Source organism: Falco rusticolus, chromosome 9 (genome assembly GCF_015220075.1).
Source record: "Falco rusticolus isolate bFalRus1 chromosome 9, bFalRus1.pri, whole genome shotgun sequence".
NCBI classification, from domain to species: domain Eukaryota; kingdom Metazoa; phylum Chordata; class Aves; order Falconiformes; family Falconidae; genus Falco; species Falco rusticolus.
Window position 1 is genome coordinate 52,608,231 of NC_051195.1, and position 283,066 is coordinate 52,891,296.

Here is a 283,066-nt window from a genome sequence, read left to right on the forward strand (position 1 = left end):
TCTTTACAATGAGGGTGGTAAAACACTGGCACAGGGTGCCCAGAGAGGTGGCAGATGCCCCATCCCTGGAAACATTCAAGGCCAGGCTGGACAGGGCTCTGAGCAACCTGATCTAGTTGGAGATGTCCCTGCTCACTGCAGGGGGCTTGGACTAGGTGGCCTTTAAAGGTCCCTTCCAACCCAACCCATTCCATGATTCCCCATTCAAGGTAAATAAGCTCTACAGCATGACTGACAAAGAGGCAGCTTTAATTTCTGCAGAAACAGGATTTAATGAGCAGTTGCCTGAGAGATGCCTAATTGCTTAATGTGAAGGTGAGAGCAAAATAAGTTCATACAAAATAGCTACTTTTGGAGCTGGAAAGGAAAGCACATATCTCTTTCCTGAAATGACCTCCTTTTCCTGTTACCCCCAGAAACAGGAAGACTGCTTCAAGGCTTTTTTTTTTATTACTTTGTAGTCTTGGAAATCACTTGGATCTATACAATTTTCCTCCAGGGTCATGTCCAGTGTTTCACTGTAAATATTTTGTAAAAGAAGCATCAATAAGTGCCTCTTCTATCTGCCAAATGGTTCTTTTCGCTGATAGCATCAGTTTAAATGGGAAAATTGATTGAAATTCCTCTCATTCCCATAGGCAATATAATAGAAAATAAACAAAGTGAGCACATTAGGAAGGAAAAGCAACAATCACTGTATTCCAGATTGCTGTTATTATTGTTATAGAGACAAATCGTAGGGGATAAAGGGGACTACTTTCCGCATTGCAGTATTTCACTATTAGTAATATGCTTTTGCGATACAATACCCAAAGATGAGTACTGAAGAGATCATTAAATGCTCATTATGTCCAAACTACCTGTTTTGTAACCTGGGAGAGAAGAACCAAAACGGAATATTTAATAAGTTTGTTCCGACTTTAGATGTCAAGCTGTGCTAGATTTCTAAGTGATGGCACTGGTAAATTGCATCAATTTTTTTCTGAAATCAGTAGAAGTGGTTGTGGTATTTCCATAGCTGTGATCCATTACTATGAACATTTGTTTATCAAATTCTGAAAATATACCAGATCGTTCCTTAGGGGGACCATAAAGAAAAAAGAAAAGAAGTCAAAGTTTACATGTTTCAGTAGACCTCAGATGCGAGAGCAAGTCAGATAAGCACATTAGGAAGGATGAAAACACCCATTTTGCGTCAACTAAAACGCAGTTGTGCATAAGAAAGTGCAGCTAGTGATGAATTGGAGGAAGTATCCTTTATGTCTCTGGACTTTGTCTGTAGCCATGCTTTTAGTGCTGGAAATCGGCTTTTCAGCTGTAAGGAAGAATAGATCATTTTCCAAGTGATTACTTGCTTCAGATGTTCCATGCTTTGGGCTTGCAAGCATGATATAACTGAATATAAAGCAAACAAGCAAGGTCAGAAAAGAAACAGATCTGTTCTGGTGTACATATAGAGAAAAGTCTACCCAATTCTGTAGAATAAAAAAAGTAAACCACCAGCTAAATTCTTTTACATTTGATTTGTTAATTGATACCACTATCTTAATAAAATTATTTATGTCCTTTTTGAAGATGTAGGAACTCCCTAGAACCCTGGAAACACTGAAAGTTAATTATAGCAAAATGGTTACCATTTCTTGTAATAATACAGAACTATTGATGTGAACCTGTTTGATGCGAACACAATGAACGTATGCCTTGTCTTATAGAGGGTAATGTCATAGTCTGTCATGGGGCAAAGAAACAAAAAAAAGGAAGATTATAAGATGTTCTTTGCTGCTTGCAAGTACAGCATACTTGGAAGTCCAACTAGTCCTGTATGCATTGTTCAGTAGTACAGTTGTTCTAATTCTTTCAACAGTTGGGTGAGGGAATAATTTTTGTTTCACCTACCAGCCTCAAACTGGGTACACTTGCAGCTGCTCAGGAGACTTGATCTTCACATCCTGAAGGTGAGTGCAGGTGGCAGAGTAAAAGCATGTTTTGGCACAGCTACTCAGTTATGAAAGTTAATTAGTCACTCATTAAAAACACCATTTTCCAGCCATTTTTTGGATCACTGTGTGAAGCTGCACACCTTATATGTTGTATCTGAGAGTTACTACAGTATACTGTTTTGCATAGATTGATTGTTTTCAACAGAAGCATCGTGTGTATGGAACCCCTCCGCAACCAGAGAGAGGTTCCTAGGTCCTAGAGCAACACAAACAAGAATGTTCACATTATAGTTCAGATTCGTAATTAATTTTTAAAGAACTAACATGAGATGACAAAGACAGTAGGGTGGCACGCAGTTAAATTTCTCTTTCAGTGATTCAATTTCTGGAGCAGTCTCCAGTTAGAAGAGGGTAGTGGCTACTCACCTCTAACAAAGCAGGTTGATCAGATTTATACAGTTGTTCTGCATTTGTTTCAAAAGAACAATGCAGTTGTCCTCCCCCAGGATTAGAGGCAGGAGCTTGGTAATGTTATAAAAGCCCTTCAGGCATTAGAGAGACTGTTGTCAGCATAGCATACCCTGACCTGAGGATGCCCTTGGCACTGCTCTTGTCAATACCTACCCTCATTCCAGGCTCATGCAATCACTTACGGCCATGCTCCATCTCCAGTAATGCAGAAGACTGTGATTCCAATGAGATAATTGCATTCATTTAGCAGCAAATTGAAAATATAAAGAGGAGATCTAGCAACTGCTGAGCAGTGACTGTGATTAACCATTGGGGGAAACGTCTGTAGAATACGTAAGGCTATCCAGTTCCTTAGACATCTTTTGAGATGAAGCTGCCTCTGTCTTGCTGCCCTCGGTGTGCTCTGAGGAGACAAAGTGGGAGATCTTTTAACGTCAGAGGTACCACCTTCTGCACCAACCCCTGACTCATGGATACTGTATGGCAGGAGCACATTTGTTTAAGTCAAATGTTTTACTTTGGAGTGAGGACAACATAGCATGCTGCAGCATCATAAAAGGTAGGAAACAAGAAAAGGACTGACACAGGCCGTGTATTACCCAGGGTGAACTCAGATGACAGCTGATTAAGCCAAGGCTGTTGGTTAATACTTGAGATCACTCTGTAAAACTGTGAACATCCTAATGGTGGTTGAAACCGGCATGCTGATGTCTTGGAATTTCCCCTACAGCTATGTATGCCTGCTGAGCTTCTGTCTCAGTGATGAATTGGTTTAGGACCGATACACCTTCACTGTAAGCTCTTGGTACTATGATACACTGGCAGTCTAGGTGAAGGTGTTTGCAAATTGATTTTTTTTTTTCTTCTTATCCAATTCCTCTGTGTCTGAAATGTTGTTTCAGTAGTTAGAGAAGATTGGGTCTAGGCTTGTGTGAATTTTGTTCTATTAAATGCTTGTCTTTTGAGATTTATTTAGGTTTTGCTGTTACTTAGATTTCTAGTGGTGGCTGGCTCCCTAGATGGTTTTGCTTCTGTTTAATCTTTACAAAGTAGAAGCTGGAACAAACTTCTTTGGTTTTCATTTTTTTTTTCCTGACTTATTTTGTTTTCTCATAGAGCTGAAGGTCAAAAAAGTAATTAGCTGTTCTCTTTTTCTTTGCCATTCAGTGAGTGTTACGTTGCATAGATTGAGCTTTATTATTGGACAAGGACTTTTTTACTCAGAATTCTGGTGCAAAAGTAGGGCAAAGTAGTAGCACAGTCCTTGACTTACTAAATCTTAGGAACCTGGTATGTTTTCAGCTGGTGATAACTCCATATGGAAGATCATGGAAATCTTGTTCTCGTTCTTCAAAAAAGGAAGTTCAGCAAGTCCTGTACCCATTGTTAGAACGTGGAAAATAACAAGTGTGTGGATGAAAAGCAAGCTTGGCATGCATGGTCTGATAGCCAGTTTTCTTTGCTGACTGTGCTCAGCTGCCTTCTGAGAAGCAGCAAGAAATCCTGTACCTGCCATTAGGCACTATTCAAACTGCAAGATAATTCTCTCCTGTCCTGTTATCTGGTGCCCAAATGAACCTTTGCAGGAGACTGAGGGTTTTTTATAGTTTATCTTTGTTACATAAATTATTAATGAACATTATCTTGATCTCAAAAGCATACTGTGGTCAAGGGTTCTGTAAAGTTTTGTGATGGTAACAGGAGTTCTAGATAATATATAGCAGCATTCCAGGGTGGTTTAGGTGTTATATCAAAAAACTGTTGAACAAAACCAAATCAGAAACAGCAAGGCTAAATGAGAAATGAGGCAAGAATATACTGTACAAGCAAAGCATCTGTGGGTATGTGCATGGCTTTTAGTCAGGTTTCTTTGCTTGAACTTTCTACTCTTTAGCATCCATACATCCACTGATACTTAAAAGTGTAAGGAACATAGCTATACTGCAAGACCAGAATGTGGTCTGTAGCAAGCTTATGCTGTGCACATTACAATTTCAATATCCACCTATTGCACACATCCACCTTAACACACTGTAGGTTAAGGTTACTTTGCAATGTCTGGTATATTTTGTAGTTTGTAACTGGAATTTAAACTGCTGGGTGCAATTAAGTGTCTAGCATGAAGCCTGCTAAAGCAATATGGCACTTTTACAATTTGCAGTTGGGCTCACGTCCAGCTGCCAACCTTGGCATGCACTGAGGGGCATAGGGCTCCATCAGCCCTGAAGAGATCACCAAGTGATGATTATGTCTAGGTTTAAAACTCTTGTAAATTTGCTGAGTTTTTGAACTGAGAAAAGGGAGAATGAGAGAAGAAGGAGCCTTAAGGAGGGGGGGGGGGGCGGGGAGTGAGGGGGAGTGGGGTGGGGGGGTTCCTTCTTCTCCTCCAGTTACTATTTTGTAAACCTTTTTCATGAGCTAATTTCTTTGCCTATGCTTTAAGGTAAATGGGCCAAGTGATTCCTTCGTGTCTTTAGGTTAACCTTTTTGTCTCCCTTCCCACCTGTCTCTGAACTTCCTTGTTTCTCTCTTATCTTTTGCTAGGCAGACAAAATAGAAATGCTCAGTGAACTTCCCTGTTCCACAGGAACCTGTCAGTGCATTTCAGCATGTTTATTAGGATGTTTAAACATTCCTCTCTAATAATAATTAATGTAGCCACCAAGGAAAGCTGTGCCAGCAAAGATGGAGGTATCAGTACAAAGTCCAGTTGATAATGGCCTGGTTCTTTCTGCTGGTTGTTTACACAAATGATTGGACTGAGAGGCCTGCCTCTTGCTGACTGCCACTCCTGCCAGCTGGGTAACCTCCCAGCATCACAACAGGGGGCAGGGAAGCCCTCCTAGAATGGAGATTTCACTGAAGAAACTGGAAGTCAATGGTAAGTATGGAATTTGGAGTCACCTCCACCTATGAGTTGACACAGATCCTTCAGAAAAGGAGAAGAGGACTCCAAGCTTGAGCACAAGCCCTTTGGAAAATTCATAATGCCCAGGGCAAAATGATGCAGCTCTGGTGTCGTGGTACAGTTCTGTGCAAGTAAACGTGAAGTCTTAAAGGTGAAACACTCCTTTTCTAATAATTGTTTGGCTTCTTATGGTGGTTTTTTGTTTGTGTTTAAGTAACTGCCCTACATGATAGATAAGCATGTATGTCAAGTTCCTGTACTCAGTTAAAAAATAAGTACCTTTGGAAGCATTTTGTCGGGGCCCTGTGGGCATTGATTGCCCTAATGGCCCTGACCAGCCCCATCTGGGATGCCCACACCCCCCCCCACGGGCCCAGGAGCCCACCTAAGCTCAGCTCCAGGCCCTCAGCCCCCACCTGAGCTACGCTGCCTGAGGGGGCCCAGCCCCTCACCGACCCCGCAGACCCTCACCAGCCGGCCGGCTTGGCTTGGGTCCTGCCTCATCCCCACGGACCCGGCCAGCAGCCGCTGCACCTGACCTGTGGGTTGGCTTCCCCGCCTGGCCTCGGGCCTGTCCCATCCCATGGGCTTGCCGGGTGGTCCGGGTGGGGGTGTTGGCCCTGGCTGTGGCCAGCCCCCCCTCACCTCGCTCTGGTAGCGAGGGCTGGGCACTGGCTGCAGAGGCCCCCACCCCACCAGCTGCCCCATCCCCTTGGGTCCCAGCTGCTTCCTGCGTGCGGAGCCCCCAGCCTTTGCAGCTCTGACATGTTCCCTGTGACTGTCTGCCCTGACAAACAGAAGCATCCACACCTGCTCGGAACTCTAGGCCCAGTCTATGCCTTTTCTGAAGGGGAAAAGGATGAGGAGGGAAGCAGAAATGTGTGTCTCCCCCTAGCAAAAATCTTGAATGCTTCTAGAACTGCACAGTGCTGTGAGAGTTTTTTGCAAGAACAGGTGTGCGGGGAGATAGGATGAGAAAAGAGAGGGCTGTTCTTATGTACAGTAAGACAAAACAATGTCAGAATAGTGATAAAAGGTTGCCTAACTATCTGAAACAGGTTATTTAGCAAGAAAAATCAGTTTGTTTAAATGAAAGGCAATTAGTCGTATCATAAACAGTTTTACTTAGTATCAAGGTTACTGATGGGTTCCTGATGCTAGCTTTAGTTATCTTGTTTACTGGGTGGGTGGGAGTGTGTATAAAGGTATATTAATGTTATCATTGCATGGAGACTTATTAACTGAAGGGCACAATAACCTAGCAGAAGCAGCCTCACATCAGGCATGAGCAGTGGTGGACAGTTCTTGCTGGTTGTTGTACTCCTAGACACTGTCGAAGAGCTTCTGAGGTAGGAGAAAATTACCTATTTCTTCTGTTGATTTATTTTTATTTATTTATTTTCCAGTGACTGTGCTGACACATGATAGTAGAGAAACAAGCAGACATAACAGTAAAAATTGTTGGGGAATTTTTATTGTTCCCCTTGAGGTGAATTAAGCACGTTTGTTAATTATAGAGATTTAATGAACACTGCATTGGACAGAGTCCCACCGCCATCAGCAGTTCTACAAGGAGCCCGCAAAGATGTGACAGAAGCCAGCTCCCCTGCCACACTGGAATGAGCACCCATGCTGTGAGCATCAGCATGGCATCCTCAGCCCATCGAGACCATCCCCCGGTGCCAGTGCTGCTGGCCAAGGGTGGCTTATAAGTGCTCTTGCTCGATCCATCATCACACATTACCTGACAATTGCTGAAGCATTTCCTATCTTACCAGCAAGGGAGTTTTCTCTCTTCACTGGAGTCATTATGTTTCCTGGTGTACCTGCTCCCAGACAGCTTAAGACAGTTTAACCCCCTCGGCAGTTAGGCCTTCTTGCCCTCCATGCCAGATAGTTTCTTAGTCACAAATTACTATTGCTGAGTAGTTACAATTTGAATTTCCCTTTCAAAATACTTCAGCTGTAATCAAGCCACCCCTGCAATTTCCCTTTCTCCCTCTAAGACAGCTGAAGATATATGTCTTTCCATAGAAATAGAACTAATTTAAAGTAAACATTGCAAGCCAACACTTTTATTAAGAAAAAGGGAATTTTTTCTTTCTAAATAGCTAATAAAGCAGGCAAATCCAGTTTGCTCCCAGGAAATCAACTGTTCTATTCTTCTGCATGTCTCCCTACCGGTCTACTTCTCCCATTTAAGTTAGTATTTATGTTACTTATTCATACAACTCCAGCAGCCTGTCAAGTGTTGACTCAGGCTGTATCCACCTACCATTTCAGACACCGGATGTAGTAGATTAAATATTGGTATCATTAAATGCTAAGTTTTATTTTCTGGTTTCACAATGGTGCACACAATTGCTCTGTTGATTTTGTGTCATTATACAGTGAAAGAGATAATCTTAAAGGAGGACTAAGCTTACCCAAAAGCTCCTCTGAAAAACACAAGGGTCTCTTTAAGATTAGACTTGTTAAAACACATTTGGTTACAGCTGATCTAATGGGAAGTATTTAAATCCTGATCTAGATAAATCACCCAGAACATGCACACAGACACCATAAACAGAGGAAAATTATCATCTACCGTTCTCCCAGTTAACAGATATGAATGTCTAGAGGCTGAGGTGGTATAAATATCAATTGAAAAATGTATAATTTAATGAAGTAGAAGTTCTTTATCTGAGAAAATGACAGAAAGGAACGCAAACTGTTGTGCTGTACAGGAAGCTGCCCAGGTCACGGGATTTCCCTCAGACACTCAAAAGTACTGGTATAATTGTAGAGGAAGCAGATGCTGGGCTACAAGCAAGGCTGCAAGGTCTCTCAGTGGGAGTGTAAGGCAGAACTGGCGCACTGGAAAGCACAAAGTGCTAGACAAAGAGGCTTGAAACGGTGAGTAAGTACGCTACCGTTTGATTCCTCTTAATGTTCAGGAGTGCACGATTTTGTGTGTTCTGGTGAAATATGAAGACTACATATAGCAAGCAGGGACTCCATTATTTCTCTTTATGCAACAACTGAAAAATGCTGAGGCGTTGTCTAACTATGCCGGTCAAAATGAGTGCCAGTTATATAAAGCTTCACTAAAACAGTTATTAAAAGCAAGGCTTTTGCTGTGTTGTGTGAATAAGTGTCCTGAACTCTGTTGATAGAACGTACCTTGCAGTAAAACATTGTGTTCCTGTTTCTTCTCTGTACTGCAAGTCGTATTAACCTGAATGGGCAGAGAAGGTCCAGAGTTGCTAACACATTTTAAAACCCTTCTTTTAAAGAGGAGGGATAATTTCTCATTTCAGAGCACACAAAGTATTTTCTTCAGTAACACAGACCATAGTGATATAACGCATGGTGGAACAGAGGTCATTCGCTCAACATTGGAATGTCATTATTTTGCATGCAGTGAGGCTTTGCCAACATACATCCATTTGAACTAAGGATAATACAATAAGCATCTCTTAATAACATCATGAACTAAGGACAGTACAATAAGCATCTCTTAATAACATCGTGTACAAGCCTTTTTCAGAATGACAGTGGCTATTTCTGGTCAGAAATTATTGTTCTGACAATAGCTGAGATGCTGCATTTTTGTAATGATCCCATCCCAGCCAGAAAAAGAGAAACTTAACATTTTTAGTCACCTTGTTCAGTGGACATCAGCTAATGGCTGCAGCCTGTGGACTCCAAATGAGGTGGCGCAAGCTGGAACCCAAAATCATATTTCATATTTGGGAAATGATGCCATCCTTTTCCTGTAAAATTCATGTATCAATTAATCTCCCTTTGAGCAGGTCAAGATGAAACACTGAAATGGTAGAGTAGCAGTCGCTGAAGGTCTCCAGAAAGTAAAAAAATATTTGAGGAGAAAACAGTAGGTTATTTAAGCAGACAATATAGATCTCTATGTTTTTATAGACTTCTTTATGTAAAAGGGACCTATTTGTTTTATTTATTGTCCCTGTCTGTAAAGTTTTACTCACAGCCACCGTTCATGCCCGAGGAAGCCTCTGGTTTCTGATGGGAATGCAAGTTTGCTTTTTTCCAGATCAAGTGGTTAATAATGCTTTTGGCATGCTGATACTCATTGTTATTAGTCTAAAAATAAGCTATTGGGATGAATTTGCGCTACCCAAATTGTGTAATGTATGCGTACAATATTTGTGAAGAGAAACTGTATCAAAAGTTTGTTTGTGCATAGTTAAAAGTTGACAACAGATTGATTCACCTAGAAGATATGCGATGCAAGAGAGCTTTTGAGTGAACTTCCTGCTTTGCGTAACTTCCACGTAAAACTAAGATGGAGACTTCTGTGCAGAGGGGTGTGCAGGAATTGCTCTCTTTTTACATTGGCTAGAAAGTAGTGGTGTTCCAAAAGGAAGAGGGAGTAAATGAGAGTACTTGCCATGAGTGGATTTTAACATTAGGTCTTTATTGCAGGAAGAGACTACTAGTTTCCTAACATTCTTAAATCTTTTAAATGCAATTTTCATGTAAATTTCCCAATCCTAATTTAACAGGAAGCTTTTAAGGCATGTTACTGCCTGGTGTAAGACTGGCAGTTGAAAATGTATTTCACCATAACTGTGTAATGATTTTTGCATTTACCATTGGTATAGAAAAACCAAACCCAAAACCAAGTCCAAACCCCTGGAACCTGTATTTCTGTAAATAAACATGACAGACATTAATGATGAGGAACTTTATTAGTGCTTTCTTTCATCTCACCCTTTAGCAAATTTGCCCCATCCTCCCCAGAAAAGTTTATACCAGGATTCTCAGATTTTCTCTGCCTTCCTCAGTCACTGTGTTGTTCTCATGGATGGGAAGATTGGACCCATAAACTACTCTACTTTTACAGCCTCATTAAAGCTCCTGTCCTTGTTACATGCTTTTTGATCATAAGACTTACTCCCATCTCTGAAGAATTCTGTTGATTTTTTCAAAGGGAACACTGACAGCTAAATCCCACCTCCAAAGAAGGGAGAAGAAAAAAAAAAAAATTGTGGATAAGTAACAAGAACTAGAACTTACATGACAATTTGCAGAGAGCAACACAAGATTTTGACTTTAGAGAATGGGTCATTATACAACATTCTTAAAGCTTTTGAGGCCAAAAAGTGAAAAAGAACAGCTGAGCAACATCTTGAATTTACAAATTACAGCAGGCAGCAGTGCTTTCATCGTGGTCTTCAAACCTTGTACTATGAAATCAGAAGAGAGCTGTAACTAAAGTGTCAGTTTTGTGTGTAATTAGAAAGAGGTTGTTATTCAGCTGAGATTGAGTGTGTACAAAAGAGGACAGAACACGTAAAAACTGTACAGACAATAGTTTATTGTTCCGATGTGTTGTTGTGATGTGTCACATTATATTGTGCCCTCATGGCCACTCACAGAATAAAGCAAGGATTGGGTTTGTTTTAATTTGCCTTTCATCTGCTTGATGGTTTAAGGACGTATGAATATCAGCCTACGATTGCATACTGAAAACCTTCACTGTATAGTCTGAATTTGGTAACATCCTGGAGAACATGAAGTTTCCATGGCAAGGTTACGAAGTTCAGTAGTGCACATGGTCCCAGTGAAGGGTCACAAAATTCACATAAAGTCCTACTGAAATCAACTACTGATTTAGAACTGAGGTCTGACACTTGACATCTTCAGTGGCAAAAGCAATTTACATTTACAGTAACCTCACCCGCAACAAGGTTGAACAAGGTCATTCTTTTCAAACCTGTTTTCCTAGATAATGTTGAATACCACAGGATCCTACTAGGCTCTGAAAGCAATTCCTTCATGACATGGCAAGCAGGACACTGAGAGACTGTGACAGGATCACTCCTACCCAATACAAAAGAATGCAGTTTGAGTTTGTTAACAGTACCTTTTCTAGAAAGAAGAAGGGAATGGATAACTATAGTTTTAAATGCTTCTCAGAATACCAAAAGATAAAGAATGTGGGTTTTCAGTAACATAAAATTTCTTCCATGCTCCCAAGTGATTCAAATTGCACTCTATTGTCATTAGTATATACCAAAACAGCTGAAAATGTTGCACTGGGCCCAGTCGTAGACTGAAATATATAATAAAGTTTGGAATCAGGGGATGTAAAAGAGTCCCTCAGTTTTATCCAAACCTCTATGAAAAGTCAGGTTTTCATAATAAAGTTTGAAGAATCAAAACAATAACTATTGTGTTTAAGAGAATACGGTTCAATAAATAAGATTATTTCTTTTTGGCAAATCGCTGAAAGTGTGCTTTTTTGTGTGTTTGTTTTGTTTCAGAGAAAGTGAATAGAAGACAGTGTAAAGGTCTGTTAAGTTCCAAATCGTGGAATTCAGCAATGATGCACTGGGGAAAAAAAAATATTTGTGGTGTTACTGCATGTATCCTTATTTTTGCAACCATTTTCATCTCTTCCTGGAAAGATGCTCAGCAACAGAATAACATAACTAGGAAACACTTCCCCCAGGCAACCACTACCAGTCCAGCATATCAGTCTTGTAGAGGAGAACCTGCTCAAAATGCAATAACACCATTGAAAGATAACAGAACTTTTATTATATCTGCATACTTTGACAACAGAGAAAGCAAAGTCACTCGTGTGATCGGGATTGTTCACCATGCAGAAGTAAAACAACTATACTGCTGGTTCTGCTGTCAGGACGACAGAAAGATGTATGTATCAAAAGCAACAATTGACGTTCACTCGGACAGATTTGGGTTCCCTTACGGTGCAGCAGATATAATTTGTTTGGAACCCGAAGGCTGCGATCCAACACACGTATCAGTTCATCAGTCTCCACATGGAAATATTGACCAGCTGCCAAGGTTTGAAATCAAAAACCGCAAGACTGAGACCTTTTCTGCTGACTTCACTGTATGCATCTCTACCATGTTTGGAAACTACAACAACGTCTTGCAGTTTATACAGAGTATGGAAATGTACAAGATTCTTGGGGTACAGAAGGTGGTGATCTATAAGAACAACTGTAGCCATCTGATGGAGAAAGTCCTGAAGTTTTATATGGAAGAAGGAACTGTGGAGATAATTCCCTGGCCCATAAACTCACACCTCAAGGTTTCTTCAAAATGGCTCTTCATGCAAGATGGAACACACATTGGCTACTATGGGCAAATCACAGCCCTCAATGACTGTATATACCGTAACATGCGGAGGAGCAGATTTGTACTTCTTAATGACGCTGATGAAATAATTCTTCCCCTTAAGCACTCAGACTGGAAAACGATGATGAGCAGCCTTCAGCAGCAAAACCCGGGGGCTGGCGTTTTCCTCTTTGAGAACCACATCTTTCCAGAAACCGTGTCTACTCACATGTTCAACATTTCATCCTGGAATACTGTTCCAGGTGTTAACATATTACAGCATGTTCACAGAGAGCCTGACAGGAAAAACGTTTTTAATCCCAGGAAAATGATAATCGATCCACGAAAGGTGATTCAAACTTCAGTCCACTCTGTCCTACGTGCTTATGCGGACAGTGTGTATGTTCCCATGGATGTTGCCCTCATTTATCACTGCCGGGTGCCCCTTCAGGGACACCTTCCCAGAGAAGCCCTCATCAGGGATACAACACTGTGGAGATATAACTCATCGTTAATCACGAATGTTAACAAGGTGCTGTATCAGACCGTACTGTAAGCTCAGAAGCGCAACCTTGGTTGTAAGGAGGGAAAGTGGAGAGCTACCCGTTCTGTGGGCAGGCAGAGGACAGATTGTAAGATCCTATTAAAATCACTTTCACCTGAAGCTTACGTCTTACAGAGGCTTGGGAGAACAGCCCTTTTGTGTACTGTGCAAAGGTGAACGCGTCTGACTTGTGAACTGAATCAAGGTATCCAGGGAAGAGATTTTCAAAACCGAAAAAATGTATTTGATCCAAAAAGGGTGGTGGAGGCGTCATACCACTATTTCCTAGAGATGTTCGCACACCGTTGGGAGGAGCCTGATGGTGTTGTTGTCTCCACAGGAAATTGGTGTCACATACCTCTTACTAGAGATATATATCCCTTTGACGGTATCTTACACATCTGTGGCACTGAAAGTTGACTGTGTTGTGTGTGCTACAATTGTAAGTGCACTAATGACATTTAGAGGTGTTGCAATAGGCATGTACTGCTGTGGTGTCCCCAACAATAAATGCACTGTGTATTTAAAATCATCTGTTATTCACAGGAGTGACGGTCTGTGATGTATGGCTTTCACCACTAGAAAAAATCCCAGGACAGAACTCACATGAATGCCAACATTGCATGTTGGTGTAGCAATGACTGGGGTAGCAGCTGCTGCCTCCAAGAAGCGTTTTTGTGAACAACTGAATTTTATCATTACCTAATTATCAGATTCCCCTTTACATTTGTCTTTTAATCGATTTGCATTTTGAAGACAATGGCTTGCTTGTGTTTCTCCATTTTACACAAGCTAATTAGACGAACCGACAGGTAAATGCTGGGGTCGGGCCCTGAGCCCCGCTTCGGCGCGGCTGGGCCGGGAGCAGCGCTACCGCCGCCCCGCTCCCCCCGGGCCGCCTGCGGGGCGCGGGCTGCGCACCCCCCGGGCCCGCCCCACGCACCGCTTGCCCGCCCGCCCCGTACAAACGCCCCCGGGGAACCCGCGACGGCGGCGGGCACTGGGGGGGGGGGGCGGGAAGGGGTGCGGCTTGCCGCTGGCTCGCCGGGCATCTCCCGGGGCCGCGCCCCGCCCGGGGACCCCGGCAAGCCGCCGGTACCGGTAGCGACCCGCCGGGGCGACCCCAGAGTTGGGCCCGCGGGGGGACGGCGGCGGGCGCAGGGCCCCTCCGGACGCGCGGCCCGGGCGGGGCCCGCGGGGTCTCCCCTCGCTCTCCTGCCCGCAGCCGCAGGTGCCCGGCCGAGCGGCCCCGCCCCGCGGCAGCTGGTGCCGGGGTGGGAGCGGCGCGGCGGGACGGGCGGCCCCGGCCCGGCAGCTGCCTCTGACTGGGCGCCGGCGCTGCGGCTGCTGCGCGGGGCCCGCACCCGGCGTCCCCAGCGGAGGGGGCTCGGCGAGGCCGGATTCGTTTCCACCCAAGGAATGGCAAAGGCGGTGGCGGGCAGCTGTGGCGCTGTTTGCCGGTGCTAACCGTCTAACGGTAAGTTAAAACATTTTTTTTTGAAGTCTCCGTCTGAATACGCTGCGAGCCTGGAGCGTGATTTTGGACGGAAAGGCCGCGCAGCCCCTCCGGGCGCACGCCAGGCCCGGCCGGCAGCTCCGCACCCGCGGGGGCGAGCTCGGTGTCGCGACAGAGAGACGCTCGTGGGCTGAGCCAGGCAGCCGGAGAGGTAAGTCAAAGCGACATAAGGGATCTATCCGCCGCTCCCCGCAGCAGGGGCGGTTCCGTCACGTCCGGGACGGCAGGGCTGCCTGACGCGCCGCGCCGACCTGCCGAGACAAACGCCGTACCGCCGCGTGCCCCTGCGTGGGCCCAGCTGTGGCCGCCCGCCGCGCCCCGCGCCCAAGGTGCAGCCGGGCCCCGCCCCCGCGGCCTGCCCCGCCCCCGCGGCCTGCCCCGCCCCCGCGGCCTGCCCCGCCCCCGCGGCCTGCCCCGCCCCCGCGGCCTGCCCCGCCCCCGCGGCCTGCCCCGCCCCTCGTACCCCCGGCCCGGGGAGGTGGGCGCGGCGCGGGGGGGCCCGGCCGCTCGGTGGGCGCCCATCTAGTGTCGCGGGCGCCGCTGTGGTCACCAGCCCGGAGCGCAGCGCCCTGCGAGCTCTCGCGGCGGGACGAACCGTGTCCCAGCTGAGGAGGTTCAGTGCGCGAGGCCGACAGCGGGAGGGACAGTATTTTCAGTGTTGCCAGAGGATTGTTACTTGGCCTGATGGACCCATTTTCAAAGCACGCGAGGTCCGGTTGTTCGCAGTAGTAGTTCTGCTGAGGGATGTATGTGCACTGTAGGAGGTGTGTGCATACAGGGGAGCGCTGCCAGGCCCCGTGCCGTGGGGTCGTCAGGAGGTGTTGGGCCAGCACGCTGGCCTGGTGGGTGGTTAGAATAGAAACGGCCAGCTTAATTTTTTTTAGAGCAATATTTTATGAATAATGGAATAATACTGCCCTCAGTTTAATCCTTCAAACAATACACGTTGGCGGACTTTGGACCATATAGAGAGGAAGGACAACAGTGTTTCAGAGAGTCTTTCTGAAAGAGATAAGATATCAGAAGATTAGCCAAGACAATCTAGATAAGGATGGTAAATGATTGTTAGTCTTACGAATTTTTGTTTTTGTTTATGCACCAGTGGTGTATGTTGTCACTTCTGGGGAAAACCATAAAGCAGATGGCAGAGTATAACTTTTTCCAAAAATAATGATTTAATAATGCTCTTTGTAGTTAGACCCTGGATAAACCAAGGATTAGACTCTTTATTGTCCTGTGCAACTGAATATTAATGACTGAAACTTTGCAGTCACCTCTGCCAGTTGCTCCTTGTCCTCACCCTGGGTTGGGAGATGAAGTGGTAAGCTGAGAGTTACCAGAATTAAACTCAGTCTAGACATTGCGAAGATACTGAAATGGGTGGCATAAAAGGCCTTCAGCTGTCTCAATGCAAATAAAACAAACTGCAAAGGAAGGCCACAATGCAGAGAACACGTGGAGGAGATTAATAATGACCTAGGAGTGGCTGTTGAACTAAATTAGCACTTTGTTCCACCTTTTACTAAGGACAATGCTAGTTGTGGAGGGTTAAAGAAAGGTGACAGAAAAGACAGTCTGAAAATAGAAGTTGTACAGCAAAAGTAAAAACAACATTCCAGTTGGAAGGTGATACTGAATAGTTTCCATTCCAAAATTCTAAGAAGACAGAAGCTATTGATAGCAGGTGTTTCATAAATGTGTCATGTGTGTAGTGGTACCATGTGGCAAGAGAAAGCATGAGCGGTTCCTTGGTTTAGGAAGGGGATAAGTATATGCAAGTTTGTAAATGCAATCTTGGTCACGTACAAGGTTTTAGAGTAGATTTTTAGAAGGGCTGTGACGAAAGAAATAAGGAGAAATGTGATTAATTTGAGCAACCTGGTCTAGTGAAAGATGTCCCTGCCCACAGCAGAGGGGTTGGAACTAGATGATCTTTAAAGGTCCTGCCCAACCCAAACCAGTCAGTGATTCTGTGATTCTAACTGGGACAAGTGCTCTTTATTGTGCAACTGCAGTTGGCTGAGAGATTGAGTAGGTGCATTAATCTTCGGCTGATGACAGCTCAGATGTATCTCTGCAATGTGATGCATCTGCAAACAATGTAATCCTGGCATATGTTAAGAAAGAATATTTCCATCGGTGATGAGGGCTTGTCACTGTCATGTACAAATGGACAAGGAACAGAAATTTCTCATCTCCTGTGCTAGAGATTAACTGAAACTGGGCCAACTGCACAGGAGCAACTGGTCAAGGAAGAGTGTTTCTTATGAGAGGGTATTAGAACAGCCTGTCTTGTTTAATAAAAAAGCAGCAAATGGGAAGACTAGGCGGTGTGACTGCAGTCCATAAATGCAATAGGGTGGAAGAAGGGCTCTTTTACTATTAAGGGGAATACTGACAAATAACAAACTGGCACAAAGTAGCCATTGATTCTGTCAGCTAAATTTAGTATTAAAGCAAATCTGCATAGTGTTCTACCTGGATAGTAATTGGAATTAAAAGACACAAAACTAGAATGAATTATTGTTATCATAAAATAAACTTTTTAAGTATGCTGGAAGCATGGTTTGTAAAGTCAAAATTGGCCAAGTACACTCTATAGTGAGGAAATACAAATGTAATGTTCCTAATTAACCTGACTATATATTTTCTGACTACATACCTGTGCAGTTAATTTCAGAGGATCAAAAGTCATGAGTCACATGTTGGGAAAACCATGAATTTAACTCCTTAATAATGACATATTTATTTAAGATTCTGTGTTCTGGTGTGCCTTGAGTTCTGTATTTTGCTCTTTTTCTCTGCTTCTAGAACCTGCTGTTGTTTCAGATCTCTCTCACAGTTCCTCATCAGAATTTGTATTTACCTATTTTAATTAAGTCTATAGTATGTTACTGAAAAAATTTATTGCTCAAGAAATACAGATATATAGGATGTTTTTCTAGTTCTCTTTAAGTATGTGCATGAACTGCAGTTGTATCAACATGCAGGATTAATTTCCAGAAGGATGCTTAAGCAGCCTTAAAAAAGTCACCCAAGCACCTAGGTTTCATTTGCTTCAACTCCACACTCAAGTTTGTCATTTAAATTAAGTTCTTGGGAGGCAACTGTATGCTTTGCACAAGACAAGGAAAACTTGTTTTTCTGGTAGGTGTGGCTGCTGTTACGTCATTAAAGAACACTAACCACGGGAAATAAAATGTGTCAGCAAGTGCCTTAGGTATGTACTAGCATTTTTTTCCTCAGTATTGTTCTATACTGAACAATTTGTGCAATTAAATATTAATCTTAAAATACTTAAGTTTTTACCTGCTTAGAATACACAATTTGTAGGTTATACCTTAGCAAAAATAAATGGAGGACTGAACAGAACTTCACTCAGCTATCTGCTTTAAAAGGTACTTTTTGCTTTCTGATGTTTACTGTTCAAAACACTGTTGAAGTATTTTTTTTAAATGTTCATTACTTATAGCAAGCAAAAGCAGAAGAAATAACAGGTAATAAATTAATTTTATTATTTAATGATGACATGGTTTGATTTTTCTTCAGTAAAAAAATAGTTATTCTAGAAGGCCAAACAATAATTTAAGTCATAAACAGGCAAGACCAAGGAAAAAATGTTAAATATGACCTACTCTGTGTTGTAAGAATGCTAAAATATATAGCAACCTGGGAATAAGAATGTCCAGGGGAAACTTTTTGCCTGATTTTAGAATGTTTAATAAAAAGACTTAGAAAATGTGAGGTTTTCTTAGTCACAAATCTCCAGCAGAAGGTTGTACGACAGTAGCAGGCTCTTACCACGTATCTGCAGGTCTGCTCTAAAGGCTTCTGAGGGGGGACTCTCCAGGTCAGAGATGAGGAGCCAGCGCTGGCTGCTGCTGCTGCTCTGCTTTGTGCCTACTGTGCTCTAGGGGAGATTCCTGGCCCTGTGACTCTTCTGGTCTGAAAGCACTTTCTTGGTGGCTAGGAAAGGCTGCTATAAATCATCAGCCTTGGCAAATGGGGCGTTTTAAGGGGTGTGTTGTGACCATCTTTCTCCTTACTTTGCTTTTTCACGGAAGAGCAGTCGTGAAAATGTTGCACATTATTCTGAAGGTGTGGACAGTTACTTTTTGCTTAAACTCGGTTGAGATTCAGAAGCTGGATTTTACTGGTTGTAAAATACTGTATTTAAGCACAAAACCAGACCCTAGCGGAATTTTTCAAGCCAAACAGTGAAGTTGTCAGTGATTTTTAGGAACTTCCAAAGCTGTGAAGCTGCTGAGTATGATATCTGGATCAAAACTATGGATTTAGGTTCGTTCTGGTTTTGTATCTTGCTTACTTTTCTTTGAAAATGCTACTTTTCTGTTCCATCACAAAACAGTATCAAGATAGAGGCTTTCAAAATAGCTTTACACAATGTGTGAAATCTGGGGGAAAAAGCATGAAATACGAGGTTTAATTATTATCTTAGAATAGACTGAGTAATATGCTTTGGAAAAAGTAGTTAGATATTTAGCTTGTGCATACTCTCTGAACATACTTAGCTTAATAAGTACTTAAGCAAGTGATTTTATTAAGTCTTGAGAAGTAAGTGAAAGGACAAGAAATATGAGAATTTTCCAGTTTCTGCTGCAGCTGTCACATTGCTACCTGTTTTAGCTACAAAATATAGAAATCTGGGTCTTTTAATGATACTATTTTTTTTTCTCAGCAGCTGACTTTATGCAGCTATGACATGCCTACTAGAAACATTTTCTTCATCTTGTTCAATAGAATCAGTTTATTCTATCTTGACATTTTACCCCATGCTTCTTGCTGGCAGTCGGGGATACTGCCTTCTGCCAGTCCAATTCTCTAATATAACGCGAATTTGATTAATCTGGGGCACTCTTCTTCCAAGAATCTCTGTGGTACAAGCAGTCCTTTGAAGAAACTTGCTGTCACCTTACTGTTTTATGGATCGTATCTGGATGCCTAAAGATGAATTTGTAAAGGAAACTAATCTGAGCTCTACTTGCAGAAATTATGGCTCTAGAGTGCCATGAGCTCCCCGTCAGGCATTGGCACTGGCTGGCACATGAGTGCTGCTAAAGAATTTGGCCATCCAGGTGCTTGGGGATGCCTGCCTGTTCCTGCAGCAGCAAGAGTTTAAGATCTGGCCCCAAAACCATGCCAGGGCCTGAGCCAGCATTAATGCCATGTGAGAGGGGCCCAGGTCTCCGTGAAGCGTAGTACGAGGCAACCTTCCCTGCAAGCCCTGCCTTGTACAGTGCTAAGGAGGGCAGAACTGGTAACTGAGAATGAGTTTTATACCCACATAGGTTTCACCTGTCTTCTGAGTTTTATCAGTTGACCTTCCTCTGTGTGTATTTTGTCATCTGTTGTGAATTGCAAATTAGGGAATTGATACATCAGCAATTGTATCTGGACCATCATGTGCAATCCCCAATTGCCACGTTTTTTATGAAGCTGATTAATTCTGTATACATTTAATTTGTATATCTGCCCCTAACTTGCCTGTGAGAAGTCTGGTTGAGGGTTTTATTTGTGTATAATTTACATAAACACCGTGTAGAAGAAAAAAACCCCAGCTTTTGTTTTGCTTTAAAAATTACTGCCCGATTATTTCATTTGATATACTAAAGTTTGGATTGTAGAAAATCATGAATAATGGCTCCTTGTCTCCTATATATAAACCTCTGTCATATTCTTTCACAGAACCTTCCATGTACAGAAACTTCCACACACCTGACATAGAGGCATTGAGAATGTCACATACAGTATTGTCAATTCAATTAAAGGTGTGTTTTGTGACCTATTTTTTTATGAAAACACAGTACCTGTGTCTCTGATTATGTAGTGCACAATGATAGAGATCTGTGCCCCATCTTGTTAGAGAAATTCTTGAGCAACAAACATGAGTAAATATTGTCTCATACTACATATTTTCTTTTCTGCAGATGTGGCAGCATGAAGTGCAAGGAAAAAGAAATCTGCATCCACATTCAGATACATTCAAAATGTTGTGTGGTGGGAAAAAACCTTATTTTGCTGTTGCTGTGTGCATTGTTACTTTAACTTCAATGGTCACGCTTTCTTACCTTAGGTTACAGAGACTTTCTTACCTGCCAAAAATAATCCAAGAAGGTAGCAGATGTAGAGGGAGAATTACCTATAGCACAATAACACCATTGAAAGATAACAGAACTTTTATTATATCTGCATACTTTGACAACAGAGAAAGCAAAGTCACTCGTGTGATCGGGATTGTTCACCATGCAGAAGTAAAACAACTATACTGCTGGTTCTGCTGTCAGGACGACAGAAAGATGTATGTATCAAAAGCAACAATTGACGTTCACTCGGACAGATTTGGGTTCCCTTACGGTGCAGCAGATATAATTTGTTTGGAACCCGAAGGCTGCGATCCAACACACGTATCAGTTCATCAGTCTCCACATGGAAATATTGACCAGCTGCCAAGGTTTGAAATCAAAAACCGCAAGACTGAGACCTTTTCTGCTGACTTCACTGTATGCATCTCTACCATGTTTGGAAACTACAACAACGTCTTGCAGTTTATACAGAGTATGGAAATGTACAAGATTCTTGGGGTACAGAAGGTGGTGATCTATAAGAACAACTGTAGCCATCTGATGGAGAAAGTCCTGAAGTTTTATATGGAAGAAGGAACTGTGGAGATAATTCCCTGGCCCATAAACTCACACCTCAAGGTTTCTTCAAAATGGCTCTTCATGCAAGATGGAACACACATTGGCTACTATGGGCAAATCACAGCTCTCAATGACTGTATATACCGTAACATGCGGAGGAGCAGATTTGTACTTCTTAATGACGCTGATGAAATAATTCTTCCCCTTAAGCACTCAGACTGGAAAACGATGATGAGCAGCCTTCAGCAGCAAAACCCGGGGGCTGGCGTTTTCCTCTTTGAGAACCACATCTTTCCAGAAACCGTGTCTACTCACATGTTCAACATTTCATCCTGGCATACTGTTCCAGGTGTTAACATATTACAGCATGTTCACAGAGAGCCTGACAGGCAAGATGTAATCAATCCCAGGAAAATGATAATCGATCCACGAAAGGTGATTCAGACTTCAGTCCACTCTGTCCTACGTGCTTATGCGGACAGTGTGTATGTTCCCATGGATGTTGCCCTCATTTATCACTGCCGGGTGCCCCTTCAGGGACACCTTCCCAGAGAAGCCCTCATCAGGGATACAACACTGTGGAGATATAACTCATCGTTAATCACGAATGTTAACAAGGTGCTGTATCAGACCGTACTGTAAGCTCAGAAGCGCAACCTTGGTTGTAAGGAGGGAAAGTGGAGAGCTACCCGTTCTGTGGGCAGGCAGAGGACAGATTGTAAGATCCTATTAAAATCACTTTCACCTGAAGCTTACGTCTTACAGAGGCTTGGGAGAACAGCCCTTTTGTGTACTGTGCAAAGGTGAACGCGTCTGACTTGTGAATAGAGACGTACCTTGTAAGAGTCCACAGTGATCGAGTGCTAGTTTAGAGTTGGGCTCCTCAGGGAAAGTCTCTACTGTAGCTTTGTTAGGTGTGAGAGCCGAGGCATAGTGAGAAGATGGCTCATTTATAGCCTGTAACTATGGAAGGGCATTATTCAAGGCCTAGGAGGTGACCATTTAGAAATTAGAAAGTTAATTTAATGATTTCTACCTTTCCCTCTTTTTCTTTTCACATCTTCGTATATGTTTTAGCTAGTACAATGAACCTGTGAATTACCTGAAGAAGGAATGAATTGATTTTTGATTATTTGTATCTCTGAATCACTTGGTGGACAAAAAAGTACAGCTGTGCTTAGTAATGCTCATTAAAAGGTGGCTTGGGACAGCGTTTCCCAGATGAAGACCTGCATTGGCATTCACCCTGTAACTCGTTAGAATCACAGAAGCAAGATAAGAAAACAGCAGTTGTAGCACTGGAACTGCCACTTTTTTAGAGGTGTTTCTTCTTATGGGAAACGGGAATTTGTAGCAGAGCTGTAAGTTATTTAATAATAACCAAGCATCAATGCAGATGGTATTACTTCTTCTGGAAAATGTAAAATGAGTTTGTTTTCAATTAAAAATCAATAAATCAATATTTCTTAACTGAGTCAAATAATGCAAAAGGCTATCCACAGTTTTCAACCTACGTGCAAAAAATACAACTACAGTCAGTTTTAAAGGTAATGTTGCTTAATTCTTGAAGTTTGTATGTCACTGTACTGGTACTAAATTTGTGCCAAGTTGAGTAAAAGGTAAACAAATACATTGTGAAAATAATTGAGCAGAATCTGCCAGATTCAATAGCAAAAAAAAGGAACCCCTTATCTTCTTGGAAATAGCGTTTGTTAAAGTGGTGATGTATTGTAAGGGTAAACGTAGCTGCTGGGGTGCTGATCCAAATGACTATTTAGCAGGGGTTTTGAGACTTGTAAATTTGAGAAGGGTGAGCCTTCTTGTTACCTGCAGCTGTTCTGAATTACTTAAGCGGTAGGTGCTGAGTTATGTTGGAAAGCTTTAAAATGGAGGCAAGGGCTACAGACTGATGTTAAAGAAAAGGAGGCTGTTGTGAACTGAAAAGGTTGTTTCCAGGTGGAAAGATGGAGGTATGAACAGCAACTTATGATGTGTAATAGCTTTTTTTTTTCCTTCTTCTTCTTCTTTTTTTTCTGGGGCCATGAAGCCTCATAACAAACTGTTTCTTCATTCACAAAGCTTAGGCATTAGGTGGATTTTAGTCCTTTAGTAATGGGTAAATTGAATTATGTTGCTGCTTTATGTAGGTTTAAGGGTACGGCAGCTGCATCTCATCCAACCTCTACCTAAAAATAATACCAAGTAGTTTGTAACTTCTGCTGAAGGGTCAGATGGGAAGCAAAGTAAATGAAGTATTTGCTCACTGTAGCTTCACAATTTTGGTCATATTTTTTTCTGTTTGCTAAGCCCCCAAAGCTATGTGCAGTGTACTGATGTGGTAATGTATTAGACCCTTCCTATGAAGGGACGTCCAGGGGCAGTGATAGTCTGATAATTTGGTCTGTGGCAGAGAAGTGTGTGTGAGGGCAGGTGTGCTTTTTTTTTTTTTTTTTTGATTTTAAATTTCTACACCAGTGTCATGTTTTCATTCCTTCATCTGTTTTGTGGTGGCACATACCTGTGCCCTTAAGAAGCACCATCGTTAGCAGATTATTATCATTAGCTAGCATATGTCCAGGTGGAACTTCTACTTAGAAGTCTTCAAGAGACAATCTGGAAATAAGTGTTTGCTAATTGTGTTTATAATAATCATCAGCTGCTATTGTAACAGGCTAAAACTTCATTCAACTAAAACTAAAAGGGTAGAAGAGCAGTGTAGCGTGTATTGCATGCTTATCATGCTTTTCTGCTTGCGTACTCTGGGACAATGCAGAAAAGGAGAATTTTGAGTTCCTAATTTTGAAAAATTTTCTGCAACTTGTAAAGTACATGTGGCAGGCTCCCTTTCCAGCTGCAACTTCATGGCTGTTAACAAACTGCTATTTGCTTTACAGTGGCAGCAGCATCTCCCAAGGTCTGTATCAACAAATTGACAGCTGTATTAACATCGGCGGTGCCTGCCGCAGTGATGGTCTTGCTTGGCTAGAGGTCCATTTAGAATTGTAGACCTGTGTAGTTTAAAAGGTGCAGCTGGAAATCCAGCTCCCAGCTCAAAGCAGGGTGAGGTAGCATGGTTTGCTCAACACTTGTCTAGGTGAGCTGGATACACAATCTCTCTGGGCAGCCTGTTCCAGTCTTAAACTACCCTCACAGTGAAGAACTAGTCAGAATTTCTCTTGTTGCAGTTTGTGACCGTTGGCCTGCTGCATGATGCTGACACGAGCCTGACTTTGTCTTCTCTATACCTTCATATTGGGTAGCTGGAGACAGTAGCAGTGCCTCCTTACCCCATGCCCACTCCACCTTCCCTTCCCATCCCCCACCATTCTCTCTGGAAGGCTGAACTCTGCTCTCGCAATTTCTCAGGCATCTTGAGTTCCACCTCTCTGTGGCCTCTCCACAGGACTTGCTCCAGTGTGTGTCTGTTTTGTCCTAGGGAACTGGGCACTGGACTCAGGTGTGGCCTTGAGCACAGAATAGAGGTGAAGAATCCCTTCCCTTGAACTCCTAGTGATGTCCGTGTTCATACAGCTCAGTACAGTTGGTCGTCTTCATCACAAGGGTGCATTGCTGAATCCTGCTCAATGTGCTGTGCAACAGCATTCCCAGGCTCCAACCTGCCTGTTGTGTGGGGTGACTATGTCTCAGGTGCAGGGTGGTGCATTTGCTTTGGTTAAACTTAATGAGATTTCTGGCCGCCCACTTGTCTGGTTTGTTGAGGACCCTCAGAATAGCATTCCCAGTTCTCTTGTGCATTGACTGCTTCCCCTTCCCGTGGTTTCCCCTTCCCCTCCAAATTAGTGTTGTTGGAAACTTGCCGAGTGGACTTCTGCATCATAAAGTTGATTAATAAAGTAGTTAATCAACTCTAGCCCCTGAAGAGCACTTCTAATAACTTGTTACACCAGTTAGATTTTTGTGTCGCTGATGACCACTCTGAGCTTGGCATGCCAGTCCACTTTCCACTCATCTTGCGGTCCAAATATTTACTCCGTATGTCACTGGTTTGGGTACAAGGACATTTCTGGCATGTTTCTGTCTAAACTCCTGCTGTGAATAATCTTTCAAAGCTAATTTTATAGGTGGGTCCTTTATAGAGTAAGCTGAGTTACTGTACATACCACACACAGTAGTTACTCTCACATGAGTGGTGGGAACTGGATTTCAAGACAAGTTATTGAAAGCTTTCTGTTTCATGTAAGTTTTCTTCGCTTTTGAGTGAGAAGACAAAGCTCTAAGAGATCATTTATGCCCCAATCAGTGGGGTCTGAATGCAGAGCTGTGAATTTGGCTTCTAACTGATGAAATCCTTGACTAGAAAATAAATTTTCAAAGTAAGTTTGTGCGAATAAAAGTGGAAAGCCAAGTACTTAAGACTCTAGCCTTGCATTCATGAGCCACTGCTCCACTGTGACTTTATGCAGTTCCTACTGCATCACTCAAATACTGATTCTTGCACATGAAAACTCCCCTTCCATTGTAATTCATACTGCATACATTTGGGAACCTTGGCCTTTGTTCAGTACTAAGTATGAAATTGGGCCTCCTTGGATAGCATGAAAAAAAATTACACTAACAATGGTAATGCTAGGCAGTTTTACCTTTTCAAGGAAATGAGCCTATCTTCCTGAAGTCATGTTTTCCAGTTGTGTCAAAAAAAAAAAAAATAGACATTAAGGGGAAATTTTATTGTAAGGGAGGAGGGGAAATCAACCTAAAGCATTTCTAAAGCATGTGATGTCATAGGTACAGCTTTTCAGTACATGTCAAATACCACAAAAGTATGTGGATAGGTATTTGCTACTCAATAGTTATGTGTACATCAGGTCTACAATGATCAAAGCACAAGACCTTTTTCTATTCCAATGCTTTTCTTCAGACTTTTGGTATTTTGGCGGGTTTTTTCCCCCAAAGATGCGTCATTCTCACTTTTACTTGCCCTTGCTTTCCAAATCTAGATGTAGCAACTACTTTTAAGTGCATGATTATATAAACTGCAACCTTTGGAAAAAGTGAATGGCCGCTAGACATATTTAATGTAAGAGAGTGACTCTTGCTGTAGAGATTGACCATCATCTTCCTGTTCGTTTCTACCTACCTGTGAACTAAATTAAGTTCTCACACAAACTATAGGAAATAACGGTCTGTAAAATACTGATCAAGCCATTCTGAGTTACCATCAGCAAATATGATGGAATACTGTCAGACCTTAATTGTGATGGAAAGCTGTCAGACAGATAAAAAGTTGGCTCATTCTCACCAAGGAGAGTTTATATTGACATGTTCTTGAACTTGACCAAAGTATTATTGTTAGCATTTGATCCTACTTAAAGGACTCATTTGAGTCGTCTATTTCAAAGGCTAAGTATTTAAAGCTATCATAAGGAAAAACATTTTGAAAAGAATGATATTGGAGAGAGAAAGAGTTTGCTATCATCTTGTTTGAGTTAAGCAGCCATGCACTGTAACCAGTACTTGCTGTTATGTGTACAAAAGCCTATGGTTCTAAAATAGTAGCTTCACCTTCTGTTTCAACAACAAAAAATAGGTCAGAAGTCAGGTCAAGTACTACTTCATTTCAGACTTGATCATGGATTTGAAGGGTTTAAATGTTACAAGCTAGGCTTCAGAGCCCAAACAGGTATGCTTAAACATGAGTACAGACAAAATTTTGTGGTGAATACTGTTAGCATGCTGTATTGCATTATGTCCAAAACAACCCATTCCCAAATGCCCAAATAAAAGTAAATGATTGTGCATTGCATGATGATACCGTTAGGTGTGCAACTTTGGTTCATGCAAAGTCTGATTTTTATGGACACACTGCTGACAGTACATATATTCCTGAAGATTCTGCATATATGAGCTTTTCAGCCGTGTTCTTTCCATAACACCAAATGGATACTATGGTCTGGCATACTGGTGGCAAAAACCAAGCCCATATCATTTTGGCCATTTAGTCCGTTTAACCAAGACATTTCACCAGCCAAAAAGCTTGAACCTCTCTTTGACTTTCTGTACTCTGGTAGAGGCCAGCGACTTATCAATTTTTCTGTCCTCAAGTCCATTATATACAGGTATCTGTTATCGAACAGCAGAGCAAATATCTCTCCAAAGCCCAGCAAGGACACATTTGAGAAGTCAGGAGGTTTGATAACCCTGGAAGACAAGACAACATTGTTAGAAACTCTCGTTACTATCCTTATGCGTCTAAAGAAAATGAATGTCTACTTGTCATTCTGAAAGGATTCAGAAAGAACTGGATGCAAATTTTTGCAATTAAGCAACTGAACACTTAGCTGCAGTCACGCCTGTGGTTTCAGTTCTGGTTTTGTGCATTCAGGACAGACCATTCTTAACATAAGGTTAGGGTTTGAAAGGGATTCTGTACAGCACAAGGAAAAAAAAAAAAAAAGAGTCTCATTTCCACATACACACAAAAAAGCAAATGTACTTGTGTTTTACAGTAAATTTCCATAGGGATTTCATGCCTCGATATCGTTAAACTGAGAGGTAAAACCATTTATTAGTATTTTGCCCACTCTTTTAAAAGCTGGAAATAAAACGCAGAAAGGCCTTCTTGTGATAAGAGTAGTCATTCAAGACTGGTCCTTAACAGAATGCTGTTTTACTGATGCTTAGTATAAATTAAGCATTTTCATCTTGGGGGAAAAATAGAAGTATTTGTTAGTTCCTCTACAACTTTAGGATATTTTTGCCTTAAGAAAGAAAACTTGGAACAGAAACTTGAAAAGAGCAAGTTTTCCACAACCAACTGAACATTTGATCATAGTATTTACATAAAGGACAGAACTGAGGCACAAAAATCTACAGAGATGATAATCTGTTCTCAGCAGTAAGAGAATACCTTTCTCTTTTGAAGGATGGGAGGGTAACCTAAGAGGTGAAATTACTGTTAGTCTTACTGATAAGAAGCAGTTCTTTCGGAGTAGATCTTCCAATGGTAGATACTCTATAAATACTTGGACCATTTCAATTAAGAGTCTGCTAACAGTTCTAAAATTCAGTTTTCACTTTAATGCCACCATTTCTATCAGATACAGCCTTGCTCTTCTTTTTATGGAAACAGAATGCCATCCTGCTTGATCCCTTACTGCAGTCTGGTAGACTTCACTATCATTCCACAGCATTACCGAGAATGACGGATCAGTAGTAGTGCTATAAGGAAAAAGTGTCTTTTTAATTTCTTGTCCTATCAAAGGACCCCCAGAAATAGCCACCTGGTTCTCTGTAGAGCAGTCTCCATGGCAACATTAACTTCTAGTCACTAAAGTTTCACATTCACAACTACAGCACTGCAGTCTGATTTAAGTCTATATTGAAACACTTCAGCTTGAAAATACGAAAGATGGCTGACTAGTCTGCAACCAGAAACCAAAACAGCAATCAAATGACTCGTATTAAGAGACGATAAATTAGAATTCAACCCAGCAAGTGTAAAGAAAGATGTTTACAGAATTTGTATCAAGATTCTTCTGGCCTACATCTAAAGTAAGTTATTAAAAATAGTATGTTCTTATTTATTTAAATGAGACTAAATCTTAAGCTGAAAGATTTACCTGAGAATATCATAGCTGGCAAAGTCCCACTGGTATAATCCCAGTGCTGAACTGCACACTATGTATTTACCATCAAAGTGCAGTCTGGGCTGTAGGGAGATGCTGCGATCTTCAGAAACAGACAGTGTTTTTAAGCACTTGCAGTTTATTTCCCTTCCAATAGGCCAAATCTACAATTCAAACACAGTTAAGACCATAAAACATTCACATTATAAGCTGTCACACAAATAGAGCAAGCCTCACAGTCTCTCTTTAAGCATCGGGTAAACGTATGCATGTTTTTTCAGAAGTATTTATCTCCTTTAGATAGGAACATAATTTCTGTAAGTGACTTGTCTGACAGTATTGCTGCAGTTAAGTGTTGTTTCTAGCCTAAAAAATCCCAGTGAAAATGGGTGTTCTGAAGAACTGCAAAAAAATCAACCATCCAATTGGACAGAAATGTAACACTGTTTTGGTTATGAAGCACTTTCACAGGCACAGACTATTTAGAGCACTCTCCAACTCAAAAGTCCCCAACAGTAACGGTACTTGCAGTTAAGTGCTTCCCTGTCAAGTTAGCACATTAGGCATGCACTGAAAGCACTTACTATTTGCATTACCATTCATGTAGAGCTATAATTTAAATTTAAACATGAAGGACAGCATTGAAAAGTTGGCTTCCAAAAAGCCGCATGTCTTGTACACAACTTTACAAGCAGGGAATATGGGAGGAAAAAAAAGTCATATAATACGTAAACTTGAGCAAAGCACTCAAGCATTTTATTTCCCTGGGTATCAAAATGATGTATGCATGTTATATGGTACATACCTTGATTTCATACTTATCTGCACTAAGAAGAATGTAATCCCCAGGACTATGCATAAGAGATTTGACTTTGCACTTCTGCAAAACTACCTGTAATTGAAGGATGTAATGATTTATGTCGATGCTATTAAATAACTTTCATTTGAATTTTTCACTTCATTGACAATCTGCTTACTGTGCGTTTGTATAAAGGCAATTCAAATACTACTAGCACCTGAAGGGAAAATACACTTTTCTTGTTCCTACTAGTGACAACGTACTGCATTAATAAGTGAACATACATACTTCACCTCTAGAGTCACCTCCCCACCTTCCAAGTTCTGAAATACTCAGAAAAAAATACTGTTTCTTGACTTAGAACACTTTTCATGCTCGTATTTTGGTTATCAAGATCATTAGCTTTAGAATTAAGAATTTTCTACATAATTTTTTAGGTAGCTTTCTTTCAGTAACATTGTTTTTATTCAGTCTTTGAATCAAACACCGATTCCTAATACTATTCCAGGTGCTTTGGAATAGAAATATCTTCAGTGGTCTGAAAGGTTTGATTACAGCTTAAGTGTTTTTTCTGCTGAAATGTTATTTTGCGGTATTTCCTGATGTTCTTCAGATTCCACAACTAGGTGCAGGGTTAGGATTAGGAAATAGAACATGTCACAAACTTATTGCAAGTAAGTGTTTTGCAAGATTTATTAAAAATCAGTATTCCCACCTTAGTGACCCATTCTGTGTGTCCAGTAAGGGTATTCAGGCACGTTCCTGTTGATAAGGCCCATACTTTCACAGTGAAGTCTGCAGAGCCACTGACCAGAATATCAAGTTCATCATTGTAATCCACACTAAAAACTACAAGCAAAGAGTGCGCTAAATAAGGAATACCAGTTTCTATGTATACGTTTTTCTGTGAGACGCTAACTAGTAGCCTCTAAATTTATATGCTACTACAGCTTTAACTGTTGTTCTTTAACTATATATGTGAATTGTTGCTCTGGATTCCTAAGCTCACATCATTGCAAAATTACTGATTCTTGTTCAAATTAAGAACATGTACATCAATGGTTCCTTTATGGTTGGATTATCACAAAGCAAAACTTAAATTGGTTCCTATTTTAAGAGTTCTAGTAAGTCAATTCCAGCAGGAATAGTACATTTGATATATCTCATTACTCACAGGGGAACAGACCTACAGCTGAGTTGAGAATATTTTGCAGCAGAGGACAAAGAAGCTAATTATGAGGGAAATGCAAATACAGCTTCTCAGGCCCTATAAGCCTGTCTCCAGTCTGGGGATATAAAGAACTGCTGTTGCCATGTGCTCCCTGACACCTACGGTTTGCATCTTTTTGGTAGACTCTAAAGTACTGAAAAAACATGGCATTTAGTAGTATTTCCATGCAACTGCAAAACACTACATGGCTAAGCTTTGGCATTATTCAAGGGCAGACAGGTCTACAACTGTTCTGACTGCTTCCCCCAGCCCCCCCTGCAAAACCTGGGACAGAGCCTAAAAAAACTGAAAAAAGCTACTGTGCAAAGAGCTAACTTAAATTATAATTTGTTTAACGATGATGTATGTTACTTGACTGGTGAACTTACAAATTGAAAAGTTCAACATACCTGCACCAGTATGTCCTCTAAAATGCTGTGTCTTTGCCCCAGAGCTCCATTCCCAACAGGCTACTGTGTTATCAAAAGATCCTGTTACAAGCTTTTGTTCATCAAACTTCACTGCAGCACAAGTGTGTGTCTGGATACCATATATGCACTGACCTGTGCTTACATCCCACAGTTTTGCAGACAAGTCATCTGATCCTAGAATATAAAAGAACAGAGTAATTGGAAGCAAAGAGTAAATATTTCCCAATCCTATGCTCGTCTTCCATATTTGTCTTAAATACAGTATTTTCATGGAATCACAGAATGGTTATGGTTGGAAGGGACCTCGGGAGGCCAACTCTTCCAACCCCCTAGTCAAGTGGGGCCACCTAGAGCCGACTGCCCAGGACCACAACCAGAAGGCTTTTGAGTATGTCCAAGGATGGACCCTCCACAATCTCCCTGGGCAACCTGTGCTCACTCTCTCTCACAGTAAAGTGTTTTAGAGGCAACCTCCTGTGTTTCAGTTTGTGCCAACTGTCTCTTGTCCCATCACTGGGCCGCACTGAAAAGAGCCTGGCTCCATCTTCTTGGCAACCTCACTTCAGGTATTTACGTACATTGATAAGATCCTCCCTGAACCCTCTCTTCTTTAGGATAGTAAGTCCCAGCTCTCTCAGCCTTTCTTCATGAGACATGCTCCAGTCCCTTCATCGTTTTCATGGCCCTTCGATGGACTCTCCAGTGTCCACATGTCTCTCTTGTACTGAGGAGCCCACAACTGAACACAGTACTGCAGGTGTAGCATCACCAATGCTGAGCGGAGGGGCAGGATCACCTCCCTCAACTTACTAGCAACATTCCTCCTAAAGCAGCCCAGGATAGTGTTAGCCTTCTTTGCAGCAAGGACATATTGATGGCTCATGTTTGACTTGGTGGCCACCAGGACCCCTGGGTACTCTTCTGCCAAGCTGCTTTCCAGCAGGTTGGCCCCCAGCATATACTGGTGTCATGGACTTGTTCCTCCTCAGGTGCAGGGCTTTGCATTTCCCCTTGTTGAGTTTTTTCCTCATTAAATATTACTTCCAAGCTGCTTGAATGGGGGAATAAGCCCTAGTTTTAGGCCTCAGCACTACAGCAAAGACTCCTGTTTTCATGTTAATTAAGGTACTAGATGTCTGGCCTTCCAGTTTCCTCATACCCTTTTAGCACCTTCCATAGATTCCAGCACTGCCTCTCGTTGACAGTATCTACTGAAAGAGATGCACGGAAGTTTTACATGATTTACATGAGTTTTAAATGCTTAGGTTTGCAAAGCCAATGACTGCAACGCAAGATTTAGTTTGTTTCAGGTAGGAAAGGAGCCCACCAAATCTCAAAAGACAGCAGATGAATACCAGACCCTATCACCTGCCAGGTTCCTTTCTCTCTCTAAAGTTCCTCTTTTTCTTTTTTTTTTTTTTTTTTGTTTTTTTTTTGTTGTTGTTAAGTCGTAACAGTAAGTCCAGACAGCTGGCTTTTGAGAGCAGAATAAAACCCTAGACCCTTACACCTGTGGTTTCAGCACAAGTGTGCCACTTTCTAAAAAGTTTTGGCAAGGGTGTTTCCTGTGTATTTACATTCCCTGCTGAGTAGGGAAGTGAAAGACTGGCTACAGTCTAGTTGTTGGTTTCTAGTAATCATCTTAATGTACCAACAAATGTGGGAGTACTTAACCAGTACTCCCAACTTATTCTATAGCTGTGTTATCTCAAGTGATTGGGAAATCCTTGGAATATGCTCTGACAGCAGTTTGTAACTTTATTATTATTCTTTCATACTTAATGTTTCATACTTGTTCTGGCTGTATTTTTAAGTTCAAACTGAAATCTTGAAGTCTGCAGTCTTCAGGGAGGAAGCTGAAATTATCATTACAAGTCAGACTAGTAGCAAGGTTAAATCTAGTTTATAGGTCTTCATACAAGCTATTAGGGTAAGAACTGAAAGTGCTTACAGACTATCAGAGAAATGGTCTTGTTTCAAGAAAGACAACAAACTTTTCCTGCCACACCTTGGGAGACTGCAGTGATCACACAGCTCAATGTCCCTTTAATTAGAAGTTATTGTCTAAAAAGGTAACTAACATACCTGTACTTTTCAAATGGGCTTACTAATCTGAAGCATGATACCTGCTGTTATTGTTTTATTAACCAACAAAGAAACTGGTCTCCTTGTTTTCCTATTAAAGTGAGTAATGACTTTATTGGTGTGCCAGGTGTTTCAGAAATTGAAAAAGAAGTAATTTTAAATCCTCTTAAACTGCGCTACCCTATGGAAATAATCTATCTGGTAAAGGAAAAGCAAATTGTCATTAATCAGGGGGTGGGGGTGGGGAGAAAGCAAAGAATTGTAAGACTTTCAAGTTTTCTGTCCTTCCTACCTGTGCACAGAAGTCCATCTTTATAGTAAAGTGCATATACTCTGGCACTGTGTCCAATTAAAGAGGATGTCTCAAAGGCTTCGTGGTCCTTCAGTTGCTTCATCCTTAAAATAGCCTTTAGGTAAACCTTCTTCCAATGTAGAGGATCCTGAACAGAGTCATCTATTTGCCAACCCAAATTCTTACATGCAGTCTGCCACACCTCTGTACAGGCACTTATAACCTTATTCCACTGCTTAGAGACGAGGCAACATGTGAGTAAGGTCTGAGGATCAAGCCATTTTAACAGATAAAAACTAAGTTCCAATGGAAGAAGTTTGAGGAAGTCCCTCTTGAGGAGAATCTCTAGATTATTTGAGAGGTGCCTGAGCTGGACTGCTCCACTCAAGCTAATTAGGTGATCCAGAGTTTCATTTTTCTGCAAGTCCGTCAGAGAAAGAAATGTAATAGAAATGTTATCAAGCCATGCTTCAAAGTCCTTTTTCTCCATAAGGTTATGGAAAAATTTACCTGTGATACATCAAAATACTGTATTAGTTCCGTTCAGAAAATAAGGTAAGCATCACATCTTTATTACTGGTACATCAGTATTCCAAATGGCATGTTAACACATAGACTGAAGTGACCAAATGCACTTTAAAATATTAATTAGGTTAGGACTAAATTTGCATGCACTTCGAACTATCATTTGTCCCCCATCAGACTTAGAAGTGAATTTATGGAGCTCCTGCATGTTAGCATTCCTTATGAATGTTAACATCTTTCTTGTTCTAGGTTAACACTTCAAAATTCTGAATCCAAAAAGGTAAGGGTTAGTTTAAGTTTTAAACCTATTACAGCAAATGAACACTGTCTTACAGTTTACTCATGGATTATACTGATAAAGGGAAGACATCAAAGCATATAAGCAGACTGATAAGCTAGTTACTGACAGAACTTAATTCATATCTTTGTCCTGAACTATTTTAGACACAACACAGGTAACTATTTTATTTTTTTTTAAAAGATAGAGATGTCTGAAAAATTGTGTTGAAGGGTGTGTTAACCATCCTTCTATTTGGCTCATGTGAAGACTGTAGATTGTGCTGGTCTAGTATCAGTTTTGACACATTTGCACTGTTTTGACCTAAATAGATTTTTTTTTTTTTTTTTTAATTCCTGGGGTTTTTTCCCCTACTTTCTCAGTTTATTTCCAGGTAAAAGAATTAACTGTGAAACTGAAGGTTTGAAACTACTACCTGAACTGTACGGTCTGTATGCATTTATACTATCCTGTGGCATCTCAAGTCCCTACAATAAGCTTGGACAAATGATTAGCAAGATAAACATTGGGCAAACAGTTAAAAAGCCGTAACTGTTTATTTTTCTCTGGAAGATCACATTCCATTCATTAGACAACTGGCTGAATTTAATTCATAGAAACTCCCAAACCCAAAGAATTGAGGAATCTGAGTGGGAGTCAACAACACGTTTATTTCTACACAGGCATTTTACCTTCACAGAGTAAGATCTTAGAAGACACCTCTTAACATGGCATAGCAGCACCCAAACAGTACGGTTTTGACTACCGAGGCTGCACATGGTGTGCGACTGTCGAAAACACAAGGTACTGGGTGTCAAACACAGAGAAGCAGCTGCTCCTATCAAGTCACAGGTTTGCACAGTAACTTCTACTGCTGACAGCACTCACCAGCTTTCCTCAGCACATTCGGCCGGCAATGTATTTGCCGTTCTAACAGGCTTTAGCGTGTTCTCTTGAAAACAAAAACCTGACAGGCTCCCCATGGGTAAGAAACAGGCGAGCCCCAAGGCTTTTGTTGTGTTCAGCACACGATGCTGACACGGGAACCAAGGGCTGCTGCGGGGCCCGGGCCCGATGCCCCGCGCTACCCAGCACCCGGCGCGCCGCCCGCCGCCGCCGGCCCCCCCCCGCGCTGCCGCCCCCCCCCGCTCGGGGCATGGCGGGACCGGAGACTTTCGGCGCTGCCCACAGCCTCCGACGCCGCCCGCCTGACCCCCGCTCACCTCAGGTAGCGGCCAGGCGCGGAGCGTCCCCCGGCAGGCAGCCGCCACGGCTCGCGCGGCCCCCCCGAGCCCAGCACGGGCCGGGGCTTCCCCGCGGCCATCACTCCCGCAGCAGGACGGGCTCCCGGCGCTTTCGCGGCCCGCACCACAGCCCGCGGCGGGAGGCGGCCCTCGGGCGGGACGGAGGGCCTCAGCCACGCCCGGCGCGGGAGGGGCGGGGCGAGCCCCGCGCCGCGGCCCCTGCGCCGGGCGAACCGGCCGGCTCCCGGAGGGACGGCGCTTCCCAGCACCCGCGGCGGCCCGTAGCCAGGCGGCTTCCGGCTCACCCCCTGACGTCATCAAGCCCCGCTGCCTCGCTCGGGCCGTTTCCGTCCGGGCTGGAGCCTCGCGGCGCCGCGGCGGAGGCCCTGCCCCTGCCCCTGCCCCTGCCCGGTGGCGCGACCCGCCCCCGCGGCCGACTCCCACGGCCCGCACAGCCTGGACGGGAGCCGCGGCCGGGCCTGCGGCTCATAGCGGCTGCCCGCGGGGCGGTGGCCGGCGCCGGCCGCGCTGCGGCGCTCCCCGCGGCTGGGCATGGCTGCGGAGGAGTCTCGCTGCCTGCTGGGTTCCCCGAGCCCGGACGCTTACCCGAGGTGAGGGCAGGCGCCGGGCTCCGGCGGGCTCAGCGGCTGTGCCGGCCTCGCTGGAGTTCGGGCGGGCCCTGGCGAGCTGAGAGCCGAGGCCTTTGCCAGGCCCGCCCGGGCGCTGCTGGCCCCACTGAGGGGCTGGAGCCGGGCGGGGGGCGGGGGCGGTCCGAGCCTTTCGGCCTTTCTGTGCCCCAGGGTGCGCAACGAGAAGCTGTACCTCGCCACGTTCGCTGCTGTCCTGGGACCGCTTAGCTTTGGCTTCGTGCTAGGCTATAGCTCACCTGTTATTCCAGTGCTGAGGGAAATCAGCGATCCTAAATTAAGATTGCACGGCGATCAAGCCTCGTGGTTTGGGGTAAGGCTCTGTATGATACGCTATGTGATTCCATTTGAAAGCATAGGTCAGGAAGATGCTGCTTACGTGATGGGGTCTTACTCCTCTTAAGAATGAGCATACATGCTGATCTTATTTATTAAATAAATTATTTTTCTAAACTCCGTGATTGATTCAAGTTTTTCTTGCGTAACAGTGCAGTTATGCTCTGATCACTCTTAGATATGTGAAGAAATGCCCCTGTTACTTGAACTTATTTTTTGGTGCTAAAATGTCGTCTTCATGTTTCTCAGTTGTACCTGTTAAGGGACCACAGAAAATGAACTTTATTATGAAGCAGTGCAGTCTGTCAACATGGGGAATATTTGGTTTTTTGGATACAGGCTGAATTTAAGGTTAGTCAAGATAACATTCTTCAGGGCTGTAGAATAGTTTGAAAGTCCTGTTTGTGAATGGACAGCTTTTTAGACAGATTAAGAAACAATTACTGCTGCACTACTTTTTTTTTTCCTTTGTTGAAAGAGCTTTATATGTAATATGAAAATTCTTGATGTTCAGTTGTGGTGAGTAGTGCTTCCTGAGTATGTTCTTGATTGTGTTTGATTTCAAAGCACCCGCATGCTCTTGCACGTTCTTTTAGAAGCTGCTATTCAAGATTTTAAAAGAAATTGCTGTTACTTATTTTCATATTTGTAAAAAAAATTTTCTTGTTTTTTGAAGTCAGTAGTAACATTAGGAGCTGCTGCCGGAGGAATACTGGGAGGCTATCTTATTGATAAAGTTGGGAGAAAGCTGAGTCTAATGCTGTGCTCAATACCATATGTTTTTGGATACGTAGTTATTATATCTGCTCAGAATGTTTGGATGCTTTATTTTGGACGAATGCTGACAGGCTTAGCCAGTGGAATTACTTCACTTGTCGTTCCGGTAAGTAAGATGTTTTTCTCGGTGTGTGTGCATGTATGGTTGCTATTTTGTTTGTGGTTGTGTTTTGGTTTGGGTTTGGGTTTTTTTCCATAGCAGTATTATAGGTGGCTTGAGTGAAGTAACTGAATAACTTGTTATACCAAGTACAGCCAAGGCAGTTTGTGGATTTAGAAGAAACTGATTTTTACAGAATCAAGTTTGGCTTGTTTTTAGTAATGAAGAAAATATAAATAAAATAATTTTTGTTTTTTCTAATGGCACTTCTGTGCCATGCATTCCCAATACAGTGATGTGGTCTTTAAGATTATTAGTCTTTTATTTGATTGCTTCTGTTTTATGTTCTACTGTAGTCATATTTAACTCTTCAAATTCCTCATACATAGCATACAAAGTTTTTGTAGCTCTAAATCATTTTTGAAATAAGGATTATTTATTTTCCTTCCAGAAAAAGTAAGAACTATGACTTCAGAAATCTATATATAAATATGAGGGATTTCTTTTTTGCAATGTATACAGCTAAACTGTAGATATTGACTTGGGGTCATTATGTTAAATAGTTGAAAAGTTTAAGTTGGTCCTGAATATGGGATGTGGTGTGGTGCTGTTCATATAGTCTGTGTTAAGATGAGCTGTCAATTTTGAATTTAATGGAGAATGAAATAGTTTCACTGTTTACATTTAAAACTTTCATTGCAAAAAACTTCTATATGTGGCTTGGGCTACATGTTTATGCAAAGACTGTTTCAAGCTGTGGACTGCTTTGTGATAATGTGTTTCTTGTTGAATATGGCTAACAAAAGCAGCTCTTACTAATGCAGGTTTATTCACCTTTGGGATTCTGATACTGCATCAACATTCTTCTGGCTTAGCTCCTCCCTTTTTCTCAGTGTTTTTCATGATGCCAGTATACATTTCTGAGATAATGCTTTTCTATTCATTCCATTTTATTGAGGCTTTTTTAAAGGAGGGGAGTTACTAGGAAATACATCTGTGTTTTTTCAGAAATTAATTACTTATCAAGTCCTTGACCCAAATTAGATAAAAGTAATTATTAAATACTTTCTCCGTATGTTTCAGGTGTATATATCTGAAGTATCTCATCCTAAAGTCCGTGGTATGCTTGTCTCTTGTGTTCAGTTGATGGTGGTGACTGGCATACTGGGAGTCTACGTTGCAGGTATTGAGGTTAGGGCTCTAGGCTACAAAGAAGAATTGGTACGTGTAATGAAAAAACAACACTGAAGAATTGAAAGTGAATGTTAATTTGTCTGTACAACTAATTGATTTTCATAGTCCTCTTTCCTTCCTTTTCGTTACCCAGGAATAACACTAAATTGGCGCTGGCTGGCAGTGTTGTGTTCTTTTCCATCCTGCATAATGCTATTGTTAATGTCCTTCATGCCTGAAACACCGAGATTTCTGCTGAATCGGAACAAACGCTCAGAAGCCATAGCTTCTTTGCGCTTTCTGCGGGGACCACATGTGGACCATGAATGGGAATGTAGGCAGATTGAAGCTAGTGTTCAGGAAGAGGTGATGAGAATCTGATTTACTCTTTAAAAAACTTTTTGTATGGAGATAATATCTGAAAGCATGTAGTGTAATTAAGAGAGTTTTATCAAAGCTTAGTTAATAGTCTTTTCTACAAATGGTGGTCCCAACCTTTTGGTGACATTCTTTGAATGTTTTTTCTCTACCTTTCAGCTGCAGCTGCTGAATGGCACCATTGGCTGCCATCAGCATATATGAGCAGCAGTCAGGCTCATGTTCTTGTTAGTTAGAATCCTTTTTTTTGCTTTATTTAGCAATTTTGTAGGGTTGCTCAACATCTTTAACACTAATTTCCTATTGTTTGTGTTGTATGAATGCATTTTCTCCTGCGATGCATGCGTAAGTAGGCAGGTCTAATCCTTGGAAGTCTGGTTTCTGCAAACCGCGGATTCATTCATGTTACCTTTCTCTACAAAGTACTTCAATTTCTGACTCTAGAACCTGAGAAAAGGGGAAAAATGCTTTTCTGGAGTTCTCGGATACTTCAAATGTAAACATTGTTACTGCTAGAGACACATAGTTTTGCAAAAGCAGGGATGGGAAACTTAGTCTGAAGACATTGAAATGTTCTGAGGATATTCTTTGTTGTTACTGCTTTTGTTTTTTGATGTAAAAGATGAAATCTTTCACCAAATCATTTCATAATCTTTTTAACAGGGACTGAATTTCTCTGAATTTAAGAATCCCTCAATCTACAGGCCACTTCTTATTGGTGTGGCTCTAATGTTCTTCCAGCAAGTAACAGGCATTAATGCAGTTATGTTTTATGCAGAAACTATCTTTGAAGATGCAGACTTCAAGGTAATCGGGGTGTGTTTCCAAACTGACAAATGTCTGTAATACTTTCAGCTTAATCAGTCCTGTAAGTCTAAAACACATAACAAACTGACCTGATAATGATCCTGCCTATGTCATAAATATCAGGGTCTGGGGTTTAGTGTTTTGGGTTTTTTTGTTTGGGTTCTAGATACCCTCTTGACTGTGTTACTCTGGCATACCTGAATGTTCTGGTTTTTTTTTGGGGGGGGGGGGGAAAGTATGTTGTGTTTTGTTGGTCTGAACTTAGATACTAATAGAAAATCTTACTGTAGTGATCTAAATAGGAGTTGCAAATGCAGTGAAACTCTAGGAAGAAGCTGTGGCTTATCTTAAAGTTTATTAAGAGACAGTATGTTATGTTAATTGTCAATGTCTTTTTTTCTTTTTTTTTTTTTCCCCTCCTGTTGTCTCCCCCCACCATTAATTTCTATGGCATAGTTCATCTTCTTTCAGATTCAAGAAACAAATGCATTTGTAATGCTTGCTAAGTGATCCTTTTATCAGCCTGAAAGAGTAAATTCTCCCTATTTACTTTTATTTCAGGACAGCAGAATGGCTTCTGTTATTGTGGGTTCCATACAAGTATGTTTCACTGCTGTGGCTGCACTTATCATAGATAAAACTGGACGAAAAGTGCTGCTTTATGTATCTGGTAAAACATGTTACTGAATTTTGTTCAGTATGAAAAATTACTATGTATAGTACCAGAAAATGTCTTAATTGCTGGGGGAATTAAGTATTGAAGTTTATGCATTTTTAAGTGGTTTGCTTTATAGTTGTCATTTGGTAGAACTATAGACTTAAACTTGTGAGAGGAAACTATCATATTACATGTACATTGTAGGTGGAACCCCTTGAAACTACATATTTGAAATAGTTATGTCATTGAGACAGTTCTTACTACTGTGGTAATTTTTTTTTTCTCAGTAAGATTCAATGTCATGATACGTTCTCATACCCAAGTTGTCACCAAATGGCTATTTCAAAGTAATTTCTCTGTGGCTGGTGCTACTTTCATGGTGCATTGTGGTGTTCAGTTATATAAAATTATAATTAAAATTTTTAACTTTACAAATAGATGTGCTAAATAAAACTAATTCTGTTTAATATCATTCTTGTGCTGACACTCAATAGTAATGATTGCTGTCAAGACTATACTGTTTGGCTAGTGTTTAGAATGCTTGTCTAGTACCTTTCACTCCTGTCAAGGCCAGTGTTTATTTCCAAGAATAGTCTTTTTAAGAAACACTCTTTGAGGGCCAGCATATCTTGTATTTGGCAGACCAACTATGTTCAGTCTTTCAGAAGAATATCCAAGTGGCAACCAGTGACAACTTGCTTGTTGCTTACTTTTCAGGGATAATCATGGCTCTCAGTACTGCATTGTTTGGGCTTTACTTTAAAATGGTCCTTCCAAATCGAAACAACTCGTCAGATCCTGATGTATGGCTCGCTCTAAAGTCAGCATCTCCAGGAACAGAAAGCAGCATATCCTGGCTTGCAGTAGTGAGCCTAGGGCTCTTCGTTGCTGGTAAGTGGAACAGGCTTCTAAGTAGCGATTACACAAAACTCAAAACTTTCTAATGAATGTGACAATATTGTTCTATTTTGTCACATTACTGATGAATGGAACTGAGTTAGGTTTTTTGACAGACCTTCTTGGTGCATAATGCAAAGTTGGGCTGAGCATTCACAACCCTGGTGATAGAGCTCGCAGCTTAGTTAAGCCAATTTCCTGGAAAATTAATCTATACCTCCTTGTACTAATGGTAAATAGTAATTGCTCAGGTTAAACTGCTTTACAGTCATTAATGGAGGAAAAAAAAAAAGTCTTTGTTAGTGAAGCCACACTGAATTCTGTGATAGCACAAGGCAGCAGCAGTTGGAAACAAGGTCAGTTTTTCAGTTTACCACTTCAGAGACTTCAGGGCAAGAATTTCTGCTTGTTAAGCATATTATTGTAATTGATCTGAAAAACTAGCATTTATCATGCTGCCCTAAAATATCTTACTCTCTTTCCTGCTGGTAGAGGCACCGTCTTACTGGAATCAGCCAAGAATCTAGAGGAAAAACTGCATTGTCCTTATCTGACTAACCTGGGCATCGTTCAGTCTTCCCTTTAATATGTATTTAATTTGCATTTATTCTCTTCTCCTTGTAATTGCAGGTTTTGCCCTTGGATGGGGTCCTGTTCCATGGCTGGTGATATCTGAAATCTTTCCACTTAGAGCTAGAGGCATATCCAGTGGTGCTTGTGTGTTAACAAACTGGGTTATGGCCTTCTTGGTAACCAAAGAATTTAATGATTTCATAGTAAGCATCATATATTACAATCTGGTTTCTTTTCATAGGGAAATTTATTAAAGATGCTTCTGAGTGAGCCCTGAGCCAGAGTCTTCTCTGGCAATACAGAACTATAGTTGTACTTTAGTGAGCTGTAATAATGCCTTTTTTGTTGTTTCCCCTCCCTCAGGGTTGCTTAACATCCTATGGCACCTTCTGGCTCTTCTCTGCCTTCTGCTGCCTCAATGTAACTTTTACAGCCTTTTATGTTCCCGAAACAAAAGGACAAACCCTGGAACAAATTGAGGCCTACTTCAGAAGACCGTAAGCCTAAGGCTTTTTATGTTGATACAGAATCTTCCTATCAATCATGAATTACAGTGCTGTAGTTGGAAGTATCTGTATCATATGACAGACATCTCAGTTACTAAACTTCCTATCAACTAATTTTAATTGTAAAATCTGAATTCTTTTTTTTTTAAGAAAACCATCTATGCAGATCTGCATACACTTCTGTGTACTCCCTGCAGTAGATCTCAGTTGTGTAGGTCTTGGACATATTCTTTATTCTTTGATTCCCGTCTTCTTTTCACCTGGTGCAGACTGACTGTAATGGCCAAGTAAGACTGTTAAATTTATTGGCCAGTATAATTTTTTTCTAAGATGTAAATTAAAATTTGGTTTTGAAAATAAATATATTGAGTTTCCTTGCTCTACTTTACCTTTCCCATGTGTATTCATGTTACAGTGAATAAATGAATTATGTAGCCTGGGTAATGTTAATTTCAGAATGCAGTACTTTACCTTCGTGCTGCTGCTACTGTTTCTGGGATGCCTGACCATGGAATAAGTGTTGGTCCCAACCGGAGATGAATGCTTGGCTTTCATGAGCGTTAGTGTTGAGCTGGCATTATTTTTCCTACTGCAGTCAAGTTGGCTAGGAATGCATTTAAATCACAAAGGCTGTAGCTCTTAGGAAAATGTATTTTGGAATTCAGGAAGGAGCACTGCTTTCTCAAAAGGAATTACAAGGTCTTGGCAACAGCAAGAATACACTTTTAGCCAGAAAAGGAGAAAAACCATCTATTGTAGTATTAATTTAAGCAGTAAAGATCTTCAACTGGAGCAGGTCTCTGAAAGTCTAAAAGATGCCTGGAAACACAAGCCAATGCTGGATTACAGTTCTTACCAAAGATGGGTAATGCTTAAGACACAAATAGCAATCTCACAGGTATGATACAGCACTTCTAACTGAATGACTTTTCTGAAACAAAATTTCTGGAGAACTCAAATGGAAACAGTAATCCAGAGCTGAGCTGTATGCAATATCATACTACATCCTGTCTTTTTAATTTCTTGTCTAGTGAGCCAAATTTGGAAAAGCTATTAGTTCTGCATGTGTGAAAGAAAGAAGTGAGGTCAAATTTATAGTTTATTACATATGAAGAAATAAATAGTCTGTTATTCCTTCACAAAAGTGTAAATGGCACTTAAAACAGTTCCAGCTGTGATAGGACTGTTTCTATTTGGATGTCACATCTAAAACACAAGCCATACACACTATCACGTGACATTAAAAACAATGGTAATACGTCAGCATTTAAGACAAGTGGTAGATAAGAGTTTCTGATCACAAACAGCAACGGTCCTAACAATACGCAATTATTAAATTACAAAGCAGTCTGCTAACATTCAAAGACTTAGTTAAAACTGACATTCCAGATTGATAACGCTTTTTGCATGAACCTTTAGAGACATAACATTTTCCATTCAACCAGATAAATACCTAATAGAACTATAAATAAATATGCAGAAAATAATTCTTAAATTTTCTCTTCAAATCCTGTGCTAATACCATGATTTCCAGTAGCAAACAGGAGTCAGTCAGTTGCAGATCAGCAACAAAGAAGCAGCTAGGCAGTAGACAGGCTGGTGAAGTTGCTGTGCTCAACTAAGTAAGAGTATAAAAATACTTCCTAACCTGCATGCAAGTACAGATGTTTGCTGCATATTGTCACAGGCGCTTTCCCATATTGTTAATATTAGATTCTCAGGGTGTAATTTATTTCTCCACAAAATCAGGCTAAGCCTATTTGAGAAAATACCGCTTTAACAGATTGAGCAAGCACTCTGCATATGAACATGCATATGTGAAGTAATGACAGTAGTATGGCAGTCATTTTCATACAAAGAATGCGAAAAAAATGATTCAGAAATGCCTTATCACTTGCATTTGGGATTTTCCCATGTCCCCCTCCCTCCCCTTGTAAGATCACATAACTTTAAATTCCTGAATACGCTTAGGACTTCTAACCCCTTAAAACTTGTGGTAGAAATTACAGATACATACACATGTATATGTATATACATACATACGTATATATATACACATATGTGTGTGTGTGTGTATATATATATATATATATAAAAAAACAAATCCAAACCCAAAGGATTAAATATCTCAGATGCAGACTGAGCCAGCAGCTCTGGGAAAGCTGCTGCATCTGCAAGCACAAGGTGTAGACCCACACCTTTAGGAAAACATGGATGATCTTGAATCTGTGGCTTGGTGGACTATACATAGAACAGCAGAAAGTAAATGTCAGGAGCAGCAACCTTGACCATATCTAACTGGGTATGTAATAGTGTTACACTTCACAGGGGTGCTACCTGTCCCCTGCCTTATTAAGAGCTGTTGGTTATTCAATTGACTAGCCTAGCACTAAAAAAAAAAAATAAAAAAAATAAAAAAAATAAAAAATTAATTTGAATCTACCAATCAATTACAAGTACTTGCATATGTACAGAAATAGTTACATGAGGGCAGACAGCAAACCTGCTATTCATTCTGGGTGCCACTTGTATAGTGTACGCTATGCATTGAAAAAAAAAATACAAAACCCCAACACCAAACAAAACCACCCCACAGCCTCTCTCCCTGCCCCCCACCCCAACCCCCAAGAAACCAAAGCAACCAAACAGAAAAAAGAAACCCCCACCCCAGCCCCAAACCCAGAAAGGATTGTAATCAGAACAGGTCCTACTTATTCCTTACAGAACAGGATGCTGAAGGTATCCGTACTTCCACTCAACCTAGAAGTCCAGAGCTCTCACTACCATAAACAGCACCTAGCCTTTCAAATTGCATGCGAGTCTACCTCTCCTTAGAAGGAAGTGTTTTGTTACTTTCAAACATTTCTAAAATTTATGTGTACTGCATTGCCACTAGAAGAAAGAGCTGGACTGTTAAGTCTGCAACAGTTTCTAAAGCCCAAACTGTAGACCTTGGGAAGGGCTCATCAAATCCTCAGCCTTAAGAGCTACATATTGCATGTGTGTGAAAGAATTAGCTTGTGTGTCTCTGGGCTCTCGAGTCCTAGTCACACTTGAAAGCTGTCCGGTTTATATGCATGCTGTAATGCAAATACAGGACAAAGATGGTACCTAGCTCAAAATGTTGCATCCCCATTTTGAACGGACTCAAAATGCAACAATGTGGCACCGAACCACCTGACACTGATGCTGTTTTGAATGGAGGTGTGTGGGTTTGGGTACTGGACTAGATAATCTGCAGTGGTCCCTTCCAGCCTCAACTATTCTGTGATTCCATGCATCATTACCCATGTTGGTAAGGAGGCATAAGCACATTCTGAACTAACTGCCTGTACGGTCTAATGCTTCCACCAAAGTAAACAACATTCCTATGATTTAGTCAGACTTAAGGCACAGTGCTCAAGTGGTGATTCTACTATTAGCCCGAAGGGGTTGAGCATCACCTTCTCCAACAAATCCTGCATGCTGGGATAGTAAACATTTCTTGCAGAAACTTATCTATTACGAGTCCAGAATGAGCCTTCAGTTGAGCTTAGCTTGATAGCAAGTGTTCAGTTCGGCAACAATTCTTCCTTCACAGAAGGGACTTCTTCCATCCATCTGTAGCAAGATTTTTCAGTATTCCTCTCAATTAGAACTATGCCCACCTTAATCTTACATAGCTGCAGATACAAAGATTATCTTTTCTCTCATCCATGAGATGGTCAGCCAACACCAGGAATGCAGGCTGAAGGCAGCTTTAACGTAAGATATGAAAGTAGGAAGGGCTATACTTAGGGTGGGCATGGCTACAGTTTGTGCCCAAGACTGCTTTCTAAGTTTTAATGAGTAGATGCATACACATGCTGGAAAAGCAGAAGGGAAAAACCATGTCTTTAAAGCTGGAGAGCACGACAATATAGCTGTCCATCCCAGTAGCCTTCCAACAAGCCTTGTCATCGGACACTGGTCTGAAGTAGGGGAGCCGGCACAGATGTATAAAACCCTTGCCTTTATCAATGATATGCAAGAGCTTATATATCAATACCACCAGATGGCTTTTGTTTTGACTTTAATTAGCAGCTGGAATGGTATGGGTCTAAGACAATATTTTGAGAGAAACAATGACTAGGAGCTAATTCAGAGGATGCCAACTCATCACACTGAAAGGCATATAACTCAGGGCACTCTGATGAGACTGTTAAGAGCCCACTGAAACCACATCCTTGTACGGTGGCTATTTGTCCAGTTGTGCCAGCAATTTCACATTATTGCATGATACTTTCTTTTGATACAATAGATATGATGAAGACCTTCACAGAATTTGGTTCTCGTGGCTTGTGTCAAAATTGGAACTTTACTACCATGTTCTCTGCCTTCCACCTATACTCTGGGCTGCTGTCATGCAGTAAGTAGGTAGGAAGTTACATATACATGACCCTGAAGCCTCTGCTACCACCTCTAGGTGTCATATAAATCAAACTAACGTTGCCTGATCCCTCCCAACTTCTCTTGCTAGGTCTAATGTTATTCCTACATCCCTGCAAGACATGCAGATCAATTACAGAAGCAAAAACTCAAGAAGTGGCAGCCCTGTTAAGGCACTTACTGCATACATTAGGAATGAAGACAGGTAGTTTGAACGGTTCAGATCTTTCTTGTCCTATATGAGTAATAGTCTATTAGGCCTGGTAGTTCCCTTTGTGACCTGTGTAGCAGCTTGCACCTGACCCTTTAAGTCAAGCTGTAGCATAAAATTCAGGTGGGAGGTGGTGGGTGGCAGTTGCTGGGCTTCCCCCTTCAAACTATACCAGTGCCTTGGTTCCAGATAAGTGCCATGAAGCTAGTCTGATAGTTTTGTCTAGCTTAAGCAATCAAATTTAATTTGTACTCCTTACAGTCCTTTCTGCTGTCTGTTACTGCTAGATGTCATCGATGCTGTGATAACAGGCATACCTTCAGAAGATGTCACACACACACGCAGACACACACGTTCCCTTAATTTACAGCAATACTTTATAGCTGCTGCTGTGGTTCTGGTTAAAGAAAGTAACTCTTGCTTTATGGCCCCTCTTTCTATAATCATGTTTTGGTTATGACACAAATGCCACATCTACATGCATCCTAACTACCATCACAGGCTGTGGTCAAGCTTTCTGTCAAGTTTTCTTCGTTCTTCTCGATCCCCCTAGCGCCCCATCTGTAAGGCTTGTCTCTCGGGATACCTAAATATGTGTGTGTTCCAGTTCTTCAAAACAAGTTTTAAAATCTCCATATATGCTTCAACTGCTACTGAACAATGGTTTAGTCATGTTAAATCATGCTGGAGTACCATAGGTGAACATCTGCAATATATTTAAAATCCGATACCCTAACAGTGAAAAGCAAAGTTTTCAGTTACAATTGTATTTTAACTAAATCCCCAGTTTTGCAACACACTGGTACAGTCTTTGAAAACACTCACATAACAAATTAAATACCACACTGAGAAATCCATTTATGGAAAAAGGTGGTGCTTTTGCTTTCTAAAAATACCTAAGTGCAAGCAGTACTCCCTAAAATGGATTCGGTAAGTCCACAGAAGTGTTTACAAGTTTCAGGATAATAAGCACCACGTGATACTTTCAGATTGATTTTTTTTTTTCCTAAACCTTAGCTGCCCAGATAAACAGGACAAGGTAAATTAACGCAATCTCTGGAAATTACACTCAAAAGAATTACAAGCTCTTGCAAAGACTTGGAGCTGGCACTTCTTTTTAGATGCTTATTAAGGTTCACCCCTCACATCTATGGGGTGATAATAGCAAAAATACTAAAATAATAGTAGCCACTGGTTAATACTGCTTCTGCTCCTATAATAATTACTGTGAAAATACTGCTCCTTTCCTTGATCAGCCACTCCAGTTGAGAGGCAAAAATGATCCTTTCAGGTAAGGCCTTGCATATTTTCCTAGGTGGAGCAATTAAGCCATTATATACAATAAACAGCAAAAAATACTTTGCAAAAACAGTTTTAGATTCAGACGGACTGAAGCAAAAGGCACACATCTCCAGGTGGTCATGCTTGGACAGAAAGTGAAATCGTGACACATGAATACTATTACAAAATCAAATCAAGGATACAGAAGTAATTCTACATATAGAACAAGAAATAATTGCTAATAAAGCTAAAAATCTTCATATATAAAAAGCCTGGAAGCATTGCATTTTCATGAAAAAAACAAAAAACAACCAAACCAAAGCAAAAACCCCAAACAAAACAAAACCTTTTCAGAATACTGTTTTAAACTGATTTTTGGCATAGAGGTAAGGGTTAAAAAACACCCAAGCTTTACACATGAAACCCTGTCCTTTAACATAACAGAAGATCTAAGATGACTATTTAATCATAGAAAACTAGCTTCTTCGAAGTGAAATTTCAGTCCAGATCCAGTTAGAAAGATATCATCATCTGGAATAATGACTTACACTATTGGTGCAACAGCAGACAACAGCTAACGCTGATGCCTGCATAGGAATCTTTGTGTAGTCTGAAGAAAAAAACGGGCTGGCTCTTCTGCCTGTAACGGGAAAACCTGTAGGTGCACTAGAATAAGTTTTCCAGTAGATGGGGAAATACAGCTGTTTGTTTTGGTTTTTTACTTCCAATTCTTAAGGAATATTTTGAAAGTTTGTGTCTTCTACGAAAAGTCTCCTGCTCAAGGATTCTTAATGCCAAAACAGTTTTTAAGTTTCTCTAAAAAATGTGCACAGACAGGCCAGAACAAATAAGGCAGTATCTTATATCTTACCTGATCTTTATCAAACATCCTTGATTCTTCAGTGAACATACCACAGCTGCATCACTTCACAGACAGACTGCACTGTTTGGAAAGACCTTGCCTGCAAACCTTTTTTTGTTGAAGTTGTTTGGTTTGGTTTTTTAAAGACTGAAAAACCAAAAGGAGTGATTTAAATTATAAAATTCTTCTTCCCCCACAAGACAAACTGTTGTAAAACAACTTCTGGTAGTAATAACAGCAGTTAACTTAGCTGAATGTCATACAGGTACTTCAAATTATAAGAAGCTCAGAACTAGTAATACTTTTTGTTTACTTCAGGTTCAGCCTAAATCTCTCATTGATTATCTACTGTTAGAATGCCACAAAAAGTAACGACCATTAATGGAGAAAAGAAAACATACCTATGTCAAAGATATAAGCATCACCAAATCAGGCTGAGCTAGCCAGAACAACATGGGTTCTATAAAGATTAATCACCAATAATACTTCCAACCACATTTTACCACTAAAAGCAGTGTTTGTAACATTCCCATAGAGCTCACAGAGTTGTAAGAAAACGTTAAGTAAGGAAGACGGGTTTTAAGACTGTCTTCACTTCAAGTCAATGTCATCTTCATCGTATAAAGAAATCAGCTGAAATGGATAGCTAGATGGTGAGCTCTCCTCCCTGTTTGGTAAAGTATCGGGATCTGAACTAGTAGAAAGATGACGTCCTTCAGAGTAGCTTTCGAAAGAGCTTGATATTATCCTACAAAGAGGAAGACAAAAGTTACTAAAAAATACACACATCAGGGCAAGTAGGTCAATAGCTATTTTCTAGGTTCAATCAAGTTATCCTAAAGACAGAGAGGGACCATTAAAACCGAGTTTCTCCCTGTTTTACTCTACTGAAAATCATCAAAAGGCAATGTTAATGAAGTCCTTCACCCAAATGATTTCTAGATAGTGAAATAAATCAAATATCATTTTACATTGCAACGGATATTTTGTTTGCTTTGTTAATCTCAGCCTACTGTATACTGGCACAAACACAGGTTATGAAAACAATGAAAATGAGAGAATGGCAGTGTGGTCAGCTAAGCAGAGCCAAGCAGACAAATGCTATGGTGTTTCTTCACAAAATGTATTATGGAAATAGCAACACAAGTGCATATGAAGAAAATAGCAAGTGAGCCTGCACAGTGCGAATCTAGTAGTCCAAATTGTAATGACAGGCTCAGCTGCAGCCAGTCCCCACAAAATCCCATTTAGCCTTGCTTTGCTCAGTAACATGCCTTTAGCAAAAAGTGTATTAGTTTCAGTACTTTCAATATTCTGATACTCTAAACAAATATATTAGCATGAAATTCATATCAGTATACAAAGGTATCAGTGAGCCTCATGCCAAGCATGAACAATCAATTCTGAAAACATTTACAGTCTAACTTAGATTCTTTTCTAAAGGCAGTATATTTACCTGTCACTACTAGTTGATCTTACTGCTTCCTGCTTGGGGTCTGACTGTCTTCGAGGAACCTTTTTTTGCTTCTGTGCACTTTGTGACTTGGGTATAGGCTCATCCAAGAGGCCTCAACAGAGGAATAAAAGACTTAATACTCTTAAGAGAAAATAAAGCATTCATGAAAACATTAAGGTATCTGTCACTGGTTTTCATTATTAACTAAACAGTTTCTACCTGGCTTAGAATATGGTCACCTTGCATGTGAACAGATGCTGGCTAGACTATTTGCAAATAATGTTTTCTCACAGTTTCATTTGTTAGTTTATACTACTTATTTATGAATACTGGTTACATGTTACAAATCTGACTGCAGTTGTCCACAGTCAGACAGAAACTATATACTTGGCAATTGATAATAACACTGAAAAATGAAGAGAGTTTACCCAGCAATTCTTTACGTGTTCTGCTTGCAATTTCTTTAATTTCCATACGAGATAAGGATAGTGAGTGAGTAACTGGAAGAGAGGCAATGCCACTGGATGCTGTAGTAGTGATGACTTTGGAAGCCAAAGGTGACTTCAGAGGTCGTTCAACACTTCGCCCAACCAGATTACTGAGAGGAATTTTGTACAGGTTTTTGCATGGAACTTCACCTGAAACACAGAAGGAAAAAGAACGTTAAACTTTCAGAACAGAGTCAATTCTTTATACTTACAAGCAAAAAGTTATGCAAAAAAGTTATACCTGTGCTGTGTGCTTTTCAACCCAAATAACAAAGATGCCTCTTGCCACAGAGATCTTTCAATATAAAAAGACTAGGAGGAAGAAAGGCAGCCACATTGTGCAGACTTGTAATTTGACTCAGAGAGAAAAAGAAGATTGACTCTTGGTGATGCGATGAATCAGCAGTGAAACCAGGAAGTAAATGTGCATGTCCTGAGGCTGGTATTCTGACTGTTATACCATGACTCTGCACTCTGTGCTGTATTCCCCATATATTTTAATGTTTCAAGTACATTGGAGCCTGGATCCCAAGTCATTTAAATTATGGCTCCTCTTCTTAGGTGACACAAAATACCACCTTTTCCTAATTCCTAGAAAAAACAACAACTTACCATCAAATAGCATTGCCTTCTAAAAACTGAAATTGCAATTCCTTTCTCCTTTCCCCTTTTGCCAACAGTGCAACAGCAGATTTAAGTGAGGAAGATATACACACATCTTACATTATTTAGTTGATGTTCCCTTGTTTCTCCATTACTGTTCCCCTATAGACTCATTTTTCATAGATCGTGTTACACTAAATTGACTGTGTGAACTCTTTCGAGGCTGTAACTTCCTTTTGGTTCACAAAAAAGCTTTATTCATCCAGTGGTAGTTTAACTTTTCTTAAATGAAAGGAATGGTGTATGTGAATCTCAAGTTTCCCCACAATTTTATACCTCTTTTTGCATTATTAGGCTTGGCCATATTGCCAAAGATTCATCAAGCTACTTAAGCTTAATTCCTCCCCTCCTACAGAAATTATTTCTTCAGAACAGTGCTGCCACTCATTCAGAAGAGATACTATGGGGCAAAAGCTCAGACAAGTGCTTCCTGTCTGTGGATAAACAGAAAATCTCCAGAATCTCAGCTATGAACCCAGCCAGGAGCTTTTACTTTATCAATTTCATCTTACTCAAGATCAGCTGTACTGAGATGTGACAACTGTTGAAATGACCAGAGATCGTAATTCAAGTTGCCTGGAAACCATGTTACCTTCTAGAGAAGAAAGAGGACATTCTGGCATTTCATAAGCTGTTGGTGTTTGAGGAGAACTCCTTGAACTCATTTCCTTAGAGCTGCTGTCAGATGATCCACTTACTGCAGCAGTAGCTTTAAAATAAATATCTGACTGAAATGACAAATAACTCATCATTAGTACAGTGAGACTTTCTTAACCATCTTCTGAGTAAGAGCTCAAATACTTGTCCACTACGTTCTACTGCCACTATTGCTGTATTGCTGCTAAGTCAACTAGGGTTGGTCATGGAAAAGTTATCCCACTATAAATGGGGGAACATCTGTGATGTTGAGGACAGCATTCGCCCCATAAACAGTCAAATATCACAGATCCACATTACTGTGAGCAATAAAGGACAGTGAGATTGATTCTGATTCTCTTTGTACTTGATATAAACTAAAAGCACACAGATGAACAGTTACCACAGATCAAGGAGAACATATTTCAGTTTTGGTTCGTTTAGTTTTTGGCTGCAGCAACTTCTTATGTGAGTTAGATCCTAACACATCACAGAAATAGCCAAACATGATTTTCCTGTGTCTTACCCTTGATGCTACAAGTTGAAGCTCAGGCACAACTGCTGTGTGGACTAAATTCCCATTCACCACTAATCGGATCTCAATGGAATCAGTAGTGAAGGCAAGGATATAAGGAAAAGCACAGACTGCAATGAAACAAAAAATATTTGGCAAGGAAAAACGGCTAATGTAAATGTTTCTTGGATGCTCGATGGGAACTGTTCTTGAGTATCTGACCTCTCCGGTATCTGCCTTTCCTACAAAAAGGGTTGTCTAACATACTGATAGACACTGAGCTCCATCAGGCCTGTCACTCTCCATGCCCAGAATGCAGACTGAATGAAAAATGAGAAACAAAAAAAAAAAAAAAAAAAAAAAAAAAAAAAAGAAAAAGAAAAAAAAAAGAAAAAGAAAGGAAAATGTCCTGGTTTCAGCTGGGATAGAGTTAATTTTCTTCTTAGTAGTTAGTACGGTGCTATGTTTTGGTTGTGATGTGAGACCAATGTTGATAACTCACTGATGATTTTAGTTGTTGCTGGGTGATGTTTATACTAAATCAAGGACTTCCCAGCTTCTTGGACCCTGCCAGGCAGAGGGCTGGGGGGGCACGGGAAATTGGGAGGGGACACAGTCAGGACAGGTGACCCAAACTGGCCAAAGAGGGATTCCATTCCATATGATGTCATGCTGAGGGGGAAGAAGAAGGAAGTGGGGGGGACATTTGGCATTATGGCGTTTGTCTCCCCGAGTACCCGTTACATGTGATGGAGCCCGGCTGCCCTGGGGATGGCTGAGCCTGCCTGCCCGTGGGAAGTGGTGAATGAATTCCTTGTTTTGCTTTGCTTGCGTGCCCAGCTTTTGCTTTACCCTTTTCCCCCACCTTTCCATTTTGTTATTATTATTGTTATTATTGTTGTCCTTACCTCTTTATTCTGTTTAAATTATTAAATTGTTCTTATCTGAACCCTTGCCTTCTACATTCCTTTCCGATTCTCCTCCCCATCCCTCTGAGTGAGGGGGAGTGAGCAACTGGCTGTGTGGTGCTGGGTTGCCAGCCGGGGTTAAACCACGACAGAAAAAAAAAGTTCAGCAAAGGAAGAATTGGGCACCAAGGCTCCACTTTTTAAAATTATCATATGCAGAAACTTAGCTTAAGTGGCACCATGAATGTAACATGCTTATTCCTAGCACACATACTGTAATTCCACCAAGAGCCAAGTGTAAGCCTAAATAGTAATGAAAAACACAGCCATCCAATACAAAAAAGAGGTATTTGCTTACCAACAGCATAAGGAACTTGATTCCAGCTGAACTGGAAGTCATAAGCTGATGGCTGGACCAGTGGAGAACCTCCATTAAAAGGATATACCTTTCTGTATTGGCAAACATCTGTAACAATAAAGAAAAAAGCATCATCCATCACCTTACACTACAAGTGACAAACACCAACTTCATAGGCAGATTTTGCAGAAGCATGGGCATTATATACATAACCAAGCATTTATGTGGTAGTCCTATATATAAACAGAGAAGAGAAACGTGCTTCCCCTGTGAACACGGCATTTGAAAGATCAGAATAAAAAGATCTACATTTTAATAAGCTGTCATATTTCACAAAGTAAGTATTGCTGTTTCAAGTTATCGGTTCTTTACCTTGTCTAGGGATAGAGGAATAGGCAAGAAAAAGTCAGAAAACAGTGTCAACAGAACGGTACTTCTCTGCCCTTCAAGTAGCCATGCTAGCAGAGTTTACCTTCTTTGAAGACTGTTACACACATGTGATATTACAGACACCAGGATTTCATTAATCACATAACTAGTGAGCCTACTTCTTAGCTGCTGTCAAGTCCACTGATTCAGAAAGTAACAGTCTTTCTATGAGTCAGACATAAATACTGGCTTATAAAGCTTCTTACTGGCAATGCAATTCTGAACTTTTGATAGCTCTAGATAATGGGGAACTTAACCTTCCACTATTAACATATTTTTCTTTATACACATGCACAAGCGCTGATCAAACATCTATTAAAGCTCAGGACTCACAAAGTCATATCAGCAAACAAGAAAGCTTAAAGATGAGATGCAATTGCAGTTATCTTTTTTCCTTGACAAGCTCCTATGAGTGTACTGGTGGCTTCAGGTAAACACCTATAACCCTCTCAAATATGTGCTGCTTGCTTTTAGCTCTTTTTTTTAGGCAAAATTGTATTTTTTTCCTGTAATTGATCTTCTTAGACTGAATCAAAGTTTATATCCAGAGACTTATTACAGGTCTTTTTCTAAATACAAATGAAGGACACTGCCAAATCCTGTGTTTTCATGTTTGTTCTATGATGACACTTTCAGAATTCTAAAACTCTCTAAAGAACAAATGTAGGTTTCCCTGTGACACTGTCCTAGATATAGGAATTCAAGTTGCTGCAAGCCTGTGCAGCACATTTATCGTAACTTTAAGATCAGCTAAGATTGCTAGCTGTGGCTCAGTGATGGGTCTATTAGAGGGGAATTGATTCTATGTAGAAATATAGGTGGGAATTCACTGTGCTCTGTCAGATAGCTTTGTAGTTCTGAGGCACTGCTAAGTGAACCAGAACCAGGTACCATCTTGTCAAGCTACCAGAACCAATAAAGCCTCACAGAGCACAGGAAGAGATGTTTAGAGACGTTTAAACTTTGCCTCATGGTACCAGTCTGATACCAGTGCTGGAACACAGATTTATTTGTCCTGTCTCCACCAATGTTCAATTTGGAGAGGCAAACAGGACACGTCTTCTGCAACAGAGAAAGCTGTGCCTTGTCCTTCAGCATTGCCTCACAAAGGCTGTTTCAAGCTAAGAGCATCTATTTTCATGACGACTAGAATAAAAAAAGTACCTGTGTACTGCAGAGAAGAGCATATGCATGTTATGTCAAAGGCTGTTTTATAACAGGAGACAGAGAATTACAATGCCATTTACACAACAGTGCCAAGAAGTCGGCAGAAGAAAAAGCACAAAGACAGGACAGGACAGCACACAGAGAAAAAAAGGAGTAGCACGCTAAATTGCTCGTGTCTTGAAAACACCTAGTAAGTGTATAACTAAAGAATGAGCTGGATCTGAAGATATAGGACTTTTGTGAGTAAGGTGGTAACATCCATAAATTCATATATATATATATATAGGCATACATCTATATACCCAAAATTAAAATCTAACAGCTAGTATGTCTAAATTCAACATACCCTGCAATAAAATAATACTTCTAGTCCCTATAACGTGCATTTAAATTTAAAAGCATGTATATTGAAAAACTTTCCATGAAAAGCTGGATTTTATTTTAAAATACATACCTAGACCCCAATGAAAAGTAGATTTACATAAGGAAATTGAGGTATTACCATTTTTGGTCTTCCCTAAATACTTACAGTTGTAACACAACAGTAGACCAGCTTCACCATCTTCATATACATCAATAGCTGCAACAAAATTAACCTGCAATGGTAATGGGAAAGGATAATGAATAGGCAGAGGCTACCGAGGTTATCACTACCAGATTTTGTCTAACAAGCAATACAGTTTGGGGAGGGCACTACTACAGATAAAAGAAAAAAAAAAAAGTCAATTTTTCAGATGCAGCCTCTTCTGTGATTAATTTTCAGTACGCTCTCAGGATAGAAATCAATTTCTTTTGTACTCAGTTCTGTACAGTACTGAATATTCAATACCACACTCAAAGTATAAAGCAATAAAAACCTCACGTAACTTATTTGGCAATATAAATTTTGGGAAATAGGGTGATTTCAGGACAGCTGTGAAACAACATGATGTGCTAAAAACAGCAATGTGTTTCAAAAAATCATCCAAGAAGCTCCATTGCACATCATGACTAGCAGAAAGATCAGATGCACCAGTTACTGGTTCAGAACCACTAACACAGAGGTTGATAGGGCTGTACTCAAGGATTACTGGCTAGCCTGAATTTAGGAACTGAGAACCAATGCCTGATAAAACCACGGTATTTTTTACATAACTAGGCTACACAAATTGTCATATTTCAACTCTGTATTTGTCTTTGACAGTTAAAAAGCCCCAAATGGCCATAATATGTAGGGTATCTGTTCAGGAAACAAGACCTTATTAGTGAAATGCCTGAGATTACATGAGACAAATGCTTCCCAGACCACAAGCATTTACTACTAGGTCAGGGAGAGGGGCTGGAAACCAATTCTATGATCAGCAGTTCTTTGACTTTCCTTTGTACAATAAGCTAGATGTTCACCTCTTGATCTAAGGTTACTCTATAGATCAAGAATTGTTAAACCAACCTGGAAGTTCATGTATCTATACCAAATGCATTTTGACCCATCCTTTGTAGTGACTGAAAGCCATTTCTGCTCTGTTACCCATGGAAGTAATTTGGTATCCCATTCAACATCACGAAAGTCACTGGCTCAGCTCATATCAATGGTCTGCTTTGTTTGTGTTCTCAAAGAAAACAAAGATTCCTGGGGAGAAGAGGAATGGTGTGTGTGTGTGTGTGGAGGTGCTGTACTTCCCCGTCCCCATTCTTTACTTGTAGTTTCTCCTCATCCAGATTAAGACAGATTTCCAGTGCTGTGGAGAAGCTTACACTGTATCGCCCATGCTAGGAGTACCAAACCTCTTCGTCATCAGATCTGAATAAAAATACAGATGATTTAAAAAGAAAATAACCTATCAACAAGAACCATCAAATGAAATGAGTAGTTCTTTATCTCAATATGAGGAAAAGGGACGCTTAAAACCAACAACAAAAAGATCAACTGTGTAAAATCTTCTTTTTTCTAAAGCTATACACCAACATCCATATTTAGAAACATTACAATTATCTGATTTTCAGAGATGCTGAAGTTCATTATCTTCCCAGCAGCAGGAAACACTGGAGCTCTTTTCTGAAAGCCAGAACATTTGCTTAAATTCCAACCCCACGTCCTAATTAGAAAGATTCAGTTAATTTATGAGCTGACTGGGCAGCAGTTTTTTAAATAGAACTAAAAGCTATGTGTAAATATTTCAGCCTTAGTACGCGCAAATAGGCAAATTTGAATGAGATACTAGTGGCCAACAACTGAAGTTATTTTGTTGCAATTGCTTAAACAATACAACACTGAGGCCACAAAGAAAAAGCAAAAAGCAAACAACTGACTAAGAAAGGAGAAAAATTAATTTATGCTGACAGCAATATTCCAGAGCCTGAAACACAGGCTCTTTCCCAACATGTCATACCTTATTAACTACCTCTCTTGGGAGTGATTATTATCATGTATCCCAAAAGGAACAAATACCTCAGAGTGCCCTAAAGCAGAAGTTATATAAGTCAAAAAAGTAAGAGATATGAGGATCTCCATAAATTACACTCCCAGGAGGTAAGCACATGTTGCACTGAGTCTGCAAGAAATTATATTCAGCGTGGTTCTGAAAAAAAAAAAAAAAAAGAAAAGTTTAAATGATGAAAACTTACCTTGTTTGCTTCAACATGATGCAATCTATAGGACTCCCCAGTACTCTCATTAACTAAATCAAACTGATGCCGATACCCTACACAGATCATATTGTCACTCTCTTCAGTAGGTCCATCCACCAGCGTCATAACCACTGGAGGGTCAGAAAGACATATTTCCTATAATGTAAATAACAGAATTATTCTCTTTTTCAAGCTCCTACTGTGGGTGCTGCAGATACTCCGTAAGTTTAAAGGGATGTGCTCTAAGCACAGAAACATGACAAAGAAGAAGCAGAAAATTACTTAAAAAAATCTGAAAGACTTCAGTATATATAATGGAACTCCATCACATGGCTTCTCATTTTTACTTGTCTGGAGGTTCAAGAAGATAAAAAGGCATGCTCTTTGTCTTCCTCTGACCCCCCCACCCCCGCAGCCCCTTCCCGACAAGCCGAGCACTGCCCAGTCTGTTAAGGTAATTAGTGATTAGATTACACATACCCGGATGTACTGGAACTCCTCTACTGGAGATTCGGATGACGATAGCAGAGAGCTGCTGGTTAAACTGTTGCATGGATGGTATTTCTTTGTGACCAGAAGTAGTTTGTTCCGAATAGCTGCAACAATCCTCAGTTCACTGCCATGGTGGGTATTAATGGCATACAAATGGCAGCCTGAGGAAATAATGCTCTAGACTGTAAGTGTTTGCGGTAGGGTCTGTTTTTGTTTTTTTTTTCTCTATTTGTTATGACGATCAGTACAATAGGGCTCTGATACATTAATTAGCAACACAGAATTACAAACCTCCCAACAAGATAACATTCATTTCTAGGAAAAGACAAAAGGCTATGACTCTTACAAAGTCCATTCCTCCCCTTACTCCTTTTGCAAGTAAAGAGTAAATACACTGATTTTCACTATTCTGCAGGTTCCAGCTTTCCAAAGTAGCTTGCTTCTGAAGACCAGAAAATGCTTGTGTCTACTAAAATAAATCAGCAACATCCAAACTAATATAAGCACTTCTATTTAATGGAGATTTGCCAGTGTTCCTCCACCTTACAATTCCCTTTATTTCAGTCTCACATCCCTGCATAATTCTTCTTATACCCTTCAGTCCTGAAAGTAACATATTTTTCTCTATATCTTTTCATCAGCAGTGACTGCCAAGTAACGTGGTACTTTTACAAAGTTCTAAAGTGTCATGCTGGACTATACCAGACTTATTTTCACATATAAGCTTAACAAAGTTTGGACTGACCATCCAGAGGAAAAACTAAAGGTGAACACCTGCAACTGCCTCAAGAGAGCTAGTAAGTGCCTGGCAACTACAGGCATTGTAACACAGTGGATGTTTTTAAATGCAGGATAATAAAAATCACCTTTTGTTCTCTCCAGTTTATTTTCTCTGCAGTCATATTTGCTTCTTATAATTTGCTTTGTTTCTATATCTTTTTGGACAACACTGAGTCTGAAGACGAGGAGACGAGAGTCTTTCCCTGAAGGATGAAGAGAGCCACAAAACAAGAAGTTAAAAGTTATGGCAGTAGTTTGAAATAAATACTTCCAAAGGGGAGCAGCACCTAACAAACAAAGCAACCTAACAAACAAAGCAAAGATAAACAAAGTATACTGCTTCTCTGGGGATGAGCTGCAATGTCATACAAGACTACTTATGAACTCCCTAGGCTTTACAATTCTAGTAACGAACCCATTCAGTTCAGTAGCTGGGTTTCCTATCAGGTGGCACTGCAGCAAAGAATGATATTAAAACAGTGAAATGTATGCTATTTCACAAATCTACAAAATTTCGCAAGATAATGAAAATATAAACTACAGAGCAAAAGGGTTAATGTTAAAAGCTGGAACTGTCTGGCTGAGCAGCTGATGACTGGGTCCTTAACAGAGTCTGAAACCCTTTAGGATGCAGACTGGTTTTACCTATCAGTTCTTCAAAGGTAGGCAAGTTAGGTTCAAGGCATATTCCAAGTGCAGAAGTTAATCCAGTACCTACTTCCATGCCTAAATCTGTTTCTTACAGATAGGTAAGAGTGGAATCTACAACCTCTACATCTAAAAGAAATAAAATTAGTGATGCACTACTACTTGCAGTTGGGAAACAGGCGACTTAAGAGTAGTTCCTTATCTAAGAAATCAAGTTTCTTAAAATGCAAGCAAGGCAAGATTTTCTGACAAAGGTGGACTCTTTTACTAACTAGCTGGTATGGCTGGAAAAATGAAGCATGCTTTCTTAATATATAGTTGGGTGGATCCCACTGTAAAGGCAAAAGGAAAATCACAGATGCTGCCTTGAATTCTGAGAGAAGAGCAACATGAATCAGGACATCTGGCCGCTGCATGACCTTCTTTTCCCATAGCAAGTGTAAGAGAAGAGAAGATACAATGCTTCCTTAAGCATGCCACAATATGAAACATTGAGTAATTTGACTCCGAGAGCAAATTCTTATATTGACAAAAGGAAAATAAAATATAGGCCATCCCTCTCTTTTCAAGAATGTGCGCACACAAGCATTTGTGCTTCTACAAACGAGTTCGTGGAAGAATGGCAAGCAACATTCATACCCATTTGGAGTGAAGGCCAAAAAACATGAGCTAAGACAAATGTTCAAGAACAGTATTAATGCTCTCATCAATTCAGAGTCTCTTTGGACTTACTCCTGCCTTTGGCATTCAGTTAGTTATTCCAAACATAACAACCCGAAGAATCCGGCATCAGAATCCAGCAAATTCCTCAAACCAGCAAAGATCATGAATATAGTTTTCTGTGGTGGGGACAGATCTTATTAGACAAACATCAAGGCATAGAAAACACACATCTTATGTTTGTAATGTCAAACAAGTTGCCTAAATTACAGCCGTAGTTTGTCTTTTAAGTCAACCAGTCCATGCTTTAAGTCCTGGTAATACGAGGCTGCTCTTTTCTAAAGCCTTATCTTGATGAGTAAGGCTGTCCATAAGGTGTTTCCCAATTTATCTGAGAACCTCCTCGTCTTCTCTGAAACCATTGTTGTCCGTGGCACTTGACCAGCTAACTTCTTCCATGCTAGATACAGTAATTTTGGGTGTGGCTATTGATGATCACCTGATAGTGGCATGGCAACATCTAAACCAGACAACTGACTGGGCCTCCGGAGCAATCTGTAATCCAGAATTTTCTCAGTGAACAAGCGTGACTTTTGACAGCACCCTACAGGCCTAGGGAGATCAACACAAAGACATATAGGAGGCTCTGATTTCACATCAGAAAAGGCATAAGGCAGATTCAGTACTGGAAATGCAATACTTGGTGAACCTTGTATCATTAGAGTTTTCCGAGTTAACCGAGTACTAGCTCTGTCATCAACTTTTGCAATAACCACTTATGATTATGTGGTATCTGCTCAGAACACCTCACAGCTTATTGCCAACCCTTGGAAAGTGCAGATTTCAACATCACGCCCACAAGTGGAGGGCTGTGCTTGCTGGCTAGCAACTAACTGATTATTTTTGTAAATCTGAAGTCCCTAACAAGCCTGTGGCATCTCTACTTAGGAAAGGAATCACAAGTTGCTCTCAGATTCATAGAACATTTTAATATGAAAGGAGAAAGGTAATCAAGGACTTGCATGTCCACCGTTTTACAACTACTGCACAATTCTTGGTGCTGCATGTGAGTGTTTTCAAACACCACCATGTACACAAAAACCTGCACATGACCAAACACCTTAAAATGCTCTTCCATTTCTACCAACTTTGATTTTAAGCTAAAACAGCTATTGACACAATCTGAAGGAAGGCCATCTTTCCTGATCTAGAATCAGCTGTAATTCTTATGACTGCTATTGCCTGCTCTGAGATCAGAGATCTGCTGCTTTTCAGTGCAGCCATTCAAGACTGAAAAAAGTTTACTGTAAATTTATTACCATTTACTCCTAGATTCTGCCTCTAATTAGTTGCTTCTTCAGTGATAGCTGTAGTATTGTCTTTGTACCCCAGCTATTATTTCAGCTAGATATTTTACAAACATACTTGGTGATGCAGGCAATTGCAAAACGCTACAACTGTGTAACCACAGCAAAACTCAAGAACTTTTTCTGGCCAACCTGAATGTCTGCATTCTTCAAATCAAGAAGTGGTTGTAAAAAGGCAGACATAGTGGGGAGCAAGTATTACCACCCATATTAAGCACTGTTATTCTTGAAGGTTACACCAAACTTCAGAGGGCCTTTCATGCTTCCATCAAACAGGCCATATTTACCTCTGTGAAGATACTATGTGTGTGCAGCAAAGAACAATACATATGATAACTTCTTTCCCAAACAGGCGTTTCACTATGAAGGCACAACAATGACCACTGCCTCCACTGAAACTGATCTAATACGCTTTTAAAAAGGAATTGGAGTTTAAATCCCCATAGGCCACAAGATGTGCACTCCACAGGTTGACAGTAAGCCTGCCTTTCAGCAGACATAAATCTTCACCTTTCCTTGTTGTTTAAAATAGCTCCGGCTCTTTGACCCGTGTGTTCCCCTAGGCTGCGTCACTCCTCTTTCCCAATACTAGTTCTTTTGCAGATGTTACAAACAGCTGCACGATGGTGTTAGATTTATTTGCGGCTGCCTATAAAAGTCACTATCATCTGGGCTAAAAAAGTTTTTCTTAACCTCCCACAGACTTGATTCTTCCAAGCAAAGCAGCTCTTCCTCATTCCCCCTCATTCTCGTGTACAGGCATTTCACAAAATAAAGCTGGAACAAAACCTGTATGTATTTGGAGGACAAAACATCCATTTCTGTGCCTTGCTTCTCATTAATAGGACAAATTTAACCAGCAGATGTCCCAAACAACTCCACTGTGGCGCTAGATTTAACTGTGTCTGCACTAGAACAGCGGCCATTGCTACTACGCAATTTGTGCTGCTGTCATTGATACCTGCTGTACTGGTGCCTTCTTCAACACCTACTCTTGGAATGTTGACCTGAATAAGCTCTTGCAGATAGTTAAGCTTAAAGAATTAACCTTGTAGTACACAACATTTTATCTTAAAACCCCACAGTCTTTGAACCCAATCTATGAGCCTAATATGAGCATGCTTTTTGCTCATCTAACTCATCATTTTTGTAATTTTTGCTGCTGAGATGTAGTCTGAAAAAGAAAGGCAAGTATGATTTTTTCTTCCATCCCAGATCTTAATTTCAATGTGGTATGCAAATACAAAACAGGAGCCCAGAATTCTAACAAGTATGAAAGAACTTTCTCCTAAATGCTTCAGAAAGCATCCATATCAAGAGTTAAAAATCTCTGCAATCTTCTAAATGAGTAAGACTTTATAAAATCATGTTTGAAGCGTAATGAATTGATGCCAGTAATACCTTGCCCTGTTGAAGCATCATGAATTGATGCCAGTAATACCTTGCCCTGTTACCTCAAAATGCCTGCTCACATCTCTCTCTTCCGGTTTAACCAAACAGTAAGATGTTTTGACAATTAAACGTAATCATCTTTTCTAGAAGCTTCACAGACAGCTTCAGATACAACTACCCTTTTCAGATCTTCTGAAATGTCACCCACCCTCCAGATGTCTTGGGAGAACTACACATGGCTCTCGGGTAGTTTGAGCCAGTTCTGTAAGGTTCCAGGGGGAATTTCATCAGGTGCAGCCAAATTGGGCAACTCCCAATGATACAAAAGGAACCATGTTTTACCCTGAGTTTGGGTAAATGTAACTTCAGCCAACATACTGCACAAACAGACATTATATGGTAACAAACAATCATATTTATAATTGTCTTCTCTGAGTTACACATAAAGATTCTATTCTTGCTTTGTGTATGTTCACTTTGTGAAATTCAACCACAGCCTTGTACCTTGTTAAAAAAGTGCACATTTTATGCACATTTAATGCTTCCAACTGAGGCTAAAAGGGAAATATGCTCAGTCCAAACAACACTTAAGTTCTTTTAAACCACAACCTTCAAGAAAATACGTTCTATAGTACTAGAATGTGGTGACAGTTAACAGAATAAATACCAACAAAGCACATTTGGTAAAACAGTGACAGCATAAGTAATTTCCCCCATATTTTTGTGTAAGTGAACAAACATGTAATTCAGTCAAGGAGATTTCTGAAGAGTGTTGTGTTCTAACAGTGGCTGAAGAAAGAGCATATGACGAGATTCAGGCTTGCCTTGAAGGAAGCATGAATGAGCATTTAGGGATTCCCCTACTCCCCACCATCCTTTTAGAAAATAACAGCAGTTGCTGCACATGCTCCCTTATTCTAAACAAGGCATCTAATATACTTGCCACTGATAGATACGACTGCCTCATGAGACATACATACCCACCACCAGCCACATTTGTATGAGAATCAAAGAACAGGGACCTTTCCTACCTTTGTCTGTTAGGGCAATCAAAAGATCCAGAGCTTCCAACACATGCATCTGTTTTATTTGGAGAGTTTTATCAAATACTTGCACTGATGGCTGACCATCTAAAAAAGAAACACAAGTATTTTTTCAAAATCCTGCTAAAATTTGCTAGTGACTGGTTTTGACCTATTTCTTTTAATAAAAGCTTCATTTTTTTCTTACAAAATTGAAAAAACCTGCACAAAGCTGCTATGTATACCACAGCATCACAGCTGATACCTCCTCACAGGAGAGTTTTATGACTACCATGGATTAGATTATGGAACTGAAGCCTAAAAGGGACCTTCCCTTTGGAAGAACTAACTTCATTCCCTCAGTCCCACTGGCCTTATGTGACACACGGAAGATAAGGGGTCTAACCTAGCAATATTATTGCTATGGAAGAAGCAGGCTTTCACTGCCACGTAAACCTTTGGCTTCATGCTGTCATCAATGGCTAAGAAATCCAGACAAGCCATTTAAACACTCCTTGAGCTTGGATGTGACTCTGTAAGTCTTTTCAGAGGGTCAAGAAAACAACGTATGAAATAACAAAACATTCAGAAACCTACATTAACATTGTCTCCCCAATATGGCTTGAATCTGGTGCAGAGAGAATTTTTACAACTAGGTTACATAAATGTAATAAATTCACTTGGATTGGTAACTATCCCTGTAGGTGAAGACCTACCAGCACCTGAAGAGAGCTTTTGAACATACATTTTCAAGAAAACAGTCAGATACATAACAAATGACACAAAAAACACTGGATCATTTACTAACCATCTATTAACAAGATGCCAGCATCTGTAGAAACCAGCAAGGACTGGCCCCAAGAATCTGCACAGACAACCTCATGAGGAAAATTACTGCAGAAAGATTGAGATTCCCAAGGCTATGAAGTAACATAAGGGATACATATTAAGCACACTAAGAAATGCAGATCATACAGACACAGAATGTGATGGACAATGGCAAGTAATAACATGTAAATGCTTTTGGCATGATACATTTTGAAACAGTGTATTTTTTAAAATTTGAAATACCAAAATTTAGTTGATTTTGTTACAGAGGAAATAGCCTCTATATTAATTGGGTTTAGAAACTAGCAAGTGTAAGACATGTTCCTGAAACACTGGAATTAAACCACATGCAGCTGATAGTGCAACCCTGGAAATACTCAAATGACTTAAAATGTATGTACCACCATGCATATGTAATTTGCTTACAATTTATGGCTCAGTTCATGATGTCTAGTCACTAGCACATGGTAGTTAAAACCGCCTTTCTGTCAAATGCTTCTTTTGTCATGTGTTCTCTGTACTTACCTCTCAGAGTCTGCCCCTCTGCCCCTAATTTAAATATTAGCTGAAGTCTCTGAAATTCTAGAAGCACTTCTGAAGTTTCTGTATAGAAGATGCATACAGAAGAGTGTGGTTTGCATCTTTCACTTCCTAATGCCCTTGAACAAAATCTGGTACTACAGGAAGTAACAACTGAATTTTGTTTTAAACTCGATACAGAAGTTAAAATAAAAGATGACTGCGTATGGAAAATGTAATTTTTTCAAATATTCTCAGATATAAAAATATCCACACTTGCTTTAACTTGAGAAGTGCTTCTGTCTCCAGACTCATCCTTTATTAATTTGATAAGGCTGCAGAATCACCTTGACACCATACATTTCATCTCTGCTGCTACAGCATCTAACTACAAAAGTAAATAAACAGTATGCAGAACTGATATACAATGCCATACTCAACAGCTTTTAATTCTTTCATAACTCTCCTCAGAAAGTCAGGCTCACTCACCTCTTTTTTACAAAAGCTTGTGGTTGCCAAGTTAGCTGTGGCATCCCCTTTCACAGTGGTTTTCAATTTCAGTGCCTAATACAAACAGATATTTTATTTAGATAGAGCTTTTGTCACCAACACCCAAGATAAAGACTATAAAGAAAGGACAATTTAGAACTACAAAGTAACTCCAGTATGGAATTCCTGTCACATTTTAAGTAATTAGCAAAGAAGTGGAATTCTGTATATCCTGAGCAAAGTCCACATGATCACCAGAGGGCTACTAGATCTCTTCTCAGCCAAAACATATGTTGGTTGGGTTTTTTGGGCGTTCTGTTTTTTTGTTTTTTAAACGGAAACTCAGAATCAGAAAAGAAGTGTTGAACACAGTAACAGAGACAAGTCTCCACCTCAAATCATACAAGCTAGTCATCTACCTAATTCATTCTATAAGGTACCTGGATAAAGAATCCTTTTATCAATTATAAAAGTTGGCCTTTTACTTGCAAAACTTTGTAACAAAACATAAGTCAAGCTATATATATGCATTGCCAGAGGTGCCAAGGACACACAGTCACAGTATCACAAATTCAAGGACTAGAAGTAACTGATACTGGAAGAACTCTAGAGAAATGCTGTATAAACATAGTTTCAGTGAGATACACAATAAGCTTGTTTAAGGCAGCATATATACAGCCTATGTATCTCCATCACTAACCTTTACAGCAGTGTTCCAATAAACTGATGCCACATGGAATTGTCATGGCATTCTTTAAAGCAAAGTTTAGAAATTGCCTAAACCAATTTTAATGTCCTAAAGTTTGCCTACCATCGTGCATGGTCTCTGTGAAGTGGCAGTAATCAGCTGCATACACCATTTCCACATTTGCATGAAGTATGGCTGTCAGCTTATGAAGATGCATAAAATACCTTTTTGCATTAACATTTTAATTTCACTCCACCAGTCAGTAGAGATCACCTTGACAATAAATAAATGATTTGAATATACTGCTGAGCCAGTCATCAGTGAGATTTGTTTACCATCTGAAAACTCAACATTCACAGTTTGGCAAGAATGATTCGGAGCTACTTGGAAGGCATGTTGTAATGTGCTCAAGCCTACAGTTTGTAACTTAGAGGAAAGTTCTTTTAGGAAAGCAGAAGATTTAAATGTGAAAAGAACCTCCAAGAAAAAACACAGGCAACCAAGTATCCCTTAATTTCAAACCCCTGTATTAGGCCGTCCTTTGACAAAGGCCACAGCGGGGATGGAAGTCTTGTTTAAGAAATGGGTGCCAACTTGATTTGTTATGTGAGTATCTTACCAGTTTAATGTCAGGGAAGTGGAGGCAATCAAACTTACAGGCTTCTATACTTTCAATAACCATGTTTTTCTTTAACTTCTGTAGAGTAATTAGTAAACTTGGGGAATAAATCATCGGGTTACTTCTGTCTGAATTTTATAAACATTCACTTTCCCTTCTGCCTAGAGTGACTAGCTATTTCAAGGTGGTTGGTGAAAGGGTGGGCAAAGCAAAGGGGAGTAGACTTTGCAGCATGGCTAGTGCCAAGCTTTAACAGCCCTGAGATTCTTTTGCACCAGCACTCAACCACCTGGCTCCATTCTCTACCTTTAACCTGACCTGGAACTTCTCAAGACAATTTCACTCTATAGCTTTCTAACACAGAAAAAAAAAGGGAGGGAAGGAAGGAGACTTGGGTTTTGTTGGTGGTGTGGGTTTTTGTTTGTGTTGTTTCATTTTTTTTCTTTGTTATATTCTGCTGAGTTAAATCAGCTCAGAAAAGAAGTATTCTTACGGTAAGCAGCAGAACCATGTCAGCAGTCCAGGATCAAGAAGAGACAAGTGGGAAGGGACCAGGGAATAGATGAGCGTAGACACTGCCTTTTTTTTTCTGCTGCAATGAACTTTCAGATCAAACCAGACCATCTAAATCATCAGGAAGTTTTACTCCTCACTGAATCAAAATGTCAGTAAGCTCACAGAAGGTTGCAGTCAGCATCTGGTACGTTTAAAGATGTATGGCAACCTCAGACTTAGCAGAAAGACTGCTGAAACTTCTTCCTGGCTAAAACAGGGTAAACAATTTCTAAGAAATGAAATCTTAATAAAACATATAGAGGAAACCCATGCAAGACTGTGTTTCTCCAAAGCACAGAAAAAGACAGAGCACTCTTCTGCCCGGAGGCAGAAAGCATCTTCTCCACTGTGGCACGCTGACCCTGGCTGGATGCCAGGTGCCCACCAAGTTGTTCCATCACTCCCCTCTTCAGCAGAACAAGGGGACAGAAAGTAAGATGAACAAAAAAAACCCCTTGTGGGTCAAAATAAAGGCAGCTTAAAAATAATGAATGCCCCCTCTTCCTCCTCCTTTCTCTTAGCTTTTATATCTGAGCAGATGTCACATGGTATGGAATATCCCACTGGTCACTTTGGGTCACTTGTCCTGGCTATGTCGCCTCCCAAGATCTTGTCCACCCCCATGCTAGTGGCGGGGGTAGCGGGGGTAGGTTGCAGAGGCAGTCTTGATGGTGGGCAAGCGCTGCTCAGCAGTAGCCAAAACACTGGTGTGTTATCACCACCCTTCTTGCTACCAATGCAAAGCACAGTACTATGAGGGCTGCTATGGGGCTCAGCCAGACCCAACACATCCACAAAGTAGGGAAAGACCTTTCAGGTTTAATTCTAAGGTGTGATTTTTCCAACTTTCCTTTAGCTTATGTATTTTATAAATATTTGCAATTGTGTTGTGTACCTTAGGTATTACAGATCAATATTTCTATTCATATTTTACTTTACCATAGCTTAAACTAATGCAATACTACAAAACTATTTCTGACTACAGGGAACTGCATTAAGTCCTGACGTAACTCTGCAAGCTAATACAACTCTAACAAAAGGGGTGATGCAGTCTTTGTAAACCTAGGTGCATCCCTCCTAAATTGATCTTACCTGACCAAGTCGGACAAACTCTGCTTGCCGAGCTTCCTCTTTTTTCCGTGTTGATTTTGGGGACTCTGGTAACACATCACTGAAGGACCTTCTATTGAGCATGTTCTAAAACAGAAAACATTTCTCTCTTAAATGGAACCAAAAGTTTCCATAATCTTTCAATCTGAGTTAATGATATTGTTTGTTTTCTGTCTTTTTTTGGATATTTTCCTGCAGTGATGAATCTAACCGTATAGTTTCTCAGAGAACAGGAATTACAACTCTTCCAATCCTTGAGTGCTTTAATTTCCAGCTTGCCATAGTTCTGTACATCACTGTCATGTTCTGTACAATCATAACAAAGACCACAGACATGAACATTTGGACAAAAAAGTTTAAGAAGATCTATTTAGCTGAGAGAAATAAACAGTGGGAAAAAAACAGCACCTCAATAATTTTAGAGGTATTGAACTTCTTTCTAGTTAGTTAAGATTAGTCTTCATCATCCAAAACAAAGTTATCTCATCGTTACCCAAGGGTAAAAATGACTCAAATTTACACATAATGGATCGAGTAAGTGCAGCTTTTATGGTGATGGGACTAATACCTGTATTGGCAGACCCTAAATTTCCTATTCCCTTGCTGCAGGTAAATACAAAGTATGACATTGTTACACTTCTCACAGCTGTTTTAAACAAATGTATGAAGAGTCCTATCCTGAAAGGACTCTCAGCTTTCACATAACTGTAAAACAAATTACTTGACAATTGGTATTTAGCCTTGTGTATGCAATTCAGTGTTCATTAGGATTACAGAATATTCAGTCTACTAATGAGAACAGGAAAGCACATGTGAGGAATGCAGAGACTTCTGACTTACATTTACCTTGTGTAGATCAGGCATCAGGTCTTGGTATAAAGAGCGGATCAGCATGTCTAGAGTGCGTTGGCGTTTCTGAGAAAATGTTGGGGTTTCCAAGGTGGCTTTTTCCCCATTTATTACTAAAATATTATGGAAAAGGAGATACATTACCTAAATGAACTGTGACAGCTTCCACTGACTCTAGTTTGCCTCTGTAAAAAATACCTGTTTTCCCCTTAGTAACTTAGAGTTGCCTCCTTTTTGCATGTTTTTTTAGTGAATAATGATCACTTAAGTTTAAAAGGGAAAAATTAGTAATAGGCATCCCAATACCCTCTTAACCAATAAAAAATTAAAGACAAACTGCTAATCAATTTAAGTACTAAACCAATTTAAATATGCAAAATGAGTTATTAGCCAAGTTCCTGTCAGGTAAGCTTCTAACTGTAATCATCTCTATCGGTTCTCAAAGCTTGCTCTCTTGGTGATTTAGAAGGGCAAGTGAGGGTCAATGAAAACTGGAACTGAATCATTACAGAATCAAAAAGTTCTTAAAGGTGCTGAAAGGTGCCTGTGCAGCACGCATTCAGAAAAGCTTGTATTTTCAGGTTTTCAGAGCTGCCGTCACAACACCTTCTATTACTAAATATTGAAGAAAACTGTAAATTCTTTCAGACCTCCAAGTCCTTTAAGAAAATGCTAAACTAAATATGGCTCCACATTCTGCAAATGCAGAAATCAGTCTGTAACTAGCAGCCTGAGAAGCATAACTGGACAGAAATTCAGTTTTTTGTTAATCTGATTGGAACACTTTGATGGAACTGACATCCCACCTATGCTACAGATTTTGGGAAAAAAAAATCTATATAGAACAGCAGCATACACAAGAAAACGTGTTTACATTTTAAGCATCATGACTTTCAATTTATTAAGGCACTTATTTTAAAAGTGTTTCTAGTGAAAGAAAAACTGACTTACATTTCACTAACACAAAATCCCTGAATTCCTGGTGATTTGTAAACACAGGTGGGGATGGAAGGGGAGGCCCAAAGAGAGGAACACTTTCTTCTGAAAATATTTTCAGCCTATTGAAAGAACAAATCTTTATATTGAAAGTCACATTCAAAACCCACTGTTACTACAGACACTATTCAAAATGGAAGAAAGAACGGGAAATGGTCAGCTGGGTATGTCTTAAGTAAGAATTCCCACGGGTCTAACAAAAAACATTCACTTGGAATGATTCACTACAGCAAAATCCTGCTTCCTTTACACAAACACTGTGACACTAACAATTACAACAGATCTTTGGAGTTCTACTCACAGAACAATGTTTTTAGTGGTACTAAATATAGTCCTTTTCAAAAAAAGCTGTAAAAGAACATTCTTCACCTACAAAATATATTCTCCTTCTAGATTTCCACCTCACCTATACATTCACAATGCCCATGGAATATTTGATTCTTTCTGAACAACAATAGCTTACTACAGCTGAATAGTACAGGAATAGCAAAGTCATTTTCACTGAGGAAGAAAGAGTCAGAATAGACTCCCATGACAGCTGGACCTGCTGAGTTCTTTTGATCCATAAGGAATCTGGCATAGAAAGTATGAATGGTAGGTACAAAACCCAAGCATACAATACGCTCAGCAAGCCATAGCTTCTTTAAAGGTAAGTAATCGTTCCTTGGCATATTAAGTGATGGGCTGCACAATTTTCTTCACTGTAAGACAGCAATCAGACAAAGATCTTCCAAGTGGCATGTGCAGCTGACAGGTTGCAGCAAGTTAAGTGGTAACATTACAGATTCAACCCATCTCTACTATTACACAAACCAGTCAGAATTTTCTTGCCCAAAAAACCAGCAGTGACTAACTGGTATTGAGTCAAACGGATTCTAATTGATTCATCTGGTCTTTTTTCATGAAAGCTTAAAAACTGCGCATACGATCTGAAACGCAGTATTACATGGTATGAATATCGATCATTTTAATACTGGTTTCGCAGATTCAAGACAGAATTTTAGAGATGCCCTATGTCTTATTCCATCCTGCTAAAAAAAAAATCATTTATCACTACACAGAGTGTGAAATGTTCCTTGCATTCCTAGAGCAGAATGAGTTAAGATGAGGAAAAACCACAACAAAACCAACCAAACCTACAAACTTCTTGAGTGACATAAAATACAAAGTCATTCCAAGCAGAAATTCAGTGTCAGACCTCACAGTGGCATTGCATATGAACAAGGAAAATTTGCCTCAACAGCCCAGAGTACACCCTGTTTCTTTTGACTGAAATTTTGGCCACTTGGAAGACCGTCTTCACAAAAAAATAACAGAAGGAACAAGAGTCCTATGTGGGCCTAAGGTGAAGGGACAGAATGAAATGCGATTAGGCCAATTTGAAATATACAATAATGTATCAAGCCCGTCACACAGGGCAACAATACTGCGTGGTATGCACTATGGAAGATGTGTTAAGACTGACAGAATGAAGCAACTAAGGAATAAAACGGACTGATCTAGTAAGAGCAGTCAGTTACTCAGGGCGAGTCAGATTTTTCTCGTTTACTGCTACTAATTTTTTTCCCCAAATCAACAGCAATGTAAAAAGCATTTACTATGGCTAGCCCATCTACTGACTAATAGTTTACAAGACAACATTCACTTCTTAAAGACTAATGAGGGAAGTATGTTCAGGTTTCTGTCTCAAAACAAGAAGAAAAGAAGGAAAGAACTAACAGATTTCACTGCACGTGGGAATCATGAACATGTTTTGTGCCTCTCAGACTTGGGAATGCTGCAAAGCAGAATCTATGAGGACAATCAATTGGGAAAAAAAGAACACAAGAAGGTGCTCACAAAAATAAAACTACTCCTTTTTTTAACTGCACTACAGACATCTTCCAAAACAAACCTTAGCTACAAGTAGGAGGGGTGAAAAAAAACCACACTCATGAAAACTGAAGTATCATGCTGTTGGATCCTTCTCTAGAGCTAGACTTCATGGCATGCTGCAGAAACACAGTAATATAGATTTCTCTCATCTTACTGAATCAAGATTTCTTAGCTATATTGAAAAAGAAAATTATTTCTAGTGAAAAATACCTTTGAGGTGTACTTGTCCAAATATATCTCTCCCCCTGTGGATATACATGCACCTCAAGCACCCAAGTTTGGAGACTTTCAACTCCTGCACCTATTTGGCATATACATGCTTTGTCTCACCTCATACTCCACATCGAGAGCAACAAGGATGGCATGAACATTCTCCTCCAGCATGCCCCAAAATAAAGACTCCCATATATGAAGGGATGCAAAGTTAAGATAGGAGAAAGCACACAAATTTATTGGCAAGCTCTCTTGAAAAAATCTAGTTAAAACTAATTCAGTTTCTTCTCGCCTTCACGTTCTTGTGCATTTCCGCATGTACACCACAAATGATTTCAAGTAACATTCATCAATGAGTGGGTGGAGCTGCAGTTGCACAAAAAGCACCAAACTCTTATGGCTAACAGTTAAGTTTTGGAGCTAGGCAAGAAGGCTTAGTCAGTTCCAGCAACCTATATTGCAGCAAGAACAGATTCTTAGAGGACTATGAAGATTGCTCAGCCTATTAAGTATAAAAATCTTCCAAAGCAAGCCAGAATTTACATACGTTAGAATGGTTGGAACTATGTGATTGGATCTTAGCAGCAGCTTCTGAAACTGTGGACCACGGCTGGTGTCAGTGGTCTACACTGTGCACTGAGGGAGAGGCTAAGAGAATGCTTTCTACACTTTTGCTGTATTTCTTGGCTCTCAAACTGATATAGGTTGTTAAAAAAAAAAAGTGCACTAGTGCCAGGTGATCAGTTCCAGGAAATATTGCTGGTCTCTTTCACAATCTTGACTCTTTAGGGTTATGGAATTTTCAAGGAAGGAGGAAGCGAAACTAATCTAAGGACCCTGTATTCCTGGAAGCCATTTCTAAGTTCAGTGTCTGTCTTCTCGCTGCAAGCCAACTAGCAGTTCAGCTCAAAGGAGCAGACCCGATGCTGTCAACCTTCAGCTTTGTCTTGCAAATGTAGGGTAGAATGACTTGTAAACAGTTGAAAATTTTTCTAAATAATAACTAATGCCCCACAGGCCCACACAGCCGTTAGAAATTTGCATTCAAAGCCTAACACATTGACTTCACCCTTCCATCTTGCAAAGTTTATAGCTTTGAGTGCTGTCAACATACACACACATACACACATTCCAGTCTGAGGCATAATTTTAGTTTCATGCCTTGACATTTCCCTTCTAGTGCTGGATAAATCATATGTTTTGGTTTTCTAATATAAATTCTTTAGCCATACGAGACTTCAGCATCTGAGCCGGCAGTGACTTCAAACCTAACCAACCCTCTTCTCAGACACATATCCAAAACAGAATGCGATTCTCCCATTTCTTTTTGACCTAGTCTAAGTAGTAAATAACTTAGCACACTTTCAACAGAAAAAGGATTGCTACAGACATGGCTAGTACTTTGTAAAGGAGAAAAACAGTGGTAAGTCTATATCGTATACTGGTAACTGCAGCACACATAGTCAGCTGAACAGTGGCTCTTTTCTCTTTACTGCTTATTTGCTTTAAGTCCAAGGTGAATCCCTCCCATAGGCTCAGACGATGACATCCCACTGCCACTCTGTTTTTTTAAGACTGACAGATATCTCTTGCATCTCACCATTAATCTCAAAACAACAGTTTGGATTAACTATTTGGTTAATCCCACTTTCTTCATTAAAGCCTAGGCAGGACACTGCAGGAATGCTTGCTTTTCAGATATTGGTGAAACCTAACAGACTCAGACTGGGACACTGACTCTGACTTGGACAGCATATACCTCCAAGTATGAGGGTCACCAACGCTAACTGAAAAACAGATGAAGAACACATTATTTACCAGCAAAATTCCAATAGGTTTTAAGTATGTGATGTCCAACTGTACAGATACTCTATTAAGATCCCTAAAAATGAACTGATTTGCTTAGCTACAACTAAACCTAGACCTTTAAGGATCTACAATCCATGGCTATCACAACATCACATCTAACTTTCATCATACATGTAGTTCATTACGTCATTGATCTCACCAGGTCACACTGTTCCAGGCATATCTTCCATCACTTTGTTACATTTCATCTAAAAAGTAGTTTTGTTTCGCCCCCTTAAGTTTACGCCTGTTCCAGAATTTCATTTTTCTGATGGTTAGAAACGCGCAACTTATTCATAGCCAGTTTACAGCCATCTGCATCCAGGTCCATACTGCTCTTCAATTTCATAAATTCATTTGGCTTCCTGGCATACACATAAGTGGACAATACAAAATGTTTTCCCCATTATCTCTGAACCATCAGAAATTCAGTGTGAAGTTATTTGTTACAATCAACACCTACCTGTAACTATCATTCTGCTTATTATATCTCACTAAGGCAAAAATATCTGCCACACAGTTAAGGATGTTAATTCAATACTAATGCATCTCACATGTATTTTAATACATTTTTTTCCTGCAGCAGATTGCAAATTTAATAAAGGTAAAATCTATTAATGTCTGTAAATATAGAAAATATTCTAAATTATACTAATTTTCCTGTTTATAAAGGAGATCCCATATAAAATTTTATTGTGTTTGATCAACAGTTTTAAAAATTGAACTAGTACCACAAATACAGATTTCTTGCTGTTATGTGAGGGATAAAACACGCTCTATAGTTTTGTGTGTGCATGTGTTCAACAGACTTGTGATTTAAAATTCTTTTAGTTTATAAAAAAGTACGGATTCTGAACTTGGCTTATACCAAATTTTCCACTGAAGAGAAGATTCCAAAGAAATAATTTAGCTAACAGAATTATAAGAAAATAGAGAGGAGAATTTAAAGTGCAAGTACACAAAAATGCTTTGATTCATAACTTTGGGCAAATATGGGCAAAAAATTCCAAGAAATTCTTATGGTTGCATTGCAAAATATTTTTATGGAATCAACTAGAGGCACCTTGCTTTGATAAATTTCCTTAACACTGTCTCTAAGTTTTCAGTCCTTATAAACAGTGTTAAAGAAACTGTAAGTCTAACTTCATTGGCTGTATGGGTTTGCTCCAGATAGAATGTTGAGAGCTTTGCTGATAGCTGTGATCAGCACTGTCGGAGACTGCCCAATAAAAAAAAGACTTATGATGGGATTCAATGCAAGCATCCAGTGCTATTTAAGATGCTTGAGAATATACTGCCTAGTCTCCAGTTGCTGTAAGAGGCACAGATCTCCTGTAGGTCCAGAGTCATACCTGCCAGACCTGTACAGACACCTCAGATATGTTGGGACATCTAAATCTGTGCTGGATGCTTTTACTTGGGTAACTCAATCCTACCCCACAGATGACATACAGCAAATCCTTACAGGACAGCACAGCCGGATATCTGTATGCTAAGTGTTCCCATTGTAGAAGTAACAGAAAAGGGGTGCTATAGTATGTAAGACAGTGAATATGAAGTGCTGGTGCAGATTCAGTCAGCTTTGAGATTTACCACATCTGACACAGATCAGTGTCAATCCACAGTGAACACCTTTATCTCTGGCTACTGTCAACTGAAAACATCAGGAAGGTGAAATGACAGCATCAACCAGCTGTGGATCACTTAAAACTACCTAAATGATAACACATCCTTATGGATTTAGGGCACATCTGCCCCTCCAACTCATTATGACACAAAGGACAGCTGAACCTCAAAATGTTTGTTAAGAATCAGAAAGAGTGGGGTGTAACAATTGCATCATAACAAGTCCTCCTAACAGCAATAAGGGAAGAATTACTCCTTTTCTACTAACACTCCGATGAAAAGGTACATCAACTTGGTAAACTCTTCTTATTAACAGTATTTAGGTTCCTCTGATATCTACAGGGTTTTTTTTTTTGGTGTGCAATTCTTTTTGTTCTAGTCACTTCTTCCACTTAGCAAAAAGAGGTCAATATTAAAAGCTTAAATCTAAAAACTACGACCAGCCATGGATGAGACTAGCAAGAAGGTTCTAAAAACAGTTAGTCAGCCTGAGAACTACATTTAGAAGTTGTAGGCTTTGCAGTATTTTTTAAAAAATCAGCAACACAGCATAGACAGAAAAAAAAACATTTTTCTTCATTCCATTCCATCTAGACTAAGAGATGCCAGATTGGGATCTATGGACTACTAATAGGACCCCATGATAAATCCAAGTGACTGGCAGATGCGTGTTTGAATCATATTGTCTTCACAATGTTATTAACCAAGAGTTTGAAAAACACAGGCTGCTAAAATCTGGAGAATATGTGGTTTATGGTCTGAAAGATTTGAGAAACACTGACCTAAAATACATAAATATCTAAAATAAACAGCATCTAAACATTAAAAGGCAATATTCAGTAGTTAATGTCAAATTCATTCACATCTTTTGGGAATTTGTATTTTATGAAAATGCACAAAATTTAATTTGTGAAGTGATCCAATTAAATGCCTTCAATAAAAATACAAATCAAAAATCACATTCTTACTTTGACCTTATGTTCTAAGTGGTTCAACATAAAAATTGTTTTATGAGGCAGACTTAAAGACTCCTAATCAAGCAGCTGAAGGTAAAGAATGCAACTGTCTTTCCAAAATAGTTTTCAATTCCATAAGCAGCATGCAGGAAGGACTCAGGGTAGAATTAAAAGTAATATTGATCTTAAAAAATAAAAAAATAACTGGGAAATGTAAGGAAAAAAGATACGTGTAAAATGAGAGCGAATCATGGATGGCTTGAATGCTGGAGAAGACTCTTGGCCTTCCTGAAATACGATAGTTACAATGTCATTTCCAATATGTCGCTTCCTTTCTACCTGGAAAAAACAAAAGAAAAGGAAAAAAAAAAGAAAAAAAAAAAAGGGGGGGAGGGAGCAGGGGAAAAAGAAAAAAAAAAAAAAAAAAGACACAATGACTTACAAGACATAAATAAATACCTCTAATAATTCTGTGAGAGAATGGTAAAACAATATTCCTAAACTGCAAATTGTGGTCAATACGATTGAAGCCAACATAAAATTATTACTTAACTATAAGCAAGTAAACCTGGCAATGCCATGGTGCACACACAAGGCAACTGCTAAACCAGCAGCTATTGCATATTTTTAAGTTAGCAAAGCACTCATTATTTCCATAATTAATATTCACAAATTTGGCACAGAACACCTAGCATTCCAAAAAAAGCAAATCCACCACTTGAACTAAACAGAAAAAAACTCCTGATGCCGATTTATTCTTTAAAAACACTAAATGTCCCGATTGGCCTCTGGTTTCTGCTGTGATCTTGTCATCAATCCAAGGCAAAAGCATGAGAAAATTGACACAGAAATAAAAAAAGGACAATGTAATTATGTCATCTAATTATATTACTATCGTAATACATAATATTTAATATTGCTTAAACAAGAAATTAGTAAAACAAGTAATTTGTGAGTAATTTTAAGTAAATCATTGTGGATATGTGATGCATAGGTAAAGATATGCGCTTATTATTTTTTTCATCATATAATACGTAGAAAGGTTCAAGCAACAGATGACAGCACATTTTAGCAAGCAGGCAAGAACCTACCTAGTCAATCTATGAGGGCACCAGCAGTGCTTTAGAGCAAATGCTCAAAGTTTGCCATTAACATGCTCATAAAGGGAATTTCTTTCAAGCTACATGAATTGCTATCTAAACATGAACTGTATGTTATGTATGTGAATATTCTGACAATTCACACACAAGTCTAACTTCCAGCCTTCCTAAATTCTTTGAGGTAACAGTAATTGCAGCAGTGAAGATCTACAAGTCATCTGAATAACAGAATACCAAATCACTTCTCGGTCAATCAATTTTGACTCTCTTTGCAAGGGTCTCCTGTACCTTAATAGAGATGATATGATACATTATTTTCTAACAAACATTATTAAATTTTCAGCATTAGCTGTAGCGCTGAGGAAAAAAATACAGGAAAAAAGAAAGCGAGAACTATGTACCTGCTGCTTGTTCTCTCTCGAATATGGTAGCATGGTTGAAACATGGAACATAATTTCATGCCCTTGAAAAACTGTATAGATGGAACAGGTTCCTGTTGTATCATCTGCAACGGAAGACAACAATCTCAGCAGGAATATGTCCTTTAAGTTTTATAAAGGTCAAAAGATATTTCAGGGCCTTCTACCAACCCTTCTTTAGTCATTCTGATCCATTTTAGAAAATGTCCACGCTGCATGTTTTATGTGGGTCCAAAATCAAGCTTGCAACCTAATCTGCTTATTCACACACTTAAAACCTATGACATCCTTTAACTAGCCTCCTGAAATCACACATGGTTCTTCCAGCCATGATGTCCTACAATCATGAAGAAAGTAACATGTCAGGTTATTTTTCACCCCACTCCAATATAAAATAAAATCATTCACCTTGAAAATACAGGTTACATAAATACTTTTCCTCAACTGTATTTCACACCAGTGATTTAAGCTAACCTGACTTTTCCCTGGTGAAGCAGAGCGTTTAGCATGCACATGAGGAAGTCTGTTTTGGCATTATTTCTACAATATACATAATATGCACATGCAATAAGCAAAAACATTTATACTGCAGCCCCCTCCCCCTTTTTTTTTTTTTTTCAGATGAGTTCTTACTTTTAGTGTCCAGTCCTCCTCTATAGCCTGTCCAGCCTTTCAAAGTAACTGTGTCACCCAAGAGATGCAAAAATCTTTGAAAGCTTTCACTTCCAGTTTCTACATGTGGAAGGAAGAAACGTTACAACAGAAAAGCACACGTACTAATAGAATACCTACAAAAAATAATAAAGAAATAGTAACAGGTCCTGCTTCCAGGACACGAGGACGTTTCAGCTGTATTAGTTTCTCCTCATGTCATCCAAGCCTTCTACCTCTCCAAGAAAAGCATCCAAGCCTTGTAGAATAGGCATTAACGTGTGACATTAAACAGTGACCTCTTTTGCTAACTCCAAGACACTGCTCAAGCGCATATAGAACATGATCATGCTGCAAAATAAGAGTGAAAGAACTAGAACAACAGTGACTTCCTGCAGGTAATATGAGTTGCCTCCCTTTTCTAAATCTTACTGCTTCCTTTTTCTAAATCTTACATTGCATAGTCCATTTCTAGAAAAGAAATTTCAGTATCTTCCAAGTTGTAACAGTAGGTTTCCTACAGCAACATTTTATAGAAGCAGAAGGTTCTATGCTACAATTTTGCCCCCAAAATGAACATGAAAACCTCTGTTCCCAAAACCATCACCTCCCTTCCGGCTTCCATATCTAGACACTATCCCACATTTTTTTAATTTGGATGAATAAAACAATTAAGAAAAAGGTGAAAAACTCACCATTGCTGAACATTTCATCATCTGTAAGCTGCCCATCCTTAGCATAAAGGACTCCAAATTTAAAATTCACAGGTCCCTGAGAAATAAAACCAAATATTATAGGATAAACAGACAATCAAACAAAAGACCTAAAATAGTGTTTCCTCTAAGGACTTGTATATACATCTTTTGTGTACATCCTACACACGGGAATACACACTTCATACCAGCTCCATTACATGCTCAAGTAGCAGATACCTAATACTTCACTTCTGATCATAGTTTATGAATTTTATGATATACTAAGTTGGTGATCTATTAATAAGATATATTATGCTGCTGCTTAAAATGATTTTTTATCTCATATGTTGCACAGAAATATACATTTTTTTACTGCAATAAGCAATTGATAGCTAAGTTGTTATAAGTCACTAAGTGCTAGGAGCGATAAGTTAACATTTACCTCTTGCTCTTCAAGAACCAGTAAATCCTGTAAACAAAACAATATCTTTAGCACACTGGTACTGAAGACAGCACAAAAAAACCCTGTAACATACTTGTATATTTGTTTAATTTTGAAGTAGCCAGTTCAACTGATAAAGACAGTTTATTTTGTAACTGTAACCCTACTCATCATTATTACCCTGTTACTGAAAGAAACAAACCAGTAGCATTTATACTTAATGACTTATTTTTCCAGAAAATAATAAAAAAACACAACCAAACAAAAAAAGAAGTCACCTCCTACCTTTTGTATCTCAGGATGAAAAATTTCCCTTGGGCTCTTCTCAAATTTGTCAAGACTCATAGCACTGAAATGCAAATGAAATACTGCTTTACAGGAGAGCAAGTATACATTTCAACATTAAACTGGTTGTAGTTAGAACCGATTTCAAAAAGAATTGTTCAAAGAGCCTTGCTTACGTGGAATTTTTTGTGGAAGAGCCATTTATTTCCCACAATACTAACCTCTAAGACTTCCTAAAATTCTTTTGGATTTTAAAACCAGAAATAACTAGGACCCTGCACGGAGATCAGGTTTAAATGTACTGTATTTACTTATAAAGCACAGAATTTTATTCCATCGATGACCCTTCACTTTGGCTTTATACGTAATCGTTGTGAGCATTTTAGGAAGACTCAATAACCTATTCTATTTCATAAGCTTCTCTTCTATCTCTTCTAAAGTAATTCAAGGCAAGTCAAATGAAAAACGAGCTGTTCAGCATCAAATTCACACACCAAAGATCCACAAAGACAACATGAAAAAGTATTTAAATAAGTAGTAAGATCAACTGCCTCAACCAACAGAAATACCTAACTTACAGCATTTTTTCCTAACTCATGTTTCTACATTTACTATTATTTTTGCCCATTTTTTCCCTAGCATTAATTTCTGGAGCTGCGCAGCACGCCAAATGCAGTCTGTCTGAGGCACAGTGAGCTGACACGGAGGTCACATCTGATGCCCCTTTCCATCATTGCTTATGCTAGGTCACCATGTGGACAGGACTTCCTGTAGTTTCCTTTGAAAGCAATTAAAATGTTACAATTAATTTACAAAAAAGCAGGTTTATCATGTAACTGAAATTCTTTCAGATAGTCTGTACCTAGACTTATGCTGGCTGTGAACAGGGTGAAATGGCAAAGGACTATCAACCAGGCCCGAGGGAAGGCTCAAAGGCTGTAAAAGCTTAAGAATAGTCAGGGAAGGGATTTTAGTCCAAGCCCAAGTGGGCAAAAGGAGATTAAGTTAGTCCTGCTGCCTGCAGGTGTGTGGGAAAATCACCTTGAGGGGGGGAATTAGAGAAAATTGCGTCCTAACAGAAGCATAGTATTACAGAAAGCTTTTTTAGGGTAAAACACAGCTATGGCCTTCAGGATGGTTGGCATGCACAGAATCTGTATCACCACAGTGCCCTAAGCAACACGTCCTGGCAGCTCAGCGCACGCGGATAGCGGTGACAGAGGACGGTGCGGAGTGGAGACACCATGGCCAGGCTGTCATGCTCCCTGCAGGAAAGGGAACCAGACGGCACCACACAGCTGATAAGCTGCATACCACTTGTCATAGGAAGAATCCAGGAGACGTCTGTGGCCGAGCCAACCATTATGGTGAAATTACTTTCCTCAACTGAAATAATCTCATTGTAATACTAACGCACACCTCCATCTCAAAGCTGCCTGCTTCCAAGGTACTACTACACCTCACTGGGCACACAACACCAATTAGTAACAACAATATGCATGACTAAAGTCACTCAAGCTCTGCCTAAATGTGATGGAAATGGACTGGTCCTGGACTGAAATTAAGTCCAAAGCAGGGGGGAATTGTCTAAACTCCCCGATTACCCAACTCTGATTCAGTGTTCACAAAGCTAGGTCAAGCTGACTCACTCTCTATAGTTGTTATGAAGGGACTTCTCACCAAGGTAGTCAGCCATGGGGAGGATGAGAAACAAAGAACAGGTAGTGAAAACAACGCCGTTATCGAAGTTATGCAGAAAGAAACCTTCAAGTGAGGAAAGTTCGGGCTACGAGAGGAAACAGGATGATAAGGTGTTGCAATCCACTGACATCAACAGAAAATTAGTTGAAAATAAGACAAAGATAATTGCCTTATTCTTAGTGGGAGATCACAACCTCCAACTCAAACAGCCCCCGCAAAGGAGGGCAAAACCCCGCCTAAGGAGCACGCGTAGTTAGCAGAGAACTTCAGCAGTGCTATCTGAGGATACATACTAATTCGTATTAGAAGTGAGAAACTCGTAACTAATCCTGCGTATGATGAATGAATATGCAATGTACTATGAAGTATAAAAAGTAGGCAGATGAGGGGAGAAATCAGGGAAGACTCCATCAGAACTTCTGGGATCCGTCAGTGGGCTGAACCTGTCTTCTCCCCCATAGGGACACCTATCGGGTAAGAACTTTGTTTTATGCATGCTAAATAACTAACTCATGCTAGCTGTTATTAGTGATTATGATTTAGTTGTATGTAGTTTAGTTGTATATAATTCCAAGCCTGTTTTTGCAGAGAGTCCCTATCACTGGCAAAACCTTAATTTGTCACGATTTCCTATTAATAAAGAGTGTTATTTTGTGAACTGTTAGTGTGAGTCCTTTGTGGGCACTGGCAGTTGACGGCAGCAGGTAATACTTTCAAACAAAGTGGGAAGACCCGCTGAGGGGTCCCCCTAATGCTGCTAGTGTGTTGCCCTGAGCAAGTCAGTCGAATTGCCCTTCGATCCAGTGGGACTGTTCAGTGAAGGGTCCCTGTAATGGGACGCTGACAGACTGGTCGGGAACAAGGGTCTCTCCTTTCCTGGGGTGCTAATAGACAGATCAAACACTTGGGGTTGAGAGGATTACGTACCGCTCCCCCCCCCACCCCACCCCTTCATGTGACAACGTGGCACACACCTTGGGAGAAGCAGGGAACAAGGTCTGAAAGAAGCCTGCCCTTTCCCTGGTAGAGTAGTGAAGTGTCAGAGGATGGAACACATGAGGGCACTTCAGCAAAGGAGTTACGACTCTCGTTAACAGAAGACAGTTTCTCCACCCTGGGATGCCTGACCAAAAATGTCTATGTGGGTGAGAGTGGACGGAGAGGCTGGGTTAGGACGGGCGGCTAGGAAGAGGTATTTCAGCACTGGTGGGCAGACACGGAAGATCAGGTGCTCACGCAGGTACAACATGCAGTACTGACAACTGGGAACGCTACTCAAGCCGGTGCCATAGGAGCTAGAAGACAACATTTAGCTCATCTTGATGAAAAAGATGAAAGAGATCTGAAGTGTTTCCAACTCACCATCTTGACACTCCAAACAAGCCACAGCTCAGGAAATCAGAATTAAGACGCAAGGCTCAATGGACCTGCAAGCCCCTCTGGGACATTCAGTGGTCTGGGACCTCTCAGACATCTTGTACAGGTGTTGGAAAATCCAGATTTGATGGTACTGACTTCACATCCCAACACACGCCCTGTTCCCAGAATTCTCCTTTCACATCAGGACTGGCAGTGTTATCCCACGTACCAGCTTCAACCAAGCAAGAGGCATTTGCTCATACTCTATAGTGACCAAAGGTTCTGAAGACATGCAGACTTCTCGTTTACCTGGCACATGCTACCCATTTGGCAAACAAAGACACTTTTTATGGGTTTTCAGAGGAGGTAAAATCCTTACAGAAGATGCATTTGAAGAGGTTAGTGAGGAGGTTGAGAAAACACACCACATGATTAGATTGTAAAAACTGCAGATTAAGTTTGAACGAACACTTTGCAAACAGATCTTCTACCACTTCAGCTGATTATAAAGTTGAAAGACATGGAAATGGTGTCAAGCTTCCTTACTTTATATTCTCTTCTGCCTCAAAAGCATGCCCATACAGATGCTGGCTAAAGGAAGGAATTTTCTTGGCTTCACTGTGTGTAACACCCATGGTGAGACTTACAGGGAGACCATTAACTGAAGACGTAATTCTTGGTTTCTCCCCTGTTTGCTTCCTCCTGCTAGGGTCACATAATAACCACCCCTCCAGTCAGTCTCTGCTGTTCCTTAGGTCTGTTTATTGTCTCTCTAACTATAAAAGGTATCTCTTCTCACCCACTGCAGTTCCACTTAGCACCTGCTTTCCAATCAACCTGAGAACAGTCCCTCTGCTGAAGAAAAAGGGCTAAGGATTCTTCTCCACTTTAAGTTGTCACTTTGTCTATTCCAGAACAGGCTTTAAAACCACTTTTTGCTGCCTTCAATCATTAAGATTTGTAAACCTGTTTTTACAAATCTATCACGAAAACCATGCAACATGAGCTTCTGAATTACAGGACAAGGCATACAGGCAAATATCTTAACTGATAACTTACTTGGTAATACATACCTTAATATAGATTTCACTGATAATGTTTTTGTGGGACTATAAGGCAGACATATTTTCTGAGTACCCTGTAAAGAAAAAAGCTAGGAGATATTACAGGACATAGTGAATTTTTATGTGTATTCAACTATGAATATTAATAAAAACAAGTTAAAAAAAAGAACAAAAACATGCTAGTTTTACTGAGCCATATTTACTGCTTGTTTGAAAAGGGGAAAAAAAATAAAGAAGAAAAAAGGAATGTGAAAAGTCATGGAAGGTGAAAAAAATTATTTTTTACTTAGTTTTGGCTACCTTGGCATGTGATATAAGGACTGCTGACACTAGTAGAAGTGACAAGCTATTTCTTTAAAAAAAAAAAAAAAAAAAAAGGGTGAACCACGTGTGCATGCAGGAGTTTTAGATTAATTGCTTGGATAAAAGGCTCTTATGGAACATTAAGTGAAAAGAATAAATAAATCATTAAACAATACTAGTGAAAACAGTATCACACCTGCCTATTTTCTTAACGTTGTATACTGCTTTTAGAATTTTTGTATAAAGTCATTGCCTAAATTGATCGCAGGGCATAAACAAGAACAATTTAGGCAACATTTCTAAAAATAACACAGGGTTGCAGGTAAGAACAATTAAAAAATATCTGACATTACAGATTTATGTCCGAAAGTTTAGTACAATGTTACCTACAAAGCTAGTTTAATTTTATCTGCTATGGTGGAGTTACATATTCTTATCGTATAAAATGAAAAAATACGTATTAAATGCTGAAATTCTGAAGAAAGCAAAAAGGTCTGTGATAAACATATCCAAAACAAACAAAAAGTCAGAGCAGCAGTTAAGTATTTGTTTCTTACTGTTTTTCTCCACAGTATTGAATGGTATTGAGGAACACGCTGATTGTTTTGGTCAGACAGTACAACGGACAGAAAGAAAGGGTTCTTCTCTGCATCTGTACCTATATAATTTTGATGAACTGTTAGGGAAAAACAAGAAACATAGTGAGAAAGAAGACACGCATACCTGCTCACATGCTCATACACAGACATGCACGCACAGACCCAGACACACACGTATAAATGTGTAAATACATGCATTCATGTGTAAAAATATATACTTATCTACATAAATAATTATGTATTTACATACAGATGAGTAAAAAAAAACAAAAACCAACCAAGAGATAGGTACAGCCCTCAAGGCCAAGAAGGGTTTCAAAACATCTCTTTTTGATGGCTTACAGAAACCCATTCTCTGTCTTCAGGTTGAAAATACATGAAACAATAATTTGTTTTCTGTACAGAAAATGCATTAATACTAAATTAACACCATACTTCTTTCCGTATTTAAATAACAGCAATTCAAACCTACATTACATTTTCATTGATCAAAACTTCCAATCCATTTGCAAAAAGATGATTACCTTTCCCTAAAAAATATTTGAAATACCATCGTGTATGATACTCTGGGTTTTCCAAATGCACGTCCGTTCTGTGCCATGTACCCGGAGTATAGTCTGTATTCTGAAACAGAATTGGGAGACTGTCAGATCAAATGCCAAGTGCAAAAAAAGAACATAATATAGGCAAAAGCCAATCAAGAGTGGCTGATTCACCAGAAGAGCTTTAGCTGTGTACTAAAAAGCAAAGAATTATTCTGAAGTCAGCTGTTGTGCAGATGATACTAAAATTTCTCCCTCTCCTTCTCCCCTGCAACCCCCCCCACCCCCCCACCCCCTTTTCTTTCTAAGTAACTACGGTCTTTTCCTATTGTACCACCCCACTGAAAAGAAGATATTTCAATTTGGAATTTGAAGACCAGTGTTTTTAAAACTTTTAAATAAATAATCAGAATTCTGCCTTCAACTTTTTATTTTCTCAGTTCTTCCCAAAATAATCCTCAAAGACTCCTCGCTAGACCAGAGCATGCTCTTGAAGTTCTTCCATGTTGTTTCTGGATAGGCCAGATAAAACCCCCAAGCATCCCTCAAGTCCTTTTCCACTAAAAGTTCACGTATGCAGAGAAAAAGCCATTCTCCATATCCATTCACCATATGGCCATTCATCACACACTCAGAGAATCCTTCTGTGATACAAGCTAATTGAACTTCATGAAAGTGAACTAAAAAGTGTGCAGAACACAACCCCCCTGAGAATCAATGCAGAATAGTTAGATTGCTTTAAACTCTGCACCCAGTGCTGCTGCAAACAGATGATCATTGTTTACTGTTAATATTAGTTCAATACAAGCTTACCAGGACCTCTCATATATTTCAAGAATATGAGGTCTTCTTTCTTTCTTTCAATATTAAGATATTTACAGCTGAAAAAGTTTTGCAAAGGAAGATAAAAAATGAGGATAAGTAGAAACCCAAGTATCACTGGAGAGGTTACAGGGAACACAAAAGAACTGGAGCGAATGACTCTCAGGCTCCACTCAGCTTCTTTATCTCTTATTTAAAGATAAGCATAGCTGCTGAAAGACAACTAAAGGGGAATAAAATGAAGCTATAACCTCATCACACTGAAGGAAAAACTTAAAAGCACAAAGGCTGAAAACAGTAGCACCTGGGTTCAAGCAACCAGCTTGTAGTATCACCAGGACACCAATAAAAGTGATGAACTAGAGAATGCAAAGTGTTACTCAGAAGATAGGTCTTTTTCTTCTAACATGATCAGGTGAGCAAAACATTACCAAAACTAAATGGAATACCATTTTTTCCCTTTAAAAAAATTAAACTGTCAAGACCACATAATCTTGAAAGAGCAGCTAAGCTAGACTTTGGTGTGTGTGTGGGACCCACCATCTCCCTCCTCTTAGATTCTCACATTCTCCTATTATTTACCATTTTCAAGTCCTCTTTCTTAGTAATTGAATGCAAATACATCTTTTAGTGGTGAAGAATAACTGAAACAGAACTATTTCTGCAGCTTTCTATAAGTATCTTTAGCCACTTACCTCACCAGAGGAGCCATTCTCCACACGGAACCGTCCAGCTCTTTGAATGGCTCCATCAGCATCACTAGATATAAGCTATAAGAGATATTAAGATAGAAGTTCTAGTTCCAAAAATAGCCATATAACCAGCAATCAAAGTTTACCATGGCTTCCTCTTCTCCCAGGCATTATATGACTACCCACAGGGAAGGGATCAGCACAACTACTACTAATTAGGCTACAGATTTGGAATGACCCAATTATAACTCTAAGGAGGCATGAGTGGGAGAGCTGTTCACTCTTTTGCTCGATCCCATACTAATCAGAAATTCTCCTGTCTCAAGATTTTGGCTGCGCCAACACACAGAATGCCTACAGAGGGACTTGTCCACTTTCCAGAAACTGATCTCGAAGTTTGCACCTTTCCAAACAATGAGTCTTACAGATGTGATGATTCTTGCCCTCTCAACCTTGTTAAGGCTAAAACTCTACTTGTTGGCAGTATTATTGGGACTAGCAGTCTTTTACTGCATTTTATTTATAGATTTTTTCAGGAGATGGAGAGCAGCAAGAATCTCCAAACATAACAGTGATGATACTGAACAACATAAGGTACAGGAGATGTCCTGGTCCGTTTCCAGCATTAACACCAGAAAATATGGCTTGTTTCCAGCTGAAGACTTCAACAGTTTCATAAATACTCTAGAAGGAATGCCTGGTCTTTTTATAAGGGAATCTAGAGAGTCCCAGAACACTGAAACTCTTTGTTAAAAAAAAGCTCCTGAGAAGTCAGTAAAACATAGGGTAACATAATTCTGATGTGTTCAGCAACACTGCTTAGGTTCCCTACAAAAGAAGGAGAATGCTGCCAACGATATTGCATGTTACTCCTCTCAAAACTGTAAAAAATGAGATTGTCATGTATCATACCAAACTTACAAAACAGGACCTGAACAACAATAACCAATCATTCCTTGCTTGCATCTAGCAATCCATATTATTCTAGGATAATACTTTATCCCTTTACTTGGTGGAAGAGTTATCACAACACTTGGAAGTTCTCTTTGCTGCTTGCCAATTTGAGGTGATCTGAGGCTATGTCAGGAATAAACTAACATGGCCAGAACTCCAACACATACTGGTGTCTTGTATAAGTTTGAAGAGAAATTTTATGGACAACTGGTCGTATTGCACCAGTGGGAAAGACATAAGAAAAAATGTTTAAGACAGAGACAAAATAATTGTGCTGTAATAAATAAAAGGTGGAAATAACTGAGCAACTGAGATGCTGCTGAGGAAAATATTAAGCAAGAAAGGTTCAATATTAAACATCTAGAAATCTGAAAGGGTAACAAGCACCTTTATACATTCATACTCCGAAAGATAAAGATGCACTTTCATAAAATACTAGCAGAATTTTAAGAAAATCGATCAAAACACAAGTCCATTTGTGTGAGCTTACTGTGAATTTATAATTACCAGTATTTTTTTTCTTTTCCAGCAGAAGAATCTAAGCACTAGTAATGAAAGACCCGCTCAGCAGAAAGCAGTTCACTTTTTTTTTTTTATTAAAACACCCCCTCTAATATGTGGAACATACAGAAAGAAAAGAAAGATACCTGGTGTTCTTGCAATGCGACTTCCAGCAACTAAGCCATTAATTTACGAACATATTAATGAATATACTATCCAAGAAATTTAAATTATGACTATAGCTAGTAGAAAAATAGTGACTTATTCTCACAGTAAGAGATCTGGAGTTCAGTTTCTTTACCCCTCACCACTTCTGTTTTCCTGTAGTAAGTTTATGTAATTTCAGTATGGCCTTGTATACAGTGATGTTAAGTGCTGACACTGCTATTTTCACCGCAGGGAAATGTGTCTGTGAGAAAAATGAAGTGCCAACTCAATCTTTGAATTTGAAGCAAACACAGAATAACTGGCAGATTTTAGGGAAGAGTTTTCAATATCCTTATTCTGACCAGTTCTTTTAATTTTAAGCCCTCTCCCACTACTCTGAGGCCTATACACATAAAATCACACACACACATACATATGTACACAGACCAGCACACATAGTTTAACCCACATAATTGCAAGTACTTTTTCAAATACTACCCTAATATTTTGCAATCTTCAGCTTGTAAGAGGAAAAATGGCTCAATTTCCACCTGGGGGTAAACATGGTATCTATATAACACTTCCTGTCCTGTTATGATTAAATATTCATAAATAAGGTAGTAAAAAGATTTCCTAGCACAGGTGTAATACCTATTCTGTGAAGCCTCTTTTTATTACCCTGTAACTTTCAAGTCCAGGTTAGAAAGCACATTTCTCATACTAGATCAACTTTTTTACTTGGAAATGAAAAAGATTTGAGCTCTGCATTATCAGCTGCTAAAATCAAAGGACAGGCTATGTAAACTTACAAGCTCCACTGATCCATAATGCTTTCTGCTAAACTCTCCACGTCTGCAACCCAGATCTTCAGAGACAGAGCTGGAATAGAAATGCTTCATCAGTGTACACAAGTCAACTAGCCTTACATCTCCTGCAACATTGTACCTTGCCATTAACATACACCACTCCTGCTGAACAAGGTTTGCAGTGTATAAACCCATTACTGCAGGGAACCCTTCTTAAAATATACACAATCTCTAGCAGCCATTGCAGTCTGGCTTTCAGAGGCCAGACCCAGAGGCCTTACCCTCAAAGGAAAAGAAATGTCTGTGTCCTGAACAGAAGCAAAAGCTATGATTAAATTAAATATTTAGTCATGACGTGATCAGAGTTCCAAAGTGGGTGGTGGTTTATAAACATGTTTGAAATCTGCATTTAATCTATGGGAAGAAAAATCTACAGTAAACTTAATGCCTCAAACATCTGCACTATTCTCAACTCACACTTAGTAAGTTGCTACTGTTTTTTTCCAGTCTTTTTTTAGCCTATGCCCAAAGAGAAACCAAACAATTACTTTAATTGAAAGCGTAAGGAAAGAACAGCATTTCATAGACTTTCCCCCCAATAACCTTAACAAAGATAAAATTACCAAGCAAGCAAAAGTAATCCTAGCATGCAAAGTTCAAAATCTATGTGCATTATCACATACAGTCTCATGCCGTCATATCACATTAAGCACACCACTCCCAGCTTCATGAGGCTAAAACGGATAGCAAACACCTTTCCTAACTATAAACACTAAGCCTCCTGCCTTTGTAACGGGGATATATGTGTTACAAACACAAGCTAAATAAGGATTTAGATGCAAATTTAACATAAACCTTGATTACCCAGTCTGTACCAGGGCTAGCAGCTCAATCCCTCCATCATATTCCAAACTTACAGTTCACCCTTCAGTCAACAGTAATGAAAATATAGTAATTTAATTTTAATGGTAAACCAACCAAGACAACAATAAACTCTCCAGCAGTAAGAGACTGATTTTTCTGAGAATTATCAGTACTGTAAATTGCAATGTTATATTGATAAACAAAATATCTAAATTTTAATGCAACATCCTCCTATGTGCTTCTTGACTGTATGAGATACTGCAACACCAGACTCCAAAACATTTTAACTCTTAGACAGCTTTTCTATTTGGATCTGTGTTTATAAGTACTTAAAATTTCTTAAATGCAATTCATATTTCTGAGTTCTGTTCAGTTGGATTCCACATCTTTACCCAAGGAGAAGCAATACAAACCAGCCATATCTAACAGAACTTTAAAACTCACCAAAATAATTCTAGTATTTGCTTCCAGTATGTAAATCATGCGGGAAGAATAAGAACATGACAACAGTAATTTTAAATGACCCACACTGAAGCAGGAATGTTAGTTGCTGCAACAGCAGAGCTGCCTTTCTAACTTCACATGAATAAAACCTTCATATGACACTTTTGCTTCTGGTAACGCATACCCTGTACTTTCTCAGTCAGCTGCCTTTCAGACAGACCCCTTGTCGCACAAACATACCTGCACTGCTTCCTAAGCTTAAATGACTGTAATATAGCCAGTTTGACCCCTGAAGGCAGTGAAGCCACAGTCTGTGTTGACATCTATGGGGGCACACGCGTACATGCCACATCAGCAGTAATAGAAGTGACTTGAGGGAAACCGCCTACAGGAACTGAGCCTAATCTACATCAGAAGAAGGTTTACAAACTCCTAAACAACCACTCTGAAGTATTATAACCTGAACACAAATACAATGATTTAAGCTTTCAGCTTGTGGTCGCCTGTATGACAAACATATGTTTGACTGGGGACAGTTATTAATCTTAACCTTCCTGAGAATTGGCATGAAATATCTTTCAGGAAAAAAATAAGTTCCTGTATCAGGAACCTGCACAGCAGAGATGGAAAAAGTCTGTGATACAAGAAGAAATTGGGCTTGGGTCCTGATCTAACAGCCCTTGTCATCAAAGCAGCTACAATTTGATATTACTTATGATGAGCTGTTTGTAGACATAAGAATTTCAGAGCCTTACTGTACTTACTGATATCAAAAAAAAAAATGTTAAAGCCTGCAATGCAAACAGCTTGCAGTCTAATTGAGAGTAACAACTCCTCCTTTTCCCCCCACAGCAGGCCAGAAAGCAGATGGAAACAAAATGATAAGAGAAACAGTATTAAAAAATTAAGACGTATTTAAATTACAAACGAGCCACAATAAGAATCCGCTCCAGTGAGTAAGGAAAGCTACTTCAAGTTGCTACCCATGGCCCAAAGATGGCACTTTCAAAGTCTGCAGACTTCTTTCAGAAGGAAACACACATCAATTGGGCTAACAAGTTCTTTTCTGCAGTTATTAAGACTGCGTAACAAAGTATTTCAAGATTAGCATCTATACAAAGAAAATAAATACATCAGATTTTCTTTTCCTTTCCAGATAGAACAAAAGAGGTCCCAACGTTAGTTCTGTATGGGCTGAAAGCGATCCTTTGCCTCTTCACAAATCTTGGAGAGAATTTGGAAAGTTCAGATAAAACCTAAAAAGTAATAATGCATCAAATGCCATTTTTAGAGTTCCTGACATGAAATTTGGCAGATCCTCCATGCAACAAATGGAATGCCTCATTTGCAATATATTTTAAGGCAGTGCGGGTTTGGTTGTGTTTTTTTTCTTTCACAGAAAAATCAGGCAATCGTGGTAGTGCTAGCATTTTCTTTGCATGCTACTTTTGTTCTACAAAATTCAGTTTTGTGGCTAAGGTGTTGCCTTAGAAACCACTGTAATAGCAATTCCGATCAATGAACACTTGTCACCGTCAGTATTGGTGGCAGAATGTTATGGAAACAGGAGTCAAGAGAGATTTTGCTGTCACTGAGCTCTGAAATTCAGTCTTTGATCAAATGAAGAAATATACGTAAGATGACAATTCAAGGAATGGGTAAAAAAAAAAAAAAATTAAAAAAATCCAGCAACAGTCACTAGCTCAACAAATCTTTTAAAGTCTTGGGAAAACCAGGTCACTGTTTTGTGTGTCCAACATCTGGACAACCCCAAACACAAATATAACACATATTAGAAAGTCACCACAAAGACCATCTGGCCTACTGTGCTTTGAATGGAACCATCTCTGTCTGGATAATTTTTAGAGACTTTTATCAGTCATGCCACAGGTCTCCAAAGCAGGAGAAAAAACAAGCTGAGGTTTATAAAACTGAACTACTTTCTGCCTTGTGGCAAAGCTAAGTGCAAAAAGCACGACACTAGAGGAAAATGCCATCTCATGAATTACCTGCGTGAAAAACCCAGGGACTTATGAAGGCATTTTAGAACTATCTGCATACACACAAACTAAGTGTGTATAAGTCCTATACCTTAATTTGGTGATATTCCAGCTGAGTGAAAGTCAAACTGTCAGGAAAAGCATGCTGAGATCTGAGCACATTAATGCTGCAGAGATAAAGTCAGTAGCTAACAAAAAGCTTAAAAAAAACACACATTAAAAAAGTATTCAAACCCAAAGACTGTATAGCTGAAAAATGGATATAGGCATACAACACACAAATGCACTAATGTAAGTTACGGAGTTAAAGGAGGACATGACACGAAAGCCATTTATTTAGAAATACAAAACCTCAAAATGCCTATTAAGGTATATGCCTGGCAGACCAGGTAAAGAGCCTGGAAAGTAATGTCCAAAAGATGGTGGCAGAATTAAGACCAGACCAGATACACTGGTCTGATCTTGACTAAGGTTAAGATCATTAAGATATCCCAACAATGACTACTGCAGTAACATTTCCCAACCAGAGAGTCACAGCAAAACAAAAGACAATGTGAGATGTAGAGTTAAGTTTGGTTCTACCATTCAAATCTTATTTTTCCTCAACATGGAGAAGATGATTGTCCTCCACACTGTCAGATGTACCCAACATTGCTTCTAGCAAAATTCTGGAGGAAGATTAACTGAAAGAAAGGTTCAGCATAAAGACCCCCTGATGTCTATGAGAGAGAGGATGTGGAAGTAGACCATCTGATCCAAGAATTTATGCTTTACCTGCACTTGCAAATAGAAAGCTCTTCACAACTGTTGTGAGGTCTACAAAACTATTCTCTATCACATGAATATATCCTCTATTCCAGATCCTCAAAAAAACCCCACTTTCTCTCTAAACAATCCCAGTACAGTTATTAGATACTTTTTTCTTTTGTTGAGCATTTCCGTAACGATAAGCCATAAACCAGCTGCCTTTAGGAGGCACTCCAACATATTCCAACATTTCACATTTAATCAGCTTTGTGGGCCACAGAATGACAGAGAGCAGGGCTGTTTCAGAGTTCTGTCATTGCATGATAGACAAAATGATAAGCACGCAGACAGTAGCCAACAGCAGTATACATAAAACAAAAAGAAGATGGCACTGTCACATTCTTCAAGGAAACTGGCAAAGGCTTTGCATCACTCTTGATCAGGTCTTGAGAAGAAGAGTTACTGCAGTACTGCGGCCAGCCTCCAGTGCAAACCCATGGTCACAGGCCCCTACTGCAACACAGGTGAAAAAGAAAGACATGATAACCATGCATGCTTTCTAAGGCGAACCCACAGGGCTCCATTCCAAACCAAATACCCAATATCTAGCCCTACTAAGGGTACAGAGATTCACAGATGCAGCAAAACAGGGTACATTCATCAGATAATGCAGAGGAGAAGACCAAGAGAGAACACATTTAATGGGAGACGTAAGTCTATTTTCTTACATCACTGGATATAGATGGAAAACACAAAGCCCAGGAAAAGCATAAAGAACAGTTTCTGTGCCTGAAACATTCATACACCTACTGCTCCACAAACTATATTCCAATAATTTGCAGAAATACATTGTCTCACCACAAACCACACCCTTTGGTACCAAAAGCATTTCTCTGACACCACCCTTGCTAATTAAAAAACAGGAGTATATCCAAGGAAAACACCAATTAAAACTAGTGTTTTAATATTAATTTTTATCCATTTGCATCCCAACTCAAAGTACTTAAAACATACCTAACTTTCAAACACAGTAACAGTCCTTTTAAAAATGAGAATTAAACCCAATAGCTAATCTCTGCTTCTTCTCAACCTAATAACCTCGTATCTCATTTCTACTTCATATCATACTTGCCACATGCTTTGTATAAAGTACTTAAAGCAGAATGTCACACCAACATATACAACAGACAACCTTATGAAATTTAAGCATCTTAGCCTCAATTAAAGCATAGGTGAGATTTACATTATCAGCCCATTTGCATAGATGCACATATTGCCCAGCGAACTCCAGCCTGCGTGCATCTTTGGCTCTACATTCTCACTTACTACTAAAATTTGTACTCGTCAACTCACTGACATACCACATAATCTAATTTTTAAATTATGCTGTCATTAATATTAGATTGTCTTACTAATTTTCTTCATTGGATTACATCCTTCCTCAGTCCTGACCTGACTGACATCAGAAAAACAGTGCGGCTGCAGTTATGCCAGTTTTAAAATAGTTTATATCCTATTAAGAAGAACTGCCAGCACTGAAGTATTTCCGTTAGCTTACCAGTGGCTCAGATCAGTTTGACCTGATAATTTAAAATGTATTTATATTGCAAAGTGTTTTAATACAGACGAGCCTTTATCCATCTGAAAAAAAGAGCAGCTTACACACACCCGTGCAGCGCCCGGCGCACACCGCGCCTGCCTCTCCCATCTGCTGGGCGGTGTAAAGGCGCAGCCGTGAGGAAGAGGAGAGCGGACAGCTTCCTCCCACTTCAGCGGAACCTACTGCCACATTGGAACAGTCCCGAAAGTCTAACAGCGCAAGTTTAAACACACTGCTGCGCTACACGTAGGCATGTGCTTTTAGGACCCTGGTGTCAAACCACAAGTTTTGCCTATCGGGAGTCTGACGGGGGCACGGCGGCGCGGGGCGGGGTGAGTTTGCAGATTGCACCTGTGCGAGCGCCGCGGCGCAGCCTGCGCGCCCCGCGCTGCCCCCCGCCGATGCCCTCTCCCCGCCGCGGGGCGGGCGCTCCGGGGAGCTGCATCGCTGCTCAGCCGCGCCTGCCCAACGCTGCCCAAACCGCGCGCCCGAGCCCGGACGCGCCGCCGGCCGCAGCCCCCGCGGCCCCGGTGTCCCGCCGCCCCGCGGCCCCCCCGGCCCGCCCCCCGCGGAGGCGCGGCACCGCCTCCCCGCCATCGGCAGCGCGGGCCCGCTCCGCATCGCGCCCCGCCCGAGCTCGGCCCCCGCCTCCCCGGCGCCGGTACCGCTGAGTGAGGCCGAGGAAGCGGGTGGAAGCCGCCTCCGCGCCGCTCAGCTCCATGCGGGCGGCCGGCCGGAGGCCTCGTCGCCCCGGCGTCGCTCCCGCGGCTCCGTCCCGCGGGGGAGAGGCGGCGGGAGCTCCGCGCACATCCCGCTGCCCCGGCGCAGGGCCGCCGCGCCCGCCCCGGCCCGCCAGCCACTCAGGCGCCGCGCCGGCCGCCGCCAGGGCCCGCCGGGAGCTGTAGTCCCGGCCTGCGCGCGGCGGCCCCGGCCGCGCAGCGCCAACTGCCCGCCCGCGCAGCGAGCGCCACGGGCGAGCGGCGGAGGGCGGAGGGAGCGGGCTGCCGTGGAGTCCTGGGCCCGGAGCCGGCTGCTGCTCCGCGGCAGCCCAGCCCTTCGCCGTCCCCGCACTCACCTGCGGCCCCGGCGGCGCTCGGGAGGTCGGGCCCGGCGCTACCGCTGCTGCGTCAGGTAAGGCGCGGGACGGCGGCGCAGCCCCTTCAGCAGCGCAGCCGGCTCGCTGACTGACGGCCTCCGTCACCTTCGGTCGCAACGAGCCAGCAGCGGGAAGCCTCACGGGGTAAGGCACGACAGCTTAGTTCGGTATCGTGGCTTCAACAAAGCCGAAGAGTCAGGACGCGGCCGTCTCTGGCTTGCGAGCCGGCACCGATCACTGCAGCGCTACTGTCTCGAACGATCTGCACCTTCGTGACTTTTTACAGTCTAATGCATAACAGAACAGCGGCGCTTTCGAGTGTGTGAAGCTCTTCCCTCCGTTTTCTCCTTTTACGCAGACAGACACTACTGTTCCCTACCTTTTCAGGAGGTAAACATAGTGTGTGCTTGCCGTGTGACAGAAACCCTGGAGTGAGGTTGGAACCCCGGCGTCAGGAACCAAAGCATAGCAAGGTGACCGCAAGTGGTTTGACTGCATGAGAACTTTACAACTTTTCAGTGGGACTTGAAACCAATATGGCAATCGACTATTACAACTAAAGATGAACCAGTATTTTGCTAGAGTAACAACCTGTATCTTAGGTAATCGTAACTTGCATGACTCTTCTGTTCAAATTTCTTCAGTAATTTCAATTGATTGTATGTTTTGTAATGAACTGCACTGCATTACTGTGCATTATTAAATACTGCATCCATCCATGTAGTAAACTAATAAGTTACTACATGATGTGATTCTGTATACCTTCATCCTTCTTTACAACAGTTATTACAAAATAGTATCTTCAGCTAACACGCTAAAACTCTGAGGTTTGAACTTAATGAAAAGCTTCCCTAGTGTTAAAAGACTGTTCAATTTCCAGATTTCATATCATTCTGGGTCTCTGCTTATTCTATCAGCCACTAGAAAATGAAGAGTAACACAAGAGGGCAAAGGACACCAATTACGTAGTAGAAGACACCAAAGAGCACCTTTTAATTAATGCTGATCCAGGCTGGACTCAAGCTAGTGATGTACTGCTGATGAATTCTGTCAAGCATTAGCTTTACATTAAAGAATTCAGACAGCATAGAATGCTAAAGCTTACTAAGACTGAAGACCCATTTGGATCCTCCATCAGCAAAGTTTCCAACACACTGACACCTGGGCTAGATAGCCTCACAACGGAGCCCCTGGCAGCAATTCTGAGTAAGTCTGCACCATCCAGCAGTTAGCTTCACCTTCTATGTCACAGCACCACTCTTTGCTGTCAATTTTGCCATTGTGTTTGAGGAGTCACACTATCAGCTGCTCAGTAAAGTTACTTGGGGTTAAAAACAGGAGGGAAAAAGTATTTAAAAAATGGTAGGGAGAGACTTTTTTTGGTTAACCAGGGAATTAACAGGATGCAGTTTGATTGTGAGTTTAATGATTGATTTTAGTAAAGTGCAAGCATAATAAAAGGGATAAAATGCATTTAGAACCCAGCATACTGTTATTCCAAACCTCACATCATCACATAGGTCCTCCTAAAAGTTACATGTCCCACAGCTGCTCAGTTTGGCAGATGGTGCCTCAGGTCCAAATAAAAAAATTGTACCCATCCTCCCACTGACAACTGGCTGTTACTCCTAGAGAAGTGTGAGAATTCCACGCATGGGGCGCTCTGGGAGTAATCTCTCTGTGCTTTCTCCTGCACAGTGCCTTTTTCCTCATACAGATAAATGCAGCATTTCATAGTTCATTCAGCTAGAAATGATGCCATCAAACTTAAATCAAACATTTAACAATTTTTTGAGTAATCTTCATTAACTATTACTGTGCTTTCACACAGTGTTAAATGTATGGACATGAGCCAGTCCTATACAGTCTGCCCCCTGACAAAACCTCAAAGCTGACAGGAGATAGGAATCTGCACCTTAGTAATGACACCTCTGTTTTTTAAAAATAAATCTAAAAATACCCTATGTCTACAGGCAAGAAACTCCAAGAAGGTAACTGGTTAATTACTGCAAACAGTGCTTTGTACTAGTTAACTGTATCACTCAATACTGTTAGCAGTTTTGAAGGACCCATGCATGGAAAAGATCTTCCAGTTTTGGGAATCAATGGAAATAACTTATTTTAGCCCAGTAAAATAACACACTGTAAAGAATATTTTATCTGTTTGCAGACTACCTGTATAAGGCCCATTACATCATAACTTAAATGTCTGAACACAAATCCAGCCATGTGCCACTTGAAAGTACATTTCAACTAATAACACTGTAAACTCAAAGCTGACCGCTTATATGTCAAGCAATACCTTAACAAATGTAAATAGGCATGCCCAATAAAATAACTTAAAAGGAACTTCTATACTAAAGAAACAAAAATATTTATTGCAAGAAACACCAACAATAAGCCCTACTCAATATTTTGCAACAACCACAACTTTCCTTCTTTCTAAATATCTGGACTGCTTTACAAGATTGCCAAAAATGAGGCTTCATTTCTTTGGTTCCTTCAAAAGAAGCTACGTCCGTGGAATGGAAGAATGAAACAGAAAAAGAAATATTCCACAAATACTTAATTTCCACTTTAATGCAATTGCCACTTACCCCATTCCTCTTCCCGTCTGTGCACTAGGTATAAAAGAGTTTCTATGAACACATGCACTCACTCAAACCTAATGCTCTGTGGTGCCCCTCTGTCACCCTGAAGAGTACCAGCTTTCAGAACACAATGAGTCTTTCAAACAGCAAAGAAACATACCTTGCAACAGCAGCTTTTTCTCAGGCTATTTCTTTCTAAATATGCCTTCTGATAGGGAGAGCCTGAGAAAGTTCTGGGCCTGTCTTATACGCTGTACTGAAGTCTAACAGTGTGCTAAAATTCCAGCCAGGGTAGAATGCAAGCACAGAGCCTCTGCATGAAAAAGAACCACAAAAAATGAAAGCTTGAAGGTTTGGGGTTATTTTCAAATGTTTACATTAAAAAAAAAAAAAAAGGCATTTCTGTAGTATGCTCTAATTTCAATGCTGCAATAAATCTTCAACACAATAAACCCCACAATATTCTTTACACAAAGGACTGCCTCCCTTACAACACGCTGTCACCAATTCTTTTCCCATTTTCTCAAACAACAAGCACGCAAAGATGGAAATAAAAGAGGTAGTAGCAAACTAAGAAAACAAGTGTGTAAAGAGGTATGCTGGAAATGCATCGGCTTGGATGCTGTTTAGCTAAAATTTGGGATTCCCGTTGGCAGCTTTCAGCAATCATAGATATTTCTAGTATTCTGTTGCAGGATGCAGCATGCCTCTGCAGTAAGAGGCTGGCAGAGACACAAATAGCAGAACTGCCTTAGCTTTATTGGTAATTGCTGCTGATTCTATGACAATTCCATACTTCCCCCAAAAGAAAAAAAAAAACAATATAATATATAAAAATGGATTTTATAAGCATATACTGAGAAACTGAGAAAAATAGTTAAAGAAAGGGACAGACATGAAAGCTCACAGCCTATTAAATATAAAGAAGAAAGTCTGAGAAAGAGATTTACGGGAATATTAAGAAAAAGTTACTCGCTGGAAAAGATACAGGATGGTAATAAACCTGAAGGTCTATCAAAATAGACCTCTACATTCTTTAATTTCCTGAATTATGTTTCCCTTAAACTGCTTCCACCTTCATAATAGCATGAGTCGTTCAAGTCCATGTTGTTTAGACAATACAAAGACCGGTGAAGAGCTCAATTCACCAGATGTGTGAAATCCGTATCATCAGCAATTTCAAACAGGGTTATTCTTCTCTTAAAACAAGGACTCTTCATCATTACTTTTGTTAAGGCACTGTAAAACAAGCTTACTTTCCAACAAACTTGAGGACAGATGAGATCCTCAGCATCTTGCAGACAAGGAATATACTTTGAAAATGATTGCAGACTCTTAGATGAGAATACAGCTGATCTATTTCAGCTTGATGAGTAACACTACAATTAAGATTTCAAAATAAGTCTTATCAATCCATTTTATCTTGATTTCCCCGAAAGACCACAAAGTAACTTTTAGTGACACTTTAAAAGGATGAACTTTCCCTTTACAGCAAAACCATTTTGTAACTCCACTGGTGATGTCTCTCTCATTTTTCTGAAGCACACAGTACAAGTACTTACATAGCATACAATGATCCAAAAAGAGAAGATATGTTTGATTTCTTTTTTTAGACAAAATCAAAACCACTCATCTTTTTTACAATTGGACAGCTACCAAAAAAAAAAAAAAAAAAAAAAAAAAAAAGATAAACCTAGAAGCAAAGCTCCCAAAAGCAGTCTAAGCCACAAAATTTGAAGTGTAAAGTTTGGTTTGGTTTTTTTTTTAGTGTTTGCAATAATAGTAACAAAGTCAAGAAAACCCTGGACACATACAGGACTAGAGTAAGATAGTTCAAATTCTACTTAAGTCCACACGGCCAGCATTTTCTGTCATCTCACTGGGTTTGGACCTTCAAATGTATTTAGCCATTTAGGGACTTAGATAGAAATCAGACCAGTTGAATCTCAGCTAGAAGGTCTGCATTACCTTCCATGCAGCCACAGACATTTCTAGTGCACAGCCAAACTTTATCTACCATTACTACTTTCAAGCTTTCCCCTTCTCCTTCACACTGTGCTTTCAATGCACCTGTGCAGACCTGAAGCGGCTTGAGTTGGCCACTGCCTGGGCAAGTTTAAGATCCTACATTTGGTGTAGCCTACTTGCCATCTCTGAAGGCTTTCACAAGTCCAGCCTGCCTACAAAACCACGATACAAAATGAGAGATAAAGTACTTCATGCAAGCTCTTAAACTACATATATATTTTTTCTTGGTGAAAACATGAAGACTTTAAAAATTACAGTGATTGGCACAGAGGAAGTATGAAAATAATTTATGCTCAGAGAAAGAGATTTGCAGAATGACCCACAGTACCATAAGACCATAAGGGGCTCATAAGAAGCAGAGATCCCGAGCTGCTTCTTACAACCCTGCTGTGCACTGAGCATTTAATGGATTGCAAAGGTGTAACATAATTTCAGCCATCTGCAGAATGTTTTCTTTGGAAAGTATACCTATTCAGTATGCCTGCAAGTAGCAGAAACTAGCTGGTTCCAAGACAGGTAGGTCAGATTTGCTGTGGAATGCTGCTCTCAAGTCAAAAGACACCAGGCCAGAACGACTTCCATTCACACTATGTGACTAAAACAGTGGGCTCAACATGGTGACTTGACTGCCAGATGAAAAACTAAGGAATTCAAGACGCACCTAGACAGCATTATAATGAATACTGAGGAAAAGCCAGTCAGCGCAGTTTGTACACAGATGAAATACTAAAATAAAGGCTTAACTTAGAAAGTAAGAAACAAGAAGTGCCACAATAGCATTCCCTGAAGTGTAGTTAGCATTGCATTTGACACCAAGCAGACAGACAATCTCAGTGTGCAGTGGAAAATTTAGTATATGAATGACAGTTGGGCCTTACTAGAAATGAAAGAAAAGTTCTTGCAATGACACGGCTGATGCAGAGAGGGGTGAAAATCCAAACAAATTCCAGTAAACCCAATAAATCCCAAACCAGAATGCTAGCTGTTAGGAAAAAACCACCAACAACCAAGGGCAACTCCAATGCAGGGATAAAACTTCAATGAGTTTTTTTATGAAGGCTAATGCACAAAATATGTAACAAAGAAATAACCATGACCATCAAACTGTATTTCTCTGGGAGGCAGGGTGAAAGGATATTGCATAGCTAGAACTAAAGTAATTATCTTCTAAAATGCACTGGCAACCTGTCAAAGAGTGACTGAACTCCAGCTATTTTTGTGGGTAACTGGTTGAGCCATCCATTTTCATAAAAATTATTCTCAGTATTTCAAATATTTGAAATAGCTAAGCAGTGGATCAAGAAAAAAAAAAACCAAGATATCAGCTTTTAAGAAAACAACAGAATGTCTTGCTTTTTTAAAAATTCTGAATTTCCTAAATGAAACAATTCACCTGTACAGTTCTTAGGAGAGCTTTGTGTGATTTTTAAGTCAAAGGACAAGAATTTCTTTTCCCATGGGCAAGACTTCCTTCGCCTCCGAGACATGCGCGCGCCTACCTGTACACACAGAAACACGCGTGCAACTGCACAGGTACCGACCACAGATCTCAACAAAAGAAAACGCAGCCTTATCAGGGGCTGGAGGTTCACCCAGGCCTCATTCGGAAGAGTTCTTCAGAGCCTTTCTAGTTGTTGGTTTATATAAGACAAATCTCTGAAGGGTTTACTATGTTTTCTCACGCTGGCGGCCGCTGCCGACGGGGGAGGAGAGCGTGCGCCCCGGCGGCCCCCCCAGGCCGGCGGCTTCGGCCCCCCCAGCCTCGCTGCCCCTCAGAAAGCCCTGCGGAGGGGCCGCCCGGCCCCAGCAGCGGCCCCGGCCCGCGCTGCCGGAGCGGTGGCGGTTCCGAGCGCCACCCCGCCGGCCGAGCGCCCGCTCCTCTCGGACGCCCCCGAGCCCGGTAGTTACCAGAGGACTCTCAGCGGCGCCGGGCACCAGCAGCAGCTGGCGGGGAAGCTGCCCGGCGCGCCTGAGAAGGGCATCGGGACGCCCTCCTGCCGCGGCGCCCCCGCACTCCTCTCGGTCGCGGCGCTCCCCCGCTGAGGCGGGCCGGCCGGGCGCACGGGGCCGCGCCTCTCTCGCCCCGCCGCTGCGGCACGGCGCCTCCGCAGCCCGGGGCCCGCGGCGGCGGAGCAGGGCGCAGGCCGCCGAGCCCCGGTCCGCGCCGGCCGCCGGGTCCTAGAGCCCGCGGGTCCGCGGCGCCGGCAGCGGGGCGGGCGCAGCACCGTCTGTGAGGCAGGCGTGGAGGACGTGCTGCTGCCGTCGTCCCGGCCAGGGCCAGCTTCCCGTCAGCGCAGTCCCGCCGGTATCGGGGGTTTTCAGAGGCCGTGGCTTTTATCCTGCCTTGGCTGCACACAGCTTTCTGAGCGGCCTGAAGGTCTGAGCTGCCGGTGCTGTGGCAGTCAGGAGCCGGCACGCGCGACGGAGGGAGGACTGGGGCTCCGCTTGGTGCAGAAGCATACATGGAGCAGGGGTGACAGGGGAGCGGGGAAAAGGAAGAGAGTGGGCAGGCTTCCCGGCTCTTGCAGGGACGAGAGGCAGCCTGCGGTGGGGTAGCGCTGGAGCACAAGCACCGGTGCTCCCCTGGCTTTTTTCCTTCTCCTGCACTTGGCAGGTGAGAGCTGACTGCTCGTTTCTCCTTTCTGCGTTGCATGTGTGCGTGGCCGTGCCAAGAGAAACACTTCTAGCATTGCAGTGTCAGTCTGTGCTGCTGGTTCTCTCAGTACCAACATCAACCGAAGCCTGGAATTGCTGGGTACCCAAGTGAGCCTGATGGCCACTGAGGGCTATGGGACATCCTGGTAATGAAAGGGAGCTGTGTATGTGACCAAAGCAGCTTAGAGTCAATCTGAACTGTGAGAACAATTACGGGCTGTGTGAGAGGATAGAGAGTGCCTGAAGAGAGATGTGTGAGAGGAGGATGGAGAATGGTCTGGTGGGAGGTGAGAGCACAGCTGGGTATTGTGAAGGAGAGTAAGAAAGAGAAACATTGTTATCTAGTAGCAAATAGGTGTCTGCATGCTTGTAGTGATACGTAGCTACCTAACTGCATGAATGGTCTCTGCCCTGAGCCTGGTGGTACATACAGCTGGACTTTGTATCTGGGCTCAGAGATATAAATATGAGCTTCTCTGTACAATAAAGTGTCTCTGGTTGCACCACAACTGGAGTCTGTGCCTTCATAGGCCACTACAGGCCTCAGAGTAGGAAACAGTTCTGGGAGAGCTGTGCCGTCGCCTGGCCACTTGGTCACTGTTCTTGTCTTTTGCAGATGCTGACATAGTCTGGCAGTTGAAGGACAGTTGCAGCCGGGAGCTCTGTAAGGATGTGGCCAGCCATGGAGGACAAGCTTAGGCTTGCACCCTGGCTACTGCAGATTGTCTTAAAAGTTTTAATGAATCTTTCTGTATTTTGTGTTTGTTTGTGAAACAGTTAACTACACGAATATCTTGATTTTAAGAAGCTATCCTCTATGTTAGCATTCCGTTAGCACTTATTAACCAATGATGTATGGGTTGCTGAGCTACTTGTCATTGGAGGCTGTGTTACTTGAGGTCCTTATTATCTAGACCGTAACCAGAGCACCTGGGTTCTGTTGTGTATAGGATGAGTTACGGGGCAACTTGGCAAGGTAAATACCTAGCCATCCAACTTGGCAATAAAACTTATGGTTTTTGTTTCAAAAGTGAACTGCTTTCATTATAGTACTTAAGAGCACACCCACAAGTCAGGAAGACCCTTGCCCAGGTGAAGAAGTTTTCCCTGTGCAGGCATGATAACAGAAGAGGATGATACAGCAGATATTATAATTATATGCAAATTACTAACTATTCATTGTAACTGTAAGTGTACGACCTTGTAATTTTTGTGTGTAAATGTAATGGTGAAATTGGCATGGGTGTACTTGATTTGTGGAGATTCCACTGAGCACCCAGCGCTGCAGTAAAGAAGTGCCTGCTTATCTAATTTGTGTAGATGGGTTTTTCATTCCCCGGCTAACATGGGTACAGCTAAGTCCCGTGAGGGGGGCTGTATGGGTAGACGGTGGTTGTGCTCTAGTTCGGGATGGGGAAGACTGTTCACAATCTTTGTGCTGCTGGGTGGAAGGAGCTGGAGACGGTGAGGTTTGATACTGAAGCAAAGTAAAAAATTTACTGGTTTAGATCATAAAAAAAAAATACTTCCCCAGATGCAGTATTTTACCTTCATTCTGCAAGGCATTTTCTGGTTAGTCTTTAGGGTAGAATTTACTGGCCAGAGGCAAAGGTTTTATAAGTGTTGTTAGTGACTGCAGAAGGAATATTACTAATTGTCACAAATGCTTCTCTCTTAATAGGTTTTGCTTTCCTTAGGGAAAGGCTGGTTGCTGGTAATAAATATCACTGGCTCTGAATGTTTGCCTGTGGAGCTCAGAGGACCCCAAAAATTATGTTAATTGTTCCTAATGCAGATGAATTAATGCTTATGGTTTTGCACGTAGGTTCAGTGGAAGGACATTCTCATGCAAGTCTTCCTATTCTGCTTCAGGAAAGCTTTTAAAGCTACGGACAAAAATTCTTCAGGGTCTCTCTACTGTTTTCCTGCTCATACATGCTTTAGGGTTTCTTACTTAAAGCTGAGGGTTCAGAGCCTTTCACTTATGGTTTGGTTTTAAGAGTGCGTAGCTGAGGGTTGCTTACCCACAGGTTGTAGTTTATTTTGTGAGGCTCGGTATTTGTCAGGGTTTATAGTTTACTATTGTACTGATCAGGCATCTGAGTTTAACATCTATCATCATCCATAAACTAAATCCCAAAAAACCATTCTGGTTCCAAGATGTGAAGTTTATAGCTTCGATTCAGGATTGATGACTTACAAAAATGGAAATGTCTAAATTCTAAGATAATAAACTGTAAGTCCCGAACCCTAAACACTAGGCTGTGAATCCTTCTGTGAGGTTTGTCATCTTCCCCTATGCCAGCCAGAGTTCAGCTCTGTGCTCTCATCTACGATTTGGATTTGATATGTTGTAGTGACCTCACAAAAAAATCAGACTGCTAAGATAATGAGCGAGCCAAGAGCTGTGCAAATTACTTGTGGGGCTTTATTCTAGAGGTAAGACAGAGTACAGAGAGGTGAAATCAGGGCTTTTCCCCTCATATACTGGAGCTGAATCCTGTTCCTGAAGGAAAAAAGGTGTTACTGAAAGATCAGTCAAAGAAACTTCCACAGGATTCATTTACATTAGCCTCTCCTTCTTTTACACATGCCCTAGTTTCTTCTGAATTGAGTCAAAGGGCTGCTTTTGCAACCACCAGCCCAAACTGATTTCTAAATACATCATGACCCAGCCATCTTAGTCCTCTTGCGATGTTACATGGCAAAACCTGCTAGGTTTCCATGAGATTCAATCAGTTCTTTTCTTTCATCCTTGATGTTCCTTTCAAGTTAGATTGTAAATCTTATCTGTTCAATACCAGGTCTTCTTGATCACTATCTTAATGATTACACTACTACAAGGACTTCATGATTACAATCTAATAATTATACTAAGTTTTAATGTACAACCTTAGTATGTGTACAATCTAAGGTTATGCATTAACCCTCTGGCATCACTGGTGTCAAGGGGGTGGGTTTGACAGTTACCAAAGCTTCACGCCTTGTCAAGTGCGGGAGCGGGAGGCAATCCTGCCTTACTGGACTGATGGACAATGGTGCAACAATGGCTCCTCAGCTGTCACATGGGAAAGGGGAGCATGCTGGCCCTGTGGCACACTCGCTCCTGGATGTAATTTATGTGCATTCATTAATAAACAATCGCTTTATTCTTTCAAGTACTGTCCCTATGACAGAGCTTCCACAAAGGTGACACTGTAAACATACTGACAAAGAAACCTGCCTCCCTGAAATGTCCCTGATAAATCCAGCCAGAAACCCCCTTGATGGGGAGCAGTCAGCAGGACAAGGAAAACTTTGATGGGTTCAGGGCAAAGAAACTGCGATAGCAAACTGACCTAGGAAAACAGTGAGTGAGTAACAACGATTCTAGGAACTGGTGTCATACACCCACTTATGTATCCACACCAAAACGTTGTAAAAAGTAACTTGCTACCCACCCAAAATGAGCTTCTCTGCCAGAGCTTCCTTGCATGAGAGGTCTTCTGGACAGACCAGACCTGCCCCAGGGATGCATGGCTGGCTCCAGACTCTGCTATGTGGATCACCTTTGAAGTGAGACTTTTCCGGACTCCATTACCCTCAGTCCTAGGAGCAGTTTGGCGAGTGTCGTACTGGTAACACCTCACATAATATATTTATAGGCATACACACAGGTAAAGGTTTAAAAATATATAGTTGTTTCACTCAGTGGAATTCTGTAATATCTTATATGTATATATTTGCTAAGGACATCTAATATACCAACCTGCCTCTGTGTTCCCTGGTTCACGTCTAATTACTTTGCAGGCTGGAGGGCAGGGTGGTAAGTAATACCTGTGTGTCTAAGTGACAAGGCCTGCACATAAAGATTTTTGTGTATGCAGGATTAGGAGAGCAGATTACTGTTAGCAAAGAGGAGAGGAAAGGTGCAAACTACCTCAGAGTTAGATTAATGGAAAGAGTAATAAAAGGATACCGGGACAACCTAGAGGCTGTAGTTAAAAGATATGATTTGATAATCAGAAATTTAGATCCAGACTGGGGGGACTCTGATGTAATGTTAAGCATGCTGGCAGAAACAGAGAGACAACTGGTCATCCAGGTAGCACTGACCCAGGTGCAAGTCCCATGTCAATGCCGACACCCTGGAAGGTGGGGTGGATGTGCATTTTCCCTTGGTCAAACCAAACTGGGACTCAAACCATAGCACAGAGTATAAACTTCTAAAGAAATACCAGGAATGGGTATGATATGGATTGGCTAATGTGGTTCCTAGATCAGTAAATTATGCAACCCTATATGAGGTTAAACAAAAGCCAGAGGAAACACCTGAGTTTTTGGACCAACTTAGGGCAGCAATGAGAAAATACACCACTATGGATCCCTCATCTGATGAGGGGAAACAGCAATTAATATCACTATTTTTGGAACAGTCTACCTCGATATCCAAAAGAAGTTTCAGAAAGTGAAAGAACTGGATGTCAGGAATTTGGAAAGGTTGCTTGAGGAGTCCTGGAAGGTATTTTGGAACTGGGATGAGGTAGAACATAAAAAGATGGGGCATACTATAGCTGTAGTAATGCAGCATGGGAACAACCCACCTGTGAAAAGAAGCAATTGGCAAAATTTGTCCAGAGGCCCTCTTAGGAAGGACCAGTGTGCCTACTGTAAGGAACTGGGCCATTGGAAAAGAGACTGTCAGAAATCAGGAAATTCAAGGCTCATAACTGAAGCTGATACTGAATGATGGGAAACTGGGGAATCTACCCTAGTGGATCCACTGGTTAAAATAAAGCTAGGCACAGAATAAGGAAGTGGAATTTTTAGTTGATACTGGTGCTTCATATTCTGTGTTGAATCAAAAGGTAGGAACATGAGGGAAATAGTGCTGTCAACACTGTGGGAGCAGCTGGTGAGGTTGTAAAGGCTCATTTTCTAAAACAGTTAGAATATAAATTGGGAAAGCAAGTGGGAATACATGACTTTTGTATTTGCCCAAGTCCCCAAAATCACTATTGGGCCAAGATTTTTTGGGACAATTGGATGCCAAAATAAAGTTTCATAATGGACAAATAATATGTGAAGTAAAAGAAGATTGGTCAAAATTAGGAGTTTGGCATTAATAACTAATGTAAAGCAAATAGGAATCCCCACTCAAGTGATGGATCAGGTGTTTCCAGGGGTTTGGACCACTGGGCTACCAGGAAGGTCCAAATGAGCAGAACCCATTAAGGTGAGGCTCAAGTCTGGTGCAACTCCAGTAAGAGTAAAACAATACTCATTGAAATTGTGAGGTAGACAAGGAATAAGAGAAATAATTGAAATTTTATACAGAATGGGTTATTAAAAGAACGTGAATCAGAATATAATACACCAATCCTACCCATCAAAAAACCCAATGGGAAAGGGTATAGACTGGTGAAAGATTTGAGAACAATAAATCAAATTGTGGAAGACGCACACCCAGTGGTACCAAATCCTTATGCTCTATTAACAAAATTAAAATCTGCGTGGAAATGTTTTTTAGTGTTGGATCTCAAAGATGCCTTCTTCTGCCTCCCATTGGCTGAGAGAGTAGTCAAAAGCTATTTGCTTTTGGATGGAAAAATCCAGATTTGGGAAGAAAGTCCCAGTCAACCTGGACAGCGTTACCCCAAGGTTTTAAAAGCAGTCCAATGATTTTTGGAAAACAATTAGCTAAAGAATTAGAAGAATGGAGTCCTCCCTCTCAAAACGGGACTTTATTACAATATGTGGATGATCTCTTAATTGCTATCCCTACTAAAGACAACTGTTGCCAATGGATGGTAAGCCTACTTAATTTCCTGAGATTAAATGGATATTGAGTACCCCAGCAAAGGGCTCAAGTAAGTTACACAAGTCTGCGTTATCTGGGATATGAGGTATCTGAAGGATGAGAACTGATGAGAGAATGGAAAGAAGCTATTTGTCAAACACCTGAGTCCACCACAGTAAAGGAGTTACGAACCTTTTTGCGTATGACCGGGTGGTGCCATTTGTGGATATATAATTACGGCCTATTGGTTAAGCCATTATACCAGATATTAAAAGGAAACTCAACTTTGTTAGAACAGTCTAAACGCAAAAAAGCTTTTCAGCAATTGAAGCAGGAATTAATGAAGGCCCCTGTTTTGAGTCTCCCAGATGTAACCAAGCCATTTCTTCTGTTCTCCTATGAAAAGCAAGGAGTAGCTCTGGGAGTTCTGGCCCGGGACATGCCATATAAATGTGCAGTTGCACACTTCTCCAAACAGTTGGATGAAGTAGCTAAAGGATGTCCAGGCTGCCTGAGGGCAGTAGCAGCAGTAACCCTGAACATTCAGGAAGCCCAAAAGTTTACACTGGAGCAAAGAATGACTGTATTTGTGTCCCACGTGGTAACTGCTGTTTTAGAACAAAAAGGGTAACCATTGGTTATCCCCCTCCCATTTTATGAGATGGCAGCCAGTCTGGTAGACCTTGGTGATGTCACCATAACAACCACTAACTTTGTCAATCCAGCTTCTTTCCTCAGTGGCAATGTGGCTGAACCTGTAGAGCATGACTGTCTACAAACAATAGAGGAGGTACATTCCAGCTGCCCAGATCTAAAGGATCAACCTATCAAGGATGCTGAGAATGCATATGTTGATGGAAACGGTTACGTGCAGCAGGGACAACGAAAAGCTGGATATGTGGTAACTACTTACCAGAAGGTAATCAAAGCCTGCCCGTTACCTGCCAGAACATTGGCCCAGAAGGCAGAACTGATGGCATTAACAAGGCCTTAACATTGGCCAAGGGTAAAAGAATAAACATATGGACAGACTCAAGTATGCCTTTGGCGTGGTGTGTGCTCATGGAGCTATCTGGAAGAAACGAGGGCTCTTACTGGCCCAAGGGAAAGGAGTAAAATATGCTACCAAAATTCTGAAGTTATTGGAAGCAGTGAATGAACCAGAGGAAGTGACTGTCATCCACTGTAGGAGCCATCAAAAGGGAAACACCTTTGCAGATAAAGTGTCAAAATGAGCAGCAGAACAGATGGTAACAAATGCCATTGATCCCTGAAGTTAAGGTAAAAAAACTTGTGCATGAAGTAACACCAGAATACTCCAAGGAAGATCAAAAAATGATACAAGACTTAGACACGAGTAGGAAAGAGAGGTGGTTCTACACTCTTGATGGGAAGATCATGAATCCCGAGCACTCAACTCTGTTAATTATTAAAGAAGACCATGAAGCAACCCACTGGAGAGTAGAACCCCTCTGTAAATACTTGACTGGGAAGTTGGTGTGCCAAAATTTGTACACAAAAATAAACCAGATAACCAAACAACGTGATGTATGTTTAAAGAATAATCCTAACATTACTATAAAGCTCCAGCTGGGAAATAGAGGAAAGGGAAAACTGCCAGGTTAGCACTGGCAGATAGATTTTTCAGAACTCCCAAGAAAAGAGGGGTATCATTACTTACTGGTACTCACAGACACCTTTTCTGGAAGGCCTGAGGCCTTCCCACGTAGAACCAGGCTAGAGAAGTTACTAAGAAGTTATTGAATGACATAATCCTACAGTTTGGGGCCCCAGATGTAATCTCATTAGATAGGTGACCCAACTCCTGTGACAAAATAATGTAGCAAGTGAGCAAGGCCTTAGGCATAGATTGGCAGTTACATACTCCCTATTGACCACAGGCTAGTGGTCAGGTAGAAAAAAAAAAAGAATAATTTAATTAAACAACAGCTAGCAAAAATCTGTCAAGAAGCAAGCCTCTATTGGTATCAAGCCCTCCCAGTTGCTGTTCTCAGGGTTTGAACTAAGCCTCAAGCAAAAGAAGGGTTAAGCTGTTTTGAATTGCTTTGAAATTCCCAAGAGCTTTTCTCCAAAATATCCCTTCCAGAGATACTGATATTCAGGTCCTGGACCGAACACCATACTCGAGGTTGTTTTACAGCAGGGCAGCAAAGTTTTGTAAAACAAATGAGGCTGAGAGACTGCCCAGACACATTCTCCTCCATGTTCTCCCACACCCATGTGGCAGCACCTTCAGAAAACACTTTTCTATTTGTTCCCAATAGTTCTATAAACATCTCTAACAAAATTTCACCAATGTCCTCCCCCCTGAAGCAGCGTGCTGCTGTTATCACAGATGGCAATGCAAAGATGTTCAAAGGAAATGGTCAGAAACACTTGGAAGCTAAAGGTCACAATAAGCAGGAAAAGAAAATACTTTACCATGTACATGAAACTGTTGGAAACTTTTTGCCAGCACAAAGTGGAAATTTCCAGCTACCTGCAGGAGACAGTAATCTTTTGTTAAAAGGCCTGAATCTACATAAATAAAGCAGTCATACCAGACATTGGATTTTCAAATTTTTGTTTGTATAAGATAGACAATAAGCAACTTATTTTCATGGGTGACAATACCAGCAAACATTGTCCTAAAAGAGGTATGAATTTCCCCTCTTCCTAACAGGCAGTCATGTGGAAAGCCATCATCATGTACCGATGTTGACAATAACCGTTCTATGCAGAGTATTTTAGTGGACATAAAAATGGGAAGAAGGAGGAATTAAGTCTACTGGGAGGGAAGTAACTGCTGCTGTATGAAATACAAAAAGGTATCACAGAAAAGGAGGGAGAAAGTAAATGAGAGGGTAAGCCAGCAGGGTAAGAAAACCCTTAATGCAATAAACAACAGTGGTCCTATGTATGCATCCATGAAAACAAGCTGCGTTCAAAAATAAAGTACTAAACTTACCACAAACACCCCACAAAAAAAACCACCAACCCCCCCCAAATCCCCCAAAAGACAAAGGTAATTAATATTTTAACCTTGAATATAAACAGGATATGGGTATTAGATGTCAGTCCTCTCTGACACTTACTAGCAACCATACACACCCTCCTCGAAGATTTCAATGCGTCAGGCTCACATGCTACAATACACCTTTGAATGTCTGTGCAAACCTATCGCTTATGTTAACTGCGGACCTAATGAAAACGGAGATGTGCAAAGTTGTCCAAGGGCCTAACAGCGGCCCCCAGAAATTTCCCTAGTGACACCCACCCCTGGACCCTTGCTACCCACAGCATTCCCCTTTGAATCTTTCCTGCTCATCACACTTTGTGACAAAGGGTCCTGTAATGGTTCAGCACCCATGATGATGCTCAACACATGATGTCTGGCTTCATGAGCAAAAGGGTGGGGTGTGTTTGTTTTGGGGTTGTTTTTTCCCCCCCCCCACAAATAAAGAATGTGGTCGCTAGGAATAGTACCCAAAGATGTAAAAAACCCTCCAGATTTTGAAATAAAAAAGTAAAATAAAAAAAAATTAGCCTGAGCCTGACTGCTAGAATGTACTTGGGTACATAACCTGCATGTCCAAGTGTTTTGTGCTCGGTAACCTGCCAAATGACAGGGTAGTAACATAGTCATCTGGTGTATCTTGTACTACATTTTCATACACCAGTTGCAAAAAACATCTCTTTGAGCATCTTCAACCTTGACAATCAACTCCAATAGTCTTGCTTCCACTGGTTTTCTAAAGAAGGGAACATTTCGCTCCCTCCAGCACCTCTGCTGAAAAGTTGTTGGTTACTGTTATCTCCTCCAGCACCCACTGGTGGTCTCCGTTTTGAGACTAGAAGGGCAGGTGGGACCACCTAAACCTCAAAGAAGCTGCCTATCCCCCTCGAGAAACACTGGTAAAAAGACTCACTAGATAGATGGTAGAAAAAGCTAGGCTTCTCCAGCCAGCACGCTTCCTACCAGCCCACCCCATTAAACAGAGGATTAGCCCCAGCCCACTGCTTTTCCTGACCCTCCTACTGAACCCCTTTACCAGCAGAAGTACCTTGCTGAGCCCAGGGGTTTTTACAGTCCTGAGAACACCTAAAGCTGGAAAAAAATAAAGAGCAGAATGCCACGACTGTGCCTTCTGCCACTCATCACCACCATGCAACAGGCTCACGGCAAAACCCATCTCTCAACTTGTTGACCTCCAGGAAACCTTACACTTGGCAGCCCTCGTTCTTCTGCTCTTGCATTTCCTAGATAAATCCTTCCCTCTTGCACTGCTCTATGCTATCCGGGTTCCCAAAGGTCCAGCCTCGTCGCCTGTATGCTTCTCTGACATCGTCACAAGTATCGCAGCACCTGCAAGAGCACAGTCATCATCTTATCATCTTTACAGCAATAAAGAGACACTCCAGCTCAGGACTCCGATCCCCGGTGGATTTCATTTCAACAAATCAACAAAGCAAACATCAGGGACTGGACACTGAAAGGTGGTCTAACGCTCCTGAAGGAGCTTGAGCTTCCCGACGTACTTTTTGAGATTTTGGCAGGAGGACGCAAGCTGCTTTAATGCAGCGCTTAAGTCTGAAGAGGACTTTAGCCATCCATTCAGACAGCCAAGTCAATCCTCGGCAAAGAAATTTGCTGCAGAAACGACATCAGTCTCCCACAGTTCTGAGCAGCTTGGAACTTGCCCACGTGAACAAAGCATCTGCCTGTGTCTGTTCCTCCCTTCCTCTGTTTTAAGGGCAAGACTGCCGACATTGCCGTTAACCCTGCCTCCAAACTTTCTTCCTTGCTCTTCTACCTCTGGACAACATCTTCGCTCACCACAAAAAAAAAACAACAATTGTCTGTCTTGGTTCCGTGTTGCGCTGGACAAGACAAAAAGTTGAAGGCCGGAATCATGAATCCCTCAAGATGGAAACTTCTCTGGGGAAGGACGCAACTTGACAGATGGCCGCGACTGAGAGACGGGACGCAGCTTGATGCAAGCAAGCGTCACTTCAATTAGCCTAACAGCATTATTATATACACATAAGCAATTGTTACATCTTATTCCGATTAGTTATAGAATACGCAAGTTTTTGGACCATGTGGCAACTCGCGCGAAGATCTCACACTAGCTATTTAGCAATTCAGCAACAATTCAACAATGTCTGCAGTTCTTGCACCACCTCCTCGAGCAAACTGACAAACCGACCACCTTATTTCTCGGATAGTCTCAACTTGGCATTTAGTCCCCGTTTCTATACCCTTCAGTAATTTCTCATGTCCCTTATCACCAGGGCTTGAGGCCCACAAGCTCAAGCACCTTCCTTTCAACTAACCGATTGTTACTTGTGGTCCTGCTTCCCAGGCCCCCTCCTGCAACAGATGTGACAAACTAAGTTACCACACGGAGCTAATAATAGCGAAGGATAGTCCAGAACCTGCAGACTATCACGAATCCATTCTTACACAAATTTGCAGGTAGAAGGAATGAGAAACACCAGATGACACCCGTCGTTTGTGTGAGTGATAGGCGTCTGGTCTTTGCTCCCATAAGGATGCAAAGCCTGCAGCAGAAGCGAGAAGGCAAAGCCATAACCGGGTTTTGTTCCGAGACAGCTCGCAGAACGGTGAAATAGTTTGCACAGCTCCCCTCTGGACACCAAGCAATCCCAGAAAAGGTTCCGTTTGCTAAGATACAATCTTTGCGCTACTGCCCTTGAACAGGCACGCAGACAAAACAGACAACCTAACTCTGCACGCTCTGAACAAATCGTGAGTGCAGCACAGGCATACTAAAACACAACAGCTCTCCCCATTCTACGAACAGGTGCCCAGGAGGATTTCACTGCACGGACTTTCACAGACATTTTGGAAAAGAAAAAAAACCAAACCCAACACATATGCCACATTAGCTGTACCGATTCAAGCACTAAGAAGATGGAAAGGTTACCGAATGTCCTCCGCCTCTGCCCCGTAACAGCTTTCACAGCAATCGGCATCCAAAGCATTTGGATCAAACGCCTTTTCTTCTTCTTTCCCCAGTTCTAACACAACAGAGGACTCAAGGTGACGAGGCACGTCTAGAAACACTATCCTGTACTTCCGCTCTACACCCAGTAACTGTTCTACACGTGAATGAAATGATCTTGTGTCAGAATCTGCACATCCTGCACCCGAAGCTCACCTGAAAGAACGCATAGAGCCTGTTGAGCTGCAAAGTAAGATCAAGAAGCAGAGCAGCACTTGCCAACTGAAGAACACCCTCGACAGAAAGAGCCAGCCACCCGAAAGCCTTGCTGGGGCGCCGGTCAGATGTTACTTGCACAAAGGCTTTGTTAAGACTTTGTCTAAAGCAGACCCAAACAGCAAGTTGCAACTGATACCGGACCTGTTACACAAACACCACTTCAAATAGCAGACAACAGCGCGTAACGCGTAATCCCGTCCCAAGATACACAGGGAACACAGTTATACATTGCTGCGGAGCTAGATCAGCGTGGGAATCTCCCAAGCGGAAAACTGACACTCAGTCCTCCAGAAAAACGGTGCTGACAACGCACACACATGAACCACTGGCTTGCTAGAATCTCCAAGGAATTTCTGTCTTTGTCACGACTTTACAATTCTGCCAGTGCCTGTGCCGCCTGTGTGTTGAATGCACAGCCACAGTACAGCTGGGGCACAAACCCGCGGAGTTTTATGTTCTTAAGTGCAGAAGGCTGCAGAGGGACTCGTAAAAGAGGAGATGAGAGCTGGTGACAGCTGAAACCCGCCAAAGGGCAAGACATGCCTCCAGAAAACTCAAACAGGACCTCTGTTTTTCCAAAAACCAAAACAAATACCAAAAGGTCCGCAAGCTTTGGAGCTCGGAATAAGCGAGCCAAGGAACTGCACGTCTAAAATTTTCAAGACCACGGGTTCCTATTAGGAGAGGCCCCTGAAAACCAGGCCATTTCACTCACGAATCCTGAAGGACAGGACCAAGTCTGCTGGATTACAAAAGCCCTCTAAGGCTCACTGTCTAGGCACCGCCGCACTACCCTCTTACGAGCCTCAAAAAGGTGGCTTCTTGGATAACTAAGGCCGGGGTAGGTGATAACGCAGATACTGCTGAGGGGACAAAAATGTTATCGGGACCCTCTTTGTTGAGATTGGGAGGCAGACCAGCTGGACAGAAGCGAGTATTAAAGACATCTGTATTAGCCACGGGGGGGGAAGATTTAAATTAGAAAGTATGAAATATGCATAAAATCAATCATTAACCTCGCTTCTTTCATCAAATACTTTATGGTAGTCATGATCAAGCAAATACGAACTTTTAGGAAAGTATACCCATTCTTAAACCACTGTACCAGACTCACTTTCTACAGCTTCCAACATTCAAACAAGTTGAAAGTACGCTTAAGAATTCAACCAGTATGGGTTTTGATCCTGTAATTACACTAAAAGATAGTGTCAGGAAGAATGCAGCTTAATAATTCCTACGCTTTGTCAAAGCCATGATTCCTGCCATTTGAAGAACACCACCTGTACAACACACGGCGTCTTTCAAGATACAGCAACTAGTAACAGCTTTCCGAATGTAATCGGTAGCTGCCCCGTCGAGTTGTCTCCGAGAGCACCCAGAGGTACCGCACACAGCTTAGATACCATAAAGAAACCGCAGTACGTAAAACCCCACATGCAAAGTTTCATGCTGTTACCATGGTCCTCCACTTGCATGCAGATATGACACACGACGCTGGAAAACTCGGCCCGTGTTAAAAGGAAGGAAACGGTAAATGACAATAATAAAAAATTTAAACATTCAACCCTCTATCGCCATCCAATGGGAATTAATGAGATGACATCCCGGCACAGAACGCCGCCTACCACAGAAATCATTAAGCTATTACCTATTTTAGTGCAACTATGATCAGGAAAAGCCTCCACATACTACTCCATAACACTTAAGGTCAATGGTAAAGAAAATGTATTTTTAACTAAGAAATTTAAAGCGCCGAAGCAGCTAAGTGGCAGAACCAGGCCTTGTCCCTAGCGTAGCCCTCGTCCAAGGGTGGTTTAAAACCCAGTCCAGTTGATCAGTGGGAGAACAGAGAAACAACAGATGACCAATTTGTGCACACAGGCACTCTCAGAAACGCCAGTGTTTTTAGAAAATTTAGTAAACGAATTGCTTGTTCAAAGACGAAGCGCGCTTGAAGGAGCATGTGAGTTAAAGCAGGCAGAAAGAAGATCACGACTCGAGGAGGAGCTAGGAACTGAGAAGATGCATCACCTGGGACAGAGTCAGGCGATGGATCTGCAGCACCGACAGGACCAAAGGAAACGCCTACAAACTTCAGACGTTGACTAATGGTTTGACACGTGTATATAAGCTGTGCTGTATCCCTTGGTTCTCTGCCACTCACTGGGGTGGTGGCCCAGCTCTGACTTGTGACTCAAGCAAGCCCAGCTGGTACCTACGACGGTGTAAATTTTTCCTTTAACAGACAATACTGCTACAGTTGCACCTCAAATAACTGACCGAACAGCAAGTGTTACTAACAGAAACTGAGAATCCTAGAGTTTCACCAAGACGGGTGGACACTTCCAATCTAAACATGCCACACTGGTGATGGAAATCAAACCAGCCACCGCCCTTTTCCAGACGGCAGAAGAAATCGCTTGTTGCGGGCAGTGGAACTTGATTGCTTTCAAAATGCCTCTCCTGGATGAGACTGTTTGCTCCCTGCAAGTTTCTCTTCCTCTCTGTTGATAATGTAAGGAGCGAGAACAACCGGTTCAGACCGAGTAATCCCAGCGGGGGCTGGCAACACAAGTAAGGAGGAGGCCTACATGTGGCAACAGAGAATTAGATACAGAAAAGCGGGGTTTGGACCCCAGACATCACATTCGTAACGCCACAGCCTCCGAATACAGAAAGGCTGCTAAGTGGCACAACAGCAAGAACTCCATCACCACATTCCCATGACAACAGGAGAAGCTCTCGTACCTACCCACTGTTCAGCTCTTGGCTTAGTTTAGCCTTTCAGCTTCAAGAACAGAAAAGTTAAATCCGAGTTACAACAAATCAGCAAACTTAGTTCATGCCAATACACGGCACTACACTATCTCCCAGAACAGATAATAAGGAGCTCACGTTTTAGAAAGACAAAGTCGGGACAGCATTACCATTCCATTGCAACACTACCAGAATCGTTCCTGGTTTGTATTCAAGTAAAACAATTAAGTCATAACATGTAAAAAATGCAGACGAGAGGTTTATGTAGCAGAGGACCACTTACTCCAACTTGTAACTAAATACATTTCAGTCGATACATCAGTTATCAGGTATGCATTAACACACACAAAGTAAACGCAGTAAGATGATAGTTTAGGCTTAAGGGTCAGGTCCAGTGGAGCCTTCCCTGGAGAGAGGCTCTTTCCTCGAACCAGCTCGTCCCACCTGTCAGCCTCCTAGGCTTTAAAGATGCAACCCGAGTCAAGTTTTGCCAGAACAGCTGCTTGATTCCTAGTAGGAAAAGCCTAGCCACTCAGCAGCTTTGCTCCTGAAATGCATCAACGAGTCCCTCTCTCAGTTTCAGAGGGACCAGGCAAAGACTTGCCTCGCAAAAGTACCGAGCATTATACACACACACGAGCTTGTCTGATCTGCCAGGGTAATAGATTTGTGTCCTATCAACTCTTCAAGAGTTTGTGGTGTTTAAAACACTGTGAATTCAGCCGTCCCTTGTTCCCATGAATCTCACAGCAGGCATACGGCGATGGAAAGACTAAGAGAACATGCATCCAACAATGGCAGAATAGCATCTTACCGTGTCTCTCTGCTTCTGGAGTCACACGATTGGCAGCTTTATCCAAGCGTTGTTTAATCGGCTTGTGCTCTACGTCCAGCTGCTGCTCGCCTGCTACGTCCATGGCATCGATGCTCAAATCTGAAAGCAGCGAGCAAGGAAAGCGGTCTATGAACACGCAAGTGTTACGGCCTGCGGCAAGCTGAGGAAGTGCAAAGACAGAACCTTTCAGCCAGCAGGGTAAAAACGTGCCAAACCGGGAGAGCGTGTACTGCTAGGGCCAAGTGACCTACAGGGAATAAAACGCACGATGCAGCAGGCTAGATGGCCCTCTCGGGTACAGGGTTTGGTGTCCCAGAAGGACCGTTTCCCACTTCCAAGAAAGCGCTACCCTGAAAGGTAGACGCGCTTAGGGCAAAAAGCCAAAAGCAAACCCCTCAAAGCCCAGAACCATTTTCAGGAACACAGGAGTTAAGACTAAAATTGGTTGAAAGCTGCCTCCTACCTCTTCCCCCGCCACCTTTCCCCCTTCAACATCAACACATTTCCTGCTGATCCCTTTTCACAAAAAAAGATTGAGGCCTGTGCTGTCAGCTCGGTATCGAAGCACCACGATGCGCTCGCCGGCTACACGCTCTCTTAGAAGGCCGACAGCTTCTCCGCACACAACGGCCGAGGCTTCCAGTCTCTCTGGCCTTCCCACGCCCTGTTAAACGTGAGGAAGGCAAAGACCGATAACAACTCGGGGGGTCAGGAGGAAGTCAAGATGCACTACATCTAGAGCGCAGCGCATTACCACAACAGAACAAGAGGCAGGAACGATCGGTAGACAGGCAGATAACGTGCACGGCAGTAATACCCAGTCAGACTTGCAGGACTTCCAGTCACTTCATCCCACAAAACTGTTTTGAATTTAGTTAAAAGGTAATCAGATTCTTAACGCTCATTCTGCTTTTATAACTTCTGGAGAAAGGCTAACCCATGGCATCGGCATTACTGTCACAATTCAAGTACAAAAACCACGGCAAAGCTGTGCCTTGCCAAGTGACTTCCAAAGCAGGCTCTGGAGCCTTTCAACAAGGCAGTCAAATCTGGAGTCCCAAGGGAACTCTGTGCCAGCTCTGTCAGTACGGCCGAGCTCTCTGACAAAGTACACCGCCATGCAGAAAGGTAAAGTGGGTTTATACCTCAGGCTCGTTTACAATCCAGAAAAATAACACTGCCCGACTGGGCGCGCTGGTTTAAGCGCCCAGCAGGCCTGGCTGCGTAACCACGAGCGACCACCAATTCCTCCCAGTCTGCTGCCCAAGCAGCAGCGCAGCACTCTGAAGCAGCGGGCACACTCGAGGACCTCGCGGGCCCTCGGCAGCTACAGACGTTATCCCTCCACAGTCAGCAGTCCGACTCACAAGCACAAGGCATATGTGGAAAAGTAACATCTAGACTGACCTCCAGTTTAGCTCCCCTTGACTTGTCAGCGTACGGTTCCGGACGAACCTAGGTACAAAGAAAAAACAAGAGCCCCGTTTCACTCGGAAGCAAATCAAAAGGCCTCTCCCCTTCGGCTGCTCTGGCCCAGGAGCTTGCCTGTGTCAAGACACAGGATCAGCGAGACACCTCCCAGCCCTCCCCGGTAGCTAAGCGCTTGCCGTTTTGTAATGCTTTTTAGAGAAATCAGCATCGGGGGCGACGGGTGGGGATCCCACCGCCGGCTTCCTTTTCTTTCTCTCGCCTGCAGACGGCGGGAAGAGGCGCCTGAGCCACCCCCCTGCGACAGCGTTACAGCAGGCCCAAGGCAGCCTCTGCGGCCCGCGGGGGCCGGCAGCCCCAGCCCGCTGCCACGGCCACGGCCAGCGGCTGGGGGAAAGACGAAGCCCCGCGCAGAGCTGCTGCGGCGGCTGCCCGGGCAGCCCGGAGGCGGCGGGGGGGTGCGCCGAGAAAAAAAAAAAAAGCAGCACCGCGAGGAGCCCGCTGACCACCGTCGCTGCCGGGGAGTCGAGAACCGCCGGCAGCCCCGCCGGTCCCGGGCCGCCCCAGCCGCCACCAGGCGCTCCCCGCCGCGCCGAGCGCCGGCCCGCCACGCCCCCCCCGGCCGGCCGCTGCCCCCCGGCGAGGCCCGGGCCCGGGCTCGCCCGCGGCCCCCGGCCGCCCTCAGCCCGCCCGCTCACCCAGCGCGCCGCCGCACGTCCCGGCCCGAAAGTCTTCCAGGCTCCCGGGGAAGGCCCCGCACCGCCACAGCCGCTCCAGGGCGCCGCGTGGCCGGGAATAAACCCACCTTCCTACGCCCACGGCCGCCGGCCCCGCCCACGCCCACCGGCCCCCGGCCCCGGCCCCGGCCCCGGCCCCGGCCCGGCCCCGGCCCCGGCCCGCCGCGCAGCGCGGCCGGAACCGGCCGAGGAGGGTCTGGGGCTCCCGCTCTGCGCCGGGGCGCGAAGGGGCTCGGTGCCACCGCGGGCTCCTCCGAGCCGGCCCCCGGGCCTCTGCGGGGGCCGCCCGCGGGGTGCGGGCTGCGCCGAGAGCGGCTACCGGGCGCGGGGGGAGAGGCAGGCGTAGGAAAGACCCCGCTCCCTTGGCCCACCTGCACCCCTTCGTTCTGGTAACACCTCGCTTTCCCGTCACAGGGAACGGCTATGAAGTCAAGAGGTTAAATCGTGCAACAGCTCGAGATGGCTTACTTGTGCAAGGAAAAAAAATGTGCACGAGCTTTTCCTAAGCCACATATATTTGCACCACTGCTTCTTCCTACTCAAAAAAAGTGCAGTCCCGCAAAATCTCTTCTATTTGAAAAGAGGACAATTTGACATTGCTGTTACTAACAGATGCTTCCAAATGCAAACAGAGCAAATGCACCCCCTCTTTCCCACAGCAAAATAGAACGTGTCTCTGGGGTGGGCACAAGACGGGAACCCTGTGATGCTGCAGCCTTTCTGCTGCAGGAGAAGAAGGTTCGGAGGCTGCTCCAGCTTCTGAGCTTCCACAACAGCAGCTTTGGGCTGCTAGTACAACAGCCCAACATTCCTGTGGAAGCTGAGTAAGCTCGGTTTTGCTTAGCTAACGACTACAGAGTCGTTCTTCTGAAGCAAGCAGTGGAGTCATAGTGTACTGCCCGTGTGGGTTAGTGTCCATAACCAAGGGGAAAAGCATGTCTGACATCCTGCTCTTGTGTCTGAGCTCCAGCAACTAGCAAACTAGTTGTCCGAAATAAAAGTTGACTAATTATTTGCTAAGTGTATATAAGCTGTGCTGTATCCCTTGGGTCTCTGCCACTCCCTGGGGTGGTGGCCCAGCTCTGAGTTGTGACTAAAGCAAGCCCAGTGGTACCCGCATCTGTGTAAATTTCTCCTTTAACAACAGCAATCGCTGGGGCTTATATGTAGGACCCCACCATCCACCACCACCCCCGGTGCATGTTTTCCCCCCACTGTTGTCTCTCCCGCGGTAATGGGGTGGAGGCACGGACAGAAAGAAGCACCCGACTGTTAAAGCCATCAGATGCAAAGGATTTAACGGCTCGAGCCACGCGGGTGCTTTGTGGTACGGAGGCAGCGCGTAATGGTGGCTGGGCTGCGACTGGGCAAAGGGCAGAGCGAAGCGGACCCTGCAGCCGCAGCGAGCAGCTCCCGTGGCCGGGCGGTGTGAACTGGGCCGAGATCCCGGCCCGTGCTCAGCACCGGGTCGGTGGGGCGCTGCAGCCACCTGGCGGCCAGTTGTCAGTACTGCAGCAGCCTGGTTGGTGGAGCGCTGGTCACAGGGCCGTGATCACCAGGTTGCAGGCTCGTGCTCCATTCTTCTGATGCTTTCCAGTCTTTCTCTTGCCTGCTTCCTTATTTCTAGTGTTTTGGAATAAGTTCAGGGAGCTCTGTCTGCAACTGGTGGCAAGCTCTGGACAGAAGGAGTGCTCTCCCTTGCAGAGCGGGTAGCTGACTGAGGGAGGAGGAGAACAAACCACCACGAGTCTCCAGTGATGCTGCACAAAGTCTTTAATGAGAAGGAGGAAATGCAGTGGCACAGAACAGACTCCAAGACACATGTCTGCAGGGTTCAGGGAGGTACAGAGGGAGAACGGCCCATTTCCCAAGGACAAACTCCACACAAAGCGCTTGCCTTTTCCCATTCTGCTCTAGCTGGTGGCAATCCCAGGCCACCAAGAGCAGTCCCTAACTCCAGCACCCTCCTCCCTCTCATCAGGAGATTCAGCAAAGTAGAAGAGAATGAGCCCTTTCTCGAGGGGCTCAGAGAAAACCAGTTTACGAGCCAGAGGAGACACGGCAGGGGTGGGGGGGTGGGGGGTGCTGCCATACAGCGAGGAGCAGCGGGCACGGGTCCGTCCTGCCAGGTGGAATAAGGACACCCAGCCTGCCTTTAAGGCAAGGGAATGCTCGAGCTGCTGCAGGGTTTCTGTCTTCCTCCCCACTCCAAAGGGGGTGATCCGCCATCTTCAGCAGTTCAGACTGCAGCGGGGGATAGGCAGACACAGCCCTGACCCCCCCAGACCAAAGGAGCCCCCAGAAGAGATGGGAACCCCCCCAGCGCTGAGGGAGCTCCCAACAGCAGCTGACAGAGAGGATCCCACGGCCGTGCTCTGAGGGAAGGAGGTGAGGATGGGGCCCGGCAGGGTCACCACCACCGGGGAGGCCTCAATGGCCACGATCGAGTCTGCGCAGCGGGCGACACAGGGCTCACTGCAGCTGCTTGCAAGAGGGGTCGGGCCCGAAGCGCCGCAGGGGCGTGGAGGGCAGGGTCTGAAGCAAGACATCTCTCGGTGAGGGAGGCAAAGCTGAAACACAGAGCAGGCAGTGAGCACGAACCTCGGTATCGGTCTGCCCTTCCTTTCCTCAGCTCTCTCCACGGACACACTTTGTTTTAAAAACGGAGCAGCGTGCCTAGGTGTGCCACGACCCTCATTGTGCCCTGCAAGTGGCACGGCACGGGAAGGCTGACTCACTTTTGGAGTAGGAGCCAGCAGAGTGGGTTTCAAGCACCTGTGGAAAGACTGATCGTACCCCCATCTTATCCATACTGCAGAAAAACACTGCACTGAAGAAGGTGCTGGATGCACTGGGGCATTTGGTTAGAGACCATCTGCTGGTGGCAGAAGTTCTGTTGGGCAGACCTCCCTGCTGCTGAGCCCCATTGATCCCCTTCTGCTGGAAAGAACCCCCCCTCTTCCCCAGCCAGCCCCATCAAAAGGGAAAGAGGTGACAGCCCTTAAAGAGTTCTATTGCAGGGCCAACATGAGGCAGCCCAGGGATCAACCTGAGCAGCCACCATGACAGCCGTTCAGCCCACAGCGAGAGATGGAGCGGACTCAGGCTTACCTCGTTCGTCGAGGAAAGGGAGGCAAGAGAGGAGGATGCAGGGCCTGGAGCAGCGCAGGCTTTTATGCTGTGTCCCAGGGCCCTGGGGGGGCACTGACATTCCTTCCTCATGAAGCATCTGAAAACCCAGTAGTTATTGCTTGCTGAGGCCTTGCTGGTGATTAAGCCCTTGCCTCTTTCATCTGAAGTGTTTTGCTCCTGCTGCATATCGTCTAACATCAATATAATTAATTTGTGTCCAAACTTGCTAAGACCAATTGGCTTGGTGTTCTCAGGCTAGCTGTGCAGATATTTTAAGTGGCTTTCCATCACATGAGTTGTGTTCATTTTGTTGCTTTCTTCCTGGTGAGCTTGGCCACCAGTCATGGTGAAATTCAGCTATTAGGGACACCTCGAGTCAGTTCTCAAGCACGTTCGGGGCACGGCCTCAGTCTAAGCCTGGGAGACATCTCTCTCCTAGCGGGCCATTTAGGCTCACAGGTGATGGTGGGAGAAGAGATTCACATCTCCAGAGATGTAATAAAGCTCAATGGCACGGAAGGACCATTGTGGGTGGGAAGGAGGCCTCCTGTAGGCATGAGTGAAGGCCATGAGGACCTTGCTTATTCTTATTGGGCTCTGCCACAGCCTGTTTTTTCTGTCTATGAGCCAGGGAACAAAGGCAGATTAATAATGGCGAAGAGTAGGCCTGAGGGTTAGGCAAGCCTCTCTCAAGTAATTTCTCCATGGGATCTCCAGAGTCATGCCCATGAAAACTTGTCCAGGCCCTCACACTTCTCCCAACCAGGGGTCGGGGCTCAGCCTGGGAAGTGCAGAGCCTGTCAGAAACAAGGACATCAATGCATAGGTGAGTGTTGCTTTTATTCAGGGGTACACAAGCCATTGAGCAGCCACTAAAAGGCAATGTCTTGGAAGACAGAAAATGTAGGACATTGCAGAGAAGCACCAGTTGATTAAGAATGGTGCTAAAGCATGTAGAAATGGCCTTAAAGAAAACAGCACTTGGGGCTTGAGCTCTGGTATCCCTGGCAGCTCTGAGGCTGGGGCACCGTGTCCACTGAAGTCCATAGCACCATGATTCATCTCTGTGGTGAGGTCAGGGATTTTCCCAACTCTTCCACATCACAATGACTTCCAGGTGCTCTGGAAGACTGATCTGATGTCCCTTTGTAGTTTGAAATGCATGGAAGGGGCCATCTCATTCCTGACCCAGGAAAAAAAGAGTCAGGAGCTTTTAGGTCCCTGCCCTGAGCCTCTCCTCAAAAGCAGGCCATTGAGACCTTTGGCCTCCGGGATGACCTTGCTGAGCAAAACAGGCCAATTTGGGTGTGGGTCTCTTCCGGAGAAGGATGCGGGCATCTTTTTGATCACAAAACCAGGATGTGGTAGAGCCTGATGAGCGTAAGCAAGGTCCTCATGGCCATCATTCCTGCCCACAGGGGCTTCCTTCCAGCCCACGATGGACTTTCCTTGCCATTTTGCGTCGCCACATACCTAGTGAGATGAGTCTCTTCTCCTTCATTCTACTGAACATCAGTATGATTGATCTTTGACCCATTTTCATACGGCCAATTAACGCCCAGGTCTTCAGGCTAGCAAACAAGGAGATTTTCAGTGGATTTGCCTTTGTCACTTTGCCTTTTTCATGGTCAGCATGGCCGCCAGTCACAATCAAATTCCGCTATGAGGGACACATCAAGTCAGCTCTCAAGTGTTTTCAGGGCAGGCACTCATGCTAAACCTGGGAGACATGGCTCCCCACAAGTCGTTGTATACCATGAGTAAGTTCAAGGTGGACATGAAGACTGCACATTCCCATACAGGAGAATGACTGTGACTGGCGGCCATGCTGACCATGAAAAAGGCAAAGTGACAAAGGCAAATCCACTGAAAATCTCCTTGTTTGCTAGCCTGAAGACCTGGGCGTTAATTGGCCGTATGAAAATGGGTCAAAGTTCAATCATACTGATGTTCAGTAGAATGAAGGAGAAGAGACTCATCTCACTAGGTATGTGGCGACGCAAAATGGCAAGGAAAGTCCATCGTGGGCTGGAAGGAAGCCCCTGTGGGCAGGAATGATGGCCATGAGGACCTTGCTTACGCTCATCAGGCTCTACCACATCCTGGTTTTGTGATCAAAAAGATGCCCGCATCCTTCTCCGGAAGAGACCCACACCCAAATTGGCCTGTTTTGCTCAGCAAGGTCATCCCGGAGGCCAAAGGTCTCAATGGCCTGCTTTTGAGGAGAGGCTCAGGGCAGGGACCTAAAAGCTTCTGACTCTTTTTTTCCTGGGTCAGGAATGAGATGGCCCCTTCCATGCATTTCAAACTACAAAGGGACATCAGATCAGTCTTCCAGAGCACCTGGAAGTCATTGTGATGTGGAAGAGTTGGGAAAATCCCTGACCTCACCACAGAGATGAATCATGGTGCTATGGACTTCAGTGGACACGGTGCCCCAGCCTCAGAGCTGCCAGGGATACCAGAGCTCAAGCCCCAAGTGCTGTTTTCTTTAAGGCCATTTCTACATGCTTTAGCACCATTCTTAATCAACTGGTGCTTCTCTGCAATGTCCTACATTTTCTGTCTTCCAAGACATTGCCTTTTAGTGGCTGCTCAATGGCTTGTGTACCCCTGAATAAAAGCAACACTCACCTATGCATTGATGTCCTTGTTTCTGACAGGCTCTGCACTTCCCAGGCTGAGCCCCGACCCCTGGTTGGGAGAAGTGTGAGGGCCTGGACAAGTTTTCATGGGCATGACTCTGGAGATCCCATGGAGAAATTACTTGAGAGAGGCTTGCCTAACCCTCAGGCCTACTCTTCGCCATTATTAATCTGCCTTTGTTCCCTGGCTCATAGACAGAAAAAACAGGCTGTGGCAGAGCCCAATAAGAATAAGCAAGGTCCTCATGGCCTTCACTCATGCCTACAGGAGGCCTCCTTCCCACCCACAATGGTCCTTCCGTGCCATTGAGCTTTATTACATCTCTGGAGATGTGAATCTCTTCTCCCACCATCACCTGTGAGCCTAAATGGCCCGCTAGGAGAGAGATGTCTCCCAGGCTTAGACTGAGGCCGTGCCCCGAACGTGCTTGAGAACTGACTCGAGGTGTCCCTAATAGCTGAATTTCACCATGACTGGTGGCCAAGCTCACCAGGAAGAAAGCAACAAAATGAACACAACTCATGTGATGGAAAGCCACTTAAAATATCTGCACAGCTAGCCTGAGAACACCAAGCCAATTGGTCTTAGCAAGTTTGGACACAAATTAATTATATTGATGTTAGACGATATGCAGCAGGAGCAAAACACTTCAGATGAAAGAGGCAAGGGCTTAATCACCAGCAAGGCCTCAGCAAGCAATAACTACTGGGTTTTCAGATGCTTCATGAGGAAGGAATGTCAGTGCCCCCCCAGGGCCCTGGGACACAGCATAAAAGCCTGCGCTGCTCCAGGCCCTGCATCCTCCTCTCTTGCCTCCCTTTCCTCGACGAACGAGGTAAGCCTGAGTCCGCTCCATCTCTCGCTGTGGGCTGAACGGCTGTCATGGTGGCTGCTCAGGTTGATCCCTGGGCTGCCTCATGTTGGCCCTGCAATAGAACTCTTTAAGGGCTGTCACCTCTTTCCCTTTTGATGGGGCTGGCTGGGGAAGAGGGGGGGTTCTTTCCAGCAGAAGGGGATCAATGGGGCTCAGCAGCAGGGAGGTCTGCCCAACAGAACTTCTGCCACCAGCAGATGGTCTCTAACCAAATGCCCCAGTGCATCCAGCACCTTCTTCAGTGCAGTGTTTTTTCTGCAGTATGGATAAGATGGGGGTACGATCAGTCTTTCCACAGGTGCTTGAAACCCACTCTGCTGGCTCCTACTCCAAAAGTGAGTCAGCCTTCCCGTGCCGTGCCACTTGCAGGGCACAATGAGGGTCGTGGCACACCTAGGCACGCTGTCCGTTTTTAAAACAAAGTGTGTCCGTGGAGAGAGCTGAGGAAAGGAAGGGCAGACCGATACCGAGGTTCGTGCTCACTGCCTGCTCTGTGTTTCAGCTTTGCCTCCCTCACCGAGAGATGTCTTGCTTCAGACCCTGCCCTCCACGCCCCTGCGGCGCTTCGGGCCCGACCCCTCTTGCAAGCAGCTGCAGTGAGCCCTATGTCGCCCGCTGCGCAGACTCGATCGTGGCCATTGAGGCCTCCCCGGTGGTGGTGACCCTGCCGGGCCCCATCCTCACCTCCTTCCCTCAGAGCACGGCCGTGGGATCCTCTCTGTCAGCTGCTGTTGGGAGCTCCCTCAGCGCTGGGGGGGTTCCCATCTCTTCTGGGGGCTCCTTTGGTCTGGGGGGGTCAGGGCTGTGTCTGCCTATCCCCCGCTGCAGTCTGAACTGCTGAAGATGGCGGATCACCCCCTTTGGAGTGGGAAGGAAGACAGAAACCCTGCAGCAGCTCGAGCATTCCCTTGCCTTAAAGGCAGGCTGGGTGTCCTTATTCCACCTGGCAGGACGGACCCGTGCCCGCTGCTCCTCGCTGTATGGCAGCACCCCCCACCCCCCCACCCCTGCCGTGTCTCCTCTGGCTCGTAAACTGGTTTTCTCTGAGCCCCTCGAGAAAGGGCTCATTCTCTTCTACTTTGCTGAATCTCCTGATGAGAGGGAGGAGGGTGCTGGAGTTAGGGACTGCTCTTGGTGGCCTGGGATTGCCACCAGCTAGAGCAGAATGGGAAAAGGCAAGCGCTTTGTGTGGAGTTTGTCCTTGGGAAATGGGCCGTTCTCCCTCTGTACCTCCCTGAACCCTGCAGACATGTGTCTTGGAGTCTGTTCTGTGCCACTGCATTTCCTCCTTCTCATTAAAGACTTTGTGCAGCATCACTGGAGACTCGTGGTGGTTTGTTCTCCTCCTCCCTCAGTCAGCTACCCGCTCTGCAAGGGAGAGCACTCCTTCTGTCCAGAGCTTGCCACCAGTTGCAGACAGAGCTCCCTGAACTTATTCCAAAACACTAGAAATAAGGAAGCAGGCAAGAGAAAGACTAAAAAACATCAGAAGAATGGAGCACGAGTCTGCAACCTGGTGATCACGGCCCTGTGATCAGCATCAACCAACCAGTCTGCTGCAGTACTGACATCTGGCCGCCAGGTGCCAGCAGCGCCCACCGACCCTGTGTTGAGCACGGGCCGGGATCTCGGCGCAGTTCAGACCGCCCGACCAGGGGAGCTGCTCGCTGCGGCTACAGGGTTCCCTTCGCTCTGCCCTTTGCCCACTCGCAGCCCAGCCACTATTACCCGTTGCCTCCGTACCAAAAAGCACCCACGTGTCTCGAGCAGTTAAATCTTTTGCATCTGATGGCTTTAACAGTCGGGTGCTTCTTTCTGTCCGTGCCTCCACCCCATTACCGCGGGAGAGACAACAGTGGGGGGAAAAGACGGCACAAGGCACGGAGGGGGGTGGGGGGTGGATGGTGGGGTCCTACATATAAGCCCCAGCGATTGCTGTTGTTAAAGGAGAAACTCACACACACGTGGGTGCCACTGGGCTTGCTTTAGTCACAACTCAGAGCTGGGCCACCACCCCAGGGAGTGGCAGAGACCCGAGGGATACAGCGCAGCTTCTATACACTTACCAACTCATTAGTCAACTTTTATATCGGACAGCTAGTTTGCTAGTTGCTGGAGCTCAGGCACAAGAGCAGGATGGCAGACGTGCTTTTCCCCTTGGTTATGGGACACTAACCCACACGGGCAGTACACTATGACTCCACTGCTTGCTTCAGAAGAACGACTCTGTAGTCGTTAGCTAAGCAAAACCGAGCTTACTCAGCTTCCACAGGAATGTTGGGCTGTTGTACTAGCAGCCCAAAGCTGCTGTTGTGGAAGCTCAGAAGCTGGAGCAGCCTCCGAACCTTCTTCTCCTGCAGCAGAAAGGCTGCAGCATCACAGGGTTCCCGTCTTGTGCCCACCCCAGAGACACGTTCTATTTTGCTGTGGGAAAGAGGGGGTGCATTTGCTCTGTTTGCATTTGGAAGCATCTGTTAGTAACAGCAATGTCAAATTGTCCTCTTTTCAAATAGAAGAGATTTTGCGGGACTGCACTTTTTTTGAGTAGGAAGAAGCAGTGGTGCAAATATATGTGGCTTAGGAAAAGCTCGTGCACATTTTTTTTCCTTGCACAAGTAAGCCATCTCGAGCTGTTGCACGATTTAACCTCTTGACTTCATAGCCGTTCCCTGTGACGGGAAAGCGAGGTGTTACCAGAACGAAGGGGTGCAGGTGGGCCAAGGGAGCGGGGTCTTTCCTACGCCTGCCTCTCCCCCCGCGCCCGGTAGCCGCTCTCGGCGCAGCCCGCACCCCGCGGGCGGCCCCCGCAGAGGCCCGGGGGCCGGCTCGGAGGAGCCCGCGGTGGCACCGAGCCCCTTCGCGCCCCGGCGCAGAGCGGGAGCCCCAGACCCTCCTCGGCCGGTTCCGGCCGCGCTGCGCGGCGGGCCGGGGCCGGGGCCGGGGCCGGGGCCGGGGCCGGGGCCGGGGCCGGGGCCGGGCCGGGGCCGGTGGGCGTGGGCGGGGCCGGCGGCCGTGGGCGTAGGAAGGTGGGTTTATTCCCGGCCACGCGGCGCCCTGGAGCGGCTGTGGCGGTGCGGGGCCTTCCCCGGGAGCCTGGAAGACTTTCGGGCCGGGACGTGCGGCGGCGCGCTGGGTGAGCGGGCGGGCTGAGGGCGGCCGGGGGCCGCGGGCGAGCCCGGGCCCGGGCCTCGCCGGGGGGCAGCGGCCGGCCGGGGGGGCGTGGCGGGCCGGCGCTCGGCGCGGCGGGGAGCGCCTGGTGGCGGCTGGGGCGGCCCGGGACCGGCGGGGCTGCCGGCGGTTCTCGACTCCCCGGCAGCGACGGTGGTCAGCGGGCTCCTCGCGGTGCTGCTTTTTTTTTTTTTTTTTCTCGGCGCACCCCCCCCTCGCCGCCTCCGGGCTGCCCGGGCAGCCGTCCGCAGCAGCTCTGCGCGGGGCTTCGTCTTTCCCCCAGCCGCTGGCCGTGGCCGTGGCAGCGGGCTGGGGCTGCCGGCCCCCGCGGGCCGCAGAGGCTGCCTTGGGCCTGCTGTAACGCTGTCGCAGGGGGGTGGCTCAGGCGCCTCTTCCCGCCGTCTGCAGGCGAGAGAAAGAAAAGGAAGCCGGCGGTGGGATCCCCACCCGTCGCCCCCGATTGCTGATTTCTCTAAAAAGCATTACAAAACGGCAAGCGCTTAGCTACCGGGGAGGGCTGGGAGGTGTCTCGCTGATCCTGTGTCTTGACACAGGCAAGCTCCTGGGCCAGAGCAGGCCGAAGGGGAGAGGCCTTTTGATTTGCTTCCGAGTGAAACGGGGCTCTTGTTTTTTCTTTGTACCTAGGTTCGTCCGGAACCGTACGCTGACAAGTCAAGGGGAGCTAAACTGGAGGTCAGTCTAGATGTTACTTTTCCACATATGCCTTGTGCTTGTGAGTCGGACTGCTGACTGTGGAGGGGATAACGTCTGTAGCTGCCGAGGGCCCGCGAGGTCCTCGAGTGTGCCCGCTGCTTCAGAGTGCTGCGCTGCTGCTTGGGCAGCAGACTGGGAGGAATTGGTGGTCGCTCGTGGTTACGCAGCCAGGCCTGCTGGGCGCTTAAACCAGCGCGCCCAGTCGGGCAGTAGTTATTTTTCTGGATTGTAAACGAGCCTGAGGTATAAACCCACTTTACCTTTCTGCATGGCGGTGTACTTTGTCAGAGAGCTCGGCCGTACTGACAGAGCTGGCACAGAGTTCCCTTGGGACTCCAGATTTGACTGCCTTGTTGAAAGGCTGGAGAGCCTGCTTTGGAAGTCACTTGGCAAGGCACAGCTTTGCCGTGGTTTTTGTACTTGAATTGTGACTGTAATGCCGATGCCACGGGTTAGCCTTTCTCCAGAAGTTGTAAAAGCAGAATGAGCGTTAAGAATCTGATTACCTTTTAACTAAATTCAAAACAAAGTTTTGTGGGATGAAGTGACTGGAAGTCCTGCAAGTCTGACTGGGTATTACTGCCGTGCACGTTATCTGCCTGTCTACCGATCGTTCCTGCCTCTTGTTCTGTTGTGGTAATGCGCTGCGCTCTAGATGTAGTGCATCTTGACTTCCTCCTGACCCCCCGAGTTGTTATCGGTCTTTGCCTTCCTCACGTTTAACAGAGGCGTGGGAAGGCCAGAGAGACTGGAAGCCTCGGCCGTTGTGTGCGGAGAAGCTGTCGGCCTTCTAAGAGAGCGTGTAGCCGGCGAGCGCATCGTGGTGCTTCGATACCGAGCTGACAGCACAGGCCTCAATCTTTTTTTGTGAAAAGGGATCAGCAGGAAATGTGTTGATGTTGAAGGGGGAAAGGTGGCGGGGGAAGAGGTAGGAGGCAGCTTTCAACCAATTTTAGTCTTAACTCCTCCTGTGTTCCTGAAAATGGTTCTGGGCTTTGAGGGGTTTGCTTTTGGCTTTTTGCCCTAAGCGCGTCTACCTTTCAGGGTAGCGCTTTCTTGGAAGTGGAAACGGTCCTTCTGGGACACCAAACCCTGTACCCGAGAGGGCCATCTAGCCTGCTGCATCGTGCGTTTTATTCCCTGTAGGTCACTTGGCCCTAGCAGTACACGCTCTCCCGGTTTGGCACGTTTTTACCCTGCTGGCTGAAAGGTTCTGTCTTTGCACTTCCTCAGCTTGCCGCAGGCCGTAACACTTGCGTGTTCATAGACCGCTTTCCTTGCTCGCTGCTTTCAGATTTGAGCATCGATGCCATGGACGTAGCAGGCGAGCAGCAGCTGGACGTAGAGCACAAGCCGATTAAACAACGCTTGGATAAAGCTGCCAATCGTGTGACTCCAGAAGCAGAGAGACACGGTAAGATGCTATTCTGCCATTGTTGGATGCATGTTCTCTTAGTCTTTCCATCGCCGTATGCCTGCTGTGAGATTCATGGGAACAAGGGACGGCTGAATTCACAGTGTTTTAAACACCACAAACTCTTGAAGAGTTTATAGGACACAAATCTATTACCCTGGCAGGTCAGACAAGCTCGTGTGTGTGTATAATGCTCGGTACTTTTGCGAGGCAAGTCTTTGCCTGGTCCCTCTGAAACTGAGAGAGGGACTCGTTGATGCATTTCAGGAGCAAAGCTGCTGAGTGGCTAGGCTTTTCCTACTAGGAATCAAGCAGCTGTTCTGGCAAAACTTGACTCGGGTTGCATCTTTAAAGCCTAGGAGGCTGACAGGTGGGACGAGCTGGTTCGAGGAAAGAGCCTCTCTCCAGGGAAGGCTCCACTGGACTTGACCCTTAAGCCTAAACTATCATCTTACTGCGTTTACTTTGTGTGTGTTAATGCATACCTGATAACTGATGTATCGACTGAATGTATTTAGTTACAAGTTGGAGTAAGTGGTCCTCTGCTACATAAACCTCTCGTCTGCATTTTTTACATGTTATGACTTAATTGTTTTACTTGAATACAAACCAGGAACGATTCTGGTAGTGTTGCAATGGAATGGTAATGCTGTCCCGACTTTGTCTTTCTAAAACGTGAGCTCCTTATTATCTGTTCTGGGAGATAGTGTAGTGCCGTGTATTGGCATGAACTAAGTTTGCTGATTTGTTGTAACTCGGATTTAACTTTTCTGTTCTTGAAGCTGAAAGGCTAAACTAAGCCAAGGGCTGAACAGTGGGTAGGTACGAGAGCTTCCCCTGTTGTCATGGGGATGTGGTGATGGAGTTCTTGCTGTTGTGCCACTTAGCAGCCTTTCTGTATTCGGAGGCTGTGGCGTTACGAATGTGATGTCTGGGGTCCAAACCCCGCTTTTCTGTATCTAATTCTCTGTTGCCACATGTAGGCCTCCTGCCTTACTTGTGTTGCCAGCCCCCGCTGGGATTACTCGGTCTGAACCGGTTGTTCTCGCTCCTTACATTATCAACAGAGAGGAAGAGAAACTTGCAGGGAGCAAACAGTCTCATCCGGGAGAGGCATTTTGAAAGCAATCAAGTTCCACTGCACGCAACAAGCGATTTCTTCTGCCGTCTGGAAAAGGGCCGTGGCTGGTTTGATTGCCATCACCAGTGTGGCATGTTTAGATTGGAAGTGTCCACCCGTCTTGGTGAAACTCTAGGATTCTCAGTTTCTGTTAGTAACACTTGCTGTTCGGTCAGTTATTTGAGGTGCAACTGTAGCAGTATTGTCTGTTAAAGGAAAAATTTACACCGTCGTAGGTACCAGCTGGGCTTGCTTGAGTCACAAGTCAGAGCTGGGCCACCACCCCAGTGAGTGGCAGAGAACCAAGGGATACAGCACAGCTTATATACACGTGTCAAACCATTAGTCAACGTCTGAAGTTTGTAGGCGTTTCCTTTGGTCCTGTCGGTGCTGCAGATCCATCGCCTGACTCTGTCCCAGGTGATGCATCTTCTCAGTTCCTAGCTCCTCCTCGAGTCGTGATCTTCTTTCTGCCTGCTTTAACTCACATGCTCCTTCAAGCGCGCTTCGTCTTTGAACAAGCAATTCGTTTACTAAATTTTCTAAAAACACTGGCGTTTCTGAGGGTGCCTGTGTGCACAAATTGGTCATCTGTTGTTTCTCTGTTCTCCCACTGATCAACTGGACTGGGTTTTAAACCACCCTTGGACGAGGCCTGGTTCTGCCACTTAGCTGCTTCGGCGCTTTAAATTTCTTAGTTAAAAATACATTTTCTTTACCATTGACCTTAAGTGTTATGGAGTAGTATGTGGAGGCTTTTCCTGATCATAGTTGCACTAAATAGGTAATAGCTTAATGATTTCTGTGGTAGGTGGCGTTCTGTGCCGGGATGTCATCTCATTAATTCCCATTGGATGGCGATAGAGGGTTGAATTTTTAATTTTTTTATTATTGTTATTTACCGCTTCCTTCCTTTTAACACGGGCCGAGTTTTCCAGCGTCGTGTGTCATATCTGCATGCAAGTGGAGGACCATGGTAACAGCATGAAACTTTGCATGTGGGGTTTTACGTACTGCGGTTTCTTTATGGTATCTAAGCTGTGTGCGGTACCTCTGGGTGCTCTCGGAGACAACTCGACGGGGCAGCTACCGATTACATTCGGAAAGCTGTTACTAGTTGCTGTATCTTGAAAGACGCCGTGTGTTGTACAGGTGGTGTTCTTCAAATGGCAGGAATCATGGCTTTGACAAAGCGTAGGAATTATTAAGCTGCATTCTTCCTGACACTATCTTTTAGTGTAATTACAGGATCAAAACCCATACTGGTTGAATTCTAAGCGTACTTTCAACTTGTTTGAATGTTGGAAGCTGTAGAAAGTGAGTCTGGTACAGTGTTTAAGAATGGTATACTTTCCTAAAAGTTCGTATTTGCTTGGTCATGACTACCATAAAGTATTTGATGAAGAAGCGAGGTTAATGATTGATTTTATGCATATTTCATACTTTCTAATTTAAATCTCTCTTCCCCCCCCCCCCCCCCCCCCCCGTGGCTCCGTGGCTAATACAGATAGTCTTTAATACTCACTTCTGTCCAGCTGGTCTGCCTCCCAATCTCAACAAAGAGGGATCCCGATAACATTTTTGTCCCCTCAGCAGTGTCTGCGTTATCACCTGCCCCGGCCTTAGTTATCCAAGAAGCCACCTTTTTGAGGCTCGTAAGAGGGTAGTGTGGCGGTGCCTAGACAGTGAGCCTTAGAGGGCTTTTGTAATCCAGCAGACTTGGTCCTGTCCTTCAGGATTCGTGAGTGAAACGGCCTGGTTTTCAGGGGCCTCTCCTAATAGGAACCCGTGGTCTTGAAAATTTTAGACGTGCAGTTCCTTGGCTCGCTTATTCCGAGCTCCAAAGCTTGCGGACCTTTTGGTATTTGTTTTGGTTTTTGGAAAAACAGAGGTCCTGTTTGAGTTTTCTGGAGGCATGTCTTGCCCTTTGGCGGGTTTCAGCTGTCACCAGCTCTCATCTCCTCTTTTACGAGTCCCTCTGCAGCCTTCTGCACTTAAGAACATAAAACTCCGCGGGTTTGTGCCCCAGCTGTACTGTGGCTGTGCATTCAACACACAGGCGGCACAGGCACTGGCAGAATTGTAAAGTCGTGACAAAGACAGAAATTCCTTGGAGATTCTAGCAAGCCAGTGGTTCATGTGTGTGCGTTGTCAGCACCGTCTTTCTGGAGGACTGAGTGTCAGTTTTCCGCTTGGGAGATTCCCACGCTGATCTAGCTCCGCAGCAATGTATAACTGTGTTCCCTGTGTATCTTGGGACGGGATTACGCGTTACGCGCTGTTGTCTGCTATTTGAAGTGGTGTTTGTGTAACAGGTCCGGTATCAGTTGCAACTTGCTGTTTGGGTCTGCTTTAGACAAAGTCTTAACAAAGCCTTTGTGCAAGCAACATCTGACCGGCGCCCCAGCAAGGCTTTCGGGTGGCTGGCTCTTTCTGTGGAGGGTGTTCTTCAGATGGCAAGTGCTGCTCTGCTTCTTGATCTTACTTTGCAGCTCAACAGGCTCTATGCGTTCTTTCAGGTGAGCTTCGGGTGCAGGATGTGCAGATTCTGACACAAGATCATTTCATTCATGTGTAGAACAGTTACTGGGCGTAGAGCGGAAGTACAGGATAGTGTTTCTAGACGTGCCTCGTCACCTTGAGTCCTCTGTTGTGTTAGAACTGGGGAAAGAAGAAGAAAAGGCGTTTGATCCAAATGCTTTGGATGCCGATTGCTGTGAAAGCTGTTACGGGGCAGAGGCGGAGGACATTCGGTAACCTTTCCATCTTCTTAGTGCTTGAATCGGTACAGCTAATGTGGCATACGTGTTGGGTTTGGTTTTTTTTTCTTTTCCAAAATGTCTGTGAAAGTCCGTGCAGTGAAATCCTCCTGGGCACCTGTTCGTAGAATGGGGAGAGCTGTTGTGTTTTAGTATGCCTGTGCTGCACTCACGATTTGTTAAGAGCGTGCAGAGTTAGGTTGTCTGTTTTGTCTGCGTGCCTGTTCAAGGGCAGTAGCGCAAAGATTGTATCTTAGCAAACGGAACCTTTTCTGGGATTGCTTGGTGTCCAGAGGGGAGCTGTGCAAACTATTTCACCGTTCTGCGAGCTGTCTCGGAATAAAACCCGGTTATGGCTTTGCCTTCTCGCTTCTGCTGCAGGCTTTGCATCCTTATGGGAGCAAAGACCAGACGCCTATCACTCACACAAACGACGGGTGTCGTCTGGTGTTTCTCATTCCTTCTACCTGCAAATTTGTGTAAGAATGGATTCGTGATAGTCTGCAGGTTCTGGACTATCCTTAGCTATTATTAGCTCTGTGTGGTAACTTAGTTTGTCACATCTGTTGCAGGAGGGGGCCTGGGAAGCAGGACCACAAGTAACAATCGGTTAGTTGAAAGGAAGGTGCTTGAGCTTGTGGGCCTCAAGCCCTGGTGATAAGGGACATGAGAAATTACTGAAGGGTATAGAAACGGGGACTAAATGCCAAGTTGAGACTATCCGAGAAATAAGGTGGTCGGTTTGTCAGTTTGCTCGAGGAGGTGGTGCAAGAACTGCAGACATTGTTGAATTGTTGAACTGTTGCTGAATTGCTAAATAGCTAGTGTGAGATCTTCGCGCGAGTTGCCACATGGTCCAAAAACTTGCGTATTCTATAACTAATCGGAATAAGATGTAACAATTGCTTATGTGTATATAATAATGCTGTTAGGCTAATTGAAGTGACGCTTGCTTGCATCAAGCTGCGTCCCGTCTCTCAGTCGCGGCCATCTGTCAAGTTGCGTCCTTCCCCAGAGAAGTTTCCATCTTGAGGGATTCATGATTCCGGCCTTCAACTTTTTGTCTTGTCCAGCGCAACACGGAACCAAGACAGACAATTGTTGTTTTTTTTTTTTGTGGTGAGCGAAGATGTTGTCCAGAGGTAGAAGAGCAAGGAAGAAAGTTTGGCCGGTTAACCCTGCCTCCAATGTCGGCAGTCTTGCCCTTAAAACAGAGGAAGGGAGGAACAGACACAGGCAGATGCTTTGTTCACGTGGGCAAGTTCCAAGCTGCTCAGAACTGTGGGAGACTGATGTCGTTTCTGCAGCAAATTTCTTTGCCGAGGATTGACTTGGCTGTCTGAATGGATGGCTAAAGTCCTCTTCAGACTTAAGCGCTGCATTAAAGCAGCTTGCGTCCTCCTGCCAAAATCTCAAAAAGTACGTCGGGAAGCTCAAGCTCCTTCAGGAGCGTTAGACCACCTTTCGGTGTCCAGTCCCTGATGTTTGCTTTGTTGATTTGTTGAAATGAAATCCACCGGGGATCGGAGTCCTGAGCTGGAGTGTCTCTTTATTGCTGTAAAGATGATAAGATGATGACTGTGCTCTTGCAGGTGCTGCGATACTTGTGACGATGTCAGAGAAGCATACAGGCGACGAGGCTGGACCTTTGGGAGCCCGGATAGCATAGAGCAGTGCAAGAGGGAAAGATTATCTAGGAAATGCAAGAGCAGAAGAACTGCCATTTAGCTGGTTCAGCACTTTACATTCCTTCATTCAAAATACATTTTCTTTAATGATTTTCTCCTTCTGTCTTATTATTTCCATTTCAGGTACGGAATATCTCAGCTATTAAACTAAGTTCTTTCTTGTAACTTTGCTACTAAGCCAGTCACACAAGTTACAGAACATTGCATTAGTGCAATCACAGACACAACTATAAAGATCACAACAGGTATTGTAACTATCCGTTTCTTTAACCATGTTGATAGGTCAGGGAACAAAGATGTTAATTCCTGGATACCAATATGCATGGTTTCTCAAATCTGAAAAAGAATTCCGCAAACCCAATAAAAATTGGGTTACCTGTTCGCCTCCATTCAACAAACTTGTCTTTGTGACATAAGTTCCTGGTAGTGCTATAGTCCTTCCAAAAAGAATTTCTGCCGGAGAAATTCCAATTGGCTGCCTGGGAGTGTTTCTTACATCCCGTAAACCTGAATTTAACGCTTCATGTCTTTTTAACCTAGTCTGTTTACAGACTGATAAATTTCTCTTTGAGAGTTCTATTCATCCTCTCTACCTGTCCTGAGGATTCTGGATGATAGGGAGTTTGTAATTGTGATCGAATTCCTAACAAATGATAAATCTGTTTTAATACAGCTGCAGAAAAATGAGTGCCCTGTCAGAATTAGTTAGCTCTGGAACTCCCTATCTAGGAATAATTTCCTTTAAGAGAGCTTTAACAACTGTTTTTGAGTTGTTTTTCTGAGTAGGGAAAGCTTCCGCCCACCCTGACAATTGATCAACAACAACAATATGTGAACCCCGTTACTTCAGGCATTTCAGCATAATCAGTCTGAAGGTTTTGAAAAGGATTCTTTTGTTGCTGAAGGTGTCTTTCCCAGCAGTGTCTTCATTCTTAAAGAGGCAGATTCTTTACATAGCCAACAGCCCTCACAAATTCTTTTGGCTGCTGCATAAATTCCAGGGGTTGCCCACAGTTGTTGGATTTCAAGAGCAATACTTTCTGGCCCTTCGTGAGCTCTGTTGTGCTGCCAGCAAGTGATAGGTAGTAAATACCTCTTTGGAAGTAGTGGTTTACTTCCTAATAGCCACTGCCTGTCCCGTTGTTGTGCTCCTAGTTTCTCCCAGGTCTGTGTTTCTTCTTCGGGTCGATCTTCGTAGAGATGAGTTCCATCTGGGAGTTCAGCCTTACCCTGCTCAGTCAGAATCAGAGTCACTGCTCAAGTCACTTGCCATGCAGCAGCTTTTGCTGCTTCATCAGCCAAGGCATTTCCTTGAGATACATTGTCTCGGCAGTTGGTATGAGCCTTTACGTAAATCACTGCCAATTCTATGGGCACTTGTATTGCTTCCAATAATTCTTCAGTTAAAGTTCCGTGTGCTGTGGTCTTACCTGAGGAGGTAAGAAACCCACACTCTTCCATAACATACCTGTAGCATGACAAGCTCCAAATGCGTACTGGGAGCCTGTGTAAAAGTTAACTTGCAGTCCAAGTGCGTATTTTGCAGCCTCAGTGAGAGGAAACAACTTCTGCACCTTGTGCACCTAGATTGTGAGGTAAAGGTCTGGCCAGCAAAACTTGAATCTCTAGTAACCGTGTATCCAGTACAGTGCCAGCCGTCTTCACAGTATGATGATCCATCTGTAAAAAACCTCAAATCTGGATTACCTAAAGGTTGATCTGTTAAATCATCTCATGGCTTACTCGTTGTGGTTACCCCTTGTTAACAATTGTGATCATCTTTTTCTCCCTCTGTAGGCAGTGGCATTAAGGTTATTACATCTTTCAAGTCTCACACTGTCTGCAGGTAAAAGCACTGCTTCATATCAGTGTGTACTTTATCACTTTATTGAGAAAGTGTTTTTTCTGTATGTTGGTTCAAAAGTATTTTCACTTAATGGGGTACACATACTGTCAGGGGGTGTCCCAGGACAGCAGTCAGAGTTCTTTCCACTAGCACAGCAGCAGTTGCTGTAGCCCGTATACAAAGGGGAGTTCCTTTAATTACTGGTTCTAGAGTACAAGAACAATAAGCTGTCCTAGACAAAAGTTGTCATTTGGATAGAGATGCGCGGCATCCCTTTTTTGCAAGTCGTATACACAGGTATTCAGTGTCTCTCACACATTCTTCTTCTGTATGACTGGCTAGAAAGATCATCCACATATTGAACTAAAGTAGAATGTCCTGAAAAATTTAGGGTTTTAAGATTGTTAGAAGAGTTTGCCGACGGTGGTATCTGAGTAAGTATTAAATTAGACTCTGGAACTATCGGGTGAGGTAACATGCTCATTCACCACACACAGATCCTGAGCAAATCTATACTCTGGAGTCCAATCTTCATCTATTCTGTGCTTACTTACAGGTAAAATTGGGGTATTGTAAGGGCTTTGGCATTCTCTGAGAATTCCTCTTTTTTTCAGGAAAAAATAAAGTTGTTTTTGAATGCTTGGGATTGCTTCTGCAACAACAGGATACTGTTTAATAGAGGGGAGAGTCCCTCCTTTTGTTTTTATTACCACCAGTCCTGCTGATACTAATAATCTCACATCCTCACTCAAGGTACTCCACAATTCCCAGGGAACTGCATTCAATCCCAATGGTATTTAAAAATGAAGTTCTTTATTTTTTTAAAACATGCACAATTTCAGAAACCATAGGGATTAAGCAAATCCCGTCAGGCCCTTGAGATACCAGTGTCCCACATTTCCTGCAACAGGTGTCTCCCTAATAATGATATCGGGTAATTAGGAGAAACTATGAATCTTCCCTATGCAATTTTTCCAGCTAAAACAGTTGGAAGGGGTGTCAAAAGGTATTTCACCTCCTTGCCTACTACCCCTTTAGCAATAACTTGTTTCTTCTGATAAAAAAAAATTGAATAGAATTCCATTTACCTTTGCAGCAGTTTGTCCACACTCATTTACCCCTGTTCCTTCCAGGTTCATCTCTCAGCAGTTCCTCGAGAATCTTATTCATCTGTTGTGAGTGAGGCCATGGATGATGTGGGGGTGTCAATCCTTGTTCTGAGATTGTCGGGCAAAGTGGGCATTCCCATTGCCTATGTCCTGAACTTCCACAAAAAAACCATGCTAAAGTATTAGAAAGTAACAGAGGCTGCCAATTAGGATCTTGTTTGGGCCAAGGATTAAGTCCTTGTCTTCTCTGAGCAGTTTTTCTATCTTTCTGAAAAATTCTTTCCCCCTGTTCCATTTGGAATAATACTCTCAGAGTTTTTCTAGCATTCTAGCTGGGAGTATAATCTGTAACAATTCCCAATACCATTTGTGCACATCTTTCAGCATCCTCTCTCCATCTCGGCATTTTACTCTGCCAAGCGACCACATTTCCATCTCCAGCGTTCACATCTCATGACCACAGTGACTGACAGAAGGAGCCTCTGGAGGAGCCCCGGGTCCTGCTCTGGGGTTACGAATGTATTCCAGCCTCAAAGGGTACATTCCTGCAGTGGGAAGGTCAGTTTTCTCTGTCTCTGGGGTAGAGGCAAGTGAGCTTCCCCTTGTTTTAGGTGATTTACCTCTTTGCTGTGCCCAATGATACTGTATATACCAATAATCAATATCCTGGCTGTCAGTGTCTTCTAAAATAATTCCCAAAACTTTTTGTTTATGAGGCTTACAAGTTCCTCTAGGAGGTCACATATCCATCGGTCCTCCTCCTCCAGTACAAGTCAGGAATGGCCATTCGTCCTGGCACAAAATAATCTATTTTCATTTCTGCAAAGCCTGTGCCAGGGATATCTTTCCAATTCTCTAAAACCTCAGCAAGGGGCACCCCCTCTTTCAACGCTGGGCATATTCCCAACCTTATTAAATTTATTACCTTCCTTACCAGTATGTGATTTTTTTTTTTTTTTAAATTTAAACACAGGAGCACTTTCAGGTCTGTGTCTGGAATTACCTGTGTCTAAGTCTCATCAGGTGATCTCACCTAGTTGCCGGCAGCAGAGCGTTGTTAACAGATATGTCCAGAAGAGATTCCTGACTCCTTCCTCTTGTGTCTTAGCGTCCCATCTGGGCTGCCATCTGTTAAAGGAGAAACTCACACCGACATGGGTACCAACACCTGGTCACTCTCCCGTTTCCTTAACACATAACTGAATGTCCTCATTCCAGCTGGGGTGCCAAAACTCATGGTTCCACAGTAAGGAGGATTCACTGTCACTGGGGTCATAACATCAGTCTTGCTACGTAAGTTCCTGAAGTGGCCAAGAAGAACAGCACGGCTCTCCTCTGTTTTGTGTTTGTACCCTCTAGCGCTTCCGACAGCCTTGGACCCAGTAGGACACCTTTTCATCTTGAGACCATAGGAGGCACATAATAGTAAAGATGTTTCATGGCTGCTAGTCTTTCTTAAAAGAGGAGATGGTTGTGTGACTCACCCTTCTTAAGCATGGTTTAATGTACCAAGCTTACCCTGCGGCAGCAAGGCTTTCCTTCCGTAACGTGTGCCTGGAGCATGCTATGTTGCCAAGGGCAGCTATGGACATGGCAGCAGCCCAGTACCCAGTAGGAAGTTTTCCTAGCGTGGAAGTTGGACATAAGGATTGTCTGTGTTTGGGCAGACAGGGTTGTAGCCAAGGACAGGCTAGTGCTAGCTAAGAAAGAACACATTCTCAGGGGCACAAGGGTTAGAGGTTTTCCTCTGCTCAGCAGAGAACTGGAAACTTGTGACTAAATAGATTGTGACTGTACAAAACACCCCTCTGGAGTACACACATAGTAGCTGTAAGCCCTAATCAGCACTTAAGGCTCCAAAGACATGTCTGAAAGCAAAGGATGCTGTCAGGGTCATGACTAAAATTGGGATGGTGCCCTCTTAAGACAGTATCCATGCAGCTGTTGTTAACAGCTATTGCTCCTCACTCCTCAAGGCCCAGGGGGATCGAGGGGACTGAGTGACAGTGGATAGCTAAATGTGGTCACATGGAAGTAAACCCATTGTATCGCGTTCCTTCTGTACTTGCCTCACGTGGAGAACGCTCATTCTGCAGGGACCTTCATGACCTGCCCCATCCCACCTCTTCATAGTCAGAGTCCCAGTGTCTGGTTTCTATGTCTATAGCAAGGCAAAGAGCAGGCTCAAGAATTGGTTTAAATGTACTTCAGAGACACTTCTACGTGGGTCTGGTTTTGTAGAACTGCTGGCTTAGCCGTGTCTTGTTTTAGCCACAGGTGCATTTGATAGTTGCTTTGATGAAGAGATCCACTCACCACATGCAACCCAGTGTGCTGTTGGAAGGTCTAGGAATCTCTGTGATCGGGGCACTGAAAATTTCAAAGAAGAATAACGTGGCATGTCTCTTTTCTTTGTGTTTCCCTGACAGGATTGCAGGAGAGCCCCAGGGGAGCAATGTGTCAGCACAGAAAACTTCCGCAAGCTCAAGCAAGAAAGGCAAAGGACCAAATCTTGTTCCTGTTGAAAAAGTTGCTTTTCTACGCATAGAAAACACAATGCTATTTTGCAACCACAAAGATGAAAACCTTCAGGAACTCTGAAGATGGAAATCCATCTAGCCATGCATTGCCAACAAGTGCTTAGTGTTTTCAGTGGAGAGCTAAGAAATAGCAAATTCCTGCACAAACTCTGAGTATCCCACCTCCAGGAAGCAGAAACGGGAAAGGCGTGTCCCACAAGTGACTCGACTGGGAGGAAATTTAAGAGACTGACTACCTGGCTGGCTGGAGGATTGCGTGACAGTGACATCCCAGTTAGGCCGAGAGCTGACAGCTGTGTTCCCGGTTCTGTCTCTGAGAAACTACTCCCCTCTCTGCTTGAGGGTCTTCTGTGTGGCTGGTAGAACCCAAATCATGGCAAGGATTGCAGATCTTCGGAGAGCAGCACCATAGAAGAGCCATACCTAGGGGTGTGTGAACAGCATTGTACTGGGGAAGTGTATAGTCCAAAAGCAGAGGCACAACTTGGTTGCTGCTCAAACATTTTACCTGAGGAGTCTGTAAGATATTCCAGAGAAGGTACCGAGGTACAGAGGGAGACTGCATCTCCGTCTCTGCAGCATTTTCTGGTGTAAAATACAATAAGGATGTAGCAGGTGCTTGAAAGGAAGAATGCAGAAGAGAACAGAGGAAAAGGAGGGCTGACAGTTGAGAATCAAGGGGCAAAGTATCTCATCAAAGCGGTTTATGCAGCTGCTTCAAAGCTGAATCAATTCTTGAGGACCTGGACTGCAACTGCAAACCAGGGAGTGAAAAACAGCCTAGCAAATACAGCTCTTTAAGCAGAAACAGAAGAGTTCAGTTCCAGAGGAAGATTTTTTTTCCCCAGTACCTCAAAACGGTTCTACCCAGCCGCTCTAACAAGTTATTCTGAAGTCATCTAACTTTCAGAGCAGTACTTCGTGGAGATGCCCATGGTTTTCAGAATGGGCTCTTAAATCATTAGTGGAAACTGCAGCATGTCCAACAGCTGAAAAACGGCTCTTCTAGAATGAAGTGTATACTTTTTAACCTGGTACTCGTGTTCAATAGAAATGTTAAAAGATATCCAATGGGATGGTAATCGTAAGTGTATACAATGGCCTGAAGATAACTACATTGTTGTATTTGCAGCATCTCATCAGAGGACAGACCTATAAGCAACAGTAATAGGCAGAAGACAGGCATGCTGTGAAAGTATGACAGGGTTTGTTAATGATGAATGTTTGTCCCTGCTTTCTGATGTTACAGTAGAACAAGGTTGACCTTAGAAAAGGTCACAAAGACTTAAAAATTAAAGTAGTTCATCCAAGTTTATTAGCAGTGAATGATTCTTTTCTGCCTAAAATGCTTAACCCAGAGGAAATGAAAGGAGCTATGGGTTTCCTTTGCACTGCTGGTTTTACTGTAGGCTTCATAAAGTGAGCCTTCCAGGATGCAGCTTCATCCCTTCCTGATCCCACACCCCTGTTCTACTTTGCAATGGAATCTCCAGGAGCTGCAATAATTTTCTCGCTGTTTTGCATTGTCTGCCTTGTCTGTTCAGCGCGGAGGAAGATGTCTGAAACAGGGAAGCTGCCTTCTGGGCCATTTCCTTTGCCCCTCATGGGAAACATGCTGCAGCTGAAGAATAACTTCCCTGAGGCAAGTGGATGTAACTTAAAAGCTGTGTTCTTTTTTGTTAAATTGTTTCAGCTCAGTTTGGTCCCACGTTCACAATACATTTGGGCTCAGTATGTGCAGTGGTGTTGTATAGACCTTATGTTGTAAAATAAGCTCTGATTGATTAACAGAGGTGTAGAGTTCAGTGGAAAAGGACTTATGCCACTCTCCCAAAAGTTCTCCATAGGAACAGGTACTTTTCTGTGAGGCTTTGCCTAGGCAGAGGTGTTCTTTTGGGAGGATAAAACTGAGAAGACAGAAGCGGGAAGAGCTGATGTTTCATTTAATATGGGAGCAATGCCTGGCAGAATCTGGAGAGATCTTTGGCTCACTGGCATTAAATGGTCCTAGTCTCTTTCTGCTGTAGATGATAGCTGTTGCACCTTGTAAGGTCTGGATTATGACCTGGAGAGCAGATGGCTGTGGTGGCATCCTCACACAACTTTCCATCCTTGTAACTGGGTATGTCATCCCAGTGGTACAAGTAGATCCTAAGGTAGCCAGGGCTACTTTCCACCAGGGGCTATTGGCCTCCCTCTCTCTCCCCCTCATTTTCAAAGAGTTGAATTAGGAACAAAGGAAATTCAGGGAGGCTGCCATAAAGAAACTAGGCATCTTTCTGACATGATAGCAAGTTAAAGAATTTTACTTAAAGGCACTGCATTAAGGAGTAGTTAAAGAAAGCAATGCAGTACAGACATGATATAGGAATGCTATGCAATAAAATAGGATGCACTGTTTGAAATTTGAAATATAAAACGAGAATCAATGTGACAAGTGAATAGCTGTTCAAATTTAAAGGTAAACGTTACTTTGAAAGATGCTAAAAAGCATTTAACCTGGGAATTATGACAGGAAATATTTTCTACCTCACCTTAGTACAGAGGAAAAATTTCATCTGAAAAGGAAAAGCCAATGGAAAGACCAGTTCATTTTTACCTTCTGCAGTTTCTTACAGCGAATGTTCCCTGGACTATACAAAAACCTAAAGCCTTGCTAAAGCGTAATTGTCCATACTGGTTACTCATGTTTCTAACCTACAGCATGTACAATCATTTTACTCTCTCTCTTAGTAGAAAGCATATGCTGTTTCCTATAAAGGAGGCCACATTTTAGCCTATGAAGAGAGTTCAGGTGAGCCTCAGAGCTTGTTATTTCTTGCAGTGCATGAGTACAGCACAGGAACATCTAAAGGTCATCATTTTTGGGGAATTAATCCACTTATGTAGGGTTTTGGGGATTTTCCTTTACTTTTCAATAGTATTTCAGACAGCTGCAAATGGAACCCATCAGGAAGCTGGGGCAGGGAGTCAGCTGGAACAGAAATCAGATGCCACAAGCTAGGCAGTAAAATCCATAATCTGTCCTTTGACCCCAGTTCTGTGGGCTTCTTGATTTGAACAATCGGTAACCAAAGTGTGTTCATGTGTGTGGGAGGCTATTAAGAGGGCCACACATTGCAGAGTGGAAAAGCTATGCTCCTTGGACTGAGTCTTCAGTGAAAGCAGCCAAGTGGGGCAGGTGAGCTTGAAAAGGCAAAAACACAAGTGTGAAAACTCTCCTTGGTTCCCTCAGCTGCAAGAAAGTTGGAACCTTTGCTCTGTGTGTGCCTCTATTGAGTGCACGGGGCATATACCACAGCACACAAGTATTGTGAGTTACAGTGGTGATGCATGTGAAAAACGTCTCTGTTGTATTTGTTTGGCAAACAGATGATCTGTTTAGAAAGGTGGGTCCCAGATCCAAAGTTCTTCAGTGTTAATCAGTAATCCAGCAGACAGCTTAATCTGTGATACAAAGCTGCTTTCAACTCTTGGGTCTCTAGAGAGTCATATATAGCTTAACATGCTACTGTATAGAGGTATCAAGGACATCTCAAGAGGTCAGAATTTATCTTTGTCACAGTTTAAGCGCAGCTGGCAACTAAGTACCACGCAGCTGGTCACGTACTCTCCCCAGCCTGGTGAGATGGGGAGGACAATTGGAAAAAGCTAAAACCCATGGGTTGAGATAAGAATAGTTTAATAACTGAAATAAAGTAAAATATACTAATAATAATATAATGAGAAGGGAGATAACGAGAAGAGAGAGAGGAATAAAACCCAACATGCACAGTACAATTGCTCACCGTGCGCTGACCAATGCCCAGCCAGTCCCTGAGCAGCCATCGGCCCCTCCCAGCCAACTCCCCCCATTTTATATACTGAGCATGACATTCTATGGTATGGAATACCCCTTTGGCTAGTGTGGGTCAGTCCTGATTATGCTCCCTCACAGCTTCTTGTGCCCCTCTGTGTTGTCAGAGCATGGGAAATGGAAAAGTCCTTGACTTAGGGTAAGCACTGCTTAACAACAACTAAAACATCCATCTGTTATCAACATTATTCTCCATACTAAATCTAAAAAGCAGCACTGTGCCAGCTACTAGGAAGAAAACTAATTCTGTTTCAGTCAAAACCAGGACAATCTTTGAAATTATAACTGCGAGAATCACAAAGAACTTTGAGAGCTGTGCATAAAGCCACTATTTTCATAACTTTCCCTTTTAAATGCTGTGGGAATTCACAAATGTCTCAGCAGCCTTCCCTGCAGCCTACAAGGGGTGAGTAACATACATGCACACATGAGGCTCTGGTATGCACTCTGCCCACTACTTTTTCCTCTTTAACAAAAGAAATCAAAGATACCTGATTTTACACCTGGCTACTCTAAAGTGCTTGTATTCACCTTTGATCACTCCATCTCCCATCACCCACATCTATCCTTAGTGTCCAGACATACAATTAATTATGCGCGTCATGTTAATTTACAATAGTAGCTCAGGCAAGGGCTATTGCCCTGTTATGGGTAAAATGCTCAAGTACGTTTGTTTGCCTCATGGGTTGCTTCCCTGAGTTTGTCACTTGGGAACACCTTTGGTGCATTTGAGAACTTGCCAGTTCTTTTCTTTGCTGGTGCTTGCCCATCTGACTGTTGCTTCTGTAGCTGCTTCCACCTTAGGAACGTCTTAGAAACTTGAGCTCACAGAGGTGCTTGCGTTCTGTGAGAGGTATTTGGGAACTAATAGCAACAGTGCACAGAATGGATTAATTGAGTTTGAAAGCCACTTTTTCACATGGCCAAGTGACAGGACATCGTGTCAAGTTTGCCATAGAAAATTCATATAGCCCTGCCTAGGGCACTGCAATGCACTGTCTGTAACAGTACCAGCAGAAGAAAAAGTCTAGGCAGCACTGAGTGCTAGCAGGCAGGGTGAGAGTGAGCAGTATGGCTTTGTGGGGGATGTAGAGCTTGCTAATGATGGTTAATTTTTTAAACTGATGATTTTCAGTTTTGTGGTTAACCAAGGTTGATGAGGTAAATCCTATCCATTAAATGTTTGAAATTTTAAAAATCTGATCCTTACTGTCCCAGGAGGCGGTAGGTAACATTACTTGGCACTAAAGCACCTAGTGAGCATAGTTATAGGTTATCATTGCACTGCTTTTTGTACCACAGGCAACACAAAGTGAGGCTTCAGGACACAGCTTTAGCCCTCCCCTAATCTCAAAGCCCGCTGCATATCATGGTGGAGTCTGTGGGAGCTAAAGCTGTCGTCTTGCTGATTTGTATTGACTGCCTCCTTGTCTTTTCAGCATGGAAGAAGACGTCTGGAACAGAGAAGCTGTCCCCAGGCCTTTTGCTTTGCCTAGCTTAGTCATGGCACAGCTGAAGAGAAAGTATGGAGTGCTTTCTTTTTACCTGGTGAGAAGACTTGTAATAGTTGATCCTCTTTGGTATATGGCAATAAACTAGATGATATTTTCATGTGTCTTTCATTCATATTTCCATGTTTCTGCGGCATTGGTGTCTTTTGCCTTTGCAATGTTGTGGTATTAGCCCATGGTATATCTAGCTTATTAATACTTTGAAAGGAAGGAAGTTGTGCCTGTTACACTTAAACGGTTAAAGCTGTTACTGAAATATTACAGTTTCTGTCTTTTTTCACATAGCAGATTCAGGTGTCTGTCTTCACTGTAATCACTATAAATTACACGTTACAGGGAATGTGATCAAATTAAGCAATGCCAGTCCTACACCTGTATGTATATGCTTGGTGACTCATTCTCCAGTCATTCTCCTGTATGGGAATGTGCAGTCTTCATGTCCACCTTGAACTTACTCATGGTATACAACGACTTGTGGGGAGCCATGTCTCCCAGGTTTAGCATGAGTGCCTGCCCTGAAAACACTTGAGAGCTGACTTGATGTGTCCCTCATAGCGGAATTTGATTGTGACTGGCGGCCATGCTGACCATGAAAAAGGCAAAGTGACAAAGGCAAATCCACTGAAAATCTCCTTGTTTGCTAGCCTGAAGACCTGGGCGTTAATTGGCCGTATGAAAATGGGTCAAAGATCAATCATACTGATGTTCAGTAGAATGAAGGAGAAGAGACTCATCTCACTAGGTATGTGGCGACGCAAAATGGCAAGGAAAGTCCATCGTGGGCTGGAAGGAAGCCCCTGTGGGCAGGAATGATGGCCATGAGGACCTTGCTTACGCTCATCAGGCTCTACCACATCCTGGTTTTGTGATCAAAAAGATGCCCGCATCCTTCTCCGGAAGAGACCCACACCCAAATTGGCCTGTTTTGCTCAGCAAGGTCATCCCGGAGGCCAAAGGTCTCAATGGCCTGCTTTTGAGGAGAGGCTCAGGGCAGGGACCTAAAAGCTCCTGACTCTTTTTTTCCTGGGTCAGGAATGAGATGGCCCCTTCCATGCATTTCAAACTACAAAGGGACATCAGATCAGTCTTCCAGAGCACCTGGAAGTCATTGTGATGTGGAAGAGTTGGGAAAATCCCTGACCTCACCACAGAGATGAATCATGGTGCTATGGACTTCAGTGGACACGGTGCCCCAGCCTCAGAGCTGCCAGGGATACCAGAGCTCAAGCCCCAAGTGCTGTTTTCTTTAAGGCCATTTCTACATGCTTTAGCACCATTCTTAATCAACTGGTGCTTCTCTGCAATGTCCTACATTTTCTGTCTTCCAAGACATTGCCTTTTAGTGGCTGCTCAATGGCTTGTGTACCCCTGAATAAAAGCAACACTCACCTATGCATTGATGTCCTTGTTTCTGACAGGCTCTGCACTTCCCAGGCTGAGCCCCGACCCCTGGTTGGGAGAAGTGTGAGGGCCTGGACAAGTTTTCATGGGCATGACTCTGGAGATCCCATGGAGAAATTACTTGAGAGAGGCTTGCCTAACCCTCAGGCCTACTCTTCGCCATTATTAATCTGCCTTTGTTCCCTGGCTCATAGACAGAAAAAACAGGCTGTGGCAGAGCCCAATAAGAATAAGCAAGGTCCTCATGGCCTTCACTCATGCCTACAGGAGGCCTCCTTCCCACCCACAATGGTCCTTCCGTGCCATTGAGCTTTATTACATCTCTGGAGATGTGAATCTCTTCTCCCACCATCACCTGTGAGCCTAAATGGCCCGCTAGGAGAGAGATGTCTCCCAGGCTTAGACTGAGGCCGTGCCCCGAACGTGCTTGAGAACTGACTCGAGGTGTCCCTAATAGCTGAATTTCACCATGACTGGTGGCCAAGCTCACCAGGAAGAAAGCAACAAAATGAACACAACTCATGTGATGGAAAGCCACTTAAAATATCTGCACAGCTAGCCTGAGAACACCAAGCCAATTGGTCTTAGCAAGTTTGGACACAAATTAATTATATTGATGTTAGACGATATGCAGCAGGAGCAAAACACTTCAGATGAAAGAGGCAAGGGCTTAATCACCAGCAAGGCCTCAGCAAGCAATAACTACTGGGTTTTCAGATGCTTCATGAGGAAGGAATGTCAGTGCCCCCCCAGGGCCCTGGGACACAGCATAAAAGCCTGCGCTGCTCCAGGCCCTGCATCCTCCTCTCTTGCCTCCCTTTCCTCGACGAACGAGGTAAGCCTGAGTCCGCTCCATCTCTCGCTGTGGGCTGAACGGCTGTCATGGTGGCTGCTCAGGTTGATCCCTGGGCTGCCTCATGTTGGCCCTGCAATAGAACTCTTTAAGGGCTGTCACCTCTTTCCCTTTTGATGGGGCTGGCTGGGGAAGAGGGGGGGTTCTTTCCAGCAGAAGGGGATCAATGGGGCTCAGCAGCAGGGAGGTCTGCCCAACAGAACTTCTGCCACCAGCAGATGGTCTCTAACCAAATGCCCCAGTGCATCCAGCACCTTCTTCAGTGCAGTGTTTTTTCTGCAGTATGGATAAGATGGGGGTACGATCAGTCTTTCCACAGGTGCTTGAAACCCACTCTGCTGGCTCCTACTCCAAAAGTGAGTCAGCCTTCCCGTGCCGTGCCACTTGCAGGGCACAATGAGGGTCGTGGCACACCTAGGCACGCTGTCCGTTTTTAAAACAAAGTGTGTCCGTGGAGAGAGCTGAGGAAAGGAAGGGCAGACCGATACCGAGGTTCGTGCTCACTGCCTGCTCTGTGTTTCAGCTTTGCCTCCCTCACCGAGAGATGTCTTGCTTCAGACCCTGCCCTCCACGCCCCTGCGGCGCTTCGGGCCCGACCCCTCTTGCAAGCAGCTGCAGTGAGCCCTGTGTCGCCCGCTGCGCAGACTCGATCGTGGCCATTGAGGCCTCCCCGGTGGTGGTGACCCTGCCGGGCCCCATCCTCACCTCCTTCCCTCAGAGCACGGCCGTGGGATCCTCTCTGTCAGCTGCTGTTGGGAGCTCCCTCAGCGCTGGGGGGGTTCCCATCTCTTCTGGGGGCTCCTTTGGTCTGGGGGGGTCAGGGCTGTGTCTGCCTATCCCCCGCTGCAGTCTGAACTGCTGAAGATGGCGGATCACCCCCTTTGGAGTGGGAAGGAAGACAGAAACCCTGCAGCAGCTCGAGCATTCCCTTGCCTTAAAGGCAGGCTGGGTGTCCTTATTCCACCTGGCAGGACGGACCCGTGCCCGCTGCTCCTCGCTGTATGGCAGCACCCCCCACCCCCCCACCCCTGCCGTGTCTCCTCTGGCTCGTAAACTGGTTTTCTCTGAGCCCCTCGAGAAAGGGCTCATTCTCTTCTACTTTGCTGAATCTCCTGATGAGAGGGAGGAGGGTGCTGGAGTTAGGGACTGCTCTTGGTGGCCTGGGATTGCCACCAGCTAGAGCAGAATGGGAAAAGGCAAGCGCTTTGTGTGGAGTTTGTCCTTGGGAAATGGGCCGTTCTCCCTCTGTACCTCCCTGAACCCTGCAGACATGTGTCTTGGAGTCTGTTCTGTGCCACTGCATTTCCTCCTTCTCATTAAAGACTTTGTGCAGCATCACTGGAGACTCGTGGTGGTTTGTTCTCCTCCTCCCTCAGTCAGCTACCCGCTCTGCAAGGGAGAGCACTCCTTCTGTCCAGAGCTTGCCACCAGTTGCAGACAGAGCTCCCTGAACTTATTCCAAAACACTAGAAATAAGGAAGCAGGCAAGAGAAAGACTGGAAAGCATCAGAAGAATGGAGCACGAGCCTGCAACCTGGTGATCACGGCCCTGTGACCAGCGCTCCACCAACCAGGCTGCTGCAGTACTGACAACTGGCCGCCAGGTGGCTGCAGCGCCCCACCGACCCGGTGCTGAGCACGGGCCGGGATCTCGGCCCAGTTCACACCGCCCGGCCACGGGAGCTGCTCGCTGCGGCTGCAGGGTCCGCTTCGCTCTGCCCTTTGCCCAGTCGCAGCCCAGCCACCATTACGCGCTGCCTCCGTACCACAAAGCACCCGCGTGGCTCGAGCCGTTAAATCCTTTGCATCTGATGGCTTTAACAGTCGGGTGGTTCGTGGTTCTTCCTGTCCGTGCCTCCACCCCGTTACCGAGGGAGAGACAACAGTGGGGGGAAAAGACGGCACAAGGCACGGAGGGGGGTGGGGGGTGGCTGGTGGGGTCCTACATATAAGCCCCAGCGATTGCTGTTGTTAAAGGAGAAACTCACACACACGTGGGTGCCACTGGGCTTGCTTTAGTCACAACTCAGAGCTGGGCCACCACCCCAGGGAGTGGCAGAGACCCGAGGGATACAGCGCAGCTTCTATACACTTACCAACTCATTAGTCAACTTTTATATCGGACAGCTAGTTTGCTAGTTGCTGGAGCTCAGGCACAAGAGCAGGATGGCAGACGTGCTTTTCCCCTTGGTTATGGGACACTAACCCACACGGGCAGTACACTATGACTCCACTGCTTGCTTCAGAAGAACGACTCTGTAGTCGTTAGCTAAGCAAAACCGAGCTTACTCAGCTTCCACAGGAATGTTGGGCTGTTGTACTAGCAGCCCAAAGCTGCTGTTGTGGAAGCTCAGAAGCTGGAGCAGCCTCCGAACCTTCTTCTCCTGCAGCAGAAAGGCTGCAGCATCACAGGGTTCCCGTCTTGTGCCCACCCCAGAGACACGTTCTATTTTGCTGTGGGAAAGAGGGGGTGCATTTGCTCTGTTTGCATTTGGAAGCATCTGTTAGTAACAGCAATGTCAAATTGTCCTCTTTTCAAATAGAAGAGATTTTGCGGGACTGCACTTTTTTTGAGTAGGAAGAAGCAGTGGTGCAAATATATGTGGCTTAGGAAAAGCTCGTGCACATTTTTTTTCCTTGCACAAGTAAGCCATCTCGAGCTGTTGCACGATTTAACCTCTTGACTTCATAGCCGTTCCCTGTGACGGGAAAGCGAGGTGTTACCAGAACGAAGGGGTGCAGGTGGGCCAAGGGAGCGGGGTCTCTCCTACGCCTGCCTCTCCCCCCGCGCCCGGTAGCCGCTCTCGGCGCAGCCCGCACCCCGCGGGCGGCCCCCGCAGAGGCCCGGGGGCCGGCTCGGAGGAGCCCGCGGTGGCACCGAGCCCCTTCGCGCCCCGGCGCAGAGCGGGAGCCCCAGACCCTCCTCGGCCGGTTCCGGCCGCGCTGCGCGGCGGGCCGGGGCCGGGGCCGGGGCCGGGGCCGGGGCCGGGCCGGGGCCGGGGCCGGGGCCGGGGCCGGGGCCGGTGGGCGTGGGCGGGGCCGGCGGCCGTGGGCGTAGGAAGGTGGGTTTATTCCCGGCCACGCGGCGCCCTGGAGCGGCTGTGGCGGTGCGGGGCCTTCCCCGGGAGCCTGGAAGACTTTCGGGCCGGGACGTGCGGCGGCGCGCTGGGTGAGCGGGCGGGCTGAGGGCGGCCGGGGGCCGCGGGCGAGCCCGGGCCCGGGCCTCGCCGGGGGGCAGCGGCCGGCCGGGGGGGGCGTGGCGGGCCGGCGCTCGGCGCGGCGGGGAGCGCCTGGTGGCGGCTGGGGCGGCCCGGGACCGGCGGGGCTGCCGGCGGTTCTCGACTCCCCGGCAGCGACGGTGGTCAGCGGGCTCCTCGCGGTGCTGCTTTTTTTTTTTTTTCTCGGCGCACCCCCTCGCCGCCTCCGGGCTGCCCGGGCAGCCGCCGCAGCAGCTCTGCGCGGGGCTTCGTCTTTCCCCCAGCAGCTGGCCGGGCCGTGGCAGCGGGCTGGGGCTGCCGGCCCCCGCGGGCCGCAGAGGCTGCCTTGGGCCTGCTGTAACGCTGTCGCAGGGGGGTGGCTCAGGCGCCTCTTCCCGCCGTCTGCAGGCGAGAGAAAGAAAAGGAAGCCGGCGGTGGGATCCCCACCCGTCGCCCCCGATTGCTGATTTCTCTAAAAAGCATTACAAAACGGCAAGCGCTTAGCTACCGGGGAGGGCTGGGAGGTGTCTCGCTGATCCTGTGTCTTGACACAGGCAAGCTCCTGGGCCAGAGCAGCCGAAGGGGAGAGGCCTTTTGATTTGCTTCCGAGTGAAACGGGGCTCTTGTTTTTTCTTTGTACCTAGGTTCGTCCGGAACCGTACGCTGACAAGTCAAGGGGAGCTAAACTGGAGGTCAGTCTAGATGTTACTTTTCCACATATGCCTTGTGCTTGTGAGTCGGACTGCTGACTGTGGAGGGATAACGTCTGTAGCTGCCGAGGGCCCGCGAGGTCCTCGAGTGTGCCCGCTGCTTCAGAGTGCTGCGCTGCTGCTTGGGCAGCAGACTGGGAGGAATTGGTGGTCGCTCGTGGTTACGCAGCCAGGCCTGCTGGGCGCTTAAACCAGCGCGCCCAGTCGGGCAGTATTATTTTTCTGGATTGTAAACGAGCCTGAGGTATAAACCCACTTTACCTTTCTGCATGGCGGTGTACTTTGTCAGAGAGCTCGGCCGTACTGACAGAGCTGGCACAGAGTTCCCTTGGGACTCCAGATTTGACTGCCTTGTTGAAAGGCTGGAGAGCCTGCTTTGGAAGTCACTTGGCAAGGCACAGCTTTGCCGTGGTTTTTGTACTTGAATTGTGACTGTAATGCCGATGCCACGGGTTAGCCTTTCTCCAGAAGTTGTAAAAGCAGAATGAGCGTTAAGAATCTGATTACCTTTTAACTAAATTCAAAACAAAGTTTTGTGGGATGAAGTGACTGGAAGTCCTGCAAGTCTGACTGGGTATTACTGCCGTGCACGTTATCTGCCTGTCTACCGATCGTTCCTGCCTCTTGTTCTGTTGTGGTAATGCGCTGCGCTCTAGATGTAGTGCATCTTGACTTCCTCCTGACCCCCCGAGTTGTTATCGGTCTTTGCCTTCCTCACGTTTAACAGGGCGTGGGAAGGCCAGAGAGACTGGAAGCCTCGGCCGTTGTGTGCGGAGAAGCTGTCGGCCTTCTAAGAGAGCGTGTAGCCGGCGAGCGCATCGTGGTGCTTCGATACCGAGCTGACAGCACAGGCCTCAATCTTTTTTTGTCAAAAGAGATCAGCAGGAAATGTGTTGATGTTGAAGGGGGAAAGGTGGCGGGGGAAGAGGTAGGAGGCAGCTTTCAACCAATTTTAGTCTTAACTCCTCCTGTCTTCCTGAGAATGGTTCTGGGCTTTGAGGGGTTTGCTTTTGGCTTTTTGCCCTAAGCGCGTCTACCTTTCAGGGTAGCGCTTTCTTGGAAGTTGGAAACGGTCCTTCTGGGACACCAAACCCTGTACCCGAGAGGGCCATCTAGCCTGCTGCATCGTGCGTTTTATTCCCTGTAGGTCACTTGGCCCTAGCAGTACACGCTCTCCCGGTTTGGCACGTTTTTACCCTGCTGGCTGAAAGGTTCTGTCTTTGCACTTCCTCAGCTTGCCGCAGGCCGTAACACTTGCGTGTTCATAGACCGCTTTCCTTGCTCGCTGCTTTCAGATTTGAGCATCGATGCCATGGACGTAGCAGGCGAGCAGCAGCTGGACGTAGAGCACAAGCCGATTAAACAACGCTTGGATAAAGCTGCCAATCGTGTGACTCCAGAAGCAGAGAGACACGGTAAGATGCTATTCTGCCATTGTTGGATGCATGTTCTCTTAGTCTTTCCATCGCCGTATGCCTGCTGTGAGATTCATGGGAACAAGGGACGGCTGAATTCACAGTGTTTTAAACACCACAAACTCTTGAAGAGTTTATAGGACACAAATCTATTACCCTGGCAGGTCAGACAAGCTCGTGTGTGTGTATAATGCTCGGTACTTTTGCGAGGCAAGTCTTTGCCTGGTCCCTCTGAAACTGAGAGAGGGACTCGTTGATGCATTTCAGGAGCAAAGCTGCTGAGTGGCTAGGCTTTTCCTACTAGGAATCAAGCAGCTGTTCTGGCAAAACTTGACTCGGGTTGCATCTTTAAAGCCTAGGAGGCTGACAGGTGGGACGAGCTGGTTCGAGGAAAGAGCCTCTCTCCAGGGAAGGCTCCACTGGACTTGACCCTTAAGCCTAAACTATCATCTTACTGCGTTTACTTTGTGTGTGTTAATGCATACCTGATAACTGATGTATCGACTGAAATGTATTTAGTTACAAGTTGGAGTAAGTGGTCCTCTGCTACATAAACCTCTCGTCTGCATTTTTTACATGTTATGACTTAATTGTTTTACTTGAATACAAACCAGGAACGATTCTGGTAGTGTTGCAATGGAATGGTAATGCTGTCCCGACTTTGTCTTTCTAAAACGTGAGCTCCTTATTATCTGTTCTGGGAGATAGTGTAGTTCCGTGTATTGGCATGAACTAAGTTTGCTGATTTGTTGTAACTCGGATTTAACTTTTCTGTTCTTGAAGCTGAAAGGCTAAACTAAGCCAAGAGCTGAACAGTGGGTAGGTACGAGAGCTTCCCCTGTTGTCATGGGGATGTGGTGATGGAGTTCTTGCTGTTGTGCCACTTAGCAGCCTTTCTGTATTCAGAGGCTGTGGCGTTACGAATGTGATGTCTGGGGTCCAAACCCCGCTTTTCTGTATCTAATTCTCTGTTGCCACATGTAGGCCTCCTCCTTACTTGTGTTGCCAGCCCCCGCTGGGATTACTCGGTCTGAACCGGTTGTTCTCGCTCCTTACATTATCAACAGAGAGGAAGAGAAACTTGCAGGGAGCAAACAGTCTCATCCGGGAGAGGCATTTTGAAAGCAATCAAGTTCCACTGCACGCAACAAGCGATTTCTTCTGCCGTCTGGAAAAGGGCCGTGGCTGGTTTGATTGCCATCACCAGTGTGGCATGTTTAGATTGGAAGTGTCCACCCGTCTTGGTGAAACTCTAGGATTCTCAGTTTCTGTTAGTAACACTTGCTGTTCGGTCAGTTATTTGAGGTGCAACTGTAGCAGTATTGTCTGTTAAAGGAAAAATTTACACCGTCGTAGGTACCAGCTGGGCTTGCTTGAGTCACAAGTCAGAGCTGGGCCACCACCCCAGTGAGTGGCAGAGAACCAAGGGATACAGCACAGCTTATATACACGTGTCAAACCATTAGTCAACGTCTGAAGTTTGTAGGCGTTTCCTTTGGTCCTGTCGGTGCTGCAGATCCATCGCCTGACTCTGTCCCAGGTGATGCATCTTCTCAGTTCCTAGCTCCTCCTCGAGTCGTGATCTTCTTTCTGCCTGCTTTAACTCACATGCTCCTTCAAGCGCGCTTCGTCTTTGAACAAGCAATTCGTTTACTAAATTTTCTAAAAACACTGGCGTTTCTGAGGGTGCCTGTGTGCACAAATTGGTCATCTGTTGTTTCTCTGTTCTCCCACTGATCAACTGGACTGGGTTTTAAACCACCCTTGGACGAGGCCTGGTTCTGCCACTTAGCTGCTTCGGCGCTTTAAATTTCTTAGTTAAAAATACATTTTCTTTACCATTGACCTTAAGTGTTATGGAGTAGTATGTGGAGGCTTTTCCTGATCATAGTTGCACTAAAATAGGTAATAGCTTAATGATTTCTGTGGTAGGTGGCGTTCTGTGCCGGGATGTCATCTCATTAATTCCCATTGGATGGCGATAGAGGGTTGAATTTTTAATTTTTTTATTATTGTTATTTACCGCTTCCTTCCTTTTAACACGGGCCGAGTTTTCCAGCGTCGTGTGTCATATCTGCATGCAAGTGGAGGACCATGGTAACAGCATGAAACTTTGCATGTGGGGTTTTACGTACTGCGGTTTCTTTATGGTATCTAAGCTGTGTGCGGTACCTCTGGGTGCTCTCGGAGACAACTCGACGGGGCAGCTACCGATTACATTCGGAAAGCTGTTACTAGTTGCTGTATCTTGAAAGACGCCGTGTGTTGTACAGGTGGTGTTCTTCAAATGGCAGGAATCATGGCTTTGACAAAGCGTAGGAATTATTAAGCTGCATTCTTCCTGACACTATCTTTTAGTGTAATTACAGGATCAAAACCCATACTGGTTGAATTCTTAAGCGTACTTTCAACTTGTTTGAATGTTGGAAGCTGTAGAAAGTGAGTCTGGTACAGTGGTTTAAGAATGGGTATACTTTCCTAAAAGTTCGTATTTGCTTGGTCATGACTACCATAAAGTATTTGATGAAAGAAGCGAGGTTAATGATTGATTTTATGCATATTTCATACTTTCTAATTTAAATCTCTCCCCCCCCCCCCCCCCCCCCCCCCTCCGTGGCTAATACAGATATCTTTAATACTCACTTCTGTCCAGCTGGTCTGCCTCCCAATCTCAACAAAGAGGGTCCCGATAACATTTTTGTCCCCTCAGCAGTGTCTGCGTTATCACCTGCCCCGGCCTTAGTTATCCAAGAAGCCACCTTTTTGAGGCTCGTAAGAGGGTAGTGTGGCGGTGCCTAGACAGTGAGCCTTAGAGGGCTTTTGTAATCCAGCAGACTTGGTCCTGTCCTTCAGGATTCGTGAGTGAAACGGCCTGGTTTTCAGGGGCCTCTCCTAATAGGAACCCGTGGTCTTGAAAATTTTAGACGTGCAGTTCCTTGGCTCGCTTATTCCGAGCTCCAAAGCTTGCGGACCTTTTGGTATTTGTTTTGGTTTTTGGAAAAACAGAGGTCCTGTTTGAGTTTTCTGGAGGCATGTCTTGCCCTTTGGCGGGTTTCAGCTGTCACCAGCTCTCATCTCCTCTTTTACGAGTCCCTCTGCAGCCTTCTGCACTTAAGAACATAAAACTCCGCGGGTTTGTGCCCCAGCTGTACTGTGGCTGTGCATTCAACACACAGGCGGCACAGGCACTGGCAGAATTGTAAAGTCGTGACAAAGACAGAAATTCCTTGGAGATTCTAGCAAGCCAGTGGTTCATGTGTGTGCGTTGTCAGCACCGTTTTTCTGGAGGACTGAGTGTCAGTTTTCCGCTTGGGAGATTCCCACGCTGATCTAGCTCCGCAGCAATGTATAACTGTGTTCCCTGTGTATCTTGGGACGGGATTACGCGTTACGCGCTGTTGTCTGCTATTTGAAGTGGTGTTTGTGTAACAGGTCCGGTATCAGTTGCAACTTGCTGTTTGGGTCTGCTTTAGACAAAGTCTTAACAAAGCCTTTGTGCAAGTAACATCTGACCGGCGCCCCAGCAAGGCTTTCGGGTGGCTGGCTCTTTCTGTGGAGGGTGTTCTTCAGATGGCAAGTGCTGCTCTGCTTCTTGATCTTACTTTGCAGCTCAACAGGCTCTATGCGTTCTTTCAGGTGAGCTTCGGGTGCAGGATGTGCAGATTCTGACACAAGATCATTTCATTCATGTGTAGAACAGTTACTGGGCGTAGAGCGGAAGTACAGGATAGTGTTTCTAGACGTGCCTCGTCACCTTGAGTCCTCTGTTGTGTTAGAACTGGGGAAAGAAGAAGAAAAGGCGTTTGATCCAAATGCTTTGGATGCCGATTGCTGTGAAAGCTGTTACGGGGCAGAGGCGGAGGACATTCGGTAACCTTTCCATCTTCTTAGTGCTTGAATCGGTACAGCTAATGTGGCATACGTGTTGGGTTTGGTTTTTTTTCTTTTCCAAAATGTCTGTGAAAGTCCGTGCAGTGAAATCCTCCTGGGCACCTGTTCGTAGAATGGGGAGAGCTGTTGTGTTTTAGTATGCCTGTGCTGCACTCACGATTTGTTCAGAGCGTGCAGAGTTAGGTTGTCTGTTTTGTCTGCGTGCCTGTTCAAGGGCAGTAGCGCAAAGATTGTATCTTAGCAAACGGAACCTTTTCTGGGATTGCTTGGTGTCCAGAGGGGAGCTGTGCAAACTATTTCACCGTTCTGCGAGCTGTCTCGGAATAAAACCCGGTTATGGCTTTGCCTTCTCGCTTCTGCTGCAGGCTTTGCATCCTTATGGGAGCAAAGACCAGACGCCTATCACTCACACAAACGACGGGTGTCGTCTGGTGTTTCTCATTCCTTCTACCTGCAAATTTGTGTAAGAATGGATTCGTGATAGTCTGCAGGTTCTGGACTATCCTTAGCTATTATTAGCTCTGTGTGGTAACTTAGTTTGTCACATCTGTTGCAGGAGGGGGCCTGGGAAGCAGGACCACAAGTAACAATCGGTTAGTTGAAAGGAAGGTGCTTGAGCTTGTGGGCCTCAAGCCCTGGTGATAAGGGACATGAGAAATTACTGAAGGGTATAGAAACGGGGACTAAATGCCAAGTTGAGACTATCCGAGAAATAAGGTGGTCGGTTTGTCAGTTTGCTCGAGGAGGTGGTGCAAGAACTGCAGACATTGTTGAATTGTTGAACTGTTGCTGAATTGCTAAATAGCTAGTGTGAGATCTTCGCGCGAGTTGCCACATGGTCCAAAAACTTGCGTATTCTATAACTAATCGGAATAAGATGTAACAATTGCTTATGTGTATATAATAATGCTGTTAGGCTAATTGAAGTGACGCTTGCTTGCATCAAGCTGCGTCCCGTCTCTCAGTCGCGGCCATCTGTCAAGTTGCGTCCTTCCCCAGAGAAGTTTCCATCTTGAGGGATTCATGATTCCGGCCTTCAACTTTTTGTCTTGTCCAGCGCAACACGGAACCAAGACAGACAATTGTTTTTTTTTTTTTTGTGGTGAGCGAAGATGTTGTCCAGAGGTAGAAGAGCAAGGAAGAAAGTTTGCCGTTAACCCTGCCTCCAATGTCGGCAGTCTTGCCCTTAAAACAGAGGAAGGGAGGAACAGACACAGGCAGATGCTTTGTTCACGTGGGCAAGTTCCAAGCTGCTCAGAACTGTGGGAGACTGATGTCGTTTCTGCAGCAAATTTCTTTGCCGAGGATTGACTTGGCTGTCTGAATGGATGGCTAAAGTCCTCTTCAGACTTAAGCGCTGCATTAAAGCAGCTTGCGTCCTCCTGCCAAAATCTCAAAAAGTACGTCGGGAAGCTCAAGCTCCTTCAGGAGCGTTAGACCACCTTTCGGTGTCCAGTCCCTGATGTTTGCTTTGTTGATTTGTTGAAATGAAATCCACCGGTGATCGGAGTCCTGAGCTGGAGTGTCTCTTTATTGCTGTAAAGATGATAAGATGATGACTGTGCTCTTGCAGGTGCTGCGATACTTGTGACGATGTCAGAGAAGCATACAGGCGACGAGGCTGGACCTTTGGGAGCCCGGATAGCATAGAGCAGTGCAAGAGGGAAAGATTTATCTAGGAAATGCAAGAGCAGAAGAACTGCCATTTAGCTGGTTCAGCACTTTACATTCCTTCATTCAAAATACATTTTCTTTTAATGATTTTCTCCTTCTGTCTTATTATTTCCATTTCAGGTACGGAATATCTCAGCTATTAAACTAAGTTCTTTCTTGTAACTTTGCTACTAAGCCAGTCACACAAGTTACAGAACATTGCATTAGTGCAATCACAGACACAACTATAAAGATCACAACAGGTATTGTAACTATCCGTTTCTTTAACCATGTTGATAGGTCAGGGAACAAAGATGTTAATTCCTGGATACCAATATGCATGGTTTCTCAAATCTGAAAAAGAATTCCGCAAACCCAATAAAAATTGGGTTACCTGTTCGCCTCCATTCAACAAACTTGTCTTTGTGACATAAGTTCCTGGTAGTGCTATAGTCCTTCCAAAAAGAATTTCTGCCGGAGAAATTCCAATTGGCTGCCTGGGAGTGTTTCTTACATCCCGTAAACCTGAATTTAACGCTTCATGTCTTTTTAACCTAGTCTGTTTACAGACTGATAAATTTCTCTTTGAGAGTTCTATTCATCCTCTCTACCTGTCCTGAGGATTCTGGATGATAGGGAGTTTGTAATTGTGATCGAATTCCTAACAAATGATAAATCTGTTTTAATACAGCTGCAGAAAAATGAGTGCCCTGTCAGAATTAGTTAGCTCTGGAACTCCCTATCTAGGAATAATTTCCTTTAAGAGAGCTTTAACAACTGTTTTTGAGTTGTTTTTCTGAGTAGGGAAAGCTTCCGCCCACCCTGACAATTGATCAACAACAACAATATGTGAACCCCGTTACTTCAGGCATTTCAGCATAATCAGTCTGAAGGTTTTGAAAAGGATTCTTTTGTTGCTGAAGGTGTCTTTCCCAGCAGTGTCTTCATTCTTAAAGAGGCAGATTCTTTACATAGCCAACAGCCCTCACAAATTCTTTTGGCTGCTGCATAAATTCCAGGGGTTGCCCACAGTTGTTGGATTTCAAGAGCAATACTTTCTGGCCCTTCGTGAGCTCTGTTGTGCTGCCAGCAAGTGATAGGTAGTAAATACCTCTTTGGAAGTAGTGGTTTACTTCCTAATAGCCACTGCCTGTCCCGTTGTTGTGCTCCTAGTTTCTCCCAGGTCTGTGTTTCTTCTTCGGGTCGATCTTCGTAGAGATGAGTTCCATCTGGGAGTTCAGCCTTACCCTGCTCAGTCAGAATCAGAGTCACTGCTCAAGTCACTTGCCATGCAGCAGCTTTTGCTGCTTCATCAGCCAAGGCATTTCCTTGAGATACATTGTCTCGGCAGTTGGTATGAGCCTTTACGTAAATCACTGCCAATTCTATGGGCACTTGTATTGCTTCCAATAATTCTTCAGTTAAAGTTCCATGTGCTGTGGTCTTACCTGAGGAGGTAAGAAACCCACACTCTTCCATAACATACCTGTAGCATGACAAGCTCCAAATGCGTACTGGGAGCCTGTGTAAAAGTTAACTTGCAGTCCAAGTGCGTATTTTGCAGCCTCAGTGAGAGGAAACAACTTCTGCACCTTGTGCACCTAGATTGTGAGGTAAAGGTCTGGCCAGCAAAACTTGAATCTCTAGTAACCGTGTATCCGGTACAGTGCCAGCCGTCTTCACAGTATGATGATCCATCTGTAAAAAACCTCAAATCTGGATTACCTAAAGGTTGATCTGTTAAATCATCTCATGGCTTACTTGTTGTGGTTACCCCTTGTTAACAATTGTGATCATCTTTTTCTCCCTCTGTAGGCAGTGGCATTAAGGTTATTACATCTTTCAAGTCTCACACTGTCTGCAGGTAAAAGCACTGCTTCATATCAGTGTGTACTTTATCACTTTATTGAGAAAGTGTTTTTTCTGTATGTTGGTTCAAAAGTATTTTCACTTAATGGGGTACACATACTGTCAGGGGGTGTCCCAGGACAGCAGTCAGAGTTCTTTCCACTAGCACAGCAGCAGTTGCTGTAGCCCGTATACAAAGGGGAGTTCCTTTAATTACTGGTTCTAGACTACAAGAACAATAAGCTGTCCTAGACAAAAGTTCTCATTTGGATAGAGATGCGCGGCATCCCTTTTTTGCAAGTCATATACACAGGTATTCAGTGTCTCTCGCACATTCTTCTTCTGTATGACTGGCTAGAAAGTTCATCCACATATTGAACTAAAGTAGAATGTCCTGAAAAATTTAGGGTTTTAAGATTGTTAGAAGAGTTTGCCGACGGTGGTATCTGAGTAAGTATTAAATTAGACTCTGGAACTATCGGGTGAGGTAACATGCTCATTCACCACACACAGATCCTGAGCAAATCTATACTCTGGAGTCCAATCTTCATCTATTCTGTGCTTGCTTACAGGTAAAATTGGGGTATTGTAAGGGCTTTGGCATTCTCTGAGAATTCCTCTTTTTTTCAGGAAAAAATAAAGTTGTTTTTGAATGCTTGGGATTGCTTCTGCAACAACAGGATACTGTTTAATAGAGGGGAGAGTCCCTCCTTTTGTTTTTATTACCACCAGTCCTGCTGATACTAATAATCTCACATCCTCACTCAAGGTACTCCACAATTCCCAGGGAACTGCATTCAATCCCAATGGTATTTAAAAATGAAGTTCTTTATTTTTTTAAAACATGCACAATTTCAGAAACCATAGGGATTAAGCAAATCCCGTCAGGCCCTTGAGATACCAGTGTCCCACATTTCCTGCAACAGGTGTCTCCCTAATAATGATATCGGGTAATTAGGAGAAACTATGAATCTTCCCTATGCAATTTTTCCAGCTAAAACAGTTGGAAGGGGTGTCAAAAGGTATTTCACCTCCTTGCCTACTACCCCTTTAGCAATAACTTGTTTCTTCTGATAAAAAAAAATTGAATAGAATTCCATTTACCTTTGCAGCAGTTTGTCCACACTCATTTACCCCTGTTCCTTCCAGGTTCATCTCTCAGCAGTTCCTCGAGAATCTTATTCATCTGTTGTGAGTGAGGCCATGGATGATGTGGGGGTGTCAATCCTTGTTCTGAGATTGTCGGGCAAAGTGGGCATTCCCATTGCCTATGTCCTGAACTTCCACAAAAAAACCATGCTAAAGTATTAGAAAGTAACAGAGGCTGCCAATTAGGATCTTGTTTGGGCCAAGGATTAAGTCCTTGTCTTCTCTGAGCAGTTTTTCTATCTTTCTGAAAAATTCTTTCCCCCTGTTCCATTTGGAATAATACTCTCAGAGTTTTTCTAGCATTCTAGCTGGGAGTATAATCTGTAACAATTCCCAATACCATTTGTGCACATCTTTCAGCATCCTCTCTCCATCTCGGCATTTTACTCTGCCAAGCGACCACATTTCCATCTCCAGCGTTCACATCTCATGACCACAGTGACTGACAGAAGGAGCCTCTGGAGGAGCCCCGGGTCCTGCTCTGGGGTTACGAATGTATTCCAGCCTCAAAGGGTACATTCCTGCAGTGGGAAGGTCAGTTTTCTCTGTCTCTGGGGTAGAGGCAAGTGAGCTTCCCCTTGTTTTAGGTGATTTACCTCTTTGCTGTGCCCAATGATACTGTATATACCAATAATCAATATCCTGGCTGTCAGTGTCTTCTAAAATAATTCCCAAAACTTTTTGTTTATGAGGCTTACAAGTTCCTCTAGGAGGTCACATATCCATCGGTCCTCCTCCTCCAGTACAAGTCAGGAATGGCCATTCGTCCTGGCACAAAATAATCTATTTTCATTTCTGCAAAGCCTGTGCCAGGGATATCTTTCCAATTCTCTAAAACCTCAGCAAGGGGCACCCCCTCTTTCAACGCTGGGCATATTCCCAACCTTATTAAATTTATTACCTTCCTTACCAGTATGTGATTTTTTTTTTTTTTTAAATTTAAACACAGGAGCACTTTCAGGTCTGTGTCTGGAATTACCTGTGTCTAAGTCTCATCAGGTGATCTCACCTAGTTGCCGGCAGCAGAGCGTTGTTAACAGATATGTCCAGAAGAGATTCCTGACTCCTTCCTCTTGTGTCTTAGCGTCCCATCTGGGCTGCCATCTGTTAAAGGAGAAACTCACACCGACATGGGTACCAACACCTGGTCACTCTCCCGTTTCCTTAACACATAACTGAATGTCCTCATTCCAGCTGGGGTGCCAAAACTCATGGTTCCACAGTAAGGAGGATTCACTGTCACTGGGGTCATAACATCAGTCTTGCTACGTAAGTTCCTGAAGTGGCCAAGAAGAACAGCACGGCTCTCCTCTGTTTTGTGTTTGTACCCTCTAGCGCTTCCGACAGCCTTGGACCCAGTAGGACACCTTTTCATCTTGAGACCATAGGAGGCACATAATAGTAAAGATGTTTCATGGCTGCTAGTCTTTCTTAAAAGAGGAGATGGTTGTGTGACTCACCCTTCTTAAGCATGGTTTAATGTACCAAGCTTACCCTGCGGCAGCAAGGCTTTCCTTCCGTAACGTGTGCCTGGAGCATGCTATGTTGCCAAGGGCAGCTATGGACATGGCAGCAGCCCAGTACCCAGTAGGAAGTTTTCCTAGCGTGGAAGTTGGACATAAGGATTGTCTGTGTTTGGGCAGACAGGGTTGTAGCCAAGGACAGGCTAGTGCTAGCTAAGAAAGAACACATTCTCAGGGGCACAAGGGTTAGAGGTTTTCCTCTGCTCAGCAGAGAACTGGAAACTTGTGACTAAATAGATTGTGACTGTACAAAACACCCCTCTGGAGTACACACATAGTAGCTGTAAGCCCTAATCAGCACTTAAGGCTCCAAAGACATGTCTGAAAGCAAAGGATGCTGTCAGGGTCATGACTAAAATTGGGATGGTGCCCTCTTAAGACAGTATCCATGCAGCTGTTGTTAACAGCTATTGCTCCTCACTCCTCAAGGCCCAGGGGGATCGAGGGGACTGAGTGACAGTGGATAGCTAAATGTGGTCACATGGAAGTAAACCCATTGTATCGCGTTCCTTCTGTACTTGCCTCACGTGGAGAACGCTCATTCTGCAGGGACCTTCATGACCTGCCCCATCCCACCTCTTCATAGTCAGAGTCCCAGTGTCTGGTTTCTATGTCTATAGCAAGGCAAAGAGCAGGCTCAAGAATTGGTTTAAATGTACTTCAGAGACACTTCTACGTGGGTCTGGTTTTGTAGAACTGCTGGCTTAGCCGTGTCTTGTTTTAGCCACAGGTGCATTTGATAGTTGCTTTGATGAAGAGATCCACTCACCACATGCAACCCAGTGTGCTGTTGGAAGGTCTAGGAATCTCTGTGATCGGGGCACTGAAAATTTCAAAGAAGAATAACGTGGCATGTCTCTTTTCTTTGTGTTTCCCTGACAGGATTGCAGGAGAGCCCCAGGGGAGCAATGTGTCAGCACAGAAAACTTCTGCAAGCTCAAGCAAGAAAGGCAAAGGACCAAATCTTGTTCCTGTTGAAAAAGTTGCTTTTCTACGCATAGAAAACACAATGCTATTTTGCAACCACAAAGATGAAAACCTTCAGGAACTCTGAAGATGGAAATCCATCTAGCCATGCATTGCCAACAAGTGCTTAGTGTTTTCAGTGGAGAGCTAAGAAATAGCAAATTCCTGCACAAACTCTGAGTATCCCACCTCCAGGAAGCAGAAACGGGAAAGGCGTGTCCCACAAGTGACTCGACTGGGAGGAAATTTAAGAGACTGACTACCTGGCTGGCTGGAGGATTGCGTGACAGTGACATCCCAGCATCTCTGTCATCCCAGAGAGCTGACAGCTGTGTTCCCGGTTCTGTCTCTGAGAAACTACTCCCCTCTCTGCTTGAGGGTCTTCTGTGTGGCTGGTAGAACCCAAATCATGGCAAGGATTGCAGATCTTCGGAGAGCAGCACCATAGAAGAGCCATACCTAGGGGTGTGTGAACAGCATTGTACTGGGGAAGTGTATAGTCCAAAAGCAGAGGCACAACTTGGTTGCTGCTCAAACATTTTACCTGAGGAGTCTGTAAGATATTCCAGAGAAGGTACCGAGGTACAGAGGGAGACTGCATCTCCGTCTCTGCAGCATTTTCTGGTGTAAAATACAATAAGGATGTAGCAGGTGCTTGAAAGGAAGAATGCAGAAGAGAACAGAGGAAAAGGAGGGCTGACAGTTGAGAATCAAGGGGCAAAGTATCTCATCAAAGCGGTTTATGCAGCTGCTTCAAAGCTGAATCAATTCTTGAGGACCTGGACTGCAACTGCAAACCAGGGAGTGAAAAACAGCCTAGCAAATACAGCTCTTTAAGCAGAAACAGAAGAGTTCAGTTCCAGAGGAAGATTTTTTTTCCCCGGTACCTCAAAACGGTTCTACCCAGCCGCTCTAACAAGTTATTCTGAAGTCATCTAACTTTCAGAGCAGTACTTCGTGGAGATGCCCATGGTTTTCAGAATGGGCTCTTAAATCATTAGTGGAAACTGCAGCATGTCCAACAGCTGAAAAACGGCTCTTCTAGAATGAAGTGTATACTTTTTAACCTGGTACTCGTGTTCAATAGAAATGTTAAAAGATATCCAATGGGATGGTAATCGTAAGTGTATACAATGGCCTGAAGATAACTACATTGTTGTATTTGCAGCATCTCATCAGAGGACAGACCTATAAGCAACAGTAATAGGCAGAAGACAGGCATGCTGTGAAAGTATGACAGGGTTTGTTAATGATGAATGTTTGTCCCTGCTTTCTGATGTTACAGTAGAACAAGGTTGACCTTAGAAAAGGTCACAAAGACTTAAAAATTAAAGTAGTTCATCCAAGTTTATTAGCAGTGAATGATTCTTTTCTGCCTAAAATGCTTAACCCAGAGGAAATGAAAGGAGCTATGGGTTTCCTTTGCACTGCTGGTTTTACTGTAGGCTTCATAAAGTGAGCCTTCCAGGATGCAGCTTCATCCCTTCCTGATCCCACACCCCTGTTCTACTTTGCAATGGAATCTCCAGGAGCTGCAATAATTTTCTCGCTGTTTTGCATTGTCTGCCTTGTCTGTTCAGCGCGGAGGAAGATGTCTGAAACAGGGAAGCTGCCTTCTGGGCCATTTCCTTTGCCCCTCATGGGAAACATGCTGCAGCTGAAGAATAACTTCCCTGAGGCAAGTGGATGTAACTTAAAAGCTGTGTTCTTTTTTGTTAAATTGTTTCAGCTCAGTTTGGTCCCACGTTCACAATACATTTGGGCTCAGTATGTGCAGTGGTGTTGTATAGACCTTATGTTGTAAAATAAGCTCTGATTGATTAACAGAGGTGTAGAGTTCAGTGGAAAAGGACTTATGCCACTCTCCCAAAAGTTCTCCATAGGAACAGGTACTTTTCTGTGAGGCTTTGCCTAGGCAGAGGTGTTCTTTTGGGAGGATAAAACTGAGAAGACAGAAGCGGGAAGAGCTGATGTTTCATTTAATATGGGAGCAATGCCTGGCAGAATCTGGAGAGATCTTTGGCTCACTGGCATTAAATGGTCCTAGTCTCTTTCTGCTGTAGATGATAGCTGTTGCACCTTGTAAGGTCTGGATTATGACCTGGAGAGCAGATGGCTGTGGTGGCATCCTCACACAACTTTCCATCCTTGTAACTGGGTATGTCATCCCAGTGGTACAAGTAGATCCTAAGGTAGCCAGGGCTACTTTCCACCAGGGGCTATTGGCCTCCCTCTCTCTCCCCCTCATTTTCAAAGAGTTGAATTAGGAACAAAGGAAATTCAGGGAGGCTGCCATAAAGAAACTAGGCATCTTTCTGACATGATAGCAAGTTAAAGAATTTTACTTAAAGGCACTGCATAAGGAGTAGTTAAAGAAAGCAATGCAGTACAGACATGATATAGGAATGCTATGCAATAAAATAGGATGCACTGTTTGAAATTTGAAATATAAAACGAGAATCAATGTGACAAGTGAATAGCTGTTCAAATTTAAAGGTAAACGTTACTTTGAAAGATGCTAAAAAGCATTTAACCTGGGAATTATGACAGGAAATATTTCTACCTCACCTTAGTACAGAGGAAAAATTTCATCTGAAAAGGAAAAGCCAATGGAAAGACCAGTTCATTTTTACCTTCTGCAGTTTCTTACAGCGAATGTTCCCCGGACTATACAAAAACCTAAAGCCTTGCTAAAGCGTAATTGTCCATACTGGTTACTCATGTTTCTAACCTACAGCATGTACAATCACTTTACTCTCTCTCTTAGTAGAAAGCATATGCTGTTTCCTATAAAGGAGGCCACATTTTAGCCTATGAAGAGAGTTCAGGTGAGCCTCAGAGCTTGTTATTTCTTGCAGTGCATGAGTACAGCACAGGAACATCTAAAGGTCATCATTTTTGGGGAATTAATCCACTTATGTAGGGTTTTGGGGATTTTCCTTTACTTTTCAATAGTATTTCAGACAGCTGCAAATGGAACCCATCAGGAAGCTGGGGCAGGGAGTCAGCTGGAACAGAAATCAGATGCCACAAGCTAGGCAGTAAAATCCATAATCTGTCCTTTGACCCCAGTTCTGTGGGCTTCTTGATTTGAACAATCGGTAACCAAAGTGTGTTCATGTGTGTGGGAGGCTATTAAGAGGGCCACACATTGCAGAGTGGAAAAGCTATGCTCCTTGGACTGAGTCTTCAGTGAAAGCAGCCAGGTGGGGCAGGTGAGCTTGAAAAGGCAAAAACACAAGTGTGAAAACTCTCCTTGGTTCCCTCAGCTGCAAGAAAGTTGGAACCTTTGCTCTGTGTGTGCCTCTATTGAGTGCACGGGGCATATACCACAGCACACAAGTATTGTGAGTTACAGTGGTGATGCATGTGAAAAACGTCTCTGTTGTATTTGTTTGGCAAACAGATGATCTGTTTAGAAAGGTGGGTCCCAGATCCAAAGTTCTTCAGTGTTAATCAGTAATCCAGCAGACAGCTTAATCTGTGATACAAAGCTGCTTTCAACTCTTGGGTCTCTAGAGAGTCATATATAGCTTAACATGCTACTGTATAGAGGTATCAAGGACATCTCAAGAGGTCAGAATTTATCTTTGTCACAGTTTAAGCGCAGCTGGCAACTAAGTACCACGCAGCTGGTCACGTACTCTCCCCAGCCTGGTGAGATGGGGAGGACAATTGGAAAAAGCTAAAACCCATGGGTTGAGATAAGAATAGTTTAATAACTGAAATAAAGTAAAATATACTAATAATAATATAATGAGAAGGGAGATAACGAGAAGAGAGAGAGGAATAAAACCCAAGATGCACAGTACAATTGCTCACCGTGCGCTGACCAATGCCCAGCCAGTCCCTGAGCAGCCATCGGCCCCTCCCAGCCAACTCCCCCCATTTTATATACTGAGCATGACATTCTATGGTATGGAATAGCCCTTTGGCTAGTGTGGGTCAGTCCTGATTATGCTCCCTCACAGCTTCTTGTGCCCCTCTGTGTTGTCAGAGCATGGGAAATGGAAAAGTCCTTGACTTAGGGTAAGCACTGCTTAACAACAACTAAAACATCAATCTGTTATCAACATTATTCTCCATACTAAATCTAAAAAGCAGCACTGTGCCAGCTACTAGGAAGAAAACTAATTCTGTTTCAGTCAAAACCAGGACAATCTTTGAAATTATAACTGCGAGAATCACAAAGAACTTTGAGAGCTGTGCATAAAGCCACTATTTTCATAACTTTCCCTTTTAAATGGTGTGGGAATTCACAAATGTCTCAGCAGCCTTCCCTGCAGCCTACAAGGGGTAAGTAACATACATGCACACATGAGGCTCTGGTATGCACTCTGCCCACTACTTTTTCCTCTTTAACAAAAGAAATCAAAGATACCTGATTTTACACCTGGCTACTCTAAAGTGCTTGTATTCACCTTTGATCACTCCATCTCCCATCACCCACATCTATCCTTAGTGTCCAGACATACAATTAATTATGCGCGTCATGTTAATTTACAATAGTAGCTCAGGCAAGGGCTATTGCCCTGTTATGGGTAAAATGCTCAAGTACGTTTGTTTGCCTCATGGGTTGCTTCCCTGAGTTTGTCACTTGGGAACACCTTTGGTGCATTTGAGAACTTGCCAGTTCTTTTCTTTGCTGGTGCTTGCCCATCTGACTGTTGCTTCTGTAGCTGCTTCCACCTTAGGAACGTCTTAGAAACTTGAGCTCACAGAGGTGCTTGCGTTCTGTGAGAGGTATTTGGGAACTAATAGCAACAGTGCACAGAATGGATTAATTGAGTTTGAAAGCCACTTTTTCACATGGTCAAGTGACAGGACATCGTGTCAAGTTTGCCATAGAAAATTCATATAGCCCTGCCTAGGGCACTGCAATGCACTGTCTGTAACAGTACCAGCAGAAGAAAAAGTCTAGGCAGCACTGAGTGCTAGCAGGCAGGGTGAGAGTGAGCAGTATGGCTTTGTGGGGGATGTAGAGCTTGCTAATGATGGTTAATTTTTTAAACTGATGATTTTCAGTTTTGTGGTTAACCAAGGTTGATGAGGTAAATCCTATCCATTAAATGTTTGAAATTTTAAAAATCTGATCCTTACTGTCCCAGGAGGCGGTAGGTAACATTACTTGGCACTAAAGCACCTAGTGAGCATAGTTATAGGTTATCATTGCACTGCTTTTTGTACCACAGGCAACACAAAGTGAGGCTTCAGGACGCAGCTTTAGCCCTCCCCTAATCTCAAAGCCCGCTGCATATCATGGTGGAGTCTGTGGGAGCTAAAGCTGTCGTCTTGCTGATTTGTATTGACTGCCTCCTTGTCTTTTCAGCATGGAAGAAGACGTCTGGAACAGAGAAGCTGTCCCCAGGCCTTTTGCTTTGCCTAGCTTAGTCATGGCACAGCTGAAGAGAAAGTATGGAGTGCTTTCTTTTTACCTGGTGAGAAGACTTGTAATAGTTGATCCTCTTTGGTATATGGCAATAAACTAGATGATATTTTCATGTGTCTTTCATTCATATTTCCATGTTTCTGCGGCATTGGTGTCTTTTGCCTTTGCAATGTTGTGGTATTAGCCCATGGTATATCTAGCTTATTAATACTTTGAAAGGAAGGAAGTTGTGCCTGTTACACTTAAACGGTTAAAGCTGTTACTGAAATATTACAGTTTCTGTCTTTTTTCACATAGCAGATTCAGGTGTCTGTCTTCACTGTAATCACTATAAATTACACGTTACAGGGAATGTGATCAAATTAAGCAATGCCAGTCCTACACCTGTATGTATATGCTTGGTGACTCATTCTCCAGTCATTCTCCTGTATGGGAATGTGCAGTCTTCATGTCCACCTTGAACTTACTCATGGTATACAACGACTTGTGGGGAGCCATGTCTCCCAGGTTTAGCATGAGTGCCTGCCCTGAAAACACTTGAGAGCTGACTTGATGTGTCCCTCATAGCGGAATTTGATTGTGACTGGCGGCCATGCTGACCATGAAAAAGGCAAAGTGACAAAGGCAAATCCACTGAAAATCTCCTTGTTTGCTAGCCTGAAGACCTGGGCGTTAATTGGCCGTATGAAAATGGGTCAAAGATCAATCATACTGATGTTCAGTAGAATGAAGGAGAAGAGACTCATCTCACTAGGTATGTGGCGACGCAAAATGGCAAGGAAAGTCCATCGTGGGCTGGAAGGAAGCCCCTGTGGGCAGGAATGATGGCCATGAGGACCTTGCTTACGCTCATCAGGCTCTACCACATCCTGGTTTTGTGATCAAAAAGATGCCCGCATCCTTCTCCGGAAGAGACCCACACCCAAATTGGCCTGTTTTGCTCAGCAAGGTCATCCCGGAGGCCAAAGGTCTCAATGGCCTGCTTTTGAGGAGAGGCTCAGGGCAGGGACCTAAAAGCTCCTGACTCTTTTTTTCCTGGGTCAGGAATGAGATGGCCCCTTCCATGCATTTCAAACTACAAAGGGACATCAGATCAGTCTTCCAGAGCACCTGGAAGTCATTGTGATGTGGAAGAGTTGGGAAAATCCCTGACCTCACCACAGAGATGAATCATGGTGCTATGGACTTCAGTGGACACGGTGCCCCAGCCTCAGAGCTGCCAGGGATACCAGAGCTCAAGCCCCAAGTGCTGTTTTCTTTAAGGCCATTTCTACATGCTTTAGCACCATTCTTAATCAACTGGTGCTTCTCTGCAATGTCCTACATTTTCTGTCTTCCAAGACATTGCCTTTTAGTGGCTGCTCAATGGCTTGTGTACCCCTGAATAAAAGCAACACTCACCTATGCATTGATGTCCTTGTTTCTGACAGGCTCTGCACTTCCCAGGCTGAGCCCCGACCCCTGGTTGGGAGAAGTGTGAGGGCCTGGACAAGTTTTCATGGGCATGACTCTGGAGATCCCATGGAGAAATTACTTGAGAGAGGCTTGCCTAACCCTCAGGCCTACTCTTCGCCATTATTAATCTGCCTTTGTTCCCTGGCTCATAGACAGAAAAAACAGGCTGTGGCAGAGCCCAATAAGAATAAGCAAGGTCCTCATGGCCTTCACTCATGCCTACAGGAGGCCTCCTTCCCACCCACAATGGTCCTTCCGTGCCATTGAGCTTTATTACATCTCTGGAGATGTGAATCTCTTCTCCCACCATCACCTGTGAGCCTAAATGGCCCGCTAGGAGAGAGATGTCTCCCAGGCTTAGACTGAGGCCGTGCCCCGAACGTGCTTGAGAACTGACTCGAGGTGTCCCTAATAGCTGAATTTCACCATGACTGGTGGCCAAGCTCACCAGGAAGAAAGCAACAAAATGAACACAACTCATGTGATGGAAAGCCACTTAAAATATCTGCACAGCTAGCCTGAGAACACCAAGCCAATTGGTCTTAGCAAGTTTGGACACAAATTAATTATATTGATGTTAGACGATATGCAGCAGGAGCAAAACACTTCAGATGAAAGAGGCAAGGGCTTAATCACCAGCAAGGCCTCAGCAAGCAATAACTACTGGGTTTTCAGATGCTTCATGAGGAAGGAATGTCAGTGCCCCCCCAGGGCCCTGGGACACAGCATAAAAGCCTGCGCTGCTCCAGGCCCTGCATCCTCCTCTCTTGCCTCCCTTTCCTCGACGAACGAGGTAAGCCTGAGTCCGCTCCATCTCTCGCTGTGGGCTGAACGGCTGTCATGGTGGCTGCTCAGGTTGATCCCTGGGCTGCCTCATGTTGGCCCTGCAATAGAACTCTTTAAGGGCTGTCACCTCTTTCCCTTTTGATGGGGCTGGCTGGGGAAGAGGGGGGGTTCTTTCCAGCAGAAGGGGATCAATGGGGCTCAGCAGCAGGGAGGTCTGCCCAACAGAACTTCTGCCACCAGCAGATGGTCTCTAACCAAATGCCCCAGTGCATCCAGCACCTTCTTCAGTGCAGTGTTTTTTCTGCAGTATGGATAAGATGGGGGTACGATCAGTCTTTCCACAGGTGCTTGAAACCCACTCTGCTGGCTCCTACTCCAAAAGTGAGTCAGCCTTCCCGTGCCGTGCCACTTGCAGGGCACAATGAGGGTCGTGGCACACCTAGGCACGCTGTCCGTTTTTAAAACAAAGTGTGTCCGTGGAGAGAGCTGAGGAAAGGAAGGGCAGACCGATACCGAGGTTCGTGCTCACTGCCTGCTCTGTGTTTCAGCTTTGCCTCCCTCACCGAGAGATGTCTTGCTTCAGACCCTGCCCTCCACGCCCCTGCGGCGCTTCGGGCCCGACCCCTCTTGCAAGCAGCTGCAGTGAGCCCTGTGTCGCCCGCTGCGCAGACTCGATCGTGGCCATTGAGGCCTCCCCGGTGGTGGTGACCCTGCCGGGCCCCATCCTCACCTCCTTCCCTCAGAGCACGGCCGTGGGATCCTCTCTGTCAGCTGCTGTTGGGAGCTCCCTCAGCGCTGGGGGGGTTCCCATCTCTTCTGGGGGCTCCTTTGGTCTGGGGGGGTCAGGGCTGTGTCTGCCTATCCCCCGCTGCAGTCTGAACTGCTGAAGATGGCGGATCACCCCCTTTGGAGTGGGGAGGAAGACAGAAACCCTGCAGCAGCTCGAGCATTCCCTTGCCTTAAAGGCAGGCTGGGTGTCCTTATTCCACCTGGCAGGACGGACCCGTGCCCGCTGCTCCTCGCTGTATGGCAGCACCCCCCACCCCCCCACCCCTGCCGTGTCTCCTCTGGCTCGTAAACTGGTTTTCTCTGAGCCCCTCGAGAAAGGGCTCATTCTCTTCTACTTTGCTGAATCTCCTGATGAGAGGGAGGAGGGTGCTGGAGTTAGGGACTGCTCTTGGTGGCCTGGGATTGCCACCAGCTAGAGCAGAATGGGAAAAGGCAAGCGCTTTGTGTGGAGTTTGTCCTTGGGAAATGGGCCGTTCTCCCTCTGTACCTCCCTGAACCCTGCAGACATGTGTCTTGGAGTCTGTTCTGTGCCACTGCATTTCCTCCTTCTCATTAAAGACTTTGTGCAGCATCACTGGAGACTCGTGGTGGTTTGTTCTCCTCCTCCCTCAGTCAGCTACCCGCTCTGCAAGGGAGAGCACTCCTTCTGTCCAGAGCTTGCCACCAGTTGCAGACAGAGCTCCCTGAACTTATTCCAAAACACTAGAAATAAGGAAGCAGGCAAGAGAAAGACTGGAAAGCATCAGAAGAATGGAGCACGAGCCTGCAACCTGGTGATCACGGCCCTGTGACCAGCGCTCCACCAACCAGGCTGCTGCAGTACTGACAACTGGCCGCCAGGTGGCTGCAGCGCCCCACCGACCCGGTGCTGAGCACGGGCCGGGATCTCGGCCCGGTTCACACCGCCCGGCCACGGGAGCTGCTCGCTGCGGCTGCAGGGTCCGCTTCGCTCTGCCCTTTGCCCACTCGCAGCCCAGCCACCATTACGCGCTGCCTCCGTACCACAAAGCACCCGCGTGGCTCGAGCCGTTAAATCCTTTGCATCTGATGGCTTTAACAGTCGGGTGGTTCGTGGTTCTTCCTGTCCGTGCCTCCACCCCGTTAGCGAGGGAGAGACAACAGTGGGGGGAAAAGACGGCACAAGGCACGGAGGGGGGTGGGGGGTGGCTGGTGGGGTCCTACATATAAGCCCCAGCGATTGCTGTTGTTAAAGGAGAAACTCACACACACGTGGGTGCCACTGGGCTTGCTTTAGTCACAACTCAGAGCTGGGCCACCACCCCAGGGAGTGGCAGAGACCCGAGGGATACAGCGCAGCTTCTATACACTTACCAACTCATTAGTCAACTTTTATATCGGACAGCTAGTTTGCTAGTTGCTGGAGCTCAGGCACAAGAGCAGGATGGCAGACGTGCTTTTCCCCTTGGTTATGGGACACTAACCCACACGGGCAGTACACTATGACTCCACTGCTTGCTTCAGAAGAACGACTCTGTAGTCGTTAGCTAAGCAAAACCGAGCTTACTCAGCTTCCACAGGAATGTTGGGCTGTTGTACTAGCAGCCCAAAGCTGCTGTTGTGGAAGCTCAGAAGCTGGAGCAGCCTCCGAACCTTCTTCTCCTGCAGCAGAAAGGCTGCAGCATCACAGGGTTCCCGTCTTGTGCCCACCCCAGAGACACGTTCTATTTTGCTGTGGGAAAGAGGGGGTGCATTTGCTCTGTTTGCATTTGGAAGCATCTGTTAGTAACAGCAATGTCAAATTGTCCTCTTTTCAAATAGAAGAGATTTTGCGGGACTGCACTTTTTTTGAGTAGGAAGAAGCAGTGGTGCAAATATATGTGGCTTAGGAAAGGCTCGTGCACATTTTTTTTCCTTGCACAAGTAAGCCATCTCGAGCTGTTGCACGATTTAACCTCTTGACTTCATAGCCGTTCCCTGTGACGGGAAAGCGAGGTGTTACCAGAACGAAGGGGTGCAGGTGGGCCAAGGGAGCGGGGTCTTTCCTACGCCTGCCTCTCCCCCCGCGCCCGGTAGCCGCTCTCGGCGCAGCCCGCACCCCGCGGGCGGCCCCCGCAGAGGCCCGGGGGCCGGCTCGGAGGAGCCCGCGGTGGCACCGAGCCCCTTCGCGCCCCGGCGCAGAGCGGGAGCCCCAGACCCTCCTCGGCCGGTTCCGGCCGCGCTGCGCGGCGGGCCGGGGCCGGGGCCGGGGCCGGGGCCGGGGCCGGGGCCGGGGCCGGTGGGCGTGGGCGGGGCCGGCGGCCGTGGGCGTAGGAAGGTGGGTTTATTCCCGGCCACGCGGCGCCCTGGAGCGGCTGTGGCGGTGCGGGGCCTTCCCCGGGAGCCTGGAAGACTTTCGGGCCGGGACGTGCGGCGGCGCGCTGGGTGAGCGGGCGGGCTGAGGGCGGCCGGGGGCCGCGGGCGAGCCCGGGCCCGGGCCTCGCCGGGGGGCAGCGGCCGGCCGGGGGGGGCGTGGCGGGCCGGCGCTCGGCGCGGCGGGGAGCGCCTGGTGGCGGCTGGGGCGGCCCGGGACCGGCGGGGCTGCCGGCGGTTCTCGACTCCCCGGCAGTGACGGTGGTCAGCGGGCTCCTCGCGGTGCTGCTTTTTTTTTTTTTTTTTCTCGGCGCACCTTCCCCCCCCCCCCGCCGCCTCCGGGCTGCCCGGGCAGCCGCCGCAGCAGCTCTGCGCGGGGCTTCGTCTTTCCCCCAGCCGCTGGCCGTGGCCGTGGCAGCGGGCTGGGGCTGCCGGCCCCCGCGGGCCGCAGAGGCTGCCTTGGGCCTGCTGTAACGCTGTCGCAGGGGGGTGGCTCAGGCGCCTCTTCCCGCCGTCTGCAGGCGAGAGAAAGAAAAGGAAGCCGGCGGTGGGATCCCCACCCCTCGCCCCCGATTGCTGATTTCTCTAAAAAGCATTACAAAACGGCAAGCGCTTAGCTACCGGGGAGGGCTGGGAGGTGTCTCGCTGATCCTGTGTCTTGACACAGGCAAGCTCCTGGGCCAGAGCAGCCGAAGGGGAGAGGCCTTTTGATTTGCTTCCGAGTGAAACGGGGCTCTTGTTTTTTCTTTGTACCTAGGTTCGTCCGGAACCGTACGCTGACAAGTCAAGGGGAGCTAAACTGGAGGTCAGTCTAGATGTTACTTTTCCACATATGCCTTGTGCTTGTGAGTCGGACTGCTGACTGTGGAGGGGTAACGTCTGTAGCTGCCGAGGGCCCGCGAGGTCCTCGAGTGTGCCCGCTGCTTCAGAGTGCTGCGCTGCTGCTTGGGCAGCAGACTGGGAGGAATTGGTGGTCGCTCGTGGTTACGCAGCCAGGCCTGCTGGGCGCTTAAACCAGCGCGCCCAGTCGGGCAGTATTATTTTTCTGGATTGTAAACGAGCCTGAGGTATAAACCCACTTTACCTTTCTGCATGGCGGTGTACTTTGTCAGAGAGCTCGGCCGTACTGACAGAGCTGGCACAGAGTTCCCTTGGGACTCCAGATTTGACTGCCTTGTTGAAAGGCTCGAGAGCCTGCTTTGGAAGTCACTTGGCAAGGCACAGCTTTGCCGTGGTTTTTGTACTTGAATTGTGACTGTAATGCCGATGCCACGGGTTAGCCTTTCTCCAGAAGTTGTAAAAGCAGAATGAGCGTTAAGAATCTGATTACCTTTTAACTAAATTCAAAACAAAGTTTTGTGGGATGAAGTGACTGGAAGTCCTGCAAGTCTGACTGGGTATTACTGCCGTGCATGTTATCTGCCTGTCTACAGATCGTTCCTGCCTCTTGTTCTGTTGTGGTAATGCGCTGGGCTCTAGATGTAGTGCATCTTGACTTCCTCCTGACCCCCCGAGTTGTTATCGGTCTTTGCCTTCCTCACGTTTAACAGAGCGTGGGAAGGCCAGAGAGACTGGAAGCCTCGGCCGTTGTGTGCGGAGAAGCTGTCGGCCTTCTAAGAGAGCGTGTAGCCGGCGAGCGCATCGTGGTGCTTCGATACCAAGCTGACAGCACAGGCCTCAATCTTTTTTTGTGAAAAGGGATCAGCAGGAAATGTGTTGATGTTGAAGGGGGAAAGGTGGCGGGGGAAGAGGTAGGAGGCAGCTTTCAACCAATTTTAGTCTTAACTCCTCCTGTCTTCCTGAGAATGGTTCTGGGCTTTGAGGGGTTTGCTTTTGGCTTTTTGCCCTAAGCGCGTCTACCTTTCAGGGTAGCGCTTTCTTGGAAGTGGGAAACGGTCCTTCTGGGACACCAAACCCTGTACCCGAGAGGGCCATCTAGCCTGCTGCATCGTGCGTTTTATTCCCTGTAGGTCACTTGGCCCTAGCAGTACACGCTCTCCCGGTTTGGCGCGTTTTTACCCTGCTGGCTGAAAGGTTCTGTCTTTGCACTTCCTCAGCTTGCCGCAGGCCGTAACACTTGCGTGTTCATAGACCGCTTTCCTTGCTCGCTGCTTTCAGATTTGAGCATCGATGCCATGGACGTAGCAGGCGAGCAGCAGCTGGACGTAGAGCACAAGCCGATTAAACAACGCTTGGATAAAGCTGCCAATCGTGTGACTCCAGAAGCAGAGAGACACGGTAAGATGCTATTCTGCCATTGTTGGATGCATGTTCTCTTAGTCTTTCCATCGCCGTATGCCTGCTGTGAGATTCATGGGAACAAGGGACGGCTGAATTCACAGTGTTTTAAACACCACAAACTCTTGAAGAGTTTATAGGACACAAATCTATTACCCTGGCAGATCAGACAAGCTCGTGTGTGTGTATAATGCTCGGTACTTTTGCGAGGCAAGTCTTTGCCTGGTCCCTCTGAAACTGAGAGAGGGACTCGTTGATGCATTTCAGGAGCAAAGCTGCTGAGTGGCTAGGCTTTTCCTACTAGGAATCAAGCAGCTGTTCTGGCAAAACTTGACTCGGGTTGCATCTTTAAAGCCTAGGAGGCTGACAGGTGGGACGAGCTGGTTCGAGGAAAGAGCCTCTCTCCAGGGAAGGCTCCACTGGACTTGACCCTTAAGCCTAAACTATCATCTTACTGCGTTTACTTTGTGTGTGTTAATGCATACCTGATAACTGATGTATCGACTGAAATGTATTTAGTTACAAGTTGGAGTAAGTGGTCCTCTGCTACATAAACCTCTCGTCTGCATTTTTTACATGTTATGACTTAATTGTTTTACTTGAATACAAACCAGGAACGATTCTGGTAGTGTTGCAATGGAATGGTAATGCTGTCCCGACTTTGTCTTTCTAAAACGTGAGCTCCTTATTATCTGTTCTGGGAGATAGTGTAGTTCCGTGTATTGGCATGAACTAAGTTTGCTGATTTGTTGTAACTCGGATTTAACTTTTCTGTTCTTGAAGCTGAAAGGCTAAACTAAGCCAAGGGCTGAACAGTGGGTAGGTACGAGAGCTTCTCCTGTTGTCATGGGAATGTGGTGATGGAGTTCTTGCTGTTGTGCCACTTAGCAGCCTTTCTGTATTCGGAGGCTGTGGCGTTACGAATGTGATGTCTGGGGTCCAAACCCCGCTTTTCTGTATCTAATTCTCTGTTGCCACATGTAGGCCTCCTCCTTACTTGTGTTGCCAGCCCCCGCTGGGATTACTCGGTCTGAACCGGTTGTTCTCGCTCCTTACATTATCAACAGAGAGGAAGAGAAACTTGCAGGGAGCAAACAGTCTCATCCGGGAGAGGCATTTTGAAAGCAATCAAGTTCCACTGCCCGCAACAAGCGATTTCTTCTGCCGTCTGGAAAAGGGCGGTGGCTGGTTTGATTTCCATCACCAGTGTGGCATGTTTAGATTGGAAGTGTCCACCCGTCTTGGTGAAACTCTAGGATTCTCAGTTTCTGTTAGTAACACTTGCTGTTCGGTCAGTTATTTGAGGTGCAACTGTAGCAGTATTGTCTGTTAAAGGAAAAATTTACACCGTCGTAGGTACCAGCTGGGCTTGCTTGAGTCACAAGTCAGAGCTGGGCCACCACCCCAGTGAGTGGCAGAGAACCAAGGGATACAGCACAGCTTATATACACGTGTCAAACCATTAGTCAACGTCTGAAGTTTGTAGGCGTTTCCTTTGGTCCTGTCGGTGCTGCAGATCCATCGCCTGACTCTGTCCCAGGTGATGCATCTTCTCAGTTCCTAGCTCCTCCTCGAGTCGTGATCTTCTTTCTGCCTGCTTTAACTCACATGCTCCTTCAAGCGCGCTTCGTCTTTGAACAAGCAATTCGTTTACTAAATTTTCTAAAAACACTGGCGTTTCTGAGAGTGCCTGTGTGCACAAATTGGTCATCTGTTGTTTCTCTGTTCTCCCACTGATCAACTGGACTGGGTTTTAAACCACCCTTGGACGAGGGCTACGCTAGGGACGAGGCCTGGTTCTGCCACTTAGCTGCTTCGGCGCTTTAAATTTCTTAGTTAAAAATACATTTTCTTTACCATTGACCTTAAGTATTATGGAGTAGTATGTGGAGGCTTTTCCTGATCATAGTTGCACTAAAATAGGTAATAGCTTAATGATTTCTGTGGTAGGCGGCATTCTGTGCCGGGATGTCATCTCATTAATTCAACCCTCTATCGCCATCCAATGGGAATGTTTAAATTTTTTATTATTGTCATTTACCGTTTCCTTCCTTTTAACACGGGCCGAGTTTTCCAGCGTCGTGTGTCATATCTGCATGCAAGTGGAGGACCATGGTAACAGCATGAAACTTTGCATGTGGGGTTTTACGTACTGCGGTTTCTTTATGGTATCTAAGCTGTGTGCGGTACCTCTGGGTGCTCTCGGAGACAACTCGACGGGGCAGCTACCGATTACATTCGGAAAGCTGTTACTAGTTGCTGTATCTTGAAAGACGCCGTGTGTTGTACAGGTGGTGTTCTTCAAATGGCAGGAATCATGGCTTTGACAAAGCGTAGGAATTATTAAGCTGCATTCTTCCTGACACTATCTTTTAGTGTAATTACAGGATCAAAACCCATACTGGTTGAATTCTTAAGCGTACTTTCAACTTGTTTGAATGTTGGAAGCTGTAGAAAGTGAGTCTGGTACAGTGGTTTAAGAATGGGTATACTTTCCTAAAAGTTCGTATTTGCTTGGTCATGACTACCATAAAGTATTTGATGAAAGAAGCGAGGTTAATGATTGATTTTATGCATATTTCATACTTTCTAATTTAAATCTCTCTTCCCCCCCCCCCCCCCGTGGCTCCGTGGCTAATACAGATGTCTTTAATACTCACTTCTGTCCAGCTGGTCTGCCTCCCAATCTCAACAAAGAGGGTCCCGATAACATTTTTGTCCCCTCAGCAGTGTCTGCATTATCACCTGCCCCGGCCTTAGTTATCCAAGAAGCCCAAGAAGCCACCTTCTTGAGGCTCGTAAGAGGGTAGTGCGGCGGTGCCTAGACAGTGAGCCTTAGAGGGCTTTTGTAATCCAGCAGACTTGGTCCTGTCCTTCAGGATTCGTGAGTGAAACGGCCTGGTTTTCAGGGGCCTCTCCTAATAGGAACCCGTGGTCTTGAAAATTTTAGACGTGCAGTTCCTTGGCTCGCTTATTCCGAGCTCCAAAGCTTGCGGACCTTTTGGTATTTGTTTTGGTTTTTGGAAAAACAGAGGTCCTGTTTGAGTTTTCTGGAGGCATGTCTTGCCCTTTGGCGGGTTTCAGCTGTCACCAGCTCTCATCTCCTCTTTTACGAGTCCCTCTGCAGCCTTCTGCACTTAAGAACATAAAACTCCGCGGGTTTGTGCCCCAGCTGTACTGTGGCTGTGCATTCAACACACAGGCGGCACAGGCACTGGCAGAATTGTAAAGTCGTGACAAAGACAGAAATTCCTTGGAGATTCTAGCAAGCCAGTGGTTCATGTGTGTGCGTTGTCAGCACCGTTTTTCTGGAGGACTGAGTGTCAGTTTTCCGCTTGGGAGATTCCCACGCTGATCTAGCTCCGCAGCAATGTATAACTGTGTTCCCTGTGTATCTTGGGACGGGATTACGCGTTACACGCTGTTGTCTGCTATTTGAAGTGGTGTTTGTGTAACAGGTCCGGTATCAGTTGCAACTTGCTGTTTGGGTCTGCTTTAGACAAAGTCTTAACAAAGCCTTTGTGCAAGTAACATCTGACCGGCGCCCCAGCAAGGCTTTCGGGTGGCTGGCTCTTTCTGTGGAGGGTGTTCTTCAGATGGCAAGTGCTGCTCTGCTTCTTGATCTTACTTTGCAGCTCAACAGGCTCTATGCGTTCTTTCAGGTGAGCTTCGGGTGCAGGATGTGCAGATTCTGACACAAGATCATTTCATTCACGTGTAGAACAGTTACTGGGCGTAGAGCGGAAGTACAGGATAGTGTTTCTAGACGTGCCTCGTCACCTTGAGTCCTCTGTTGTGTTAGAACTGGGGAAAGAAGAAGAAAAGGCGTTTGATCCAAATGCTTTGGATGCCGATTGCTGTGAAAGCTGTTACGGGGCAGAGGCGGAGGACATTCGGTAACCTTTCCATCTTCTTAGTGCTTGAATCGGTACAGCTAATGTGGCATACGTGTTGGGTTTGGTTTTTTTTCTTTTCCAAAATGTCTGTGAAAGTCCGTGCAGTGAAATCCTCCTGGGCACCTGTTCGTAGAATGGGGAGAGCTGTTGTGTTTTAGTATGCCTGTGCTGCACTCACGATTTGTTAAGAGCGTGCAGAGTTAGGTTGTCTGTTTTGTCTGCGTGCCTGTTCAAGGGCAGTAGCGCAAAGATTGTATCTTAGCAAACGGAACCTTTTCTGGGATTGCTTGGTGTCCAGAGGGGAGCTGTGCAAACTATTTCACCGTTCTGCGAGCTGTCTCGGAACAAAACCCGGTTATGGCTTTGCCTTCTCGCTTCTGCTGCAGGCTTTGCATCCTTATGGGAGCAAAGACCAGACGCCTATCACTCACACAAACGACGGGTGTCATCTGGTGTTTCTCATTCCTTCTACCTGCAAATTTGTGTAAGAATGGATTCGTGATAGTCTGCAGGTTCTGGACTATCCTTAGCTATTATTAGCTCCGTGTGGTAACTTAGTTTGTCACATCTGTTGCAGGAGGGGGCCTGGGAAGCAGGACCACAAGTAACAATCGGTTAGTTGAAAGGAAGGTGCTTGAGCTTGTGGGCCTCAAGCCCTGGTGATAAGGGACATGAGAAATTACTGAAGGGTATAGAAACGGGGACTAAATGCCAAGTTGAGACTATCCGAGAAATAAGGTGGTCGGTTTGTCAGTTTGCTCGAGGAGGTGGTGCAAGAACTGCAGACATTGTTGAATTGTTGAACTGTTGCTGAATTGCTAAATAGCTAGTGTGAGATCTTCGCGCGAGTTGCCACGTGGTCCAAAAACTTGCGTATTCTATAACTAATCGGAATAAGATGTAACAATTGCTTATGTGTATATAATAATGCTGTTAGGCTAATTGAAGTGACGCTTGCTTGCATCAAGCTGCGTCCCGTCTCTCAGTCGCGGCCATCTGTCAAGTTGCGTCCTTCCCCAGAGAAGTTTCCATCTTGAGGGATTCATGATTCCGGCCTTCAACTTTTTGTCTTGTCCAGCGCAACACGGAACCAAGACAGACAATTGTTGTTTTTTTTTTGTGGTGAGCGAAGATGTTGTCCAGAGGTAGAAGAGCAATGAAGAAAGTTTGCCGTTAACCCTGCCTCCAATGTCAGCAGTCTTGCCCTTAAAACAGAGGAAGGGAGGAACAGACACAGGCAGATGCTTTGTTCACGTGGGCAAGTTCCAAGCTGCTCAGAACTGTGGGAGACTGATGTCGTTTCTGCAGCAAATTTCTTTGCCGAGGATTGACTTGGCTGTCTGAATGGATGGCTAAAGTCCTCTTCAGACTTAAGCGCTGCATTAAAGCAGCTTGCGTCCTCCTGCCAAAATCTCAAAAAGTACGTCGGGAAGCTCAAGCTCCTTCAGGAGCGTTAGACCACCTTTCGGTGTCCAGTCCCTGATGTTTGCTTTGTTGATTTGTTGAAATGAAATCCACCGGGGATTGGAGTCCTGAGCTGGAGTGTCTCTTTATTGCTGTAAAGATGATAAGATGATGACTGTGCTCTTGCAGGTGCTGCGATACTTGTGACGATGTCAGAGAAGCATACAGGCGACGAGGCTGGACCTTTGGGAACCCGGATAGCATAGAGCAGTGCAAGAGGGAAGGATTTATCTAGGAAATGCAAGAGCAGAAGAACTGCCATTTAGCTGGTTCAGCACTTTACATTCCTTCATTCAAAATACATTTTCTTTTAATGATTTTCTCCTTCTGTCTTATTATTTCCATTTCAGGTACGGAATATCTCAGCTATTAAACTAAGTTCTTTCTTGTAACTTTGCTACTAAGCCAGTCACACAAGTTACAGAACATTGCATTAGTGCAATCACAGACACAACTATAAAGATCACAACAGGTATTGTAACTATCCGTTTCTTTAACCATGTTGATAGGTCAGGGAACAAAGATGTTAATTCCTGGATACCAATATGCATGGTTTCTCAAATCTGAAAAAGAATTCCGCAAACCCAATAAAAATTGGGTTACCTGTTCGCCTCCATTCAACAAACTTGTCTTTGTGACATAAGTTCCTGGTAGTGCTATAGTCCTTCCAAAAAGAATTTCTGCCGGAGAAATTCCAATTGGCTGCCTGGGAGTGTTTCTTACATCCCGTAAACCTGAATTTAACGCTTCATGTCTTTTTAACCTAGTCTGTTTACAGACTGATAAATTTCTCTTTGAGAGTTCTATTCATCCTCTCTACCTGTCCTGAGGATTCTGGATGATAGGGAGTTTGTAATTGTGATCGAATTCCTAACAAATGATAAATCTGTTTTAATACAGCTGCAGAAAAATGAGTGCCCTGTCAGAATTAGTTAGCTCTGGAACTCCCTATCTAGGAATAATTTCCTTTAAGAGAGCTTTAACAACTGTTTTTGAGTCATTTTTCTGAGTAGGGAAAGCTTCCGCCCACCCTGACAATTGATCAACAACAACAATATGTGAACCCCGTTACTTCAGGCATTTCAGCATAATCAGTCTGAAGGTTTTGAAAAGGATTCTTTTGTTGCTGAAGGTGTCTTTCCCAGCAGTGTCTTCATTCTTAAAGAGGCAGATTCTTTACATAGCCAACAGCCCTCACAAATTCTTTTGGCTGCTGCATAAATTCCAGGGGTTGCCCACAGTTCTTGGATTTCAAGAGCAATACTTTCTGGCCCTTCGTGAGCTCTGTTGTGCTGCCAGCAAGTGATAGGTAGTAAATACCTCTTTGGAAGTAGTGGTTTACTTCCTAATAGCCACTGCCTGTCCCGTTGTTGTGCTCCTAGTTTCTCCCAGGTCTGTGTTTCTTCTTCGGGTCGATCTTCGTAGAGATGAGTTCCATCTGGGAGTTCAGCCTTACCCTGCTCAGTCAGAATCAGAGTCACTGCTCAAGTCACTTGCCATGCAGCAGCTTTTGCTGCTTCATCAGCCAAGGCATTTCCTTGAGATACATTGTCTCGGCAGTTGGTATGAGCCTTTACGTAAATCACTGCCAATTCTATGGGCACTTATATTGCTTCCAATAATTCTTCAGTTAAAGTTCCGTGTGCTGTGGTCTTACCTGAGGAGGTAAGAAACCCACACTCTTCCATAACATACCTGTAGCATGACAAGCTCCAAATGCGTACTGAGAGCCTGTGTAAAAGTTAACTTGCAGTCCAAGTGCGTATTTTGCAGCCTCAGTGAGAGGAAACAACTTCTGCACCTTGTGCACCTAGATTGTGAGGTAAAGGTCTGGCCAGCAAAACTTGAATCTCTAGTAACCGTGTATCCAGTACAGTGCCAGCCGTCTTCACAGTATGATGATCCATCTGTAAAAAACCTCAAATCTGGATTACCTAAAGGTTGATCTGTTAAATCATCTCATGGCTTACTTGTTGTGGTTACCCCTTGTTAACAATTGTGATCATCTTTTTCTCCCTCTGTAGGCAGTGGCATTAAGGTTATTACATCTTTCAAGTCTCACACTGTCTGCAGGTAAAAGCACTGCTTCATATCAGTGTGTACTTTATCACTTTATTGAGAAAGTGTTTTTTCTGTATGTTGGTTCAAAAGTATTTTCACTTAATGGGGTACACATACTGTCAGGGGGTGTCCCAGGACAGCAGTCAGAGTTCTTTCCACTAGCACAGCAGCAGTTGCTGTAGCCCGTATACAAAGGGGAGTTCCTTTAATTACTGGTTCTAGAGTACAAGAACAATAAGCTGTCCTAGACAAAAGTTGTCATTTGGATAGAGATGCGCGGCATCCCTTTTTTGCAAGTCATATACACAGGTATTCAGTGTCTCTCGCACATTCTTCTTCTGTATGACTGGCTAGAAAGTTCATCCACATATTGAACTAAAGTAGAATGTCCTGAAAAATTTAGGTTTTTAAGATTGTTAGAAGAGTTTGCCGACGGTGGTATCTGAGTAAGTATTAAATTAGACTCTGGAACTATCGGGTGAGGTAACATGCTCATTCACCACACACAGATCCTGAGCAAATCTATACTCTGGAGTCCAATCTTCATCTATTCTGTGCTTACTTACAGGTAAAATTGGGGTATTGTAAGGGCTTTGGCATTCTCTGAGAATTCCTCTTTTTTTCAGGAAAAAATAAAGTTGTTTTTGAATGCTTGGGATTGCTTCTGCAACAACAGGATACTGTTTAATAGAGGGGAGAGTCCCTCCTTTTGTTTTTATTACCACCAGTCCTGCTGATACTAATAATCTCACATCCTCACTCAAGGTACTCCACAATTCCCAGGGAACTGCATTCAATCCCAATGGTATTTAAAAATGAAGTTCTTTATTTTTTTAAAACATGCACAATTTCAGAAACCATAGGGATTAAGCAAATCCCGTCAGGCCCTTGAGATACCAGTGTCCCACATTTCCTGCAACAGGTGTCTCCCTAATAATGATATAGGGTAATTAGGAGAAACTATGAATCTTCCCTATGCAATTTTTCCAGCTAAAACAGTTGGAAGGGGTGTCAAAAGGTATTTCACCTCCTTGCCTACTACCCCTTTAGCAATAACTTGTTTCTTCTGATAAAAAAATTGAATAGAATTCCATTTACCTTTGCAGCAGTTTGTCCACACTCATTTACCCCTGTTCCTTCCAGGTTCATCTCTCAGCAGTTCCTCGAGAATCTTATTCATCTGTTGTGAGTGAGGCCATGGATGATGTGGGGGTGTCAATCCTTGTTCTGAGATTGTCGGGCAAAGTGGGCATTCCCATTGCCTATGTCCTGAACTTCCACAAAAAAACCATGCTAAAGTATTAGAAAGTAACAGAGGCTGCCAATTAGGATCTTGTTTGGGCCAAGGATTAAGTCCTTGTCTTCTCTGAGCAGTTTTTCTATCTTTCTGAAAAATTCTTTCCCCCTGTTCCATTTGGAATAATACTCTCAGAGTTTTTCTAGCATTCTAGCTGGGAGTATAATCTGTAACAATTCCCAATACCATTTGTGCACATCTTTCAGCATCCTCTCTCCATCTCGGCATTTTACTCTGCCAAGCGACCACATTTCCATCTCCAGTGTTCACGTCTCATGACCACAGTGACTGACAGAAGGAGCCTCTGGAGGAGCCCCGGGTCCTGCTCTGGGGTTACGAATGTATTCCAGCCTCAAAGGGTACATTCCTGCAGTGGGAAGGTCAGTTTTCTCTGTCTCTGGGGTAGAGGCAAGTGAGCTTCCCCTTGTTTTAGGTGATTTACCTCTTTGCTGTGCCCAATGATACTGTATATACCAATAATCAATATCCTGGCTGTCAGTGTCTTCTAAAATAATTCCCAAAACTTTTTGTTTATGAGGCTTACAAGTTCCTCTAGGAGGTCACATATCCATCGGTCCTCCTCCTCCAGTACAAGTCAGGAATGGCCATTCGTCCTGGCACAAAATAATCTATTTTCATTTCTGCAAAGCCTGTGCCAGGGATATCTTTCCAATTCTCTAAAACCTCAGCAAGGGGCACCCCCTCTTTCAACGCTGGGCATATTCCCAACCTTATTAAATTTATTACCTTCCTCACCTGTATGTGATTTTTTTTTTTTTAAATTTAAACACAGGAGCACTTTCAGGTCTGTGTCTGGAATTACCTGTGTCTAAGTCTCATCAGGTGATCTCACCTAGTTGCCGGCAGCAGAGCGTTGTTAACAGATACGTCCAGAAGAGATTCCTGACTCCTTCCTCTTGTGTCTTAGCGTCCCATCTGGGCTGCCATCTGTTAAAGGAGAAACTCACACCGACATGGGTACCAACACCTGGTCACTCTCCCGTTTCCTTAACACATAACTGAATGTCCTCATTCCAGCTGGGGTGCCAAAACTCATGGTTCCACAGTAAGGAGGATTCACTGTCACTGGGGTCATAACATCAGTCTTGCTATGTAAGTTTTGAAGTGGCCAAGAAGAACAGCACGGCTCTCCTCTGTTTTGTGTTTGTACCCTCTAGCGCTTCCGACAGCCTTGGACCCAGTAGGACACCTTTTCATCTTGAGACCATAGGAGGCACATAATAGTAAAGATGTTTCATGGCTGCTAGTCTTTCTTAAAAGAGGAGATGGTTGTGTGACTCACCCTTCTTAAGCATGGTTTAATGTACCAAGCTTACCCTGCGGCAGCAAGGCTTTCCTTCCGTAACGTGTGCCTGGAGCATGCTATGTTGCCAAGGGCAGCTATGGACATGGCAGCAGCCCAGTACCCAGTAGGAAGTTTTCCTAGCGTGGAAGTTGGACATAAGGATTGTCTGTGTTTGGGCAGACAGGGTTGTAGCCAAGGACAGGCTAGTGCTAGCTAAGAAAGAACACATTCTCAGGGGCACAAGGGTTAGAGGTTTTCCTCCGCTCAGCAGAGAACTGGAAACTTGTGACTAAATAGATTGTGACTGTACAAAACACCCCTCTGGAGTACACACATAGTAGCTGTAAGCCCTAATCAGCACTTAAGGCTCCAAAGACATGTCTGAAAGCAAAGGATGCTGTCAGGGTCATGACTAAAATTGGGATGGTGCCCTCTTAAGACAGTATCCATGCAGCTGTTGTTAACAGCTATTGCTCCTCACTCCTCAAGGCCCAGGGGGATCGAGGGGACTGAGTGACAGTGGATAGCTAAATGTGGTCACATGGAAGTAAACCCATTGTATCGCGTTCCTTCTGTACTTGCCTCACGTGGAGAACGCTCATTCTGCAGGGACCTTCATGACCTGCCCCATCCCACCTCTTCATAGTCAGAGTCCCAGTGTCTGGTTTCTATGTCTATAGCAAGGCAAAGAGCAGGCTCAAGAATTGGTTTAAATGTACTTCAGAGACACTTCTACGTGGGTCTGGTTTTGTAGAACTGCTGGCTTAGCCGTGTCTTGTTTTAGCCACAGGTGCATTTGATAGTTGCTTTGATGAAGAGATCCACTCACCACATGCAACCCAGTGTGCTGTTGGAAGGTCTAGGAATCTCTGTGATCGGGGCACTGAAAATTTCAAAGAAGAATAACGTGGCATGTCTCTTTTCTTTGTGTTTCCCTGACAGGATTGCAGGAGAGCCCCAGGGGAGCAATGTGTCAGCACAGAAAACTTCTGCAAGCTCAAGCAAGAAAGGCAAAGGACCAAATCTTGTTCCTGTTGAAAAAGTTGCTTTTCTACGCATAGAAAACACAATGCTATTTTGCAACCACAAAGATGAAAACCTTCAGGAACTCTGAAGATGGAAATCCATCTAGCCATGCATTGCCAACAAGTGCTTAGTGTTTTCAGTGGAGAGCTAAGAAATAGCAAATTCCTGCACAAACTCTGAGTATCCCACCTCCAGGAAGCAGAAACGGGAAAGGCGTGTCCCACAAGTGACTCGACTGGGAGGAAATTTAAGAGACTGACTACCTGGCTGGCTGGAGGATTGCGTGACAGTGACATCCCAGTTAGGCCAAGAGCTGACAGCTGTGTTCCCGGTTCTGTCTCTGAGAAACTACTCCCCTCTCTGCTTGAGAGTCTTCTGTGTGGCTGGTAGAACCCAAATCATGGCAAGGATTGCAGATCTTCGGAGAGCAGCACCATAGAAGAGCCATACCTAGGGGTGTGTGAACAGCATTGTACTGGGGAAGTGTATAGTCCAAAAGCAGAGGCACAACTTGGTTGCTGCTCAAACATTTTACCTGAGGAGTCTGTAAGATATTCCAGAGAAGGTACCGAGGTACAGAGGGAGACTGCATCTCCGTCTCTGCAGCATTTTCTGGTGTAAAATACAATAAGGATGTAGCAGGTGCTTGAAAGGAAGAATGCAGAAGAGAACAGAGGAAAAGGAGGGCTGACAGTTGAGAATCAAGGGGCAAAGTATCTCATCAAAGCAGTTTATGCAGCTGCTTCAAAGCTGAATCAATTCTTGAGGACCTGGACTGCAACTGCAAACCAGGGAGTGAAAAACAGCCTAGCAAATACAGCTCTTTAAGCAGAAACAGAAGAGTTCAGTTCCAGAGGAAGATTTTTTTTCCCCAGTACCTCAAAACGGTTCTACCCAGCCGCTCTAACAAGTTATTCTGAAGTCATCTAACTTTCAGAGCAGTACTTTGTGGAGATGCCCATGGTTTTCAGAATGGGCTCTTAAATCATTAGTGGAAACTGCAGCATGTCCAACAGCTGAAAAACGGCTCTTCTAGAATGAAGTGTATACTTTTTAACCTGGTACTCGTGTTCAATAGAAATGTTAAAAGATATCCAATGGGATGGTAATCGTAAGTGTATACAATGGCCTGAAGATAACTACATTGTTGTATTTGCAGCATCTCATCAGAGGACAGACCTATAAGCAACAGTAATAGGCAGAAGACAGGCATGCTATGAAAGTATGACAGGGTTTGTTAATGATGAATGTTTGTCCCTGCTTTCTGATGTTACAGTAGAACAAGGTTGACCTTAGAAAAGGTCACAAAGACTTAAAAATTAAAGTAGTTCATCCAAGTTTATTAGCAGTGAATGATTCTTTTCTGCCTAAAATGCTTAACCCAGAGGAAATGAAAGGAGCTATGGGTTTCCTTTGCACTGCTGGTTTTACTGTAGGCTTCATAAAGTGAGCCTTCCAGGATGCAGCTTCATCCCTTCCTGATCCCACACCCCTGTTCTACTTTGCAATGGAATCTCCAGGAGCTGCAATAATTTTCTCGCTGTTTTGCATTGTCTGCCTTGTCTGTTCAGCGCGGAGGAAGATGTCTGAAACAGGGAAGCTGCCTTCTGGGCCATTTCCTTTGCCCCTCATGGGAAACATGCTGCAGCTGAAGAATAACTTCCCTGAGGCAAGTGGATGTAACTTAAAAGCTGTGTTCTTTTTTGTTAAATTGTTTCAGCTCAGTTTGGTCCCACGTTCACAATACATTTGGGCTCAGTATGTGCAGTGGTGTTGTATAGACCTTATGTTGTAAAATAAGCTCTGATTGATTAACAGAGGTGTAGAGTTCAGTGGAAAAGGACTTATGCCACTCTCCCAAAAGTTCTCCATAGGAACAGGTACTTTTCTGTGAGGCTTTGCCTAGGCAGAGGTGTTCTTTTGGGAGGATAAAACTGAGAAGACAGAAGCGGGAAGAGCTGATGTTTCATTTAATATGGGAGCAATGCCTGGCAGAATCTGGAGAGATCTTTGGCTCACTGGCATTAAATGGTCCTAGTCTCTTTCTGCTGTAGATGATAGCTGTTGCACCTTGTAAGGTCTGGATTATGACCTGGAGAGCAGATGGCTGTGGTGGCATCCTCACACAACTTTCCATCCTTGTAACTGGGTATGTCATCCCAGTGGTACAAGTAGATCCTAAGGTAGCCAGGGCTACTTTCCACCAGGGGCTATTGGCCTCCCTCTCTCTCCCCCTCATTTTCAAAGAGTTGAATTAGGAACAAAGGAAATTCAGGGAGGCTGCCATAAAGAAACTAGGCATCTTTCTGACATGATAGCAAGTTAAAGAATTTTACTTAAAGGCACTGCATAAGGAGTAGTTAAAGAAAGCAATGCAGTACAGACATGATATAGGAATGCTATGCAATAAAATAGGATGCACTGTTTGAAATTTGAAATATAAAACGAGAATCAATGTGACAAGTGAATAGCTGTTCAAATTTAAAGGTAAACGTTACTTTGAAAGATGCTAAAAAGCATTTAACCTGGGAATTATGACAGGAAATATTTTCTACCTCACCTTAGTACAGAGGAAAAATTTCATCTGAAAAGGAAAAGCCAATGGAAAGACCAGTTCATTTTTACCTTCTGCAGTTTCTTACAGCGAATGTTCCCCGGACTATACAAAAACCTAAAGCCTTGCTAAAGCGTAATTGTCCATACTGGTTACTCATGTTTCTAACCTACAGCATGTACAATCATTTTACTCTCTCTCTTAGTAGAAAGCATACGCTGTTTCCTATAAAGGAGGCCACATTTTAGCCTATGAAGAGAGTTCAGGTGAGCCTCAGAGCTTGTTATTTCTTGCAGTGCATGAGTACAGCACAGGAACATCTAAAGGTCATCATTTTTGGGGAATTAATCCACTTATGTAGGGTTTTGGGGATTTTCCTTTACTTTTCAATAGTATTTCAGACAGCTGCAAATGGAACCCATCAGGAAGCTGGGGCAGGGAGTCAGCTGGAACAGAAATCAGATGCCACAAGCTAGGCAGTAAAATCCATAATCTGTCCTTTGACCCCAGTTCTGTGGGCTTCTTGATTTGAACAATCGGTAACCAAAGTGTGTTCATGTGTGTGGGAGGCTATTAAGAGGGCCACACATTGCAGAGTGGAAAAGCTATGCTCCTTGGACTGAGTCTTCAGTGAAAGCAGCCAAGTGGGGCAGGTGAGCTTGAAAAGGCAAAAACACAAGTGTGAAAACTCTCCTTGGTTCCCTCAGCTGCAAGAAAGGAAGCTGCAAGGAACCTTCGCTCTGTGTGTGCCTCTATTGAGTGCACGGGGCATATACCACAGCACACAAGTATTGTGAGTTACAGTTGTGATGCATGTGAAAAACGTCTCTGTTGTATTTGTTTGGCAAACAGATGATCTGTTTAGAAAGGTGGGTCCCAGATCCAAAGTTCTTCAGTGTTAATCAGTAATCCAGCAGACAGCTTAATCTGTGATACAAAGCTGCTTTCAACTCTTGGGTCTCTAGAGAGTCATATATAGCTTAACATGCTACTGTATAGAGGTATCAAGGACATCTCAAGAGGTCAGAATTTATCTTTGTCACAGTTTAAGCGCAGCTGGCAACTAAGTACCACGCAGCTGGTCACGTACTCTCCCCAGCCTGGTGAGATGGGGAGGACAATTGGAAAAAGCTAAAACCCATGGGTTGAGATAAGAATAGTTTAATAACTGAAATAAAGTAAAATATACTAATAATAATATAATGAGAAGGGAGATAACGAGAAGAGAGAGAGGAATAAAACCCAAGATGCACAGTACAATTGCTCACCGTGCGCTGACCAATGCCCAGCCAGTCCCTGAGCAGCCATCGGCCCCTCCCAGCCAACTCCCCCCATTTTATATACTGAGCATGACATTCTATGGTATGGAATACCCCTTTGGCTAGTGTGGGTCAGTCCTGATTATGCTCCCTCACAGCTTCTTGTGCCCCTCTGTGTTGTCAGAGCATGGGAAATGGAAAAGTCCTTGACTTAGGGTAAGCACTGCTTAACAACAACTAAAACATCCATCTGTTATCAACATTATTCTCCATACTAAATCTAAAAAGCAGCACTGTGCCAGCTACTAGGAAGAAAACTAATTCTGTTTCAGTCAAAACCAGGACAATCTTTGAAATTATAACTGCGAGAATCACAAAGAACTTTGAGAGCTGTGCATAAAGCCACTATTTTCATAACTTTCCCTTTTAAATGCTGTGGGAATTCACAAATGTCTCAGCAGCCTTCCCTGCAGCCTACAAGGGGTAAGTAACATACATGCACACATGAGGCTCTGGTATGCACTCTGCCCACTACTTTTTCCTCTTTAACAAAAGAAATCAAAGATACCTGATTTTACACCTGGCTACTCTAAAGTGCTTGTATTCACCTTTGATCACTCCATCTCCCTTCACCCACATCTATCCTTAGTGTCCAGACATACAATTAATTATGCGCGTCATGTTAATTTACAATAGTAGCTCAGGCAAGGGCTATTGCCCTGTTATGGGTAAAATGCTCAAGTACGTTTGTTTGCCTCATGGGTTGCTTCCCTGAGTTTGTCACTTGGGAACACCTTTGGTGCATTTGAGAACTTGCCAGTTCTTTTCTTTGCTGGTGCTTGCCCATCTGACTGTTGCTTCTGTAGCTGCTTCCACCTTAGGAACGTCTTAGAAACTTGAGCTCACAGAGGTGCTTGCGTTCTGTGAGAGGTATTTGGGAACTAATAGCAACAGTGCACAGAATGGATTAATTGAGTTTGAAAGCCACTTTTTCACATGGTCAAGTGACAGGACATCGTGTCAAGTTTGCCATAGAAAATTCATATAGCCCTGCCTAGGGCACTGCAATGCACTGTCTGTAACAGTACCAGCAGAAGAAAAAGTCTAGGCAGCACTGAGTGCTAGCAGGCAGGGTGAGAGTGAGCAGTATGGCTTTGTGGGGGATGTAGAGCTTGCTAATGATGGTTAATTTTTTAAACTGATGATTTTCAGTTTTGTGGTTAACCAAGGTTGATGAGGTAAATCCTATCCATTAAATGTTTGAAATTTTAAAAATCTGATCCTTACTGTCCCAGGAGGCGGTAGGTAACATTACTTGGCACTAAAGCACCTAGTGAGCATAGTTATAGGTTATCATTGCACTGCTTTTTGTACCACAGGCAACACAAAGTGAGGCTTCAGGACGCAGCTTTAGCCCTCCCCTAATCTCAAAGCCCGCTGCATATCATGGTGGAGTCTGTGGGAGCTAAAGCTGTCGTCTTGCTGATTTGTATTGACTGCCTCCTTGTCTTTTCAGCATGGAAGAAGACGTCTGGAACAGAGAAGCTGTCCCCAGGCCTTTTGCTTTGCCTAGCTTAGTCATGGCACAGCTGAAGAGAAAGTATGGAGTGCTTTCTTTTTACCTGGTGAGAAGACTTGTAATAGTTGATCCTCTTTGGTATATGGCAATAAACTAGATGATATTTTCATGTGTCTTTCATTCATATTTCCATGTTTCTGCGGCATTGGTGTCTTTTGCCTTTGCAATGTTGTGGTATTAGCCCATGGTATATCTAGCTTATTAATACTTTGAAAGGAAGGAAGTTGTGCCTGTTACACTTAAACGGTTAAAGCTGTTACTGAAATATTACAGTTTCTGTCTTTTTTCACATAGCAGATTCAGGTGTCTGTCTTCACTGTAATCACTATAAATTACACGTTACAGGGAATGTGATCAAATTAAGCAATGCCAGTCCTACACCTGTATGTATATGCTTGGTGACTCATGTAAACCTTTTTTATCTGCTTTTTTCCTCCTGATTGTAACATTGCTGAAATGATCTTTACGCACTTCATGAAATAATGGGGAAATGCAAGCTGCTGTTCATCTAGTAAATGGCACTGCGGGGTAGGGTGGTGGCAGGGGTGTCCCAGTATTATTTAACTTGTCCTCTTTTACCGCAGTGGACAGCTCTGTAACCACAGTTGGGGTTCTGGCAGGTCTCATAGGGTCAGTCCAGCCTTCTCCCATGTTGTTACTGAGAACTGAAATTTTATAGATCATTGGCCAGCTCCATCTTCAAGCCATAATATACTCCATATAAACAATTGAAATGAAACAGTCAGATATGTACAAGACTTAGAAGACATTGGGGAATATAAGCTTTGTGGAGGCAGGTTTTTTACTAAAAGATGTTGTTCTGGGATATCAGAAAAACGACAATTCAGTGTACTACTTTATTTTGCAATATAAATTATAATTTCACAAACCTGCTTTGTAATCACATAAGAGAGAACCCACCTGCCCAGTCATCAATAAACCACATCCCCACCATAGGAAAGAATATGTACTGGAGCAAGAATACCGTAGGTGATATCTTCTAACAGGAAAAAAAACCCCACCACTGTTTTATGCTTAGTTTTACATATAGGTCACAACAAAGAAAATACAGAGGAGAGAGATACCTCAAGCGGAGTCTGTGGAAACCCTGGAGTACAAGACCTGTTCCTGCTGTGCTGAGAGGCTCAAGTGATAGGCATAGAAGCAGCAGGGCTCTCGGTGCACTAGTCCACACACCCTGACATGTCAGGTTGTCAGGAGCCAGATAGAAACCTGAGCTAGGTGAGGTACGTTCAGAGGAGACCCTATATAATTTTGCACAGGGAGCATTCTCCTGCCCTATGCAATTTCCTACTCTGTCTCTGTTTAGAGCTGGCTTACAAAAGTATCATGCAATTTTATTCTCTAAGCACATTTCTCTCCATAAAGTATCTAAGCAAATGATCTGAGTGTTTCAGTCTCAACAGATCGGAAAGTTACTATTGTTTAACCAGAGCTTTCATGAGTTTCAGAGCTGGCAACTATCTTCACTTGGCTAACGCGGAAGAAAAGAAACCTCATAAGGTCGAGGTATATTTGCCAGACTGGTGGCTAATGGGGAAATGTCAATGTCCTTGGGATCCATAACGGGTTTCAAAGTAAATTTCTGCAGGATGACTGTTAAAAATATGAATAGCTCCATCCGGGCCAGACCTTCTCCCACACAGATGCGTTTTCCTGCAAGCAAAAAGTAATAAAAAGTAAGGTGGCAGTGAAGTGTTTTGCTGGTAACTGATTTTAACCACTGTTCCATGAGAGTTCAGGAAGCAATGGGGGGCTAAGTGTCTAGAACAATGAAAGTGCTCAGTGGGCAAAGGCAGTTTGAAGGCTTTGATTTCTCATATTCTGCTGCTTTTTGCTGCTAGGTTTGGAGAGAGAGAAGTTGCATGGCTGAGTCCCACTTCATACACCTCTTCTTGCAGAATGCACTGGAGCAGCTTTTGTGATGACTAAAAAAGGAGGTCAACTGGCACTCCAGTACAGGAGTCAGAGCTGCCCGGAAGTGACTCTAGCAGACCACAGACATCACTGTAAGGACCACGGTGACAGCCATTAAAATCCTCAAAGCGGTTCTAGGAGACAATAGTCTAGGATCTGAGATAGAAAGAGGTGTTACCTGCAGAAAATGGCATGAAGTAGTCACTCTTTTTAAGGGTACCATCTGCATTCAGGAAATGTCCTGGGTCAAATTTTTCTGGATTTGGAAATTCCTTGCTGTCATGTAGGACGGAGTTCAGCACAGGGAGTATCATAGTGTCCTGAATTAGCAATAAGAAAGTTAAAATGAAGACATACTGAAGCAAAGCAGCACTGACAAGTTTCCAGAGCTAAAAATAATGGTAGTCAACATTTAGCCTGTTTAAAATTACTTTAACGAATAAAAAAGTATGCCATTGGTATGGCAAAGATTTTTTAAAATGAATTTTAATAGTGAGTCTGATTAGAGTATTTAATATTGCTTCCAGATAATTTAGAACTTTGCTTACATTTATGTGAAAAAAATAGAAAGCTGTGTCTCCCTCTTCACATAGAGGATGAAAAGTCCTTTTTTTGTCAGATAGAAAGGGGTTGGACTCAACTGCCAGAATCCCTTTTGAAACAGAATTATTCCAATTCTATATCACATTTCATTGGTTTTGAAAATTAAATTAAATTAAATTAATAGAACACATCTTTGTTTTCAAGAGATTATGACCTTTCTCAGACATAGTGGAACAGACCTTGGGGATAAAATAGTCTCTGAACTTGGTGTCTTTGATCACAGCATGTGGGACATTAAGCGGAAGGAGATCAACAAATCTCTGGATTTCACGGACTACAGCATCTGTGTAGGGCATGCGGCTCCGATCTGCCATGCAGGGGCTTCGGTCTTGGCCGATCACAGAGTCAATCTCCTTTTGAATTTTCTCTGTCAGGAAATAAGTAAGTGTTGAATGGACAAGTCCCCCATCTGTTTGCCTAAACCTCTCCCCATATTTACAGCAAAACTTGCTTTTTAGTGCACCAGGAATATATGAATGTACTTAGTCTTAGTTCTATTCACAGTAAAGCGATACTAGTACTAACACGTTTCTGCACTGCAAATACATGTTTCCTTAGTTGGGGGACCATTGCTACATGTGGTAGTGACAGGAAATGTCCAAACTGATCCCATGACCTATTAAAATTTTTACAATTGTTTATTTCCTTTTCTATTACCTACTATCTCTGGGTATTTCTGCAAAATCAGAAATCCATGTCTTAGTGTGATGCTGGTGGTCCCTGTTCCTGCAAGGAACAAGTCGAGCGTGGTCCTCCTCAAGGTCTCAGTGGTGAATTCTGAGCGACCATTCCCTTTCTCCTGGAGGAAGATTTGGCAGAACATTCTGAATGACAAAGCTAAGCAGCCTGTTTAAAAAGGAAAGTCCTATACCCATAATGTATGTTTCTAAGCCCATCTCATGTCCTTTCAAAAATATGACACTCACTCTCCAGAACACCAGCATTTTTTGTACTTTTACTAAATAATATCATGAATCTTTTTTAATATGGGAGGAGCACTGAATTACCTCAACCAGATTGGTCTCCAGCTTTCCTAACTTCGGCTAGTACTGTTAATCCTGTGTTTAAAAATCCTTGATAAGAAAATGGAGAGGAGAGAATGAAGTGCCAAGAAAATTAAGTTCCCCTCTGTATTTGCAAAAGCCCAGTGCCCTGCCACAACTGAAAAGATGCTGGGATTCAAGCAGTGTTTTTCCTATAATCCAATAAATCTCTTGCCCTTACATTACCTGTTCCATTTTGTTAATAAAAGCATCAATAAAATCTCGAGGACAGGTGGGATCCAGGGTTTCCTGGTGTTCTGCTATAATTTCTGAAGTAAAGTGATCAGCTTCTTCAATATTTTTTGCCAGTTTTTGATGAGGCCCAGGTAAATATTCCATGATATTTGGGAAGAAATTGTACAGCTGTAAGAATAAAATGATTGAAATTGAATTAAACTGTCTTGGAACAGTAGGTCCTTATTATTCAACTGGATTTTAATGCCTTTTACTTTATGGTTTGACTATATTCAAGGATAGATTTCAATTGAGCAACTTTTGCAATTACATCCTTCTCTGGACATACAACTCCATAAGGTAAGAAAAAACAACAGGAAGTGGTTATTTCACTGCCTTTTTGGCTTTTAAGAAATGTCTCTAAATTTAGGAAAATCCACTCCAATTAAAAAATAATTATATGACTCAATATTAATCAATAAAATCTTACAATAATTTAAATATGTATTAATTAAATAAAGCTTTACACACCTGTGTTTGTATAGAGTTCTGGAGCTTGCTGTTATCCTCTATCAAATCAACCAAAGTTAGAAATTTCTTGTCCTCATAGTCAAACCGGTCCCCAAAGACGATGGAGCAGATGACGTTGGAAACAGCATGGACTAGGAAGTTTCCAGGGTTGAAGGGTTGCTCTGCAACAGCAAGAATAAAAAACCTCTGGTATCTTTCTTTCAGTATTTCACATAGTCCTCTCCTCTGACACTACAGGGAAGTTTTGCATCCTCTCGAGAGCCAGAATTTTGCAGTCCTTGGAAAAGATGGTGAAGAGTTTATCCGATTTATTCCTCTGTACTTGAAGTGAACTAATTTCCCTGTTGGAATGGCTGAGTACCTCTTCTGTTCTCAACAGAACACTGGCTTATAGATTGTTTATTAGAAATGGCCTAAAGATCACCACCAAGACCCAGTGACCCCACAAGGACTTTGTCTGAGCCATGTCTTTAGGTTATTGAACCCTGTTTATGAGCTCTATTAGCGTAACCTCAGCTGTATGACACTCTCTCAGGGGTTCAAGTGCCTGTGAGCAAAGTCTAGTTTTGATAGCAGAGTTACATAAGTTTGTAAGAAGAGAACTGCAGTGTGAGAAAAAGGTGAGATTAGACCCAAGAAAGAAAGGAAAGGTATAATTGCAGACAGTGATAGGGTGCATCTGAAGGTTTCAAGAGGAGGAACAACAACAGGAAAAGATACTAAGTTCTCAAAGAAAAACAAGGAGTCAGAAAATGGCAACTTGGCAGCATTGAGGATCAGCCTGTTCCAAGGAGGAATGGCACCAGCCCTTCCCTGCCTGACTGATGACTCCCTGGCTATTGAAGACTCAGCAGATGTCTCATCAGGGGTGATGAGTATATTAATGCTGAGCCTAGTAGATAACTAGTCCTAGCTACTTATTATTTGCAGTAAGAGTAAATAATGGCTTTATACTTTTCAGTGGTATATATCTTGTTTGCAGAGTCTTTTAGTACACAGTAAAAGATGCTGTAACAAGGTGAGCCAGAAATGGAGGTTTGCAGTAGAGCATAGGAAATACGGTGTTACCGTGCTAGAGAAAGGGTAAGAGCAATGCAGGTGAGAGTGTTTTCTTTGATTTGTAGCAGGAATGTTTATCTATGAAACCAGAGTGAATTTTCTAGTGAGTCATGAGAAACAGTGATGCTGCAGCATCCTTTTAGCTCTACCTGCTTCCCACCCCACCCCCCTCATCCCCCCGCCTCGGCAGAATGAGCACACATTGAAGGCTGGCTGTGGAAAGGAAGCCTGCAGTCCAGTCTGGTACTGTGCCACTCTCCGGGGAGGTAGTTATAAGTAATGTGGTCCTACATACTGCCAGAAAACACATTTATAGGTTGGAACCAAGGGGGTTACCTCATGGCCTGCCCTCAAAAGCAGCTTATAGTCCCTGTTCCCATTGCACACCCCCACCAGTACTGGGACGTATTGTCTAGTGTTCAGATGGACTGGACCCAAACCCAAGTATCTGTAAATGAGTTCTCTGGTCACCCACTTATTCAGGATCCATTTACTTGGAGCTGCAGGAGGCAAGCAAAGGAGTGCATGTTGCTTAGCTACCTGGCAGTGCCCAGCCCTGTCTCCATGGCTGAATTCCACCACATCCTTGGCTTTGGGGCCAAGATGTTCCCTTTGCCACTTCCTGTCTTCTTCCTCAAGCAGAACAAGATAAAGGATGCTTTCCAACACCAGTCTCCAACATTTGCCTCTCCATACTGTCACAGTGCCTTTGACTGACCTACTCCCAGCAATGATAACTTTGCCTATTGGAGCAGGGAGCAGAAACAGCAGCCACATTCCCACTTCTTGGGTCATAGATTTGGTGAAGCAGCCCCACAGCCCTCATTGTCTCACTGCAGATATGCAGAGTGTCCCAGCAGGCACAAAGTCTGTGTCCTACCATGTGTGTTCTTGATCCTCTCCACGAGAAAACAAGCTTCCTCCTGGATTCGCTCCTCGATGCTCTTCTTCCCCATCCCAAAATCCCGCAGGGTGGTGAGTGCAAATCGTCGGAGTTGCTTCCAGACCTCACCATTGCTGGTCACAATGCCTGATACAGGAAGGAAAAACAGACCTTCATGAGGAAACAGGTTTGGGGTTTTTTCCCCCCTGAATGAGACCTACACAGCAAGTACTCAGCATGCAAAGACACCTCTCTGTGGAGTTACACTTCAATTGCTATCTGCCCAAAAACAACTTCTCTGCAGTTCTGGAGCTGACAGATTTTATCTGTCACAGCACTTTGATTAAAACTGAGTCTATTCTCAGAATATGAAAAACTGTGATAGGACATAAATAAGAAGGCAGCACTGGTACTGAGTTGATCTTGGCCACAGACACGTGGCCTTTGCACTGACATAACTGCTCAAATGTTCTACTGTGTGCCTTCACACAGAGTATCATTATTACTTGTACTATAGCACCAGGGAACAGGTACTTTTACCCAGATAAATGCTGTACTGGGAACTCCCCTGGTGAATAATCTCAGGGCCTAACCTTGAACGTGGCTCTTACTGGGATGACCTATATTATTTTGTCTTTGTTCTGCTGTGGACTTTCCTTTTGCTCGTTCCTTAACCATGTATATGTAAACTGTCAATATTTTCAGAAATGGGAGAATGAATGTAAGATCTTAGAGGCACACCTAGTGAACAAAGTTTTAGCCGGAATTTGAAGCATGCTGAAAATAGAAAGGCACTCAATGAAGCCAGCCTGGGACCTTAAGCAGTTCTCTAGGGGACCAATTTACTCCATGGTCCAAGCAACGAGTTGGGCTTTTAGTCTTCTATTCCTATTTGTATGCATGAACATAGTAAGTGAAATACGCCATTCCCTTCACATTCCTCTCAGCTGTGTTCCTGAAGTACTGAAAGCATTGGCTTTGTATGCTAACATTACCAGGGCCATACCTGTGCCTTGGAAGAGTTTTCTTAACAGTGGTAGACTGCCTCTTCCACTGAAGTCATCTGCCTGATCGATCAGAGCTTCTTTCACAACATCATAGCCATACAGCACCACAATCTTTTGTGGGCCTACATATATTGTGAAGACAGAGCCATACTTCTTGCTGAGCTGTAGGAAAGAGGAACAGAAGGAACAACATGTCTGAATGTTAATCCTATGAAAAGAAGTTTGTAGCAAAGGGGTCTGAGGGGCGATGTGCCATTGTCACAGCATCGCTGAGGTGTGGCATTGGTTAGCAGCACAGAGATCCTTCAGCTATGAACTACAGCCAAGGGAAGAGGGAATTGTACAAAAAACAGGGGATACGAATGGAAATGGTGAGGTGTCAAGCCCAAATCCCAGAAAAGAAAACAGTTAACTATTCACAGGGCTTGCAAAACAGTCTGGAATGCTTTTCTACAGGACACAGCAGGTAACAGTTTACATGGGCCCAAAAAGCAGTTACATATACTTAGGGAAACAAGTGCCTAAAGGGTTTTTGAGCACAAACATAACCACAGCTGTCTCTAAAATCTCCTGGGCCACAGACCTCTGGAAACTGGGCAAGTATGTCAGCGGAGAATGACTGCATCCTTGCACTAGTCATGTGCTCTTTCCCAGGCATCTGCTTTTGGCTACATTTGCAGGAACATTCTTGGGCTACTTGATCTGACCTGGAACACTTCTCAACATTCGCTTTTTAAGAGCAAACCAGATAGAGTCCCAGTCTTTTTTATGGTGGGAAACTCAATCACCTAGTGCTCTGAAACAAAGCAGAATGCCTGAGGGTGCTCACAATTCTTAGCGTTCACAAGCACCAAAGCAAAAAGGAGCTCGTATGGGTATGTGTGCCTCTGATGATAGGCATGGTGATGTTTGCTGTCACCACAGTTTTGCTCTGAAGAACCCAGGGACACCTGCCCTGCCCATCCATCTGTCACCACCGCCTCACAATCCCTTAAGGAACAGATATTCCAGATTAACTCCCTCCATCTAACCCCTCCCAGGCCTTGCAACACACAGTTTTTGTTTGACAGATGGGTAACACCAGCTAGGGGAGGGAATGGACAGCACAGTTCACCTCCAAACTGTTTTGTTTCAACCCCTTCACTCTCTACTTCCACTCCCAGGAAAGCTTACCTACCTGCTAGGGAACAAAGGCAGCAAAATGAAGCAGGGTCCTCCCCGCCAAAAAAAGGGCTAGGCCATGTTGCTGGCATGGTAAGAAGCTGGGTACAGGAGGAGTATAGTGAATATTGCAATAGCATCAGTGCCCTGATTGCAAATCCACTGCAAATTGCAGTACTGCCATGAAGTCAGCACAGGACTCATCATCACCATAATTTTTGCAAATATATAGACTTGTATATGTAGGTTATTGCAATACATAGACTTCAGAAGTATGTATTTCTGGGAGACCTTTTGTTTCTGTTTGAGTCTGACATTTGGTCAGTGCAAAGTAAGCTCGCGAATAAAGCTGAGACAGTCTGGACCAGACTTTGTTTTATATGCAGTGGAGACAACACAGGAAAGAAGAGGGCAGCCTCTTACCTTCTTCAAGCTTTCAGGCAACTTCCAGGGATTCAGCTGGAGTATGTTTCCAAGAATGGGGACCGTGATGGGACCAGGAGGCTCCTTCTCTTTTTGTGATATGCTTCTCCATGTGGCAAAGAGAAGCAGAAGGCATGAGATGCAGACCAGCAATAAAATAGTGGTCATTCCCAGGAGCCCAATGGTAGGCTGAGGGAGAGAAGTCAAGTGACAGAAGAGCCTGACGTTGGACCTGTAAATCCATGCCTATTTATATTCTGTGGTATGAAAGCATATGGATGAAATTAGTCAATAGTGCCTTCCTATTCCTGCTGAGATGTGAGGCTACTTATTAACCTGCTCTAGATAAGAATGAACAAACTAGGGATGAACTTGTTTACGCACTGCTTTTTAACCTCTCCAGCTTGTGTTCCTTTGGGTAATCATTCATGTAGGTCTAAAGAAATCATGTTCTAATGCTGACAAAGAAACTCAAAATGCAGAAATATTTGGAGTCTAGCTGCTATCTATATGCTTAAACTCTTACTGTTTACCCTCATGTATACATTGACATCTGCCAGCCCTTCTAGTATCTGAGCACAGCGGAGGTAGGTATGGTTGAAAAAGGGCATCACTCCAAGTTCTTTCGAGGCATTTCACCTCCACTTCTGGAATGAAATTATGAAATTGTACCCAAGTCACACATGCAGATTTTGAGGGATACACCCAGCTTGTCCTAATCTGATATTTTAACCAAACAAACCATACTGTCTACAGCATTTGCATGGTCACAGATTTTCCCCAAACCAGAAATTCCTACAGCAACCTGTAGTCTCCTTTCTGATGTTTCTAGAAACTAATTGAAGATCCATGGAAGCTGTGAAGATCTGTGAAAGGTAAAGGCACCCTGAACAGAGCTTAATGGAATGGCCAGTTTAATTAATATTGTGTATGTAAAACAACGTAAAATATTAAATGAAATATTATGCTTCCCATTCCTCCTCCCCACAGGAATCCAAAACCCTAAACAGGGTGAGAACTGTGAGTGTTTTCTGGCAGAGAAGTAGAGCACAACAGTGATTCAGTCACCAGAGACTGAAGAGCTGATTCTGGGACTCTGTTGTTGTTTGTCTGTACATCGTACAAAGTGTCTGTAAAGTGCCAGCAATCTACTGTAAACACTGTACTTAGATTCCTACAGCCTTTTGTGTCTGAGGTGCCCCTCCACTGCCATTCCCCAGTTTCCACTCAGACCCAACTACAACGCATGGCATTAGGCTGTATATTTCCTTTTTACATGACTTTATGTAAGGAGCTACTGGTCCTCTCCCAGAGCACATTTGGCCATGGTAGCTATATGGAGATGGATGGAGCAAGTCAGGAAAGCCTGGAGGAAACACCACTGCGCAAGGGGATGTGAAAGGGACTGTGCATTCAGCAGGCACTCAGGCTTGCTGCTGGCCAGGGCTGGGTGGCTAATGTTTTCTTAAAACTAAGTAGGTATTGGAAGGTGTCTGAATAACAGGTACACCTTTCCTACACTAGACATAATTACTAAACAGCATAGCTCAAGTTTCAGAAAACCTGTAATGCAGTAAACCAATGAAGTAGGTACAAGGTAAGAAAAAGGAGTTTAGTAGGTGCAAATTTATTATACTTACTTTCTGATACTGTTTAAGTGACACTTAGCATGAATTACTCGTTGGTGATTAAGATTAAGGCATGTTACTGAAGTTGACTTTTGTGAGTCATGTAATAGTCCTAAAGTCATGTTAATTCAGACCCATTGAAGCCCCAGCAGGGAAACAACAAGGGAAGAGGATGTGGGGTGTGGAGAATGGGAGCTGATAACACCTGCAGCTCAAGGAAGGGAATGGGAACATTACTGGGGAAAAAAAAAACCCAACTAGTTTCATCACTGAAGGAAGTCTCTGTGTAATAAGAGAGAGACATGAAATTACCGTTAAACTCACTCTGAATGAGAATCAGTGCCAAAGGATATTATTTTCATGTGTACCTCTGGTTAACAAAGGTCAGATATTTCCTGTCTATGAAACTGGTGCTCAAAGACAATGCAGCGGATAATGCTGGCAAGAAAAATGGAGCGGATCAAACGGAGTTGCTCTGTAGCAAAATTTACCTGGACAGCTCTGTTTGAAACAGCTTGTCTCCGCTCCGCGCCACCCCCGCCCCCCCTTTATTTTTCTTGCCTTCCCCCCTGCCTCTGTGGTTGAGAAGCTTTGTGTTTTACAACCCAAGATTCCCCAGCAGGGCTGGGAAGTCCCCATTTCTATGCTCCCTGTGTAGATCCTGCTCCACAGAAAAGCCCAGCACCCCATGGGTTCTGGTTACACTGACCACTCCCCCACTCTTCATGTCAGACATCCAGGCCTCTGTCTAGCACCTGTTGATAGTGGGTGAGCATTAAATGGGTGTCAGTGTCCTCCAGCAGTGCCTATTTCTTCCCACACAGCAGAGAGGGAGCTGTCAGACAGATCCCACACAAAAGACCACATCAGGGACCATTTCAGTCACTCCAAGCCAGCGACACAGGCTCTGCCACCTGCCAACACATTACATCTTTTGAGATACATGGCCAAAATGATGCTTCATTTGAGTGCTCACATCTGTACCTTCATGTCTACAAAACCAGCCAGGTATACTGTGGACACCAGACTTTGTTTTCCACTGAGCTCTCAAAATGGCATTTAAAGGATGGACAGATCTTATGTCTGGCACAGTTAGCTGAGGACTAGCAGATTCTACAGCAGTGAGAAAAAAACAATTCCCATCTAAATTTAGATATGAAAAATGTAGGTGTACAAATCAGCTAGTCTGCCTTGTTAGTGGAGAAACACTGATGCTTCCAGAGAGCCAGTTGTCTGACTTTTTTTACTGTGAAATGAGTCAGTCATTGGAGAGGTTTATTTGTTTCCCTTGACTACAAAAGGAGCCTCAGGAGACTTGTACAGATTTCCATGTCTGACCTAGGGATCTCTTTTGATGCAGATGACTCTGATTCCCTGTGCATCCCTCCTGATCCTAACGATGTTCTTTATCAGCAACAAATTCTGCAAACCATGGTACAAAAGGCACTGCTCTGAATACTATGCACCAAAGGTATTTAAAACCAGAAGTGGGCAGAGGAATGAAATTGAGAGGAGCTTTCTAGGCCATGTTTGAAGGGATGATTAAATCACTGAGAACAGTCAGTTTTATCATTATCAAAGAAAAACTCAAGTTGCTTGCATGTTCCTTCCCTTTACATTTGGAGATAAGGTGTCTGGAACTTCTGTATTGGCAGCCTTGAGGGTGAACAGCTGCTGTAAAGCCCAGTGCACTGGAAAAACAGGGCTTTGCTCGCAGCATCGCTCCCATGTCTGGACATGGCTTTTCTATTATTTATCTAGTTACTTGCATAATCATTGAAGGGCTTCAGAATGGTGTTGGGATAAAGCCAGAACCTGTTTGGAGGGTTCTGTGTGTTTCACTGGAAAGAGATATAACTGCCAAAGACCTTGGGTCACTTTCAATGCCAGAAAGAGAGGAATTATTTGGGTATGAAAGACTTATTGGTGTATGAAAGACCCATCCTGATACAGTTCACATTCACAAGAAGCACCTGCAAGACTCTGCGAAAGTATCAGCACCACGAGCGCCTCTTTACATAGGCCAAATTTTCCATCTTTCCCTAGCCTTTACAAGGACAAAGCCTTTCTACACTTTCCCCTTGCTAGGGTGAGGCTGGAAGGTGGCTGGGAGAAACAAGACTGGCAAAAGGAGTGTGTTGTGGCAGCTCCGCCTTCCTGCTGCTGTGGAGTGCAGCCCCTGGACAGACAAATGCAAGAGGCTCTACAAGTGATGAAGCCTGGAAATCTGCCAGTGCTTCTAGAGAACATCTGGTACCCTTTGGGCTTTTGGGAGATTGAGAACATGGAAGAAGAGACCATGTCAGAGTTTTTATTCATTATTTTTTCCTCCACCCTGGGCTGGATATGAAGGGGGCTCTATGGCAAGTAGGATGCCCAAAAAAAGCGAAGCAAACATTAGGCATTATTAGAAAAGGAACAGAGAACAGAAAGGGCACCTCTTTACACCACCATATAAGCCTATGGTGGACTTTTAACTGGAATTCTGTGTGAAGCTGCAATTCCAAAAGGATGGAGTAGACCTTGAAAAGCCTTAGCATAAGGCCCTTAGGATGACTTATGGAAGGACTCTTTAAATGGACTAGGTCTCTCTGGTCTGGAAAAGATATGAATGGAGTGGATATAGCAGATACCTGTTAAACTGAAGGGTTTGGAGAAGGTGAGAAGGGAATGACTGCTCATATTCTCTTCCTGCATAGAGCTATAGAGCACGAAAATAGCAACTGGCAGGTTTTAAACAGGCAAAAGTAGATGGTTCTTCACACACCATGCCCTTGAGCTATGGAACACCATTTTGCAAGATGTATGTGTACAAAAAGCAACAGGGCAAATTCATGGGAGAAAAATTATTTGAGGGTAATCAGACACAAAGATACCACCAATGGCTCAGAAATCACTGGAGACTGGAGCAGTCTGAAAGCATATTCCTCTGTGGTTGCCATGCTTTTATTCTGTTCCTTGGGAACTCATTTTTAAGCCACTGTTGGACAGAAGTCTGTGCTGGCTTAACTACTGTCATGATCCAGTACATCCATCCTCAGGCTCCTATGTCCTTATGTTATAATGTGACATTTCACTGGACATTTTCATGGAGCAGGTGTTGTGGTTTAACCCCAGCCAGCAACTAAGCACCACACAGCTGCTTGCTCATGCCCCGTGCAGTGGGATGGGGAGGAAGAGAAGTGGAAGAGCAAAAGGGAGAAAACTCATAAGAATAGTTCAATAATTGAAAAAAAAAATGCAAGAAACTGATTACAATGATGATGATGATGACGATGAAGAAGAGGAAAATAAATAAAAATCCCAAACCATGCCTAGAGGAATGAAACCTTAGACAAGTGATGTAAAAACCATTGCTTACCACCAACCGACCAATGCCCAGCCAGTCGCTGAGCAGTGGCTCCCAGCCAGCTTTCCCCCTAGTTAATATGCTGAGCGTGGCATCGCATGGTATCCCTTGGGGCAGTTGGGGTCAGCTGTCCCAGCCATGCCCCCGCCCAGCTTCTGGTGCACCCCCAGCCTGCTCGCTGGTGGGGTGGGGTGAGGAGCAGAAAAGGCCTTGACTCTGTTAGCGCTGCTCAGCAATAACTAAAATACCCTTGAATTATCAACACTGTTTCCAGCACAAATCCAAAATGTAGCCCCATACCAGCTAGCACGAAGAAAATCAATGCTACCTCAACTGAGACCAGCGCAACAGGTTAGCAGAGTAGCCTGTGGAAATCATCTTGCCTGTTCTGCTGTGAATAACATCATCTCAGCTACTCAACTCTTTACTATTTTTAGATAGGCTTTCCTTGGTGTCTTGTAGAAAATCACAGTATCAACCTCTGCCTTATTTCTGGCAGCAATTTGACAAAGGATCTGCTGTGGTCAGCAGGTATTAAGGTTGAGTGATAACTTCAGCATTCAACAATTAGTATAACACCTATATTAATAACATGCCACACAGGTAGTACTACAGATAAGATACAAATCACATAATTAGTTTTCAGATCGCAGAAATTACATTTGACCAGCTAGCTCAAAAAGCTTGGTTAAATATTTATATATGAACTCACTGGACCTCAGACATAACTCAGCTGAAAAAGGATGAAGCCAATGAAGCTCATCAGTCATTTGCAATACGTGGCAAATAGACTTGCTTTGTCACCAAAGGGCCAAGGAAATTAAGTTGGTAACAGCCCTCCTGTGACTCCACCAACACTAAGTTACTTTGTCGCTGCTGTACCCCGTCATCTTCAAATAAAGCCAAGGTGCTTAGCTCTAGGCTATGGTCAGCATCAAGAAAGAGCCGGTGCTTCCCCAAGCCAGGCAGAAGAAAGTCAGGAAATGGGAAAAGTCAGTCCCAGAGCTATACATGCTGAAGAGAGGCGTGGTAGTGGGGGCTGCCAAATTTCTGAGCCTGGCAGAGCTCCTGAGATTGCTGCTCCCAGCTGCCTGCATGGGTGGCGAGGCTCCTCCTGAACCAGCTGCAGAACAACTGCGGTGTACAGGAGACCATCTAAAAGGTCCAGGCACTGCGATATAAAGGAGTGAAGGGGCAACTTTATCAGCTGTCCCCAGCTATAAGACCATCATCATGGGGCAGAGTGCCCACCATACCTTTGCCAAAGTCTGAGCAGGGAATCTGCAGTACAAACAGGACCTGAACACAGACCTGCTGAAACTTGGGCCTTAACTAGAGGCATTCAGCAACTTTAAAAAGTTGCTTATCATCATTGCAGAAGATCATGGAAACATGTGACTTGCTGATAGTCTGTATGTTCTGAAAATGGTGAATGCCATAAAGAAAAGTGACAATGGAAAGATTCACCAACTGACAATTTAAAATTCAAGAAAAATTCAGCAATCATGAAATTACAAAACCTTTGGCTACACTTCATGATACAGGTAATGTCAGTGATAAGGAAAACATATGAGAAATTATGCCTTTAAAAGGTGAAGAAAAAAATAGTGCTGATGCCAAGTGGTATAACATATGCCTTCACTATGTCTTTCAGTCCTGCCAGGCGCAGAGGCAGCGGAGGCAGCAGAGTGGCTTGGGACGATAAAGAAGGAAATCAAAGAAGCAGCACAGCTACAAGAAGTGACTGCACTACAGTGGCACAGCCAGCGCTAGACTGTTCTAGCAGGAGGATGGTGGTAGAAGAGGATTTTTCACCGTGGTGACACTATCTCCCTGTCAATTTTGCAGAAAGTCAGGCTCTAGCAATTTCCTCAGTATCATGCAAGAAACCCCTAGTGCGACACAACACAGGTGTCTGCAGGAGAAGACACTACTGTCTTTCTTCTCATCAGGCTAGTCTTCCAGACAGGTTTCCAACTGATGGATTTACGTATTTTCTTATCATTGGGGAGGCTGGTTTTTGAATAGAGAAAATTGCAGAAGCCAACAGCATTTTGATTTCAAGTACAGGCATTTGTAACTAGTATCTGTCACTCGGGCTTTTCTCCTAACCATGCCAAAATACAGCATGTGCAGTAAAAGTGTAAATCATGTTTTCCTACTCTACATGGTAACTGAGGAAGTGTAGAATACTTTGAGAAAGATGGGCTGTGTCAGAAAACTGAAGAAAGTGAGGGAAATGTGTTTAATATACTGCAGGTCATACAGAAGTGCAGAGAACCCAGGACAGGGTGGAGGGCACTGCCTGGGAGGGTCCTTTCTCTGTAGAATTCAGTGCCAAACAGCTAGCTGGTGTGCGTGCAGGGGGTCTGCAGGGTACAAGGACACAGACAGGTGAGACAGGGAAGACTGGTGGTTGCCTTGGCCAAAGACCCCAAGTCATTCCCTGTGTGAGGGCCTATACCAGCCACATAGCGACAGAGGGAAAATGAGAATTTGCAGGATTGAGGGGAAATTTCTGGGACATCTTTTCTACCTGTCGTGGTGGAAATCAGCCATGAAATGCTCTGGCAGCAAATGGTGGACTGATACATGACCTGCATCCCATGAGGAACAAGAACTTGTATGAGCTCACAAGCAGTTCCTGGGTGGCAGAATAACAGACAGTGCTTTCCTGGCAGGATATAAGAGCAGTGGCTTGGAAGGTAATATAAACGATGAACTTGCCAATGAATCAAAGCCAGAGTACACTCAATTAAAGTAAAATACATGTGCACCCCCGCCTGCCTCCCCCCAATTTCTCTGTGAAGTGGTGGCACCTGTCTGAATGAAGGTTTTGATTTTCTCACCCCCATCCCACCGCCAAAGCATGTAACAAGTTCTTCCAGTCTACTCCCCCTAGGGTTTCATGCGTGGGAGCACTTCTGCTGCAGCTCTCTTCCTTGCCTCCCTTAAGGATGAGAGGTAGATCATTCCTTCCTCCCAGCCATCACCTTCTCCTGCACATATCACCTGCTCTGGAAATGATGGTGCCTAATGCATTCCCTCTCATAGACATGAAAGGTCTCCCCTATCCTTTGACTTCAACTCATTTTGAATAGTGGAAAAAGGAGAACGTAAACTGTCATTTATTTTCCCCACCTAAAGGTGTGAAATATATGATGTTGCAATGAAAAATTGTCAGTAAAAAATAAGTACTCCCCTACGTGGCTTCAAATAGCGTTATTAAGTAACTCTCCCAGTAGCGCTAAGGCTAAGGATGCACAATAGCTCAGACAGCACAGCCACTAGAAGTAAAACAAGTATAAATTGGAACATACGAGACACATTGCACAGCCTATCTAATATTTCACAAGGACTTGGCAAGAAGGATATTTGATTTATCAGCGCAGATGGGTTGGTTAAACATTTCTTAATGAACTCAGTTAATCCAGGCATCAGCTGAAAGGGTCCAACATCAGACTTTCTAAATAGCTTTCCGTGAAAAGGGTGAACGTCTGTGACCTCTTTCAATGTACCATGACCTCTTCCATTGTACCTTTCAATGTAAGGTAGAATGACTCCTCAGATTAAAAGCTATTAAGGAAGCACGATTTTTTATTATTTGATCCGGCAATACCACCTGGCGGCCAAGCGTCGGTACTGCAGCCCCGACGCCGCGCATGCGCGGTGGCGCGTCCCCCTCGGCGCTGCCGGCAGTTGTTAACGGCATCGCGATCCCGCGCTGCCTGCGGGGTGGTGCCGCGGGCCCGCTGCTGCCTCCCGGTCCGCTGGCGGCGAGCCATGGCCGGGGGCTGAGGGGAGGGAGGCGGGGAAGCAGGAGGCCGCCCCCCGCTGCAGCATCTCCCCCGCAGCCGGGCCACAGCCCCAGGTGCCTCGGCGCTGCCCGGCCAGCCGGCCCCCCGCTGCCGCTCGGGAAGGGCTTGCCGCAGGAGCGGCTCCGGCCAGGGCCGAGCGGCACCGGTCGCGGTCACTTGTGCTTCTGTCCCTTTGCCGGGGGCCGCGCTGAAGCCGCCGCGGGCTGTTCCCCCCCCCCCGGGGATGCCGTGGGCTGCGCCGCCTCGGGCTGGCGGGGTTTGTTCCTGCCCGGCCTCGCCCCCCGCGGTGCGGGTGCGGAAGGGGAGCGGGGGCACGGCCCGGTGTGGGCAGGAGCTGGGCCGGCCGGGGAGAGGCGAAGCAGAAGGAACCCGGGGGCAGGCGGGCAGCAGCTGCCTCCTGCTGCGGGCACAGAGGGCCAGGCCCTGCGGAGGGGGGACCAGCCCCGCAGCCCGCAGCAGCCGGGTGCCAGCGTGCACAGCGGGGTCCGTGTGTCACCCGCGGGGTCCGTGTGTCACCCACAGCCTGGGGTGGCCCCGGCGCGGGAGGGAGCGACGCGCCGCGTCCGGGAGGCCGCGTCTTGCGAGGAAGAGCTGTGAGACACCCGGGGGTTACCGGGGGGGGGGGAGCCGAGCGGCCGGCGTTCTGCGGGAGGGAGGGAGGAGAGAGGGGGAAAGATGCGTCTGAACTGTCACATTTTCACAGCGGTGCCAAAAGCGAGAGCTGTGGTGAGTCCGGGTCCGTGGGACCCTGTCTCCTCTCTTGTGTGCCCCAGGCGCCCCTGCCCCTCCTCTGCGCCCCCTCCCCTTCCCTGTGCCGCTGTGATTTTGTGTGTGTGTGTGGGGGGTGACCCGGGCTTGACCGAAGCTGCTTTTCCCGCTCCCCCTCCTCCGCTGGACAGGGGAGGCAAAATAGAACAAAAAGCTCACGAGTCGCGGTAAGGATGGGGAGAGCACTCAGCCATTGCCTTCGCGGGCCTAACAGGCTGAACTTGGGGAAATGAGTGCGATTGATTAGCAGTCAAGTTGGAGCAGGAGAATGAGCAGTAAAAGCAAATCTTCAAAGCACCTTTGCTCCAGCCCTCACTTCTGCTGGGCTTAACTTTACTCCCAATTTTCATGTCTCCTCCCGGCAGGGGAACAAGGAACAGCAGCTGCGGTCAGTTGATCACACATCTGTCTTCTTCTTTCTCCTCCTCAAGCCTTGCTGTCCAAACCCATCCTGTTTTGATTGCCTGTAGCTCTCCGTTCTGTTCTTCCGCCCTGCTTCCTCTTAGCTTGTGCCTTTATATCTCATTCTACTGCTCCCTTCTCTTTTACTCTCTCCGCTTTTGTCCTGCTCCCTCTCCTTCTCCCCTTTTCTTCATCCTGTCTCTGTCCTGCAGCCCATTGCTGGTTTTCCATTTACATCTCTGTCCTGATCTGTATCCATCTCTTTTTAGGTTTTTGTGCCCCCCCCCACCTGCCTCCCCCCAATTTCTCTGGCCTGTTCCCTGGCGTTCTTTTCCTCCCTGCACCTGTACATGCTGCTTGGGGTCCAGGGAGATGTCTGGAGGCGGGGGGCACCTCAGGAAGGTCTGTGTCCAAACAGGCACTTACTACTGTGGAATTCCTGACTTCCCGCAGGCATGGGAATCTCCCAAGCCAACACCAGAACTGTTGTTTTCTTGGTGGTTTTTAAAGGTGACACCATGAAAGGATGGGGTAAGAAAACCTGGTACCCTGAGCACATCATTTCCAGAGAAACATGTTGCCTATACACCTTCATTTGGGGGGAGGACAGGTGAGTACGTTAAGTGTTGACTTCTTTCAGTGCAGCTGTGCTTTTATTAAGAGGAATAACCTCCTCTGTTGTTGAGAGTTAGGGTTTGCTTTTTTCTGAGAATTCTGCCTGTCTGTTCAAAGTCATTGATCTGCGTGCTTTTCCCTTGAGGAAAAGGACCACAACTCAGTCTTACTTATTCACTGTGGCGTGCTCAGTTATAGAATAAATTTCTCACCATAAAACTCTGGTGCTTCCAAACAGCAGCATGGTTGTCTGCATAATGTATCTGTAGTCCCGTCTCAAGGAACGCATTAATGGTGTTACGAATTATAAATAAGGTAGCTTCCTGCCGTAGCAAGACAGTGTGTTGGGTTTGAAACCTTTGGGTAGGACAGAAGGAGGTTGCCACCCTGGGTCAGTGGTGAGTGCGGGCATGTGTCGTCTGATCTAGAGTTGATGGCTGTCATCACTTTAGCTCTAGAATTACTTGGAGACCCAGGGAACTCCAGTTCCCTTAAGCTGCAACCTTGGAGCTTTTCCAGGCAGTGGGATGAAATTCCTGTCACATGCTCTAAGGCACCTTAAAGAGAAAGGAGGCACAGTTTGAGTTTTCTTCCGTGTAGGCATCAGGGAGGTACAGCTCTGAGCTTAGTACTGGCTGCTACTAGGAGACGCTTTCAAGTGAACTGAGTGCGGCTCTGGATACCCAAAGCTGGACAGGGTTGGCAAATGCTGATGTAGAGTTTTGGTGGTAAACTTAACCAGCCTGTCTTAACAAGCAGGCATGTTCTTTGTTCGCAAGCACTGTTTAGTCCCGCCTAGGCTTCCTGAAAGTTTGAAGGGCCGTGGTCACATCTTCCCTTGGTCACAATGAACAGTTGCCTGTGCAGATTTGCTTTTTAAGGAGCATGCTGTGGTTGTATTTTCTCTCTTTGGCTTTGCATTTGGGAAATAGTGTAACAGTTACAGCTCAACTGAAGGAGCACGATACCTCATGTGGCAGAGAAGGAGACGTGTTTTACTAATTTTTTGGTGTGTGTCAGTTTGACCCCCAAATGACATTGTGTCAAAGCTTGTGGCCAGGTTCCACTGTAGATGTTGACTTGTGGTATGAATGACTCCCAAGTGTACTTTAGGAGAGCTCTGTTGGTATAGATGTGCTGAGCAATCGTTCTGCTGTGTGTGTGCCTGTTCTGGTTTGGCTTCCAGGTATGAGCATGCAAAAGATAACTTGCAACTGTAGTCAGCCTTGCTCTAAAATCAGAATGGTTTCTACTGCTGCCTGGATATCTGAGAGCCTCCTGAACGTTTCAGGCAGGCCAGGAGTTGTGCCCCAGTATTTCTGAGAGTCCACAGCTCTGCAGTTCTCTAGAGGAGCACTACAGGTAAGGCTGTAAGATCCCAGAGCTCTTTGCAAGTTACACTAACGGAATTTCTTTGGATATATATTGGGATACATATGCCAGCTGAAAAGGTATTGTTTGCTTTCGTGCCCAGTAAACACAGATCACTTGGGTGGTCATGTACACTTGTCAATTACTGAGGAAATTTCCACCCATTGGATGGAAAAGGAAACAGTTCAGAGGCAATGTTTAAGGTTTGGAGGGGTTTTTGTTTGCTGTAAACCCTGGGGTTTTAGCATTTTGTTCCATATTGTCTGTTAAAGAAAATGTATTTTGAATTAAGAAATGTAACGTGCTAAAGCAGCTAAGTGGCAGAACCAGGCCTCGTCCCTAGCGTAGCCCTAATCCAAGGCTGGTTTAAAACCCAGTCCAGTTGATCAGTGGGAGAACAGAGAAACAACAGACGACCAATTTGTGGACACAAGTGCTCCCAAACGCAGGTGTTTTTAGAAAAATTGGTGTATGTAAATAGGAATTGCTTGTTCAAAGACTAAGCGGGCTTGAAGGAGTGTGTGAGTTAAAGCAGGCAGAAAGAAGATCACGATCCGAGGAGGAGCTTGGAACCAAGGCAGAGACTGGAACCAAGGTGGTCAATCAACTGGGACAGGTGATAGATTTGCAGAACTGACGAGACCAAAGGAAACTTCTAAAAAACTTTGGACATTGACTAATGATTTTATAAGTGTATATAAGCTGTGCTGCATCCCTTTATTCTTTGCCACTCACTGAGGTGGTGGCCCAGCTCCGAGTTGTGATTAAAGCGAGCCTAGTGGCACCCACATCTATGTGAACTTTTCGTTAACACTGGGAGTCATCTCAAGACAGAGCAGGGCTGCCATATACCCAGTTTGATAACACGGCATGGATCTGTGGAGTCTGTCTCCCATTGAGGGTCTGAGCATATAGTCCTCATCCAACAAGGGGCGTGGACTTGTAACTCACCGGCAGTGTGCTGCCATTAGAGCATGGACTGTGTCCACGCCGTGTTCCATTCTATGTTCGACACTTGATTTGGAGATTATCTGCCGTGGCCAGAACTTACTTGGCTTGCTGCCATGTGATAGGACAAGACACTGGCACTTAGGGCTTGATACTATTTTTATCACATGGAGACAATCACAATTCTCTAGACAGCAAATGGCCAGCTCTCTGTTGTAATTCCTTGGGATACAATTCTGTCACCCTTTCTGTGCTGGTTTTGGCTGGGCTGGAGTTAATTTCTTCGTGCTAGCTGGTATGGTGCTACATTTTCGATTTGTGCTGGAAACTGTTGATAATTCAGGGGTGTTTTAGTTATTGCTGAGCAGCGCTTTCACAGAGTCAAGGCCTTTTCTGCTCCTCACCCCACCCCACCAGCAAGGAGGCTGGGGGTGCACCAGAAGCTGGGAGGGAACACAGCTGGGACAGCTGACCAAAGGGATGTCCCATACCGTATGACATCATGCTCAGCATATAAAGCTAGGGGAAGGAAGGGGTAGACATTCGGAATTATGGCATTTGTATTATACACGATGGAACCCTGCTTTCCTGGAAATGGCTGAAAACCTGCCTGCTGATGGAAAGTAATCAGTCGATTCCTTGTTTTGATTTGCCTGCCTGCACAGCTTCTGCTTTACTTATTTAAACTGTCTTTATTGTAACCCATGAGTTTTCTCATTCTTACCCGTACGATTCTCTCCCCTATCCCACTGGGGTGGGGAGGGGGGGAGCAGCTATATGGGGACTTGGTTGCCAGCCGGGGTTAAACCTCATCACCTTCATCTTGGCCTCTGCACCTAGCTAGAGTGCAGGGCCAGCTGCATCCCTGCACTGGGGAAACAACCCCTTTGTGTGCGCCAGCATCCACTCTGTCCCTCTAGCACCATCTTCCCAGAAAGAGCTGGTAATCAAAGAGATCACTAGGCTGGAAGATCAGTGGCCTTGTTTCAGTCCTAGAACAACCTGTCCTGATAAGCATTTCGGTGGCTGGGGAGCTCTAGATGATGTCCATCTATCCAGAACCATTTCCAACCCAAAGTGAACCTGTAAATTTTCTGTTCTTAAGAGATGGGTAGAGGCCAGGGAAGGGGACTTACAGGGCATCAGGGATGAAGCTCCCAGCCACATGTAAGTGCTATATGTTATAATGAAAATCTTCATTTTTCCAGGGAAGAGAGGAGCTCCAAGCAGCACCCTCAAGCTTTTACATCAGCAGCCAAACATCTGTGATTCTCGGCAAAGAGAAAGGATGATACTATTAAAAACATTGCTGAGTCTGGATGAATCCTGTCAAGCTCTTGGTTTCATCTACAGATACATGAAACACTAGAGAAACAGGACTTTTAGACTGTCTACCACGTTGTGGTACCACTTCCCAACATCAGAGATCACCAAGCAGGCCACTGTTCAGGCTGCTGCTCACATGCCAGTCAGAGAATATAAGTGCAGGAATACTTGATAAAGAGTTTAAAATGTTCTCTTCCATGGTCTCCACTAACTGGAAGTTTATTAACAGACCCTTTGGGGGGTTGGGCGGGGGGAAGACAACTTACATAATCTTTCCAACAGGAATTTGAGATTCCAGAGAGACAAATGCAGCCAGTTGTTTTATTGCAAATTTATAGTACTTCATCTCTCTATTTCAAACAGATAAAGGTGGATATCAAAATGAAGTGTTTCCAACACCATGCTCGTGACTCCAGAGGCCCAGGTATCCTCTCAATGCAGAGCTCAATGAAGAAAAAAAAGAAGTTTAGGTCCTGCTGCTACTCTTTATAGATTATGGAGGGCATTTCCCAGATAGAGTATTTCATGTGGGACACAGGACTTGCACACAGATAGCCAATATCAACATATGGGTTAGGGACAGGTTTCTACTTTTCACTGCAGAAAACTGAGGCAACAGAACCTCTTGAGAAAAGGAAAATATTCAGTCTACTGAATACAGCCTACTATATTCAGTAGACGGAAGTTACCAGTCTTGATGTTAGCTGGAAGCAAATCCTTGTCAACATACAGAATTGCTGTTGTGCAACTTAAACCAGTCTGACTTATAGCACAAATCCAACTTAAAGATTGTTGTAATTTCATCGTTTCTCCAGTTTTTTGTACTTGGCTTCTGCAGAAGGAAAAAATAACAATATTTTAGGACTAGATAAGTAAAAGCTTTGAATCCTGTAAGCTGCTATACATCTTAAAATTCAAGTTAATTTACAGTAACACTCAGGGTCACACTTTATTACAGCATTTAGGCAAATATAATTGTACAATAAATTTTTTTAAGAGCCAGGTGCTTGTCAGACAACTAATACTTGGGTTCCTGGTGGAACTGTATGAATCCCTCTATCTGCAGAATTAAACATTTGTCTTTAAAATTTGGGTCAGTGCATATTGTAAAAGACAAATCAAGCCTCACTAATAAGTTGTAGTTCAATAACACCTGTACTTGTCCACCTCCATAAACTTGTTATATTAATCTTTTCCCAACACTTACACTTCACATAAGATGTTCATTGCTCAAAAGCGGCACAGGCAACTTGGCAGCTCATATTTGTTAAGTAGAGGAGATTTGCCTTTTTAAATCCCCTTGCAAGGGACTATGCTGCTAGGTAGTAACAGTAGAGGACAACATTTACCAAGTTTTTTGGAATATGCGTCCAATTTATAAGCTGCCTGCTCCAGAGCTGCAACCTGTTCCTCAATTAGGTTGATTTGTTCCAGATAAGGCTGAAGAGCAGCATCTTGAAAAAGGAGAAAAATCATACCTGTCAGTTCTCAGTAATTCACTTCCAAGAATGATTCACACTTGAAACACAAGAACTTTTCATTACATTCTTCAATTAGAACAATTTAAAAGCTCCTTCCTTCCCCCGCCCCAAAATCAAGTGTCAGTACTGAGAGCCATGTACTGGCTACAAGTAACAATACAATGTGAATCAAAAGAGGTGTTACTTTCCATCAGATCCAAAATCTGGGGTAAAACAGGACATAAATTCAGACGTGTTTTCTCTTATGCTAGTCTACATCATGTGTATAGCTGTAAAGAAATACACAAGATCGGTACTGTATAGCAGCACATCTATTTCAGTGCATTTTCTTTCCTTCATCCCCTAATAAAGAGTGAAATATATGACTCTCAGATGCTTCATTTCCCAAACAACTGTACTGTTCGTTAGACCTCTACCTTATTGGGTCTACTTACATTTTTGATTTAAATCCTTCAGATTTCTACTGATGTTTATAGCAATATCTTTCATTTCTAGGTACTTCAAGCTAGTCAGCTTATTCATGTTTTCCAAGAGTTTGTAGTCTTCACTGGTGGCTTAAAAAGAACAGAGTTTGTTTTAATTAAAAGTTGATGTGGTTTGAATTGGGTGCAGACTCTTCAAGAGGACAAAGAGATTTCAAACCAATAGCTGAACATAACCAAGAATAGTATCACAGGTATTAGTATAATGCTCTACAAAAAAGAGAGGTAATGTTTTGTGAATTGTAAAAATCAATTGGACTGATGAACAGCTATTCACTTGCAATTTGAAAGAAAAAATTACTGTTTCCTCACATTTCTACTCTTATTCTGTCATTTAAACACTTATGTTTACAAAGCTGACAGCACAAATCCAGACTGGAAATCTGTACCATAAACCCTTCAGGTCCATGCACATCAGTAGTGCTGTGGAGTGCTTTCGAAATTAGAGCCTATGGAATCCACTAACTTGAGCAGTGTACTTTGCTCCCATTAATGTTGCACAGCAGTTTATTCTAAAGCATGAATGTTAGAAATCACGCATATGATCCTTGCTCTCACTCAGAGACAAAATAGCTGCATGCGTTCCACTCTCTACTGTGCTTCTCTTCTAGTCCTTCTTAACCTAGACCCCTTTTGTTTGTTTGGTTTTCCATGCACAAGCTTCTGCAAGACTAAAAAGAAGTATTTTTAAGTTGATGATATCCCGCTGAATTATCTGTGCTATTCCCGGACTTAATTAATATGATTAATACCAGTGTTGTTAGTCGTCTAGCAACATGCCAGACCTGAAAAGCCAGTCTTGCTGGATATGATCTAAATAGGTATAGTTTAGACAAACTACACAACAGATTTCTTTAAAAGAAAATGAAAAGAAATAAAAACTTACCCGCAGGTCAGTATTGCAGTGCCTTACCTGTAAGTTCACCTGTTAAATAAGTGGCCATTTTGTTGAACATGTCTTTACAGAGTTCATTGATGTCTGCCTCTGCTGGTTCCTTAGCTTCCTCTGCTGTTTCAACAGCGGGATCCTCTGATCAGGGTACAGGCATGACAGGGTTAGGGAAAAGTTGGCAGGTACAGAAACACACCATCAAGATTGCATGGGCCCGTTTTTTTCCCCTTAAAATTGACTACACCTGCTTCCCATACAGGTTGTCTACCCTACTGAGGGGTAACAAACCCAGGCGGCTTCCTTGAAGTAGCATCAAGATTATTTCAAAATAAGACTTTAGGAAGCATTTAAGAGGAGACAGGCACCTGGCCAGACCACACTTTCAAGTATCAGCCATCTCCCATGCTTCAACGACAGGAAAGGAATCTGGGGACCACTTCTGGGTGACGGGCACAAGGCTACTGATGTGTATTTGTAGTCGCTGATTCAGAATAGAAGAACCGTCCCCCGGCCCGTTTCAGGAGGGGCCACAGGTCCCCGCCTGTGGAAAGCGACAACCGCCGCCTTTCTGCTGCAAGCCCCTTTCTGCCACGGCTGCCTCTGCTCCGCTCCCCGCGGCTCGGCGGCCCCTCTCCCTCAGCCCGACGGGTCGCCCTTCCCTTCGCCGGCCGCTTGTGCCAGCTGGAATGCGAAGCTGCCCCGAGGCCGCGGCTCCCGGCAGGCGGCGCGGGGGTCGGCAGGCTCACGGGGGCGAGCCTCCGCCGGGCTCCGGGGGAGCCGCCCGCCGGCCGAGAGGCAGGACGCCATGGGCCCGCTCCGCACCGGCCCGCACTCCCCCCGCCGCGGGGCGGCCGCTGCTCCGCCGGCCCGGCCCGGCCCGCCCCTCGTCGCGCCGGCAGCAGCGAGCGGGCCGCAGCCCAGCGGCCAAGGGCCTACCTGGAGACCCCGACCCCGGCCCCGACCCCGGCCCCTTACGCTTGGCGGGCCGCGCGGCAGCCTCCAGCAGACCCTCCGTCGCGGTCGCCATGGCAACAGGCCCCCTCCCGCGGCGCCCGCTTCCGCCCTCGACCCCGCGCAAGGCCGCGGCCCCGCCCCTCGCCGACCGGCCGCATGCGCGCCTGCGGGCGGGGCGGGGCGGGCGCTGGCGTCAGCTGCAGGAGTAAGCGGCTTTCATCGCGGCAGGAGAAAGACAAACCGCGGTGTAAAAACGAGTTTACTTTCCACCAGGTGTAAAAGGCAGCGAGGCAGCACAGAAGCAGCGCGGCTTGCGCTTGGCGTGGCTGCGGTGCCGGTTTCACCGTTTCCCTCTAACACCACGACTGAACCATCCATTGCAGGAGCACCAGAAGCACTTCCGCACTGCAGACCAGTTCCAAGCGGTGTCGCTCGCCCGGCCCGCAGGGAGACTCCAGCCTTCTGTTTGACGGCGTTTTCCTTCGGCTTACCCGGTCCCCTTGCACCTGAGGGTCTTGATGCAGCTTAAAAACAGCTCTGCTTTTGCTAGTGGTGTGGAGACAACTGCCAACACGCTGTACTCTGTCCTGGGGCAGCTGTGCTTAAGTGTTGCTGTAGTTGCCACAGCAATGTCTACAGGGTTTTTTTAGTCCATACTGTTAGTAGCACTATATATAGATAGTGCAGCTAAGCATTAAGTCTGTTAAAAAGATTTGCCGTTGCTAAGCCTACAAATATTTATTAAAAAAAAAAAAAAAAGGGGGGGGTGTTTACTCCCCTCCTTTGAAGTAGTAAATATATTTTGGGAGGGGGGTATTGTTTCAGTTGCTGTGGTGGGGTTTTTTTACAGTACAACAGTATATATTTCTCACTCTTCTCACATGAGCTGCCTTACACCACTGCTGTTCACTTTTTAATCAAGCAAAAGTTGTTTCTACAAATAGCTTCCATTGAGAAGCTACTAGAAGTATAACTGTTCTTGCTTGATAAGAAGCACTTGTTCCCTGTACTGACTTCAAACGCATCTCCAACATGCTGTGAATGGTCTCTGGCTCTCTGATGATCAATGCCTAAACACCATCATCACCTTATACCATTTGTGATGGAGAAGCTCACATGTTTCAAAAGAAAATGCTTCCCTTTTATATAGGAAATGTTCAGTTGGCCACAGAAGAATAATGCTTTACAATATATAGTTCAATATGTACTTAAGGAATTATGAGAATTATATTCTCTTACCAAAAAATCACTTATGCAATGTACATTCATGCATTTCTTCTTAGAAATCAAAATCATACAACCATGCAGAGATAATGCTCCAGAAACAAGGGGACAGGGTTCCCATCTAAAGTCCAGTGAAGTCAGTTGAAATCTTTTGGCAATCTCCAGCAGGCCCTAACAAGCTTTGCAGTTCCAAGACCAGAGAAGCTGCAGGGCAAGGCAACACAGGAGCCTATGTGAACTTTCTCATAAACCGGAGTTTTGCATAGGCAACAATAAGGAAGATAACAGTCATACAGAAGAGAGCCACTATGTTTTCCCACATTTCCCAGCTGGTAGGTGAGATTCCTTGGCTGCACAGGTATGCTTCACCAGAACACCTGCAGAAAAGCATGGGACAGAAGTTGGTATTACTATGTGGTGCATGTCTTCAGGTGTCCTGTTCCACAAAGATCCTTCTCCCCTCAATTCTGCAAAACAGGTGCCAAAAATATAGTAACTTCATAATCTATCACTAAAAAAAGCTTAAGGGACAAACCTAGATCTCTGGTTGTCATAGTTTTTCAGTAGTATCCTAATTGTTTATAGATAGCTGGCAATTTATGAGTAAGCCTCAGAACCACATTAAACCGTGGTAAGTACAAAAGCATTAGTTTCACACAGCAGTCACTGGGTGTCCATAGCAGGAGTTTGGGGTCCAAAAGCTGTGGAAACAGTGCTCTAGCACTGTTCCTGCAATAACCTGAGTTTTCCAGCCCTCCAGCATGTGTCATGAAATACATGCGTTGCTACAGCTTAAGGTATCAGTAGTCAAAGAGTATTTCAAATGGGGCAATAGCACTAGGAAGATAGCTTGGCGCTCTGCTGTATCTACAGAGAGCTTAGTATTTATGAACAAGCTCTGAGGGGCAGGCATGATCGCAGGTTTGCTGCATCCCTACAACTTTGTAGCTGCCCACACATTGCATTTCTATTGCTAAGTGACCCTGGGCTTCTTTAAAAAAAGAAGACAACCAAACTGATAAGCCAGGGCTAGGCTATCAAAAACAAAATTTAATGTAGCTCATCTGCCTATTTTTAGGAGTAAAGTTTCATCCCTACTTCACTCTTGGATAATTATGAACTTTTACTATATAATCCTAAAATACATTATTTTGGGATATACTGTTGAGACTGGCCTGTGAGTGGTTATTCTGTGAATAATACAGAGATCTGAAATAGTCAGACTTCTCTTTAGGCAAGCCATCACAGTTCAGGCCCAAGAACCACCATGAGTTAAAGACTTACATTTCTCCTGAAATACTGGGGGAACAAATGCCTGCATCTCTTGCAGATACTGTAACATTTGGATGCTTCTCACCACAGAAGTAGAGATCTCTGAACTCATTCACTTGAAGAGCCTAGGGAAAGAGGTAGTCATCAGATCTTTAGAATTAGTGATTTGAGGTGCTAAAACTGAAACACTTCAAAGGAACTTCATTATTAAAAGACACGTATCACCATTCTTGTATATGTTCCTTTTTATTTTGAAGCTCTTAATCACCATCTTTCTGAGAAACTGCTCCAGGTTCTACATGCAGGATGGTTTGGTGTCTGAGTCTTTGCCTTCAAAGTTACAGTTCAGTGATTTAGCTACAGGTTTCTGTCTTGCCAGCCACAAGTTCCTGTTCATCCACTTTCATCTGGGTCAGTTTGCTGACTCAGAAAACCATGTGGCTGCTGCTGACACCTCAGCACCAGCACACTGAAGCAGATGGCAGTATCAGCCAAGGCAAGAGGGAAAGAGTTCCCTTGCACTGGCATCCTGGGCTAAGTGCAGTCTCAGGCGACACTCCCATGTTCAGCAACACTGATAAAATATCTCAGTGATACACTAACAGGGGAGGGTCTCACATCTCCCCCTTTCTTGATCCTACCCTTCTCTCCCACTGCTGGTCAACATGGTCCTGCCCACACCAACCTGCACCAGCTCTGGCATTCATTTCACTCATTTTTACTCAAAGGTAAGAAACTATTCCTCCCAAATAGGACTGGCAAGGATGAAGACAGGAGATGGAAGCACAACCCTTACCAGTGACCAGTGGTGACCTGCTATGTCTAGTTAGTGTGTTTCAAACAGCTGCACCCTTTGCTTTCTGGTACCCCAGCTCCTTATTCAGAAATGGCAGTAAGTCATACTTCACTTAGAGGAAGCCACGCTGAAGACTGAGACACCTGGGCACTATGGCAAATCCTTTAACCAGCTGGACAGTCATTAACTTGAGACTGGCCACTCACACAGCAGTCTCTGGGAGAGGCTATACAATATTTGACTTTATTCTAAACCATAGGGATCAACTATTCAGGCTAGAAAACTAGCATCTCATGGACAGCTCACTCTGCTGCTTGTACAACCAGCACTAATTTTGTGGCACTGAGGATTTGCTCAGTCTCTGAGACTTCCACCTCTCACACTGAGATTAACTTTTGCTTCCTTTTGGGGGTTGGCTAGTTTGTCTTTTACCACGTTCATGCAAGAAAGAAACCAAATCTAACTTTTGAGGTAACTAATTCATACTCAAAAGTCTCCAGGAAGCAACAATGTGCCTACATTACTCACAGGGGCCGACGCTACCTTCTACTCACAGTGAGGCCGTATCGTGGGATGCTGAAGTACTTGAGCCAGTTCAGCCAGCCCATTACGGAAGGGAGGTTTACTAAGAGGCCTGAAAAGATCTGAAATAGAACAGAAGAGACTCAGAGTCACAGACTGTGGTTTTACTGCAAACAACGCCACTCCTGCACAGCTAGAGGTGCAGTGGTATATAGATGGGCCTCCTACTGCTGTTAGGCCTGTGCCTACAGGCACAAGGTCAAACCAAACCTCACAGCAGCCCCAGCCAGCTGGCCCAACGGCACACCCAAGTACTCCAGCTGAACTGCTAGCAACGAGGTCACAAAGGTTTTCTACATCCACACGTGAGTTAAGTATGTATGCTAACAACTTCTTACTCTGGAGGACTGTATCCTATGGTAGAGTTAACCAGAGGCTAAAAAAGGATGACTGGGAGGTGAAGTGGAGAAACAAGAAGAAAACCATAGGGAGCCTTAGAGACTGTTACCGTTTCAGCTTTCTCCTCTGACCTGCACCTTTTACCTGTGCTCCCTCCTGCCTGGAACAAGGCTTGCTCTTTTACTTCTTAGTACAACTGGACTTCACAGCTAAACATTATGCAAAAGTGTTTTTGTGCTAACCCTGCTGTCTTTTCAGGATGTGCATGTGCCATTCCTTATATACTGTGACTTAACTCAACGTACATCAGCTGCTTGTCATTATGCATGCACATTTCTCACTCGCAGCAAGCATTTGATGCAAGACACTACCACTTAGCTTACTGCAAAAGCAGGTTAAGCTGCAAATCAAATAAGGGATGCGCTGTGGGCTCAGAATAGGTACACAGGCAGCTACCAGGAATCACCTGATAGGAGGTACTTTTTGCTCTAAGGTAACTTGATAGGCCTCACAGTCAAGAATTTTCATCACTGACATTACGGCTTTGAAAAAAACTTCACATCACTCATCTGTGTCGTCAAAATTCCTCTCTCTCTCACTTGCTCTCTTCCTCAGAAGTCCTTGAAGAAGAGTATTGAAGTAATTTCTGGAACCCAAGGGCAATACTGAATTAAAATAAAGGGAGAGTATGCTCCTGCTAATCCCACTGGGCAACAAAAATTAATGCAATAAAATCAATCTATCTAAAGTTTATTTCAAGATTTTTTTCCTTTTAATTGATCTAGTTGATTGCTTAGATTTCTAATGCTGGAAATGCAAGATTTTAAAAAAAAACAAACAGTTTTTGTAAGGACAATTTAAAAAAAATAATTTCTTTTCGGGGGGCGGGGTGTGGGGAGGGGTATTTACAACGTTTGCAAAAGCTCTGGTGGCATCACACCTACAGAACTGCACCTGAGCAATGATTTGTACCCTACATTACAAGTTGGCAGAAGTACATCTTTGGCTGTAGTGACAATAAAATCACAGGCATGGGGTTGACATGCTACTGGACTGTGGATTCTCAGCCTGCTTAGAGCTGGCTCAACCCAGTCCTGTCAGCCTATCTCCGCTGCTCCTCACCTCCACCAAAGGAGCACACACATCCTTATATACTTACAAGCATCAGGACAAAACAAATAGTGATGAGCAGATTGGCCACAGCCACCACATCCATCCCAGCACTGATAGCCAGAGACATGGCTGTGGCAGTGTAGGACACCAGTACCAGGGTCAGCATGAAGAAGAAGAACCGGCCTGTAACAGCTTGGTATCCTGTCAAAAAACAGAAGGGGAAAAATGCAGCAAACCACCAAATTATCGATCGCAGGGCAGTACCCTTGGACTCCTACACAAGACAGGGGAAGCAGGAAGAAAGACCAAGTCTGGAGCTGGCAGGAACTATGCATGCTCTAAAGGCCAAAGAGCATTACCAAAAGATGTGGTCAGACAGGTCCCTGTCTTAGATTGCTGGTTTCTTTGCCCCTGCCCCAGAGTCCTCCAAAGTTGTGATGCCAAGCACTTAAATCAGTTGCAGGTTCAATGAGTTTCATGTTATAGATACAGGAACTGAACTCTGGCAAATCAGAAATCAAATGTGTTAGAAGGTGGCAAGTTCAACAGAAGCATCAATTCTTTACCAATCATCCAGTAGCTGATGCATGAGAATATGATGGCTGGAGCAGTTCTCATGGGCAGCAAATCTCCTATCATCAAGGCCAGGAAGTAGGCAGACACACGGTAATATCCACTGGTGTACTGATGGCTGTGAGGACAGGGAGGAGGGGAGTTGTACAGGTTCAGAGGTTCCGCATGAAATGTCTGGTTTATCCTGATTCAGTTTCCGTTCTCTCTACCACTGAACTTCTCTATATGCAAGCTGCTTATTTTCCCACTTTGTAAAGTCAGAGCTGATCTATCTCATGGGCCCTGCAGTTATACTGAGAGCCCTCCGAGGAAAGTGAATGGAAGGCTGTGTGACTGCTAAGTAACATACTAGAAAAAATGCTCCTGAATCTCTTTTCAAAGACAATGATCCTTAACACAAGGACCTGGGAAAGTATTAAGACTGCTATTAACCAGAGGAACACTTCATCCACAGCTAACTCATACAGCTACTTCCAGGGGAGAAGGAATGACACCCAACAATGGGAAAACACCTTTAAGACATCAGCTCACCTCTGGTTTACAAGGCAATTAAATATCATTACGATTGTTTTGCTGCTTAATGGGGCTTATGAAAAGATGCTTTAATTGGTGAGGTGCCAAAATCCCTGTTGACACAGCTGGTAAACTAAGCTGGTAAGCAGGGCAGACTGGCAAGGGATTCACTCCTGAGCAGCTGTTAGATTGCTCTGACCAGTCTTCAGTCAGACATGCACATTCCAGGCACAAATTCCCTAATTCTTCTTTACTGCATAGGATCAGTCTCTTGCCCTTTTATCCCATGAGCTGGAGACTATTCCAAACTACACTTTCAACACATATGTGTATGCATGTAGTGTGTATATAATATATACATGCATTTATATACATATGCACACATACAAACACACATAGAGAGATGCACTTGATTATTATGGAGCTCTTGCAAGCCAGCCAGCAGCCCTCTTCATCTAAGCATCCCTTGCGAAGCTTGTCCAAAAACTCTCCCTTCATCTTTGCACAGTCTTACCACCTTAGGACCACAGTAAGACAGCGTTTCAACCCTGTCAGCAAGAGGGCAGGCAGGATTCACTGTCTACAGGATTCACGTGCAGACTTCAGAATCAGCTGTTACCAAAAGTGGGTAGGAAACACACTTCTAACTGTGACATAGCAAGCGAGTAAAAGCATTTTATTTCTCCCCTACTTCCCCACGTCTTAGCATTTCAGCTTCCTGCTCTACAGACCAATTCAACATTACTATTACAATCTGATGTTGCAAGGGAACAATCAAGTCTTTGGTGGAAACCATTTTGTTTAGCCTGTAAGATACATCCTTGCCGCCTCACTCCTGAGTATGAGACAGTCTAAGTGCCTCACTACTTACACAAACAGTTTCTTGTGTCTGATAAACAGCTCAATTGCAGAGACACTGGAAAAACACTGGTTTGTGGTAACAAAAAACAAGGATCCAACCCTAGAAGGCAAAACACAACAGTCAAAAAGTGAGGAAACAGTCTAGATTAACACTGGCAGCCTCAGACATCATACCATCAAGCCAATGCTTTTCTGTCTCTGTCCATAGAATAGAAATATTTAATTGTGCTCCTGTAGATCTTAGCTGTGAAAAACAGGTTTACACTTTTCACACCTCCTTTGTACATATGTACAAGCCTGACAGAACTGTGGTCCCTTTAGGACCTCCAGCAAAACCATGCTGCAGTGCACTGAGGCTTGCGAACCCAACACTCCTTTGTGGTCCAAGTGGATCTCAAGGCCTTCCCTGTGGCTGGAACCTGTCTGCTACAGATAGAAAAATGAGCAAAGCTGCGGCTTTCCAACTTACCGGTTCTGAATGCCACTTCGATCCAACTTTACACCAAAAAAGATAGCACCCACAACCAAAGCAAGAATTACGGTCACTGCAATCTAGAAATGGAAAGAAGAAAGGGAAAAGGGAATCCTTCAGATAAGTAAATAGGGACAAACTTATTATTAAGGCACATGTAAGGTTTAAGACTCACACCTGCCTAAAACCGCTGTTGTGAGTCAATGTATACCTATGACACACACAGTTAAAGGCATTATGGCAAATTTTCAAAGTTTATCCTCTTCAGTTTTCTCCTTCCTCTGGTCAGGATAGTTTAGTAGAAGCACACTCAAAAGAATAACCCAGCTTAAAATGTCAAGTGAGGCACAAAATTAATGCCACCCTAAAAGCTCCCCATGTAAACCAGAGAACGGAGCATTTCCCCCACTCCCCAATTTTCAGTGCAATAGCTCTTGTGCTAAACTAAAACAGAGGTGTTTTTTTCAAAGGCGACAAAGGTAGCTGGGCATCTCGCTCCACTGAAGTGGCAGTGGTACAGGACTTCCCTGCTTCCCTAGCTGCCTTTGAAAACAAAAGTCTGTCCTATAAACTGCAGATTGCAGGACTGGGACCAGAGGGAGTCTGAGACTTTTAGCAGTTGTTACGTACTTGTGCAATGGAAGCCTGTGGGTTTCTGATGAGGTTTTTCAGGGAACACTTGGACACCCAGTACAGCTGGGTGACAAATCCATTTGCATAGGTAATCTCATGCCCCTGCTTGGATACTCTCTGCTTGCTTCCCCGTTCAAGCTCTACTTTCACCAGTGCTTCCTTTGTGCCCCGATACAGGCTGGAGTTGAGATATTTCTGGTGCAGCACATCTACCACACTGCTGTCCACGTTATCTTCTGCCACTCCATCTTCACTGCTCATCTCTGAGTGAGAAAGACAAGATATGGCTCGTGATTCTCAATGAACCCTGCCTTCAGATATGGCCCATCAACATGCTCAGCCAACCTTAGCGGCTGAATAAAAAAAGCATGAATGGCCAGAGAATTTGAATTGTTCAAGCTTTAGCTCTGAGCTTAAGAGGCTAGCTTGAATGAGAGGGTTCCCCAGTTTTTAATCAAACCTAGCTAATCTGCCTGTTCTTTGTGGCACAAAAAGTACCATATTCTTAGAATGAGGAACCAGAAAACCTGTGCTTCACTGAATTTTGGGGAAAAAAAAAATCAATGTTTGCTCTGATCCATTTCCCCATCCCCAAAAAGCACCATTACGAAAACTGTTCCCTTATAATCCTTCAGTCATGGATATGCTATAGCATCCCCAAACAAGTATTTCCCAACATTTCACTTGCTAGATTGTAAGCAAGTCTGTTCTTTAATCTAGTTCCAATCTTTCTCACTGCCCTGTAAATCCCTTACTCATTAGTCTATCTACTCTGTCTTCTCTGCAGCAGCCTCTTGTGTGACTGAAAACTTCTGTCTTCTGTCAGCTGTCTCTTGAGACTAAGCAATTCTAGTTTTTCAGTTTTTCCCACACAGGTTTTGTAAATTACTGATATTTATCATTGCTCTCCTATATTACTACAGGAGAAAAAAAATACCTTTTAAAAATTTTAAAGCAAAGTGTATCTATTAGCAGGAAAAACAAAAAGATAATGAAGTATCCTTAGACTGGAAGAAATGCAGAGAATGAAAGCCTGCCATCACCATATACAACTTCCCTTCTACACCAGCCAACAGTGGATTTCTCATTCACAATTTACCTTTCCCTGTGTTCACAGGTCTGTGATCTTCCTTGCTTGCTGCCACAGCAGTTGAATCACCATTTATGATATCAAGGAAGAAGTCAGCTGGATTGTTGAAGGGTTCACACTCATATCCTTAAAAAAAACAAACCCAAAACCCACACATGCAACATCTTGGTATTGCACAGAGCAAAGCTTGGAAGGTCAGGTCTAATACTGCAGTGCTCTTCCACAACCCTGTTACAAGAAAACTTCACTGTTTTCCATAAACATTACTTTACAGCAGTAGAATGGACAGGATTTAGGAGGTGGTGAATCTGAGGTATCTATACAGAACTTCAGAGTCTCTTCTCCTCACCTGAAATTAGTGGAGAATAAATCTGTAACTTGCTTCTACAGAGCTCAGCATGGATAACTCCTGCCTCCTTCCCAGTGCTGTTCTACATGCTACTCTGAAAGACACACAGTTCCTCAGTAGAGGCTGCTGGATGTCTGCTCTAGAGCCACAGATGCTTGCTCTAGAAGCCAACTCTTGTCTGTGTTTTTTGTCACAAGGAAGAGGAAGGGCTGTCCAGGAGTGGCTTCTTATGATATGGTTCTAGCTATGGGACGAGAAAAGAGGAAAAAAAAAAAGCAAAGATGCTTATTCTATAGCATTCCTGTGAGAAAGGAAGTGAGGTGGGATACTGAGAGGAGAAGTAGAAGTGGCATGCATGGCCAGCAGGACCAGGGCAATGCCTGTCCACCTGTACTCAGCACCACCAAGGTCACACCTCAAATGCTGTCTCCAGCTGTGGGCCCCTCGCTGCCAGAGGGATGCAGAGGGGCTGGAGCATGCCCAGAGCTGGGCAGTGGGTCTGGGGCACCAGTGTAATGGGGGGCAGCTGGGGGGGTTCAGCCAGGAGAGGAGGGGGCTCAGGGGGGACCTTCTCCCTCCCTACAACTGCCTGAAAGGGGCTGTAGGCAGGGGGGGTTGGTGTCTTCTCCCAGGGAGCAAGGGACAGGACAAGAGGGAACAGCCTCAAGCTGCACCAGGGGAGGTTTAGATTGGATATTAGGAAAAATTTCTTCACTGAAAGGGTGGTCAAGAACTGGACCAGGCTGCCCAGGGAGGCGGTGGAGTCACCATCCCTGGAGGTGTTTAAAAAAACACGTAGATCCGCAGGTGGTACTTAGGGACATAGTTTAGTGATGGACTTGGCAGTCCTGGGTTAACAGTTAGACTTGGTGATCTTAAAGGTCTTCTCCAACCTAAATGATCCTATGATTCTAAGTAGCGAATAGTTAAAGCATCTCCCTTAAAGCCAGGGAAAGCTTACAATCCAGTATGTCCATGGCTGCATTCAAGCTAGACTGGAAATTCACTCCACATTCTCTGTCCAGTCAGAAACCTTCACCCTGCTTACTTGGAGAGGGACCAGCCACCCAACAGTGCAATTATTAACCCATCTTAAGACACACCATTATTTTGTCCTCTCTGTTGCCCACCTGCGTTTAGACTACAGCAGATTCTTAGATCAGCCCCTACAGATTGCTGCCCACCTGCAGGCTGTGGTTCAAAACCCACTGGGTCCACCACCCAGGCCTGGTAAAACTACAAGCATCGTCTTGTCTGTTGTACATCATGCTTCTGAATGTCCAAGCAATTCTGATGTTTTGTCCCGATGCAAGGCAAAACAAAGCCAGGAGAAAGCCATGCTCTGTTGTCTGAAAAATTTCAGTTTTATCATTTTGTCTGTTCCCTGTTCTAACATAGCACTGTCCAGACTGCACGTGTACAGCCTCTAGCACCCTAGTGATAAAACGGCACACGACTATTAACCAGTGCTAGGGTAAGAATCTGCCCACAGATTAAACTCATTAGCCAGTTGCCTTTGCTCTTAGCACAGAAGACTTACCAATAGAATTAAAGTACTCTAGGGCCTGCTTTGCAGGCCCATGGTACAGCACCTTTCCCAAAGCTAGTAACGTCAGACTGTCAAACAGCTTGAATATGGAATAGCGGGGCTGATGGATGGAAAATACGATGGTTCGTCCTCTTCTTGAGAGCCTGAAATAGAAATAAAACACCTCTCAAATACACCACATTTTGCATTTCAGAAAGGTCATGTTACCCAAGTGAAAATTAAGTATTGAAATCCAAGGCAAATACTTGTCAATTTCTCAAGGTCTCAGAAAAGGTGTAGTTCCCTTCTCTGTCACTGTGTCAGATGCTGCCTGCAAGACCTTAAAGACAGCACCCCTCATTACAGCAGGCCGTCATTGCAGTCCAGGTAGACAAAGCATTACGCTGTCTGTAGCTAGCAAACGTTGAGGCCACAGCTGTGCATGAACCCTCCTTACATGTTTTCTATACCAGGCTTCAACTTGACTAACAGGAACAGCCCTACTGCACTCAATGGCAGTACCAGGCTTTACATACCAGGCTGTGGAAGTCTGGCCAGCTGAGATTTCTTTTAGCTGTTCTATTGAAGACTTAGTCTCTAGAAAAGTCAAAACTAGTTTTGTTTCAGGCTTGTCAGATGGTCTTTCAAGTAGGCTTTAGCACTGATGCCCAACAAGTATCCTTGCTGCTTAAAGACCACTATCCAGACAGAAGAGCTAAATGTTGTCGCCCCCGCAAAACCAGACATGCTACAAACCCAGGAGGAGGGTCAGAAACCCTTTCTCATTAAATAAGCCTCGTCTGGTCCTCTTTGTACCAGAAGACAATTCATCTCCAAAACCTAGGAGATGAAGGTAAACACTGAGAGTAATTTGCAAGTGAAGTCTGGTCTGAGTTCAAGCCTGCTGCCAGAGCAGAGGAAGAGACATTTTAATAGACTTATCTGGAAGGCCAAGAAATTACGATTACAAGGCCTGACCTCCCAGCCCACCCCTCTTTGGGCCAAAGGGAAGCTGCCCAAGCTGCCTCTGCATTTTGGGCTCCAACCCACTGCTCGCTGTGGAAAGATTCCCATCAATTTCAAAAGGCTTTAGACAAGACCCAAATGAATAATTTGCTACCACATCTGAATCTATTTGTCTAGCTGCTTTTTTTTTTTTTTTAAAAAAAAAAGACCACTGTAGCTACTTAGTCATAACAGCATTCCTTTTTCTACTGATGAGCTGACAACAAAATTGAAGCAGAGCCCTGAAGAACTGACTCTTACTTCTTTAAGAGGATGAGAACTGCATTGGCTGTGCTAGCATCAAGGCCAGTTGTTGGTTCATCCAGAAAAAGGACTGGTGGCTCTGTGATGAGCTCCATTCCAATGTTGGTTCTCTTCCGTTCCCCTCCAGACACTCCCCGGATCAATTCGGTTCCTACCTACAAGCAGAAGAAATCAGATATTTGCAACAGGGCCTGGTCAGTGCATGTCCTGGAACTCAAGGCACTCTGCACCCAGAAGCCCTTTTCATTTTCAGAGTCCCAGTAGTGAACTCCACAGCCAGCAGAGGATGATGGGCCTGACTTAATATGAGGGACTGTGTAGCAGTAGCAGAGCCCAATTTTCAGAGGTTCCAGGCACCTTATGATTTCAAAGAACAAGGATGACACTGACAAACAAGAGTCAGAATGAGGCCGCAGCAGTCAGAGGTGGTATTGGTGTTCAGGGATGCCTCTTGTTGGTAGCTTGTCTGCTGCTCAAGAGTAGTGTAAGTAATGTAGAAGTAAGAGTAAAACTGCTGCTGGCAGGAACAAGCTCTGCACAGAACTTCTCCATCACAGTCCAGATTTCCATCCCTCACAACTTTCAGCACTGTAAAAACATTTCCATCTTGTCCCACAAAGCCAGAAAGCGACTGAGCAGCTTTCCAAGGTGCAATGACTAGGCAACCTTTTTCCCCCTCTGAACTTAAACATGCTGGACGTGGACCAAAATCTTCCCCTTTTAGTAAGAAATACACATACCTCTTTCCAAGTTACCTTCTGAGCTGGAGACTGATGTGCAGTATGGTTTAGTCAGGCTCCTGCTTAACTTAGTGTAGCTGCACTATATATGCATACTGCCCAGAGCTGAGCAGTTCAGTTTCCAGGGGTAGTATGATTTCCAAGAAAGATATTCTCACTGCTCACCTTAGCATCAGCCACTTTGCTTAATCCCAGCTCACTGATTATCTGGGTGACTCGCTCTTCCTTCTCTTTAATGCTGATGGAGCTGGGGAGTCGCAGGGCAGCAGAGAAGTGCAGGTTCTCCCTCACCGTCATTGTGCCCATGACAACATCATCCTGAAAGTAGCATAAATGGACAGCTGGAAAACCTCCTTCTCAGTTAGCTAACTGGGCACCAGAGTCCCTGGAGTGGCAGCTGCTGGATAAACTGTTTGTGGACCACAGTGGAAACTGAACTGAGGGACAAAAACTTGCTTCAAAACTTACAAGACATGAAATTCAAGGTCGTTCAGTAGCAGTCAAAGGGAGAATGCAGCTCTTCAGCTCCCAGCTAACACCAAGCCTCACCTCAGCCTGCTTTCAAACCCACAAGTTCAAGTGCAGACAATGCCATTTTATACCGCAAGTGCATTTTCCTTATCAGCCAAAGGGAGGCAGAGCAGGCAGCTGGTTTTGTAAAGAGTTAAGCCTCTGCCAGTCCAGCTGAGGTCCACAGACATTGCCAGTGCTCAGTGTTCAAGGCAGAGGGGAGTCACCAAAGTCAGCTCTGCTCGAGGTTACAAGCCATTATCTTGTGGTGGTCCAGAGCACCTGCCAAGTTCAGCTGCCAACAAGGAGTTCTCCCCAGCTCCTCGCTGGCAGCAGCTCCTCCGAGAAACAAGAACATTTCACCAAGTTGCTCCTGATTTTTTCCATGTCTCAACTATCTATAACTCCTGGGCACGAGACCTTACTCTAAGGCCTAGCCCTTTAGAAAAGCTTCAGCTGTCATGTGCGTTTTGAGTAAGAATCAAACCTATCCAGCTGATGAACATCTGGGCAGCCTACACCAACCTGTAACAACCATGAGCCAGAGTTGATGTCACGTCTGTCCAGAGCTCCATGCCTCCCCATCATCCCTGCTATGACAATAGAGACAATTCTGCATCCCATCTTATGACAGGAGAAGGGCTGCAACACCGGGCAACTGCTGAGAAAAGATGCCTGTTAATCGGCCACCTTTCGAATCTTGTGCCATTTTGGAAGACCCAGCCACTAAGCTCCAGGGCAGCAGATTCTTGCCTGCTTTGGGACTCTTTCCACATCCGATGCAGTTGATAAGCAGCACAAAGGACATGCCAGCCAGTCACATTTGGTACTGGAGTTAAGAGAGGAAGACTGAACGTGCTGCTCTGCTAGAAGTATGTGACAGATTGCTCGGGGTGTAGTGTTATGATAAACTGACTTTGCTGCCAAAGCTGGTTTAGGAATTTCCTGCTGTCACCTCCCTCCCCACACACCCTCAGTCTCTCACTCCAGCTTCCCATTCTCCACCCTCAGATCCACCAATACAACTGCTGGGTCACCACATTGGAAACTAAACTGTAAATAAATTATGATTCTAATTTTAATTAAATTAAAATTACCCTAGTACCAAACAGAGGCATGACACCTTCACTTGCAAGGCATAAGTGGAGAGACCAACAGCAGTTTTATAGGGATAACACATGACTTAGCACGTGTGTATGCTCACCTGCAGAAAACTGACCCTCTAAGTATGTATGTATTTAGGTCCTAAGTGTTGTCTGTAGTCTTGGGCCATCTTTGTTGATCTAGGGAGTATTGCACAGGGGCGGGAGGGGAACGAGACCATTTAATGTCTCACCTGGCTGCCTATCATTTGAAGGTAAAGTTTGGTTGCTTTCAACATTGGAGAGACAGATGTCTCAAACTGGGACCACTTGCAAGAAGCTTCCTGGCCATTCATGAAACACTGATGATTTGGGGATCTTTGACCTGCAGGACCAAGACTCAGCATCAGTCTCATCACATGCACTCTCCCAGAGCCCCATAGCTGGCAGATCTCAGAAAAGCTGCCTGCTTCACATCTGTCTGCAGTCAGAAGCCTGGATGGTTTCCAGATTTGGCTGCTCATATGGCTGCCAAGAATCCCCTTCTCCTCAGCTCCCCCAGGGCTTTGAGGGTCTATTATTGGTCCAGGCCTCCACCCACTTCCGCAGATTCAGCTGGCTTTTCCTGTCTCAGAGTGGAACGAAGCTCTGTCCCAGCCAGCCAGAATCAGAGGAAGAACAGCAGGGACCTATTAACTTCCTAGAATTATTGTCTGATAGCTTGAAGGTACTTCGGCCAGCTAGAACTGCTTTTGAGTTTTACAACAAGAGATTTTGGGTGTTGCAGGTTTTTTCCTTGCTTTTTTATGTTTTTTAAACTCTTGCTAGTACTTCAGGGAAGAGCCCAAAGAACAAATCACAGTAGCCCAGTGGTTTGGGCATCTCTGGTAAGACAAACACCTCTGTGATTAACTTAGTTGGAGCAACAGATTGCTCCCAGAAAAATACTAAATACTGTAATGTTTATAAAGTTATCAAACTAGACTTGGTAGGGATCACTGAAAATTACCTAACCTAGTAGTTCAAGCTTTGCTCATCTTATGTGCTCTTCCCTCCCAAGGGATCCCAGGCTGCCACTGAAGGCAGTTACTCACCTGCACAACATACCCCGAGATGCACTTGAAATTTGGAGGTTGTGGAATGCCATCTATAAGCACTTCTCCAGACAGGCCTGCTGGGTCCTTTCTGGCAGCCAGCACATCTAGGAGACTTCAGACAAACACCAGGCATTAGGTTTTGCCACAACAGCTGCTTTTACCTTTGACTAAGTACCACCAGTCAGGACCACAGTTACAGCCTGCTCACGGGGCAAACCAAAGGGCACAGAAATGGGCTTCCTCTGCTCGAGGGCTTTAGCTCTTTGTACAGAAAATCTGGTGTAGAACACAGGATTTCCCAGCACAAGGTGTGCCACAGCAGTATGGTAGTATACAGACCTTCACAATTCACAGCAGCCAACCCCCTACAGACATAAATTCAGTCTCCGTATGAACAGCTAACCTCAAATACACAGACACAAAAGCACCCTGCCAAGTAGCTGCAGCCTGCTTTCCAGCCAGGGGAGCACAAAAATAACTACTTTGATCTCAAGGATATTAATCCAAATGGGTATAAACAAGACTAGCGTTAAGATTAATTATGTAAAGAAATTTTCTTTTCAAGTATCACTGAGTTGTCCTAACTGCCAATGCAGAGGCCAGCCTGTCTGCTAGCTAAGTAAACACCACCCTGATGAAGTGCTGTTCTTGAAAACACCCTGATTAGCCAGCAGTCTCCTTACAGAGAGGAAGATCAAGGGTCATCACAAAGACACATCTTGTGTGAACCCTGGCCGTATCTGCCAGTCTCTGACATTCTCAAAGGCAGAGAGTGACAAAGAGCTCTCTTACCGTGGTTATATGTGAGAGAAAACAGCATCAAAACTGGCTGGAGACAGTCTGCAGGGTATTTCTCTGTGCTTTCACCCGAAGAACTCCAGCACCCCCCCACCAGGCCACAGCCAAGCTGGGGTGAGGATCCAGAGCATCCTATAGACTGACATTACACCATAAGCCTGTCAGTTTTCAGAGAGGGGTTTGGCCTAACACCTTCAAGGAAATCTTGCTGCAGTGACTTCACAGGGGATGACATCTCTCCTGCCCCAAGGGAGCTCACATCCCCTCCCCACCCCATTACAGGTACAGGACAGAGCCTACACCTGAGCTCCAGTCACCCCAGTTCAGCCTGGTATCTTAACTCAGGCCACCACCAAAGGTACTTGCAGTCACCTATTGACCCCCAATTGGAGCAGATGAGGAGTTGTGACACCACTGCAGGGGAAGAACTCCAGCAGAACTGACAGAGGGACACAAGGTCAAACTGCATCACCAGATTTCTCGCAGGCATGCAAAGGTCTGAGCCTGCAGATCCCTCACATCTCCCCCAGCCCTCAGAACCCCAAATCCTCTTTGAGCAGCTGCCTGTCCATTTGAAGGAGCAAAAGAAAGTACTCACGAAGATTTGCCACTCCCTGTTGGCCCGAGAATAGCATTCAAGCCCGGCTTCATAATGCCACTGGAAGAAGGAAAGAGTTATTTCCAAATGGAGGCCTGTTCACATGCATCTCATTGCAGAGGTAAGGTGTGAACAAAATGCTGTTGAAAGGAAAACTTAAGAGATTGTTAAAAACTTTTCCTTAAATCTGAAATCAATAAGTATTTTTCCTTTCTTGTCCCAGACTGCCAGTCAGAACACAACCAGATCCGGGCATAAAAAGCAATCTACAAAAGACAGAAATTGTCTTCCCTGCTGAGCTGAGTCTTGAAAAGGAGAAACAACTGCTCTCTGCTGCTCATTTCCTCTGACTGCAGCTTGAACCATAGTTAAGGGAACCCTCAGCTCTTCTGGCAGAAGAGGTCACACAAGTTTGGTCCTAACTTGCTCAGATCAATAACTGAAACTGTTCCAGCTATATCCCAGCTATTTTGCCTAGAAGCAAATTACAAAGGGCTCACATGAAACTGCAGGCTGGCAGGAGAACAGTCATTTCTTTACCAGCACAGCTGGATCTGGAAGGTGGCATTGGGGTCACTGATTCACAGCGGCAGATTAATACCTGCCCTCTGGTATTTCATTTACGCAAGAACTTACTAAACATTGTGAAGGATCTTCTTGTCCACAGTTTTCCGTTTACAGAGGAATCCACTGGACTGCTTGACAGAGTACTCGATATTATGGAAACTCACAACAGAGCCCCGAGGGTATCGGAGGGACTCTCGTGTTGGAAGAGAACGTTGGAAATTGTCTGCTCCTTCCTGTTCTCCAACAGAAATAATGCTGTGATCAAACGTGTCTGCCATCGTGTCCTTCTTACACAGGTTAAGCTCCACTGCATGAAGTTTTTTGAGGTCACTGTTGTTTTGAGCAGTTTCCATCTGTTGAGACAAAGAACACAAAAACATGCAGCAAGGGAGACATGCCAGCAAAGATTTTTGCAGAAAGTGTCTTGGAAAAACAAGTTCACACACACTGCACCAATCCTTACATGTGCCAAGTTCCCAAAAAGATGGACATCCTCATTGGAAGATATCCAGTAGTCCCCAATGGCATAGAAACCCACAGATCTAGAACAATACACATAGCCTTTAAGAACGAAGTACATGTGTTCTTGAAGTGATACTAACTGAAAGAGCATCTAACGAGGTAAAAACTAAGCCTGTCAGTGATGGTCACCATCTTGCTCAGCACAGTGGGGACTACAAATGCAAGGTGCTACCACTTCAGCTAAAGCACCCCTTCTTCAGGTGTAACACGCTTACCCTGCCTCATACCCCCACAAAGTCAGCAGAGAAAACAGATTAATGAATCTGTATGAAGAATCACAGGAAGAAAAACAGTTGTGCTTATGAAAACGAAGGCCAGTCACATGCACCTAGTTTGCTGGCACAAGGTCGTGTCAGAGATACCGATATGATCAAAAGAAAAATTAGACGTGCTGCTTACTGTGCTTCAGTCACACCAGTATCAAGACACTTCACAACTACACTTAGGAAAAGCAATTTGGATTTGTCCACAGCCACCATTTACCCTGAAGAACAGCAGGAGCTCCCCCTCCCACAGGGAGGGATGTGGGACATGCCACAGTAAGAAAAAACACGGTACAAACTGGTACGTTAAGGAAAATTAACTGTAGTATGTATTCGTAATCACAAAGTTATAAAACATTCTGGCTCATGCAGACAAGCTGCCTCTGTAGCTCTGGAGTACCTGGAGGCAGGATATGTGAACAGCAAAGGGAGAAACTGTTCTCCCCATCCATGCATCGGAGCCTACATTGTAGGAAATACGTCATTATGGGTATGACCATTAGTGCTCACTGATTCACATCTTAGTCGCAGCAACAGAGCTCTCTGGTCAAGGGGCTGCATCCCTTTCTGTTGCTGTAACTGATGGAGACCAAGTTTGGATCCCTTTACTCATTTAAAAAAAAGTTTAAAGTTCTTGCCTTGATGTTGCATGTGAAGAACTTGGAAATCCTGCAGGCCCCAAACTCTGCAGCCTGTGCAAGGCCTGAGCATAACTTGCACCCTGCCTTTCAGCCAGGTGCCCTTGCAGCCATAAACTTTCCTGTCCCCTTTCCAGGGATTTACAGCAAGGAAGAGAGGAACTACTACATGCCTCTTCTAGAAATTGAACATTACAGACAGAGTAACACAAGTTAGTCTAATCATTTACTTCCCTTCTACCTACTGACATGAGGGTGTTCGTTGGAAAGCTAAAGATCTACCGTGATGTTGCACAAAACCAAGCTGGTTACCAGGCCAACTAAGAGAGCAAGGACAGAGACCTGTCCAGGAAGCTGTCTGTTGCTACTTACCTGGCTTTTGTGGGAAGGTAGATACATCCCACCAATCACCCTTTTCCCACCATCTTCACTTCTTTCCTCCCAGGACCGAGAGGCTGATAACCAGCAGGACCAACAATATTCACCACCGTGGGAGTACTGGATTTCTCAGGGACAGAGAAGGTCAGCCTTTTAAGAAACTGGAACTACAAGAGCCAGATTTAAAGAAATAGGAATTGCCCTTTCCTCTCTGCCTCTTTCTAAAGTTCAAGAAGCTATAGCAGATTTTTTTTTCCTGCACAAGTGAAATTAAAGTGGCCGGGAGAAGGAAGGGTTGTTTAACTTGGATACAAGCTGAACTCTAAGGCTGGTGACCCCTGGGAAAGCCTTGCTAAGGCAAAACAAGAGAGGATGTGCTGGTTACATCAGCAAGAGAAGGCTTATATGTTTGGAAGGTTGCACAACAGAACAGAAGGAAAAAACCAGAATGGTCAGGATGACAGTGACACAAGGGTCAAAGACTCAGTTAGACTTTTGAACATTTGGCTGCCTCGTATAGCTCACATCTGTTTGCAAAGGTTCTGCAGTTTACAGCACCATAAACCCTTCCACACGAGCTTTTGAAAGCTGCTGAGGAGCACCGGCAAGCCACACCACTGCCGCGGGTGCGCGCAGGGCTGGCAGGCGGGTGGGAAAAGCTCCGTAGAGGCTACAGGTAGGGTCGGACTGAGAGCCCCCAGCTCCCGCCACCCAGCCGCCCGGCCACCCGCCCAGCGCCGTTACCTCCCGGCTGCCGCTGCGCTGGCGGCGGCGAAGCTCTAGCGGCGGCGCTGCCTCGGCGGCGTTTTGTAAGCGGCTGCGGGCGGCGGGTTACATAAACCGGCGGCGAGGAGCGCCCGGCACTGCCCCGCGAGGGGCGCCGGCAGCGAGGGAGCCCCGCTCCGCCAGGCAGCGCGGCACAGCCCCGCCCCCGCCCCGGCCCCGGCCGCGCGACCCCTGGCGCGGCGGCGCTGCGGGAGGCGGCTCCGCGCGCCCCGACGGCCCCGACGGCGCTAGCTCCGCGGTGGCTGCGCGACGGAGCCCCCGTGCGCCGGGGCGCCGAGCACTGCCCCCGTCACCCCGCCCTCCCGGGGCGGGGAGAGCAGGGGTCGGGGGAAGGTCTCCCGTTGAAAATACGGGTACAAAGGGGTACAGCTGGGGCGGGGGGGGAGGTAGCACCCCACCCCTGCGCTCACGCCTTCTGGAATGGTCGTCACACCCAGGGGTGGGTCCCATCCGGCTCGGTGCGCTGGGGGTAGAGGCGGCCGCGGGAGCACCCCGGGGTGGCACTGCCGCACTCGTTCTCACCCCCCAGAGGCGGAGTGCCTTCCGGGGGTCTCCCCGCCGGCCGCGGCAGGCTGCGGGAGCCACCCCTCGCCCATCGGGCTGCCCCTCCCTGCTCCCAGCTAGGAGCATGTGTGAGCACAGGAAGATCGGATTCCCTTTGGTTTGTTGTCGGGGCCTCTCCTCAGCCTCCTGTTCCCAAGCGCTATTGTCTTTATAAAGAAGCTCACTCTCCCCAGGCTCCTTGGTGTTCTGAAGGCAGGAAACACCCACTTTTACAGTTCATAAATACGATTTATAGAAGAGCTGTCAAGTCACCACATCGACTGCCTCTGGTCTGACTGCCCTCTGCAGTTCTGTACGCCATTGCTGTTTTCTAACACCACGCCTTGCTAGATCAATGTAAGGCTCTGCTAAGACAAAGGGTACCTCTAGCTACCCAGTCGATACCAATAATAAAAACTCCAAAGGCTCACCTATCCCCTTTCCAACACCTGCCTCCCTCCTGGTGTGCTGAGGCACTTGATGCCGTTGATGCACCAGGCAGAAGACATGTCTCGTGCAGCTGTGTAACTCTACAGGGCTGACAGGAGTCCAGAGCAGGTGGGATTATGAGGGTATTGGAATAGCCTTGAGGATTTGTCAGGAGAGCAAGGTTTGCCGTAGGTACGCCCAAGGATCAGGCTTGCTGAATAAGAATATTATCTCCAGTCACTCTGTGGGCCAGAAGGGGACCTGTGTTCCTGTTTCATTTGTGATTTCGCTTCTGCTTTCGAGGAAAATCTGCCTACATTGAAGACTTTTGTCCTAGTGTATCATCAAGCATGCTCATCTCTCTGTCTCCAAGCATATTTCAACCTTATGTACTCACTACCCCTCGATGTGCTGCAGTGACAATCCACTTGCGTACTTAGTACAATGAGGACAAAAAGCCTTTGTGCTTGGGAGCAGAGGTGTTTTCTGAGTTATGAACCTGCCACTCCACATAGCACCTGAAGGAGCACGATTAAAGGTTCACGTTCCTCTTGATAGTTCCAGTTGCGCAACTGCTCCTGAGACAGAGGTGATGGGTCCCTCCATGCTGGTAATTTCAGGAAACTGCTTCTCCCACACTTCATGGAATGGAAAAACCACTTCTCTGCCACTTGTGCCTAAGCACATCCAGATAGCCAGGAAATAGACGGAGACCCAAGACACGGGGAGGAACGAGATCAGCCAGCTACAGCATCTGGCTGGAGGCTCTGGCTTTCCTCTAGCCCATTCTTTAAGCAACAGTTTTCTGGGCTTCTTCAAGGGCCTTTTGACCTTCAGCCTGTCTCATCTCCCACCCCAGCTGGGAGTATTTTTCAACTGTATCATTTTACTGATCCAGTTGATCTAGCCCATGCTGTTGCTGAGGGAGAGTTCTGCCAACATGGGTAGAAAACAGTGGCCAGGGCTGTGGTTCTTTAAGATGAACACTCCTAACAAGCCTGAGAAGAGCCTGATGCTAGGCACTGGACTTTTCTCTCACCGCAGCACTCTGTAGGTTGGTGGGTGCCAGTGCTGCTTCGTGCTGCTCATCCACAGAGAGGGTTGTTTGCCTTGTAAACTGTCAGACTTTACTTCTGATTAAAGGATGTGGTCCTTACAGAAAGACAACAAAGGTGTTAGTCAGCCCAGCATAAAGGTCTAGCAAGCACCAAGCTACAAAGCCCGATTTTTTTTTTACTGAGTGACTTTAAACAAATAATGCTACAAGCATTGCCTTGATAACACTGTGATAGCAAGGCAAAAGCATCTTGGTCATGTTTCAGATCTCATGCAGGTTTTAGCACAGGTCTGGGGTCTTTGCTCTTGCACTGTAGGCCCTGCTGCCTTGAGCCTCTGATCTGGCTGCCACCACAGGGCCGTAGAGCTGGAGACACCTTGTTACTGTCCTGGGCATGGGGGAAAGGACCTCGCAGAAAGTGAGGCTTTGAGGCTTTGAGGACTCCTCCCAAAAAGTGTCATTCTCTTTTGCAGCCAATTTGAACATTACTCCTTCCCTATGGGTTCTGGTCACACTAGACATGTCCAGCACACAGAGTGGATAAAAAGTTACTGAGGACTATGAGTTCCACTCTCTGCTCAAGGTCCTGGTCCCTTCTCCCCGTCTTCTGGCAGTCATCTGCATTCTACAGCATCACAAAAACATCTGTTTGAAGGGGGTACTGAGGGTTCCTTCTAGTCCAGCTTTCCACACAGGCTGAGACTTACGACCACCACTTGATCAAGTCAGACATGGCTTTACCTAGCGGAATTGCCAGACACAAAATTTCCAGAACTGTTTCTCCACTGCTTTCAGGATGCTGCTTTCATTGCCCTGAGGATCCAAGGTGTTTCTTAATTCTGCCCAATGCTGAATTTCATAAAGCTCATAAAATATCATCCAGGAAGAGAGTGCATGAGAAATATGCTCAGAAGGAACTGCATGCTGGTGAGTCCTACTACTGCCTTCTACTGAATGCAGCAAGAAGCAGATCCCAATGCTCCCTATACAAAAGCAGCTCTGAGATCAGTACAGAAGACAGCAATATCAGACACAGTGCATGACTGAGAATATTTCCTAGCTCTTCTTTACCAAAACCTCCAGTAAACCTTTCTAAAAGACACACTCTGCACAGATGTGTACACATATGCTGAATCTGCTGCATCTACAAATTCACGACCCTAGGCACAAAAAGCCATCTTACTGTTCCTTTTCCACCCTGATTGCTCATCATGTCAAAATTTGTGCTGACTGGCCTTCTTTACTTGGTTAAAATGCTGTTTGTGTTGGGGAAGTTGGCTTTTGCAAGACTTGTGGATTATGTAGAAGAAATCTGACGTAGTCAAGTTTTGTTAATTATTTAGTCCATTCATAGTAGCAGTAAATTCTTAATTGGTTAAAGATAAGAAAGGATTCAAGCAAATCTAAGAGTAAAGAAAATCAATATTGATCTAGTGCACTGCAATGAGATATCATGGGCTTGACTGACGAAAGTCATTAATAGCGAAACTACAGGATCAACAGAACTACACTTGGGTGTTATTTGGGTAAAGCAAGTAATCAAACAAGGATATAATATCTGTACTCGAAAGTATCTAGCACATCTAAACCATCGTTGCAGTTCATCAGTAGTTAGAAAGCTAACATGATAAAGGTGCTCAGATATTTATAGCTCCAACTTGCTGTTTTTAGTAATGTCACAGAGAATCTTGAACTACCATAAGATGTACAGTAAAAATACAGAGAGACACTCCTTTCCCTCACAGTCTAGGTAGATGAAGACTGGAAGAAAACACGGGTAGAGGGAGCAGAAATGGTAAAGTCTGGTGAGAAAGCTGGAAATAGAGACCTAGAGCAGGGCTATATCTTAGCCACACTGTAGAGCAGCTGCTAGGAAGGTAAGCTTTGGGAGCCTGGTAAAAAGAAAGGAGGCTCCCATGTCCTCTCTAAGAAAGCACATCTGGAGAGACAACAGTCATGACTGCCCCATGTTCTTACACCTTTAGGACAAGGCCTGGGACTGCAGACTAAGAAGCAGCACCAAGCTAAGCTGGGGCAGCAACCCACGTTCCCCAGTGCAAGATTCTCCCATGCTCAGCCCACGCTCCTGGAACAGGACTCCCTCAAGTACTGTTTGCATTGCTATTTGCAAGTCAGGGATGGGCACTCCATCCTTCTGCTTCCCTTCTGAGGGCCTCAGCACCCGGAGGAGGTTAACAGGATTAAAGTCTGTTTTATCTGTCCCAACTTGGCACTCCAGAGGTCAGCTCCCTCCCTAGACATGAATGTTGACAAACATAATAGTACATAGACATTTCCCCTCCTTCCTCAGGAGCAAAGTCCAGGCTGTTCCACCAGCCATTCCTAAAAACTGTTTAACTTTTATCCACTCCCAAGGCCTGAGCTACTGCCCTTAGTATTTGTTGTGGCATCCCCAAAGAGATTTAGACTTTTTTTGCAGTAGATGCTGTACGCTCAGAGTCCCTTCCCCAAAGCGACACCGCACAACAGCAGAACGTGAGATAGTGTGACAGTAAACAGCTTGTATTCTGGAGCAGGAGACACAAGAAACTGAGCTGTCTCACCCATAACTTCCTTCTTTCTTTGTGCCTTCCTAGATGCTTAACAGTGCTGTTTTGGAGATTTTTTGGTTTTTGGATTGATGGAGAAGTACCATGCCACATCCTTCCAACACAGGCCAGAGCATCGTGATGGGTGAAAGAAAAAGGCAAAGTGCAAAGACTCAGAAATCTCAGCTGTCTCCTACTCTGATGCAGACTGCAGGAAAATCATGTTTACCAGTAGGGAAACTGAGGCAGAAAGGCAGGAAATCACCAGGTAGCAAGTGTTATTGAAGAGAACCCAAAGCAGCAGGCCAGACTAGATGCTTGGATATTGGTCTTGAAGATGAAGGCGGTAACACAGATGAAGGGGAGAACAGAAAGTAGGAAGCGCTTGGTGGCACAGCTCACCCAGTAATGCCACAGGAAAAAGCCCAATGCTCCTAAGCTACGTATGCCAGAGTTCTTTGTGCTCACCTTCCAGCTGGCCCAACTGGTTATGTTTGACTAGGTCCCAGGTGCACCTCAATATTCAGCTATTTCTTTCAGCAGAGCCACTGCCTGGTGTTTGTCTTGGGCACGGTGTCTCAGGGGTTTTTTTGACAGTGCTGCTCTTCTCCTCTCCTGATGGAATTTTTCTTTCCTAGTTTGGAAACTGCTGTGTAAGTGGAGATGACTAGCACATGCAAAAGGGGCAGAGGGACCCCAGAACTACACAGGAACCACTGAAGGGTGGCTAGGTGTCCTAGGGCAGGAGGCAGTTGGCAGAAATTCAGGAGAGGCAGAGGGAGTAGAGAATCGTAATAGAAAAGCTAAGATAGGTCTGAATGGAGAGTAAAGAGTCTGGGTTGTGTGTGTGTGTGCATCCATGTATATGGAGTTTTTCTATGTCTGAGCTGGCCACTTGTTGTTATTTCTGATGCTTTTTGCAGAAAAGGACCCCGCAGGTGGCCACAGCCGACAGAAGTGATCACTTGGCATGGCTTCTCAGCCCTTTCTCAGGCAGCACAAGCACAGCCAGCTTCAAGCTCCTGCCTTGCATGTTGCTCTGATGGGCTGTTTCTCAGGCTGCTGTGCCTTCTGGCACTGGAAGTGAGCAAGCCAGCAGAGAAATGACTGGTGTCTTCTGGGGACAGCACCGGTCAGGATACAGCATCAACTAGAGCTGGTTTGGAATATCCTGTGCCGTAGACCCCTGTCACCACCAGGCACATGGGCTCTCTTGGGAGCTTGCCTGCGTGACCTCAGGATGGAGGCCCGTCACCTGAACACGCACATACCCACGCTGTTTTGTCAGCTGAGCGATTGCATTCCTCCTTTAGCACTCCTTGGCCAGGGTTGGGCCTTACCTCACCACACCCTGTGGGCCAGCACCCCTTCTGCCACCCACTTGGGCACCTGGCATGCATACAGCATGGCTGGCCGGCCACGAGCTGCACCCGGCATTTGCCACCTCTGAAACTGGGCCATAAGCAGGGCTTCTTAGTTCCTTAAGCGTCAAATTCTGCCACCTCTCTCCAAAACCTGACATGTTCGTTTTGACATCACTTGGCCTCTGAGTTCAGGAGGCGGGCTGGAGACCTGGAACCCACTAAAATTCATCCCACTTCCAACACCCTCCTAGCACCAGGCTCCTTGCTTTCAGGTTTGGAGGCCATGAATTAGGGCTTTTGTGACCAGCAAACGGATGGCACGGCACTTCATCTGAGTTTGTAATCAGCTGGCTCATCAGATGGTGCTTGCTTCTCTGTTCCCTTTTCCCCTAGTTACTGATAAACTCTGTGAATACCGACAGTTGTCCCCTGATGTTGCTCTTTTCTTTACAAGTGACTTCTGCTAGGATGTGTTTGTAAAAGGGGCAGGGGCAGGGCAGTCTCCAGCCAACAACGTCCTGTGCTAAAGGCTGTCCAGGTAGCAGCAGCTGTAGCATAATAGTAGCACTTATTAAGGACTTTTCACAAGACTGCAAAAAATGAGCAAAAGCTTGTTTACAGGTCGGAGGGAGAACTGTAACCTGCCAGAGGTGGACAAAGTCTGCAACAGATACTCAAGTGGGAGGATCTAGTATCATGAAATGTGTTTTGGAAACCCTGGATTTTGCTTCTTTTTGCCACTGACAGACTAATTTTCCTGTGTCTCAGTTCCTCTCAGTAAAACAAATGGGAGATTTGCTACCGACCTCCTCTGAAAACTGAACAGAGGTTCTGCAGGCACGACGGGTTGTGAGTGGTGCTGACTGACATCTGCTGGGAAACTCAGCGTGGTTAAGGTAACTCCAGAGGCTTGGCTGTATTGGGGGTGGGGGGCGTGTCTGTCTGGGGATTTAAGCACGAAAAATTAGGTTTGCTTATTGTTGAGACAAACGCATCGTATTCTTGAAGAGGCACAGAGAAGTGCCACCGCCAGGAGCTTCCCATGCTCACAGCCATGGCAGGCTGGGGCTGCCCCCGGCCACATGCCTGGGCCTGCCTTCAGGCATCTCGGCGTGCCCCTCCCTGCGCTCAGCAGCGAGTCTGTCTGTGCCTTACCCGTGCTTTGGCACCACGGTTGGGACACTGCTGTCTTCCGCCTTGGTGGGATCTGAGAGCACGTTAAGGCAGCCTCTGCTTTGGAGCGCACGCAGCACCTACCAGAATGGGGCTCAGGCGCCAGCCACTGTGACTGCCAACTCAAATAACCGTGGTGGCGATATCTCTTCAGAGCACCTCATACTTTTTCAAACCTCCTCCCGAAGATTTTAACCACCTCAAGGCTCTGCTGTGACACTGCAGTTTAGAAGCCCCACCCCCCAGCCCCCCGCAAATTGGAACAAAACAGAGTCATGCACCTACTATTGAGGAAAAAATACTTTACTTCCCCCATCAGACAACTATCATCTAAATAATACCAGCTCCTGATGTGAGGCCTGACAACGCACATCTGAAAAGACAAGCTGTATGAACTTACCATTCAGTGTATTTATGTTATTTCTCAACCAGGTTGAAGACACAATTGACAATTATACACAACTGACAATTATACACAAGCGATTCCTGGGGGCAAGGCATTTCCTTGCCCTATTCTAGGACACATACGCCGTAATGTATTGACAAGGAACAGAGAAGACACAGCTGCACAGAGATGAACAAGAGAAGACATTAATGCCGGCACAGGCTTATACTGGTGACAGAACTTGTTTTACACTGGGCAGCACTGGCACCTCCAGAATCACAGCACAGGGTGAAGGGAGCAGTCCTTCTGCCGGGAAGGGGGAAAGGAGTTTGCCGACCTGGCTGTTGATGGACCCCGCGGATCACCGCAACCTGCGGTTTTTGCCTGATCCCAGCCAGAGCTGGTTCAGGGCTCCTCCACAGCGCCGGCTGACTGCTGCCCTGCCAGCCCGAAGGAGAGGAGGCTGCCAGGCTGCTCCTCTCAGCGGGGAGCGGGGAGCCCTGGCAAGCTGGGCTTGCGGGTCCTGCAGTCGCCACGGGCAGGCAGAGTGAGGGGCAAACACTCCTCCCAGCAACGGCCCCGTGGAGGCCTCCATGCTCTCCCTCCGCAGGGGAAAGCTGCCTTCCCAGGTTTCAGGCATGAACAAAACCTGCAGCACAAACATGACCATTTTGCTCCTCCGGCTGCCCTAAAGAGCAGACCACAGTGCCTGTGATCTGGTTGCTGGAGGCTGGTGGGCACTGTCCCGTGAATCCAAGCCCAGCTGCCGCACTGTTGTGCTCTTGCCTCACCTGTCTTCCCTGACACTTATGGGGGTCCCTGTGCAGAAAGGAGCAGGGTGGTGGAGGTTGCACCCTGGTGTGCAGTGACGGCAGAGCTCTTGCACTGAGCTGCAGTGGCTGCAGCATCCCTGCCTCACTAGTGAGTTATCTGTGGGGCTGGCTTTGTGGGTGTTTGGCACAGCTCAGGAGGAGAACAGCAACACTGGGCATTGCAAAGAGGGAGGTCTTCTGCCTGCGAACAAACAAGCAACACTCCCTATGTGGAATCTGAGGCTGTATAAAGCCAGGCCTTACAGATAATCACTTCTACCTTCATTTTCTTGGCAGGACATGATTTCAGGATCCTGTTGTCCTCACAGCAGTTGTTGCTATGTTAAGGAGCTGAGGCTCAGCCAGCAATGTATCTTCCACTGACTCTATCGGCACAGAATCACCCCCCTGAAGCAGACAGTTGCTACTTGGAGCTCTCCCATGGTGCCAGACTTTGTTCTTCACAGATCAGTATCCCACGTACTTGATAACTATGTGTAACACAGACTCTGGACCTCACCCAGTATTCTGAGTCTATGGCAAAGGCAGGCGCTCCTTCAGGGATTTCAAAAGAGCAGCCTATATTTCTGATTTTGCAATTAGGCCTCAGTAACCATAGTCTGCTATTGAGAAAAGATCTGAAACAAAGTCTTAAAATGAATTTGAGAACCTTCCTCTATGCCTTTCAACACAGAGAGCATGCAATTCATTAACTGCAGAGGTCTGTGTGCACTTTTCAAGCCCGCTAAAGACCATGTCACTCCTGTCTTGAATTACAGTTTAGCATATGGATTTTCTGTTTACTTAAAATTTGGAGGAAAAAAATAAAAAGGCGTATTTCAGGACGCTCTCCTGACATAGGCTGTTTCTTCTGAATAAGACAATAGCTTCAATGCTGAGAGCAGGAGGTAAGCAATGTCATTGTTCTGAGTTCAGCTGGAAAAGCTGCAGGCAAGAAGCTCTTGCTCAATTCTGAATTCATTGGAACTGGGAGTCAAAAACCATGGCAACGTCTCACAGGTAAGTCTTGTGCACAACAGCAGGACCAGCTGATGGGAAGTGAGCTGTGAGACCCTGCAGTTCCTGCATCCACAGCTCCTGGCTGAAATCTAAGCTCCTTGTGGGATGGGTGATAAGGTCTCTCAGCACCTACTAGGTTCTGACAGCTGAGCGACCATCTGCTTCAGTTTATCAATGGTACCTTGTAGCTGTGATAGCCCCAGAGCCTGGGTCATCTGAGGACAGGGCTGTTCCAGAGGTCCTTCAGACATTCCCAGGGGGGCTTTCCCCCAGAACATAGCGACACATCCATCTTAAAAAGGTGGCAATACATAATGCCAATACACAAAGTCCCCACTAAGCTATCACTGCACTGCACAGCACACTGAAGTGTAGCACTAGTGAGAGTTGTTAGCAGTGGTTTGGTGCAACTCACATTTCTATTTGCTTTAAGCCTACAAAGCCTATTTGAGGTTAACTATTGTGGAATACCAGTGATTAAGATATTTGAAATACATTTACGGTGGCCCCATAACAGCAGTGATAGTCTGTAACAACTACAAGGAAAGAGAAGTCAGCAAAGTAAAAAATGGCTGGAAAAGAAGTATTTTGCATGTGGTGGAAAAATTCACATTCATCTGATTTTCACAATATTCTTCAACTCAAATGGTGTCAGCACCCACAACTGCAAACCAAATTGTTTCCTTGACAAAAAAGTGAAGCATCGCAACTTTGTAAATATGGTGCTAGCATTGTGAAGTACCTTGAAATGCAATTTAAGGAGCGTGAAAATAGACAACGTAAAGAGATTTCTTAATGTCAACAGCAGTGTTAGAAACCATATAACCAGAAGTCTGTTCCCTAATGCGCAGGCCTAGGACTCTGCCAGTCACAACTTCTTCTCCATTTATGATATTTCAGATCTCCTCCCAATTACATTGGGAGTCAACTCTTATTTTAGTATCCTCTTAACATTAGAATCTAAGGTACAGAGTGGGTTACCAAAGCATTCTGGAAACAAGCTACAACAGAACAAATCTGTTGGTAACCACATACACAAAAAACCCTAAATTTGTCCTTTCCATTTCACGCTAATGATTATACTCTGCTTTGTTTACATGAAAACCACATCTTTGTCCTGAAGGCAATTGTTTGTGCTGGGAACAAGTCACAATGTGCCGCTCTGGACACAAGTGTTCAAAGTGTTCCAGGGTCTCTACTTTTTGGGAAAGGATAGATAAAAGACTTTGCCTGTCCAGAGGCAGAAACCCAATACATCACCTGGTTCCAAATTTCCACCTACTCCAGAGATACATGGGCAGAAGTTCTAGCTCTGTGACATTATACGTCATTACACTGGAAAATAGCATCCCTGATTTTTCACATCACCAGTTCCTGGCAACAGTGGTGCCTGTGTCAAGCTGTCCGGATTATTCTAACAGTAGGGAAAATACTGACTGTGACTTAGTACTGTAGGAGTGAAACTGGGAACACTGGGCTGTTTGCTAGAAGCGCACATCAGACTGTTGCTGGGTATTCTTGGGGATCTGAGGCCCTGGCACACTTGACCTGGGCAGTATGGAATAGACCCTGCTTCGGGAAGAGTTGCCACTCAGGTTGTTCCCCTGTATGTGTTCCATCCCGCAACCTTCTGCTGCTTCTTTTCCCAGCTGGTCTAGGCTCTGGGGGAGCAGCTCTTCCTGACTGGGTTCTTCCTGCTGTGAACCAGAAGAAAGAATGACCTGCAAGCCAACAAGAAGTCTAGCAACACTCCAGAAGAGAGATAAGGTGTGCATGATACTTAATTATCTTCCCATATTCTTCCAGAAATTAGTACAAGCCTGCCCATCTATTAAAGGTCCGATATACTGTTTGCTGCAACACTGATGAATGCACATTCAAGCATCAGACAAATGCGGAGAAATCCATCCTTTTTCACCCTCTATGAGAATGTTCACAAAAATGCTGTGGCAAAGCAAATCTGCAAACACATACTTGAATAAGCTTTCAGGCATGTTCACATGAGAACTAGGACCCCTCAAAACACTATCTCAGATGGGAAGCGATCACAAGACTACCCTGCAAAAGACAGGCTTCTTTCTGACTCAGCTAGGTCACTTAGTGCTGTTTGGCTGTTCTCATTATCAAAGCCATAAAAACATGAAGTAATGCCATGGCTCCCATATGCCTTGATGTCTTTGACTTTAAAGCTGAAAACCCAACATATGCTGGTTGACTGGGTAAAGGAAGTCTTTGGCAAAGGTCACAATTGTTCAATGAGATGCTATGGGAACACTGCTAATAATCTTCTACCTCATGTGTGATAAATAATCCACAGGCAAGATGTTAAGATCCCAGTCCACAGCACTGTCGTTAGCTACTCTTGCTGGGAAGGACAATATGATTTTTAATATTTTTTATATATTTGAGGATAAGTGGGTACAAAGCAACTGTCTCCACTGCCATGGGAATGAGCTTGGCCTCAAAGGAGCTGGAAGGTGTGTTTAAAGGAACCATGGTTAACTGAGGGGACATGAAAGCAAGAGGCTTTGTGTCATTTTGCTTGAACAGAACAGGCTTGATCACACAAAATGCTGACCCTGCCCAACCCTTTCTGTCTTACGTCAATGGGTACTGGAAAAGCCAAGATGACACCCTTTCACACAGCAGGGCTGGTCACCTGCCCTGAAGCTGGTTCAAATACATGGTGGAGGACTACCAACCTTGCTAATGTTATCCATTGGCTTGCCCAACAGTTCCTTCCTTTTCAGCTTGTTTCTTTCCAGCATGTCTAGCTTGCTCACCACTGCATCAATCTTGGAGCCAATGCTGTTTATGGACCGTTCCAGCTGCAGCACACGTTGCAGGAGTCTGGGGGAAACATGGAGAGCATTTGCAAGCTTTTTCTTGTGATAAACGGCAGGATTTGAAGCAGATATCTCATGGACAATGGGCCAGACCTCAAACAGGAGTGAATGTTCCACATCAGGTAACTAATTCATACCCACTAAAGACATAACTCCCTGCTACATTGCGTTTTCATCTATAATTAGTGGTTCTGCTTATGATGGGTCCCAACCAGTTTGGATCACAGTCCAGCCACAATATAATCCCATTATTAAATATTGCACCTGCCTCTCCTTTGATATGGCCCTATGTGGATTGCTTAGTGTTTCCCAGTAGCAGAATCAGGATCTCCTGATTCTCTGTGCTGTATTTATCCCATGCTCCTCCTGTGGAAGAAACAGCCGAGTGTTATTCTCAGACCTGGAGAATGAAGGCCAGCTAGGCTATAAATCAAGAACGTTTATTCCCACAGGACCTTCTGTAAAGGTATCAACCTCCCCTGGCCCAGTTATCCGAGCTACCTTCTGAACTGAAACATGACAGCATATTGCCAGTGGCCAGCTGACAGCTGCAGAATTTATTCAAGAGGCAGAAAACAAAATTTCTTACCTCAATCTTTTACAGGAACAAGCAAATTACATTACAAGAACTGTCCCAGTTCTCTCTTGATCTGCTCATTTACACATGTGCAAGATAAAAAGGGGCAAGATCTTACTGAAACTGCTTAACACCAGTGTAAACAGTTAGATAAGGAAGCAGCAGGAAATCAGACCCCTCATTTGCAGAGGGATTAAACTACTGCCAGCACAAACATACACTTGGAACTCTTCTTTGGAAACCCAGTTGGCTTTATTTGCGTGGTTATTTGTTGCTTCCATGTAGGTCAGATTCTCATCCAGGTTGTTGTCACCACAGGATTTCCCCAAATTTTCGATCTCTGTATTCAGGGCAACCTAGAAGATAAAGAAACTGCTGCAAAGTCAAATATTAACACTGTCAGCTTCACTGTGAATCACACTGAGCTTCACAGGCAAAGATACGGTCAGCTGCTATCCAGGCAGGGATGGAGCTGTATTTGAGTTGCCTGCTTAGTTTATACCACAAGCTATGCTTAGACCACTTTGGAGTGATCTCTGCCAGACAAAGGGTTTCTTTCCTTGCCCTTTTTTTACCCTTTTTGCTTCCAGGTCATGCTTCAACTGCTGTTGCTCCTCTTCATCAAGAATGCGGTTGCCATCTTTGTCGAACCTGGAGAAGGCTGCTGTGATCTCATGGTCTGGATGGCCCAGTCTGAAAAAGAATAGAAAGAGAAAACTCAAAGCGCTGAAGTTCTGACAGTGCGGGAGTACCCTTTTTGAAATCAGTGTATTGTTTCCTCCTGCCAGTGACAAACCTAAAACATGCCAAATGGGAAAAGAGACAGTAACACAAACCTATTTAGAACAGGCAATTAAACATGTGAAGAAAGATGAGAACTCTTTGGGGATTTTTGTTTGGCTGGTTTTTTTGAGTTTTGCATTGCCCAGATCTGAACTAACTGCTCTTCCGATCCTGAAAACCTGAGAATTTAGATTACCTGTATTACCAAGAGAAAGGGCTAAGCAGGTATCCCTCAAGCTGACTCACTTACTCCTTCAAGCTGTTCTTGAAGTCTTCAAAGTCTAGCTCTTTTGTTCCATTCTGCAGTGCTTTCTGCACATCGGAAATCCGCTCCTTCTTCAGCTTCAGCCTCATGAGTGTCCGGTTGTAGCTCTGTTACCAAAGGTACAAATGGACACAGAATCATGCAGGAAGAACAGTGAAAAATAGGGCAAAATGAACAACACAATATGGGTCAGCAGTTACTAAGTAATATAGGGAGATTTTAAGCTAAGCAGAAGTACAATACTGCTGAATGAGCCCCATTTCTAAACCAGGATTGCACCTTTAAAGCAACACCAACATGGTGGCCAAGTGTAGAGGAATTATAGAGGAATGAAGGCAGGTTAATTAACATTAATAATATAGAGCTGTGGGTTTGTTTCAGGGGCAGTGGGTTGTCTGACGTGGATAATGTACAGCTGTGACTAAGTGGTTAAATAGCTCTAAGGGGTATGGAAGAGGAGCACCTGTAGAGGAATGAAGCTGGGATAATTAACATTGATAACATACAGCTGTGGGCTGGCTTCAGGGGCGGTGGGTTGGCTGGTGTAGATAAAGTGCAGCTGTGGCTGGTTCTGTTAAGAGGTTGGGCAGCCAAGGAAGAGAGAGGAGGAAGCAGCAGAGAGAAGGGAGAGCAAGTGAGCGCGTGTGTGCTGGGATGAGGAGAACCTAGGAGAAAGCAGCAGAGGGACTGGCATGAAGAGTATCTTGGTATGAGATGGTAAAAGACCTTGTTGCAGCTTGATAGTTTGGAGAGTGCTGCAACAAGCACCAGATGAAGAGAGACCTGGAAGAAGCAAGGGGAGGAGAGAGAGTGCACCCCAGATGTAGGAGAGACAAGGAGAGGCCCCACGAGAAGAAAGGGGCCTGGATGAGGAGAGGCTGGCTGGAAGAGGGCCCAGAGAAGGAAGAATCCAGATGCAGCAGAGGCAAGAAGCAGGGTGGACTGGCCTGAAGGGGTGAAGAAACAGCATGGACAGTAAATGAACTGTTGAAACCTTGTGGGGATTGGCGGCCATGCTGGGGCAAGGCGCAGGGAACTACTTATTGAAGTTAACCTGGGATGGGTTGGTAAAAGCCTTATTGCAGCCGGCTAGTTTTGGGAGTGCTGCAACAGCCAAGATCTCAGTGAAGTTTGAACTCTGGTTTTCTCCTCCTGACTCTCCCTTTATCTGATCTCCCAGTCATCAGCTGTTTAAGATACTGTCTCAAATACTATTCTATGCAGAATATTAGGCCCATAGTACATAGGTCACATAGTTGTGACCTTCCAGGACCTCTTCTGGGATATGCCCATGGGAATCCAAATGTAACCCACTAGATTTGCACCACTGTAATAAATTGCTAAGCTGTGCACCACTGCGCAGCTTAAAATACAACATGCTGTTTTATTGACCAAAGTATGCTCTCTCAAGGACTGAAAGAGCTTTGTCCAGAGACTATCCTGGGAAGAAGTCTCTCAGAAACACTACCAGCATGCTCAGGGAACAAGATTCCCCCAACCCTTGTTTTCTCCTCTTCCCATTTACAAAGGATCTGCAAGCTTGATTTATCCCAGAAAGGAACTGTAATGTCTGTGTGCACCAAGAATGCAGATCTGAAGTGGGCAGCCATTGTTTCTCTCTAGTAAATTTCACATAGGTCAGGGACCTCCAGAAAATGCTTCAGGATTTAGCTAGAAAGTGGCACAGCTTTCACTATCCATCACCTGCTTCAAGATGTCTGAGAGCTGCAGCTCATCCTTCTGGCTTGAGAGCTCCTCCTTGACTTCTGAGTAGGTGTCATTGATGATGGCCAGAAACATGTTCTAGAAAAAGGGAAAGAGAGATCAATAAGCACGAGGCATCTTGCCTGTTCCAGCAGCTGAAGCAGCAAGAGACAGATACAGATGTGCAGGGCTTCGTTAAACAAAGAGCTGTTTCTACACGGGGTATCCCGCGGGTGGTGTGGAGACCCACTTTAGCCACACAGTGCTTTCTCACTGGGGAGGAGGTCCCTGCAGTTAAAGCAGTGGCTGAAGGTACATTTGTTCCCAGCTCAAATACCATCTTTGGTAGCCTCTCCTGCAAGATCTTAGGTTAAATTTGGATTCCTGGCACTGGGTGTTCAAGCTGGTCATTAAGAGCATCCCCCTGCACCCATTGCCTAGGAAAGACAGACACTGTACCCCACACTTTGTTCGCTGCTTGCTACAGAGCAGCTTAACTGATCTCATTGAATTCAGTTACCTTATCAGTAGTATTACCAGTCAGTTTTAGTCTTTACCTTAAAGGATGTGAATATGGCCCTTAATAGCTCTGATCATCAAATCCCCCATTTCAATGACATCCTCTTTGTCTACCTTGGCCTATTTACACTGCAAAGCTATTGTAACAGAATCTTCCTTTCTCTCTAAGCCTTTGCACTGCATCTAACTTGGGGATTATCAGAAGTGGTCTCCCAAACACTGCTGTCAACGCAGGGTCAAGGAGGGTGTTCTTGCTTACCAGGAGCACAAAGAAAACAAAGAACACATAGGTGACAAAGTAAATAGGCCCAAGGACCCTGTTGGCATTGTCAATGGAGTTGTAGTCAAAATCACCGAGAATGATCCGAAACTGGGTGAAGCTGGAGGAAAAAACACAAGGTCACACAAAAGCACATACATTTATCCTACATCCTCAGACAGTCCTGAGGTGAACCCTGAACCTGTCTGCAGCCCAGATGGTCACAGGCACAAGCCAGAGCAGGGTCTAAGTTACTCAGTCCTACTGGTGAGTTAAATGTACCCATAGTATTTTCAAGGGTGAAGTGAGCTATCTGGTTAAAGCAAGAGCTGGCTGGAAAGTAAAACATAGTTTCCACATAAATTTCTGGTTGTCCAAAGGGTGTTTTGGTCCAAACAGGAATTAAAAACAACAAAAAATTTCCCTTATAAACACATTTGACTCACTGAAGCCTTCTCTGGCACAAGAGTTCATGAGACTGTGAAGGTGATGTTAGTGCTCTTCAACCTTTTGTAATTCATAGCCTCTATAAAAAAGCAATTTTAAGTCTATTGATCAGAAATTTGCTTATACTTGTAGACCCCTTAAAGGCAGGACCTGGATGCCAGAGGTCTGTAGAACACAGGCTGAAAACCATTGCTGTAGCAGATACTTCCCTTAACATCACGCGTTGCCTGAGTAGTCCCATGGACTGAAAGACTGTCTGAGATCGGATATCTTAACTCACTTCCCCAGCACCCCCTTCTGTGCATGCTCATTCACCCTAGTCATCCCCCATCTCAGGTATATTGATACGTTGTCTGTGGGACTTCTCTGGAAGCTGATCAGTGAAATGACCATTGTAAAAAATACCCTCAAATTAAAAACGAAAACAAAACCAACCCCCCCCCCCAAAAAAAAAAACAAAAACCCAGACAGAAAGACACAGACTGTGAAGTCACATACAGTGAAAAGGACCTTGAGAGCCCAGAGCCTGAAAACCCTCTGAGAAATGCAAAGCTCCATTTCAGATTCCTTGCATTTGGACTGTTTAGGGGGTTGGGAATGTTTTCCAGGTCTAAGGAAGGGAATATTGCATTGCTTCCTCTTCTTTGGTTTAAATTGTCCCAATTCAGTGATGCTGATTCCAGTAAGAAATTATTTTTCTGTCTTCTGCTTTGAAAATGTCTACTTAATCATTTTTAGACTATTACATAGTGTATTTTAGAAAAGTTAATGCTGAATTTGTATTAAAATTAGCATATTATATGATTACCAACTTCCAGAAATTAAGTGGAGCTGCTATCTTATCAAAATCAGATATATTTATAAATAATATAAAAACGAAGTTTCTGACTTTTTCAGTGATTAAAGCTATCACCTTGACAAGATTCATTACTTCTGTGAATACCCTGCAGCAATTATTAATTTATTATTCATATTAGTATTAATTCATACAAAGATTTGGAAAGAAAATGCACTATCAGATGAAAACCAGAAAATTTTTCATGCAGCTGTTGTGCAGACACTGAAACAACGTGATCAGCAAGTGTGCTTGGAAGCCAGAGAATTTCAGAGCTTCTACATGGGCTTCTTTCTCACTGAAAAAAACAACCACCCCTCACTCTGAGCCTACCTCAAAACACTTGTTTTGAGCTATTCAGTTCTTACTACCAGAATTACAGAGAACTTTAACCTAACTAGGCCTAAAGCCATCTGCTGGTGTATAAATTCACACATTTTCCAAGGTCTTAGTGACAAGCAGTGCCATTCTACTGCCTTTACAGACCCATGACAGGTGAGAAGGTGACAGAAGGTCCTGCAGAACAGAAACTAAATTATCAGCTGAGCTATGATGCTTTTCTGCAGAGATGTTAAATCACTGCATATTGGGTACCCTTGGTGTACCTAACAATTCCACATCAAGGGAAAGCTGTCTAGGCTTCAGGAAACTGAAACTTTTCATTAGATGCTCCTGTGAAAAGGCTGGGATTTCCATTGAATTGTAGGGCTGCAAGGAGTCTCCAAGTCTGGTAGAATCAGCTACTCACATCACCCCTACTGATAAAACACCAGACAACCAGAACTCTGTCTGTAACCCTCAATTTTCTCACCAGGTCCCTTTGTCTGTGAAGACGTCACAGCTGGAGGACTGTGAGCAACTTATTAACCATTGTGGCTTTATTGCAATGAAATACAAGAGGTGTCTGACTGACGTCCAGATTTGCAACTGGAGGGAGGTTGGAAAGCAGTTAAAATTCTTTTGATGAAGTGATGGAAACATGGTTCTGCACTTACATGCATTTAACAAACGTACTGAAGTTTTCCACTTGTGTCCCAAATAGAAGGTAACCCAGCTGGGCATAGGCAAAGAAGACAATGAAGAACATAATGGCAAAGCCCAGGATGTCCTTGGCACACCGTGCCAGCGTGGAGGAGAGCTGTGTCATTGTTTTGTTAAAGCTAATATACTTGAATATCTGCAAGAAGAAAGAACAGGGACAAATTTCGGCCAAACCACCAGCTAGGTCAGTCTCTGTCATATATGTGCACGCTTACTAAAAAAAAAAGTTCGCTATAGTACCAAAGCACTGAGAAGACACTGAGCTAGAGGAATGGTGGCTAAGTGTGCAGGCTATTTGTCCCAGGTGCGCCACCACCTTCCCGTGGGATCAGAAACATACAGCTTTGTTCCCTGTGTCAAAGGAAAACATAAAGAGGGACTGCTATAAGGACAAATGTCTTGTGGCTAATGAGGAGCCCCAAGTACAGTGTGGCTTTCCAAAGTGTCAGGATGCTTTGGTTGAAATGCAAAGTCCATGCCAACAAACAAGTCATTTCCAGTTGTTGGGTGGCCATCATGAAAGGAAAACATAGTTTTCCATTTATCATCCAAAGTACTAAAATTTGGATGAACAAAGTTACATTTTTGTGGTGCTTTGACCCTGGCTGAATGCCAGGTGCCCACCAAAGCCACTCTAACGCTTCCCTCCTCAACCACACAGGGGAAAGAAAATATAACAAAAGGCTTGTGGGTTGAGATAAGGACAGGGAGATCACTCAGTAATTACCGTCATGGGCAAAACAGACCGGACTTGGGGAAGATTAATTTATTATCATTCAAACCAGAAAAAACTTCCCCCCACCCCTCCCTTCTTCCTGGGCTTAACTTCACCCCCAAATTCTCTGCCTCCTGCCCCCAAGCAGCACAGGGGAACAGGGAATGGAGGTTACAGTCAGTTCATCACATGCTTCTGCCGCTCCTTCCTCCTCACACTGCCCCTGCTCCCGTGTGGGGTCCCTCCCATGGGAGACAGTCCCTCCATGAACTCCTCCAGCGTGAGTCCTTCCCGTGGGCTGCAGGTTCTTCACACACTGCCCCAGCGTGGGTCCCCCCACAGGGTGCAGCCCCTCAGGCACAGACAGCTCCAATGTGGGTCCCCCACGGGGGCACAAGCCCTGCCAGCAAACCGGCCCCAGCCTGGGCTCCTCTTCCCACGGCGGCACAGGTCCTGCCAGGAGCCTGCTCCAGGGTGGGCTGCCCCACACTGTGGGCTGTGAAGGGTCACAGCCTCCTTCAGGCATCCCCCTGCTCCGGTGCGGGGTCCTCCACCAGCTGCAGGCATATGTATCTCTGCTCCACCGTTAACCTCCACGGGCTGAGGGGACAGCCTGCCTCACCATGGTCTTCCCCATGAGCTGCAGGGGAATCTCTGCTCCGACACCTGGAGCACCTCCTGTCCCTCCTTCTGAACTGATCTGGGTGTCTGCAGGGTTGTTGCTCTCACACGTTCTCACTCCTCTCTCCCTGCTAGTGCAGGGTGTGTGCGTGTGTGTTTCCCCTTCTTTATATGCTATCCTAGAAGCACTACCACTGTGGCTGATCAGCTCACCCTTGGCCAGTAGCAGGTCTGTCTTGAAGCCAGCTGCCACTGGCTCCATCTGACACAGGGGCAGCTTCTGGTATCTTCCCACAGAAGCCACCCCTGTAGCCCCCCTGCTACCAAAACCTTGCCACACAAACCCATTACAATTGTACACAGCATCCTGTAAAAGCACTTTTACACCTCAACATCTGAGCTCATCACCCTGTCCATTATCTCTAAATAAGTGGCCTCAAAATGCAGGGTGTAAAGTTGACTGAATTAATTGCAAGACAGAGCATATGACTTGGAGGAAAATCACCTGTGATACAGCTGTTACCCTCATTCACTCAGAGGGATGGAAAAGTCAACCCCCAAGCTGTCTATAGGAAGAGGTCTGAGACTGGAGGCCTAGCACCTATTAGACCCCCTAACAATACCTTAATCCAGGCAAAGAATAAGTTGACTGCATTCATATTGTTGTACTGTGTCTGCCAGAATGCCAGGAACTCAAAGTCTGCGTAGATGTCCGGGTGTTCCAGTAACTCTCCCAACAATCTGTTCACCTCAATGGTGCGGAAGACGTGAAACCCAATAGCAATGATGGAGAGCTGCAAAAAGGAAGAGAAAGAGTCTGCAGCGACTGCTGTACCGATGCTTTCCACAGAAATTGAAGTGTCCACTCACAACTGCAGTCTACTGGTGGGGGATGGAAATAAGGTCTTAATGCACTGAATAATGCCCTGATTTCACAGCCTCTCAGGCATCTCAAAGGAGAGAATTTTCTCCTAACAGCTCATAGAAGAGCGTGTATCCATTTACTCTGCTAGTTCATTTTGCTATTAGAGTAAAACATGTGCCAGCTCTTGTCTTATCTAGACCAGTTTCCCCATTCCTTCATTTATTTTGGCTCTTATACCTCTCTGCTATTACTCCCCCTCCAAAAAAAAAAGTCTGCAGGGATCCTCACCAGAATGACCACCACATCCAGGATGTTCCAGATGCTGGTGAAGTACTGAAGCTTGTGGATACGCAGCTCCAAAATCTCCTCCACCACATAGTAGAAGATGAAGACACAGAAGACAATTTCACAGGCAACAATGAAGAAGTCCCATGTGCTGACATATCGTATAAGCTTGACTGTCCGGATTTGCCAGGAGGGAATGGCACCACCAGTGGCTGGAAACTCAACCACTAACCTTGAAGGGGACAAGAAAACTCTGATAACTACAGACAGGGGAATGAAGGCTCTTAGGTAATTTTAAGAGGCATCAAATATGAGCATGAGCTATCCACCAAACCATGAGTGGAAGAGTTGTGTATGTGTTTCTGCAACCTTCTCTGCTGCTTCACATCCATGATAGGAAAGGGTGAAAGGTGAAGAGAAGCGTAACTGGTTGTATCAGGAAGACCAAGCCTTCTTACTAATCCATACAATATCTACTGACACCACTCAGTCCTACCCCCCCATGGACCATATTAAAATATTTGCATTTTTAGAAACTGCAGCATTGAGGAAGAAGCAAGAGGCAGAATTTTCAGGGGAACTTGGCTTACCTCAGAACGCAGAACAGATTGATATTTGCATTATACACAGAGAAATCAATGAAGACAACTCGTGTACCCCGATCCAGCCACAACTTCTCCTTCAAGACTCCCAGGGCTTCAGCACTCTCTTCTCTGGTCAGCTTGAGGTCTATGTAGTATCCTCCCCCACTGTAACTAGTTAGTCTTCCCCAATGAGATGAGCCACCCAGCTCCTCCTCAGAATGATACCTCCACCTGCAACAGACAACCCATAAGCAAAGGCATCACCAGCCCACAGACTTGAATATGACCTTGTAGCCAGAGGAAATTAAGACCATATCTTCAAAGGACAGAGCAGTTTTTATTCCAGACCTGAGCCTACATCACTTCATCATCATCATTAGATTTCTGACCTAGTGCTTCCCAGCAGTGACACAACATGACTTGTGATACTATGGAGAGAAAATGAGAAAATTCTGCAGGTTTGTTGGCTATGCCACAGTCTTGTTTGCATGAAGGTTACTCCCAGAATCTGTTTTATGACCTTCTACCACATTGTGCACAAGCCTCTGCTTAGAAAACACTTGCACTCATATTTCCTTATGAGCAACAGCTTCTTGTTCACAGACCAAGACTCATGCAGCAAGCAAAGAGTTATTAAATGCAGCTACCTCACATCACTATAGAGAAATAAGTTTTCAAGATGAGAGATGCACTCCCCTCTCCCTGGGTCCTGAAATCCAGGAGGGAAGCAGATAGCAACATCCATTTGATAGAGCTGGTCCCACAGGTCTCTATCCTCACCCTCTTAATAAAACAGGAAACAATTTCTACCTAAATCTCCACCGGATTTTTGATGTCTTTCCCAACAGGTCCCACTCTGCCACTCATTACGCTTTTCATTAAACAGACACTTGGCCTTACCGACAGACAAAAAGGACTTGCTGCCTCTGACTGCAAGGAGAATTCCAGTCTTATGTGAGAAACTCACCCCTGGCAGCCTGCAGCTCACCAAATCTTATTTTAACTAGAAGAGACCTATTTGGATTTTCTAATTCTGAACAGCAGAACATGTACTTACGCTGTTCCGTTGATGAGCCCAAAGGAGACCCTTTCTTCCTTGTCATCTGAGTATACGTCATAGCAGCCTGAGATTTCCTCCTTGAAATCATCATGGACCACGCAGGAATTATTCTTCACCTTCAGCTGTCGCATGCGCGGGACACCCAGCAGCAAGTTCTCATAATAGATGTATGACTGGGTGCTGTGTGCTGCTAGGGACTCGTTGTTGTACCACTTTGTCCAGTAAAGATTATCCAGAAGAGGCCCTTGTGCATACTGCAAGAGAGGGAGAGAACAAATTCATCATAGCCCACATATCAGAGGAATTTTCTTAGCTTGATATAGGAAGACCTGACCCACCCCTCTCTACTCCCCAAGGCAAAGCAGTAGAAGCTTGTGTTGGATGTATGCAAAGGAGGGGAAAGACCTGGTGGTAGAAGAGGGGTGCTGGGCAGCAGGGTTGTTGTTGGCTCCTCACAGGCCTGTAACACAGTTGCTGCACCTTGCTGGGCTATGAAGGTACAAGAGCCCTACAAGTCTCTTTGTCCTTTCCTCTTCAGTGAACACAAGTCTCAAGGAATTGTTTTGGCACAAGGTGCGACTTACGAAAATGGAGTGTGCCAGTGCCCTGGAAACAGTGGGGAAAAAACAATAGTGCTATAGATTGCTGTGGGTTTTTTAATATGACAGAAAAAAGACAAAGCTGAAAATTTCTGGCTGACTGTCAGAGATAAGTGATTGCAATATCTCAACAGCATTCTCTGTGGCTCATATTATTCCTTCATGAGTTCTTTGACAGAAATGTGTTAGAACCCAGACATCTTTTTACCTCTTTATTCTCTTTGATAAAAGTCAGTGCAAATTTTAATCCAGCTTCTTCATAAAGAATCTATAGATCAGACTAGCCCAGGCATTAATTACAGGCAGGTTAAGTATGCTGTTCCCACAATTGCCCCTGAAAATGGGCATAGGCCTATTACTAAGACATCAGCATTAAGACATTGGACTGCAGGATTCAAACTCATTTCTACCACAAGGAAACCTGCAGTAAATCGCTTGGCCTTTCCGAGCCAGTACTCCCTATCTGTGTAATGAGCATCATGCCACAGCAATTTCTTTTTGTTATGTCCTGCCTGCTTAGTTGGTACGTTACTGGGGAAGGGGCTCTTCTGGGCACACATAACACTTAGGCTAGCCAGTATTCTGGCTGCAGTGCTCAGAGGGATAAATCGTATTTTAAATCAGTGGAATTTTTGCATGCAAATGATATTGTAGCTAGTGCTAGTAGCTGGCAAAATGCTGTGGCAGCAAAATGCCTTACTGAAATCACTAGGTAGCGCATTCAGAGGGAACTGAATAAGCCAGTCAAACTGAGATTTCCAGGGCTCCCCATGCAAGGCCAGGTTTGTACTTACTGCCCAGAAGTCAGCCATGCTGCCGATGGACTGGAAGGAAACACGGCCATCTGAAGAGGTCTGCAGGAAGAGCTCAGACATCACTTTGGTGTAGTAATAGGCATTGGAACTTGTCATTCCATATGTCACTAAGAAAAGACAAGAGGAAGGTCCTCCCTTATACCTGAATATTGGAGCTTGATATAAATACATTCAAATATTCACTTTCTGTGTAGCTTATATTATCACAGGTAAGATAAGTAAGGCGCAAGAGATGAAATCTCGGGAACTCTATAATCATATTACTTTCTGCTTTCTTAGGGATTTACAAACTTATCTGTTGCATGTTTCAGAATTTAAACTGTCAGACTGACAGACTGTAAGAGTTTAGAAGCCCGAGAAGACCACTGGGTGATGCAACTGAGCATCCTGGGTATTAATTTTTGTCCTTGGACAATATTTCTGAGGGAAATTTTCTTTTTCAGAACAAAGTCCACAATCTGTATTTTGAAGTTCTGATGTGAAGCCATGAAGGTACAGAGACTGCCTCATTTTCCCAAGTGGAAAGCTCCATGTAAGTTCTCATTTGCCAAGAAATCTCTAACAGGATTAGGCTCCAACTTCCACAAACACGTTTCAACTCTGAATCAGAAAAACATCCATCATGGTGATGATTAAGAACACGTCCTACTCTTGAAAGGGCACCATGAAAATAAAGCAGCTGACATTCAAGACCTGCCCCCTGACAGTTCTGGATGAGTCAGTGTGCGACCACACATATCTGTGTGCATGTCTTGGTTCTTTAGGAAGAGTGACTGAACCTCTGTCTCCCTGGGCCAGCGTGATAATAACTCCAGTTGGTATTGTCTGTCTATCTCTCCTGCCACAGGGTCCATGAAATGTAATCTTCTCCACTGCCCCATGCCACAGGTGCTCATTTGTGATAATGAATTAGCCTTCCCAAAAAACAAACAGCCATTGTTCTACCCACACAAAATCAATTAGCATTCAGTACAGGGACACATTAAATTCATCCAAGAACAACAGCGTGAGCTACCATCTGCTTTATCACCTCAGTCACCCCTCCAGTCTCAGAGAGGAAAATATGTCTGAACCCTGTGTCTTTGATCCCAGGAAGTTTCTAGAGATGCTCTCTGGGTCTTGAATATTTGCTGCAAAACTAAGAAAAGACCCTGAGTAGATTCTCCCAGGACTGTGGGATCAATGGCCAGTACCGATAATTTGGATCAGAAAATACTGCTTAAACCTAACCAGTATCAATTAGGTCTACAGCAATGGTCAGTTATTTTACTTTTGTGTGCAGCAGCTATTCTGTAGATTAACGACATACCTGCTTGCTGCAGTGAGTGCATTTAAAATAAATTTAATGCCTACAGCAGAGTAAGGAAGTATAATAAACACATTATTCCCCTCAAGCTGCGCACAAAAAAGCCACCTATAAGATATGACAGCTACTTACATAGACAGATGTCCACCAAAAACATAATATAGACTAGGAGCTCTCGCAGCGTGGTCTTCACATAAAGCTCTCTGTTTTCAGCTGTGTTTTCAGTCAGTGTAGTGCCCCACAGACCTGTTGGGTGTAAAGAAGAAATTGAAGAGTTTGGATGGCCCTTCTTCAAAGGCCATGAGAGAATCTGAAGTCCCATTCACAAAGAACACTGCTGGGAGTTGGATTTTTGTAATTTTGTCAATAGGCAAAACCACTTTTCATTTAAAAACTTGACTAAAAGCTTTTAAAATATGTTAAATAACCCCTAAAAAGAACGATTCCAGCACAAACAAAAGATTTGGGGCTGACCAAAACTGAAATTTATTTGCTTTCTTACTTTACTAAATCACTCTCCAGTTTTCTGTTCGAGTTCATTATGGACTCTTTTATCTTTTCATGCTTGTTTTTCAGCTTACTCTTTGCAGAAATTCAGTCTTTGTCACAAGGACTCTTGAAATCATAAAACTGAATCTCAGTCATCCAGATGCCAACAGCTGAGCTTCTGACTGGACTTTCCATAGCAGAACTGTATCTGATGTTAGCTTTACAACTGTTAGTCCTTTTAGTGTGTATTGAACCATCAGACCCCAAGTATTTGTCCCTTGCTTACCTAAAAACTCCTGCAGATTTCTTGTAGGTCATAAGACTCAATCAAATAACCCAACTCAATATTCTCAGCATAAAATTTAAAGCCAAATAATCTTCAGGATATCTATCAACGGAGCTCTGCTGAATTCAGCACAGTTGTGTCAATTGCACCAGCTGGTGATCCAATTTTTTCACTCAGTGAAAGCAACACATTAAGCGGCATCACGGTTGATCAAAAAGAGAGAAAGGCTTCCTTTAAAAGAAGCCTTGATATTTTGGGTTTGATGAACTGCCCAATACCATTAGTGCATTTGTTTGCTCTTTTTGTAATGGTTTTCTGTTGCAATTTCTGAAATGCTCCTGAAGCTGAAAGGCATAAGAACTTCCACTTCAAAGCCCAATGATGGAAGCCATGTCAATAACACCCTTACCCTTGCTGCTTTCTGCAGCTCCTAGAGAGCTCAGCCCTGATGCCCATCTCCAGTAGTATGCAACAATTGTCTTCCTGCAAGCCAGGATCAAACCTGATCAAAGGCCATATGTTTGAAGTCATCTCCGGCAGAGGACAAAGTGCTTTTTTCTTTGAAGAAAATAAAAACGATATAGTGGTCTGTGTGCATTTACTCCTGTCCTTTTGACAGCTCTTTTGCATCTCAACAGATTAGAGAGCTTTTTACACCATCAGCTACCACAGTGACTGTTGCGGCATCCACCCTCACCCCAGATAGACAAACCAGTCGCTTGTTCTGGACGTGCCAGACCAGTAACAGAAATAAGAGCCTGGAAAAGATCTGGATTCACTCATGTGCAGGCAAGAGCATCATATGGTCTACAGGAATCTCCACAATGGAGAAAAACAAGGGGAAATAACCCACCCATCAGGTGGGTTCAGGTCATTTTTAAATGACCCCCTTCAATTCTAGGTACGACTACATCACAATCTTTTAATAGGTTTGCTTGTTTTGCCTTGAGGCAGGGAACTCCTACTATCCACATATTGGGAACAGAGGCATAGACCTTCTTTGCTTTGGGAATAGAAGTGTACTCAGGAACACCTAAATTCAGGGACATTCAAATATCTTTGAAAACTTGGTTCAGAGATTTGCCCAAAATTATACCTGGAGGGCATGAGGCTGGCCCCGTACCCTTTCAGATCGCATCCAGTAATTGTAAAACTGTATCAGCTGAGTTTCAGCTCTTCAGGAAACATGCCATGAAAATATACCACCTCACACATGAAGTATGTCCCCACCTGTGTCTCCTTCAGCACCACCTAACCCCTTTGGGATGCAACTGTTTTGGACATGACATTTCGAATAGAAGGATACTCGAGACTAGAAGACATCCAGGCTTCCTTACGGCATCTTGCTTGACCATCCAGCACTTACAAGGTAGAGCAAAGAAAAAAACTCAGAATCCCGAAAAAAAGGCAATCAATGCAATTTGTTTGTAATTCTTGCCTTCCTGTTAGTAGTAAGTTACTGGTAACAATTAACGTTAACATCTACATTATTTTCAGAGGCTGCTTTTAAACCAGACTTGTGACCCAGGTGAGTGATTAGATTATGGTCTCGGGTGCAACCGGAGATCCTCTTCCAAAGGCAGTGGAAAACTCATTGGCCCTCATGCCACCCAGATACTCAGCAAAGTCTGTCTGCAGGCTGGCCGTGAAACAGTTGAGATGGCAGGAGGCAGACAGGAACCAGAGGACACAGAGTTGCTTGGACATGGTTTAGAGCAGTAGCACTAGGAGCAGCAGCTACTCATTGGTAGTCCAGCCCAGTAGCTGGTGAGGACAAGAACTCAGTAAGCCAACTATGACCGGTAGCCCCAAAGAGCCATGGACCTGTAACCCCAAGGAATGGTTTTGAAGCAAAATACCCACAAACTGTCCTTGGCTAAGCGACTTATCTTTACCACTTCCATTTTCCATGTGAGACACTAGGGCGATTAAATGGAATGGAAGAGGGAGAACCAGAAATATTTGGAAAGGCAATGAAAAATAACAAGGACCTAGTAAAGTTGTGAAGGAAGGATGCAAATTCTTCATGGAAGAAGTCCCCACCTCTGCGAGGCTGATAGAGGCCTTTCTTCTGGCTACACTGGCTTTTGGATCTCATCTTTCCAGTTCTGGTCTGTCCTACAACCCTATTTACCACGCTTGCTGGCAGGACACTGCTGCAACAGTTACAGAAGAGAGAAACACTGTAGGTCCCGACAGGTATTTTTATTTGCATACTCCAGTTTCAACCTTGGCATCTCACAAATGGAACTTTGATGTTAAAGTATGGATTTGTTTTTCCTTTTTAAGTGTCAAACTGCCTAGAAGAAAAGGATATCAGAATAAAACAGGTAAGTGATACACTGCCTCTAAGCAATCTGTAATTACCCATCAAGCCCACCCAGCACTGTTCCTTGGCCAGGAGAAACCTCTCAAGCCTCAGCACTGGCTTACAGTCTAACACTGTTATTTCACATGGAACTGCAATGACAAGTAAGAAAGAATTGGTTATAGAGTGGCTGTGTAATTCAGGACCAGGCTATATTGTTATCTACTCACATGTACTCTTAGAGAGTGCAGCTCTGAGAAATACTCTTGCCTTCCAAGTCAGGAAGGAAAGACACACTGGCAAGAAAATAATAATTTCCACAAGAAATACACTTTCTTGCTTTGTCTTCCCTGGTTTTACAGAATTAGGACTTTATACCTTCTATAAGAAACTGTTCAGCAAATGCTCTTGCCCAGGGCTGTATCCTTACCGGACACCTAACTTTTTACCAGGTTTTTGATTGCCTCTGAATAAGCCTAGATAATATCTAATTGCCCTTTGTCTTTTAAACTGGAAACTGACACCCCTTTCCTTCAGCAGTCTTCAAGCAAAGTCTTGTCTGATACGTTCCTGTTACCCTTTGCATTTCAATCCTGACAGCGCTAGATTTTCTCTGGTGGATATTTACATCAGTTTTTAAGTTACTGTAACACAGGGGCCAGTACCACTTCATCTAGAAAATGCATACAAAGACAGAATAGTCTCATCACCAGAGTGATGGCTCCTGTGGATTCAGGACACCTAAACTCTGTCCAAAGCTCTGCCAAAAGTTTCACTGCTTGAACCTGAACACACCACTAAGTCTGTCTGCACCTCCTGCTCTGTAGTAAAGATAACAGGACAGACCCCACAGCCATGGCAAGACACACGGAATGAGGATGCTCCTTCCAGGTCAGCCAAAGATGATCTCTGGAGTAATGCTAGTCTATACGGCACAGGTTCCTGGGCTACACAGACACTATGAGGTTTTTACCTTCTGCATTGCAGTCACGCACCCCACACACCCCCATACCATTGACTTTCCCCAAGGGCTAGTAAATCCTTTCTAGTGAGATGTCAGAGTTTTACCTCGGATGCCTCTGAAGATGTAGAAGCAGCACTTGAGGAAAGGACTTGTCTTCCCATTGACAGCTTTGCTCTGCTCTTCCTGGTAGGGCAGTGGATCCCCCACCTCTTCAAAGTTCTCATAGGGATTCTCCAGGATGGACTTGGGGTTGTAGATGGTTTGAATCTTCAAGGAGGTAGTGGGAGAACCACTGTAAATGGGATTGTCCCAAGCTTTCTTCCCCACTGCTTCCAGTTCATGCTCCTCTGAGGCTCTAAAGTGGCTGTCAGCTCTGTTGTTTAGACGAGATGAGCTCATAGCTAGTTGCTGCCAGCAGTACTTTTTAACGGGGATTGAGAAGATTGCCTGCCCAGGCTGGAGCTGTAAGGTAGCAAAGAGAGACTCAGTCAATGCCAGATAACTTGCCTGCCTCAGCAACCAGGGGAGGGCACATCGACAGTTTCCCACAGCTAGCACACATCCTCTGTCTCTTATAGCAGCTCAGCTAGTGACACCTGTCACAGGGGTGGCACTACCCATTGTTAGGAACCACCATCAGCCCTATTATCCCAGGGGTCCTGGGAACACTGGCACTTCCAGAAGGCTTTCTCTGCTTCCCAACAAAGATAACAGACCTAACTGCCATTGTGAGAAGAGGAGGCTGCTAGGAGACAGCCCGCAAGTTACCCTGGCGGTGGAAGCGTCTGGGATTTAGTTGGACCCCTCAGGCAGCCTGCGGCCCATATCGGCTCCAACTCTGGCGGGGCACAGCGAGGGCTGGTGGCCGCAGTGGGAGATCGTGCAAGCGTCGTTGGGGAGCAAGGCCATGCGGGGAGCCCTTGCTCCGAGGGTCGGGAGAGCCCCAAGTTTCCTGGGAAGCCCCGAGAGCAGAAGCACTCTGCGCAAGCGGCAGCGCGAAGCTGGGCAGGCGGTGGCGCCAGCAGCCCGCGCTCGACTCCGGCAAACGTGATCCCCGTCAGCAGTTTCCACAGCATCCTCTTTGCTATCTCACTGTTAAAAGCAGGAGCAAAGAACAGGAGTAAACTCCTAGTGTTCGTTTCGGAAACCAGGGACTCGATTCTTCTGCTTTTGCAGAATTTCCGTAAGTCCGTCCTGCAGTGCCTGCTGGCCCCGAGGCAAGCCTGTGAAAAAAAACCAGGATTATAGGCAAAACTGGAAATAATAGCAGCTAGGGGTTGCCAGCATTCACCCACTGGCTAGCAGCAAGTAGTCCCAGGTCCCAGAGGTGCTGGAGGCCTGGGACTGTACCCCTGCAGGAAACGGTCAGGTGATGGCTTAACCCTGGGACAACAGGATTCTGTCTTGCTGATGAAACGATAAATGAATGTTTAGCCAGAGCCTGGTCCTTCCTCAGGTCTGAATACACCATTTGGAAGAGATGCCTCTCTGCGGGCACCGACGGTAATTTTTTCTGATGTTACCCAGGGAAGCAACACGACTCTTGCACCTGCAGGACCACAAGGCTCAAAGGTACAAGCAAGGGTGTTTTCCCTGGACTATAGTTTGTATAGGTGATGTTGCCAGGCCACTTGGGATGTGCAGCAATGTTCCCTAGATGTCACCTACCTGATGATGGCACTGAGCAATTGCTTGAACAACAATCAGGCAAGACCTAATTTGTCACAGGATGCTAAGAGGGCAGCAGCTAGTTGGAAGACCAGGCCAAGGATCCAACCCAGACTGCCTGTGAATTTGGTATTATTAGGGCCTGTTGTGGCTTACTGCTTCCTATCAAAATGAGAGCAGTGGAATGGAGTCAGTGGGATGAATGGATGGAAAGCATTTGCAGAGCTCTCCATCAGATGGAACACTGAGGAATGAGACCACAGTGAAAGGCCGCATGTGAGGGCCAGGCACCCCATCGCACCCTGGGGAGCATACAGCAGATATCCCTGCCCACGCACAAGAAACGTGGCTTACGGTGCACAGCTGCTGCTTTGGGGGAGCATGCAGGTTTTTTCACAGTGCATCTCTTGCTGCCTGTGGCACAGCACCGCTTCACATCAGATCACATCCCTCAGGGCCCAGCTACAATACAGGTCTGCCTTCTCACTGGCTAGGGCACAGAGCAGGTGGTGAAAGGGAGGACCTTGATCTGTGTTGAAAGACTGAGTCACCCACCCAGCTTGGAAGACAGGTCACATCTATGTCACACGATTTTGAACAGCCTAACACAAGGCAGAACAAAAAGAACTCTATAATTAAGGAAACACATGCAGTGCTTTGCAGGCAAGCTCCGGTGACTCATGTGTTTATACAGGTCTGTAAAGGTCCTTTTCAGCCAGTAAACTTGAACTGTACTCTTAGTGCATGCTTCAGTCTTGGAGGGGAATCTAGGTGGGACTTGAGTTGTATAACTTTGAGCCTTGCAAAATGGTACAAGCACTTCCTCACTAGGAGGCAGGATATGCATTTGCATAGGAACCTGCATTGTTTTACACTAGATAGCACAGGGAGATGTCAGCTCATGGAGAACATGACCCAGACTTTAAGACCTCGTAAGTCACCATGCTATGCATTGTCCTCTGTGGTGTTTGATGTAAAACCCTGTGGAGCATGGACCAGCTGGCTAAGGATCAACACGTCTGGTAACACCTGTCAGCATTTACCTCATCTTTATTCCTTCCAGTGCCTTGGGACTTACTCACCATCGTTTCATTCTTGTGAAAGCCAGCCAACAGAACTTCTCTTCTCCATTATTTTATTTTCTCTTTTTTTTTTCTGAGGTCCAATTTTCAGCAGAAATCTTTCAAAAGTACACAGGGAGGGCTGTTTCTAAAACCAGAAACCACTATCACAGTGGGGTTCAGTATATTAGGATAAGAAAAAGGAGCACAGACCCAGAAGTCTTCCTGTCAATAAATTCCTTAGAATACAATGAGGGTCAGAGCAGTTCCTGGACTGACAACCCATTTGCTGCACGCAGAGGTTCCCCAAGCAGAAGAACTGTCAGAAAAACTGCTCACACCCAACTACAAGCGAACAAACACAAAAAAATCATTATGTATTCACTGCATTTATGGTAGAGGAACTCCAGGTTTGCTGCTCCTTTTTTCACTGGCTTGTTTCTAAGAGTCAATTCTGATACTGAGGGGAGCCTGGAAATCTATCCTGGGGCAGAAGCAAGGACCAGGAAACAACACAGTAAGTGTTCTGTGGTATAAAAAGCCACTGTGAAGAGATAATTTGGTTTTTGCAGCTGCAGAGATGGAGGTTTAATTTAGACACCAAGGGAAGCCATTGCAAAGGTGAGAGGAAGAAAGCCATGGAAGACTCCACCTCAAGAGGGGATACATTCTCTGCTGTGGGAGAATGTTGTTACGAATAGGTTAGGTGAGGGTCTCTTAGAGATGATAAAGAGAGAGAGAGAAGGGAGGTGGGCTAGATGATCTCTAACATAATGGATCTCTTTCCATAATGGAATAAGGTGATGCCAGGATTAGGCGTCCAATCCCTGTCAACTGGCCAGCAGCTTCATTAACTTGTGAGCTATTCATCCTGAGCATCTTGAGCTTTGCAATAGGCTACAGCAGCATGCTGCTGGAACAGCATCCTGTCAGCTGGCTTGCATTCACCCGTGAATGAAACAGTACTTCCATGCTGGAGGGAATAATGACTTTTTAAAATTAATTAAAAGATTTCATCTATTGGAAATCATGTGAGAAGAAGAGTTACATTTAAAAAAATCCAACAAATAAATTTAATCATGGTATATTGTTTGCATAATGTTGTCAGTGCTCTGATTTCATTCAAATTGCTGATTCAAATGGCTAATTGAAACAAAATGCTTTACATAAAAAAAGTTATCTTGAGGTACACACAAACACCCCCACTGCAATTTTCTGTCGGGAACCCCAGCAACTGAAGGCCTTAGAGCCACCTCTGCAGCACTAAATAGAACAAAACATAAAGATACTGTCTACTAAGTAACACTGCTATCACAAAAAAGTCAGTCTGTAAGAACAAGGAGTATCTTTCATTATACTGACATAGTCAGGAAACAATGGACTTGCTTCTGCGTGCATAAACCCTCCTTCAGGTTCCTGCAATTCCTCTCACTAACACAAAATAAAAGGCTTCCATTTCTAGAAATATGTTTTCCCAATGATATCTTCTGGCCTAATACATTGCCTTCCCCATGCCCCTTGTCTTGTTTATAGCAGTAACTTAGCTCGTGAACAGCTCTAACAACTCTACTGCTGCAACAAAGTTAAATGCTACAGCTCAGCATCAGCTGGGCAGGCATTGCAACTGTGCGGAAGCTTTACAACCTTTAGAAACTGTTCTCAAATAATCCTGTGCAAAGATGTCCAGAAACAGGACAGAATGTGACAGTGGGAAAGGAACACACGTGCCAGCTATACGCCCAATGCTCATTACTGTTTAGCAATTGCACGCTTTAGTATTCACAAATTTCATACATTACTGTGAGCCTGTAATCAGCCTGTAATCTCAAAAAAAGAGACCTGCCCTTTCTCACCGGCTTGTCACAGGGTTGCGAGCTAATCTCACTGGAGTAACAGAATTTTTCTCTCAGTGGCATCATAGTTTGGCTTACTTGCGTTTGTAATTACAGGGATATCCTCTCAAAGGTTCTCAGGAAAATTGACATTACAGCACTTAAAGGGTGGGCATGCAGGAGCTTTTGCAGTTTTTGTGCAGTGGTGTTTGGTTTTTTATGTTTGTTTTTAACTGTTCCTCTATATGGCTAATCTATGATGCTTATACAGTACAAATAAATCTACCGTGCATCTCTGCGGGAGATGACAATTTGCTTTACAACAAGTGATTCAACCTGCTATAAAAAAGTTCAACCACCTTCTGTACAGCAAAGGATAAAAGGAAGTATGGATTTTTGTCACATCTAAAAAATCCAAATAGCAATTAAAAAAATACATTAGCAGTAGGTTCCTTCAAACATTCACTGTGAAATTAGTGCCTGTCATAATCATTATATTGTTACATATGTAACTGTTTTACAGGGGAAATAGAAGGCACAGATAATTTTGCCATCAACTTGTAGTGCGATGATTACATGATACACAAGTGCGGTGAACACAGGGCTGCCTATGCAGAGCCAAAATAAAATTCCTTTTCAAAAAATCCAAATTAAAAAAACCTTACAAATAACATAAAGCAGAGAAAAAGAGGAGTGAACATGTATAACGACACAATTAGAAGCTTCTTCAGTTTCATGATATGCTGTTTTCCTAAATAAACAACAAACCAAAAAAAAACAAAAAAAAAAAGTCCAAAGGAGTAGATAACCTAGATAGCAAACAAGTTATGCAGCAAGTACAGTTCCTGTTACTTGTCAACATGAGATTCATCCATTGTAGCACTGGATGTCAGGCCTTAGGATACACAGTACATTGGGAGGGAATCAATCACAGTAAAACACTCAAAGATAGTGAGATGGCAGATGTAATTCTCATTAAAAAGTACATGATTGTTGCCTCTCTTCAAGTTTGTCCTAGCTATACTGGAATATCTCTATTAATTCTAATTACAATAATGTCATAAGAATTAAGTGGGGACAGAGGGCAAAGCTTTGTTTTGACAAAGTGCAGTACAGCCTAAAACGTAATTTGGGAAACAGACCAAGTGGCACATTTAACCCAATCTGCCTGGAGAGAGGAAGAATTCACTGTCCCTGTATTAGACACTATCACTCAAGACCAGATTTCCCCACCTTGATATACTTTCTCTGGAAAGTGCAGATGTTCAAGCTTGCCAGGTGCTGCTCCAGTGGGGTCTCATAACACTGCAGGCATGGGCAGCACTCCCTAACCTGGCCAGGCAGCAGGAAATTGTCTATATCTGCCATCTAGCCGGATATTGAGTTTTAGGGTCACCTGTAAAAGCCCACTTCTCATAGCTGTCCATACCAATCCAACTGCACCACACAGGCAAAGTCAACTTCACCCTCTACCCTACGCCTAACTTGTACCTGTTCAAATCCACATGCTCTGCAACAGTACTCCAACATCATTAAATGCCTACGTAAAGATTTCCACTGTAACACTCCAACATCAAGAAGCTCTAGCATGAAAAATATCACTTTCTCCTTAAGATTCCACGCTACACTAGCTACTGATGAACACACTGTCCTCGCCAAAGCCAAACACTACACCAACCAGTGCCAAGTTCAAATCACACATGCAGTGCAATACTATAGGTGTCAGTTAATGCAGAGGTGGGCTTGGAAGCTGCAGAGTGTGCACCCTATGGTTTAAAACAGCATTTTATTTGGGAATCTGTGTTCTACCTGGGAGAAGCATATAAGCAGAGGCTGTTTAAAGGCAAGCCAGGAATGGCCCTCCATGCCTCTGAAGCTGAGAGTAATAAAAGGTACCTGTGTTGTGGCACAGGATCTCGCTTTTCTATTCAGTCAGGCGCTGCAAGAGAGAAATATTTAGGTCAAGATTAGCAACCTCAACAACCCTGTCCCCAAGCCTGCAGGTTTCCTAGGAGGCTTGAGCAGAGTTCTGCCTTCTCCCACACTTTACTGGGATGCGCTACTGCAGAATTTTCTGTCCTAAACACAGTCTTGACCTGAGACGCTTCGAGGCTCCTGCCCCTGCATCCCTTCTCTGAGGTACTTCAGCATTTCCTTCTAAAACGACGCCTCAGCGCCATCCCCTCCCTGAGGTTCCTCAGCACCTCCCACTGAGGCTGAACTTCCACCGATTGTGTCCCTGCCCTCAGGTTCTTCAGCCCTTCCCGCCGAGGCCCCTCCGGCACTGCCCCCCGCCCGAG

The 283,066-nt window shown here is 44.5% G+C and overlaps 9 protein-coding genes, 8 long non-coding RNA genes and 1 other non-coding gene across 61 annotated transcripts in view; 12 read left to right on the top strand and 6 right to left on the bottom strand.

Moving 5' to 3' along the window:
- Positions 1 to 2,581: 2,581 nt before the first annotated feature.
- Positions 2,582 to 5,614, top strand: LOC119153126. The gene is made up of 3 exons (XR_005106051.1): positions 2,582 to 2,970; positions 4,956 to 5,292; positions 5,534 to 5,614. It is a non-coding gene; the product is annotated as an uncharacterized LOC119153126 (long non-coding RNA).
- Positions 5,615 to 8,091: 2,477 nt separating this feature from the next.
- On the top strand, positions 8,092 to 13,502 carry LOC119153123 (beta-1,4-galactosyltransferase galt-1-like). Its single transcript, XM_037399059.1, has 2 exons — positions 8,092 to 8,214; positions 11,604 to 13,502. The coding sequence occupies exon 2, from the start codon at positions 11,663 to 11,665 to the stop codon at positions 12,980 to 12,982; it is 1,320 nt and encodes a 439-aa protein (XP_037254956.1). The 5' UTR covers positions 8,092 to 8,214; positions 11,604 to 11,662; the 3' UTR covers positions 12,983 to 13,502.
- Positions 13,503 to 14,310: 808 nt separating this feature from the next.
- LOC119153121 lies at positions 14,311 to 22,622 on the top strand. 3 transcript variants are annotated; one of them, XM_037399048.1, is made up of 3 exons: positions 14,311 to 14,447; positions 20,193 to 20,275; positions 20,435 to 22,622. In XM_037399048.1, exons 2-3 carry the CDS (start codon positions 20,201 to 20,203, stop codon positions 21,788 to 21,790), a joined length of 1,431 nt encoding a protein of 476 aa, XP_037254945.1. In that variant the 5' UTR covers positions 14,311 to 14,447; positions 20,193 to 20,200; the 3' UTR covers positions 21,791 to 22,622. The 3 variants fall into 3 exon arrangements, with proteins under 3 accessions (XP_037254945.1, XP_037254944.1, XP_037254946.1); XM_037399047.1 differs by lacking the exon at positions 14,311 to 14,447 and adding an exon at positions 17,627 to 17,706; XM_037399049.1 differs by lacking the exons at positions 14,311 to 14,447; positions 20,193 to 20,275 and adding an exon at positions 17,640 to 17,706.
- Positions 22,623 to 25,815: 3,193 nt separating this feature from the next.
- Positions 25,816 to 35,861, bottom strand: FBXW2 (F-box and WD repeat domain containing 2). Of its 7 annotated transcripts, XM_037399056.1 has the most exons (8): positions 35,577 to 35,861; positions 33,552 to 34,061; positions 31,154 to 31,348; positions 30,249 to 30,382; positions 29,540 to 29,626; positions 28,729 to 28,898; positions 28,390 to 28,530; positions 27,223 to 27,307 (listed from the first exon to the last, which is right to left on the bottom strand). In XM_037399056.1, exons 2-7 carry the CDS (start codon positions 34,039 to 34,041, stop codon positions 28,437 to 28,439), a joined length of 1,170 nt encoding a protein of 389 aa, XP_037254953.1. In that variant the 5' UTR covers positions 34,042 to 34,061; positions 35,577 to 35,861; the 3' UTR covers positions 27,223 to 27,307; positions 28,390 to 28,436. The 7 variants fall into 7 exon arrangements, with proteins under 7 accessions (XP_037254951.1, XP_037254954.1, XP_037254947.1 ...); XM_037399054.1 differs by lacking the exon at positions 28,390 to 28,530 and having other exon boundaries at positions 25,816 to 27,307; positions 31,307 to 31,348; XM_037399057.1 differs by lacking the exon at positions 28,390 to 28,530 and having other exon boundaries at positions 25,816 to 27,307; positions 28,799 to 28,898.
- Positions 35,862 to 36,020: 159 nt separating this feature from the next.
- On the top strand, positions 36,021 to 42,832 carry SLC2A8 (solute carrier family 2 member 8). 3 transcript variants are annotated; one of them, XM_037399044.1, is made up of 10 exons: positions 36,021 to 36,208; positions 36,398 to 36,557; positions 37,257 to 37,463; positions 38,541 to 38,678; positions 38,757 to 38,996; positions 39,672 to 39,815; positions 40,377 to 40,485; positions 41,191 to 41,364; positions 42,001 to 42,146; positions 42,307 to 42,832. In XM_037399044.1, exons 1-10 carry the CDS (start codon positions 36,150 to 36,152, stop codon positions 42,442 to 42,444), a joined length of 1,515 nt encoding a protein of 504 aa, XP_037254941.1. In that variant the 5' UTR covers positions 36,021 to 36,149; the 3' UTR covers positions 42,445 to 42,832. The 3 variants fall into 3 exon arrangements, with proteins under 3 accessions (XP_037254941.1, XP_037254942.1, XP_037254943.1); XM_037399045.1 differs by having other exon boundaries at positions 38,541 to 38,640; positions 38,785 to 38,996; XM_037399046.1 differs by lacking the exon at positions 36,021 to 36,208 and having other exon boundaries at positions 36,445 to 36,557; positions 37,261 to 37,463.
- Positions 42,833 to 47,982: 5,150 nt separating this feature from the next.
- Positions 47,983 to 122,943, bottom strand: GARNL3 (GTPase activating Rap/RanGAP domain like 3). 5 transcript variants are annotated; one of them, XM_037399038.1, is made up of 32 exons: positions 122,821 to 122,943; positions 122,102 to 122,149; positions 120,674 to 120,793; positions 113,297 to 113,354; positions 91,054 to 91,123; positions 88,646 to 88,720; positions 87,111 to 87,210; positions 86,545 to 86,663; positions 85,694 to 85,758; positions 81,561 to 81,624; positions 81,276 to 81,302; positions 80,834 to 80,909; positions 80,121 to 80,219; positions 79,470 to 79,573; positions 78,199 to 78,307; positions 75,850 to 75,895; positions 71,406 to 71,512; positions 70,452 to 70,567; positions 69,588 to 69,692; positions 66,634 to 66,708; positions 65,606 to 65,717; positions 64,807 to 64,905; positions 59,795 to 59,911; positions 58,917 to 59,089; positions 58,434 to 58,592; positions 56,359 to 56,425; positions 54,234 to 54,341; positions 52,980 to 53,098; positions 52,410 to 52,545; positions 51,095 to 51,304; positions 50,667 to 50,778; positions 47,983 to 49,958 (listed from the first exon to the last, which is right to left on the bottom strand). In XM_037399038.1, the coding sequence occupies exons 3-32, from the start codon at positions 120,774 to 120,776 to the stop codon at positions 49,802 to 49,804; spliced, it is 3,087 nt and encodes a 1,028-aa protein (XP_037254935.1). In that variant the 5' UTR covers positions 120,777 to 120,793; positions 122,102 to 122,149; positions 122,821 to 122,943; the 3' UTR covers positions 47,983 to 49,801. The 5 variants fall into 5 exon arrangements, with proteins under 5 accessions (XP_037254935.1, XP_037254937.1, XP_037254938.1 ...); XM_037399040.1 differs by lacking the exons at positions 113,297 to 113,354; positions 120,674 to 120,793; positions 122,102 to 122,149; positions 122,821 to 122,943 and adding an exon at positions 97,371 to 97,547; XM_037399041.1 differs by lacking the exons at positions 81,276 to 81,302; positions 113,297 to 113,354; positions 120,674 to 120,793; positions 122,102 to 122,149; positions 122,821 to 122,943 and adding an exon at positions 97,371 to 97,547 and having other exon boundaries at positions 70,446 to 70,567.
- Positions 97,849 to 106,105, top strand: LOC119153125. Its single transcript, XR_005106050.1, has 2 exons — positions 97,849 to 99,007; positions 105,692 to 106,105. It is a non-coding gene; the product is annotated as an uncharacterized LOC119153125 (long non-coding RNA).
- A 9,578-nt stretch (positions 122,944 to 132,521) lies between the features above and the next one.
- LOC119153124 lies at positions 132,522 to 147,052 on the top strand. Of its 7 annotated transcripts, XR_005106046.1 has the most exons (5): positions 132,522 to 132,644; positions 133,325 to 133,372; positions 134,688 to 134,807; positions 143,714 to 143,887; positions 145,759 to 147,052. It is a non-coding gene; the product is annotated as an uncharacterized LOC119153124 (long non-coding RNA). The 7 variants fall into 7 exon arrangements; XR_005106043.1 differs by lacking the exon at positions 143,714 to 143,887; XR_005106047.1 differs by lacking the exons at positions 143,714 to 143,887; positions 145,759 to 147,052 and adding an exon at positions 143,354 to 143,372.
- Positions 147,053 to 149,918: 2,866 nt separating this feature from the next.
- Positions 149,919 to 151,336, top strand: LOC119153127. The gene is made up of 2 exons (XR_005106052.1): positions 149,919 to 150,131; positions 151,165 to 151,336. It is a non-coding gene; the product is annotated as an uncharacterized LOC119153127 (long non-coding RNA).
- A 5,200-nt stretch (positions 151,337 to 156,536) lies between these two features.
- Positions 156,537 to 170,136, top strand: LOC119153142. Of its 8 annotated transcripts, none has more exons than XR_005106071.1 (5): positions 156,537 to 156,659; positions 157,332 to 157,379; positions 158,125 to 158,325; positions 158,693 to 158,812; positions 169,759 to 170,136. It is a non-coding gene; the product is annotated as an uncharacterized LOC119153142 (long non-coding RNA). The 8 variants fall into 8 exon arrangements; XR_005106069.1 differs by lacking the exon at positions 158,125 to 158,325 and adding an exon at positions 167,714 to 167,887 and having other exon boundaries at positions 169,759 to 169,773; XR_005106066.1 differs by lacking the exon at positions 158,125 to 158,325.
- Positions 170,137 to 180,520: 10,384 nt separating this feature from the next.
- LOC119153141 lies at positions 180,521 to 204,717 on the top strand. Of its 7 annotated transcripts, XR_005106061.1 has the most exons (5): positions 180,521 to 180,643; positions 181,329 to 181,376; positions 182,690 to 182,809; positions 198,268 to 198,272; positions 204,704 to 204,717. It is a non-coding gene; the product is annotated as an uncharacterized LOC119153141 (long non-coding RNA). The 7 variants fall into 7 exon arrangements; XR_005106059.1 differs by lacking the exons at positions 198,268 to 198,272; positions 204,704 to 204,717 and adding an exon at positions 193,776 to 195,196; XR_005106064.1 differs by lacking the exons at positions 198,268 to 198,272; positions 204,704 to 204,717 and adding an exon at positions 191,734 to 191,751.
- Positions 200,031 to 208,305, bottom strand: LOC119153140 (cytochrome P450 2H1-like). The gene is made up of 9 exons (XM_037399084.1): positions 208,074 to 208,305; positions 206,489 to 206,651; positions 205,480 to 205,629; positions 203,541 to 203,701; positions 203,022 to 203,198; positions 202,455 to 202,591; positions 201,972 to 202,164; positions 201,368 to 201,509; positions 200,031 to 200,928 (listed from the first exon to the last, which is right to left on the bottom strand). Exons 1-9 carry the CDS (start codon positions 208,239 to 208,241, stop codon positions 200,747 to 200,749), a joined length of 1,473 nt encoding a protein of 490 aa, XP_037254981.1. The 5' UTR covers positions 208,242 to 208,305; the 3' UTR covers positions 200,031 to 200,746.
- Positions 208,306 to 216,723: 8,418 nt separating this feature from the next.
- Positions 216,724 to 222,750, top strand: LOC119153990. Of its 6 annotated transcripts, none has more exons than XR_005106283.1 (3): positions 216,724 to 216,815; positions 218,549 to 218,648; positions 222,181 to 222,750. It is a non-coding gene; the product is annotated as an uncharacterized LOC119153990 (long non-coding RNA). The 6 variants fall into 6 exon arrangements; XR_005106282.1 differs by having other exon boundaries at positions 216,755 to 216,815; positions 218,492 to 218,648; XR_005106281.1 differs by lacking the exon at positions 216,724 to 216,815 and adding an exon at positions 216,880 to 217,461 and having other exon boundaries at positions 218,492 to 218,648.
- LOC119154186 lies at positions 219,044 to 219,128 on the top strand. Its single transcript, XR_005106361.1, has one exon. It is a non-coding gene; the product is annotated as a small nucleolar RNA SNORD45 (small nucleolar RNA).
- BLOC1S2 (biogenesis of lysosomal organelles complex 1 subunit 2) lies at positions 222,606 to 226,262 on the bottom strand. Its single transcript, XM_037401039.1, has 5 exons — positions 226,129 to 226,262; positions 225,175 to 225,291; positions 224,214 to 224,333; positions 223,648 to 223,752; positions 222,606 to 223,130 (listed from the first exon to the last, which is right to left on the bottom strand). Exons 1-5 carry the CDS (start codon positions 226,178 to 226,180, stop codon positions 223,099 to 223,101), a joined length of 426 nt encoding a protein of 141 aa, XP_037256936.1. The 5' UTR covers positions 226,181 to 226,262; the 3' UTR covers positions 222,606 to 223,098.
- An 89-nt stretch (positions 226,263 to 226,351) lies between these two features.
- LOC119153988 (broad substrate specificity ATP-binding cassette transporter ABCG2-like) lies at positions 226,352 to 247,698 on the bottom strand. 3 transcript variants are annotated; one of them, XM_037401038.1, is made up of 16 exons: positions 247,675 to 247,698; positions 244,183 to 244,466; positions 243,547 to 243,606; positions 242,148 to 242,262; positions 239,627 to 239,779; positions 238,719 to 238,876; positions 237,465 to 237,616; positions 235,585 to 235,701; positions 234,483 to 234,748; positions 233,850 to 233,932; positions 233,391 to 233,480; positions 232,000 to 232,124; positions 231,480 to 231,634; positions 229,954 to 230,043; positions 228,616 to 228,728; positions 226,352 to 227,708 (listed from the first exon to the last, which is right to left on the bottom strand). In XM_037401038.1, exons 2-16 carry the CDS (start codon positions 244,464 to 244,466, stop codon positions 227,561 to 227,563), a joined length of 2,109 nt encoding a protein of 702 aa, XP_037256935.1. In that variant the 5' UTR covers positions 247,675 to 247,698; the 3' UTR covers positions 226,352 to 227,560. The 3 variants fall into 3 exon arrangements, with proteins under 3 accessions (XP_037256935.1, XP_037256934.1, XP_037256933.1); XM_037401037.1 differs by lacking the exon at positions 247,675 to 247,698 and adding an exon at positions 246,659 to 246,841; XM_037401036.1 differs by lacking the exon at positions 247,675 to 247,698 and adding an exon at positions 245,409 to 245,474.
- Positions 245,571 to 260,128, top strand: LOC119153992. 2 transcript variants are annotated; one of them, XR_005106286.1, is made up of 6 exons: positions 245,571 to 246,590; positions 249,525 to 249,656; positions 250,475 to 253,538; positions 257,682 to 257,799; positions 258,798 to 259,000; positions 260,046 to 260,128. It is a non-coding gene; the product is annotated as an uncharacterized LOC119153992 (long non-coding RNA). The 2 variants fall into 2 exon arrangements; XR_005106287.1 differs by having other exon boundaries at positions 258,861 to 259,000.
- The window catches only part of PKD2L1 (polycystin 2 like 1, transient receptor potential cation channel), a 27,364-nt gene continuing 262 nt past the window's right edge, over positions 255,965 to 283,066 (bottom strand). The window contains exons 1-17 of one of the 3 annotated variants that reach the window (XM_037401033.1): positions 278,956 to 283,035; positions 276,974 to 277,428; positions 276,310 to 276,667; positions 272,291 to 272,404; positions 270,832 to 270,959; positions 269,436 to 269,692; positions 268,385 to 268,609; positions 267,798 to 268,026; positions 267,268 to 267,438; positions 265,263 to 265,444; positions 262,986 to 263,106; positions 262,208 to 262,306; positions 260,489 to 260,610; positions 260,031 to 260,148; positions 259,675 to 259,811; positions 258,735 to 258,882; positions 255,965 to 257,729 (exon numbers count right to left, since the gene is read on the bottom strand). In XM_037401033.1, the coding sequence (XP_037256930.1) occupies positions 257,517 to 257,729; positions 258,735 to 258,882; positions 259,675 to 259,811; positions 260,031 to 260,148; positions 260,489 to 260,610; positions 262,208 to 262,306; positions 262,986 to 263,106; positions 265,263 to 265,444; positions 267,268 to 267,438; positions 267,798 to 268,026; positions 268,385 to 268,609; positions 269,436 to 269,692; positions 270,832 to 270,959; positions 272,291 to 272,404; positions 276,310 to 276,604 (2,559 nt within the window). In that variant the 5' untranslated portion in view covers positions 276,605 to 276,667; positions 276,974 to 277,428; positions 278,956 to 283,035 and the 3' untranslated portion in view covers positions 255,965 to 257,516. Of the gene's footprint in view, positions 257,730 to 258,734; positions 258,883 to 259,674; positions 259,812 to 260,030; positions 260,149 to 260,488; positions 260,611 to 262,207; positions 262,307 to 262,985; positions 263,107 to 265,262; positions 265,445 to 267,267; positions 267,439 to 267,797; positions 268,027 to 268,384; positions 268,610 to 269,435; positions 269,693 to 270,831; positions 270,960 to 272,290; positions 272,405 to 276,309; positions 283,036 to 283,066 lie in introns of those variants that run through there. The other 2 variants (XM_037401035.1, XM_037401034.1) reach the window with 2 other exon arrangements.

Coding starts and splice junctions, on each gene's coding strand:
- LOC119153123 (XM_037399059.1), top strand. CDS start 11,663: ATGATGCACTGGGGAAAAAAAAATATTTGTGGTGTTACTGCATGTATC.
- LOC119153121 (XM_037399048.1), top strand. CDS start 20,201: ATGTACAGAAACTTCCACACACCTGACATAGAGGCATTGAGAATGTCA. Junction 20,276..20,434: donor TATTGTCAATTCAATTAAAG/GTGTGTTTTGTG, acceptor TCTTTTCTGCAG/ATGTGGCAGCATGAAGTGCA.
- FBXW2 (XM_037399050.1), bottom strand. CDS start 34,041: ATGGAGAAAAAGGACTTTGAAGCATGGCTTGATAACATTTCTATTACA. Junction 30,383..31,153: donor TAGAGGACATACTGGTGCAG/GTATGTTGAACT, acceptor CTTTGCTTGTAG/TTTTTAGTGTGGATTACAAT. Junction 29,627..30,248: donor ACACAGAATGGGTCACTAAG/GTGGGAATACTG, acceptor CTTCAATTACAG/GTAGTTTTGCAGAAGTGCAA.
- SLC2A8 (XM_037399044.1), top strand. CDS start 36,150: ATGGCTGCGGAGGAGTCTCGCTGCCTGCTGGGTTCCCCGAGCCCGGAC. Junction 38,679..38,756: donor TAGGCTACAAAGAAGAATTG/GTACGTGTAATG, acceptor TGATTTTCATAG/TCCTCTTTCCTTCCTTTTCG. Junction 40,486..41,190: donor AGTGCTGCTTTATGTATCTG/GTAAAACATGTT, acceptor CTTACTTTTCAG/GGATAATCATGGCTCTCAGT.
- GARNL3 (XM_037399038.1), bottom strand. CDS start 120,776: ATGGACGTAGCAGGCGAGCAGCAGCTGGACGTAGAGCACAAGCCGATT. Junction 78,308..79,469: donor CGAGAGAGAACAAGCAGCAG/GTACATAGTTCT, acceptor TGTTTTTTCCAG/GTAGAAAGGAAGCGACATAT. Junction 49,959..50,666: donor AGATCAACTAGTAGTGACAG/GTAAATATACTG, acceptor TCCTCTTTGTAG/GATAATATCAAGCTCTTTCG.
- LOC119153140 (XM_037399084.1), bottom strand. CDS start 208,241: ATGACCACTATTTTATTGCTGGTCTGCATCTCATGCCTTCTGCTTCTC. Junction 205,630..206,488: donor AAAACTCTTCCAAGGCACAG/GTATGGCCCTGG, acceptor TTCCTGTATCAG/GCATTGTGACCAGCAATGGT. Junction 200,929..201,367: donor CTTCATGCCATTTTCTGCAG/GTAACACCTCTT, acceptor TTTTGCTTGCAG/GAAAACGCATCTGTGTGGGA.
- BLOC1S2 (XM_037401039.1), bottom strand. CDS start 226,180: ATGGCGACCGCGACGGAGGGTCTGCTGGAGGCTGCCGCGCGGCCCGCC. Junction 223,753..224,213: donor GAAGGATTTAAATCAAAAAT/GTAAGTAGACCC, acceptor TCCTTTTTCAAG/ATGCTGCTCTTCAGCCTTAT. Junction 223,131..223,647: donor CGCATATTCCAAAAAACTTG/GTAAATGTTGTC, acceptor TTCCTTCTGCAG/AAGCCAAGTACAAAAAACTG.
- LOC119153988 (XM_037401036.1), bottom strand. CDS start 245,459: ATGCAGCCCCTTGACCAGAGAGCTCTGTTGCTGCGACTAAGATGTGAA. Junction 244,467..245,408: donor TGCGACTAAGATGTGAATCA/GTGAGCACTAAT, acceptor TTGTCTCAACAG/ATGGAAACTGCTCAAAACAA. Junction 237,617..238,718: donor GTTCTCATCCTCTTAAAGAA/GTAAGAGTCAGT, acceptor TTTCTATTTCAG/GCTCTCAAGAAGAGGACGAA.